The 288,358-nt window shown below is 49.1% G+C and overlaps 2 long non-coding RNA genes across 4 annotated transcripts; one reads left to right on the plus strand and one right to left on the minus strand.

The window, feature by feature from the left end:
* Positions 1-22,663: 22,663 nt before the first annotated feature.
* Positions 22,664-197,864, minus strand: LOC140422782 (uncharacterized). 2 transcript variants are annotated; one of them, XR_011947603.1, is made up of 4 exons: positions 197,726-197,864; positions 128,395-128,487; positions 26,204-26,344; positions 22,664-23,591 (listed from the first exon to the last, which is right to left on the minus strand). It is a non-coding gene; the product is annotated as an uncharacterized lncRNA (long non-coding RNA). The 2 variants fall into 2 exon arrangements; XR_011947602.1 differs by lacking the exons at positions 128,395-128,487; positions 197,726-197,864 and adding an exon at positions 30,091-30,304.
* Positions 87,623-105,959, plus strand: LOC140422781 (uncharacterized). Of its 2 annotated transcripts, XR_011947601.1 has the most exons (3): positions 87,623-87,887; positions 100,903-101,077; positions 105,838-105,959. It is a non-coding gene; the product is annotated as an uncharacterized lncRNA (long non-coding RNA). The 2 variants fall into 2 exon arrangements; XR_011947600.1 differs by lacking the exon at positions 105,838-105,959 and having other exon boundaries at positions 100,903-101,119.
* Positions 197,865-288,358: the final 90,494 nt, after the last annotated feature.

A 288,358-nucleotide genomic window follows, 5' to 3' on the forward strand; every position in this document is an offset into this window, starting at 1 on the left:
CCCGAACTTGTAAAACAAACAGCTGCAATTGCTTAAAAAAAAGCAGCCGCACTGCGCATGGTGCCCGTTCATTGGCGCATGACAAAAAGCTGCGACCGCACTGCGCATGCGTGCCAGATCATCGGCCCGCATTGTTTCGCGCATGCGCGCCGATGATCTGGCACGCATGCGCAGTGCGGTCTCAGCTTTTTGACATGTTCGCAGCCATTTTGAAGGCCGCTTGCAGCCAGCGTTATTACCAGACGGCTGCTGCGGCTGTTGCGTGCAGGTTTGTGCGATTGGGAGCGCCGCGACGGATGGCTCAGCGACCCACCCACCCGCGGGTCGCGCCCCCGGGTTTGACAATGCCTGCTGTAGAACTTAGTCCATGTCAAAGTTTATATAGCTTTCCGCCCAGGCAAACAGGTCACCTGTGACTTGTCAAATGCACGTGTGGGCAGTGGCCTGCGATATGCCACACAGGTCCCTGCTTGAGCCCTGGAAGGATCCCAAGGTGTACAAGTTCAGGGTTGCGGTGACCCTGACGGCCACCAGGAGGGGGTGTCCTCCTCCTCCTCCTCCACGTGGTGCCAAGTCCGCGAGGGCATGGCACAGATGCCACACCGTCTCCTCGTTGAGGCGGAGCCTCCTGCGGCACGCACTGTCCATCATCTGTTCAAATGACCATCAACACCTATACACCCTGGGCCTTCACAGGCCTGCCCCTCAGGGAGGGTCCCTCCCTGGCCTGGTGGGCGGCCAGGTCTTCAGGTTGTGGGGCAGGATCTGGCACATGGGCCACCGCTTCGAGCATCTGCAGACGCTGCTGCTGCTGCCATCTCCAGCGTCTGGCCACCCAGCCTAGCACTAGCACTACTAGAGCAAGTTCTGAGGTGTCCAAAATACCATCCATACCGTTCAATATCTGTAAGGAATTGGGAGAGGGTGTTAGACTGACAAACTGCAGTGGCTCCCATCCCGGGACCCCCCATTCTCCCACTGATCACTCCTGTCCCCGTGCCCGAAACACCCTGTCCACGCACTCCTGGCCGTAGCAGACTCCCTTCACCGGACCCCAGATCCTGTACCCCACACAGCATCACCTGGATCGGGTGCTGGTCCCCTCCCCATTGCACTCACCCGACCTCCGGCCATGTACATGTCCCCGGAGCTGTGTCCCTTCCCCTGGTTGTTTGGATGTTGCCTGCTGCATCCATGGTGTTGCCTCCTGTAGTGTTAAGTCACAGTGTCCAGGCACCACAGTCTGATTGGGATGCTAGGCAATAGGTCCCACATGCTACATAAGAACATAAGAACTAGAAGCAGGAGTAGGCCATCTGGCCCCTCGAGCCTGCTCCACCATTCAATAAGATCATGGCTGATCTTTTGTGGACTCAGCTCCACTTTCCGGCCCGAACACCATGACCCTTAATCCCTTTATTCTTCAAAAAACTATCTATCTTTATCTTAAAAACATTTAATGAAGGAGCCTCTACTGCTTCACTGGGCAAGGAATTCCATAGATTCACAACTCTTTGGGTGAAGAAGTTCCTCCTAAACTCAGTCCTAAATCTACTTCCCCTTATTTTGAGGCTATGCCCCCTAGTTCTGCTTTCACACACCAGTGTAAACAACCTGCCCGCATCTATCCTATCTATTCCCTTCATAATTTTATATGTTTCTATTAGATCCCCCCCTCATCCTTCTAAATTCCAACGAGCACAGTCCCAGTCTACTCAACCTCTCCTCGTAATCCAACCCCTTCAGCTCTGGGATTAACTGAGTGAATCTCCTCTGCACACCCTCCAGTGCCAGTACATCCTTTCTCAAGTAAGGAGACCAAAACTGAACACAATACTCCAGGTGTGGCCTCACTAACACCTTATACAATTGCAGCATAACCTCCCTAGTCTTAAACTCCATTCCTCTAGCAATGAAGGACAAAATTCCATTTGTCTTCTTAATCACCTGTTGCACCTGTAAACCAACTTTTTGCGACTCATGCACTAGCACACCCAGGTCTCTCTGCACAGCAGCATGTTTTAATATATTATCATTTAAATAATAATCCCTTTTGCTGTTATTCCTACCAAAATGGATAACCTCACATTTGTCAACATTGTATTCCATCTGCCAGACCCTAGCCCATTCACTTAGTCTATCCAAATCCCTCTTCAGACTTCCAGTATCCTCTACACTTTTTGCTTTACCACTCATCTTAGTGTCATCTGCAAACTTGGACACATTGCCCTTGGTCCCCAACTCCAAATCATCTATGTAAATTGTGAACAGTTGTGGGCCCTACACTGATCCCTGAGGGACACCACTAGCTACTGATTGCCATCCAGAGAAACACCTATTAATCCCCACTCTTTGCTTTCTATTAATTAACCAATCCTCTATCCATGCTACTACTTTCCCCTTAATGCCATGCATCTTTATCTTATGCAGCAACCTTTTGTGTGGCACCTTGTCAAAGGCTTTCTGGAAATCCAGATATACCACATCCATTGGCTCCCCGTTATCTACTGCACTGGTAATGTCCTCAAAAAATTCCACTAAATTAGTTAGGCATGACCTGCCCTTTATGAACCCATGCTGCGTCTGCCCAATGGGACAATTTCCATCCAGATGCCTCACTATTTCTTCCTTGATGATAGATTCCAGCATCTTCCCTACTACCGAAGTTAAGCTCACTGGCCTATAATTATCCGCTTTCTGCCTACCTCCTTTTTTAAACAGTGGTGTCACGTTTGCTCATTCCCAATCTGCCGGGACCACCCCAGATAGAAACTTTTACTATCTGTTTTTATATTCTGAGCAAGTTTACTCTCATAGGTTTACATGGCCCGCCTACCCACAGGAATCCACTTGGATTGTGTGAAGTGCTCACTTAATTACGAATTCCAATTCCCTATAAGCAATAGCCTTTAGCCTCATGGCCAGAGGCCTCAACAGTCGGTGGGTTATGGGTGGTCAGTGGGGCAGATGGGCAGGGTCAAGGCTTGCCCCCGGAATGGATCCATACAATCCAGGTATTGGCATGGTGGTGCCACATGCAGTTGCCCCCTCCCAGCACCTCCCCCCGCTCTCCCATGGCAGCCCATGCCTGCGGAAGGTTTCCCTCTCCCCCAGCCAGGGTTCCCCACATCGAGGTCCCCTGCCCCCCGCCGAGCACTGGGGCGGCAAGCCCAGCGCCACCGGGCTCTTTGCCTGTGAGCATAGTTGGCTACCTACCTCCTCGGCTCCGCGCAGAAGCCCTTCCGCCAAGTTTCCATTTTAAAAAAAAGAGTACAAATTGGCACCAGCCTGAGCACTTGATGGGGAGGCCGATGAATGATGTGAGGTCATTGGATGATGGGTGGCTCCAGTTAATTGTATGGAAATGGTGCCGGAGTAAAAAGCAGCGTGAAGCCATCCGACGTCGGGCCGACCGGAAGTTGCGGAATCCTCCATACTTCCGGGGGCTATGCCGGCACCGGATGGGTTGGAGCCATGCCAACCAGCGCCGAAGGGCCGGCGTGGTCCTGCGCATGCGCAGAACCGGCGGCGTGGTCCCGCGCATGCGCAGACCGGCTGGCGTGTTCTGGCGCATGCGCAGGGGGGTATCTTCTCCGCGCCGGCCATGGCAGAGCCCTACAGAGGCCGGCGCGGAAGGAAGGAGTGCCCCCATGGCACAGGCCCGCCCGCAGATTGGTGGGCCCCGATCGCGGGCCAGGCCACCTTGGGTGCCACCCCCAGGGCCGGATCCTCCTGCGCCCCCCCCCCGAGAACCGTACCAGCCGGCTGACCAGCCAGGTCCCGCCGTGTGGGACCATGTCCAATTCACGCCGGCGGGACTGGCCAGTAACCGATGGCCGCTCGGCCCATCGGGCCCGGAGAATTGCCGGGGTGGGGGGGGGCGATCGGCACGCCGTGATTCCCGCCCCCGCCTGAAAACCGTCACGAGAGAATATGAAAGCCGGTGTCGGAGAGGCGGGGCGGGATTCAGGGGCGTCATTCTCCGCCGGCGGGAGTCTCCGTTCTGCCGGCGCTCGGGGGTTTCCCGACGGCGTGGGGGTGCCCCACAATGGGAAACCCCATTGACCGGCCGGTGTTACGGAGACTCCCGCCGGCCGGTCGGCGCAGAAATGTGGCGGGGCGGGTAGGAGAATTTCGCCCCACGCCACCCACCGGGGATTCTCTGACCCAGCGGGGGGTCGGAGAATCCCACCCTACATTTTAGACATTTTGGGGGAGAATCGTGCCCAGTGTCTGTTCCTGGAAGGGTAAAATCTAGAATTTGACTCCTGTTGGACAAAAGTGTTTGTATGTGTATGGATTGATTTCAATTCTGACTGTGATTCTGTTGTATTTAGAGAGGGCTGCAGCATGAAGGGTAAATAAACCAGCAGTGGTTGTTTAGCAACTGAGGCTTCATAAGGTAAAGACGTTTTAAAGTTTTAGTTTATCAAATTTAATTGTAGTTGGAGTTAGGCAGTGAAGGAGAAAGCAACTATCACATCTCTGCAATAAGCAGTTGGTTTTAGAAGGCTAAAAAACCCCATCTCTTTCAGCCTTGTTGGAAGGAAAGCTGTACTATGGAGTAATGATTAAGAAAACAAAGGCCGTAAACCTAAAGTCCAGCTAGTTAAGGAAACTAGAGAAATAAAGAGAATCTGCCAAGCAGTCTGGCGTTAACAGAACAGAGGAACTTGGAGCCAGAAGAGATTACTGTTCAGTAAAGTCATAAGAGTTGAAAAGGCACGGATTGTGAAAGGCCAGAAAGATATCTGCAGTCATGCTGAGGTTTGTGAGAAATTACTACAGTTTGGGAGACATGGGGCGAAATTCTCCCCCAATGCCGCGATGACCGCATCTTTGGCGGTCTAGCCCCAACATTGAGGGGCTAGGCCGACGCCGGAGGGATTTCCGCCCCACCAGCTGGCGGAAATGGCGTTTGTTGCCCCGCCAGCTGGCGCGGAAATGCGGCGCATGCGCGGGAGCATCAGCGGTCGCTGTCAGTTTCCCGGCGCATGCGCGGGAGCGTCAGCGGCCGCTGTCAGTTTCCCGCGCATGTGCAGTGGGGAGAGTCTCTTCCGCCTCCGCCATGGTGGAGGCCGTGGCGGAGGCGGAAGGGAAAGAGTGCCCCCACGGCACAGGCCCGCCCGCGGATCGGTGGGCCCTGATCGCGGGCCAGGCCACCGTGGGGGCACCCCCCGGGGTCAGATCGCCCCGCGCCCCCCCAGGACCCCTGAGCCCGCCCACACCGCCTGGTCCTGCCGGTAAATACCAGGTTTGATTTACGCCGGCGGGACAGGCAATTTCTGGGCGGGACTTCGGCCCACCCGTGCCGGAGAATCCAGCGGGGGGTCCCGCCAACCGGCGCGGCCTGATTCCCGCCCCCGCCCAATCTCCGGTACCGGAGACTTCGGCGGGGGCGGGGGCGGGATTCACGGCGGCCTACGGCCATTCTCCCACCCGGCGGGGGGTCGGAGAATGACGCCCATGATTTGAAATAATTTTGGAAATCGTTGTCTGGACCTTGGAATTTGGGTAAAAGCCTTTAATTCAAAGAAAACCTGAAGGGAGAAGTGTAAAACCTGAAAGCGAAATTGTGGTGTAAGTAGTAGAGGGAGAGCATGCTTTATAACAGGATTTGAAAGTGTGGCTTTTGAAAGCGGAATTTGAAATCACTCCTGTGGAAGTTGGAGTTCAGTGAGACAGGGTGGCTCATGGTATAATAATCATGCGGGGATTTTGAGGTGAAATCCACAGACTGTCACTTGGGTTCAGAGAGGAGTGTGTCTTATCACAGTCACCTTGTGTGCTCAAAACGGACTCTGTGTGTTCTGAGACCATTGTAGCTTAAGATGTACTTTGTAATTTGTGTTCATCTTAAAATCTGTGTGTAATTGTTAACTAAGGGAGGGGGGGGGATAAAGTTATATTGCATAATAATCCACCTTTTCATGTATAATAAATAGTTTTTTTTCTTGGTGTTAAAACAGTCCTGTGACTCTGTTCCTCCAAGTCTTACATAAAAAAGTAAACATTATGGGATTTTTTGAGCCAGGGTTCCATTCTGGGATCTTCCCATCCAGTTATAACATCAACTGCGATCAGAACAATATGGAGAGGGTGTTATGTAGAAGGTTTCAAATCAAGTGATGCACAATGGAAAGGATGTATTGTAGAGTTCTCTATGGCTCTATACACTATATGACATAGTTATGTAGAGGATTGTGCTACAGATAAAGACTGTAACTATGTAGCGTGTGTGTTAAACATAAGAGTCTGCTAAACACAGCAATGTGTTTATTTTGAGCCTATGTCATATGACGAGGTGAACTACATTGAGTGTGGTTTTATCACATGAAGATGGCTTTATCCATGTTCATGTTATATAAAATGATGAATGATATGTACAAGGATGCATACAAATGGAAGTTTCTGCAGTTCTTCTCTTCAACAGGGAGATGTCAGCCATGCACAGAGTAACACACAGTATGAGGACTGGCAGATGCCTACAGCAAAGCATTCCTGACCTGTTGTCTTCCATTAAGCTAATGCCGTTTCCAAATTAAATGAAGAGCATGACAGAAGTGATGGAAATTGATGTAATTAAACGTCATTACTACTAATTACAGCTTAACTCACTGGAACAAGACATTCAGTTTCATTAGGAGAATGATCCTGTTTTTCTGAAGATTGAGTTGTTAATAACTTGCTATACAATCCTTTATAAGACAATGTAACTGGGAAACAGAACATTCTTAACTCTCTCCCTGCCAATAACCAGCTCGTTCTTCCAGAAAATTATTTTCAAGGCAAGGAACATAATGCACTCACAACTTGGGTACAGTATGGGTTAAATGCAGGGAAAAGCTCTCATTAATGACTCAAGCTTACCAAGGTCAGGTACATTACAAGCTGCATGCAAAATACAGCGACCTCTTCCTGTGCAATCAAGTATCTATAGGTCGGTGCAGGATAGGTTAGATGCAGAGGAAAGCTCCATCCATATTACCCCAACAAACACTCTCTGTTCAGTTACAGCACACAATAGATGCAGAGTAAGCCTCTCTTACACCGCTAATCAAATTATCCCAGATTAATTCTACACGAGTTAGTTACAAAATAAAGCTCTTTCTATACTGTCAGACAAAAGGTCCCAGGTAAGATACACATCTGAATTTCATACAAACTGTACATACAGCACAAGGAAAATTGGCATTGAATCAGACATCAACAATAAGAAGCAAGGAAAGCTGAGTGTTAGTAGTGATTCACTTTCATTTGATTCAGGAGACTGAAGTTTGAAATCCTACTTGGGAGACTTGAGCATTAACATTTAGGCTGACATTCCAGCAGAGTACCACAGGGAGTACTGTACTATTGAATCAGCACTCCTCCCTGTTGAACACAACTTGAGAGAAATATTTAAGATAGAAATGGCACAGAATGTACCCATGGTGGGGGACTTCAAGGCCATCATCAAGCACCACTACTGGATAAGCTGGTTGAGTCCTGAAGAACATAGCTTCAATTGGTAAAAGAACCGACATGAGAGAAAAACCCATGTGACCTTATCCTCACCAAGCTACCAGTCTCAGATGTATCTATTATGATATTTTTTGTAGAAGAGACCACTATACATTTGTTGTAGAAATGAAGACCCACTTTCATACTGAGGACACCCTTCAACATGCTATGTGGCATCAGCAAAGTAATGGAAGGTCTGTTACGTCACCCTGGGTTAATGCATGGTCAATTCCAGCCCCACTTGACCCGGAGTCACAACACAAGTGAATTAACCAATAATTCTTAGAAAAGTACCCAAAGCTGCCCTTAGCTGCCCAATAATTCTTAATTTCTCTGCTGCTTGACTTAAAGATACATATCCATTAATTATCCATGGATCAAAAATAATAACGGAAAAATAAAAGAAAGGGGAAATCCGACAATAAACATGAAGGATCCTTGCCAGTGTCCTTGTTAGTATTATCAAGCTGATCCTCACCAACGACCTGCTCACCAATGCTCAGTCTTTGTTCTGCCAGGAACACCCAGCTTGAGACCTCGAGCAGTATTCTCCGGTCGTCGGGATTCACTTTTCCTGCTGGCAGTACACACCCGCCAGCGGGTTTTGCATGTGGAGTGGGGTAGTTTAAATGGGAAATCCCACTGACAAGCGATGGGAGGATAGAACCGCGCCACCAGTGAACAGCGCACCACCGGCAAACACAGGGCCGGGCAACCGGAGAATCCTGCCCCTCATGACAGCCTTGGCCTAACATGGTCCACAGACTTGGTGAGAGTAACCACTATTGATATGAAGGCAGCATTGACTAAGCGTGGTATCAAGAAGCCATAATTAGAATTGGCAGTAAGAGGAAAAACGTTCCATTGGTTGGAATCATTCTTAACATAAAAGAAGATGTTTGTGATTGTTGGATTCCAATAGTATTGGCCCTAGGACATTTCTGCAGGAGTTCCCAGGCTCATGTGTATCTATGTTCAGCTGTTTCCTTCATCATAAGGTGAGAAGTTGAAATGCTTGATGATAATTGCAGTGTTCAGTTCCATTTGCAACTTGTCAGATAATGAAGCAGCCTGTGCCCACTGTAGCAAGACTAGAACAACATTCAGATGTGGGCTGGTAAGTGTTATTTAACTCACCCCCAGACTCCCGAAAACCTGTCCACTATCTACAAGGTGCAAGTCAGGAGTGTGATGGAAAATTCTTTGCTTGCCTGGGTGAGTGGAGCTCCAACAATATTGAAGAAGCTCAACAACATCAAGGACAATGTGATCTGCTTCATTGGCAGCCCATTCGCCACATTAAATATTCACTCCCTCCCACAGGCTCACAGTGACTACAATATGTACATTTTACATGGTGCATTCCTGCATCGCCCTGAAGCCATTCAGCAGCAAGATCCAAATACTTAGTAAAACAAGGACCGCAGTCTTCAGAAAACCATCACCTGCAAGTTCCCTTCCAAACCACACACTATCCTGACTTGAAAACATATCAACAGTCTTCCGTTGTCACTGAGTTAAAATTCTGGAACTCCCTAGCTATCAGCTAGGTCTGTCTACACCACATGGACTGCAGCGGTTCAATGAAGTAGCTCACCACCATCTTCTCAAGAGCAATTAGTGATGGGCAACAATTTTTGGTCTTGCCAATGATGCCAACATTCCCTGAATGAGTTTAAAAATAGAGGTGGCACAGTGGCACAGGGGTTAGCACTGCTGCCTCATGGCGTTGAGGACCCAGGTTCGATCCCAGCCCTGGGTCACTGTCCATGTGGAGTTTGCACATTCTCCCCGTGTCTGCGTGGGTCACACCCCAGAACCCAAAGATATGCAGGTAGGTAGACTGGCTACGCTAAATTTCCCTTAATTGGAATTTAAAATTTTTTAAAAATATAGAGAAAATGTGCAATCATTTTGATTGAGATAAGGGGAGGGATTCTCCAACAATGGGGCTACATCCCCACTCCAGGGCAAAACGTGGGCATTTCCCCCTGAACCTCCCTGAAAGTCCAGAGTGATTCTCCTACCTGAAGGGGGCTATCAGGGCCCCGGAGTACTCCACGCAGCTCTGCCTGCCGATACGGGACCCTGCACTTCCGGTCGGGAGTGCACCCAGTCGCAAGGCGCCCCCCGCCCCTCCGAGATTGCGTGCACCCGCGAATCGGTGGCCCCCGATCACGAGCCTGGCCGTCCCTGAGGCCCCCCGGTGAAGGATCCCCCCCGCACCCCCCCCACCAGGACAGCCGCGGACTGAGTCCACAGCCGCTGCCGACCGTTCCCGACAGGCAAAACGTGGTTAGAACCACGTCATCGGGAACTCGGCCAGTTTTCGTTGGTGAATCGTTGGGGGGCCTCTGTCAAAGGCCCCCTACCTGCGCCGCATAGACTGTGTGTGCGCGGTTTGCGCCGATTCTCCGGGGACCAGAGAATCATGGGAGCGGCGTTGTGCCGGTTTTCGGCGTCAACAACCATTCTCCGCCCCCACGTTGATCGCAATTTCGGTGCGGAGGCTCGGAGAATTCCGCACTCGGTCTCCTGTGTGATGCACGACCAATTTAATTCATTTTAATGGAATTGTTCATACAAACATTTAACACTGGGAATAGTTGAAACTACAAAGTGAAACCTTATTAAGATTTTACATTTTTAAAAGGCATCAAATCATATACTGGAAATGTGCTGAGAGCAAATTGCAATTTTTCTTCTGATCAGCTGATAAATCAGACATTTGCTAAAAAAAACTATTTCACTTAAACTTGCAAGTCCTCTCAATACAAACATTGCCGTATCATGTCCCCAATGAACTGTGACATCAGATCATAGATCATAGAATTTACAGTGCTGAAGGAGGCCATTCGGCCCATCGAGTCTGCACCGGCCCTTGGAAAGAGCACCCTACCTAAGCCCACACCTCCACCCTCTCCCTGTAACTCAGGAACCCCACCTAACCTTTTTGGACACTACGGGCAATTTAGCATGGCCAATCCACCTAACCTGCACATCTTTGGACTGTGGGAGGAAACCAGAGCACCCGAAGGAAATCCACGGGGAGAACGTGCACAGACAGTGACCCAAGCCAGAAATCGAACCTGGGACCCTGGAGCTGTGAAGCAACTGTGCTATCCACTGTGCTACCATGCTTACCTTGCTATCCACTGTGCTACCGTGCCTCCCTGTCCACCATGACACTTCATCCATCATGCATACACCTCCATTCATTTGCTGAGGTATCACGATCAGAAATAAATGGTCCCAAAATTAAGCCAAAATTCCAAACTAAACAGCTATTAATGGGAATAGATTGGTTGCAGTGTCAGTGGGCTGCAATTTCCAGACCCCTAAAGTTAGGAACAAAAGTGGGAAAGGGATCTAAAAATGCTGGCAGTTTTCAAGGCTCCACACCCGGGTTGAAATTCTCCGTTATCGGCGGAAAGTCTGCCGATCGGCGCAAGAAACGGCGCAAATCCGACTTGTGTCACGTCGGAAAAATGGGTCGAAAGTCTCCGGCCTGAAATGGGCTAGCAGCGACGTAACGGGATCCGCGCTTGCGCAGTGGTTCACGCCGTGCAGCGTCATACGCGCCGCACGGCGTGACGGCTCATAAGGCCGTGTTGCTCCCCCCCCACCCGACCAGAACACCCGACCGGAACACCCGACTGGATGGCTGGCCGCCGCTCAGCCCCGAGGTTCGAGTCACGGGATGTGGAGGCGCTCCTGGACGCGGTGGAGCAGAGGAGGGACACCCTGTATCCCGGGCACGGCCGCAGAGTTGCCCCACGCCACAGCCGGCGTCTGTGGAGGGAAGTGGCAGAGGCCGTCACCGCTGCGGCCCTGACACCACGGACAGGCACCCAGTGCCACAAGAAGGTGAACGACCTCGTCAGAGCAGGCAGGGTGAGCCTCCCCATATCCCCCCTCCCCCATATCCCCCCTTCCCCCATATCCCCCCTCCCCCATATCCCCCTCCCCCATATCCCCCCTCCCCATATCCCCCCTTCCCCCATATCCCCCCTCCCCATATCCACCATATCCCCCCTCCCCATATCCCCCCTCCCCCATATCCCCCACTCCCCCATATCCCCCCTCCCCCATATCCCCCCTTCCCCCATATCCCCCCTCGCCCATATCCCCCCTCCCCATATCCCCCCTCCCCCATATCCCCCCTCCCCATATCCCCCTTACCCCATATCCCCCCTCCCCCATATCCCCCCTCCCCCATATCCCCTCTTCCCCCATATACCCCTCCCCCATATCCCCCCTCCCCATATCCCCCCTCCCCATATCCCCCCTCCCCCATATCCCCCCTCCCCATATCCCCCCTCCCCATACCCCCTTCCCCCATATCCCCCTCCCCATATCCCCCCTCCCCCACATCCCCCCTTCCCCCATATCCCCCTCTCCCCCATATACCCCATATCCCCAAGTGAATCCAGCCCTAACCGTAACCTCTGCAATACACGCGCAACCGTTGGCGTGCATTCATATACCTGCCTAACAGTGTTGCCTTTTACCCCTGCCACCTCCCCCCCACACGATAACGCGCAGGCAACAATAGGGAGCATGTGAGGACTGGAGGAGGCCCCGCTGATTAGAGGCCACTAACCGAACACGAGGAAAGGGCCCTGGAACTGGCTGGCGGACCTGACGACCGGGAGGTTGCTGATGCAGAGGTCTGGGGCGTAGTAGCAAGTGAGCCACCGACAGCCCGTCCCCATATCCCCCCTCCCCTATATCCCCCTCCCCCATATCACCTGATCACTGCCTGATGTCTAACCATGCATGCTTCATTGTGTATCGCAGGACCAAACGTCCAGGCACCCATCCCCGCTGATGCAGACCGCCCGCAGGATGCCCCTCGGAGGCCATGAGAGACGGAGAGACAGGAACCCTCCAGCATGCGACGCCCGCAGGATGCCCCTCGGAGGCCACGGGAGACGGAGAGACCCGGACCCTCCAGCATGCGACGCCCGCAGGATGCCCCTCGCACACCACGGGAGACGGAGAGACACGTCCCTCCAGCATGCGACGCCCACAGGATGCCCCTCGGAGGCCACGGGAGACGGAGAGACCCGGACCCTCCAGCATGCGACGCCCGCAGGATGCCCCTCGGAGGCCATGGGAGACGGAGAGACCCGGACCCTCCTGCATGCGACGCCCGGAGGATGCCCCTCGCACACCACGGGAGACGGAGAGACCTGGAGCAACAGGGAGACGACACCCCCGTCACGTGCGGGAGCGGCCACCCAGCGACGAGGGGGGCAGCCACAGGCCCCCGTCACATCCGAGCCGGGACACCACTACCCAGGACACCACTACCCAGGACACCACTACCCAGGACACCACTACCCGGGACACCACTACCTGGGACAGCACTGCCCAGGACACCCCTACCCGGGACAGCACTACCCAGGAAGACGAAATACCGGACACTGACTCAGAGTGGATGGGTGGAGACGAACCCCCACCCCAAAGTGCCATGGACTCAGAGTGGGACGAAGAGCACGACACAACGCCACTGCTGTCACCAACACCCTCCACCATCGCAGAAACACTCACCTCGGTTGGGCACTTTAGTGATGAGGCGTCTGGTACACTCACTGGTGCGCACAACACAGCCGTCCCGGTACAGCAGGTGGAGGTAGGAGCAGCAGAGGGGCCGGGCGATCGGAGGGCAGCCCAGCCCAAGCAAACATCTGCCGCCCAGATGGATCCCGGGTTCCTGGAGTTACCACACCCACACATAGATCCGATGCAACCACCGACCTGGAGACGAGCGAAGAGGGTCACGGGCGGCTTGCGGCGGCTGCAGTCGCAGGTGGAGGAGTCCACCCGCGTCCAGGAGCTGGGAGTGGTGCCGGTCATGCGTGCCACCCAGGCTGACACCGCACGGGTGGCGTCCGCGGTGGAGGCAATGGGTGCGACGGTGTCAGACATGGGGAACGGTTTGCGAGGCCTGGGGCTTTCCGTGCAGGCGGCGTCTGTGGCCCAGGACATGGCTGCCCTCTCACAGGAGGCCATGAGCCAGTGCCAGCGCCAGATGGCAGAGGCGCTCAACGCCATAGCCCAGTCTCTGCAGGCCATGGCCCAGTCTCAGCAGGCCATGGCCCAGTCTCTGCAGGCCATCGCTGAGGGCATCGGCGCCAGTGGCCATGTGCGAGCCGGCGTCGCACTGTCACAGACAGGGTTTGCCAACCCCCTGGGCTCCATGGCTGCAAACCTGCAGACCCCTGTCGATACCAGCACGGGCCTCCAGGACTGGCAGCGCCAGATGTCGGGGGGGCGTCGGATGGCCAGTCCGTTCGCATCCCCCACCCATGTAGAGGCCTGGGGGCCATCGGGCACCCCGAGGGAGGAGGAGGTGGTGTGGTCCGTCCCTGCTCCCCCTGTAGGGGAGGTCCCGGTACACCGCGACACCTCAGACTCCCCCCTTCCGTCCCAGGTGCATCGGGTGGGCAACGGGCAGGACAGGCTGGCAGCTCGCCATCCCAGTCGCCCGGGCCGCAGCCTGGCCCATCTAGGCCAGGACGCCCCAGGAAACCGCCGCCAAAGGGATCCAGTGTCAGAGGGCAGGAATCACAGGAGGCCACCTCCAGTTCTGCTGTACCGTCTGGGGAACCACGTAGACATAGTCAAAGGGCCCGTAAGGCCAAACAATTAGACACTGAGTAAGTTGGCACGGGTGCAGGGCACAGATGAGTTTTAGGGGCTAGGGCACGTGCATGAACTCCTTTGGTTATTAAAGTCAATGTTACACTTACAGAAGCTGCCTTTGTGCTCTGTCCAAATCGTGCGGGGGTGTCATGTACGTTGAGCACAAGTGTGTGTGTGAGGGGTGGTCTTACCTCAGCCCCAGGTGAGTCTGCCCCCTTCCCCCTGGGCCGCCATCAACATCCCCCGGGCAGAGGACGGGACCGTGCGCTTCAGTGTCACAGCCGCATGCAGGGATGGTCCGGGTGGATGGTGGTACTGCGGCCATGGGTCAGACATAGTCCAACGATGTAGAGCCAGGAGCTCACCGCAGGACGGGTTGTCATCATCCTCCATGGCCTGCAATAGACACGCGTCCACTCGCAACTGTGTGAGCCCGGCCCGTTGTGCCGCAGGTGGATCGGCAATGGGGGGGTGTGGTATGCGTGCGGGTGGGGTGGGTGGGGTTGGGGAGGGGGGTGAGAGTGCTGGGTGGGTGGATGGGTGGGGGGTGTGGGTGGTCGGCTGTTGCCATGGTGTGCGGTCTGTGGCCATACTACCCGATTCCCACGCCCATCTAGTCAGTGAAGCGGGCGGCTATCAGTCTGTCCCGTGCCCGCTGGGCCAGCCGGTAACGGTGGACAGCCACCCGCCTGTGTCTACCCCGTCTGCCCTGACCATTACCCCCATCCCCCTCATCTGGGGAGGACTGCGCCTCTTCCTGCTGCTCCTCCACTCCGCCCTCCTCTGCCTGCGGCACATCGCCCCTCTGCTGGGCTATGTTGTGCAGGACGCAGCACACCACAATGATGCGGCCGACCCTATCTGACCGATACTGGAGGGCGCTCCCAGAGAGGTCCAGGCACCTGAAACGCATCTTCAGCGCGCCAAAGCACCTCTCTATCACTCCCCTTGTCGCTACATGGGCATCATTGTAGCGGTTCTCCGCCTCATTGCGTGGCCTCCGTATAGGCGTCATCAGCCACGATCGCAATGGGTAGGCCCTGTCGCCCAGCAACCAGCCCCTCAGCCGGGGATGGCGTCCCTCGTACATGCCGGGGATGGATGACCGCGACAACACGTATGAGTCGTGTAAACTGCCTGGGTAACGGGCGCAGACGTGCAGGATCATCATGCGGTGGTCGCAGACCACCTGTATGTTCATCGAATAGGTCCCCTTCCTATTGGTGAACACGGCCCTGTTATCTGCAGGTGGCCGCACGGCGACATGCATCCCATCGATCGTGCCCTGGACCATGGGGAACCCGGCCACGGCAGAGAAGCCCACGGCCCGGGTATCTTGGGTGGCCCGGTCCACGGGGAAGCGGATGTAGCGGTGCACCATGGCATATAGGGCATCTGTCACTACCTGGATGCACCGATGCCCCGATGTCTGCGATATGCCGGACAGGTCCCCACTCGGTGCCTGGAATGACCCCGTTGCATAAAAGTTCAGGGCCACCGTAACCTTGACGGACACGGGGAGAGGGTGTCCCCCGCCAGTGCCACGCGGTGACAGATGTGCCAGCAGGTGGCAGATGTGTGCCACGGTTTCCCACCTCATCCGGAGTCTCCTCCTGCATTCCCGGTCCGTGAGGTCCTGGTATGACTGCCGGGGCCGGTACACACGGGGCGCCCTCGGGTGCCTCCGTTGCCATGGGGCCGCGAAGTCCTCCTCCCCCTCCTCGTCCTGTCGGTCAGGTGTCCCTCCAGCCTGGGCGGCTGCCGCCTGTCCCTCTGCGGCAGCCTGCGCCGCCTCTCTGGCACGCTCCTCCTCCTCCTCCTCCTCATCCAGGGCAACATAGACATGAGCGGCTGCCGCCACGGCGGCCAACATCGCTGGATGATCGGAACACATGATGGCCTGGTGGGGGGGAGGGGAACGACGACATGTCATCATTGCCCATATCCCCTCCTCCCCCCAACCAGGTGGCATGGACCGCATGGGTCCAACTGTTGGAGGCTGGCACCTGGCCAGGTGGACCAACTCACTTGCCCTCGCATCCCCCTCCCCGGCTCGGACCCCCCATCCCCCTCCCCGGCACGGACCCCCCCATCCCCCTCCCCGGCACAGACCCCATCCCCTTCCCCAGCACGGACCACCCCCATCCCACTCCCCGGCACGGACTCCCCCCCAACCTCCACCCCGGCACGGACCACCCATCCCCCTCCCCGGCAAGGACCCCTCCCATCCCCCTCCCCGGCACGGACCCCCCCATCCCCCTCCCTGGCACGGACCCCCCCAACCTCCACCCCGGCACGGACCCCCCCCCCAACCTCCACCCCGGCACGGACCCCCCATCCCTCTCCCCAGCACGGAACCCCCCCCAACCTCCACCCCGGCACGGACCCCCCATCCCCCTCCCCGGCACGGACCCCCCCCCATCCCACTCCCCGGCACGGACCCCCCCCCCCCCATCCCCTTCCCCAGCACGGACCACCCCCATCCCCCTCCCCGGCACGGACTCCCCCCAACCTCCACCCCGGCACGGACCACCCATCCCCCTCCCCGGCAAGGACCCCTCCCATCCCCCTCCCCGTCACGGACCCCCCCATCCCCCTCCCCGGCACGGACCCCCCCCCAACCTCCACCCCGGCACGGACCCCCCCCCAACCTCCACCCCGGCACGGACCACCCATCCCCCTCCCCAGCACGGACCCCCCCCCCAACCTCCACCCCGGCACGGACCCCCCATCCCCCTTCCCGGCACGGACCCCCCCCCCATCCCCCTCCCCGGCACGGACCCCCCCCCAACCTCCACCCCGGCACGGACCCCCCCCAACCTCCACCCCGGCACGGACCCCCCCCCCAAACTCCACCCCGGCACGGACCCCCCCCAACCTCCACCCCGGCACGGACCCCCCCCAACCTCCACACCGGCACGGACCCCCCCAACCTCAACCCCGGCACGGACCACTCCCATCCCCCTCCCCGGTACGGACCCCCCCCCCCCATCCCCCTCCCCGGCACGGACCCCCCCCCAACCTCCACACCGGCACGAACCCCCCTCAACCTCCACCCCGGCACGGACCCCCCCCAGCCTCCACCCCGGCACGGACCCCCCCAACCTCCACCCTGGCACGGACCCCCCCCCCAACCTCCACACCGGCACGGACCCCCCCAACCTCCACCCCGGCACGGACCCCCCCCAACCTCCACCCGGGCACGGATCCCCCCCCAACCTCCACCCTGGCACGGACCCCCCCAACCTCCACCCCGGCACGGACCCCCCCCAACCTCCACCCTGGCACGGACCCCCCCCCAACCTCCACCCCGGCACGGACCCCCCATCCCCCTCCCCGGCACGGACCCCCTCCCGGCACTCCCCCGGAGCCCAGCCTACTCTAACCACCCCCCCCCCCGCCGCACACACAAACACACAACCCGAGACACACCTCTCCTCACGCATTCAGACTGCGGCCACGCCATCGCCTGCCCAGAGCCAACCCCCCAGGCCGTCACTCACCTCCACGCTGGTCGGCGTGAACCTGGAGCACAGGGTCACGCCGATGAAAAGGAGGTTAAATTTACGTCGACGTGAACGGTCATCACGTCGGCGGGACTTCGGCCCATCCGGAAGGGAGAATACCGGCAGGCCGAAAATCGGCTGCCTTGCGCAGACCCGTGACATTCTCCGCGGCAGCTGCGCCATTAACGCCCCGCCGACCTTTCTCCCTTCGGAGACTTCGGCAACCGGCGGGGGCGGGATTCACGGCGGCCAACGGCCATTCTCCGACCCTCTGGGGGGTCGGAGAATGACGCCCCCAATGTCAGCAATGTTAATGAGGGTGGGGAAAGGACATCAGTCCCACTCCCCTCCCTATTCAAATATTTTAAAAATTAAATGAGTTTGTTGCAGTGGGAGGATGGAATTTTGAAGGAGTACACAGATTTCAGGAAGTTTCTGATATAAATCTGCTGAAGAGAGGTGGTTACAGTGTGGGGAGCCAGTCATGGATGTGAGGAAATTACCCTGGCTCTGTAAGACGGCCAGTGGAGCAAAGGGGGTCTTTGTTTTGTGATGATGGGCAACACCCTCCTCAGGAAGGGCAGAAGCTGAAGCATCTGGCGGGAAGGACAGGGAGACCCTCCCCTCAACACTGGATCTACTGACAAAGGTGCAGTTGAGATCTCATGCCACGGGAGTCCCTGACTGTCCAGGTGGAGAGTTTCCGATGAAGAAACATAGAAAATAGAAGCCGGAGGAGGCCATTTGGTCCTTCGAGCCTGCGCCGCTATTCATGATGATCATGGCTGATCATCCAACTCAACAGTCTAATTCTACTTTCCCCCTAAATCCTTTGATTCCCTTCACCCTAAGTGCTATATCTAACTGCTTCTTGAAACACCGCGGGTGCACGCAATCTCGGGGGATGGGGCGCCTTGTGACTGGGTGCACTCCCGACTGGAGGTGCAGGGTCCCGTATCGGCAGGCAGAGCTGCGTGGAGTACTCCGGGGCCCTGCTAGCCCCCTTCAGGTAGGAGAATCACTCTGAACTTTCAGGAAGGTCCAGAGGGAAACGCCCACGTTTTGCCCTGGAGTGGGGATGTCGCCCCATTATTGGAGAATCCCTCCCCTTATCTCAATCAAAATGATTGCACATTTTCTATATATTTTAAATTTTAAAAAAATTCCAATTGAGGGAAATTTAGCGTGGCCAATCTACCTACCTGCATATCTTTGGGTTCTGGGGGTGAGACCCACGCAGACAGAGGGAGAATGTGTAAACTCCACATGGACAGTGACCCAGGGCTCGGATTGAACCTGGGTCCTCAGTGCTGTGAGGCAGCAGTGCTAACCACTATTTAAATTCATTCAGGGAATGTGGGCATCACTGGCAAAACCAAAAATTATTGCCCATCATCAATTGCTCTTGAGAAGATGGTGGTGAGCTACCTCATTGAACACTGCAGTCCATGTGGTGTAGACAGGCCTAGCTGATAGCTAGTGAGTTCCTGTCGTAACGAATTTCACAATGCTCTGGGTGAAGAAATATGTTCCTCGGGCTTGATGCTCCGTTGTTGGGACAAAGTCCCCACGCCGGGGACTTTCACGGCAGAAAAACTGGCATGACAGGGCCACGTATTCCTAGCCCTGCAGGGGGCTAGCAGGCACCCGGCGCTAAACCAGCAACCTTTGCTGCAGATATGGGCCTCCGCATGTCCGCGTTGGAGGCCGCGCATGCGCACGGCGGGGCCTCCAGCGGCCGTGCCGTGCTCCATGGCAGACTCAGACCGCAGAGCTGGACATTAAAAATAGACCCCCACCTTAGAGGCCACGCGCCTGACCCTGACTGCCCGCACAAACATTGCCAGGCCGCGTATAAGGTCCCCCTGCCCTCCGATCGGCCCACCCCCAACCAGGGCAGCTGCGGACTGAGTCCGTAGCCGCCACGCTAGTATGCCGACCAACAGGACCACATTAGATCCACGCTGTCGGCTCCAGTCGGGGGCAGAGAATGGCGGGGTGGGCCCCCAGCAATGGCCCTAGGTAGGTGCTATGCGGCGCAGCGTACTCTCCGAATACGCCGCTTTTCAGGGCCCGCAGAATCGGGGAACCGGCGCCGGTCCCGATTCTGTGCTGGGAAATGGATTCTCCGCCCCGGCGCCGGCCGCGATTTCGGCGTCGGGGTGCAGAGAATCCAGCCCCTCATCTCTGTCCTAAATGGTCTACTGCGTATCCTCAGACTGTGACCCCTGGTTCTGGACACACCACCATCGGGAACATCCTTCCTACATCTACCCTGTCTAGTCCTGTTAGAATTTTATAGGTTTCATTCTTCTGAACTCCAGCGAATACAATCCTAACCGATTCAATCCCTTCTCATACATCAGTCCTGCCATCCCAGGAATCAGTCTGCACTCCCTCTAGAGCAAGAACATCCTTCCTCAGATAAGGAGACAAAAACTACACACAATATTCCAAGTGTGGTCTCACCAAGGCCCTGTATAATTGCAACAAGACATCCCTGCTCCTGTACTCGAATCCTCTCGCAGTGAAGGCCAGCATACCATTTTCCTTCTCTATTGCCTTCCTACCTTCATGCTTACCTCAGTGACTGACATACGAGGACACCCAGGTCTCATTGCACATTCCCCTCTCCTAATTTATGGCTATTCGGATAATGGTCTGCCTTCTCGGTTTTGCTACCAAAGTGGATAACATCACAGTTATGTTCCCTCACTACTGAGGACCTCAAACACCTCACTCTTCCCTGCCAGGAGACAATGATGTCACTCTAGCCCTGAATTTATTTATTTCTGGCTCCTAACCAAGAGTTAGTTGTGATCTTAGTGGCTTCTCACAAGCGGCTGTACACAATTGCATCTGGCGGGTTACAGATGCTCTTTTTACGTGAGTTGGACAGTCTTGAGACTTTCTCAAATGTTCAACTGGCCTGCAACCACAAAAAGAACTTCCTCCATGTGTGCACTCACTTTCCTGGCAGCTGACATAAATCCTTCAACCTCTACCACTTGACGGCCTTATGGTGGGCACGAAGGACATAGGAGATCATCAATAGATCTCGCCGTGGGCTTCAAGGAGTATGAACTTCCCTTTTGAGTGGGCGGGAGCTCACCCAATGGGAAACAAGCAGTGAGAGTTGAAAACCTACTGCTTCAACCTTGGCTGTTTTTTTTCTGTAAGTCCCTGGGATTGGACATGTGTGCTGTGAGCGGCGGCTGTGGCCTTTCCCATTCTGTAAATAAGTGGGTATGGTGTCAGAAGGCTGGCCTTGGCTAGACTATCATAGATGGTGTCTCAGATCTTCACTCCAACTCCTGAAATGCATGGATGGATCCCAGAAGGACAAGGGATATTCTGTGAAGAATATCTACTCACCCCTCTACAAGAGCCCCAGTCAGAAACACAAAGGTAATGCAACCAAGGTGATGTTCTCACTAGGACTATTACTGAGCAGGCAATTGGACTTCTGAAGATGCAATCCAGTCGGTGGTGCTTTCCAAAACGCCTCCTGCAAGGGTCTCCGTCATTGTGGTGGTCTGCAACATGACCCTATAGAAAGGTGTGGACCTTGAGGATAGTGAGGCCGTGGAAACAGACAACTGGTCGAGTTCAGAGCAGGAGCAGGAGGTGAGAGAGAAGGGGAAGTGGACTTGGAGGGATATGGTGCTTAAGAGAGAATGTGGGAGACTACAAAGAAAAAAGAATCATTGTTTTATGTGGGTCCAGAGTCCAGAAACAAAGTACAAAGTGGTATTCCTTCATGGAGGTCAGCAAGCTAAAAATCAAAAAATCATTGTTGTATAATTCATTTTTCCAGTAGCGCTGACTTCACACAATGATATAGGCATGCAGAGGTGTATCATTCTTGTAGGCAATGGTACAGCAATTCCAGTAGAAGTAGAGTATACGGGGAAGTATTCAATATGAGCAGAGCCGCTTTCCTACAGGAGGCTGCTGTAGATGGCAAAATGACAGACTGAGCTTTCAGTATAGCAAGGCAAGATAACTGATTCCACTAGCTAGGCGTTTATGTCACATGACTCCCACCTCTCCACAGTGTCTTTGACAATGGATGTATATTCCCCTCTAGGTCCTTGAGATGATTAACTGTTCCAACCATTAAGACTTGAAAGGAAGGTTGTGGGGTTCTTGACAAATACACTCCAGTTGACCAACCTGGGTTAGAATATGTAAATAGCATTTGTATAGTTTTTTTAAAATTTGGTCTGTATAACCCACAATATGTTGTTAGTGTCCCATCAGATATAATGAGGTGTACATTTCTTTATAATTGCCAGCTAGCTCCTTTTTAAAAAAATTTTTAAAAATAGAATTTACAGTGCAGAAGGAGGCCATTCGGCCCATCGAGTCTGCACCGGCTCTTGGTAAGAGCACCCTACCCAAGGTCACCACCGCCACCCTACCCCCATAACCCAGTAACCCCACCCAACACTAAGGGCAATTTTGGACACTAAGGGCAATTTATCATGGCCAATCCACATAACCTGCACATCTTTGGACTGTGGGAGGAAACCGGAGCACCCGGAGGAAACCCACGCACACACGGGGAGGATGTGCAGACTCCGCACAGACAGTGACCCAAGCCGGAATCGAACCTGGGACCCTGGAGCTGTGAAGCAATTGTGCTATCCACAAGGCTACCTTTTGTCACAAACAGATGTAGATTCAGCCATTTTAAAAGGTCTTTGACCAGTTATTAACATTTTTGAAAGGCAGCATGGTGGCACAGTGGTTAGCCTGCTGCCTCACGGCGCCGAGGTCCCAGGTTCGATCCCGGCTCTGGGCCGCTGTCCTTGTGGAGTTTGCACATTCTCCCCGTATTTGCGTGGGTTTTGCCCCCACAACCCAAAGTTGTGACGGGTAGGTGGATTGGCCATGCTAAATTGCCCCTTAATTGGAAAAAAAATGAATTGGGCACACTAAATTTATTAAAAAAACAAATTTAAAAAAAAATATCCATGATTGATTGATTGATTGATTGATATTTATTGTCACATGTACCGAAGTACAGTGAAAAGCATTTTTCAGCAGCCAAGGGAACGTACACAGTATGTACATAGCTGACAAAAGAATAATCAACAGAGTACATTGACAGTGATGCATCAACAAATAGTGATTGGTTACAGTGCGGAACAAGGCCAAGCAGGAGCAGCATAGGGCATTGTCAATAGTGTTCTTACAGGGAACAGATCAGTCCAAGGGAGAGTCGTTGAGGAGTCTAGTAGCTGTGGGGAAGAAGCTGTTCCAATGACTGGATGTGCGGATCTTCAGACTTCTGTATCTTCTGCCTGATGGGAGGGTCTGGAAGAGAGCAAAGCCTGGGTGTGAGGGTTCTCTGACAATGCTGTCTGCCTTTCTGAGACAGCGGGCGGTGTATACAGAATCAATGGGAGGATGGCAAGCTTGTGTGATGCGTTGGGCTGAGTTCACCACACTCTGCAGTTATCTATATCTATATGAGGATATCTAAATCTAGTTCAGAAAATAACATACAGGCTGAGGCCTTAATCCCCTCACACTTGCCAATGTTTGATTAGAGGACATTTCTGTGCATCCATTACTGAATGTCAGGTAAAAGGACTGATGATTCAGCAAGAGTAGAGGAGTTTAGAAAGCTGGTAGTGAGGTAGAGTTGGATGCTATCAGTATACATGTGAAAACTAACCCTATACATTCAGATGATGTAGCAACGAGGAGATTAGAAATAGGAGGGGCCAAGGATAGATCCTTGGGGACATGGGAGGTAACGGTACAGGAGCAGAGGGAAAAGCCATTGCATGTGGTTCTCTGGGTATTATCAGATAGACATAAATGGGATTATGAGAGTGTGCAGTCTCACTGAGCTGGACGACAGTGCTGAAGCGTTGGAGTAGGATGGTGCTGTCAACTGTGTCAAAGGCTGCAGAAATCCTGAGAAGACAAGGAGAGGAAGTTTAACTTTGACAAGTAACACAGCATGTAATTTGTAACTTTGTTAAGATCAGTTTCAGTACTGTGGCAAGGTCAGGAATCTGATTGGAGGGATTGAAACATGGAATTCCAGGAAAGATGGGAATGGATTTGGGAGGCGATAACACGTTCATGTCTTTGGAGAGAAAAGGGAGGTTTGGAGGTGAGGCTGCAGTTTACAAAGACTGCCGGGTCAAAGGTTGTTTTTTTTGAGGAGAGGTGTGATGGGGGCAGATTTAAATGAGGGAGGGACATTACGTGAAAAGAGTGAACCTTTGACAAATCGCTCAACATGAGGATTTAGAGGAAAACAATAGGTAGGCACATTAAGAAGATACCTCAATGAGCTACTTAGTGATCTGCTGCCTCCTGGGAAGAGGGCCTCCAATATTAGATCCAGTTCGGCAATAGTGAAGTGGCTGCCAGGTTTCTGTTGCTCCCGTGACATCTCACTTCCCTCACTGCTGTGGGTAGTTTTAACACATTCAACACATTTTTACCAAGGGGCAACCAACAGCCTTTGTGATTATTGCTGAGGGAAGTCTAAATCAGTCACACACTTCATCTGACCTAACTCTGTTCCCACCTCCACTGACTCTAATTGGACAGGAATCCATATTAATTAATGGCTCAGCCTTGTGAAAATCTTCAATCCGTCTACCCACTAGAGGTGTATTTCTGACCCGAAAACAAACACCACTGCTGATTTCCTCCTCTGCTCAGTGTGTCTTAGATTGGTGTTACTCCTTTGTGACTGCGATGCCAATTTGTGCAACATTTCTTACATCACATTAAAGTGCAATATAAATGCAAATTTTTGTTGAGCGTATATCCTACAGGTTATTCTAGTGCTCGTTCCAGGTACTCTAGTGAGGGAAGGAAATGGCTGTTTTATGAACGTTCTGATAGATTTCTGGTGGCTCTGTTCTCCTTGCAAAGGTCGAAAATGTGCCCTGCAACTGCTACTTTGTGGTTTTGCTAAGGTTATTTGAAAGATGCAACTATAGTTCCCTCATTGTAGTTATTCTTCCTGCTGTCCATTCCTTCAGTATCTCATGCCAGCTGCATGCACGAAGACTTCAGCACGTCCAGGTATTGATTCAACGCATCAAAGTCCCTATTGTGTTAGTGATGATATTCCTACAAGATCCTGCAGCTGAGTTTTTATCTCTGCCATGGAGAACTCCATTACAGATGCCCCTGGAGGTACCACAACTGTTAAACACCATTGCATAGATTTGGGTGCAGGAGTCTTCCATACTACTGGGAGGAATAACAGCAGAATGGATTATTATTTAAACGGTAAGATGTTAAAACATGCTGCTGTGCAGAGGGACCTGGGTGTGCTGGTGCACGAGTCGCAAAAAGTTGGTGTGCAGGTGCAACAGGTGATTAAGAAGGCTAATCGAGTTTTGTCTTTCATTGCTAGAGGGATGGAGTTCAAGACTAGGGAGGTTATGCTGCAATTGTATAGGGTGTTGGTGAGGCCGCATCTGGAGTATTGTGTTCAGTTTTGGTCTCCTTACCTGAGAAAGGACATATTGGCACTGGAGGGAGTGCGGAGGAGATTCACTAGGTTGAGCCCAGAGTTGAGGGGATTAGATTATGACGAGAGGTTGAGTAGACTGGGACTGTACTCATTGGAGTTTAGAAGGATGCGGGGGGATCTTATTGAAACATATAAAATTATACGGGAATAGATAGGATAGATGCGGGCAGGTTGTTTCCACTGGTCGGGGAAAGCAGAACTAGGGGGCATAGCCTCAAAATAAGGGGAAGTAGATTTAGGACGGCGTGTAGGAGGAACTTCTTCACCCAAAGGGTTGTGAATCTCTGGAATTCCTTGCCCAGTGAAGCAGTTGAGGCTCCTTCTTTAAACGTTTTTAAGAAAAAGATAGATACCTTTCTAAAGAATAAAGGGATTCGGGGATATGGTGTACGGGCCGGAGAGTTGAGCTGAGTCCACAAAGATCAGCCATGATCTCATTAAATGGCGGAGCAGGCTTGAGGGGCCAGATGGCCTACTCCTGTTCCTAGTTCTTATGTTCTTAATACCAGCAAGTATGCTCTCAAACTGAACGATTTGCCAGGAGGAGTGCTCAGTAGCAGCATTCTTTTCCATGTTGATCTGAATGGCATCAGTTCTTGGCATTTGACGGTGACCTCAAGTTAGCACTCAGGGCCATCTTGTTTCTGCTCCTATTTTCACTTGCTCTTTCATACTACTGCCTTATATTTCACCTGGTGCTCCTTGATCTACCTCTAATAATAACTCCAACTCTAAATATGCCCTTTTCAGGCAGAAATGGTGCCTGTGCTATGAGGTGGCTGTCACCCTTAGGTTCAGGTTTTATGAGCTACAGCCCTTCAGCTGTACCTATTGAAACACAGTGAAAAGAAGAATTCATTAAAATCTGTAATACAGTTGTAGTAAAGTTCCCTAGTCAATATATAACTTGCACCGACTTTATGATGCTTTCTCCATTTCCTCTTAACAGAATGCCTGACCAAGTAACAAATTCATTCCAGGGAAATATAAAAGCAATAATGGAAACTGGCCTGGAGTTGTCTACCTTCATGTTCCTCTTCGATGGTTTAATACAGTGGTGGCTCACTATTTATATTGCTAATTCCTCCAGGTGGGCTTGTAGCTTCAGGTAATAACAGTTGATGTTGATTTCCAATCTCTCCTTAGAGTCGTCAGTTGCTTTTTTCTGCAATTTTAAATAGACTGGTTATAACTTGTTTCCTTAACTCTGCCATTGCTCCATGTCTACTGAAACAAGATTACGAGAATGTGACGCATGCAAGCAGATGCGATGCAGTCTTCTGGGTGCTACAACCCATCAATGCGAGATTTCCTGGGACCATGAAAGGTGTGTCATGCATCAATAGGGATTTTCTTGCGATCGTATAAGGTCGGCTAAAAGATTCCGAGTGATGATCAAATATTCCATGTGAGAATGAAAGTGTTTGTTGCCAACATGCTGAACCAGAGGACTAGAATGAAATAACATTAGCAGGCAGTCTTCGAAAAGTGTTCAGTGCTTTATGGTGTGGTACTATGGCCTGACCACAGACAATGGTCATGTTTTCTCGGCAACATCTTCCCATTCTTCCTGGACAGCTGCCAGATGAAGAGTTTGTCTTTCCAGCCCACAGGTCACAACCCTCCATTACTTAAGATTTAAGAACATGGGGCGGGATTCTCCGAAATGGAGGCAGAGTGTTCGCGCCGTCGTGAACGCCGTCGAGGTTCACGACGGCGCGAAACGGCCCCTATCCCGACCGATTCAGGGCCCGATAATGGGCTAGGAGCGGCACCGTGTCATTTACGCGTGCCAGGCCTTGGCGCCGCATAAAAGCGCCGCTGCATACATGACGCGGCCGGCGCCGCATAACTGGCAACACCCACGCATGCGCGGGTTGGCCGGCGCCAACCCGCGCATGCGTGGTTGCCGTCCTCTCCGAGTCCGCCCCGCAAGAAGATGTCTGATGGATCTTGCGGGGCTGCGGAAGAAAGGAGGTCGTCCTTCAGAGAGGAAGGCCCGACGATCGGTGGGCACCGATCGCGGGCCAGACCACATTTGAGGCCCCCTCCCCCAGTGCAGAATCCCCCCTCACCCCCCCGCAGGCAGCCCCCCCCCCCCCCCCCCCCCAGCGTTCCCGCCGACAGCGACCAGGTGTGGACGGCGCCGGGGGGAACCCGCCGTTTTGGGCAGGCCGCTCGGCCCATCCAGGCCTGAGAATAGTAGGAGTGCCGGAAAATCACAATTTGGGGGCAGAAATCAGTCCGGCTCGAGCCTAGCCCCTCAAGGTGAGGGCTCGGCCGCTCAAGATGCGGAGACGTCCGCACCTTTGGGGCGGCGCGATGCTGGACTGATTCACGCTATTTTTGGCGCCAGTCGGCGGACATCGCGCCGATATCAGAGAATCCCGCCCATGCAGTCACTTGATGCCTGGAATTGTACATTACTACATTTCTGGAAAGTTCCTAAACGGATCGCACTGCAGACCAGCTCAGAGCTTTAAACATCTTTTTCCCCCCAATTAAGTGGCAATTTAGTGTGGACAATCCACCTACCCCTGCACATCCTTTGGACTGTGGGGTGAGACCCACGCAGACATGGGGAGGATGTGCAACCTCCACACGGACATTGACCCGGAGCCGGGATCGAACCCAGGTCCTCGGCTCTGTGAGGCAGCTTGCTAACCACTGTGCAACCATGCCACGCAGCTCTGAGAATTACAGGGAATTTCACACCTGGGGGTACCAAGATCCACTTCAAAGAGAGACGCTTGAAGGGAAAGCACTGAAAATGCAAAGTGCCGGACTTCTAGTTCACTGGAATTCTGTGTTGACAATGGGAACTGCTACCAGGCATGTTACACCCCACTAGACACTCAAAATCTCCTCCGGAGGATGAAACAACCCCATCTCTTGTTGAGTTTTATCTCACAAATGTGCCATAAGGTTTCTGAGATGAAAGATTAAAAAAGTGGGATTACTGCAACAATGGATACAACACATGCGAATTGAATTCCCTTCCGGAATATACAAAACTGTACAGTTAGGTGTCCAGATTACCAACAACCTGTCCTGGTCCCCCCATGCCGACACTATAGTTAAGAAAGCCCACCAACGACTCTACTTTCTCAGATGACTAAGGAAATTTGGCATGTCAGCTACAACTCTCACCAACTTTTACAGATGCACCATAGAAAGCATTCTTCCTGGTTGTATCACAGTTTTGTATGGATCCTGCTCTGCCCAAGACCGCAGGAAACTACAAAAAGTCATGAATGTAGCCCACTCCATCACGCAAACCAGCCTCACATCCATTGACTCTGTCTATAATTCCCGCTGCCTCGGAAAGGCAATCAGCATAATTAAGGACCCTACACACCCCGGACATTCTCTCTTCCACCTTCCGTCAGGAAAAAGATACAAAAGTTTGAGGTCACGTACCAACCGACTCAAGAACAGCTTCTTCCCTGCTGCTATCAGACTTTTGAATGGACCTACCTCGTATTAAGTTGATCTTTTCTCTACACCCTAGTTATGACTGTAACATTACATTCTATAGTCTCTCCATCCCTTCCCTATGTACGTATGCATTGTCTGTATAGCATGCCAGCAACAATACTTTTCACTGAATACTAATACATGAGACAATAATAACTCAAATCAAATCAAAAATGAGTTTAAAAACTGGCTCAGCCAAAAGGGAGAAAAAAACAAGCAGGAAGAAAAGAAACACAACAGGCATCTGAAGCCCTACTGGAAAAGAGTAGATAAAATCGCTCCCTCTGAAGCCAGAGGCCGGGATTCTCTCGGAATTGGCGGGGTGGCCTGCTCCGGCACCAAGAGCGGTGTGAACCACTCAGGCGCCGGGACGCCTGGAAGTTGCGGAATCCTCCACATTTCCGGGGGCTAGGCCGGCGCTGGAGGGGTTGGCACCACGCCAACCAGTGCCGAAGGGCCGCCGTGGGCCGGCACGTGTTGGCACATGCGCAGAACCGCCGGCGTGTTCTGGCGCATGCGCAGGGGGTTTCTTCTCCGCGCCGTTCATCGCGGAGCCTTACAGAGGCCGGTGTGGAGGGATAGAGTGCCCCTATGGCACATGCCCGCCTTCAGAACGGTGGGCCACGATCACGGGCCAGGCCACCATGGGGGCGCCCCCGGGCCAGATCCCCCACGACCCCGAGGACCCTGCTCGATGGCCAACAAGCTAGGTCCCGCCAGGGTGGACCATGTCAATTTCATGCCGGCGGGACTGGCCAGGAAACGACGGCCGCTGGGCTCATCGGGGCCCGGAGAATTACCGGGGGGGCCGCTGCCAACGGCCCCCAACCGGCGCGGCATGATCTCCCCCCAATGTCTACTCTGTCAAACCTCTTCAAATCTTTGTATGTTTCAATAAGATCGTGCCTCACGCTTCAAACCTCCAGAGAGTACAAGCCCAATATACTCAGTTTCTCACCATAGGACAACCCTTTTATCCCAGGAACCAATCTAGTGGTCATTCACTGTAACACCACCTCCAAGGCAAATTATTCCTCCTGCTTTAAATACGGAGATCCAAACTGCACACATTGCTCCAGATGCGGCTTCACCAAAGCCCTGTATAATTGTAGCAATACTTTCTTATCCTTGTATTCCAGTCCTCCTTTCAATAAAGGCCAATATGGCATTTGCCTTCTTCATTGCTTGCTTTATCTACGTGCTAACTTTCTGTACTAATAAAAATTGAAAATACTGCAGATGCTGGAAATAAGAAATAAAAACAGCAAATGCAGAGTTAACATTTCAGCTTATCGATGACCCTTTCCTGGAATAGGGTCATTATTGGCCTGAGACATTTATTCCTATCCTCTCCATTGATGCTGCCTGACCTGCTGAGTATTTCCAGCATTTGCTGTTTTTAATTGCTACCTTGCTATGTTCCTTGGACATTACCTCCAGGGCTCTGGAGCCTCTCAGATTCTTCCAAAATCTACCGAAATACAGCAAAGAACAATGGCGAACAGCACATGTTTGCAGCAGAGGAAAGCACATTAAGGCACAGCAGCTGCTGGTTTTCACACGTGAATGGGTTTTCTGACACATTTCTGACAATGTTACGGCGCCACAGCAGCAGGGCGCCAAAGGAAATCCTGATCCATAATAAGCTGAATGGTGTCTTTTTGAACTGTAAACATCTGTGTGTTCCTTTAGCTATAACTGTATTTCAGCAAGAGGGGAGTGTCAAATCAATGAGTTGAAAATTAAAGACGTGGTTCAAATGATTAGCTGCAGACTCAAACCCACTTGTGGAAAAACACCATTTAAAGTGACACAAGTGGACTTCATTCACAGCCATTTGATATTGTGGTCATTGATTGACAGATTCTCTGCACAATGATGCAGTTTGTATCGCAGACGTGGCGAAAGCTCAAAAAACAGTAATAATTTAATAATGTTCCGTAACTTTCGTCCCACCTTGACAATGAAGGTAATGTCCCCTTAAAACCTTGTTAACATTGTGGCTGATCTGAATGCTTTGAATGCCAGAGTACGATAAAAGGTAAATAATATAAAATTTTAATATTAGTCTAAATTATTAAATCTATACTTTGAACTGGAAGTTCAGATCAATGAACTTCAATGAAATTAACGCTGATTTTTTTTTTTTGAAGTGTGAGGGTCAAAGCTGAGGATTGTGTGAGGCTGAGATTGGAATACCAAAGCTGAATTGAGGGAGTGTTCATATTTCAGGCTTTCAAACATGACCTCGGCCTGGCTGTCAGCCCTGCTTGTTTGTACAAATGTTCCATACTTCAAACGTTTTCCGGAACAGGCTGCCTGGTGAAATTAACAGGTCACCCATCATTAACTGCCAAAACAGACCTGTCCCCGAGCTTAGCCTACAGGCCAGGCTGGCCACTCAGTTACACAAGGGCATTGCTGTGGAAAAGGTATGCGAGAGTTTCCTGAGCACCTTCCTTTCACCACCAACGCCATGCTATTGAATACAAGGAGCTGATAATTGACTGCAATGAATTCACAAAATTCCACCAAACATTCATGGTCAATAATTGATTATTGACGTTTGGTGACCTTTCCCTTTGTTTTGGATACCCTCAAGCAACAATTCTTCAGTACAGAACTCTGTATTTTTACCCTTTCAGCCGTTGTATTTTATACATTCATTGTTTTTGTTTAATAAAATTCAATTACAATAAAAGATTCTCTTAGCCTGCCTTCATTCAGGGCTGTTTCTCAATTGTCAGCTGCTTACAAGCGTCCTACGGGAAATGAGCTTGAGGCAGACTCAAAGCAGTTTGTAATGGGCAAGAATCCAAGCACAAAACTTGCAAGCAGCTCAACCAAAACAAGGATTAAATATAATGTGAAGTTCTCCCTGTTCCATCAAGAAAATCCAAGACAAACACAATAGAGGTTGTTTACGGAGTAATGCCCCTCCATAATCATAGGACCTATTTCCTGTTTCATCGATTCTCCTCAAACTTAACTGACAATCACCGAACTTTCAATCCTAGTCCCCAAGTTAGCCAATATTGTCAAAGGTACTCTCTCTTCAGGTGTTGTCCTTCTTTTCTTTGAACCGCTGTCATCAACCGCTGGCGGGTTTTTGCTCCCCAGACTTAGAATACTGTGGTGGTATGTATTAGGGGTCATGTGGGACTGTGAAGCCGTGATGCTATTGGCTGACAGATCCCGGGTCCTGGTTGGCTGTCGACTCCTATCTCCGCCCTGAAGGCGGAGTATAAGAACCCGAGCTTCTCCCCGCCACTTCATTCTGTTGCTGAACTGCTGGGGACAAGTCTCGCTTAATAAAGCCTCATTGACTTCATCACTACTCGTCTCTCTCGTAAGTCATTGTGCGCTACAATTTATTAAGCGAGCTTAAAGGACTATGGAGCTCCGGATGGCCCCGGAATGCCTGCGGATCAGCCCCCACGCAGCGAACTCGGCAGCAGTATTTAAACACTGGCAAGCATGTTTTGAAGGCTACCTCCGAACGGCCCCCGGCCGGATCACAGAAGACCAGAAAATGCAGGTCCCGCATTCGAGGGTAAGCCCGGAAATTTACCCTCTCATAGAAGACGCAGAGGATTTCCCGACGGCACTCGCATTACTGAAGAGCATCTACGTTCGCCCCGTGAACCAGGTCTACGTGCGCTACCAACTCGCAACGAGACGGCAAAGTCCCGGAGAATCGCTAGAAGTATTCTACGCCGCGCTGCTAATTTTGGGACGGGGCTGCAGCTGCCCGCCGGTGAACGCGATCGAACACACGGACATGCTAGTTCGCGATGCGTTTGTGGCAGGTATGAACTCTCCCCAAATCCGCCAAAGACTTTTAGAAAGAGAGTCGCTAGGACTCTCAGAGGCACGGGCCATTGCAGCTTCCCTAGATGTGGCCTCGCAAAATGCCCGCGCCTACGGCCCCGACCGCGCGGCAGCCCCTTGGGCTCCGTGGACCCCCGTCGCGACAAACCCCCCCCTCCCTCACAGACTTGTGCGGTTAAAGCGCCAGACCATCCCGGGGGGGCCCACTGCTATTTCTGCGGGCAAGCGAAACACCCCCGGAAGCGCCGCCCGGCCCGCGCAGCTATTTGTAAAAGCTGCGGCAAGAAGGGCCATTGTGCCGGTCCCGGGGGGTCGCCGCAATCCCCGGAAAAGAACGAGCCCAGCATAGCCCAAACGCTCTCCAACCCCCCCAGCGCCCCATGTGCGACCCGCGGGCGCCGCCATTTTGGGTCCCGGGCACCACGAGGGGAGGATGGGCGCCGCCATCTTGTGACCCCCCAGCCACGTGCGACTCATGGGGCGGCCATTTTGTCCACCCCGACCACGTACGATCCATGGGGGCGGCCATTTTGTCCACCCCCGGCCACGTGCGATTCATGGACGCCGCCATCTTGGATGACAACAAAGGACCCCAGCATCGACGGCTCCACGGGGTCCGAAGAAGACGCCGCGACACTACGACCACGACTGGCTTCGGAGACTCTGGATCAATCACAGCCCCGGACGCTCCAGACGACGACAACATCGGTGCTGATCAACGGACACGAGACATCATGCTTGACCGACTCCGGGAGCACCGAAAGTTTCATTCACCCAGACACGGTAAGACGCTGTTTTCTGACCATCCATCCAAGTACGCAAAAGATTTCCCTAGCTGCAGGATCCCACTCCGTAGAGATCAAAGGGTTCTGCATCGCGAACCTAACGGTGCAAGGGAGGGAGTTTAAAAACTACAGGCTCTACGTCCTTCCCCAACTCTGCGCGCCCACATTACTGGGATTAGATTTCCAGTGTAACCTGCAGAGCCTAACATTTCAATTCGGCGGCCCAATACCCCCACTCACTATCTGCGGCCTCGCAACTCTCAAGGTTGAACCGCCGTCCTTGTTTGCAAACCTCACCCCGGATTGCAAACCCGTCGCCACTAGGAGCGAGAGTACAGCGCCCAGGACCGGATATTTATTCGGTCTGAAGTCCAGCGGTTGCTGAAGGAAGGCATAATCCAGGCCAGCAATAGTCCCTGGAGAGCCCAGGTGGTAGTAGTAAAGACCGGGGAGAAGCAAAGGATGGTCATAGACTATAGCCAGACCATCAACAGGTACACACAGCTAGATGCGTACCCTCTCCCCCGCATATCTGACATGGTAAATCGGATTGCCCAGTATAAGGTTTTCTCCACCGTGGACCTCAAGTCTGCCTACCACCAGCTCCCCATCCGCCCAGGTGACCGCAAGTACACAGCCTTCGAGGCAGACGGGCGTCTATACCACTTCCTAAGGGTCCCATTTGGTGTCACGAACGAGGTCTCGGTCTTCCAACGGGAGATGGACCGAATGGTTGACCAGCACGGGTTGCAGGCCACGTTCCCGTATCTCGACAACGTAACCATCTGCGGCCACGATCAGCAGGACCACGACGCCAAGCTCCAAAAATTCCTCCAGACCGCTAACGCCTTGAACCTCACATACAACGAGGAAAAGTGCGTTTTTAGCACAAACGGGTTGGCCATCCTGGGATACGTAGTGCGCAATGGGATAATAGGCCCCGACCCCGAACGCATGCGCCCCCTTATGGAATTTCCCATCCCCCACTGCTCCAAAGCCCTGAAACGTTGCCTGGGGTTCTTTTCATATTACGCCCTGTGGGTCCCCCAGTATGCAGACAAGGCCCGCCCGCTAATACAGACCACTACCTTCCCCCTATCGACAGAGGCTCGCCAGGCCTTCAGCCGCATCAAAGCGGATATCGCAAAGGCCACGATGCGCGCCATCGATGAGTCCCTCCCCTTCCAGGTCGAGAGCGACGCATCCGACGTAGCTCTGGCGGCCACCCTTAACCAAGCGGGCAGACCCGTGGCCTTTTTCTCCCGAACCATCCACGCCTCAGAAATCCGCCACTCCTCAGTGGAAAAGGATGCCCAAGCCATAGTGGAAGCTGTGCGACATTGGAGGCATTACCTGGCCGGCAGGAGATTCACTCTCCTCACCGACCAACGGTCGGGAGCCTTCATGTTCGATAATGCACAGCGGGGCAAAATTAAAAATGACAAGATCTTAAGGTGGAGGATCGAGCTCTCCACCTTCAACTACGAGATCTTGTACCGTCCCGGAAAGCTGAACGAGCCGTCCGATGCCCTATCCCGCGGCACATGTGCCAACGCACAAATAGACCGTCTCCAAGCCCTCCACGAGGACCTCTGCCACGCGGGGGTCACTCGGTTCTACCATTTCAGAAAGTCCCGCAACCTCCCCTACTCTGTGGAGGAGGTCCGTACAGTCACCAGGAACTGCCACATCTGCGCGGAGTGCAAACCGCACTTTTTCAGGCCGAATAGAGCGCACCTGATCAAGGCTTCCCGTCCCTTTGAACGCCTCAGTCTGGATTTCAAAGGGCCCCTCCCCTCCACCGACCGCAACGCATACTTCCTGAACGTGGTGGACGAGTACTCCCGCTTCCCATTCGCCATCCCCTGCCCTGACATGACCGCGGCCACAGTCATTAAAGCCCTTGGCACCATATTCACACTGTTCGGTTGCCCTGCGTATATCCATAGCGACAGGGGGTCCTCCTTCATGAGTGACGAGCTGCGCCAGTTCCTGCTCAGCAAGGGCATAGCCTCGATCAGGACGACCAGCTACAACCCCCGGGGTAACGGGCAAGTAGAGAGGGAGAACGGCACGGTCTGGAAGACCGTCCTACTGGCCCTACGGTCCAGGGATCTCCCAGTTTCCCGGTGGCAGGAGGTCCTCCCGGACGTTCTCCACTCCATCCGGTCGCTGCTGTGTACCACCACTAACCAAACGCCTCATGAGCGCCTCCTTGTCTTCCCCAGGAAGTCCTCCTCCGGAACGTCGCTGCCGACCTGGCTGGCGGCCCCAGGACCCATCTTGCTCCGGAAACATGTGCGGGCGCACAAATCGGACCCGTTGGTCGAGAGGGTTCACCTTCTCCACGCGAACCCGCAGTACGCCTACGTGGCGTACCCCGACGGCCGACAGGACACGGTCTCCCTGCGGGACCTGGCGCCCGCCGGCAACACACACCCCCCCCGACACCGATCATCCCCTCCCTACCACCGGCGCACCCCGCGACCACCCCCTTCCCGGGAGGATCGGTCGTCCTCCCGTGCCCGCCCAGGAGTGAAACAGGAACGAACACCGAATCGCTCCCGGAGACGACAACGCCTGAACAAGCACCTGCACCACCACCGGGGCTGAGGCGATCGACGAGGAAGACCAGACCGCCCGCTCGACTCGTGGCATCGGCGTGACACCAAGAATGTTGTTGGATTGTAACAAAAAAATTTTTTTGTCTTACTAATATTGTAAATAGTTTCACAAACTTTGTACATAGCCCAGTGTAGGGCTAAAACTGTTGTAACATGCCCGTAATTTTCCTCCCAGGACCAGCCTTGTAAACCCCTACCATCATGCGAACCACCACCCCGCCGGGTTCCTTTTTAACAAGGGGTGAATGTGGTGGTATGTATTAGGGGTCATGTGGGACTGTGAAGCCGTGATGCTATTGGCTGACAGATCCCGGGTCCTGGTTGGCTGTCGACTCCTGGCTCCGCCCTGAAGGCGGAGTATAAGAACCCGAGCTTCTCCCCGCCGCTTCATTCTGTTGCTGAACTGCTGGGGACAAGTCTCGCTTAATAAAGCCTCATCGACTTCATCACTACTCGTCTCTCTCGTAAGTCATTGTGCGCTACAAATACCTAAGACTAAAATGCTGCCCCTACCACCTTCCGCAGGAGTTCAGCTCCGTTAGCCTGAAGGCAGTTTACATCCCACCCCTTGCGAACGTGAAAATCGCACTGGACAGAATATTCACCATCACAAATAGCCTTGAAACGAAACATCCCGAGTCCTTGTTCATTGTAGCTGGGGACTTCAATCAGGCCAAGTTCAAGAGCGGACAACCAAATTACCACCAAAACGTCACCTGTTCCACCAGAGGCCCAAACATCCTGGACCACTGCTACACAAATATCAAACATGCCTACCGCTCTATCGCCCACCCACACTTTGGCAAATCTGACCACAAGGCTGTGCTCCTGCTCCCGGATTATCAGCAAAAACTGAAGCGGGAGAATCCGTCAAAGAAAGTCGTGCAATGTTAGTCTGAGGAATCGGATATCTCCTACGGGACTGCTTAGAGTGAGTGGACTGGTCAGTATTTAAAAACTCTGAGACCAGCCTGAACAAGTATGCCACTACAGTAACTGACTTCATTAGTAAGTGTGTAGAAGACTGTGTGCCAAAGAAACAAATCCGCGTGTTTCCCAACTGTAAACCCTGGATGAACAGGGATATCCACTGCTTGCTGAAGTCTAGGTCTGAGGCGTTCAAGTCCGGCGACACTGACCTCTACAAGAAAGCCAGATATGATCTAAAGAGATCCATCAAAGATGCCAAAAGACAGTACCGGACCAAGCTCGAGTCCCAGGCTAGCCACACGGACCCCTGCCGACTATGGCAAGGTCTGCAAGACATAACGGGCTACAAGATGAAGGCTTGTGAAATCACCGGCTCCAATGCACTCCTCCCTGATGAGCTCAACGCATTCTATGCCCGCTTTGAACAAGACGTCAGCGAGTGCAAGCCCTCCACCCCAGAAGCCTCGGATGAACTTGTATCTGAGATCACCATTGCAGACATCAGAGCAGCCTTCTCGAAGGTCAACCCTTGGAAAGCCACTGGCCCGGATGGGGTACCCGGCTGGGCACTCAGGTCTTGTGCAGATCAGCTGGCGGGGGTACTCGCAGACATCTTCAACCTCTCTTTTCAACAATCTGAGGTCCCTATCTGCATAAAGAAGACGACCATCATGCCTGTACCAAAAAAAAGCCAAGCAGCGGGCCTTAATGATTATCGTCCAGTGGCTCTGACATCCATCATCATGAAGTGCTTCGAAAGGTTAGTCATGGCACGAATCAACTCCAGTCTCCCGGATTGCCTTGATCCACTACAGTTTGCCTAGCGCTGCAACAGGTCCACAGCAGACGCCATTTCCATGGCCTTGCACTCTACCCTGGAACACCTAGATAACAAAGACACCTACGTCAGACTCCTATTTATCGACAACAGCTCAGCCTTCAACACCATCATTCCTACAAAACTCATCTCTAAACACCGTGGCCTTGGCCTCAGCTCCTCCCTCTGCGACTGGATCCTGAACTTTCTAACCACAGGTCAAAATCAGTAAGGATAGGCAACAACACCTCCTCCACGATCATCCTCAACACCGGTGCCCCACAAGGCTGTGTCCTCAGCCCCCTACTATACTCCTTGTACACCTATGACTGTGTGGCCAAATTCCCCTCCAACTTGATTTTCAAATTTGTTGATGACACCACAGTAGTGGGTCAGATTTCAAACAATGATGAGACAGAGTACAGGAATGAGACAGAGAATCTGGTGAACTGGTGCGATGAGAATAATCTCTCCCTCAATGTCAACAAAACGAAGGAGATTGTCATCGACTTCAGGAAGCGTAGTGGAGAACTTGTCCCTGTCTACATCAATGGGAACGAAGTAGAATGGGTCGAGAGCTTCAAGTTTTTAGGTGTCCAGATCACCAACAACCTGTCCTGGTCCCCCCATGCCGACACTATAGTTAAGAAAGCCCACTAATGACTCTACTTTCTCAGAAGATTAAGGAAATTTGGCATGTCACCTACCACTCTCACCAACTTCTACAGATGCACCATAGAAAGCATTCTTTCTGGTTGTTTCATAGATTTCATAGAATTTACAGTGCCGAAGGAGGCCATTCGACCCAGCGGGTTTGCACCGGCTCTTGGAAAGAGCACCCTACCCAAGGTCCACACCTCCACCCTATCCCCATAACCCAGTAACCCCACCCAACACTAAGGGCAATTTTGGACACTAAGGGCAATTTATCATGGCCAATTCACATAACCTGCACATCTTTGGACTGTGGGAGGAAACCGGAGCACCCGGAGGAAGCCCACGCACACACGGGGAGGATGTGCAGACTCCGCACAGACAGTGACCCAAGCCGGAATCGAACCTGGGACCCTGGAGCTGTGAAGCAATTGTGCTATCCACAATGCTACCGTGCTGGTTGTATCACAGCTTGGTATGGATCCTGCTCTGCCCAAGACTGCAGGAAATTACAAAAGATTGTGAATGTAGCCCAATCCATCACGCAAACCAGCCTCCCATCCATCGACTTGTCTACAAATCCTGCTGCCTCGGAAAGGCAGCCAGCATAATTAAGGGCCCAACGCACCCCGGACATACTCTCTTCCACCTTCTTCCGTCAGGAAAAAGATACCGAAGTTTGAAGTCACGTACCAACTGACTCAAGAACAGCTTCTTCCCTACTGCCATCAGACTTTTAAATGGACCTACCTCGTATTAAGTTGATCTTTTCTCTACATCTTCCTAGAACTGTAACATTATATTTTGCAGTCTCTCCTTCCTTCCCTATGTACGGTATGCATTGTTTGTACAGCATGCAAGAAACAATACTTTTCACTGTATACTAATACATGTGACAATAATAAATCAAATAAAAAATCACCCTCATCTCAATCTACCTTTGACTCCATCATCCTTGCAAATTATCATCCCATTTCCTGGCTTCCCATCTTTTTACACCAATGGCATTGCACATCTTCGGTGAGATTATTCCCATGACTGTGCCTTTCTCTTCCACAGCAGAAACATAGGGCGGGATCCTCCTTCCCGCAGTACCTGTTTTCTGGTGCAGCGCACCCCCGCCGGCAGTGGGATTCTCCGGCCCTGCAGCCGGCCAATGGGGTTTCCCATTGTGGGCACCCACAAGTCGTCGGGAAGTCCGCATGCGTGAGTGGACTGCCGGTGGAACGGAGGATCCCGCCGGCAGAGAATCCTGCCCAGTAAGTCTTGGGCTGCTGCCATTAATAGCTTTTCATTCCGCATGTGTCTCCATTTCTCTACTTTCATTTTTTTTATGTCTGACAAATTCAACTGTATCTGTTACTTTGTGATTTGGGCTCTCTCTCTCTCTCTCTCTCTCCACTGACTACCGATTGGTTCTGCCTCCTGAGCTTGCCTACCTAATTTAATCATCTCGCCAGAACCAAGTCTTCCTGGAACTGCAACTTATCTGATAATGCATCTTCGATTACTTCAACAAATATTCTGTTGCCAATTAACTCCTCTTTCAGCTTAATGTGTTTACAGTATTCTGCCAGTCTGTACAAATTGTAAATAAAAGCGCCAATGCTTTACCCGTCTCTCTCGGTATGTTTACTGAACTTTATGTGTTTCATGATGGTGTTTTTGAAGAGATTATAATATGCCTCCTAACTTTGGCATATGTGGCTTTATCCTCATCAATCCCAAGGTAACTAAAATGTTATCCAGCCAACCACACATTATGTACAAAAATGCACTGACCTACTGATAGTCTGGCTTTGCTGTGAGACAAAATGCGACGCAAAATCGAGTGAATCACTTGCATCACTTTGGCCAAACTTCAGCTTACCGAATGCAACTTTTACATAGTGCTCCAGCAGAGTTGTATATTTGTCTAGTGCCATCCATGTCTCCAGCAAGACCAGTCAGAGGCATCATTGCCCCTGCCCCACTTGGAGGCATAATTGACACCCTGCCCCCCCCCCCCCCCCCCATCATTCAGAGGCATTATTAGGGCAACACGATAGCACAGTGGTTAGCACAGTTGCTTCACAGCTCCAGGGTCCCTGATTCGATTCCCAGCTTGGGTCACTGTCTTTGCGGAGTCTGCACGTTCTCTATGTCTGCATGGGTTTCTTTCGGGTGCTCCGGTTTCCTCCCACAGTCCAAAGATGTGCAAGTCAGGTGGACTGGCCATGATAAATTGTCCTTAGTGTCCAAAAACGGTTAGGTGGGGTTACTGGATTACGGGGAGGGGATCGGCTTCAGTGGGGTGCTCTGTGCAAGGGTCAGTGCAGACTCGATGGGCCAAAGGGCCTCATTCTGCACTGTAAATTCTATGATTCTATGATTATCCCCCATCCCCTACAAGACAGAGTCATACCGCTATGGGATCACCAAAGGCCCTACACCCTTCAGGCTGCATCCTTTGGCAATGTCTACCTGACACTACTCCCCTGGCACCCTGATAATTGCACCCTGGCAGTGCACTGTCAAGGTGCCAGGTGACAGTGCCAGGGCACTGTCCAGCCATATCCCTGATCACTCGGGGGCTCCAAAGGATTCCCAATCCCAAAGTAGTCATAACGTCTATCCAGAGAATTAAATGGTGGCTGTGAGAAGGTCCTCTTTGACGATTTCTTGGTCTTTAATTTTTGAGCTGTGCCAGCTTCTTCAATGGCTGAAAACAACCTCCAGTACAGGCATGCTGATCTGGCATAAGTGGTTGCAAAAGACTCACTATTAAAAAAAAACAGTCAGCCAGAGCGCCTGGTCTTTCCAGGAAGCACTTTAGAAAAAGGAAAAAGCCTCTATGAAAAAACTGCAGTTAGAAACAACATCTGCTGAAAAGAGGAAGCACTTTGAGTTAATGGGCGTGAAGGGCTATCAAAACAAACAAAGCTATACCCTCCTTTGAAATAGTCTGGACCTGTCAATCAAGAGACTTGTCAAGGTAATGGACCATGAAATTGAATGTAAACAATACAGCCCAAAGCTTTCATGCTTCTCAGCATACCCATAGACTTGAAAAAATTAAAGAGGAATATAATTGAATATGAAAAAAGCACTTTAAAGATTGCCAACATATCAGAGGGAAGAATTTTACCTTCACCTGACAAATCTTTGAACTTGACCTACTGGAAGAGACATCAAAGGTTTTCAACGCTATAGAGGGAAGACAAGTCACACGACCCCCATCCCAGGAAAGACCTCTGACCAGAGCCCCTCCAGGTGCCTCCTGCTAGACGAAGTTCACATGCCAATTGCTTCTTAGCCTTTTGTCTTCCATTTAACTGTTTTGTGTTTACGTAAATCAGCCATCTCAATTTGTACCTGTGCTGTCGTTAATGGATTAAGCTTGCATTGGTGTGTTTAATGGGAACAGCATTTCCCATGCTGTTTTAAGGGGCTGGTTTAGCACAGGGCTAAAGAGTTGGCTTTTAAAGCAGACCAAGGCAGGCCAGGAGCACGGTTCAATTCCTGTACCAGCCTACCCGAACACGTGTCGGAATGTGGCGACTAGGGGCTTTTCACAGTAACTTCATTTGAAGCCTACTTGTGACAATAAGCGATTTTCATTTCATTTCATTTCAATACCTGCATCTCGCTTAATTACTTTGTGCATCCACGTTATCCCCCCCGTCAGTTCTATGTGACTGTAATGACATTTTGATTTTCCTCTAGAGGTTAACTCAATAATTTATCCCAGTTTGTGAATGTTTTCTCATTTTCCAATTTAATTTGAGAAATGTCAAATTCAGAATTGTCTGAATTTAACTCTTCTCCCAGAGTTACAATGACTAACACTTTGTCCTTCTTTCCTTCTTTATCAAAATGACTTATTAGCATTTTAACCGGACACACTCTATGAGTTCTCATTCCGACTGGCGTTCTCGTCAAATGATTCACCTCACTCACTTCCCTTTCGATCTGATAAGGCCCACTAAATCTTGTTTTTAATGGTTCCCCAATGCGGGCATGGGTATTAAAAGTGCTGGTTTGATTACCGCCTGAGGGTTCCCTGTCACGTGACATGTGAGACATGTACTGCAAAATTCAACTACATCCTTATGCAGTTCACGTCAATGGAAATTTTGTTGTATTTTTGCTTGCGTTTTCCTCACTCCTAAATGACCCCTTACTGGAACCTCATGTGCTATCCACAGTACCTCCTTTCTATAACCCACCAGTCATACCACTTGATCAACTTCTGCCCATTTCTCATCTGCTTGAATATGTAAATGTCTCAATTTTCTCATTAATTACATTATTTCTAATGTAATACCAATCCGGTATACACTCAGATTCCATTTCAGTATATGCTTTCTGGTATAACTTCTTTAGCTTTGAATCTTTTTGTTGTAATTCAACCAATTTGCTTGAACTTAAGACATCTGCTTCATTCACCACCTGCTCTTGTTCTTTTCGAAGCATTTAATCAAATATGGTTCCTGATAATTCAATCTCAGCCTCCCTATCGGCACTCCTCCTGTCTCAGCCTGTGGATTTGTGATTGTGTAACCACACCATCAGGAAACACTCCCAGATATACTTCTTGCAACATCTCTGTTGTTTGATTTTCCATTAATAATAATAATAATAATAATAATAATAATTACTATTATTATTATTGTCACAAGTAGGCTTACATTAACACTGCAATGAAGTTACTTTGAAAAGCCCTAGTCGCCACATTCTGGCACCTGTTCGGGTGCACTGAGGCAGAATTCAGAATGTCCAAATGACCTAATAGCACGTCTTTCGGGCCAGGTAGGAAACTGGAGCACCCGGAGGAAACCCACGCAACCACGGGGAGAACGTGCAGACTCTGCACAGACAGTGACCCAAGGCGGGAATCGAACCTGGGACCCTGGCGCTGTGAAGCCATAGTGCTAACCACAATACTATCAGCCTCTACATTGGCTTTTCAACTGCAATGGGCTGCACTCCCACCTGTGATCCAGCTATATCATTCCCCAGGCTAAACTGTGCCCCTAAAAATTGTAATTTTTCTATTATTCCTATTCCACTTCACCACTTTTCCACAGACTCTCTAACCTCACCTTACATAGTGGCACACCACTGCTCTCACCACCAATTCCACATATTACCACCTTTTCTGGTTAAACAGTTTTTTGCCAGCAATGCTCATATCCCATGAAAGTATATAAACAAAGTAGCACTTTTGTAACAGCAGTTTGGTACATCTCACTCTAGCCATCCTGTTGCCAGCCGAACTGAGATTAACAATTACAAGATAAAAAAATCAATGCAGGTGAGAGAATTTGCTCCTGTCTTCTTCCATTCCCTTATCATGTTAAATAAACCTTCTAATGACCCTGATCTTTTACCTCCATTATGTACACCAAAAGACCATTCCAACTGTTGACCAATCTTTGCACGAATTCCTCTATACCTTTCGAGGCTTACGTTTTCTCCGAGTCCAGCAAATGGTGCTCTAAACTGCAAGGTAGGAGTACAGTCACTGATCTCACAGGTCTCTGTAATTTTTCTTCCTTTTCCATAGGAAATCATTTTGTTTCTATTAAGCTTTTTCCATCAGCGGCAATCTGGAGATTGAGAATACAGCAAGGAGGAAGAATGCTCTGTGCCCTCCTTCTATAGCAGCACAGGACAAATTTGCAGCATCATACTGCAACACTATACTATGATGAGGGACTGTATTGGTTTTAATTACAGGTACGCCTCACCTTCCTTCCTCCCTGATAACAATGACTCTTGCTGGGGACTCTTGTTGGGTTTTAATTCTATGTCTGCTCTTCTGCACTTCGCGCATGTCTGATTTCAGAAACAGCGAGTGTGACAGGCTATTTAGCTATTGAAGGCATCACATGCTGTCCTCACCTCTCCCATAAACACCTTCAAGTAAAAGTAGGTGCCCTGACTTGTTTATTAATGCTGGAGTGGTGTGGTCAAATGAAACCCCAAACTTCTATCTTGGCTCTGATCAACTACCAGATTTAGAAGCTATGGCCTTTCTGGTTGGTGTTTCTCAAAGCTACATCAAATGGTGAATTCACCCATTGATCATTCAAGACAAACTGCAAAGTGTAGCTTTATTATGGTCAATGTAGTGGACGGGTCTAATGTGGGACTGAGTACAGTGATGTAAGAAGGCACATGACCCAGATATAGGATCAGTGTTGTGTTGAGAGACGTGTTAAGATATAAACATGGAGGTAGCTCCTTGCCTATACCCGACACCGAATATATATATATATACATATATATATATATATATAATTACAACTAGTTAATGAAGACTTGCTGTTAAGAGCAGAAGGCTACAAAGACTTCCATAACAGATACGTTCCGTAACCAATACCATTGCAACAGTCAATAATTTATGTCATGGATTTAGCAAAATAGCTGCCACACGGATAAGTGAAGAAGCTGATGCAAAATGTACTGTGTTCTGTTACTTCTCTCCTACTGTAACCTCATGGCTCAAGAGATGTGAACAAGGTAATACCAGTTTGTGTCGCCTCACCAGCGATGAGGTTGTGCCTTGGAAAAAATTGTTCAGCTGTCTGTGTCTTTCTCAGATAGAAAGTGACGGCCTTATCCTGAAACTACACTCTGTTGCAGAAGACAAAAGAGGAAGCGGAGCCTCTGGCATTTCAATCTACTCAGCATGTTAACAGAAGTACTTCCATGTCGCCTTCTAGTCCTTTCCCTCTGAAGTGCCAACTGCAAACTTCAAACATGCAAAGTTCAGAAAACACTCTATCAAGTCAACTGAGGGCTTTGTTTTATTTGTTCCATTAAATCCATTCCAGTTTTTTCCTCAGGTTGTCTGAAGGCACTGGCTGTTGTTGAAATTGGTTCCATGGGACAACTACCCTTTATTACGACACCCAAGTGGCCATTTTTCATTTGGGAGATGAGACAGCGCGTTAAAAAGAACCTTCAAAACAGGAGCGCATCTCAACCATGCCTCAACCTTGACATTCACACAAGTTCACATCCCAATTAGTGCTCTTTAAATGGCCTTGAATCTAAGTTATTTTTCCCTTGTTTAGCCCTTTCATTTAATTCAACTTTTAGCCCTAATGGAGATTTGCTGTAATCAGCTTTCAATTAATGTTCTTGCTGTGAGTTAATTGTTCTTTTCATAGTGTCATTAGCGGGCCTGTGTATGAACCAACACCTGGACTGTGACAAAGCAAGTTATATCTCCGAAGTCTGGTTCTGCTCACGGTGAGACTCGAGCTCATGCACAATTTCTTCTCTAACTCTAAAATCTCACCTATATCTCTGTGAGTAGATGCTGATCAAGAATGGAACACTTCCACCCAACAAACAACGGAAATCCATTAGGAAAACTATTTCTGTGACAGTTCTGCACATCTAAATGGTCAATTTTGATCAGTCTGCATGTTTGGTGTGGTCAGGAAATAAGCAGCCAAAAAAAAAAGAATGGAGGAAAGTAAAAATAGATGGAAAGACACAAGAAGGAAGGAAAATAAAGAATGCTCACTTTATCTCCCCATTATCAAATCAATAGTTGGAAAATAGGCAGCAAGGTGGCACAGTGGTTAGCACTGCTGCCTCACAGCGGCAGGGACCCGGGTTCAATTCCGGACTTGGGTGACTGTCTGTGTGGAGGTTGCACTTTCTTCCTGTGTCTGAGTGGGTTTCCTCCGGACGCTCCAGTTTCCTCCCACAGTCCAAAGATATGCAGGCTAGGTGAATTGGCCATGCTCAATTTCCCCTTAGTGTCCAAAACGTTAGGTCGTGTATTGGGTTATGGGGATAGGGTGCGGAACTAGGTAGGGAGCTCTTTCAAAGGGTCAGTGCAGACTCAATGGGCCGAATGGCCTCCTTCTGTAGGGATTCTATGATTCTATGATTCTTTTTCATTTCATTAATATTTTCCTTGGTATCTCAGGTGATATTCTAACTTCAAGAGTGACTAATCATGTGGGCAGAAATAAAGGCGCCTGCATATTTACCTTTAATGCATTGTGATGCATCTTTTTTTATTTTTGTGAAAATGTCACAATGCCTATTGTACCCCAGTTCGGCAAAGAGACCATCAAAAGCAGGCGCTGAGCTCTGACATATCAAACAATGCCGAGTGATGTTGTCACCTTTAACAAAAAGCTGACAATCTGTTGCTTTTGTTTGCACTATTTACCATGATGGTGGGCTGGCTTGGTCATCAGGTCCTTATCCCCCTAGGATGATAAATGCTTTGAATAAACATTTGTGACATTTTCCTCCTTAGTCCCTTAAGGAAGGCAATGCGAGTTTCATAGCTTACCATCAAAGAGTACTTATAAAAGAAGACAGATAATAAACTTGATTTTAAATTATGGGGTTTACGTTTTCTGATTGGCTGCAACAAGTGCTACAACCCTTTAGAAATAGCCCCTTCTCCTTTCCGTACTCCGGACCCTGGGCGTCATTCTCCGACCGCCCGCCGGGTCGGAGAATGGCCGTTGGCCGCCGTGAATCCCGCCCCCGCCCCCGCCGAAGTCTCCGGTACCGGAGATTTGGCGGGGGCGGGAATCGGGCCGCGCCGGTTGGCGGGACCCCCCGTTCAATTCTCCGGCCCGGATGGGCCGAAGTCCCGCCCAGAAATTGCCTGTCCCGCCGGCGTAAATCAAACCTGGCATTTACCGGCGGGACCAGGCGGCGTGGGCGGGCTCCGGGGTCCTGGGGCGCGGGGCGATCTGACCCCGGGGGGTGCCCCCACGGTGGCCTGGCCCGCAATCGGGGCCCACCGATCCGCGGGCGGGCCTGTGCCGTGGGGGCACTCTTTCCCTTCCGCCTCCGCTACGGCCTCCACCATGGCGGAGGCGGAAGAGACTCTCCCCACTGCGCATGCGCGGGAAACTTTCAGCGGCCGCTGACGCTCCCGCACATGCGCCGGGAAACTGTCAGCGGCCGCTGATGCTCCCGCGCATGCGCCGCCTTTCCGCGCCAGCTGGCGGGGCAACAAACGCCATTTCTGCCAGCTGGTGGGGCGGAAATCCCTCCGGCGTCGGCCTAGCCCCTCAATGTTGGGGCTAGGCCGCCAAAGATGCGGAGCATTCCGCACCTTTGGGCCGGCATGATGCCCGTCTGATTGGCGCCGTCTTTGGCGCCAGTCGGCGGACATCGCGCCGTTGGGGGAGAATTTCGCCCCCTGTCTCTGTAATCTAGGTTCAATTGTTTCCACTTTGATCACCATCGGCAAATTGGGCACAAACCTTGCTTGATGTTTTGCTAATTAGGTTACAGTTCAAGCTTCTGCAGAAATTCAATCACATGCTCACAAGCATTAGATTTTCCATGAACCGGTGCAATTGGTCAGTGTCGTACAAAATAGTCGATTGTAATTTTCTTTGTATTAAGAAGTATTAATTGACGTATTTGAGAGCACAATTTCATTAATATAGCTGACAAAATGTTTATCATTGATGAGGGCAAAATCTAATTGCTTCTCTCACCACCCGCTGTAAGACCAGGCTGGTAGCAATGTCCTTCAGCACTCAGTCAGCTCAGTAATAGAGGCACTACCGAGCCACTTTTAATGAAGGACATTGAAGTGCCCTACAATGAGTACATTCTATGTTATTACTACCATCAGCACTTCCTCCAGGTGCTATTCACATAGGACATTGACGTAATGCCCTTCAACATTAATCAACCCTGGGTATGGTGGCACAGTGGTTAGCACTGCTACTCACTGCGCTGAGGACCTGGGTTCGATGCTGGCCCCGGGTCACTATCCGTGTGGAGTATGCACATTCGCCCTGTGTCTCTGTGGGTCTCACCCCCACAACCCAAAGATGTGCAGGGTAGGTGAATTGGCCACACTAAATTGCCCCTTAATTGGAAAAACTTTTTAAAAATCATTAATCCACTCACAGAACATAGAATAGAACATAAAACAGTACAGCACAGTACAGGCCCTTTGGCCCACAATGTTGTGCTGACCATTTATCCGAATCTAAGATCAACCTAACCTACACCCCTTCAATTTACTACTGTCCATGTGCCTGTCCAAAAGTCGCTTAAATGTCCCTAATGACTCTGACTCCACAACCTCCGCTGGCAGTGCATTCCACTCACCCACCTCTCTGTGTAAAGAACCTACCTCTGACATCTCCCCTATACCTTCCCCCAATCACCTTAAAATTATGTCCCCTCGTGACAGCCATTTCCGCCCTGAGGAAAAGTCTCTGGCTATCCACCCTATCCATGCCTTTCATCACCTTGTATACCCCTATCAAGTCACCTCTCTTCCAAGGGCGGCATGTGGCACAGTATTTAGCACTGGGACTGATGGTACTACTCCAGTGGAGAGTGAGGACGCAGAGATCATCGCCAACGGCGCAGCAATCTCCTCCCTCGCTTCCCGTATAAACCTAGGGTATATCCCATCTGTCCCAGGGGACTTATCTATCCTGATACTTTTCAAAATTTCCAGCACATCCTCCTTCTTAACATCAACCTGTTTGAGCTTATTAACCTGGTCCACGCTGTTCTCACGAGAAACAAGTGAATACTGAAGCAAAATATTCATTTAGGGCCTCCCCTACCTCCTCAAGACTCTAGGCACAAGTTCCCTCCACTATCCCTGATCGGCCCTACTCTCACTCTGATCATCCTCTTGTTTCTCATGAAAGTGTAGAACGCCTTGGGGTTTTCCCACCAGAGCATTTCATGCTCCCTTCTAGCTCTCCTAAGTCCATTTTTGACTTCCTTCCTGGCTATCTTGTAACCCACGAGAGCCGTGCCAGATCCTTGTTTCTTCAACCTTATGTAAGCTTCCTTCCTCCTCTTGATTAGAAACTCCACTTCTCTTGTCATCCAAGGCTCCTTCACCTTACCATTCCTTCCTTGTCTCAGTGGGACAAAAACTATCCAGCACTCGCAGCAAGTGCTCCTTGAACAACCCCCACATTACTGTTGTGCATTTCCCTGAGAACAATTGTTCCCAATTTATGCTCCTTAGCTCCTGCCTAATAGCAGTATAATTTCCCCTCCCCTAATTAAATACCTTCCCATACTGTCTGTTCCTATCCCTCTCCATGACTATGGTGAAGGTCAAAGAGTTGTGGTCACTGTCACCTAAATGCTCTCCCACCGAGACATCTGACACCTGGCCTGGTTCGTTGCCAAGCACCAAATCCAATATCCCCCCCCCCCTTCTCCTCAGTCAGCCTATCTACATATTGTGTCAGGAATCTTTCCTGGACACACCTGACAAAATCTGCTCCATCCAACCCATTTACACTAAGGAGGTTCCAGTCAATATTAGGGAAGTTGAAGTCACCCATGACAACAACTCTGTTACTTCTGCACCTTTCCAAGATCTGCAGCCCAATCTGTTTCTCCATCTCTCTGCTATAGAAAACTCCCAATAAAGTGACTGCTCCTTTCTTGTTTCTGACTTCCACCCATACTGACTCAGTAGACAAACGCTCCTTGATTACTTCCTTTTCTGCACCTGTGATGCACCCCCTAATTAACACTGCCATTCCCCATCCTCTTTTACTTCCCTCTCTATTCTTCTTAAAATATCTATACACCGGAACATCTAATAATCATTCTTGCCCCTGTGAAATCCTTGTCTCCGTAATGGCCACAACATCGTAGTTCCAAGTATTGATCCATGCTCTAAGCTCATCTCCCTTATTCTTGCGACTCCTTGCATTGAAACAGTCACACTTTAACCCATCCCACTGAGTGCAACTTTGCCCTATCTTTCTGTCTATCCTTCCTCACAGATTCACTGCATACTATTTCTGCCTGTTCAACAGCTATCCTATCCTTAGATCCGTAGCTCTGGTTCCCATCCCCCTGAAGAACTCTAGCAAACTTCCCGCCTTGGATTTTGGTGCCCCTCCAGTTTAGGTGCAACCCATCCTTCATGTACAGGTCCCCTCCCCAGAAGGTATGAGGAAGATTTACAAAACAGTTTGTTTCCAGCGCGCAGCAAGACCTGGACAAATTCAAGTTTGGGCTGATGAGTGGCAAGTACCACTTGCGCCACACAAATGCCAGATAATGACCATCTTTAATAAGAAAGATTCTTTAACATTCAACAGTATTACCATTGTCAAATCCTCCATCATCAAAACTCTGGGGGTTCTGACTGACCAGAAACTTAACTGGACTAGCCATATAAACACTGTGGCTACTAGAGCAGGTCACGACAGGGAATTCTGTGGCAAGTAACTCACCTCCTGACTCCCCAAAGTCAGAAGTATGGTGGAATAATCTCCATTTCCCTGGATAATTGCAGCTACAACAACACTCAAGAAACTCAACACCATTGAGGAAAAAGCAGCTGATTAATCAATACCCATCCACTACCTTAAACATCCACGCTCCATCCACCACTGCTGCACTGTGGCATCCGCGTATGCAATCTGTCAGATGTACTGCTAGCCTTGCAGTGAGCTCTACATTCAATGAACAAAACTGGCTTTAAATAATGAAAAAGTCATCAAAAAGTACATTGAATTATTAACTGGTTTCATTGGTATGCCTCGGCCAGTTTCTGAGTGAATTAACTTTATTATAGCATGTCAAAATTTTTAAAACCTGCTTACTGGTACCTGTGTGATTACAGTTGAAGAATCTCATTAAATATCCATGAATGGGTGTAATCAGCAGGATCTCACTATGTTTGTCATTGCGATTTGGGGTTAGGTGTCGTTTTTTTTTCTGAGTAGGGTTTATGTCCAACAAAATTATTTTAAAATAACCATTAAAGGTTTTGGAATCTTGATTTACGTTTGCCTTACTTGTCATGGGAGTGTACCTTCAAGAAATGGGTGTTTATCAAATAGCTGCAATTATGTCATTGTGTGGGTGGAGCTGGGTTGTGTCTCTGGCTTTTACTTTCGTTTTGAGCTGGAAGCTGTTTGTGGCTTTGTGTTTTATTTTCGTTTTAGTCAGTTGAAAGCTGAATTCATACAAAGAAGGTTCATTTCGTCTCTCTGTATGTTAAAAGGTATCCAGATCACTTGATAATTTAATTGATAACTGTCTTGTGTAAAGGATTTATACCTGCTGTTTTGTTAAAAGGGGAGTTTGGCTTATGGATGTTGTTCGTAAAGTTATTCAGGGTTACATATAGAGTACTGTATCTGTGGGGGGGGGTATTTGTGTTGGTAGTTGAAAAAATGTTTACTGTGTGTTTGTAAAATGTTAACTGAATTCATAGAGTAAACATTGGGCGAGATTCTCCGACCTCCCACCGGGTCGGAGAATCGCCGTGGGCCGTCGTGAATTTCGCCCCCGTCGCCCGCCGAATTCTCCGAAGGGAGAAAAGTCGGCGGGGCGTCATCCGCGCCGCACGCCTCGGAGAATGGCACGGGTGGGCGCGAGGCAATGGATTTCGGGGCTGCCGATATTCTCCAGTCCGGATGGGCAGAAGTCCCGCCGACGTGACCACGGGTCACGTTGGCGTAAATCAAAACACCTTTCAATCGGCGTCAACCAGTGCTCAAGGTTGACGCCGACCAGCGTGGAGGTGGGTGACGGCCTGGGGGGTTGGGCGCTGGAGAGGTGATGGCATGGCCGCAGTCTGCATGTGTGGGGGAGAGGAGTGTGTAGGGTTGTGTGTGTGTGTGTGCGGCGAGGGGGGGGGGGGGTTAGAGTGGGGTGGGCTCCGGGGGAGTGCTGGGAGGGGATGAGTGCTGGGGACGGGAGGATGACTGCCTGGGAGGGGGTGGGGTCCGTGCCAGGGAGGGGGACGGGGGGGACGGGGGTCTGTGCCGGGGAGGTGGCCAGGAGGGCTCCGTGCCGGGGAAGGGGACGGGGAGTAGCGTGCCAGGGAGGGGGACGGGGGGGACGGGGGTCTGTGCCGGGGAGGTGGCCGGGAGGGCCCCGTGCCGGGGAAGGGGAGTAGCGTGCCGGGGAGGGGGACGGGGAGGTGCGTGCCAGGGAGGGGGACGGGGAGGTGCGTGCCGGGGAGGGGGACGGGGAGGTGCGTGCCGGGGAGGGGGACGGGGAGGTGCGTGCCGGGGAGGGGGACGGGGAGGTGCGTGCCGGGGAAGGGGACGGGAGGCGCGTGCCGTGGGGCGGGTCGGGGAGGTGCGTGCCGTGGAGGAGGACGGGGAGGCGCGTGCCGGGGAGGGGGACGGGGGCCGGGGGGTCCATCCCGGGGAGGTGGTCGGGGGGGGGGGGGGGGTCGGGGAGGTGCGTGCCGGGGAGGGGGACGGGGAGGTGCGTGCCGGGGAGGGAGACGGGGGACGGGGGGTCCATGCCGGGGAGGGGGACGTGGGGGGGGGTCCGTGCCGGGGAGGGGGCCGGGGAGGTGCGTGCTGGGGGGGGGGGGGGGTCCGTGCCGGGGAGGGGGACGGGGAGGTGTGTGCCGGGGAGGGGGATGGGAGGTGTGTGCCGGGGAGGGGGACGGGAGACGGGGGGGTGGGTGGTCCGTGCCGGGGAGGGGGGGTGGTCCGTGCCGGGGTCGGGGGGTGGTCCATGCCGGGTGGGGTCTGTGCCGGGGAAGGGGGGGGGAGGTGCGTGCCGAGGAGGGGGGATTCGAGGGCAAGTGAGTTGGTCCACCTGGCCAGGTGCCAGACTCCAACAGTCGGACCCATGCGGTCCATGCCTCCTGGCTGGGGGGAGGAGGGGATATGGGCAATGATGACATGTCGTCGTCCCCCCCCCCCCCCCACCCACAGGCCGTCATGTTTTCCGGTCAGCCAGCGATGTTGGCCGCCGTGGCGGCAGATGCTAATGTCCATGTTGCCCTGGATGAGGAGGAGGAGCGTGCCAGAGAGGCGGCGCAGGCTGCCGCAGAGGGGTAAGCGACAGCCGACCAGGCTGGAGGGACACCCGCCCGACAGGACGAGGAGGGGGAGGAGGACGTCGCAGCCCCACGGCAACGGCGGCACCCGAGGACGCCCCATGTGTACCGGCCCCAGCTGTCGTACCAGGACCTCACGGACCGGGAATGCAGGAGACTCCGGATGAGCCGGGAAACCGTGGCACACATCTGCCACCTGCTGGCACACCTGTCACCACGTGGCACTGGCGGGGGACACCCTCTCCCCGTGTCCGTCAAGGTTAAGGTGGCCCTGAACTTTTATGCAACGGGGTCATTCCAGGCACCGAGTGGGGACCTGTCCGGCATATCGCAGACATCGATGCATCGGTGCAGTGACAGATGCCCTATATGCCATGGCGCACCGCTACATCCGCTTCCCTGTGGACCGGGCCAGCCAAGATGCCCGGGCCGTGGGCTTCTCTGCCGTGGTCGGGTTCCCCATGGCAGATTGATGGGATGCACGTCGCCGTGTGTCCACCTGCAGATAACAGGGCCGTGTTTACCAATAGGAAGGGGACCTATTCGATGAACATATAGGTGGTCTGCGACCACCGCATGATGATCCTGCACGTATGCGCCCGTTGCCCGGGCAGTGTACACGACTCATACGTGTTGTCGCGGTCATATATCCCCGGCATGTACGAGGGACGCCATCCCCAGCTGAGGGGCTGGTTGCTGGGCGACAGGGGCTACCCATTGCGATCGTGGCAAATGACGCCTATACGGAGGCCACACAATGAGGCGGAGAACCGCTACAATGATGCCCATGTAGCAACAAGGGGAGTGACAGAGAGGTGCTTTGGCGTGCTGAAGATGCGTTTCAGGTGCCTGGACCTCTCTGGGGGCGCCCTCCAGTATCGGTCAGATAGGGTCGGCCGCATCATTGTGGTGTGCTGCGTCCTGCACAACATAGCCCAGCAGAGGGGCGATGTGCCGCAGGCAGAGGGCGGCGGAGTGGAGGAGCAGCAGGAAGAGGCGCAGTCCTCCCCAGATGAGGGGGATGGGGGCAATGGTCAGGGCAGATGGCCTAGACATGGGCGGGTGGCTGTCCACCGTTACCAGCTGGGCCAGCGGGCATGGGACAGGCTGATAGATGCCCGCTTCACTGACTAGATGGGCGTGGGAATCGGGTAGTATGGCCACAGACCGCACACCATGGCAACAGCCGACCACCCACACCCCCCACCCATCCACCCACCCAGCACCCTCACCCCCCTCCCCAACCCCACCCACCCCACCCGCATGCACACCACCCCCCATTGCCGATCCACCTGCAGCACAATGGGCGGGCTCACACAGTTGCCGGTGGACGCGTATCTATTGCAGGCCATGGAGGATGATGACAACCCGCTCAGCGATGAGCTCCTGGCTCCACATCATTGGACGATGTCTGACCCATGGCCACAGTACCACCATCCACCCAGACCATCCCTGCATGCGGCTGTGACACTGCAGCGCACGGTCCCATCCTCTGCCCGGGGGGGATGTTGATGGCGGCCCAGGGGGAAGGGGGCAGACTCACCTGGGGCTGAGGTAGGACCACCCCTCACACACACACTTGCGCTCAACGTACATGACACCCCCGCACGCTTTGGACAGAGCACAAAGGCAGCTTCTGTAGGTGTAACATTGACTTTAATAACCAAAGGAGTTCATGCACGTGCCCTAGCCCCTAAAACTCATCTGTGCCCTGCACCCGTGCCAACTTACTCAGTGTCTAATTGTTTGGCCTTACAGGCCCTTTGACTATGCCTAGGTGGTTCCCCAGACGGTACAGCAGAACTGGAGGTGGACTCCTGCGATTCCTGCCCTCTGGGACGGGATCCCTTTGGCGGCCGTTTCCTGGGGCGTCCTGGCCTAGATGGGCCAGGCTGCGGCCCGGGCGACTGGGATGGCGAGCTGCCAGCCTGTCCTGCCCTATGCCCACCCGATGCACCTGGGACGGAAGGGGGGGAGCCCGAGGTGTTGAGGTGTTCCGGGACCTCCCCTACAATGGGATCTGGAGCCAGGAGCTCATCGCTGAGCGGGTTGTCATCATCCTCCATGGCCTGCAATAGACCCGGAACGGGCCGCAGCACCTCCTCCTCCCTCGGGGTGCCCGATGACCCCCAGGCCACTACATGGGTAGGGGATGCAAACTGACTGGCCATCCGACGCCCCCCCGACATCTGACGCTGCCAGTCCTGGAGGCCCGTGCTGTTATCGACAGGGGTCTGCAGGTTTGCAGCCATGGAGCTCAGGGGGTTGGCAAACCCTGTCTGTGACTGTGCAATGCCAGTTCGCACATGGGCAATGGCGCTGATGCCCTCAGCGATGGCCTGCTGAGACTGGGCCATGGCCTGCTGAGACTGGGCCATGGCCTGCAGAGACTGGGCCATGGCCTGCAGAGACTGGGCTATGGACTGCTGAGACTGGGCCATGGCCTGCACAGACTGGGCTATGGCCTGCTGAGACTGGGCTATGGCCTGCAGACACTGGGCCATGGCCTGCAGAGACTGTGCCACGGAGTTGAGCCCCTCTGCCATCTGCCGCTGGCACTGGCTCATGGCCTCCTGTGAGAGGGCAGCCATGTCCTGGGCCACAGACGCCGCCTGCACGGAAAGCCCCAGGCCTCGCAAACCGCTCCCCATGTCTGACACCGTCGCACCCATTGCCTCCACCGTGGACGCCACCCGTGCGGTGTCGGCCTGGGTGGCACACATGACCGGCACCACTGCCAGCTCCTGGATGCGGGTGGACTCCTCTGTCATGATATTCAAACACACACATCATGATGGACACACTAACAGGCAAATCAGAGTACACAACACCACAACCAATCACAGACAAGAACACCAACCATATAAAAAGCACGAGCACGACACCTGGTGTTCAGTAGGTCTGGGGAGAAGGGAACAAGAAAGAGCTGTTAAAACACCACAAGCAGGGAACCCCCCACGTGCAGAGTGCAAAGACCAAACTGTAAATAGTAAGTTTAAATAAAGAAGCGTTGTACCATATGCAACTGTGTTGGCTCATCTGTGTGTCAGAACACCCAACACCACATGGTACAGGAGTGGATCGATACCTGCCTACTAACCTGCCATTCTGGACATGGACCACACCGGCAAACCGCAGCCGATGCAAGTCACGGGGAACCTAGGTACCAAATGGAAGCTCTACAGGCAGCGATTTGACCTGTACATCCGTGCCACCGAAAAACAGAATGTCTCGAATGACTCGAAGATTGCAATGCTCCTCTTCTACGCAGGTCCGCACGCAACCGACGTTTTCAACTCACTGGTGTTCGAAGAAGGCGAAAGCCAAGCCAAATATGACACGGTCATCCTCAAACTGGACCAGCACTTTCAAGTTGAAGTAAATGAAAGTTTTGAAAGATACCTCTTTCAGCAACGCCTGCAAGATAAGGAGGAGCTTTTTCAACCCTTTTTGACGCACCTCCGGATTCTAGCGCAGTCCTGCGGTTACGGCACCACCACAGAGTCCATGATCAGGGACCAGATTGTTTTTGGTGTTGCCTCTAGTGGCCTACGCCAGCAGCTTCTTAAAATGAAAAGCCTCACCTTAGCGTCTGCTGTGGAAGCCTGTGTCCTCCACGAAAATGCTACCTGCCGTTTTGCCCGATTTCAGGCGTCCGAGTTGGCACGGAGGGGGTCCCCAGCCGTCGAATCGGCAAGCCAGGCCGCCCACGACGTCGAACGCATCCAGGCCGTCGATTACTTCCCGACCCACGGCCCGGACGACAGCGGCCGATTCCCGCGCTTTTCGCGGTCTCCCGCGCAGGTGCGCGCCAAAAATAACGGCCACAACGAGGGACGCACTGCGCAGGCGCGCCCACCGCAAGATCGCACTGCGCATGCGCAGTGGCGCAACGAACGCCGTGACGTCATGACGTGCGGCAATTGTGGAGCTCTACATTTAAAAGGGCAATGTCCTGCAAAAAACCGACAGTGCCACAGATGTGCCACGATGGGCCACTACGCAGCCCACTGTCATTCGGCTCAACCCATGGATCCCGCGCATCCTCGACAACCTCGCAGACGAGTCAGGACCGTCCAGCCCACGCATCAAGACTTCCAGTTAAGTGATGCAGATGACCAGGATGCCTTCCGAGTTTCCGTCATTGATGTCAACAAGGTCAATGCCATCAATCCAGCCGATGAGTGGTGTGCCACCCTGACGGTCAACCGATCTCGCGTCGCCTTCCGTCTGGACACCGGCGCATCCGCCAACCTGATTGCTTACTCTGCAGTCCAGGCCATGAAGGTCAAACCACCCATCACGCCATCCCGGCTCAAGATGGTTGACTATAACGGGAACGTCATCCCGTCCATAGGATCTTGCCAGCTACAGGTGACTCACAAGAGGTACACGGCCACACTCCCCTTCGAAGTTGTCGGCTCATCAAAGGACTCGTTACTGGGCGCACAGGCGTGTAAGGTCCTTCACCTGGTACAGCGCATTATGTCTCTCTCTCCAGATGAGACATCCGACTTCCCGGATGCTGAGTTCCACGCAAATCTCCATTCCCTCCTTGCTCACAACCAGGAGGTTTTTGAAGGCATGGGGACATTGCCATACACGTACAAGATTCGACTCAGACCGGACGCCATCCCTGTCGTTCACGCACCTCGCAGGGTTCCTGCGCCACTCAAAGACCGCCTCAAGGTACAACTGCAGGTTCTTCAGGACCAAGGGGTCCTATCCAGGGTCACGGAGCCCACGCCATGGGTCAGCTCCATGGTCTGTGTAAAGAAGCCCTCTGGCGAGCTCCGTATATGTATAGATCCAAAAGATCTGAATAACAATATCATGCGGGAACACTATCCCATCCCGAAACGAGAAGACCTCACCAGCGAGATGGCGCGAGCCAAAATATTCACTAAATTGGATGCGTCCAAAGGATTCTGGCAGATCCAACTGGACCCGGCCAGCCGAAGACTATGCACATTCAACACCCCTTTTGGCAGATTCTGCTACAACCGGATGCCATTCGGCATCATTTCGGCATCTGAAGTATTCCACCGCATTATGGAGCAGATGATGGAAGGCATCGAAGGGGTACGTGTATATGTGGACGATATCATCATTTGGTCCACCACTCCGCAGGAACACATGCATCGTCTACGACGTGTCTTTACCCGCATACGACAAAATGGCCTGCGTCTCAACCGTGCGAAGTGTGCCTTCGGCCAGACGGAGCTGAAATTCCTCGGGGACCACATCTCAAGGTCAGGGGTCCGTCCCGATGCAGACAAGGTTAGCGCCATCACAGCCATGCCACGACCGGCTGACAAGAAGGCTGTCTTAAGATTCCTGGGCATGGTCAACTTCCTGGGGAAGTTCATTCCCAACCTGGCTTCTCATACAACAAATATGCGCCATCTCGTAAAAAAATCTACAGAATTCAACTGGCACCAATCGCATCAGCGGGAATGGGAGGAGCTCAAGCACAAACTGGTCACGGCACCAGTGCTGGCCTTCTTTGACACGACGCGCCCTACAAAGATCTCAACAGACGCCAGCCAATCTGGTATTGGAGCGGTACTCCTGCAACAAGACAGCACGTCATCATGGGCCCCGGTTGCGTATGCCTCACGAGCCATGACCCCTACCGAACAGCGCTACGCGCAAATTGAAAAAGAATGCCTGGGCTTGTTAACTGGACTGGACAAGTTCCACGACTATGTGTATGGCCTGCCACGATTTACGGTCGAAACTGACCACCGCCCCCTGGTCAACATCATTAACAAAGACCTGAACGACATGACTCCTCGCCTCCAGCGCATCTTACTTAAACTCAGGAGGTACGATTTTGAACTGATCTACACTCCGGGGAAGGAAATCATCGTGGCGGACACTCTTTCCCGAGCAGTGAGCACACCACCAGATGCGGAGGGGTTCGTGCGTCAAATTGAGGCACACGTAACTCTGACAGCAGCAAATCTGCCAGCTGATGATCCTAGTCTGGCCCACATACGCGCAGAGACGGCGACTGACCCCCTTCTGCAGCGAGTGATGCGCCACATGACGGAAGGGTGGCTAAAAGGGCAGTGCCCCCAGTTTTATAATGTGCGAGATGATCTCACCAACATAGACGGGGTCCTTATGAAATCACACAGGATCGTTATTCCGCACAGCGTGCGCCAGATGATTCTTCATCAACTACACGAAGGCCACTTGGGCGTCGAAAAATGCAGACGAAGGGCCCGGGAGGCGGTATATTGGCCGGGTATTAATGAAGACATAGCCAACATGGTGCTCAACTGCACAACCTGTCAGAGGTTTCAGCCGGCGCAACCTCCGGAAACACTTCTACCACACGAGATGGTGACGTCCCCCTGGGCGAAGGTGGGTGTTGACCTATTTCACGCGCTAGGCAGAGATTACATTGTTATTATAGACTACTTCTCAAACTACCCGGAAGTCATGCCTCTCCATGATCTGACGTCGTCCGCAGTCATTGGGGCCTGCAAGGAAACATTTGCTCGCTATGGCATTCCAAGGACTGTCATGTCAGACAATGGACCTTGTTTTGCCAGCCGTGAATGGTCGTCCTTTGCCGCAGCATATGGTTTCACTCATGTGACGTCCAGCCCTCTGCATCCACAATCGAACGGGAAGGCTGAAAAGGGTGTCCACATCGCCAAGCGGCTCCTGTGCAAGGCGGCTGCTGCCGGATCGGACTTTAACCTTGCCTTGCTGGCCTATCGATCGGCCCCGTTATCCACGGGTCTCTCGCCAGCGCAGCTACTAATGGGTCGCTCCCTCAGGACGTCCATCCTGGCACCAACGACAGACCATGAGGCGGTTCTTCGGAACATGCAACTGCAGCGTGATCGCCAGAAAAGTCGGTACGACACACGAGCGACGGACCTGCCCCCCCTGTCCTCCGGAGACAAAGTACGCGTCCATCAACCGTATGGTGGCTGGTCAGCACCGGCCGAAGTCCTCCGACAAGTGGCTCCCCGCTCGTTCCTGGTTCGCATGCCGGATGGTTCCGTGCGTCGCCGCAATCGGCGCGCCCTTCGCCGACTTCCACGCTCACAGCCACACAGCACGCACACGCCAGATCCTCAACAGGCTTCCGAGGATGACTTTGTGGAGCTGCCGCACATCGCGCCCTTTCCGTCGCCGCCTATGGCCAGGCCTGCACAGCAGCCGGTGGTTCTTGATCCACCCTTGAGGCGGTCAACCCGAACTCGTCGCAAGCCCATTAGACTGGACTTATAATACCGTTCATATGTTTAACAAGTTGCACAATTTTACATGATAACCTGTTGTTGTTTATCGTTCCAGAGGTCGTCTGACTGGACAACTGTTCAAGTTTTTTTTTTCTCTTCTTCTCTCGTTCGCATTTATGTTATGTTATGGTACAACTTGGCTCATGTGACGCACCCGACATCGCCCCATGTACATAGTTCCGTCATATGCACATGCTGCACACGACACACACACACTCCTAGATGCACTCACGACACGATCATATTTATCACCACGTAGGCACATATCTTTGTAAAAAGGGGGGATGTCATGATATTCAAACACACACATCATGATGGACACACTAACAGGCAAATCAGAGTACACAACACCACAACCAATCACAGACAAGAACACCAACCATATAAAAAGCACGAGCACGACACCTGGTGTTCAGTAGGTCTGGGGAGAAGGGAACAAGAAAGAGCTGTTAAAACACCACAAGCAGGGAACCCCCCACGTGCAGAGTGCAAAGACCAAACTGTAAATAGTAAGTTTAAATAAAGAAGCGTTGTACCATATGCAACTGTGTTGGCTCATCTGTGTGTCAGAACACCCAACACCACATCCTCCACCTGCGACTGCAGCCGCCGCAAGCTGGTCGTCACCCTCTTCGCTCGTCCCTGGTTCGGTGGTTGCATCGGACCTATGGGTGGGTGTGGTAACTCCAGGAACCCGGGATCCATCTGGGTGGCAGATGTTCGCATGCGCCGGGCTGCCCTCCGACCGCCCGGCCCCTCTGCTGCTCCTACCTGCACCTGCTGTACCGGGACAGCTGTGTTGTGCGCACCAGTGAGTGTACCAGACGCCTCATCACTAAAGTGCCCAACCGAGGTGAGCGTCTCTGCGATGGTGGAGGGTGTTGGTGACAGCAGTGGCGTTGTGTCGTGCTCTTCGTCCCACTCTGAGTCCATGGCACTTTGGGGTGGGGGTTCGTCTCCACCCATCCAATCTGTGTCACTGTCCTGTATTTCAGTTTCCTGGGTAGGGGTGTCCTGGGCAGGGGTGTCCTGGGTTGTGGTTTCGTGGCTCGGCTGTGACGGGGGCCTGTGGCTGCCCCTCTCGTCGCTGTGTAGCACACGCCTGCGTCACCGCACCCGCATGAGACGGGGGCGCCGTCTCCCTGTCGCTCCAGGTCTCTCCGTCACCCGTGGTCTCCGAGGGGCATCGTGCGGGCGTCGCATGCCAGAGGCTCCGGGTCTCTCCGTCTCCCGTGGTCTCCGAGGGGCATCATGTAGGCATCGCATGCCAGAGGGTCCGGGTCTCTCCGTCTCCCGTGGTCTCCGAGGGGCATCGTGCGGGCGTCGCATGCCAGAGGGTCCGGGTCTCTCTGTCTCCCGTGGTCTCCGAGGGGCATCATGCGGGCGGTCTGCATCTGCGGGGATGGGTGCCTCGACGTTTGCTCCTGCGATACACAATGAAGCATGCATGGTAGACACGCAGGCAGTGATCAGGTGATATGGGGGAAGGGGGATATGGGGAAGGGGGGATATGGGGGAGGAGGGATATGGGGACGGGCTGTCGGTGCCTCACTTGCTGGTGGGCCCCCGAACTCTGCATCAGAAACCTCCCGGTCCTCAGGTCCGCCAGCCAGTTCCAGGGCCCTTTCCTCATGTTCGGTCAGTGGCCTCTCATCAGCTGGGCCTCCTCCAGTCCTCACATGATCCCTGGTGTTGTGTGCGCGCTTCTCCTGTGGGGGGTGGTGGCAGGGGTAAAAGGCAACAGTGTTAGACAGGTATATGAATTCACGCCATCGGTTGCGCGTGTATTGCAGAGGTTAAGGTTAGGGCTGGATTCACTTGAGGATATGGGGGAGGGGGGATATGGGGGAGGGGGGATATGGGGGAGGGGGATATGGGGAGGGGGGACATGGGGGATATGGGGAGGGGGGATATGGGGGATATGGGGGAGGGGGGATATGGGGAGGGGGGATATGGGGGATATGGGGGAGGGGGATATGGGGAGGGGGGATATGGGGGTTATGGATATCGGGCGGGGGGGGGGGGGGGTGGCTCACCCTGGCTGCCCTGATGAGGTAGTTCACCTTCTTGTGGCACTGGGTGCCTGTCCGTGGTGTCAGGGCCACAGCGGTGACGGCCTCTGCCACCTCCCTCCACAGACGCCGGCTGTGGCGTGGGGCGACTCTGCGGCCGTGCCCGGGATACAGGGCGTCCCTCGTCTGCTCCACTGCGTCCTGGAGCGCCTCAATGTCGCGGGACTGGAACCTCGGGGCTGAGCGTCGGGCGGCCATCCGGTCGGGTCTTCTGGTCGGGTGGGGGGAGCAGCGCGTCTTATGAGCCGTCACGCCGTGAACCACGTGAGCCAGCGTGGATAGCGTCACGTCGCAGCTAGCCCATTCTAGGCCGGAGACTTTGCGACGTTTGGGGCGGCGCGATGCAGGTGGGATTTGCGCCGTTTTGGGCGCCAGTCGCCGGACATCGCGCCGATATCGGAGAATCCCGCCCAATTTAACACCTGGAAAGTAGGCCCTTGTGCTCCTCATAACCAAAATCTATTAAAAGTTGTAGGTCAGGTAAACTCCTTTGGAGTTTTCTAAACCCTGGCCCATAACATAATGTATGCTTCACTTGCTCTGATCTTTTCTGCTGGTTCGTACAATGTCACCCAGATTGCACTGGTAAAACTGATAGAAATTGTGGAAGCTTGACCCACTTTGTCGCCTGTCCTGCTTCATTTTTCAAAATCAATTCTCTAAAGAATAGGGATATTTCCTGTCATTGACAACGTCACTATTACTGCAGCCTGGATGAAGTGGCTGAGAATGTCACTTGCACCTTTATATGATTCTTCTGTCATCTGAATCTTGATTCATAGCTATAGGGAACACAGAGGGAGCATTACTGTGACCTAAAGAAACTAAACACAGGCATTCGTAACAACGTTTTAAAAATATATATCTACACATCTAGAGTACCTCAAACCTGTTTAGCACAGGGGCTGTTTAGCACAGGGGCTGTTTGGCACAAGGGCTAAATCGCTGGCTTTGAAAGCAGACCAAGGCAGGCCAGCAGCACGGTTCGATTCCCGTAACAGCCTTCCCGAACAGGTGCCGGAATGTGGCGACTAGGGGCTTTTCACAGTAACTTCATTTGAAGCCTACTTGTGACAATAAGTGATTTTCATTTTCATTTCATTTTCATCTGGCTAACCGAAAACTGGACCTAAGAACACAAGTACACCGGAAATGGGAGCAGAGGTTGATCGTATGGCCGGTTGAGCCTGCTCCGCCATTCAATACGATCAGGGCTGATCTTGGGCTTCAACTCCACTTTCCTGCCCACTCCCCATATCTCTTGATTCCCTGAGAGACCAAAATCCTGTCCACCACATCTTTAAATGTATTTTACGATGGAGCATCCAGAACCATGTGCAGTCTTGAAGTCCAAAGGTTCACAACCCTTTGAGTGAAGTAAATTCTCCTCACCTCAGTCCTAAATGATCGGCCCCTTGCCTAGAGACCCCACCCTCATGTTTTACATTCCCCCGACCTGCGGAAACGATCGCTCAGCATCTACCTTATCAATTTTGTTGGTTACACTGAGATTCTTCACCTCTCATTCTTCGAAACTCCAAACAATACAAGCCCAATTAACTTAGCCTCTCATCATAAGACCAATTTAGTGTACTGCCTCCAATTAAGTATCTCATAGATTATCATAGAATTTACAGTGCAGAAGGAGGCCATTCGGCCCATCGAGTCTGCACCGGCTCTTGGAAAGAGCACCCTACCCAAGGTCAATACCTCCACCCTATCTCCATAACCCAGTAACCCCACCCAACACGCAGGGCAATTTTGGACACTAAGTGCAATTTATCATGGCCAATCCACCTAACCTGCACATCTTTGGACTGTGGGAAGAAACCGGAGCACCCGGAGGAAACCCACGCACACACGGGGAGGATGTGCAGACTCCGCACAGACAGTGACTCAAGCCGGAATCGAACCTGGGACCCTGGAGTTGTGAAGCAATTGTGCTAGCCACAATGCTAGCGTGCTTTCTTAAATTTATAAACCAGAACTGCGCATGGTATTCCAGGTGTAATCGCACCAAAATTGTGTACAATTGTAGAAAACGTTTTAATTCTTGTGCTCCAATACCCTTGCAATAAAGACCTAACTGCTTGCTGCATCTGCATGCTAACTTTCTGTGTTCCATACTTGAGTGGCTCAGCAATCCTTAATCCCACTCACATGTTTCCTTTTTCATTCATCCATTGGATGTGGGCATCACTGGCTGGGCCAGCATTTAATTTTCCATCCTTATTTGTCTTTGAACTGAATGGCTTTCTAGACCAGTTCAGAAGGCATTTAAGAATCAACATCGCTGTGGACCTGGAATCACAGATGAGGATGGCCTATTTCCTTCAGGGAACCAGATATGTTTTTATATTAGTCAGACGTTTAATTCCAGATTTTTATTGGTTCAAATTTCACCATGGTGGGATTCGAACCCTGTCTCTAGATTACTAGTCCAGTGACAATACCACAATGCCACAACCTCCCCTTAATAGTATGTGAGTGGTTGCAATGGCACGGTGGTGTGCTGAGAACTGATCAGCTTTGTACGCCTGATGTTTCCCGCACCCCTAGTAGATCAACGAACCGTGACCCCGTCAGTAGGGAATTGCGGGAGGCATGAAATTTATTAAACCAATGTGTGAGAAATGAATTAATACAGCAGTGACATGGCCATTAACTTAAAGTGCTTTGTAATCACGGGGTTCTGATTTTTTTCATGAAAACTGGCAAGTTCCAAAGTCCGGCATGGATTCAGTCCTGAGGTTCCTGGATTTCGAAGTACTCTTCCTGTACTAACATTAAAAAATATATATATCTGGTGCTGATGGACATTCACTTAGATACTCGCTGTAGCTACTCTGATCCCTTCATTAAACAAAACAAATGACTAGACAATCTTACTAAATTTGTAAATTGAAGTACATAGATGTTTTTGGACATCAGACTGACATTTTCTCTCTCCCAAACACAGTGTTCCCATTCATTCTCCTGTGCACAACACAGTGCTTCCATTCACTCTCCCCTCTTTCTTTCTCTGTCTCTCTCCCTCTCACACACACATGCACAGACATACACTGCTCCTATTCATCCTCTCTCTCGAAGTGCTCCCTCTCTCTTCCTCTCTCATACACACAAAAATAGTGCTCCCATTTACTCACATAAACACGCATACAAACACACACCACACAGTGCTCACTCATACACACACATATATACACACACAGTGCTCCCACACACACATACATTGCAATGCTCCCCTTTCCATCATACATACAAACACACCACAGTGCTCCCATTCACTTTCATACACAGTGCACTTATTACATCACACTTCTCACTGAATCTGTTGAGTTAAAATTGTAGCCTAAATGCTGATGTGTTAGTGGTATCTGACAGACTATGTAAAAAGAGGTTTCCTGGCTTTGGATAAGTGACCACGCTGTTTACTTATTTTCAAATCAGGAACCATCAGTTCCCAATATCTGAAGATTTCTGCCCATCCCTGTCTTTGGTCCAGAAGCTGCAGGTTTGAATCCTACTCCAGGACTTGATGGCCAAAGAAGCTGTTCATAATACATGGAAACATACATAGAAAATAGAAGCAGGAGGAGGCCATTCAGCCCTTTGAACCTGCTCCAGAATTCATTATGTTCATGGCTGATCATCAAGTTCAATACTCTGATCCCGCCTTCCCCCCATATCACTGATCAATTTAGCCCCAAGAGCTATATCTGTTTCCTTTTTGAAATTACACAACATTTTTGCCTTAACTACTTTCTGTGGTAGTGAATTCTTCGGATTCACCACTCTCTGGGTGAAGAAATTTCTCCTCACCTCAGTTCTAAAAGGTTTAGCTCTCATCCTCAAACTATGAACCCTAGTTCTGGACTCCCCCACCATCAGGAACATTCTTTCTGAATCTACTCTGTCTAATCCTGTTAGAATGTTATAAGTTTCTATGAGATCCCCTCTCACTCTTCTAAACTCCAATGAATATAATCCTAACCGACTTAGTCTCACCTCATATGACAGTCCTGCCAACCCAGGAACCAGCCTGGTAAATCTTCGCTCCACTCCCTCCATAGCAAGAACATCTTTCCACAGATAAGGACACCAGAACTGCACACAATACCCCACTGGTAAACCTCTGGATCAGGAGGACGATGTGGCTGCTGCACTTGGATCAAAAGAGGACACTGCCGTTAATTTGAATGCAGATCCTGGGCAGCCAGAAGGCAAGGACGAGCAGGCTGACATCAGGAATGTTTTGGGGGGGAGGGGCGGTGAGGGAAGCCCTGATTCAGTGATTTTTCAGGTAGCCGGCCATGCCCTCCTACACAGTCCATGAGCATCACACCAATCTCAAACACCTCACAGTGAACCACGCCATGCGCCCAAATGCCTTACTGATAAAAGTCTATCCACAGCCATTTATGAGGCTGAAACCATTGGGGTACAAGGGACACTGATGGTTTGTGAGCAATAAGAACTTAATGGTGACAATCACATAACACAAACAGATCACATTCAGCTGCGTGATCTACAGAAAATGGTGAGAGGGAAGGAAATCAAAAGCATCCTGTGCAAACCCCTGGTTGTGCTCACTGTAACTTAAGTTTACATTGGTGGGTACTGCATCTAGCTGTCCACCGCTTCACTGTCAGTTGCTGACAGTTGATGCCCAGTTGGCACAGATGACCTTGGATTCTGCCTTCTGGCCGATGGGGCCTGTGAAGGCTCGACCTGAAAATCGATTTGCTCAGCGACATGGCTGGACACTCGTCAGTCACCACAGACTCAGGGGACGGCATGGGGACTGACAGAGAGGCAGACAGGATGCTGTCCTCATCCGGGGTGCCATGAGAGGAAGCCCCTGAGTCAGTAATCACCTCTGTCCAGGTCTTCTTTGTAAGATATTGTGACCTCCACCTTCCACTCATGGGCATCAATAGGTCCCTTCTGGCTGTGACTAACTCAACCAGGGCTCTGAGGCAGTCGTCTGGGAAATGAGGGGCTTGGCGGTCAAAGGAATCTCTTCCCACCTGCTGTGTCTACCAGCGCTCACCTTTCTGCAGGCAGTGATGCCTCAGCAGCCTTTGCATGCTGCCTTTAAACTTCAATTAGGTGGCCAGCCAGCATAATATCGATTCTCAATTGATCTCGGGCAGGACTGAGATTCGTGGTCACTTCCAGTTCCGCCGGCTGATTGCCTCTTGTGCCTAACTGATGAATTTACCCATTATGCCATTAGGACAGTTTGCTGGGCGATACTAGCATATTAAATGATTTTAATACAGTGTTAATATTGCATTTGGAAATATTTCGAAGTGTTAGATGTTCACAGTAAAATCTTTGGGCATAAAAATGGATAGAAACTCTCTAGTTTCATTGTTGGGAGACAGTTGTCCTCATTTAGCTTTGTTTGCGTTGAATTTTAACAAGGGTCAGCAGCTAGAGATCCAATTAAGTTCCATTTCAGCATTTTTTTGACCGGCAGATATATAACATCGTGCTATAGAGAAGGTGACATGTTGCTTATCTTGACCAACACTTCTACATAAAGCACTGCCAAGAAGTGGCCAAAAGTGCCAAGAGTAAACTCAGCCGATGATTTTTTCCCCTTGCCTATCAACCCTTTGACCTCCACTCTTACACCTCACTGTGTTAACAACAGGCACAAAACTGGCTCTCCGACACGACAGACAATACACCTCTCATTTCCATCCAGTATTACATCCCTTTGAATTTTGCACTTTGATTAAACACAGATGGAATGGATTTGGATCAGCATTGAAATCCAAAAGCCACGGAGCCTTCTGAATTGGGGCATCAGTTTTCTCTGAAAATACTGGGGGATCAGGGTCAGAAAAGCACAGCAGCTTTAATGACCAAGGAACAATCACTCAACCACTTATATTTCTGGCCTCAATCTTCTGGTATTTTCAGAGAAAACAAGTGACCAGGGTTGGATTAGATCTGCAGCTTTATTCAAATATAAATATTCCAATGCAGAGCTGCAGATGATAGGTGTCATCTAATGGGTAATTCATTGATACAAAGGAATTAACTTTAATATGAAAATAATTTGTTCAGATTGTTTTACAGTTCAGAGTTTGCAATCATTGCATGCCCTAACCCAATTCAGACATTATACCACATGACACACCATCACATCTGCTATCTTCCTGCTTTTGTAATCATTGTGTACAAAATAATAAGGCAAATACAAAATTAGCATAACGCACACTAAGAAATTCTTTGGAAGCTGCTCTCCAAGCTCTCTGCTTGCACCACCCCAACCCCCCACCACTGATTGCACATTTCTTTGGAAATAACATTGAGCAGGTAATGCATCCCCCTGAATAAGAGCAGAAATACTGTCCTGGATTTTTCTCATTGCAGTGAATGGTCGGCACAAGCCATTCATTTGAATTACTCATAGACTTTTTTTTCCTTGTGTTATGGGCCAGGGTTTAGAGAACCCCAAAGTGTATCATGGAGTTCACTTGACCCACAACTTTTAATAGATTGTGGTATGGGGAGCACATGGCCCTACTCTACAGGTGTGGTACAGCAGAAATGGAAAAGTATTTTTTAAAGCAAAACAATGTTTATTTTATGAACTCAAGTTAACCTTTTTAAAACATACAGTGAACATCTTAGCAACCATTAATTCAAATACAACCCCCAAAGAATACAACACTAAGTAAAACTAAGTTTTTCCTCGGATGGTGATGTCTAGCACGAGGGGACATAGCTTTAAATTGAGGGGAGACAGATATAGGACAGATGTCAGAGGTAGGTTCTTTACTCAGAGAGTAGTAAGGGCATGGAATGCCCTGCCTGCAACAGTAGTGGACTCGCCAACATTAAGGGCATTCAAATGGTCATTGGATAGACATATGGACGATAAGGCAATAGTGTAGATGGGCTTTAGAGTGGTTTCACAGATCGGCGCAACATCGAGGGCCGAAAGGCCTGTACTGCACTGTAATGTTCTATGTTCTATGTTCTCATACTTAAGCTTTCCTTTTGACATCCATAAGACTTAAAAAACACCTTTTAATACAGAGATCAGATTTAAATTCACTACTGAGAGCAGTTACCACGTTGAAATCAGCAAATGGACACTCATAAGCTTGCAGAGATTAATACACATCGTGCTGTGATTTCAGCTTCTCCAAAACTAAAATGAAACCAAACCCACCCTGCAGCAAAAAGCCGAAAGCGAAAGTAAAAAGCTGACTGTCAGTCCAGCTCCACCCACTCTCTGACATCACTGCAGTAATAAACACCCATTTCTTAAAGGTACTCTCATTACAGATATTTACATACACACCCATTTATAAACACCCATTTCTTAAAGGTACTCTCACATGACACATGGCAAGATTTTTTTTCATGGCAAGTTTCTGTCCGCCAAACATTTAAACAATAAAGCAACTTCTTCAGGGCATCTGAGACCCGTAAACAGGACACTCAACTGTCCACTCCCTTACACAGTCAGACAAAGAAGCATTAATGAATGTCTGAACTAGGAAGTATAAAATATTTAATCCAATGTTGAAATCAGCTACAGAAAGCAAAATAAAAAGCTGGAAAGAAAGAATGGATTAAGAGAAAGAAAAAAGCAACAAGAAGAAAAAGTAAAAACAGTTAAAAGAAATCTCCAGCTGTAATTAAAATCGGAAGGAATGAGATTCCACGCTTGTGCAAGTAAATGTCCTGTGTTAGAGAGAGGTTGTTTGTCAGCCAGCAAGACCTTTCACACTATTAAAAGGGTGCTTAGATGAGACATCAGGTTGTGTCATATAGGTGGAGATCACATGTGATTTTTAGGCTCTTTGCACCTGGTTTTGGGGGAAAGTTCTCATGTGAGAAGTTGTGGGAAGGTCTGAGGCACTTCAAGGATGTCAAAGACCGGAAAAAAGAACCCAGGGAGAAAGGGAGTGAGCGAAAGTCTGCCATCGAGCGCGGTGAGGAGTTCAGTGGGAGAAAAGATGGCAGGAGAGAGAGCTCGTCGGGTGGGGCTACAACCATCACACTGGAAAAGGTGGCTGAAGTGATGGCCGGGGTTTATGAACGGCTGTTCTCAAAACATTTTGAAAATCATTGGACAGAGATAATGACCTTGCTTAAGGAGTGGCTGGGTGAGACCTTTGCCTCGATGAGAGAGGAGCTGGTGAAGATTCCGACGGCGGTGCAGGACCAAGGGGAGAAGATAAAGGGGTGGAGGAGGCATTGTCGCAGCATAGTGACCAGTTCACCTCAAAGGGTGAAGAGTTGCGGAAGATGGAGATCAACAGAGGGTTGAGAGCCAAAGTAGAGGACCTGGAGAACAGGTCACAAAGGCAGAAGTTGAGGATCGTGGGTGTGCCGGAGGGGCTAGAGGACCCCTCCCCCGCTTTCATTTGTGTTCATTGTTTTACCATGGCTTCCCCCCCCTCCTTCTGGCTTATTGGCTGTTGGCTGCAAACAGGTCTTGGAATATCTGGATGAATGGCTCCCACATCTTCCGACCCTCGGATGGCGCATTTTTTTCTCCATCTGGAGGGTTTTTCCTTTATCGTTAACTGTTTTGGGTGGCACGGTGGCACATTGGGTAGCACTGCTGCCTCACACTCCAGGGATCCGAGTTCAAATCCGGCCTAGGGTGGCTGTCTGTGTGGAGTTTGCGCTTTCTCCCCGTGGGTTTCCTCCGGGTGCTCCGGTCTTTCTCCCACAGTCCAAAGATGTGCAGGTTCAGTGAATTGGTTGTGCTAAATTGCCCCTAGGTGGGGTTACAGGGATAGGATGGGAGATTGAGCCTCGCGAGGATGCTCTTTCAGCGTGTCGGTGCAGACTCGATGGGCCAAATTACCTCCTTCTGCACTGAAGGGATCCTATGATTCTATGATGTTTGGACTGGGGTGGTTTGAGGAGGTCGGTTGGGATTTATGGTTTGCTGGGTTTGGGGACTTGTTTTGTTGCAGGGTGTTGGGAATTTGGAGTTGGTGGGTTTGGGGGGCTTTGGAGTTGCTGTGTTTTTTCAGTGTGGGGGAGGGGGCTCTGACAGGGGCTGTCACGCTAGCAAATGCAATGTTGGCTAGTGAATGGGATCAAGGGGGGGGGGAGGGGCTGCGGTTGTTGGGACCTGTATGGGCAGATTTTGTGGGCCTGCGAGGTGTGAATGGTGGGAGCATGGGGATGACACTGGGTGAGGTGTTTTCAAGAGGAAGTGGTTGGGGGGAGTCTGGGGGTGGGTGGGGATTGGGGGGGGGGGGGTGACGATCACTAGGGCCAGTGCTGGGTCTTGCCTGTCAGGCAGGGCCTGGGGGGATGGTCATGGTGGGCAGGAAGGGCAGGGGTCGGAGAGAGCCCGGGTAGAGCGGTGACACAGAATGTGCGAGAGTAGGGTGGACTGGTGAAGAGAGCATGAGTTTTCTCGCACTTGAAGGGCCTGAAAGCGAACATGGTGCTGTTACACGAGACCCATCTAAGGGTGAAGGACCAGATGAGGCTGAGGAAAGGCTGGGTGAGCCAGGTGTTTCATTCTGGCTCTGACTGCAAGGCCAGGGGGGTGGTGATACTGGTTGGCAAATGAGTGAGGTTCCAGATGGAGTAGGTGGTGGTGACTGAGGGGTCAGGTACGTGATAGTGACGGGTGCATTGGAAGGGGGGCTAATGGTGCTGGTTAACGTGTGTGCCCCAAACTGGGATGATGCTGGGTTTGTGAGGAAAATGTTGGCTTCCATTCTGGATTTGGATACTCACAAGTTGTTATTGGGGGGCGGGGACTGTAAAATGGTTTTGGACTCGAACATGGACAGGTCCTGGCCACCCCGCTGGCCCCTTTGGTTGGGAAGAAGGTGTAGACTGGGTTTATGAAGGAGATGGGAGGGGTGGACTGCAGGATATGGAGTACTCGTTTTTATCCTGTGCACAAGGTGTCCTCAAGGATCGACTATTTTGTGGTGGGAAGGCGCTGCTAGCTGGGGTGAGAAAGGCAGAGTATTCGGCAATCGTGATATCAGACCATGCTCCGCACTGGGTGTATGTGGTGTCGGAGAGGGGGCCGGCCAGCCCAGAGGCCGGCGTGGAGGCTAGATGTGGGTTTGATGGCAGACCCGGATATTTACGCTAAAATGGGGAAGGTGATTGAGGAGTATGTGGGGTTTTACCGTCGGCAGTCTGGGAGGCATTGTAGGCGGTAGTGAGGGTCAAGGTAATTTTATTCAAAGCAAAGGTGGATAGGGAGATGCGGGAGGAGTGGCAGCGGTTGACAGAGGAGATTTTGGAGATAGATGGGAGATATGTGGAAGACACGGAGCTGGCACCTTTGGTGAGGAGGAAGGAGTTGCAGGTGAAGTGTGATCTTTGGGGAGGACAGTCTGGCGGCTGAAGTGAATGAGGGGGGTCATTTATGAATATGGTGAGAAGGCGAGTTAATTGCTGGCGGGCCTGCGACGTCGGCAGGCAACAGCAATGGAGATGGTGATGATTAGGGATGGAACGGATTTGTTGGTAGTGGCACCGGAGCAGGTGAATAAGGCATTTGAAGACTTTTACAGGACTTGTCTAAGTTGGAGCTGCATGAGGATGAGTTGGATATGAGGGACTGGAGTGCCCAGAAGTGGGGGAAGAGGAGAGGGCGGGACTGGAGGAAATAATGAGGGTGGAAGAAGTGCAGGCAGTGATAGGGAAGATGCAGGCGGGTAAGGCGTCGGGCCGGACGGGTTCCTGGTGGAATGTTGTAAAACATTCAAGGATAAGTTGGCACTGCTGATGGTGGAAATGTTGGAAGATGAGATGGTAAAGGGAGTATTGCCGGAGACGATGGGGCAGGCATCCATCTCACTATGACTTGAAAAGAAGGTTAGGACCATCCGGTAGAGTGTGAGTTGTACAGGCTCATTTCTCTACTGAACGTGGATGCTAAGATATTGGCAAAGGTGCTAGCGTTGAGAGTGGAGGTATGTCTCCCGATGGTGGTTGGGGCGGTTCAGACAGGATTTGTCAAGGCCAGGCAGCTGTCACCGAATGTGCGGCAGCTGCTGAATGTGGTGCTTTCCACGGCAGAGGGGAAGGGAGCTGGAGGTGCGGAGAAGGCAGCCCGGTGATGGGGGGAAAGAAGGGTGAAGGAGATGAAAGATTTGTTTTTGGAGAGATGGTTGCGCAGGCTTGGAGGAGTTGGGGTGAAATTTAGACTCCAACATAAGGACGGCTTTAGATATATGCAGGTGGAGAACTTTGCGAGAAAGGTCTTCCAGAACTTCCCGGTGACACCATCCTCGTCATTGCTGGAGGAGGTGCTGGCAGTGGTGGGGCTGGAGGGTGGGATCATTTCAGTGATTTGCTGTCGGATCATGGAGGAGGATAAGGTGTCCATGGAAGAGATTAAGACCAAGTGGGAGGAGGAGCTGGGTATGGCGTTAGAGGAGGGATTATGATGCGAGGTGCTGCGAAGGGTCAACACCTCATTCTCGTACGCGAGGCTCGGTTTGATTCAATTAAAAGTGATGCACAGGGCGCATTTAACAATTGTGAGGATGAGCCGGCTGTTTGAGGAGGTGGAAGACAGCTGTGAGCGGTGTGGGATGGGTCCAGCTAATCATGTTATGGTCCTGCCCAAAGTTGGAGACATTTTGGGCATTTATTTTCAGCACCATGTCTGACGTTCTACTCGTGGATTTGGAGCCAGGTCCCCTGGAGGCCATATTCGGGGTGTCAGACCTGCTGGGGTTGCAGATGGATGTGGGGGCAGATGTTTTAGCCTTTGCCTCATTGATTGCTACCCCTGTTGGGGTAGAGGCCAGCTTTTCCCCCCAATGCCTCGGTGTGGCTCCAAAGTTTAGTCCTTAACTTAAGGTAAGCACAGGAACCTCCCACCATATTTCAGTAAGATGGCTGACAAGAGTAAAGGCGCCATAGTCCCTGATGACCATAGACTGCTGGCTAATGTTGACTTAACCTGAGGATCATCACACCTCAAGGCAAGGTTGGTAAAATAGGGCTTTATGAATAACCTCAGCTGATACGAGAATGGAACCCACGCTGTTAGCTTGACTCTGCATCTCAAATCAGCTGTCCAGCCAACTGAACCAAATCTTTAGTTCCTGGTGGAACAGTGAGCATTTTGGGCATCAAGTTCTGAATTTCCACTTTTAACTACGCACATGTAGTCAGAAAAGTTTGTCCGATTTTCAGACAAATCATCGAGTGCCATTCGCCTCCTGGTTATTTCTACTGTACAATGTGGCTGATTAGAATTTGATACAAATAATCTGAATACATTGTGTGACAGATTTCAAGTCATTTCAGCCTAAGCATCAGGCAGAGGTGCCTTTTAAAAATGAGGTGGCAAAAAAGCTTTTGTAATTGAGTGCACAGGTTTAAGATTAGATTTCGCTTGGGAATATTTGCAAATGTGTTTTCCTGACATTTTTGAACTAAAGAATGACTTATCTGTAAATGTTGTCACTGCTGTCTTGGAAGGAGCCCAGGCATAACTGACTCTGTGCTAGATTGTTCCGCAGGTGGACATTAGAGGCTTGGTGCCAGCTAAAGGAACTGAACTCCAGAGATTAGATAAGAGTGGCTGCCCTTAACATCAATTTGACCAATATGGCATCAAGGAGACTTAGCAAAACTGGAGTCAATGGGAATCAGGGGGGAAATTCGCCACTGGTTGGAACATTACCTAGTGTAAGGGTCCTTCTTGCTGATTCCCTTGCTTTCCCGTACTTTATTTTTGCTATTATCATTTTTGATCCACGGATGCTTGATGCACATATGTCTTTAAGTCAAGCAGCAGAGGGAATGAGGAATTCAAGAAGTTGCAACATAGTGCAACTATGGTGCTGCTAGCTTTGGACAATGGAACACAGATGTTGTGGAACCCAAGAGATTAGGTGGGGCTCAGTTTGGTTGGTTGGCTGGTGGCCAATGAATTGACCAAAAGGACGTATTCTGCCTGGTAACAAATGGCGATTGGATCCTGCCCGAGTGGGATGATTTCCAAAGACCTAAGGTCTCTCTCTCCAGAAAGACTGTGGGCGGGATACTCTGACTCCCTGCCGGATTGGAGAAGCCCCGGGGAGGGGGCGCGAATCCCGCCCTGCCGCTCCGACACCAGCTGCTGTATTCTCCAGCTCCGGTTTTCGGGCGAGGGTGGGGATCATGCCATGTTGCTCGGTTGAATTGGCCCCCCCTGGCAATTCTCCGGGCCCCGATGGGCCCAGCCGCCGGCAGTTTTTTGCCCAGTCCCGCTGGTGTGGATTAGACATTGTGCCACACGGCGGGACCAGATAGGTAAGTAGGCTGGTGCAGTCCTCGGGGTAGCGCGGGTGATCCAACCCTGGGGGGGGGGGGGGGGGGGGGCCACGGTGGCCTGGCCCACGATTAGGACCCACCGATCTTCGGGCGAGCCTCTGCCATGGGGGCACTCCTTCCTTCCGTGCCAGCCCCTGCAGGGCTCCGCCATGGCTGGTGCGGAAAAGACAAGACCCTGCGCATGCGGAAGATTACGCTGGCCGGTATGTGCATGCGCGGAAACACGCCGGCGGTTCTGCGCGGTGCTCCGGTTTCCTCCCACAATCCAAAGACGTGCAGGTTAGGTGGATTGGCCATGCTAAATTGCCCTTAGTGTGCAAAAAGGTTAGGAGGGGCTATTGGGTTCTGGGGATAGGGTGGAAGTGAGGACTTAAGTGGGTCGGTGCAGACTCGATGGGCCGAATGGCCTCCTTCTGCACTGTATGTTCTATGTAACCAGTTGTATTTGCTGCATTTTGTATTATAGTTCTTGTTATAAATAAACAGTAATTGTGTTTATGTTTACAAACCTGGTAACTGTAATTATTGGGCACCTAAGGGCCAAAGACTTTGGGTATTTTTCTAAGAATTATTGGTTACTTCAATTGTGTTGTGACTCCGGTTCAAAGGGGCGTTGGAATTGACCGTTCCCTAGCCCATGGTGCTGCAGCACGAGCAAAAAGGATGGTTTGTTGTTGGAGGTCAATCATCTCAGTTCCAGGACGTCACTACAGGGGTTCTTCAGGGTAGTATCCTTGGCCGAACCATCTTGAGTTGCTTCATCAATGTCCTTCTTTCTATCATAAGGTCAGAAGTGTGAATGTTCATTGATGATTGCACAATGTTTAACACCATTCACAACTCTATGGATACTAAAGCAGTCCATGTCAAAATGCAGCAAAACTCAAATAATATCCAGGCTTGGGCTGAAAATTGGCAAGTGACATTCGCACCACACAAATGCCAGGCAATTATCATCTCCAAATACCATCACTAGAAACTCAACTAGACTAGTCATATAAATACTGTGGCTACACGAGTAGGTCAAAGGCTAGGACTCCTGTGGTGAGTAACTCACTTCTAGAGTCCCTAAAGCCTGGCCACCATTTACAAAGCGCAAGTCATGAGTGTGAGGGAATACTCTTCACTTGCCTGGATAATTGTAGTTCCAACAACATCCAAAAAGCTTAACACCATCCAGGACAAAGCAACCCATTTGATTGGCACCCCATCCCTAACATTCATTCCCTCCACCACCAATCTACAGTGGCAGCAGTATGTACCATATACAAGATACAAGGCAAGAATTCACTAAGCCCCTCAGAGAGGACCTTCCAAACCCAAGACTACTATCATCGGGAAGGACATGGGCAGCAGATACCTGAGAACAGCAGCATTCACAAGTTCCCCTCCAAGCCACACACCATCCTGACTTGGACCTATATCACCGTTCCTTCACTGTCACTGGGTCAAAGTCCTGGAACTCCCTCCCTAACAGCAGTGTGGATGTACCTACACCACATGGACTACAGCAGTTCAAGAAGGAAGCTCACCACCACCTTCTCATACACAATTAGGGATGGACAATAGCACTGCTGCCTCACGGCGCCGAGGTCCCAGGTTCAATCCCGGCTCTGGATCACTGTCCGTGTGGAGTTTGCACATTCTCCCCGCGTTTGTGTGGGCTTCGTCCCCACAACCCAAAGATGTGCAGGCTAGGAAGATTGGACATGCTAAATTGCCACATAATTGGAAAAATTGAATTGGGTACTCTAAATTTATTTTTAAAAAAGGGATGGACAATAAATGCTGGCCTAGCCAGTGAAGTCAACATCTTATAAATGAAAGTAATGAAAAAAACCTCCCCTGCTAAGCATAAATGGTAAAACAAGATTTTATTGTACATAGTCAAGTAGAGATTCCGAGGACTGAATTCTTGGAACTGGGCCATGTATGAGTCCAAGTTTATTGTCTGAGTTCCATGTATACTGTCCTTTCTTTCTTCTGTCATAATTCCTGTTTGTCTAAATCTAAAACACCCATTAGACTAGGTGGAATGTCCATGCTGATCAGTGTGATTACAGTATGGTTTGCAGCTTATGCCAGCAACATTGTAATGGCCAGCGGTCTGTCCATTAGAATCTCACAATGTGAAAATGCGACTGAGCTGCAGCGAAAAGTAATGAAAGAAAAATAACGGGGAAGCTAAAGTCTGCTGACTCAAGCAACAAACCAAAGGCAGAGCTGAACAAATCTGGGAGAATGCAGAACTTTGTGACTCCAAATTCTCAAGCCAGCAGCATGGATTTCTAGTAATAATGGCCTCAAAATTGGTTCACCCCCAAGTTCAGGCATGAAACTAGCTGCTAAAACTTTCCTGCTCCTTCTGTATCCCTGTTCAGTTGAAGTACTTACTGTAAAAGACATGCGGGATTCTCCGATTTCTGGTGCGGTGCGCCCCCGAGATTCTCCGTCTCGCCAGCTGGCCAATGGTGTTTCCCATTGTGGGCAGCCCCACACGGTCGGGAAATAACCCCGGTCTGCTGGTGCAATGGAGAATCCCAACAGCGGAGAATCCAGCCCGAGTTTGGTTGTTATATACTTGAAGAATGTATGTGTGTATGAGACAAACTGCAGCCGCTCACAACCATATATGACTAAAGGCTTTGAAAGCGATGTTAGGAAAACAAGACTGGAATTTATTCATTACCTTTTACAATCTCAGGATAGCCCAAAGCACTTCACAGCCTGAACAATACGTTATTCACTGTTGAGCACTGGATTTGCACAGGAAATATGTTGAATGCTACATTCAGGCATTCTACCTTGACAAATGTGGGTTGTCAATTTAACATGTGCCGCTCCCCTGGACATACCCTTGCTTGATTTTGACACCTTTTTGTTGCATGTACATATACATAGACCATACAGTGCAGAAGGAGCCCATTCGGCCCATCGAGTCTGCACTGACCCACTTAAGCCTTCACTTCCACCCTATCTCCCTAACCCAATAACCCCTCGTAATCCTTTTGGACACTAAGGGCAATTTAGCGTGGCCAATCTACCTAACCTGCATGTCTTTGGACTGTGGGAGGAAACCAGAGCACCCGGAGGAAACCCGTGCAGACACGGGGAGAACGTGCAGACTCTGCACAGACAGTGACCCAGCGGGGAATCGAACCTGGGACCCTGGCGCTGAGAAGCCACTGTGCTACCGTGCTGCCCCAGTGCTACCATGTTGCCTATTTATCTTTTTGGAACCTGCTGTAATTTTGCTTTTCGAATCAATAATAATTTAGTCAGAAGGATTACAGATATTTTAATATTAAAGTTGGAGCCTATTGGATGCAGTAAACAAAGGAATTTGGGCCGGGAGCAGTTCATTAAGCTCAAATTACAATACTTCATTTTGGAACTTATCAGAAGATGACATGTTGTAGTGCATATTTGGTGACTCTGGCTAAAATAGAGTCGGAATCGCTGTGCTTTCATATACATCCCTTAGCTAGGTTGGGAGACTGGCCAGGCCAATTAATTGAGAGTGAACTATTAGAATAACGTCCATGTTTTCCAGGAGAAAAAGCATGAAAGGTGTGGCATTATAGGTATTACGGTTCCTGATAGGCTGAAGCATCATTGGTGGAAACTGTATGCTTTCTATTGGTTAGGATGTATGGTAGCTCCGCCCTGCTAGGTGGGGTATAAGAACCCGTGCCGCCCCAGCAGCCTTCATTCTGTATCTGAGCTGCTGGGGGAAATATATAGCTTATTAAAGCCTTCAGTTGGACTACGACCTCGCTTTAGTGGTCATTGATCGTGCATCAAAAGGGAAAACAATGGCCATGATATTTCAGGTGGCGCGGTTTCCATTCCCACTATCTGAGAAGTTGACGGCAAACACATTGCTGCCCAAAATGCCTGCCCTACAGACATTTCATGCTCCAAAGGGCATTACGTGGCTGGAGGCGAGACTTCCACCTCTCAGTCAGGAGGAAGTCCCACCTCAGAGAGCTGCTGGCTAATCAGATTGGCCGGAAGCTCTCTAGTCCTTGCAGTGTACAGAACTGGGACAGCAAGTCGTCCCTGGAGCCAAAGGCCTGGGTGTCCATAGCCAGGTAGGCTTTGGGGATTTCAGGGTGGGGAGGGAAGCTGAGGCTTGGTTGTGTGGGGTGGACAGAAGGGGTTTGGGGTGTCAGTGTCAGTGTCAGTGGCGAGGCCAGGGAAGGGCGAGGGAGCCCCACAGGAGTTGAACCTTTCAAGGAGGTGGACAATGTTAAAAGAAGGTTGCTGGTGGAGGTGGCCCCCTTCAACTTCCTTGCCTGAGGCCTGAGCAGGGTCAATTTTCAGGCTTCTTCCTTCCCCTGAACGCCTCCTGCCAGCTTGAATTGGGGCTGGGTGGGAAATACCCATCAAATGGTCAATGATTGGCCACGCAAAGGCCTCAACTGAGGCAATGGTGAGCGGGCTGGCAGGCCTAGGCTCTGCCGGATCCAACGTAAAATTATGGTGAGGTTGGGGTTGGCAGGAACGTGGTGTGAAGGTCCTCTGAAAAACTTCATGGTCACCCCCTGCCAGCAAACCCGTTGTCAAGGAGTGTAAAAATCCACCCAATAAATATAAGGGTATGTCAGTCTGTCCAGTAAGTGGAGAAAACGGGAAGATATGCTTGCTGGTACGGTTTGCAGATGTTTTTATGAATGTGGAGGCTGACACGATACCTCCATCGACGTAAGGAGAGGGAACATTTGAGAGCAGAAGCCTAGTGGATACAATCAAGGGGGAGATATTCAGCTGAAGAATAAGGAAAGCATTTCAGAAATTCAGGCTGAGAGCGATCAAATTGAAAAGATGCAAAGAAAATGTGAGAAAGGAATGGAGTCTTTCCAAGCAGCAGAGTGGGAAGAAAGATAACTTGGGTAGTTTGCTTACTCTTCACTTGCTCAAGAGTCTGTGCATAGGAGTGACTAATCACAGAACCGTTAGCCTCTATTTTTATTTAAGGAAGAATGTCCTGCACCTGTATATGGCAACCTCAGTGTAGCACGTTGTGATGGTTGGCATTGGAAGAAAATAGAAAATGTATTTCATGTTTGCCAATGAGCTGATGAATATTCTCTGGTAGATAATGGGCGCAATTCTCCGGCCTCGTTGCGCTCTCGCTCGAGCGAAACAAGGCCGATGAGTAGCGTGAGAGGAAGAAAACGAGAACCGTGCCAGGCGCCAAACAGTTTGCGTTGCAGCCGACCCGCTCCCGTAGGCGATGTCGGGATCTCGCGGTAGCATGGTGAGAAACCAATTATCACCACTTAAGCCCTATTTCCATGCAATTAATGAGAGCCACCCCATATCCAAGGGCAACCTGTCATTCAGCGGCCTCCCCAGCAAGTGCTCACGCTGGCATCGATTAGTACACCATTTGAAAAATCTGAACCTAGCAGAAGAGCATCTGTAGGGAGCCGAGGAGGTGAGTAGCCACCTTTGCTCACAGGCAAAGAGCCTTGGGTCGCTGGGCTTGCCACCCCAGTGCTCGACGGGGGTTGGAGGACCTTCGGCTGGGGGTGGGGCACTCCGCAGGGGTTGGTCGCCAAGGGAAGGTGGGGGTAGGTTCTGGGGGGGCAACCACGGGGGCACCCACGCCCAGCATCACCATGCCAACCCCTGGATCATGTGTACCCATTCCGGAGGCAACCCTTGTCTCTTCCCGTCTGCCCCACAGAACATCCATAATCTCTGAAGCCTCTGGTAGTGCAGCAGAAGGCTATTGTCAACAGGGGATTGTCGATCGTGGTTAAGTGAGCACTTCACACAACCCAAGTGGTTTCTCATGGGCGGGCGGGCCATGGTGCATGTGGGAGATGCCTGGAGAGATGGGCCAAGGATTCGGAAGTCAGCACTCATTGCGGAAGAAAGTGACAGAGGCATCAGACTGGTTGTGCACAAGTGTGTTTATTGCATTGTACAATTCCCCACTCTCCCGATGGTGCTACCCCTCACCCCCTTCACTTCCTACCAACCTCCCACACCCCTCCCCCAGTGCCTCAGTGATCCTCTATGTGCCTGGACATCCTATCTCTACCACCATGTCTAGGTGAGTTCCCAGGATGCACATCTGAGGTGGAGGCAGACAGCTGCTTACCACGTCCCATGGCCTTCGATGCCCCTGGCGGGCATCCTCTGGGAGTTCTGAGGTCGGAGGGCCCCAGCTCACATGAGGCAGCCCATGCCCAGCCGTGCCGTCCTGTACCGTGTGCTGGCTGTGAGACGCGGCCTCATCAAAGGGGTGGAACTTGGGGTAGCAAAAAGCCCATGAGGCCTCGTTAAGTGTGTTAAGGGCCAGGGTTTAGAGAACCCCAAAGTGTATCATGGAGTTCACCTGACCCACAACGTTTAATAGATTGTCGTATGGGGCGCACACGGCCCATTCTTCAGGTGTGGTACAGCAGAAATGGAAAAGTATTTTTTAAAGCAAAACAATGTTTATTCTATGAACTCAAGTTGACCTTTTTAAAACATACAGTGAACATCTTAGCAACCATTAATTCAAATACAATGCCCAAATACTAAGTAATCCTTTAAGCTTTCCTTTTAACATCCATAAAACTTCGAACAAAACCTTCAACAGAAGCACATCAGGTTAAAGTCACTACTGAGAGCAGTTATTAGTTTAAAATCACCAAAGGATCGATTTACATTCTTCAGATTACAGAGAGACTCATACACCTTCTGGCTGTGACTGCAACTATCCAGCTCTGAAAACGAAACTAAAACACACCCTGCAGCAAACAGCCTAAAACAAAAGTAAAAAGCTGACAGACAGCCCAGCTCCACCCACTCTCTAACATCACTGCAGTAATAAACACCCATTTCTTAAAAGTACTCTCACATGACAAGTGGGCCAATTAACGTTGAATAGCGTGCCGGCCTCGCTGGGCTGAGCGTCAGGAAGATCGCGACAACTCATTACAATACTGGGCACACCGAGGGAGAAGGAGGTGATGGGACCCGTGCCGGTGACTTCCGCAGGGGAGGTGCCGGAACAGCGCAGCATCGTTGTCTCCCTCCCCCCCACCCCCTGTCCCTGGCGCATCATAAGGGCAGCTGGCTGAACAGGGCAGCACCACGCCACCTGGGACACCCGTGCAGCAGCCGGGCCCAACCAGGCATGGTCACTCGATAAAACGTCCGCCAAAGGGGACCCATGTCACAGGGCGGGAATCACATCTGGCTGCCTCCAGTACTGCTGTACTGTCTGGGGATCCACTTACGGCCCTTAAGGTCAGAAATGTAGACACAATCTAGGTTGCAGTTTAGTGATTGGGATTAGGGAACAAGCCTGTACATATGTTTTCACATTAAACACCCATGCACAATGTTACAGCCTGCCTCGGAGTTCAGTCAGAAGGGGATGAGGGGTGGGCTTGTATGGGCTGGCCGCAATGGACGCTGCGGGGGGAGGGAGAGTGCGGTGGGGGGGGTGATGCTTGGACGTTAGGGGTGGGCTTGGTCCAGGGACCATGGTTCAGCCAGCGCTCATCGCTCCGGTGTCCCATCCCTCCACCCACCGTCCCCACCTCCGTCACCCCAGGGAATCGATGGGGCCGTACAATGGAATGGCCATCTCGCATGAAGGGATCACCCAGGTGGGCAGTGGGAAGTGCTACATTGGGCAGGTTTCAGACTTTGGCAAACGATGCGGAGGTGGAGAGGTGGTCGGGATGGGGGGTGGGGGGGGGGCGGGGGGAGATGGGGAGGGGTGGTGGTTGGCCGGGGCGGTGGAGCGGCGGTGGAGGTGGCATGCAGTGTCCATGCCCCGGACAGTGCCCCCCCAGTCGGTGAACCCGGAGGCGGTCAGAGCATCCCGTGCGCGTTGACCCCATGTCCATTGTACGGCCTCCCGTGCCTGCCTGGGCCCCATGTCCTGCCCATCTCCGCCCTCTACTGCATGTCCCTCATCAGGCCGAGAACTGATGTTCATCCTCCTCCTCCAGCACATTGCCCCTCTGCTGCGCGATGTTGTGGAGAACGCAGCAGGCCATTTCGATGCGGCGCCCCTCCCATCGTCATACTGGAGGGGGCTTCCTTAGCGGTCCAGGCATCTGAACGCATCTTCAGAATGCCGAAGCACTGCTCGATCACGCCCCTGTTCATTGCATGGGTGTCGTTATAGCAGGTATCCACGTTGGTCTGTGGCCTCCGGATAGGTGTCATCAGCCAGGGCCGCAGTGGATGAACCCTGTCGCCCAGGAGCCCCCCCCCCCCCCCCCCCCCCCCCCCCCCCCCCAGCCAGGGGTGCACCTCGAAGAGGTCAGAAACCGTTGAGTGTGCCAGAATGAAGGCGTCATGCACACTGCCCAGACATCAGGCACGGTGCATGAAGCGCAGCTGATGGTCGCACTCCAGCTGCATGTTCATTGCGTGGAACCCCTTTTGGTTTGTGTGGAGCAGCCTGTCATCTGCATGTGCTCGTGGGGCAGCATGCATCCCGTCAATCACACCCTAGACCCGGGCAACTCAGCGATGGTGGTGAATCCCGCTGCCAGGGCATCCTGGCGGGCTCTGACCACATTGAAATGGATGTATTGTGCCAACTGGGCATACAGGGCCTCCGTGATGGTGCGGATGCCCCTGTGTACCCAGCTCTGTGAGATCCAGGACAGGTCCCCACTCGGCATCTGGAAGGATCCTGTTGTGTAGAGCTTCAGGGCTACGGCATGCCTGGTCTGGCAGGTCCACGAATTACAGGCACTGCCGGTACATACAAGGCCTAATGTGGCACCTCCTCCTCCTCTACACCCTCCTTCTTGGCCTGTTGGGCAGCCACATCTCCATCCTCAGTGGCTGCCTCCTATTCCTCTGGGGCAGCCTCCACTGCTGCAGCTTCATCCTCCTCCTCATAGAATTTACAGTGCAGAAGGAGGCCATTCAGCCCATCGTGTCTGCAACAGCCCCTGGAAAAAGCACCAGATTTAAGCCCCCATCTCCACCTTATCCCAGTAACCCCACCTCACCTTTTTGGACACTAAAAACAATTTAGCATGACCAATCCACCTAACCTGCACATCTCTGGACTGTGGGAGGAAACCTGAGCACCCGGAGGAAACCCACGCAGACATAGGGAGCACTGCAGACTCCGCACAGATAGTGATTCAAGCCGGGAATCGAACCTGGGACCCTGGAGATGTGAAGCAACAGTGTTAACCACTGTGCTACCGTGCTGCCCCTTGAGCAACTCCAGCTCGTACAGCCTCAGTGCATCCCTCAGGGCTGCGGCGACTAGAGGGAAGGCAACCATTGCTTGTTGCATTCCAATATCAATTGAGTGCATAGTGCATATCCCCATGCCCAACCAGGTCCAACGGGCTACACGTTGGCCCCGGTTGGCACTGAGGACCCTGTCCCCGCATGTACCCCCACACCCCTTGCCCTGTCGGTGACTGACACTATGGGGGCCTCTGGCCGTGTCGCCCATCCCAGTTGCCAAGGGTACCGTTGGCTGGCGAGGGCCTTGCCAGTGGTACTCTCCTCAGCCCCTGTCTGGTACCCCTCTGTAGGGGCTACTCTGGGCGTTGCCCTTGGGTGGGCTGTGTGATGCCCCTGGCGGCTGGTTGGGGGCGGGGGGGGGTAAGATGGCGGAGGTAGGATTTGGGGGTGGGGGCTGGGATGCAGTGGTGGTAGGGTGGAGGCTGGGGGGGGGGGGGGTGGTAGGGACACCCATATGGCTGACGGCACTCTGCAGAACCAGGGGCTAAGGTAGGTTGTCAGTAGGATGCACAGCAAGGTGGCTGCCTTGCAGGCTGTGGCAATGACGGACCGTGATTGGACACTGCCCCAGTCCAGTTGGGGCCACCCCTGTCTAATGACCCATTCCCCCATCACCCCTAACCCTACGGCAAAGGCCCCCCCCCCCCACCCCAGCCAGCCCGGACATGGCCGCGCGTCTCCGTCCCCTACCTCCTCTCTCTCCATCATCAGCCTCGGTGCCTGTTTCCTGATTTATAAAAACACAAGTGAAAATCGGGAATGCTTCCTGGTGGAGGTGGAGGATCTCAGAGGCCCCGGAGAATACCGAGTCAGGCCCGCCAATGATATGCAAATGGGGTTTACCAGACGTGCGGAGTGGAATGCATTGACGCCGCTGTCGAGGCACTGGAGGATTGTGATTCGCCGTGAATCCATCAGCTGCCACGGTTTCGGCAGCAACACCGCTTCTCCGCCCAATCACCTTTCCCCATTTCGCCGTCAGCAGATGGAGAATCTCACCCAGGATCTTTGAGCTTTGTTGGCTGGGAGTGAATTTATCTATTGAGCTATTCAAATTAGGAGTGCTTTAAAGAATGGAAGAATTTTCATATGACTAGATTTACAGTCAATTTGAAAAGGACTTTGCTCTGAACTGTAGCCAAAGCAATTAACAGCTTCTTTGTTAAAACTCTTCCTCCTCCTTTCCTCTTCAAGGCACTGGGAGCAACATCACCACACACGTTTTGTTTCTGAATCACTTGGCTCATCGCAGCAACCTAGAGGAACCAGACCATCCCGATGAAAGTACTGACATCTGATTGAATAATTGCATCCTGTCAAGGTTGTGAAGAATTTGGAGACGGTGCAAAGGAGATGTCAATCCCGCTTGAGGCAATTAGGAGTAGAATATATCTGCTGTTTGAAATATATCCTGTTGCTGTGTGGTAATTATAAATAAGGCACGCCAAAACTATGTTTAAAGCCACATGTCAATCTTGCTGCAGTTGCGTACGGGAGGAAGTTGGTGATTATTGAGTGAAAAGGGGTTCTTGTTGTCAGAAACACTATCACTTGCAAACCAGATGCTCCTGTTTACAGTTATTCAAACATGATTCTCATTTGCAAAAAAAATTGTACCACTGGATGTCACTAGTGGCTCACTCTGTTCTTGGTGAATAGATGCACTGGAATCTTTCAGAAGTATGAAATCAGTGATTTGTAGAATCTATTTTCGGTGAAAGTCTAATTATGACAGGAGGGTTAGTATCATACAAAACAGATTTGAATTGGTGGCGGGGGGGTGGGGGGCATGTAATACATGAAGAAATCAGAAAGAAACTCAGATATTTCCAATCGGCTCCTGACTGTTGCCAGATTAATACTGACTGCACCATATGGGGAGGTGGGGGCCTGTTTTCATTTGGCTGAGCTAGTGATTTAGTTAATTAGAATGTTTAGGCCTGGTACAATCCATTACTTTCAAATAATTAAATTCGAACTTGGCCAACAATGAGAAAGTTACAACTGAGGAGCTGCTGTTAAGGGGCGGATCTTTTTTCAAAGTATCGGTTCTGGTGCGGAAACCGGGGAGAATCCCGTTGGCGCTGGTGGGAAACCTCGGCTTATATTCAGCCTCTTTAACAGATTTATTTTTTCCATGTGATTCATGCGATGCTCGTGGTGACTTGCCTCTCAATTGCTCACCCCTTAATCCCTGTAATCAGTGGGGCGTTCCTTTTAAACACTTTCCCAGACCTGCACTTGTTCCAAGTCCAATCGAGGGGGGGGGGGGTTGGCTAACTGAAAGACTGAACCATGTTTCATCGAGGGAGCCTTCAGCAAACTTCTCGACAGGTCAAGAAGAGGCAGGAAACCCCCTACCCCGGGCAGACATCCATCCAGAAAAGTGACCAATCCCGCCTGGGAGGCAGTGACCGCTCCATAAGAGGACAGGGCTGAAGCATCGTGAGAAGACGAAAGACCTTCTTCCTGCAGCTAGGGTAAGTCTGCTTCCCTACCCTCAGTACCCTGAACACAGCCCTCACACCTCCACTGTGATCTCACTCCCACCCACCTCACAGGGTCACAGCACTTGTCATGTGCCACCCTACCTCATAATCCACCCAGTAGCTCCGGTGACCCTCAAACACCCGGTGCCACTCGCCTCCCACGCTTGCCACACTTCATCTCCATCTGACGTGGCACAACTCCCGCCGACACTATTCCCATCTGTCTCAATGCAGGAACAACTCACGCACAACCGGCGTGAGCGGGCACAAGCTGGCCAAAGTGATGCCGGAACTCAAGACCCTAACCCCAGTTGAGGAATGAGGCCTTGAGCTAGCCGGAGAGCAGCACAACAGCAGAGGGCGAGGTCGAGGTTAAAGATACAAGTGGGAAGCATCAACACATCCAGCCATGACACAAACCTCACGTGAGTGACTTTTCTCCTATTATGTTCACCTGTACCGCATTGATGCCATCTCCCTTCCATTGCAGGTCAATCAGCAGCCTAGTCCGGAACATTCTCACGACCTCTGGATACCCAGGCAGCGCCGAGGCAGACATCTTGGAGACCAGAGGTGAAGAGACGTCTCATCTGTCACCCACACCATCCACCATCACGGCTAATCACACTCCAGTGGGATTAAGTAGCAGGCAGGCTTCTGGATCACTCAGAATCCCAGAGTACTACAGTGCAGAAGAGGCCCCTCGGCCCATCGAGTCTGCACCAACGCATGGAAGGCCCTGACCTACCTAATACCACTTGTCAACACTTGGCCCATGGTCTTGAATGTTATGGCATACCAAGTACTCATTCAGGTACTTTTTAAAGGAGGTGAGGCAACCCGCCTCTACCGCCCTCCCAGGCAGTGTGCTCCAGGCCGTCACCACTCTCTAGGTAACAAACATTTTTCCTCAAATCCCCCCGAAACCTCCCACCCCTCACTTTGAACTTGTGTCCCCTCATAACTGACCCTTCAACTTAAGGAGAAAAGCTGTTCCCTAGCCACCCTGTCCATGCCCCTCTTAATCTTGTACAGCTTGATCAGGTCACCCCTCAGTCTTCTCTGCTCCAGAGAAAACAACCCAAGCCGAGACAACCTCTCTAGATTACTTCAATGTTCCATCCCAGGCAACATTCTGGTGAATCTTCCCTGCACCCCCTCCAGTGCAATCAAATCCTTCCCATAATGTGGTGACCAGAATTGCACACTGTATTCCAGCTGAGGCCTCACCAAATTTCTATACAACTCCATCATGACCTCCCTGCTTTTGTGCTGTATGTCCCGATCGATAGAAGCGAGTGTCCCATATGTGTTTTTCACCACCCTATTAACCTGCCCTTCTGCCTTGAAAGATCTATAAGAACATAAGAACTAGGAGCAGGAATAGGCCACCTGGCCCCTCGAGCCTGCTCCACCATTCAATGAGATCATGGCTGATCTTTTGTGGACTCAGCTCCACTTTCCGGCCCGAACACCATAACCCTTAATCCCTTTATTCTTCAAAAAACTATCTATCTTTATCTTAAAAACATTTAATGAAGGAGCCTCTACTGCTTAACTGGGCATGGAATTCCATAGATTCACAACCCTTTGGGTGAAGAGGTTTCTCCTAAACTCAGCCTTAATCTACTTCACCTTATTTAGAGGCTATGCCCCCTAGTTCTGCTTTCACCCACCAGTGGAAACAACCTGCCCGCATCTATCCTGTCTATTCCCTTCATAATTTTTATGTTTCTATAAGATCCCCCCTCATCCTTCTAAATTCCAACGAGTACAGTCCCAGTCTACTCAACCTCTCCTCGTAATCCAACCCCTTCAGCTCTGGGATTAACCTAGTGAATCTCCTCTGCACACCCTCCAGTGCCAGTACGTCCAGTAAGGAGACCAAAACTGAACATAATACTCCAGGTGTGGCCTCACTAATACCTTATACAATTGCAGCAGAACCTCCCTAGTCTTAAACTCCATCCCTCTAGCAATGAAGGACAGAATTCCATTTGCCTTCTTAATCACCTGTTGCACCTGTAAACCAACGTTTTGCAACTCATGCACTAGCGCACCCAGGTCTCTCTGCACAGCAGCATGTTTTAATATTTTATCATTTAAATAATAATCCCTTTTGCTGTTATTCCTACCAAAATGGATAACCTCACATTTGTCAACATTGTATTCCATCTGCCAGACCCTAGCCCATTCACTTAGCCTATCCAAATCCCTCTGCAGACTTCCAGTATCCTCTGCACTTTTTGCTTTACCACTTATCTTAGTGTCGTCTGCAAACTTGGACACATTTCTCTTGGTCCCCAACTCCAAATCATCTATGTAAATTGTGAACAGTTGTGGGCCCAACACTGATCCCTGAGGGACACCACTAGCTACTGATTGCTAACCAGAGAAACACCCATTAATCCCCACTCTTTGCTTTCTATTAATTAACCAATCCTCTATCCATGCTACTACTTTCCCCTTAATGCCATGCATCTTTATCTTATGCAGCAACCTTTTGTGTGGCACCTTGTCAAAGGCTTTCTGGAAATCCAGATATACCACATCCATTGGCTCCCCGTTATCTACCGCACTGTTAATGTCCTCAAAAAATTCCACTAAATTAGTTAGGCATGACCTGCCCTTTATGAACCCATGCTGCGTCTGCCCAATGGGACAATTTCCATCCAGATGCCTCGCTATTTCTTCCTTGATGATAGATTCCAGCATCTTCCCTACTACCGAAGTTAAGCTCACTGGCCTATAATTATCCGCTTTCTGCCTACCTTCTTTTTTAAACAGTGGTGTCACGTTTGCTCATTTCCAATCTGCCGGGACCACCCCAGAGTCTAGTGAATTTTGGTAAATTATCGCTAGTGCATTTGCAATTTCCCTAGCCATCTCTTTTAGCACTCTGGGATGCATTCCATCAGGTCCAGGAGACTTGTCTACCTTTAGCCCCATTAGCTTGCCCATCACTACCTCCTTGGTGATAATAATCCTCTCAAGGTCCTCACCTGTCATAGCCTCATTTCCATCAGTCACTGGCATGTTATTTGTGTCTTCCACTGTGAAGACCGACCCAAAAAACCTGTTCAGTTCCTCAGCCATTTCCTCATCTCCCATTATTAAATATCCCCTCTCATCCTCTAAAGGACCAATATTTACCTTAGCCACTCTTTTTTGTTTTATGTATTTGTAGAAACTTTTACTCTCTGTTTTTATATTCTGAGCAAGTTTACTCTCATCATCTATCTTACTCTTCTTTATAGCTTTTTTAGTAGCTTTCTGTTGCCCCCTAAAGATTTTCCAGTCCTCTAGTCTCCCACTGATCTTTGCTACTTTGTATGTTTTTTCCTTCAATTTGATACTCTCCCTTATTTCCTTAGATAGCCACGGTCGATTTTCCCTCTTTTTACTGTCCTTCCTTTTTGTTGGTATAAACCTTTGCTGAGCACTGTGAAAAATCACTTGGAAGGTTCTCCACTGTTCCTCAACTGTTTCACCATAAAGTCTTTGCCCACAGTCTACCTTATCTAGTTCTTCTCTCATCCCATTGTAATCTCCTTTGTTTAAGCACAAAACACTAGTGCTTGATTTTACCTTCTCACCCTCCATCTGTATTTTAAATTCCACCATATTGTGATCGCTCCTTCCGAGAGGATCCCTAACTATGAGATCCTGAATCAATCCTGTCTCATTACACAGGACCAGATCTAGGACCGATTGTTCCCTTGTAGGTTCCATTACATACTGTTCTAGGAAACTATCGCGGATACATTCTATAAACTGCTCCTCAAGGCTGCCTTGGACGACCTGGTTAAACCAATCGGCATGTAGATTAAAATCCCCCATGATAACTGCTGTACCATTTCTACATGCATCAGTTATTTCTTTGTTTATTGCCTGCCCCACCATAATGTTACTATTTGGTGGCCTATAGAGTACTCCTATCAGTGACTGTTTCACCTTACTATTCCTGATTTCCACCCAAATGGATTCAACCTTATCCTCCATAGCACCGATGTCATCCCTTACTGTTGCCCGGATGTCATCCTGAAATAACAGAGCTATACCCTTACCATCCACTCTGTCCTTCCGAAAAGTTTGATACCCTCGGATATTTAACTCCCAGTCGTGACCATCCTTTAACCATGTTTCAGTAATGGCCACTAAATCATAGTCATTTACGATGATTTGCGCCATCAACTCATTTACCTTATTCCGAATACTACGAGCATTCAGGTAAAGTACACTTATGTTGGCTTTTTTACCTCTGTTCTGAATCTTAACACCTCGATCGGTAACCTCTCCTAAGTTATATTTCCTCTTAACCTTTCTCCTAATTTTCCTTGTCGTTGAACCCATATCTTCATGTATAGACAAAGACACCAAGGTCCCTTTGTTCTTCAGAATTCCTCACTGGTAAGCTCTTCACAGCAGGTGGAGACAGGGACATCCCAGGTATCTGGCACTCGGAGGGATGCCGGAGCCAAGGAGACTGCTGAGCCGCTAGCCGACAGCATGCCCCTGGATTCGGTTGTCCCAAGCTGCTGGAGCTACAAAGGCAGAGCCGCGAGTATCTGGAAGGGATGACAATATCCCTCCTCGGAGCTAAACGGCATCTTCTTCTGCCGAGGAGAGGGTGTCGTCAGTCTGATGCAACGAGGCAAACACTGCGAGGGTGGAGTCTGAAATGGAGACCTTGGTGCAGGATGTGCACACCATGGTGGTAGGATGTCTTCTTCATGGTTCAGCCCGTGCCCTCTGTGGCTGAGGGCATGTGCATGGTGCAGTGCTTCAACTGCATGGTGCAGGCACTGATGGGGACCCACGAATGTCAGCGGCAGAGGACGGTGGGGCTTCTCGATCTCACTCCAGCTGCACCTCTATCCATGGAGGAGCCCAGAAGCCCTCTGGCATCCGAAGGGAAGAGGATCGTCGGGAGCACAGGCCGGAGCCCTCCACAGCCAGGAGACCCTGGGGGGTGGGGGGGGGGGGGGGGGGGGGGGAGTGTACAGCCCATCTGACAGCCCCCTCCCTGTGAGCGAAACACTTCCAGCACACACATCAAGGAGTTCAACACTGCAACACCCATGTTGCTCGGAAGCAGGTCCCCCACAGGATACCCGTCAAAGTCATCTCAGGTAGCAGAGCGTGGTAGGCAGCAGGGCGTGGAAGTTAGTAGGCCGCCTCAACCTCAGCTGTGGATCTTGGAGATACATCTAGATGGAGTGAGAGGGTGAAGATGACCAAGAAGCGATAGGCACCTAGTGGGAAAGAGTGAACCTAGGCAATATTGCAATAACTACCTAGCATTACAATTCACTTTGATTACTCATAAAGAGCTTCCACACTGTCATATCATGGCTCCGTAAACCCCTGCCCAAACTCGGTGCTTCCTCCCTCTGAAGTGTGAGAAAGCAGCACTATGTCTCTCCCATCTCCCACACTGACGATGCAGTTATGCCGTGTCGCTCCTGGCACAGGCCCCCAGTCCCATTCCTCCCAAACCCTCATCCATGGAAAGACTCACCCCAACCCCACACCAATGCTCAGGCCTCTCACATGTGACAACATTCTCCAGTTATGAGGATGTCATCAGCTGAAAACATGTGAGAGTCTGTTCATCCCATCAAGAGATGGCGAAGCACACCGGGACCCCTGACCTTGGGGAAGGCAGTAGCAGCTGAGATGTCATTCTGGCTCGATTGGCCCCTCGAACATTAATGTTCTGGAGGAAGGAACTGAAGGCACGGTTGCTATGTTTGCAGTTGACACAAAGATTTGTAGAGGGACAGGTAGTATTGAGGAAGCAGGCGGGCTGCAGAAGGATTTGAACAGGCTAGGAGAGTGGGAAAAGAAGTGACAGATGGAATACAATGTGAAAAAGTGTGAGGGTATGTACTTTGGAAGGAGAAATGGAGGCAAAGACTATTTTCTAAATGGGAAGATGCTTAGGAATTCAGAAGCACAAAGGGACTTGGAGTGTTGTTCATGATTCTCTTCAGGTTAAAGTGTAGGTTCAGTCGGCAGTTAGGAAAGCAAATGCAATGTTAGCATTCATGTCGAGAGGGCTAGAATACAAGACCAGGGATGTACTTCTGAGGCTATATAAGGCTCTGGTCAGACCCCATTTGGAGTATTGTGAGCAGTTTTGGGCCCCGTATCTAAGGAAGGATGTTCTGGTCTTGGAAAGGGTCCAGAGGAGGTTCACAAGAATGATCCCTGGAACGAAGAGCTTGTTGTATGAGGAATGGTTGAGGACTCTGGGTCTGTACTCTTTGGAGTTTAGAAGGATGAGGGGGGGATCTTATTGAAACTTACAGGATACTGCGTGGCCTGGATAGAGTGGACGTGGAGAGAAATCACTGAGTGTCTTCAAAACAGAGATAGAGGTTTTTGATTAATAAGGGGATCAGGGGTTATGGGGAGAAGGCAGGTGAATGGGGATGAGAAAAATATCAGCCATGATTGAATGACGGAGCAGACTCGATCGGCTGAGTGGCCTAATTCTGCTCCTATGTCTTATTTACTTATAACACCGTGTTCATTGGCAGGTCGCGTTCAACTCTCTGTCAGGCAGGAGTCAGACTTTTTGCAGAGGTCAAGAGGAACATCGCTCTGTCCTCCCTGCACGATATCATCATTCTCCTACAGCGCCCGGTCCGTCGTTTTTGCGCCCTGCCCATGAATGGGCAGCCAGGACGATGACCTCCGGCAGGCACCACAGTAATACAAAGTGAGATCCCATGTTGGCAGAGGTCTTCACACCCTGGTCCTGGTACAATGAGGGCGTCCCTAGCCCTGCTCCCCATGTGGGCCCTAGTCATTGCCCGAGGTCTGTCCTCCTCCTCAACTGCGGGTTGCCCGTCGCTGCCCTCTTCAAAATCCTTCTCATCCAAGGAGATGTGGCGCACCTCTATCTCCTCCTGACCCAACTGCTCTCTGCTGAAGTGCCAGGTTGTGTAGAGTGCAGCAGACCACAAGGAAGCTGGACACCCTCTGGGGGTGTACTGGAGGGCTCCCCCCGACTGGTCCGGCCCCAGAACTGCATCTTGAGCAGTCCAATCGCCTGCTCGGTCAGATCACGCATTGATGAATGAGCCTCATTGTAGGAGTCTCAGAGGGTGTTAATGGCTTCCACCCTAGCATCATCGGGCACATCCTGAGTGGGTAACTCTTTGTCCCTGAGGAACCATGCCTCCAGCTGCAGCTCACCCTCAAAAAAGGCTAAGATCGGCCAGCCCCTGCAGTACCCTCTGGGCATGGAAGATGTAACTATCATGGGTTTATTGATTAATTAGATTTATTGTGTCATGTGCCGAAGTACAGTGAAAAGTAGTGTTCTGCGTACAGTCCATACAGATCGTTCCATACATGAGAAAAAACCACAGGACATTCATAGATACACAATGTAAATACATAGACATGGGCAGAGTATGAAGCAAACGGAGTGCAGTACTACTAGAGAAGAGAAGAGAAGATGTGTGAAAAGATCTGATCAGCCCAAATGAGGGTCAGGATGTTCCCCAGGAAATGGGCACATACCTGCATGATGTGCATCGTGTGGTCACAGACAAGCTGGGCATGCCTGCTATATGGGTGAAGCCCATGGCCTGGTCTCCTGGCTCGCTTGGTATCTGTCCAAGTTGATGTACCCTCTCAACTCCTCCCATATGCACTTGTGCTCTGCTGACTGGGAAATGCCGCACAGGTCACATGTGCAGTCCTGAACACTGGCATGGATGTTAAAAGCGGCATTAACTTTCAGGGCCTCAGACAATGGGTGACCTCTCAGTCCATGTGCTGCTAGCTCTTGCATCATCTGACACAACTGGTCAACGATCCCTCAGGACAGACGCAGTCATCTCCGGCACTGGACGTCTGACATCTGGAGCTAGGAAGTTCTGCACACCCATGGCTGGCAGTGTCTCCTCCGAGGCTCCGCCATCTGTGGCTCTGCTCCCGGAAGATTAATGATCCCTGCCTCCCCCTCCTCGGCAGTGTGCTGCTCCTGGTCACGTGCAGCGGAATATTGCTGTTGCTGCTGCTGATCGCTTGCAATCAAAGGAATTGCCAGCTCGACTGGTTCCATGATTCTCCAGAATCAAAACCTGAAAGGAAGAGAACATCAAAGTGAGCGATGAGGAGTCCTGACAATGACCTCACCCACAGCCCATTTAGGGTCTGGGACATCTAACATGTTCACCCCGCTAAGTGAGTGCTTTCCCACTGAGCCTCATGCCCTCTCTTGTCACATAATAGCCGCTGACCCACAGTTATGCCTCTCAACTCCACCTGAATGAAATACTTTGACCCTAGAGAGCCTCAGCAGCCCGCATGCTTCCCCAAGAGTGAGGATGAGGCAGTTAAGTACATACAATGGACCTGTGTCTCACATGGGAACAAGACACTGTCCCCCCCCTCATCCCTTGAACAAGGTGACTGATGAGCCAATTCACCATATCGCCTTGTATTGCAGGGCACATCTGTGTCACCTCTCCGTTATGTAGACATAAGTATGAGCCTCGGAGCTCAATGCTTGGGGGCAACACTTCCAACTATTTTGATGAATACAAATAACCGAGTAAACTAAATCAAATAAACTGAGGGAAAAATTAAAGGGACAGTTCCTTAAAGGGACACTGCCTTTAGCAAAAAGCGAATCACAAATTAAATGTGATTATCATCGAATCATAGAATCATAGAAGTTTACAGCATGGAAACAGGCCCTTCGGCCCAACCAGTCCATGCCGCCCAATTTTTACCATTAAGCTAGTCCCAGTTGCCCGCACTTGGCCCATAACCCTCTATACCCATCTTACCCATGTAACTATCTAAATGCTTTTTAAAAGACACAATTGTACCCGCCTCTACTACTACCTCTGGCAGCCCATTCCAGACACTCACTACCCTCTGAGTGAAGAAATTGCCCCTCTGGGCCCTTCCGAATCTCTCCCCTCTCACCTTAAACTTATGCCCTAGTTTTAGACTCCCCTACCTTTGGGAAAAGATGTTGACTATCTACCTTATCTATGCCCCTCATTATTTTATAGACCTCTATAAGATCACCCCTAAGCCTCCTACGCTCCAGGGAAAAAAGTCCCAGTCTATCCAGCCTCTCCTTATAACTCAAACCATCAAGTCCCGGCAACATCCTAGTAAATCTTTTCTGCACTCTTTCTAGTTTAATAATATCCTTTCTATAATAGGGTGACCAGAACTGCACACAGTATTCCAAGTGTGGCCGTACCAAAGTCTTGTACAACTTCAACAAGACGTCCCAACTCCTGTATTCAATGTTCTGACCAATGAAATCAAGCATACCGAACCCTGTCCACCTGCGACTCCACCTTCAAGGAGCTATGAACCTGTACTCCTCGATCTCTTTGTTCTATAACTCTCCCCAACGCCATACCATTAACTGAGTAGGTCCTGGCCTGATTCGATCTGCCAAAATGCATCACCTCACATTTATCTAAATTAAACTCCATCTGCCATTCGTCGGCCCACTGGCCTAATTGATCAAGATCCCGTTGCAATCCTAGATAACCTTCTTCACTATCCACTGTGCCACCAATCTTGGTGTCATCTGCAAACTTACTAACCATGCCTCCTAAATTCTCATCCAAATCATTAATATAAATCACAAATAACAGTGGATCCAGCATCGATCCCTGAGGCACACCACTGGTCACAGGCCTCCAGTTTGAAAAACAACCCTCTACAACCACCCTCTGCCTTCTGTCGTCCAGCCAATTTTGAATCCAATTGGCAACCTCACCCTGGATCCCGTGAGCTTTAACCTTTTGCAACAACCTACCATGCGGTACCTTGTCAAAGGCTTTGCTAAAGTCCATGTAGACAACGTCTACTGCACTGCCCTCATCTACCTTCTTGGTCACCCCCTCAAAAAACTCAATCAAATTTGTGAGACATGATTTTCCACGCACAAAGCCATGCTGACTGCCCCGAATCAGTCCTTGCCTCTCTAAATGCTTGTAGATCCTGTCTCTCAGAATACCTTCTAGCAACTTACCTACTACAGACGTTAGGCTCACCGGTCTGTAGTTCCCAGGCTTTTCCCTGCTGCCCTTCTTAAACAAGGGCACAACATTCGCCACTCTCCAATCTTCAGGCACCTCACCTGTGGCTGCCGATGATTCAAATATCTCGGTTAGGGGACCCGCAATTTCCTCGCTAGCCTCCCACAACATCCTGGGATACATTTCATCAGGTCCCGGGGATTTATCTACCTTGATGCGCTTTAAGACTTCCAACACCTCCTCCTCTGTAATATGCACACTTCTCAAGACATCACTATTTATTTCCCTTTGTTTCCTAACATCCATGCCTTTCTCCACCGTGAATACCGATGAGAAATATTCATTCAGGATCTCACCCAACTCTTGTGGCTCTGCACATAGATGTCCTTGTTGATCCTTAAGAGGCCCTACTCTGTCCCTAGTTACTCTTTTCTCCTTTATGTATCTGTAGAATCTCTTTGGATTCTCCCTTGCATTATTTGCCAAAGCAATTTCATGTCCCCTTTTTGCCCTCCTGATTTCCCTCTTAACTCTATTTCGACAATCTCTATACTCTTCAAGGGATCCACTTGATCCCAGTTGCTTATGTACGTCATATGCCTCCTTCTTCTTTTTGACCAGAGTCTCAATATCTCGAGTCATCCAGGGTTCCCTACTTCTACCAGCCGTGCCCTTCACTCTAAAGGGAATGTGCTTACCCTGCACCCTGGTTAACACATTTTTAAAAGCCTCCCATTTACCAGCCGTCCCTTTGCCTGCCAATAGTCTCCCCCAATCTACCTCTGCAAGTTCCTGTCTGATACCATCAAAATTGGCCTTGCCCCAATTAAGAATTTTAACTCTTGGGCCAGACCTATCATTCTCCATAGCTATCTTAAAACTAATGGAATTATGGTCACTTGTCCCAAAGTGATCCCTCACTAGCACTTCTGTCACTTGTCCTTCCTTATTTCCCAAGACGAGGTCAAGTTTTGCCCCCTCTCTAGTCGGTCCATCCACATACTGAATGAGAAGTTCCTCCTGAATACACTCAACAAATTTCCCTCCATCCAAGCCCCTAATGCTATGGCTGTCCCAGTCAATGTTGGTAAAGTTAAAGTCCCCTACTACTACCACCCTATTATTCTTGCAGCTATCTGTAATCTCCTTACATATTTGCTCCTCAATTTCCCGCTGACTATTTGGGGGCCTGTAGTACAGTCCTACCAAGGTGATATCTCCCTTCTTATTTTTCAGTTCCACCCATATAGACTCAGTGGGCGAACCCTCGGATATTGCCCCTCTGATTAAAGGGTGCTTTATTGGTCAATAAGCACCCAGCCCTGCAGTACCCTGCAGACTCCCAAGTAGAGGAAAGTGGCCCTGCTCCAGATAAAGGCCTGAGCACCTCTGGCAGGGAGTCCATCTGCAATGGACCGACCAGGAATCTGGAACACTTGGCCCAGTTGATCCTGGCAGAGAACACAGCGGAGTACACAGCCTGGCACTTGCGCATGCTCCGCAGATCAGCAGGGCCTGTGAACATGAGGAGTATGTCATCAGCATAGGTATGCATGATACACCCTGCTAAACGCCTTCTCCTGGTCAGGAGACAGCAGAGTGCTTGACAGACCAGACCTCAGGGAATGGTGGATCAGGTCCCGGAACAGCTGAATATTGGCAGAAATGGTCCGGCCTGGGACCATGTAGGACTGGTCAGGGCGGATCATATGGTCCAGCAGACAGCCAATGCAGAAAGACATTGCCTTGGCAAAGACTTTGTAGTCTGTGCTGAGGAGAGATATCGGGCTGCAGTTGTTGAGTTGAGTTGAGAATGTTGAGTTGTCTCCCGAGCTGGTGGTTGGGGTGTATGGATTGAATGGGTTGGAGGTTCGGGGGCTGCACCTTGTTTCACCTTCTTCCAGGCTCCCTGGCTGCGCAGGCATTCCACCCGCCCTCCCCGCCCTCGCCGGAGGCAGAGGTGGTATTTGCCGCTGGCATGGCCTCTCTTTGTAGATGGAGTTTTGGTGGGGGGAGAGGCGATGCTGCCAGCCCCAGCTGTCACGTGTTTTCCATGGCTATGGAGGAGGGCCAGTCCTTTCGGACATTCCCAGGCCCTTGTAAGCATGGTACCACATTCCATCCGCGAACCAGAAGATGCGGTAAGCAGTCCCACATAGGGGACCCCTCAATGGTTAAACTTTGGGCACTAAACAATGGCACACTCAAGCATTGCAATGCTGACTAAACCGGCACAATTGACTCATCAGGGAAGGGTCGGATCGGGCGTCATTCTCCGACCCCCCAGCGGGTCGGAGAATGGCCGTTGGCCGCCGTGAATCCCGCCCCCGCCGGTTGCCGAAGTCTCCGGTACCGGATATTCGGCGGGGGCGGGAATCGGGCCGCGCCAGTTGGCGGGCCCCCCCGCTGGATTCTCCGGCCCGAATGGGCCGATAAATTGCCTGTCCCGCCAGCGTAAATTAGAGTGCCTATTTACCGGCGGGACAAGGCGGCGTGGGCGGGCCCCGGGGTCCTGGGGGGGGGCGCGGGGCGATCTGACCCCGGGGGGTGCCCCCACGGTGGCCTGGCCCGTGATCGGGGCCCACCGATCCGCGGGCGGGCCTGTGCCGTGGGGGCACTCTTTCCCTTCTGCCTCCGCAACGGTCTCCACCATGGCGGAGGCGGAAGAGACTCTCCCCACTGCGCATGCGTGGGAAACTGTCAGCAGCCGCTGACGCTCCCTCGCATGCGCCGCCCCGACATGTCATTTCCGCGCCAGCTGGCGGGGCAACAAAGGCCGTTTCCGCCAGCTGGCGGGGCGGAAATCCCTCCGGCGTCGGCCTAGCCCCTCAATGTTGGGGCTCGGCCCCCAAAGATGCGGAGCATTCCGCACCTTTGGGGCGGCGCGATGCCCGTCTGATTGGCCCCGTTTTGGGCGCCAGTCGGCGGACATCGCGCCGTTTGGGGAGAATTTCGCCCCTGATTAGGCAACTGGCTTCTCCTGTGGCAGGTGGGACACACCAGATGCGTGTGAAGACTGGAATTATCATGACAAGTCCATCTTTAGGGGCACCCTAATTGCTCCTTTTTCTCATGGGCTGCAGATTAAACCAGCCTTCCAACTTGAACAGCCAGCCACCCATGCACTAATCCCTGACATCCTGTCCTCCATAACCAGTGGCCTTGAATTCCCCTGGCCCTGAATTGCGCTTGTCTGGGTTCCCTGTGTGCTCGCCGCTGCCCCCTCTGCGACTGGCACCCTGGAGGGTAATGGCGACCTGAGCACTCACCTCCGATGCCCCCTTTGGAGGACAGCCGTTGTAAATCGCCACACCGGCGATTTTCATTGAGGGGGAGAGTCCCGGCGGGAGGGTTCACTAATGATATTATAATGTATTTAAATGAGGTTCTCGGCCTTCTGTTTCAGGATTCTCGTTACGCCACAGGAGAGGGGCCTGGAAAATCGGAAAAGTGATTTCGCCGGCGAGAATCTCTTTTCCCGATTCTCACCGTATTTTGCGCCAGCCTCGTCGTTTTTGCTGACAGCTAACACGGCTCAAAATTCTGCCCCAGGAACGTGAAATCTGTCTAAAATAAGTTGAGTAAGTTTGGGAGGAAATATTACAATAAAACATTGAATATGATTTAATAGCCGTGATGTCTTTGGCAAGGAAAGTAGTATTGTTGAGAAGGGAAACAGTGGACTTGAGGGAGTGGGGAGGATGCTGGATATGTATCTGTGTTGGGAGTCCAGTCTGATTAAGACCAGTTGTTGTTCGCTTGATGCTGTCACAATGTGAGCACCGTCTGGGGCTAGAATCTCTGAAAGTAAATGAACACAGGATTCTTGGCAGCACAGCGGTTACAACGCTGGAGCAACACTACGGCTCTCAACCACAAGATTCACAAGGAAACAAGAAAGGGTGGAAGTGAGAAAAGGCTGTTTGGCGCATTGACTCCTTCCACAGACTATGCACACTCGATGCAATCTCTCCTATCATGGTTTCTAATCCACCCACTGAATCTCCATAGGGGAAGTCCTGTCAAAGTATTCTCTGAACCCGAAAAGTTATTCACTGAAGTTCCAGAATACTCATCCATTGTCTCATCTCTATTATTCAACCTGGCACGCTGCCTCGAAGCAATATTCATCCCAACCTCAGTATTTGTTCATCTTAGTCTATCTACGCCATTACTAAAACCACCTATTTAATTGTTTAACAGATCTTTCTTGTTTCTCTTTGAGGGGATAATGACTGTGAATAATTGACTGAATGTTCTGGGGTAATTCGATTCCACTTGTGCAAGAAGCTCATTGCCTACTGATAATATGACTACCCCATTTTTGTTTGGTTCTGGTATAGTGAGAATCAATGAGCACTGCTGGAAGGAATTGATGGGTCCGAGGCAGCAAATGGAAATGGCAGCAACTGACCCAACTCAATTTCCTTACCTGAAATCTATGGGGTAGAATTCGCATTCGTCATGTGGTCACGCGCCTGACCCGAAGTACGTGAAGTGATGACGTTGGCGTGTATCTTGGTATCATCACGCGCTTGCGGGATATGCATAGCTTGGGCACATGCCCAATAAGAGACGTAATTAAGGGGAGGAAAACCCGAATTTCACATTGCCTGTGCAACTTTTAGCTCGTCGCACAGGCAATATGGGCAGGCGAGCCAACCAAGTTTACTCTTTTTTTCATGCAAGGGCGGATTAAAAGACCCCTGCTGTAAATACCGGCTGAGGAGGACTCTGCTGCTGCGGTACCTGCCTCAGACAAGGACACCAATGAAGATTCAGATGCTGATGCCAGGTAGCCAGAGGGTGAGGACAATGAGGCTGCAATGAGGAGCCTCCAGGGGGACAGGGATGCCAGGGAGGCGTTTATTCAGCAGTTCTTCAGATAGGCTGGCATGCACTTCCTTCTCGTATCGCCAGTGGGCACTACCATCATCCCAAACACATAACACTCATCCATTCCATGAGGCCACTCCCTACCAAATAAAGTTTGACACCCTGAACATCTCTGATCAGGAATTGATTAGCCTGACATCAATGCAGCACACAGGACACATCAGTATGATTTTACGGCGATATGTTGAGAAGCTGCTGCCCTCATCCGGGGATCCATGAGAAGAGTCCACAGATGGGAAACCATGGGTGATGCTGGTTGGCACCTCCTTCTCCCACACAGGCATTCCCTTCCTGGGGTCAGTGCCATTGTGAGGGCTTGCAGTTCCGAATGCAAACCCAGTAATGTGTCATTGCCATCATGGCGCTGCCTGCCCATGAGAGTCAATAATCCCTGGATAGATGAGGCTGTGTGCTCAGAGCTCAGGGTCACTGCAGCGTTGTGCTCCACATGGGCTCCTCCATGACAGAAACCATGGCACGCAGACCTTCAGGGGTCTCTGCCAGATCTCACCACACAAGCCGCTGGATATCCAGCATTTGCCACCTCATGGACACCTCCAGAGGCTCATCACCTTTCTCGAACTCGGCGTGGTCCTTGGCTCCAATTTCTGGCACACTGGACACTCCGCTTCTGCGCCATCTGCCCCAGCCAGCGGGACCTGCCGCCTCGCTCGCCCTCCAGCTCCAGGGCTGGCAGCTCATGGCTGGTGAGGGTCGCCAGGTTTGGCACCCCACCACTAGTTGCAGATTTCTCCAGATTGTTGAGGTTCCATTTCTCCTGCAAGTAAGTTTTGAGCTCCAATGATTGCTGAAACCTTCACCACCAACGCCATACCATTCCAATTCTAATTCCCTTCCTGCATCTAGTGGTGCACTAAGGCAGACATTTGTCTGTTTCCATAGTTCATAATTCCTGGAACAGATCGCTTTCAAGAGGAGTATAGAATGAGGGGGCACCACTCCACATCAAGCATGCTGACCAGCAGTCTCTCCTGCTCTTACCGCCAGCCATTGGCATGTTGGAGGATTCTGCAGGTTGACACACACAACCTGTTTGACGGTATCATGAATGTACCTTCCTTGGCCATCAAATCCTGGGGTGGGACTCAAACCTGTAGCTTCTGGCTCAGAGGCAGAGACGCTACCCACTGCACCACAAGGCCTAACACCAGACTGTTCTGTCTCCCAATTCAAAACACCCCCGAGAGGTTTGAGAACATTTCCACCTCTTTGGGCACCTGCACCTTTGATGGATCTTGGATTCTGATTCATCTCTCCAACCTTGGGATACACGAGTACATGTGTACTCTGAGCCTGCCTGAAACCCACACACTTGACCACAACCATGGATGGGCAGCTTCCTTAGTGCCCCATTCAGCACAAAGCCCACTCAGTACTCATCTGTGTCAAGCGCAGGTCGTGGAAGATTTTCCATCACTGGATCCAGGTTCTCGTTACTCAGTCATGGCTGTTGAACTCCACTGCCATTTGGAAAAGCCTTTTTTGTGATGTGGTGGGAATTCCTTCTCCTATCCCTCAGCATAAGGACATTCCTCCTTTGCATAACTGCCTCCATCAGGACTCAGAGACTGTCATCTGAGAATCGGGGCTCTTACTGGCTGCCCGAACTCCTCTCCCATCTGCTCTGGTCTCCTGCTTCACTGACCGGGATTCTTCTGTGGCATGTGGAGGGTGCTTTTGGAGTTTGCACCGGGCCCCCATTGGACCTTGTCTCTTTAAGGTTCTTGGTGTGCTGAAACATGCAGTGCGAATGGTGAATGTAGGAGTTGATACTTTCTTTAAGGGATCTCAGTGAGGTCCCAAGGCCACCGTTCCTTGTGTTTGCTGAACATTGCATTCTATCCTCCAGCTCCCAGTCCCCGTGCACTGATCTTTACGTTAATCATAACTGTGAACAAGCCAATTCCTCAAATAAAGCATTGCTCCATTCCTGGAATAAATTGAGAGTTTGATCACATGACCTTCATTTAATCTTTGGACCTGAATCTCCTGCTGCTTATCTATTCCAAGGCTGAAATCCTTTGTTTCTTCTCTTTTTCAATGTGTGCACCAGTGGAGTTTACAATAGCTTTACCCTTTAGTTGATATTCATGTTTCAAAGCCCGTCTGACGTGCAGCCACTGCAATTAGAGGGTGACCCCCACCAACCCTAAACACAGATACTTATCGAGGAGCCCAAGTCACCCGCAGAACTGTTGGTGCAGAGCCACATTTCTGACACTACCCTTCTAAATGTGATGTAGCACAGGGTAGTTAACAACGAATCATAGATAGATGTTATGACCTGACCATGGGATTTTCAAATATTTGTCACATTACAATTCTGAAATTTTCTGCACTGTGAGATTTACATTGCTCATTTCCAGCCGAGATTGATTAAACAAAACAACACATCATTATTTTCAGGTGCAAAAAAAATGAACACATTTTTTTCTGGAAGAACACACGTGCACAAAAGTAATTTTACATTTGCAGCAAAGAAGTTACAAAAGAGGCTGGATCAGGCAGGTTGAATCATTGACAACCATTCTGAACAAACGTCTGAGCACGCGACGGGGGGGGGGACTTGACTTCAATGGAAACAGGGTGGATGTAAAATGGACTGCTGATCTGTGTTATTCCATCTTACACTATTACACAAAGTCATGTGTGGCACTGAAATTGATTGGAAAGGGTGTTTGGCGATCTTATTTTTAATTTGCTTCTTTGTAATTTTGAGTATTGCTCAGGAGGCTCATAAGCACACTTGTTTGTCATCAGGATTATCAGTAATGCACAGCAAATAAAGAATAATTTAAATGAGCACTTGGAATGCCCTAACATACAAAGCTACGGACCGAGTGCTGGATTAGAGTAGATACGTGCTTGATGGCCGGCACAGACATGATGGGCCGAAGCACCTCTTTCCGTGCTGCAAAAAGTCTATGAATCTAAAAATAATCAAGCACATCAATATTCTCATGAAAGAGTAGGAAAGAAGGGCAGCCCCTTTTGGAGAAGTCCCCCTTCTTATAGATATTTAGTGATTCTTTTTACAGGTTGTAATGACACCGTGGCACAGTGGTTAGCACGGCTGCCTCACAGCACCAGGGACCCGGGTTCAATTCCCACCTTGGGTCACTGTGTGGAGTTTGTACTTTCTCCCCATGTGTGCGTGGGTTTCCTCCGGGTGCTCCGGTTTCCTCCCACAGTCCAAAGATGTGCAGGTCAGGTGGATTGGCCATGCTAAATTGCCCCTTAGGGTGAAGTTACAGGGCGGGGAAGTGGGCCTAGGTAGAGTGGCCTTTCAAAGGGTCAGTGCAGACTCGATTTGTCGAATGGCCTCTTTCTCTGCTGTGGGAATTCTATGATTCTATGATTGTGCATGTGTCAATGGACAATTCAGCAAGGATTAAATCATACTCGGTATTTATGGTTTCTGCAGATAAATGGAAACCTCTCTGCCCACCACTCATCCTGCATGGAGAATGACCATTTGGATCATGGAGGTGCTGGGATGGGGCCAAAACACAGAAAATGTTGGCACCTTCCGGAAAGAGAATTTAAGCAAATAAAAATGTAAAGAAAAGGAAGAACTGTAACCTTAGGATTGTTTTTATTTCACAAAAGCACTCAGGCATTCATTGAAACAATAAGTCCAGCATGCCCTTTGATAGATAAAGAGCTTGGATTAAGATATCCTTCATAATGCTATATTTATTGCAGGAATCTAACTGTTTGTTTTGTTTTATCAGTGTAACATTTCAGTTTCTCACTTCCACCTCTCTATGAGATTGCTGATGACATTTAGTACAAACCAGAATCGGTTTTGTGACCTGGGATGAGATGCTTTTATTCAGACAGTCAGACGAAAGATAAAGGACAACAGGGTGTTCCAGTGGAGGCAGTAGAGAAAGTTTCCCTTAGCTTCAGAATCATGGGACCCTGAACTCAGTGCAGAAGTTGCAGTCAGCTATTAGTTTGTAACATTGTCTTAAGAAATTCCGGGTTATTCCAAAACTTGCCAGCACTTGGCCCATAGCCTCGAATGTTATCACTTGCCAAGTGCTTATCCAGGTACTTTTTAAAGGATGTGAGGCAACGCGCCTCGACCACCCTTCCAGACAGTGCATTGCAGATTGTCACCATCCTCTGGGTAAAAACATATTTCCTCAAATTCCCTCTGAACTTCTTGCTCCTCACCTTGAACTTGTGTCCCCTCATGACTGACCCTTCAACTAAGGGGAACAGCTGCTCCCTATCCACGCTGCCCACGTGCCTTATAATCTTGTGCACCTCGATCAGGTCGCCGCTCAGTCTTCTCTGCTCCAGTGCAAACAATCCAAGCCTATCAAACTTCTCTTCATAACTTAAATGTTCAATTCCAGGCAACATTCTGGTGAATCTCCTCTGCATCCCCTCCAGTGCAACCACATCCTTCCTATACTCGCGACCAGAATTAAGACCATAAGACATAGGAGCGGAAGTAAGGCCATTCGGCCCATCGAGTCCACTCCACCATTCAATCATGGCTGATTTCAACTCCATTTACCCGCTCTCTCTCCATAGCCCTTAATTCCTCAAGAAATCAAGAATTTCTCAACTTCTGTCTTAAAGACACTCAACGTCCCGGCCTCCACCGCCCTCTGTGGCAATGAATTCCACAGACCCACCACTCTCTGGCTGAAGAAATTTCTCCTCATCTCTGTTCTAAAGTGACTCCCTTTTATTCTAAGGCTGTGCCCCCGGGTCCTAGTCTCCCCTGCTAATGGAAACAACTTCCCTACATCCACCCTATCTAAGCCATTCATTATCTTGTAAGTTTCTATTAGATCTCCCCTCAACCTCCTAAACGCCAATGAATATAATCCCAGGATCCTCAGATGTTCATCGTATGTTAGGCCTACCATTCCTGGGATCATCCGTGTGAATCTCCGCTGGACCCGCTCCAGTGCCAGTATGTCCTTCCTGAGGCGTGGGGCCCAAAATTGCTCACAGTATTCTAAATGGGGCCTAACTAATGCTTTATAAAGCTTCAGAAGTACATCCCTGCTTTTATATTCCAAGCCTCTTGAGATGAATGACAACATTGCATTTGCTTTCTTAATTACGGACTCAAACTGCAAGTTTACCTTTAGAGAATCCTGGACTAGGACTCCCAAGTCCCTTTGCACTTCAGCATTATGAATTTTGTCACCGTTTAGAAAATAGTCCATGCCTCTATACTTTTTTCCAAAGTGTAAGACCTCGCACTTGCCCACGTTGAATTTCATCAGCCATTTCTTGGACCACTCTCCTAAACTGTCTAAATCTTTCTGCAGCCTCCCCACCTCCTCCATACTACCTGCCCCTCCACCTATCTTTGTATCATCGGCAAACTTAGCCAGAATGCCCCCAGTCCCGTCATCTAGATCGTTAATATATAAAGAGAACAGCTGTGGCCCAAACACTGAACCCTGCGGGACACCACTCATCACCGGTTGCCATTCCGAAAAAGAACCTTTTATCCCAACTCTCTGCCTTCTGCCTGGCAGCCAATCGTCAATCCATGTTAGTACCTTGCCTCGAATACCATGGGCCCTTATTTTACTCAGCAGTCTCCTGTGAGGCACCTTATCAAAGGCCTTTTGGAAGTCAAGATAGATAACATCCATTGGCTCTCCTTGGTCTAACCTATTTGTTATCTCTTCAAGGAACTCTAACAGGTTTGTCAGGCACGACCTCCCCTTACTAAATCCATGCTGACTTGTCCTAATCCGACCCTGCACTTCCAAGAATTTAGAAATCTCATCCTTAACAATGGATTCTAGAATCTTGCCGACAACCGAGGTTAGGCTAATTGGCCTATAATTTTCCATCTTTTTCCTTGTTCCCTTCTTGAACAGGGGGGTTACAACAGCGATTTTCCAATCCTCTGGGACTTTCCCTGACTCCAGTGACTTTTGAAAGATCATAACTAATGCCTCCACTATTTCTTCAGCTATCTCCTTTAGAACTCTGGGATGTAGCCCATCTGGGCCCGGGGATTTATCAATTTTTAGACCTCTTAGTTTCTCTAGCACTTTCTCCTTTGTGATTGCTACCATATTCAACTCTGCCCCCTGACTCTCCTGAATTGTTGGGATATTACTCAGGTCTTCTACTGTGAAGACTGACGCAAAGTACTTATTTAGTTCCTCAGCTATTTCTTTGTCTCCCATCACTAGATTACCAGCGTAATTTTGGAGCGGCCCAATGTCTACTTTTGCCTCCCATTTGTTTTTAATGTATTTAAAGAAACTTTTACTATCATTCCTAATGTTACTGGCTAGCCTACCTTCATATTTGATCCTCTCTTTCCTTATTTCTCTCTTTGTTATCCTCTGTTTGTTTTTGTAGCCTTCCCAATCTTCTGACTTCCCACTGCTCTTTGCCACATTATATGCTTTCTCTTTTGCTTTGATGCATTCCCTAACTTCCTTTGTCAGCCATGGCTGCCTAATACCCCCTCTGATAACCTTTCTTTTCTTTGGGATGAACCTCTGTACTGTGTCCTCAATTACTCCCAGAAACTCCTGCCATTGCTGTTCTACTGTCTTTCCCACTAGGCTCTGCTCCCAGTCGATTTTCGTCAGTTCCTCCCTCATGCCCCTGTAGTTACCTTTATTTAACTGTAACACCTTTACATCTGATTCTACCTTCTTTCTTTCAAATTGGAGATTGAATTCTACCATAGTATGATCACTGCCTCCTCAGTGTTCCCTTATTTTAAGATCTTTAATCAAGTCTGGCTCATTACATAACACTAAGTCCAGAATGGCCTGTCCCCTCGTGGGCTCCATCACAAGCTGTTCCAAAAAGCCCTCCTGTAAACATTCAATGAATTCCCTTTCCTTGGGTCCACTGGCAGCATTATTTACCCAGTCCACCTGCATATTGAAGTCCCCCATGATCACTGTGACCTTGCCTTTCTGACATGCACTTTCTATTTCGTGGTGCATTTTGTGCCCCTGGTCCTGACCACTGTTAGGAGGCCTGTACATAACTCCCATTATGGTTTTTTTGCCTTTGTGGTTCCTCAACTCTACCCACACAGACTCCACATCATCTGACCCTATGTCGTTTAGTGCTATTGATTTAATTTCATTCCTAATTAACAAGGCAACCCCGCCCCCTCTGCCCACCTCTCTGTCTTTTCGATAGGTTCTGAATCCCTGGATGTTTAAATGCCAGTCCTGAACCCCCTGCAACCACGTCTCTGTGATGCCTACCACATCATACCTGCCAGTCACAATCTGGGCCACAAGCTCATCTACCTTGTTCCGTACACTGTGCGCATTTAAATATAGCACCTCTAATTCTCTATTGACCGTCCCTTTTTGTTTTCTTAGTGTGGTGGGCCTTTACTGAGCCTTTCCATACACTGTGTCATATTTTGTGGGATGGGGACTATCGTAACCTCTCCTGAGTTCTGTCTTTTCGTGCTTTTTTGTATTCCTAAGCAGCTACGCTTCCCACTGATTACTTCACCTCTTGGTTCCCTGACTTTCCCTTCCCGCCCAACCTCTAGTTTAAAGTCCTATTGACCACCCTATTTACTCTTTTCGCCAGAACACTGGTCCCAGCTTGGTTCAGGTGGAGACCATCCCAACGGTATAGGTTCCCCCTGTCCCAAAACTGATGCCAGTGTCCCATGAAAAGGAACCCCTCTTTCCCACACCACTCTTTCAGCCACGTGTTAACTTCCCTTATTCTTGCCTCCCTATGCCAATTTGCACGTGGCTCGGGCAGTAATCCGGAGATTATGACCCTTGAGGACCTGTTTTTTAATTTGAATCCTAGCTCTTTATAATCTCTAAACAGGTCCTCTTTTCTAGACTTGCCTATGTTGTTGGTACCGACATGGACCACAACAACTGGATCCTCCCCCTCCCTCTCCAGTGTCCTTTCAAGCCGGTCAGAGATGTCCCGCACCCTAGCACCGGGCAGGCAACATACCATGCGGGACTCTTTATCCTGCTCACAAAGGATACTATCTATCCCCCTGATAATAGAATCCCCTACACTACAACTTGCCTATTTATTCCCTCCCCTTGAATGGCCTGCTGAACCATGGTGCCTTGGTCAGCTGACTCATCCTTCCTGCAGCCCTGTTCACAGCACTCCTGACGTGGCCTCACCAAAGTTCTGTACAACTCCAACATGACCTCCCTGCTTTTTGTAATCTATGCTTCGATTTATAAAGGCAAGCTAATGTGGTTCCACTATTTAAGAAAGTTTGTAGAGATAAGCCAGGGAACTACAGACCAGTGGGTATCACGTCAGTGGTAGGGAAACTATTGGAGAAAATTCTGAAGGAAAGAAACTAACTCCACTTGGAGAGGCAAGGTTTGATCAAGGATAGTCAGCATGGCTTTGTCAGAGGGAGGTCATGCCCAACAAATTTGATTGAATTTTTTGAGCATGTGACCAGGTGTGTAGATCAGGGTAGTGCATTTGATGTAGCTTACATCGATTTCAGCAAAGCCTTTGACAAGGTCCTGCATGGGAGACTTATAAAGAAGGCAAATGCACATGGTATACAGGGTAACTTGATAAGATGGATTCAAAATTAGCTTAGTTGTAGGAGACAGAGGATGATGACAGACGGCTGCTTTAATGACTGGAAACCAGTGTCCAGTGGGTGTACCACAGGGATCGGTGCTGGAACCCCTATTGTTTGTCATTTATATAAACAACATAGATGACAATGTGGGGGGTAGGATCAGTAACTCTACGGATTACACAAATATTGGCTGGGTGGTTAACAGCGTTGAGTGTCTTGGATTAAAGGATGGCCAAATGAGCACAAATGTGGCAGATGGAATTTAACCCGGAAGAGTGTGAGGTGATACACTTTGGAAGGAGTAATGTGACAAGGAAGTATTCAATGAATGGTTTGACACTGGGAAGTTCTGAGGAACAAAGGGACCTTGGCATGTCTTTTTCACCACCCTATTAATCTGCACTTCTGCCTTTAGAGATCTGTGGACAAACACGCCAAGGTCTCTTCTAATGCATGCATTTAGTGTTGGTGCTTTAGCACAGTTTGGTGAATGCAAGGGATCAAACCACCAGCAGGGCAGATGTTAGGTAGTGCCATTGAATTCAGCTATTATAAATCAAAATACGTTAAGAGCAGCCTTATCCAACCCACAGCTCATGGATCACAATGCAGCCCACAAAGCCCCTCTGTGTGGCCCATGGGGCAATTGTTGAAAATGCTGGAAAGGTGGGTCAGGGAATTTGAAGGTTTCTGCAGGTTACTGCCCCTCCAACGGCAGTTTGCTTCTCTCCTGACTGAGCCTTTCTGCAGCAAACATGAGAGATAAACAGTCTGTCATTGGAGGAGCAGTGAACACTGGCAACTGTGAGTATGTCAAGAAAGAGAGACTCTGGAGCACATGGAGCCTTAACTCACCACACTTTCCTGTGGCTTTGGCCATTTTTCCCCAGCTCCTAATGCTTTGGTCTGGCTCCAGACACATTCCCCCGGTGTTCCCTGCTTCTTCCAAATTCTCTCTTCGTACATCTGTTTTTCACCATGTCCCTGCACTTCCTCCACCATCCCCTTTTTATCTGTGTTCCTCTGCTTCTTAGAACTCCCCTCAGAGGGCATCTGTTTTTGGGCACTGCTAGGCCTCAGGTTTCACTCCATGTCTATCTTCCATTTGCCCCCCCCCCCCCCCCCCCCCCGCCGATTTAGTGAGGGCGAGTGAGTGTGAGGGTGGATGAGTGTAAGTGAGGGTAGGTGAATGAGTTTGAGGGTGGGTGAGTGAGTGAGTGTGGGGGTGGGTGAGTGAGTGTGAGGCTGGGGTGTGTGTGAGGGTGTGTGTGTCTGCTTCACTCACAGTCCCCTGGTTCTCATTTACCCTCACTCCCACACACTATCAGGCACTCTTACATGGGGGCGGGTAGATGAGTAAGCACCCTGAGACTGGGAGTGAGCTGAATACACAAACCTTCACCCTTCCATTTTAATGTCTTTATTTATTACTTATTTTTAAATTGTAATTTATTGCTGTGACAAGTTGTTTATTTCCATACATCAGCTTTCTCGTTTAAGTTCACATTTATTGTTGTGTCAAACATTACTTTCCAAAATCTGTTCACCAAAATGTGAAAAATGTTAATGTTATTGGGCTGAAAATGGGCCAAAGACTTTGGGTATTTTTCTAAGAATTATTGGTTAATTGAATTGTGTTGCAACTCCAGGTCAAATGGGGCTGAAATTGACTGCGCCCTAGCCCAGGGTGTCGTAATAAATGCCCTTCCCTCCATCCTACATCATTGCTCCCTCGCATTCCCTTGCTGCCTCCCTTTCCATCCAGACAATTTGACTTCCTTGCTTGGACAGCTTCCCTCCCTTCTACCCTTAAGCCTACCTCCTGTGTCCAACCTTCACCTGATCTGAGTCGAGAGGCTGAGGCTTGTGAGACAAGTCCAAAGTAGCATCTACTCATTTCAAAATCCAGGAAGAAGTCAAGCTCGCCAGATGCAAGCCGCTTTTGTACTGTTGTAAGTGTGAACGCTCTAATTTCTTGTTGGCGGGGATCTTAATTTGGAGGATGAACGTAATTCTGACGGGGTGGCCTTTAGATGAGCATAAGTGCCATCTTTAATTCAGTAAAAGGGCTTCCTGACTTTGATCATCGGGAAGCCTTTAACCCATCTTTAAAATCCTGAGAACTTAATTTCTAAGATCATCCCATCATCGGAAAACTGATTTTTGGCCTCCCATCAAATTAAGTCCCACTTACCAAGCTTCCCGCTGCTAGTGGGCCTGGAAGATTCGGCCAGCAGTCACTGTCTTGAGTCTATTCTTTACTTTTGCAGAAATTTTTGTGGCAGACATCATTGGCGCATGAGTCAGTTTTCTTTCAACCTGAAATAATTGTTCCGGTCATATGTCCTTCAAGCAGATAGGGGCTCCTCTGTGATGTGTTAGGCAGGTCGGTTCGGTGTGGGCTGCACTTGATGCAGTGATGCGAGAAACAGACCTCTAACACTGTAGAAGATCCAACACGGTTTTATTGAACGATAGAACTAACATACATCTTTAACTGTGGGTTGACACTATACTGAACTGACTGGAGACCTAGTACTAGCCTGACCAGACTTACTAGCTACCGCATGGTGTTTGCACTGTGCTAACTCATGGACCCTGACTGTCTCCTTGGCTGGGTCCAGAGAGAGCGGGAAACCTAGTGCCCTCTGGCTTTATAGTGGTCGTGTCCTGTCTGGTGATTGGCTGCACTGTGCTGTGTGCTTACTGGTCATCCTGTTTGTCAATCACTGTCTGTCTGCACTTCATTATATACATGCGTGGATATTATGACACTCTGGTAATCTCAGACTGCTGCCCAGATTACACAGGACATTGCAAATCAGGTTTCAGGCACTTGGAGCTGAGGTGACAGGCTGTCATCTCTCAGAGCTTTCAGAAGCTGATAGCTACCATGAGAAGCTAGCTTCCGTTTAACAAGGGTGCCACTGCTACACAGCAGGTGGCGGGGGATCTTAACAATGCAGAAGTGCCCGGAGGATTATACATAACTAAACAACATTTGGTTTGACTTCAGCAGGGGAACTGGAAATCAAGGAGATTACTTCAAGACCCTCTTACTCAATAGTGGCAGCTCTGAGCCCATAATGATGCTCTGTGAGAAATACCACCAGCAACTAGTGGGACAAGAAGAAATAAAACCATCAAGGACCCAGGCCTCATTTCCTGATCTTATTTGCATGCAATGAGCAGGCAAGCAATGGATGGTGACATGTCTGTGTGAGAGAAATCCCAGCTGGTGCAAATTAATTTTCTGACATTCTCCCGGCATCATCGTGCCCAGAATCAGGTGGAACTTCAGTGCGACATCCTGACCCTGATATGCTGCTGTGTTCTAAGATGAAGCACATTAAAGGAAGTGGAATTTATATGAACGCTGAGGAATTGTAGTAAATACAATGCATACAAAAGGAGACCACCAAACCAATGAGGACACTTCATTAGTAAGTTGAGCTCTGACGTCCCTCACAGCGGGGTGACCTGCAAGTCATGATCTTAACTCCTTATTTCTGCCTCCAAATTAGCTGAAATGACCTAGAAATCTCGAAGTCCAACCTTTTAATTTTGCACATACAGGCCACAGGAAACTACTACTGCACAGAATAAACACTTGGGGGCAAACTGCGGAGTTCCTCCAGTTCTTTCAAGGCAGTAAAAGTCACCTTTTAAGGTCTGTGATGAACGGTTACTGCCTTATCATCATGTAAGGTGATGTCCCCTTTAAGACCAGACTTGGAACCCTGGGGACTCCACCTCTGGCTCCGCCCATCTGGGAGCCATACATAAAGGCCTGCCTCATGGTCTGTATAGCAGTCAGCTCTCGTCCAAATCTGTAGCATAGTTATTAGCCTAATAAAGCCTTCTTTACAGTTTAATCTCTAAGCATCATTATTGAGGGTACCTCAATTTATTAGGCTAAACTAGATTCAGGATGGACGCAGGCCTAAAACCAGAGAAGCTCAATCTGGAAGCACGAACGCCGGAGGCAAAGGAAATTTTTAAATACTGGCTGCGGTGCTTCGAGGCCTACCTGGACTCCGCTGCGACTCCCATCCTGGGGCCACGCAAGCTGCGTCTACTCCACGCCCGGGTGAGTCACAGAATCTCCGCAACGCTCGAAAAGGCGACGATTTATGAGGAAGCGATTGAGTTGCTCCGCAAGCGGTTTGTCAAACCCATCAATGAGGTGCACGCCCGGCATCTGCTCTCTACCTGCCGGCAGCGCTCGGGGGAATCGCTCGACGAGTTTGTTGAGAAACTCACCGCGCTGGCCAGGGACTGTGACCATCAGGATGTGACAGGGGAAGTCCATATGAACCTGCACATCAGAGATTCTTTCGTGTCCGGCATCCGCTCGACCTACATCCGGCAGCAACTGCTCGAAAACGGGGCAAAAGACCTCCAGGAGACGCTAACGCTCGCCTCCTCGCTGGAGGTGGCCCGACATAACTTGGGTACGTACCCCGCGGACTCTGCCAGCCCCCCCCGGACTTCCTCAGACTCGCCCGTATTACAGGCCTGCGCCACGCGGCGACCCGCTCACCATGGGGGCACACCTTGCTACTTCTGCGGGCAGGGCCAGCACCCACGCCCACGCTGCCCAGCCCGCTCCGCGATCTGCAGCGACTGCGGGAAGAAAGGGCACTTTGCGAGGGTCTGCCTGGCCAGACCCAGGGGCCAGAAAAACAAAGAACAGCCGGCCCGAAAATCAGGCTCTCGGGCCCGCAGGCCTCGCAATGCTGCTGCGCACCGACCCGACACGTCCTCTTCTGACACGTCATCAGCCTCGTGCGAATCATGGGAGTGGCCATCTGGTCGGCGGCCATCTTCTCGACCCGACACGTGCGACCAACGGCAGCGGCCATTTTACGACTCCGACTACCCGCGACTGGGTGCGATCACCCTCGATCAAACTCGGCCAAAACACCTGCAGAACTCCATGATGCAGGTCCAGGTCAACGGGCACGACACTGCATGCCTCTTCGACTCCGGGAGCACGGAGAGCTTTATCCACCCTGAAACGGTAAGGCGCTGCTCCCTACGCACCCATCCCACATCCCAAACCATAGCCCTCGCATCTGGGTCCCACTCGGTACAAATCACGGGGTACTGTATTGCGGATCTCTCGATCCAGGGTGCCAAATACACCCGTTTCAAATTTTATATCCTCCCTCACCTCTGTGCCCCCCTGCTGCTCGGACTGGATTTCCAGTGCAGCCACCGAAGCCTGACACTGAAGTTCGGCGGACCCTTGCCCCCCCTCACGGTGTGCTGCCTTGCGACACTGAAAGTCGCACCCCCCTCGCTATTCGCTAACCTCACTCCCGACTGTAAGCCCGTCGCCACCAGGAGCCGGCGCTACAGTGCCCAAGATATGGCTTTTATCAAGTCAGCGGTCCAGCGTTTACTGGGAGAGGGGGTCATCGAGGCGAGCAACAGCATTGGAGAGCGCAAGTGGTGGTAGTCCGGTCTGGGGAGAAGAAACGGATGGTCGTGGATTATAGCCAGACCATAAACCGATTCACGCAGCTTGATGCGTACCCCCTTCCTCGCATCGCGGAAATGGTAAATCGGATCGCCCAATACCGAGTCTTTTCCACGGTCGACCTCAAATCTGCCTACCACCAGCTACCCATCCGACCAAAAGACCGCCTCTATACTGCCTTCGAAGCAGCCGGCCGGCTCTTCCACTTCCTCAGGGTCCCCTTTGGTGTCACAAATGGGGTCTCCGTCTTTCAAAGGGCGATGGACCAAATGGTGGACCAGTACGGTTTGCGGGCTACATACCCGTACTTGGACAATGTCACCATCTGCGGCCATGATCAGCAGGACCATGACGCTAACCTCAAAATGTTCCTCCAGACCGCCCGAGCCCTTAACCTGACCTATAACGAGGGTAAATGCGTTTTCCACACCACCCGGCTGGCCATCCTCGGCTATGTCGTGGAAGACGGGGTCCTAGGTCCCGACCCCGACCGCATGCGCCCCCTTAAGGAACTCCCTCTCCCCCGCAGCCTCAAGGCCCTCAAACGGTGCTTGGGGCTATTCTCCTATTACGCCCAGTGGGTCCCCAAGTATGCAGACAAAGCCCGCCCACTCCTAAAGACCACCACTTTTCCCCTCTCGGCTGAGGCTCAATTGGCCTTCAACCGCATCAAGGCCGACATCATCAAGGCCGACATCATCAAGGCCGCCATGCACGCGGTGGACGAAACCATCCCTTTCCAGGTAGAGAGCGATGCATCAGACATCGCCCTGGCTGCTACCCTCAATCAAGGAGGCAGACCAGTAGCGTTCTTCTCCCGAACCCTCACCGTCTCCGCGATTCGACACTCTGCAGTCGAAAAGGAGGCACAAGCCATTGTGGAGGCTGTGCGGTGCTGGAGACACTACCTCGCCGGTAGGTTTACCCTCGTCACCGACCAACGGTCGGTCGCCTATATGTTCAATAACACGCAACGGGGCAAAATAAAAAAACGATAAAATTTTGAGGTGGAGGATAGAACTCTCCACCTACTCGTACAATATCAAGTATCGTCCAGGGGAGCTCAGCGAGCCCCCAGATGCCCTGTCCCGTGGCACATGCGCCAACGCGCAGGAGGACCGCCTGCAAGCCATCCACAATGACCTCTGCCACCCGGGGGTTACCCGGCTCGTCCATTTCATCAAGTCCCACAACCTACCTTACTCAACCAAGGAGGTCAAGGCCATGGTCATGGCCTGCCAGGTCTGTGCGGAGTGCAAACCGCACTTCTATCGGCCAGACAAGGTTCGGCTCGTGAAGGCCTCGGGCCCCTTTGAGCGACTGAGCGTGGACTTCAAGGGGCCCCTCCCGTCCACCAACCGTTATGCCTATTTCCTCACCGTGATCGATGAGTTCTCCCGTTTCCCATTCGCCATTCCCTGCACCGACATGACCTCAGCCACGGTGATTAAGGCACTGCACAGCATCTTCACCCTGTTCGGTTTCCCTGCTTATATCCACAGCGACCGGGGTACATCGTTCATGAGCGATGAACTGCGTCAGTATCTGCTCAGCAAAGGCATCGCCTCGAGCAGAACGACCAGCTATAACCCACGGGGAAACGGGCAGGTGGAGAGGGAGAACGCGACCGTGTGGAAGGCTGTCCTTCTGGCCCTGCGGTCGAGAAATCTCCCAACCACCCGCTGGCAGGAGGTCCTACCCGATGCCCTACACTCCATTAGGTCACTCCTCTGCACGGCCACAAATGAGACCCCTCATGAGCGATTGTTTCTCTTCCCCAGGAAGTCTACCTCCGGGGTCTCGCTTCCACCTTGGCTGACGGCTCCGGGACCTGTTCTTCTCCGGAGGCACGCGAGGAGCCATAAAACGGACCCCCTAGTTGAAAAGGTCCGACTGCTCCACGCCAACCCCAGTTACGCTGACGTGGAGTACTCCGACGGCAGGCAAGATACGGTTTCCCTCCGGGATCTGGCGCCCGCTGGATCCTCCACCACAGACGCCCCTTCCCGTGCCGCTCCCCTGCAGGACTCGTCGCCCCCTACAACACACCCCCTTCCGGCCCTACCACCCGTTGGTGAGCTCCTACCGTGCGCCCCCCCTTTACACATCCCGCTGGCGCCGGCTCCGCTACCCCCGGCCCTGCCTAGTTCCTCTGCCCCGACCCGGACCGAAGCTCCGACCGCTGTGCTCCCGGATGTGCCCTCAACCGGGACGTCCGTGCCCGCCGCACCACCGCCCGAACTGAGGAGATCGAGGAGGACGATCCGGCCGCCGAGACGGATGGACCTATGATGGCACTTCACCCCCGCCGGACTCCTTTTTAAACAGGGGGTGAATGTGATGAACGGTTACTGCCTTATCATCATGTAAGGTGATGTCCCCTTTAAGACCAGGCTTGGAACCCTGGGGACTCCGCCTCTGGCTCCGCCCATCTGGGAGCCATACATAAAGGCCTGCCTCATGGTCTGTATAGCAGTCAGCTCTCGTCCAAATCTGTAGCATAGTTATTAGCCTAATAAAGCCTTCTTTACAGTTTAATCTCTAAGCATCGTTATTGAGGGTACCTCAAGGTCCCTGTAGAATTCTACTAGTCAATGCAAGATTTGTTAGAAGTTGCCATGATATATTTATCCTCAGGAATTCTGCCCTCCTTCATAGCTTCAGCGAAGAAACAGAAGTAATCAGATGACATGTGGGTGGCAAAGCATATTCCCTATTGCTATGGCTCCTGACCCCTCGACAAGTTGCAGGAACAGCAATTGAGGAAGACTACGACAAGGAGTTGTAACTGAGAGAACTTGGAGACACATCTGTATAATTGGAAGCCGCTTTTATTCAAAGACTTTAGCGAAGCTCATAATACTAAATGACTTCCATCTACTGCACTCTGTATTTTGAGAAAGCCAATCATTTATAAAACTGAATGGGTCTATAACACCGCTGCCTTGTATCCATGTCAAACTAGATTTTTAGGAAGCATGCAAATTCATTCAGTGAATCCATAACTACACAGCACCCAGGGTGATATTACACACTTCCCCTGCAGTTGTTTAAAATGTGGCAGTAGCTCAACATAGAACATAGAAAATACAGCACAGAACAGGCCCTTCGGCCCACGATGTTGTGCCGAACCTTTGTCCTAGATTAATCATAGATTATCATTGAATCTACAGTGCAGAAGGAGGCCATTCGGCCCCCCGAGCCTGCACCAGCCCCCGGAAAGAGCACGCCACCCAAACCCAACACCTCCACCCAACACCAAGGGCAATTTGGACATTAAGGGCAATTTATCATTGGCCAATTCACCTAACCCGCACATCTTTGGACTGTGGGAGGAAACCGGAGCACCCGGAGGAAACCCACGCAGACACGGGGAGGACGTGCAGACTCCGCACAGACAATGACCCAAGCTGGAATCGAACCTGGGACCATGGATCTGTGAAGCAATTGTGCTATCCACAATGCTACCGTGCTGCCATTAAGAATAAATAAATCTACACTATATCATTTTCCCGTAATCCATGTACCTATCCAACAGCTGCTTGAAGGTCCCTAATGTTTCCGACTCAACTACTTCCACAGGCAGTGCATTCCATGCCCCCACTACTCTCTGGGTAAAGAACCTACCTCTGATATCCCTCCTATATCTTCCACCTTTCACCTTAAATTTATGTCCCCTTGTCATGGTGTGTTCCACCTGGGGAAAAAGTCTCTGACTGTCTACTCTATCTATTCCCCTGATCATCTTATAAACCTCTATCAAGTCGCCCCTCATCCTTCTCCGCTCTAATGAGAAAAGGCCTAGCACCCTCAACCTTTCTTCGTAAGACCTACTCTCCATTCCAGGCAACATCCTGGTAAATCTTCTTTGCACCTTTTCCAGAGCTTCCACATCCTTCCTAAAATGAGGCGACCAGAACTGTACACAGTACTCCAAATGTGGCCTTACCAAAGTTTTGTACAGCTGCATCATCACCTCACGGCTCTTAAATTCAATCCCTCTGTTAATGAACGCGAGCACACCATAGGCCTTCTTCACAGCTCTATCCACTTGAGTGGCAACTTTCAAAGATGTATGAACATAGACCCCAAGGTCTCTCTGCTCCTCCACAATGCCAAGAACTCTACCGTTAACCCTGTATTCCGCATTCATATTTGTCCTTCCAAAATGGACAACCTCACACTTTTCAGGGTTAAACTCCATCTGCCACTTCTCAGCCCAGCTCTGCATCCTATCTATGTCTCTTTGCAGCCGACAACAGCCCTCCTTACTATCCACAACTCCACCAATCTTCGTATCGTCTGCAAATTTACTGACCCACCCTTCAACTCCCTCATCCAAGTCATTAATGAAAATCACAAACAGCAGAGGACCCAGAACTGATCCCTGCGGTACGCCACTGGTAACTGGGATCCAGGCTGAATATTTGCCATCCACCACCACTCTCTGACTTCTATCGGTTAGCCAGTTCGTTATCCAACTGGCCAAATTTCCCACTATCCCATGCCTCCTTACTTTGTGCAGAAGCCTACCATGGGGAACTTTATCAAATGCCTTACTAAAATCCATGTACACTACATCCACTGCTTTACCTTCATCCACATGCTTGGTCACCTCCTCAAAGAATTCAATAAGATTTGTAAGGCAAGACCTACCCCTCACAAATCCGTGCTGACTATCCCTAATCAAGCAGTGTCTTTCCAGATGCTCAGAAATCCTATCCTTCAGTACCCTTTCCATTACTTTGCCTACCACCGAAGTAAGACTAACTGGCCTGTAATTCCCAGGGTTATCCCTAGTTCCTTTTTTGAACAGGGGCACGACATTCGCCACTCTCCAATCCCCTGGTACCACCCCTGTTGACAGTGAGGACGAAAAGATAATTGCCAACGGCTCTGCAATTTCATCTCTTGCTTCCCATAGAATCCTTGGATATATCCCGTCAGGCCCGGGGGACTTGTCTATCCTCAAGTTTTTCAAAATGCCCAACACATCTTCCTTCCTAACAAGTATTTCCTCGAGCTTACCAATTTGTTTCACACTGTCCTCTCCAACAATATCGCCCCTCTCATTTGTACATACAGAAGAAAAGTACTCATTCAAGACCTCTCCTATCTCTTCAGACTCAATACACAATCTCCCGCTACTGTCCTTGATCGGACCTACCCTCGCTCTAGTCATTCTCATATTTCTCACATATGTGTAAAAGGCCTTGGGGTTTTCCTTGATCCTACCCGCCAAAGATTGTTCATGCCCTCTCTTAGCTCTCCTAATCCCTTTCTTCAGTTCCCTCCTGGCTATCTTGTATCCCTCCAATGCCCTGTCTGAACCTTGTTTCCTCAGCCTTACATAGGTCACCTTTTTCCTCTTAACAAGACATTCAACCTCTCTTGTCAACCATGGTTCCCTCACTCGACCATCTCTTCCCTGCCTGACAGGGACATACATATCAAGGACACGTAGCACCTGTTCCTTGAACAAGTTCCACATTTCACTTGTGTCCTTCCCTGCCAGCCTATGTTCCCAACTTATGCACTTCAATTCTTGTCTGACAACATCGTATTTACCCTTCCCCCAATTGTAAACCTTGCCCTGTTGCACGTACCTATCCCTCTCCATTACTAAAGTGAAAGTCACAGAATTGTGGTCACTATCTCCAAAATGCTCCCCCACTAACAAATCTATCACTTGCCCTGGTTCATTACCCAGTACTAAATCCAATATTGCCCCTCCTCTGGTTGGACAATCTACATACTGTGTTAGAAAAGCTTCCTGGACACACTGCACAAACACCACCCCATCCAAACTATTTGATCTAAAGAATTTCCACTCAATATTTGGGAAGTTAAAGTCGCCCATGACTACTACCCTATGACTTCTGCACCTTTCCAAAATCTGTTTCCCAATCTGTTCCTCCACATCTCTGCTACTATTGGGGGGCCTATAGAAAACTCCTAACAAGGTGACTGCTCCTTTCCTATTTCTGACTTCAACCCATACTACCTCAATAGGGTGATACTCCTCAAACTGCCTTTCTGCAGCTGTTATACTATCTCTAATTAATAATGCCACCCCCCCACCTCTTTTACCACCCTCCCTAATCTTATTGAAACATCTATAACCAGGGACCTCCAACAACCATTTCTGCCCCTCTTCTATCCAAGTTTCCGTGATGGCCACCACATCGTAGTCCCAAGTACCGATCCATGCCTTAAGTTCACCCACCTTATTCCTGATGCTTCTTGCGTTGAAGTATACACACTTCAACCCATCTCCGTGCCTGCAAATACTCTCCTTTGTCAGTGTTCCCTTCCCCACTGCCTCATTACAAGCTTTGGCGTCCTGAATATCGGCTACCTTAGTTGCTGGACTACAAATCCGGTTCCCATTCCCCTGCCAAATTAGTTTAAACCCTCCCGAAGAGTACTAGCAAACCTCCCTCCCAGGATATTGGTGCCCCTCTGGTTCAGATGCAACCCGTCCTGCTTGTACAGGTCCCACCTTCCCCAGAATGCGCTCCAATTATCCAAATACCTGAAGCCCTCCCTCCTACACCATTCCTGCAGCCACGTGTTCAACTGCACTCTCTCCCTATTCCTAGCCTCGCTATCACGTGGCACCGGCAACAAACCAGAGATGACAACTCTGTCTGTCCTGGCTTTCAACTTCCAGCCTAACTCCCTAAACTTGTTTATTACCTCCACACCCCTTTTCCTACCTATGTCGTTGGTACCAATGTGCACCACGACCTCTGGCTGCTCCCCCTCCCCCTTAAGGATCCTGAAGACACGATCCGAGACATCCCTGGCCCTGGCACCCGGGAGGCAACATACCTTCCGGGAGTCTTGCTCGCGACCACAGAATCTCCTATCTATTCCCCTAACCATTGAATCTCCTACAACTATTGCTTTTCTATTCTCCCCCCTTCCCTTCTGAGCCCCAGAGCCAGACTCAGTGCCAGAGACCTGGCCGCTAGGGCCTTCCCCCGGTAGGTCATCCCCCCCAACAGCATCCAAAACGGTATACTTGTTTTGAAGGGGAACGGCCACGAGGGATCCCTGCACTGTCTGCCTGTTTGTTTTTTTCCCCCTGACTGTAACCCAGCTACTCTTGTCCTGTACCTTGGGTGTGGTTACCTCCCTGTAACTCTTCTCAATCACCCTAAAACACCCTCAACAGTTGGGTGTTAGGGTTCCTCTTTACTGACATAGGAAATTTATGTTTTCTGCAGTTTATTCTGTAGAAGGTGGCAAAGTTCTTCTACAGTATCAATAGTGAGGCTCACTCTTCTCAAACAGATCTCCTCATTAGACCTTCAGAAGATCTGCCTGGCCTTGGAATTCTTTGGTGACCATTGAGAATTCCAGACTATTACTCAGGCACTCTTACCTAGTAGGTAGTGGAAAAATGTCCTGGTGGATTCCTTACAGGTCCTCAGACTGTGAACAGTAAACTGTAAACAGTAAAGTCAGCACTGTCTGCAATGCAAAGGTACATCAGGGGTTGCAAACCATGGGTTTTCATATTTCAATGGCAGTCATTCTTATTTTAATATATACTGATGAGTTTTCAGCAGGTTGGGATATAAGGGTGTTTGGCATAGCAAGGGTTAATGTGAGATGGCAGGCCGTTACGACCCACACTATGATATAGAGAGACACATGGCAATAGACAGGAGATAGAGTGGGATAGAGAGAGTCTGAGGACGGTTGGCATCATGATAGCACTTAGATAGGGCTATACCTGAGAGATAAGTGTACAATTATATATTACCAATAAACAGTTTATGTTCAACCGCACAATCCTCTTAGTGAGACATCAAACAATTTTACATTAGCAAAGGTTGTAAGTGATTTTATCTCTTTCTCAATAATAATAATAATAACTTTTATTGTCACAAGTATGAAGTTACTGTGAAAGGCCCCTAGTCGCCACATTCCAGCGCCTGTTCGGGTAAGCTGGTACAGGAATTGAACCCGCGCTGCTGGCCTTGTTCGGCATTACAAATCAGCTGTCTAGCCCACTGAGCTAAACCAGCCAAGTTCAGAGACTGAGAATTAAAGTTGACACAATCTCTAACTGAATCCAATACCTCTATTGAGATTTTTAAATATAACAGTTTCAATTTGATCATACAGTTATCCCTCATGTGGTCAGTCTGAGAAGATTGTCGATCACTTTGGTGTGATCTTTGACCGACACCTTCCCGCTTGGTTCACCAGGACTCTTTCCATCGATACATATCTTCTGTCTTCTTTCTTGAGTTCCGCTGTGTGGGACGTTTTCAGGGGTTTACATACAGAATGCAGTTCATGAAAGAACTCATGAACAATCCCCTTCTGGATGAAGATTGGTTAATTGGGTGCACGATTGACTGTTGGTTGGTTAGCGTATTACCAAGTTGTCTTCCATTAGTTTACCCTATGAGGATTTCTTCCTGTCATGGTGTGGTTACATGTTTGGTTTTAGTCAGCCTCCACTGATTTCAAACAGTTTGCTGTGACTAACAATTCTATTCAATTCAAATTATTCAATTCAATTCAACGGGCGGCATGGTAGCACAGTGGTTAGCACGGTTGCTTCACAGATCCAGGGTCCCAGATTCGATTCCCAGATTGGGTCGCTGTCTGTGCGGAGTTTGCACTTTCTCCCCGTGTGTGCGTGGGTTTCCGCCGGGTGCTCTGGTTTCCTTCCACAGTCCAAAGATGTGCAGGTTAGGTGGATTGGCCATGCTAAATTGCCCTTAGTGTCCAAAAAGGTTAGGTGGTGTCACTGGGTTATGGGGATGGGGTGGAGGTGTGGGCTTAAGTGGGATTAAGGGCTGTTGCAGACTCGATGGGCCGAATGGCCTCTTTCTGCACTGTAAATTCTATGCTATAACAGTATCATTGCTATTAACAAGTATCAATGCAATTAGCAATTATTGCACCAATCCAATTTCCACATAGCAAACAGTGCTCTGAACTCATAACCAGTCTGTTAGCCTTTCTCTTACAGGAACATGTGGAAGATCCCAGACTACAACAATCTTTATGGAACAGAAGCCTGAGGTCTCATCTTAGAATGCACCTCAAACATGTCTGGTAAGACCAAATTATGTCTGGAACTAATCGCAAGGAAGATATAACTGGTCTGGGATAATTAATATAGAGCATAAGCTTTTATGTGGGCATTGTAGTTTCATTTAATTTAACTTGATTGAAAGATGTCTTGGGATGTCCTGAGATCATGAGTGTAATGTGTAACTAAAATTTGTTTTTTAACTTTCAGGCTGTCTCATGTTATACTTTTCAGTTCCAAAATTGTGAAATTTCATCCCTGGTAAAGACTCGCAACAATTTTTGAGCTTATGAGCCTCCCGATCCTCAGGGTGGTGGTGGTGGCGTAGTGGTGTTGTCACTGGACTAGTAAACCAGAAACCCAGGGTAATGCTTTGGGGGACTAGGGTTTGAATCCTGCCACTGCAGATGGTGAAATTTGAATTCAATAAAAACTCTAGAATTTAAAGTCTAATGATGACCATGAAACCATTGCCGATTGTCGTTAAAAACCCATCTGGTTCGCGAATGTCCTTTAGGGAAGGAAATCTGCCATCTTTACCTGGTCTGGCCTACCTGTGACTCCTGACCCACAGCAATGTGGTTGGCTCGGAACTGCCCCCTCAAGGGCAATAAGGGTTGGGCAATAAATGCTGGCTCAGCCAGCGACGCCAATGTCCCGTGAATGAATTTTTAAAAAAGTAACACAGAGAACGTGCTGACTCTTGGTGTTGGAAGCAAACCTGGTTGTCCTGCTTTGCTTGCCCCATCTGGAGCAGCAGTCAGGAATGAGTGCTGTCTAGGAACCAGGGGCTGGATTCTCAGCCGGCGGGATGCTCCGTTTTGCCGGCAGCCCGGGGCTTTCCCGACAGCATGGGGCTGCCCCACAATAGGAAACCCCACTGACTAGCCGGCGTAACGGAGCATCCCGCCGGTGGGGTGAAACAGAAATGTGGCGCGGCGGGGCAGAGAATCCAGCTCCAGGTTACTCCTCAATGATCTGCCATTTTCTCTGGTGGAGAGGAGGTCATGAATTAAGGATCAAAATTGGAGGAATAAACTAAAGTTATGAAAAAGCAACCCGTTCATGTTTGCACCACATTCCCAGCTGCAGGATTCAGCATGATATCAGCAAATCAGACAGATGAATAACTTTCTGTGAGAGGAAAGGGAGTGGAAGAAAACGAATGGCTTGATTTTTTTGGAGAAAATAATTATTGAACTTTTGTAATTCCGAGTTCAGTGCCCTTTTTCGTAACTGATCACCTTTAAGGCCATGAATCCAATTGGAACTTTAATGGGTACATCTGAATCTTTTAAAATCCTGCTGTCCTATGGTACCCCCTCCATCACTAACCACAAACAAAATGCACACATATTACACTGCCAGGCCTTGCACAACTCACACAACAAAGTCAGTAACATTGTCCCAAGTCCAATAAAAATTGCAGCAGAAAACTGTACTTCTAAGCAAGGCAGAAAAAAAATCAAATTGGAAGCAGCTGGTTGCAACATGCCATTCTTTCATTACAGACTCTGATTAAAGTCAGTCACAGAGAGTCCTGTCCTCTTTGAATGTTTCCCTAAAACAAAACTGTACCAAAAGCGCAGTGCAAATATTTTACAGGCCAAAATTAAGTATTTTTACCCAAAAGAAAATGATTTGAGAAATGGTCGTGCAGTGACGAAACACAGGTGACTAGCGAGTCACCAAAATCTTAGTTATCAAAGGTTGTTGTTCCAGACTCTTACACTCTCAAGTGTTATCTCAATGTCTGTGCATTAAAAACAGGAAAAAACTGATGCTATTACTGTGAGTTCTGTAGCCTGGGAAAGCCCTCTCAGTTGTTCCCACTCTACCACCATAATTTGTGCTAAGTGGAGCAGAAAGCCTGTGCATAGCATTTCCAGCTAAGTTATGGAAATGAAACAGGAATAACTCTGTGGAATTTCTCAAATATGGTCATGAATACCATATTGCCTCCATTACACCCCACTATCCTTCATGAGAATTTGATGAAGATACAGGAGAAGGTAAGTTCAACAGGCATAAGGGAAATGTTAAGACTCTGGGTCATAGCAGCAGTCTGGGTAAAAATAAACAGAATAGGTCAGGAAAGCACAGAAGGTGAGAAATTGGATAATACCTGCTTTTGAGAGGCGGGAGTCATGCTGTGCATTTATTCAGCGCCTGCCTGGTCATCACCATGATTGTAAATGCAGCCCAGTGCTGAACGTGTGGTTGATTGACTGCACTCTCAGCAAGGGGCCTAGGTTTACGCGAGGCTAGCATGATGTAACTCAAATCGGAATTTCTTAAAGCCAACCCAGAGCTCTTAAAGGAGAGGCACATTAAGGCTGCAACAAATGGTGGAACTGCATCTAAGGGTGTTTCTGAGAAAGTAAAACGTGCAGCAATGGAGTGACAGGCTCGAGGTTCATTGCCATGGGATACCTTAGTCCAGGCGGTGGTTCAGGTGAGGTCCACAGGAGACGAAGAAATCCTGAAGGGAAATATATAGGGAATGGGCGTAGATGAATCAATTCAAGGAATGAGGCCACGAGGATCTGGATGCAATGCTGATAGAAGCTTAATACCTCACAGGAGTGGTCATGGTCAGTGAATGCATCTTCAAATACCATCTGCTACTAACCCCGCCACCAACCTCACATATTGCTCAATGCACCACACTCTGACCACTCAACATCAGCAATTTCCAGCAATCAGGAGACATGCCTGACATTCATCTGCCCCCCCCCCCCCCCCCCCAACCCCCCATGCTCATACATTTATCCCTGCCTCAGGCCTCACATTTACATCCTGCAGTTTCCACAGACTTTCAACTATTTAGTTATAACAGACACGTCATGCAAACACATTGCAAAGTACTCACTCTTTCTTCTCTCTTGCAGGATATGGTTACACATAGCAAGAAGGAGCAGTGTAGAGCTGATGGCGAACAGGTATGGCAGCACCTCCTGAGCACCTTGGAGAAGATAGAGAGAATCATTGCGCTGGCTGTGACTGAGGCAGTTGCAACCAATGTCACCAAGAACTTCCAGGATGATGGTATGTTCCTGACTTACTTCAAATTCTACTTCACTCTTCCCTGCTGTTTGGTGCGATGCACAAGCTCCAGATGGTGTGACCATTGGCTCTCTTGCTTTCCAACCAACCTTCTTCCTTGACCACAACTCTGTGTTTTTGCATTTTCAATTTTAGATTCCCAAGAACTTCTGTTTGACCAATCAGTATAGTTTCAGCATGAAGAGTGTGAGCAAGAGCACAGGTTTTCTGAAGAACCCCCTCTTGATCTGACACTCGCAGCCACCATTTCAAATAGTGGGTGCGATTCAGCGGAAAACATTTTGGGTTTGTTTGGCGGGGTATTTCTCGGAGGCTGCAGCACTTAGATTTACCCCACGACTCAACGGCACTTTGCCGTTTTTTAAACCTCAGTGAGTTTCTCCCTGTCGAGGCCACACTTCAGCATTTTACCTGCACTCGGGAACTGAGCACACCAGCAGGACTGGATTCTGGTATATCGGTGTGCCATTTTGAACAACTACGCCGATCGCTACAGCCACCATCTTTCAGGCCCCCCCCTGTTTTCATAACTCCCCCTTCACCTCCCCCAACCTTTTATTATGCCCCCGATCCCCCCCCCTCCCCCGCGACCCCCTCACTCTGCCTCTCATGGAAAAGACCTCCCAGAGCTTGACCACTGGAAGTGCCAACATGGCACCCAGCCACCTTGGCACTGCCTACCTGGCACAGCCCTTGGCACTGTCAAGGTGCCTGAATGGCACTGCCAGTGTGGCAGCCTGACACTACCAGGGTGCTCGGGTGTCAGGGAGAATGTCAGGGTACTCCCTTGCCCTGTCCCTGACCACCCAGGGGCTGTAATACCTGTGGGACCCCCGAGTTACATCACGCCTGGTCCACGTTTGTGGAGATCAGTGCTAAACAGCACCCGATTTGAGGTCTCACAGGTGCGGCCGTCTACCCGGCGCCCAGGTGTTTAAATGAGCCTAAAAGCTCATTAAAATCTCAAATCGTGCCAGGCGTAGCGTAGCGAGTCGAGTGACTCATGATCAGCTTGGCCCCTGGCGCAGAGCCCAACTTAGAGCTCTTGCGGGATTCACCCGTTGCAAAAGTGTAACTTTAAGTTGTAACACTCTGTTGCACATCACTCTTAATAAGGTGTTTAATTGTAACCCTCCTCCATTAACACCTGTTACTCACATTATAGCAGGCTCAATTGCAATGTTGGTAAACCTGGAGGCAATCCAAGCATCCTGGCACACAAGTTGCGTGGTCTCATGTCCCACTCACCCTCGCCCTCACTCACCAATGTTCGGCCCGGCAGCCCACAGTTGTGCCTTTCTGTGTCCTACCACCTCTTTCTTCCTCAGCCACGGCGCCAGTTTCACGATTTTTAAAAATACATGTGATCCGTTGGGATCGCGGCCCATCGGAGGCAGAGAATTGCAGAGGCCCCAGAGAATACCGGGTCAGGCCCACGAATGACATGCAAACAGTTTTTATTGTACTTGCATTCTGGACCGCATTGATGCCACTGTCGAGATGGCGGAGATTTGCGATTTGGCGAGAAACCGGCACACTTCGCAATTTCGGGGTTGGAACCGATTCTCCGCTCAATTGTGCTTCCCAATTCTGCCGTCAGTCAACGGAGAATCCCGTCCAATGACTTTTAATGTGACTGTGAAGGTTAAATCAGAACATAGCTTTATGCACCGTGATCCTTGAAGATCTCCATAGAGAATATTTGTAAGACAAGGCAATGTACAGTTGTTCCTCATATATGTTAGCTGATTTCCAAGGAAATATGCAAAATGGGAAGGAGGAATCAACTGGTGAGAAAATAGAACCTTTACAGCCAGAAGCCTTACCAAGTGTTCAAGACATCATGGATGGCAGACACGTGGCTATTAATGATGCGGTTTTTTTTGTACCTGTCTTCACAATTGAGGACACAAAAAGCGTCGTAGGAACAGTAGAAAATCAAGGGGCAAAAGTGAGGGAGGTAGGAACTGAAAACAATCACTATCACTGTGGAAACAGTACTAGGAAAACAAATGGAATTGACAAATCCACTGGATCTTGTTACTAACTTTTGGTTGGTTCAATTGGCTCTGTTTTATAACTTTTGCTCTAGAGTCACCAGGTATCTTTATGATACTGCCACGAGGTTCAAGTTCGAGTAATGATCAATAAATCAATACACCAATTAGTAAGATTCAAATCAAAGCACATTTATTATACACAGTAAATCGCTACTCATGCATAAACTCTACTTTCTAAGCTATTTCTATCACTAACAGGCCAATACTTAGCTTCGGACTGGCCCACCAGGTCAGGGGAACAAATGGCCTTTCGTTCGAGTTCTGAGTCTGCGGGATTCAAAAGCTGGTATGGACTGGTAGCTAGGAGCGCCTATCTCGTAGCGAGCGTTGACTTCAAACTTACGTTCTTTGGAGGCAGCTGGACAGGTCACTGTCAAGGGTTGGTTTGCGTTGCTGAGTGACCCTGTCAAGAAGGACGATTTGAATTGGGGGCTTTACTTTATGGACCCCAGGGGCTTCCCGCCTTTTGGGGTGGACACCGTACCTGGTTTCAAGTGATTGGACTTCGTTCCAATCGCTTGGTTCGATTTCTCCAATACTGGAGCTGTTCCCTGATCGCTGAGTGGTTTTTATGTGTCCGTTAACCTCTTTTGTGTTGGCTCCTGCTGGCGCCGAGGAGTCTGGCTTGGCCTTGTCTACCTCAAATGCTTCGATTGTTCCTGGGGATCGCTCATTACTATGTAGATGGCTGCTACATTACTATGCAGATGGCTGCTTGTATCGATGCTGTCTGGGCTTTTGCAGAGTCTAATACAGTAAACTTGCACCTGCTAGTTTGTGCCTGTGTTGGCTGAATTTCCCTTCAGCCTTTGCTGTTCTCCATTTTATGTCGGGAAGTGGCCAACCCAGGTGGCTACACTCTCTCCTTGTCATCCTAACGCGAAGCATGAAGGATCACATAACTGTGTTGTCTTCATTCCCTGACCCAGTGAGCACTCTTCTATCGCCTTTACATTGACCATAACTATGCAAGAAAATTTTAACTGACAATTCTAAGTGGCGCTATGTCAAAACAGGGACATGCATTACAAAATAAGAAAAACGGTACCTCTAACTGTCCTTAATAAACTACACTCACTCAAACATTCAATCATACTAACTTCCTAAACAATACAAACAAAATCATAGCAGCATTATTCACATTTTTCCTGGCTTGGCAGTCAAGCTCAGGATTGTACAATTGCTCATGACACACATTTCTTTATTCACAAAAAAAACGCGAACGAATGTTCTTTATTATAGATCGCGGGGGTCGGGGGTCTGGTCGTAACCGAAAATAGGGAATCTTATCCATATTGCGGGATGCGAGCGCGGTAGGCTCTCCTTTGCCATTTCCTCAGTCGAATAGTCTGCACGATGCTGCAGAGTATCGGCAATACTAGTAGGGATTCTTTAAGTAGGACAGGGAGTACCAGGATATAAACCTGTCACACCAAGATGGTGTGGTGTCGCTTGTTACTGGGCTCTGGGTGCTATGGGGAAGTGACTCATTAACGGCTGCGGGGGGGGGGGGGGGGGTTGGGGTCAGGGGGTTCGCGTTCGCGTGCAACCAAATGTTCATTAGGGTGATGAGCAACACGGAGGATGTCCTCATGGTTCTTCTTCTTTCTCTTCTCTTCGCTGGAGCTTCAGGAGTTATGTGGGATCAAGCATAGTGTCTGTTACTATCTTGGTTTAATATCTCATCTGTAAGTATGTCTGTCCTTCAGTGCCAATTCTCCCTTTACAATTTGTCACCATGTGTGACTCTCTCCTTTCTTTTTCCAAAAATCGAATTTCAGGACAAGACACACTTACAAATACTGAACCAGTGCGAGCCATCTCGCAGGCTGTGCGATTTACCATCCAAAAGTTTGAGGATGTAAATAGCATAGGGTTACCTGAAAACAAACCAAAACGTTTTGAATGAAAATTGCCAAAATGAGGTGGGTATGGGCCGCGACGGGTAAGATTTGGATGGACGGCGACCAATGCCGTGTGTGCTCTCCCTGAGCGTAGCTGACCAGAGGGGGGTTCCCAGGCAGGGTGGGTCTCAAAGCCGTTTCTCCACTGCCTGAGCAACCGACAAGAACGGGCAAGAAATGTAGTCATCGTGGGGGGTTGCCGTATTGGTTCTTCCTTCTCACCAGAAGGGCAGTTGCGAACGGGGGTCTGTGTTTCTGTCGACAGACAAGTTCCTCTGAACTGGCGTCTGGGACATTAACAAGTCTCTGTGGACAAACTAGTTCCTCTGGACTAGCGTCCGGGACAAACTAGTTTCTCTGACTGCCAGTGGGCGTCAGAAGGGTGGTGTCGTGGGGCTGTGAAAATTTTTCTTTTCCGGTCTAACATACAACATTTAACAAAACTAGTACAAACGACATAAAACATGCCGCAGGTTCCATCAGAAAGGATACCGTTTTCTCCCAAGCGGTTCCTTTTTAAAACATCATCTGGACACCTCGGTTATCGGTTGCGAACAGGGTTGCAAAGGGGTTATCGTTTTGGGAGTCAGACTCAAAGTCGTCATCTTCTCCCGGATGCCAAACTCTCGAGTGTATCAGGGCGGATAGGGCTGCATGGTGTGATCTGGGATCGCTCTCCGGACGAGTCTGTATGAATTATCTCGGTGCCAGAAGGTGGTGTCTAGTTTTATGGGGACGGAGTCGGGGTCGTCATTGCAGGTCGGTGGTCGTTGGTGGAGTTTGTTTAGGAAAGCGATCATGAAGGGATCACTCGATTCGTGGTCAGATTCGCTGGGTGTGGGTCCTGTTGCATGGGGATAGTAGGGAGGTGTGCTGGGGGTATTGTCCGAGTCACAGTCGCTGCTGCTGCGGTCTGTGGGCGTTCCGGGGCGGAGTGTATAGCTCAGGGGTGGAGTCGGGTTTGTGTCCGTGGCTGGGCTGGACATGTTGGGGGAGGGTAGGGTTATGTTGGCTGTAGGCGGGGCGTGGTCTGCTGCGTCGAGCATGACGTGGTGTGTGTGGTTTGACTGTGTTTCATATGCCTTAAGCTGGTTAATATGGAACCACGCAGTCTTTCCGTTGGGGAACTTTATTTTGTACACGGAGGGGCTTACTTTGTCCACAATGGAGTACAGACCCGAATACGTAGGTGACAGGAATGTGCTGGGGTTGTATACGGAGAGCATGACTTGTCCTATACTGTACTCAGTCGCATGCACTGCCTTATCGAAACAGGCCTTGCTCTGTTTCTTTCTTGTGCCCAATTTCACTGCGGCTGCTAGCTGAGCCGTTTTAATATTCTGTACCAGTTGTTCTCCTGCTTTCTCGTGCATGAGGTCCGTCACCCCGGGGCTGGTCAAATCTAATCCCAATAAAAATTCTGTGCCTTTCATGGGGCGTCCGGTCATGAGGGTGTGTGGGGTGTAACCTGTAGATGTTGAAACCGTATTTCGCAAAATCATCAGCGTGAATCGGAAGACTGAATCCCAAGTGGTGTTGTTTTGCTGGACCATTTTTCTGAGGGTGGATTTTAGGGTCCGATTCATGCGCTCCACAATACCACTTGACTGGAGGTGGTATGCGATGTGGAATTTTTGGGTAATGCCAAATATCGTGAGGACGTTCTTCATGACACGTCCCGTAAAATGGGAACCTTGGTTGGATTCAATGCTGCAGGGGAGTCCCCATCTCGTAAAGATGTGGTGGGTTTAAATCTTGGCTGTGGTCTTTGCCGTGTTCGTTCTGGATGGGAATGCTTCCACCCATTTTGTAAACGTGTCTATCACCACGAGTACATATTTATAACCATTCCTGCAAGGGGGCAATGGTCCAATATAATCAATCTGGAGGTTAGTCCAGGGGCCATTAACGGGTCGGGTGTGACTAAGCTGAGCCTATTTGGCGTATCTGTCCAGATTGTTCTGGGCACAGATAAGGCAATTCTCAACGTAGTGAGTTACATCGTCTTTTAAACTCGGCCACCAACAGAGCTGCCTGAGATGGGCTGTGGTGGGATCAATTCCCTGATGTCCATGACTGTCATGGAACAAACAAATGAGCTGATTCCTGTCCTGTTCAGGAACCACACAAAGAGTGTCTTGTATATAATGTTCATTTCGTTGTTGGTGTGACACCCTATTTCTCTGCACCAGGCACCTTCCCGTGTAAATAGATTAGCCTCATGTACATAGTCATGTAAATAACACACACACACATAGTCAGGCACATTCACTACATGATATCTATTTTCACGCAGGCACATGTTCTTTATATAAAAGGGGGGATGTCATAATATACACCAGTATATTATGTTGCAGACACACACACACACACACTGATGGACATGCAGTGGGACCAATCAGCATACACAACACCTCAGCCAATCACCAGTGAGAGCACACGCTCTATAAAGACAGGGGACAGGAGAGTTCCCGCTCATTCTTGTAGCAGCCAGCTCGGAGCACAGAGCTCACAGCCTGCAACACAGACATTCACCATGTGCTGAGTGCATCACCTAGTTAGAACTAGGCAAGGGTCAACAGTTAAAGCTGGTATTGCATTTACCCACAGTTCAAGTATGTCAATATAGTTAACCTTATAATAAAATAGAGTTGCACCACTTCAAGTGTTGGTGACTTGTTTGTGATCCAGAACACCGAACACATCAAGCCCCACCTCTCAATGATGCACCACCCGGCGATGAGGGGTGCTGTAACCAGGAAAGCCCATTGGCGCACCACCTGGTTGATTGAAAGCATCATCAGCTGCAACCTAGTAGAGCGGTGTTCCACTTTCTTGAGGAGGGAGATACTTGCATTGGACATAGTCCTGAGAGGGTTCACTTGGTTGATTCCTAGGTGAAAGGGTTGTCTGTGAGGAAAGGTTGAGCAGGTTATTCCCATACTCAGAGTTTAGAGGAATGAGATGGGATTTTAGTGAAACAAAAGATTCTGAGGGGCCTTATGGGGTGAATGTCGAAGGGGTGTTTCTTTTAATATTCTTGGTGGGGGTTGGGGGGGGCAGGATCTCAACTAGAGGACACAGTTTCAAAATAAGAAGTCTCCCACTAAAATTGGTGATGAGGAGATATTTATTTTCTCAGAGTCATTAGGCTCTGGAATTCTCGACCCCAGAAAGAAGTGGTGGGTGGGTGAATGGGCAGGATCCTCTGGCTGCTCAGGCCGGTAGGATCTTCCGGTCCCACCAATGCCACCACCACCCCCCCCCCCCCCCCCCCCCCCATCGAATGGGGTGGATCATATATCCGCCTCCCCCTGCCGAGAAATAGGTAGGAAAGTGTAGTTAAGTCGATAATAAGTCATGATCTTATTGAATAGTGGAGCAGACATGGGTGGCCACATGGTTTAATCCTGCTCCTATTCTTTATGTTGTTATGTTATGTCAACCCTAAAGGATATATGTTTGGCAGGTATCTGATCACAAAAATATAATCCCACATGTTGATGCCCATTATCAAGAGAGTTTCAATGATTCTTCTGTTAGTAATCCACATGGCCCATATTTTGTTGAAGATCCCAAATGTTTTTGCGTGTCATGGCCCTACTGGAATGTGATTCTAGATCAGGAGCCTAAGTCCTGAAACAAGACTGCAAACATATCCTGCTGACTCGGCTACACAATGCATGAAGCTGGCACTTGATTATAACAGGTCCCACTGAGCAAAATTACCGCTGCAATGAAAATTAAGAAAGTAAATGTGATTTGGTGGGCTAATGATAAATGAATGGTAATTACACTTCTGAACAGCGCACAGATTCACAAGGAAACAATGTTATAAGTTGATTAATTGAGACAGTTGCATCAAGGTGAATTGCCTCCTTTCTGTCCTAATCCCTAGCTGTGGTTGTGTTGCTTGGGACTAAAATGTACTATATCCCAGAAACTGCCTATGCACCTCATACAGTACTCCTTTGTGCAGTTCATTTCTCTCTGCTGTGTGGGACCATTGCAAAGTTTGTTGAGGCAGCACTTATTTGGAGCTGAACTTTGAACTTTGCAAACATGACCCTCTAGAATTATTTGCAATTAAATTATATTTTTTTAAAAATATCCGTCTGTGTAAAGAGAGTAATGGTTCTAACTTGTTTGTAAATATTTGTAAACAAAAGGTTTAAGAGAAACTTAATACAGCTGAAATCCAAGAAACTCATAGGCCAGAATTTGACATTGGTCGTGCGGGCAGGCGGCTGACCCGGGAGCATGTGAAATCGCGGGGTAAGATGTTGGCCGCACATCCTGACATCATCACGCAACTCGTGCAATATTTTGGTCGGCGGACACACGCACGAGTCAGAAGCCCACCCGCCGAGAATCAAGCAGGCAATCTAGCCCATTAAAGGGGTAATTGAACACAGTTTTACGTGGCCCGTCTGCTTGTCCAGTTGACAGATGGGCCGATTGGCTGGGCGTCATGCAACCTTGATCCAGGGTGGGGTCAAATGTCAACTAAAGAAATGTGTCTGGGGATTGAGGTCTTTGTATGATTGTGCTTCCCAGACACTTGTAACATCGTTTTAACATCAATATGTATATTCCAAGATTACGCAGCTCTCTCAGGTAGCTCCGCAGTGGCTGCCCCCGCACCATAGGAGTACCAGCCCACACGCTCCCTTTTCCTGGCGCCTGTCTTCTTCCTAGCCTCCCTGGCAGCAATCAGCCTTTCACTGAGCAGGTTCCAAGCTGGATTGCTGTTCAGTGGTCAGCCCGTGTGAAATTGCGTTCCGGGACCGACTGTGCCCGGATTCACATTGGATTTCAGGCCCGTAAGGGGCGACTCGGTGGCACAGTGGTTAGCACTACTGTCTCATGGCACCGAGGACCTGAGTTCGATCCCAGCCGCAGGTTACTGTCCATTGGCAGTTGGCGCATTCTCCCTGTGTATGCGTGGGTCTCACCCCCACAACCCAAAAAGATGTGCAGGGTAGATGGATTGGCAGCGCTAAATTGCCCCTTAATTGGATAAAAATAATTGGCTACTCTAAATTTTTTGTTTTATTAATGGATTTCTGATCCACAGGCACCTGACGGGTGAGAAATTCAGACCATAATATAAATGGAACCTCGTTCAGTTCGAAACCAACACGGAGCATAGGGCAACGATTCTAATCACTCACAGCATTAACTCTCCTCCTTTAGGCAGCTGAATAATAGTCTTTTAATGGTGAGTTGTGGTTCTTCAAGAGTTGATGTCTCATCAGATTTTATGATTTCCAGCCGAGCACATGACAGGGTTACCTTGCTGCACACAGTGAACATATGGAAAATTAAGAGGAAAGGCTTGTCTAACAAAATGTGTTGAACCAGCCTCCTTCCCTGACTCCTACTGCTGACTCGGGCATCTGTATCTTGGGCGAGCACAGATGTGGTTTTGCTGAATTTTCAAAATGAGGCCTTAAAGGATAAATCAATTTCTCTATAATCACAATTTACTGGAGATCCTTAAAATATTATTTATGTGAGCATCATTTCCCAGGCTCTGCTTCTCCTCTCTTGCCAGCCTAGCTATGGAGAATCATTGAATCATAGAATCCCCACAAAGAAGGCCATTCGGCCCATCGAATCTGCATTTGCCCACCAAAAGGTCCCCCTATCTGTGCCCACCCTCCCGCCCTATCCTCACAGCCACAACTAACCTTTGGATACTAAAGGGCAATTAAGCGTGGCCAATCGGCCTAACCTGCACACATGACTTCTACTCATTCGCACTTTAATGACAGATTATAAACGTGAGGGTCTTTCACATCCATTTCTTTCTTTACGTCTCGTTGACTGCAAACGTTGAACGATAACGTCCTTCATTGACTGATTAAGAGATGGGAAGACAAAGCATCGGTCAAATAAGGAGAGACATGATTTTCGGACTCAGCGTGACGGTCAGCAAGAACTTCCAATATTCATCCGAAGCATCTGGAACTACTAAAGCAATAATTTACTGTGTGTTTCGGTTGAGGATCTACACTAGTGTGCAATAAATGAGAAAGAAATATTCTGTTTACATTACAATACGCTTGCCAATTTTAATTCATTAATGTGATATTCTGCTGCTTACTATTTCAGCATTTCATTGGAAATGTGTTCATCTACAAATAATGCTAATAGTTATTTCCAGCACCATGTATTTTCCATTTCGGATATCAATTCCTCTTAATGTACACTGAAATGAACCTTTTTGATTATCCGTTTACAATCTGCAATCCGTCGCCCATTATGAGTTCCAATCCTGTCAAGAGCCGTAACAAGCAAGAGCCAGGAGCTGCTCTCTGGCATTATGCTTGCTCACAGCCTGGTGGTAGAAAATGACACAGTGAGAAGGGGAGAAGAATTAAATGAGATTTAATTTTTTTTTCTCATTGTTGAAAGTATGCCTGTTTTTCCCCATGCATTTCAACATCTGTGACCTTAAAATTCTTTGATATCCTCTGAGGGTCAGAGTGACATTTCAGATGCAAATGCCTCAGAAGTACTTACGGTTAAAAGTACAACATTAGAATATATTTCAGTATTTAAAAATCTATTGCCAAGCTTTTGGTTCATAGTTATGTACCTTGTACTTATCCGTTTGCCCCCAAAAATTGATTTTTCATTTGCAGATTTCCATGAACCGAAGGAAAGATTTGACTAATGGACGAGTGAACCAACACAAGTGAGTTACGATCAAGCTTTAGCGCAACATTAATTTAAAATATTTGCTGATATTTTTCCAGCTGATTAGGTTAAGTGATGTAAGCGTGAGGGAATGGAATATATAGTGCACCTAATTTTACTGTGAATCATTTCTAGATTAGGTATATTGTCCACATCCTTCGATCTCAACAGCGCCAACTGATGAGATGTTCGTCACTAATAAGGGTCGCAATGGCATTGGAAGTTCCTGGGAGCTGATTTACACTCAAACTCAGAACTTCTGATAAGTCAGAAATGGCTCTGGGGAAACACAAGAACATAAGAACTAGGAACAGGAGTAGGCCATCTGGCCCCTCGAGCCTGCTCCACCATTCAATGAGATCATGGCTGATCTTTGTGGACTCAGCTCCACTTTCCGGCCTGAACAACATAGCCCTTAATCCCTTTATTCTTCAAAAAACTGTCTATCTTTATCTTAAAAACATTTAATGAAGGAGCCTCAACTGCTTCACTGGGCAAGGAATTCCATAGTTTCACAACCCTTTGGGTGAAGAAGTTCCTCTTAAGCTCAGTCCTAAATCTACTTCCCCGTATTTTGAGGCTATGCCCCCTAGTTCTGCTTTCACCCGCCAGTGGAAACAACCTGCCCGCTTCTATCCTATCTATTCCCTTCATAATTTTATATGTTTCTATAAGATTCCCCCGCATCCTTCTAAATTCCAACGAGTACAGTCCCATTCTACTCAACCTTTCCTTGTAATCCAACCCCCTTACCTCTGGGATTAACCTAGTGAATCTCCTCTGCACACCCTCCAGCACCAGTACGTCCTTTCTCAGGCAAGGAGACCAAAACTGAACACAATACTCCAGGTGTGGCCTCACTAACACCTTATACAATTGCAGCATAACCTCCCTAGTCTTAAACTCCATCCCTCTAGCAATGAAGGACAAAACTCCATTTACCTTCTTAATCACCTGTTGCACCTGTAAACCAACTTTTTGCGACTCATGCACGAGCACACCCAGGTCTCTCTGCACAGCAGCATGTTTTAATATTTTATCATTTAAATAATAATCCCTTTTGCTGTTATTCCTACCAAAATGGATAACCTCACATTTGTCAACATTGTATTCTATCTGGCAGACCCTAGCCCATTCACATAACCTATCCAAATCCCTCTGCAGACTTCCTGTATCCTCTGCACTTTTTGCTTTACCACTCATCTTAGCGTCGTCTGCAAACTTGGACACATTGCACTTGGTCCCCAACTCCAAATGTAACTCATCTATGTAAATTGTGAACAATTGTGGGCCCAACACTGATCCCTGAGGGACACCACTATCTACTGATTGCCAACCTGAGAAACACCCATTAATCCTCACTCTTTGCTTTCTATTAATTAACCAATCCTCTATCCATGCTACTACTTTACCTTTAATGCCATGCATCTTTATCTTATGCAGCAACCTTTTGTGTGGCGCCTTGTCAAAAGCTTTCTGGAAATCCAGATATACCACATCCATTGGCTCCCTATTATCTACCGCACTGGTAATGTCCTCAAAAAATTCCACTAAATTATTTAGGCACAACCTGCCCTTTATGAACCCATGCTGCATCTGCCCAATAGGACAATTTCCATCCAGATGCCTCGCTATTTCTTCCTTGATGATAGATTCCAGCATCCTCCCTACTACCGAAGTTAAGCTAACTGGCCTATAATTACCTGCTTTCTGCCTACCTCCTTTTTTAAACAGTGGTGTCACGTTTGTTAATTTCCAATCCGCCGGGACCAACCGGAGTCTAGTGAATTTTGGTAAATTATCACTAGTGCATTTGCAATTTCCCTAGCCATCTCTTTTAGCACTCTGGGATGCATTTGATCAGGGCGAGGAGACTTGTCTACCTTTAGCCCCATTAGCTTGCCCATCACTACCTCATTAGTGATAACATACCCTTGCTAATAGTCTCCCCCAGGAACTGTAAACACAGAAATTTGGGCTGTTTTTTATCATTAAGAGTTAACAGATGCGATATGCTGATATTCGATGGAGATCATGATGTGCTACTGACATCAGTCACTCATGAGAGAGAGAGAGACATATTGGAATCATGCTTGAGAGCAACATTTCTACTCCATAATCTGTTTAGATGTATTTACTATTAAGCAGATACCGGAGCATGTCTACAGTCTGTCTATGAATAAAGTCCCATGCCTAAAGTCCAAGATAGAATCATATTCTGAGATATCCCTTCTATGATTATAATATGGTGGCAGCAGAGGAGACACATCGATGTAAAAAAAACACGTTGGTATTATTGAAGGAACCAAAGAATGAAGAAACCTTTGAAAGCAGTGTGAGATATTTCAGCAGACGAAGGAGACACACTGGAGAGAGATAATGATATGCGCTGGCTCAGATGCTGGTGGGTTTTGTTTTTTGTTGATTGGTTATTGATTTTTTGTCTATGATGTATGTTAGGTAATTTCCAGTGTATCACTATTTGCTCTGTAGTCTGTTATGATTTTTGTATCACGGTACTTTTATTAAACTAAAATATACTGAATTGCATTCTCATGGGAACACATGCCATGTCTCAGATAAATGTTATTGCCTCGCATTTCAATCAAACTATGACGACCCAATGCGTACAGGCGTTGATGGTCGTATGAGGAGATGGCGGACAACATGTGCTGCAGCAGACTGTCTCAACAAGGACACAGTGTGGCACCTTTGTCATGTCCTCACAGACTTGGCACCCAGTGGAGGAGGTGGACACCTGCCCCCAGCAGCCCTGAACGTAAAAAAAAATGTTTAGAGTACCCAATTCATTTCTTTCCAATTAGGGGGCACTTTAGTGTGGCCAATCCACCTACCCTGCACATCTTTGGGTTGTGGGAGCGAAACCTACGCAAACACAGGGAGAATGTGCAAACTCCACACGGACAGTGACCCAGGACCGGGACCGAACCTGGGGCCTCGGTGCCGTGAGGCAGCAGTGCTAACCACTGCACCGCCTTGCTGCCCCGCCCTGAATGCTTATGCAACAAGTTCATTCCAGGCTCGAGTGGGGCCTTGTGTGGCATTTCACAGTCTACAGCCCACAAGTGCATCTGTGAGGTCATGGGTGCCCTGTTTGCTCGGGCAGCGGGCTATAACAAGTTTGAGCTGGACACAGCCCATTAAGATGCTGAGGCAGCAGGATTCTCAAGCCGCACACTTGGTGCACGGGTGGTCTATGACAGGTGGCATGTGTGGGCACCACAACTGGACACGGAGGGCATGTGCTGACGGGCGTCAGGCAGTGGTTGGATGTGAGGAGGGTGCGAGGTCATCCGCTGACATGTTGGGGGGGGGGGGGGGAGGAGTGTTGGAGGTCAGGGGGTGGCAGGCGCAACTTATTTCAGAGGGCTGGTGTTAACTTACTGTTGTGGTTGTGTGGAGGTCGTTGGTCTTTTTGCACTGTGTGGCAGTCCTGCTGGTCACATTGCCCAAACCGGCAGCCGTTGCCACTGCCTCCCAGGGGGCTTGGTGCCATGCTTGTGTGCTGACTGGGAGTGAGTTGTGTGGGATCATTTAAAAGCAGCTCCCCCTTGTTAGCGGGAGGTTGCCACCTGTAAGTCCGGTGAATCTGCTGGTGAGACAGCTAGTATTACAAAGAACAAAGAAAAGTACAGCACAGGAACAGGCCCTTCGGCCCTCCAGCCTGTGCCGACCATGCTGCCCGTCTAAACTAAAATCTTCTACATTTCCTGGGTTCGTATCCCTCTATTCCCATCCTAGTCATGTATTTGTCAAGATGCCCCTTAAATATCACTAACATCCCTGCTTCCACCACCACTTCCGGCAGCGAGTTCCAGGCATCCATTACCCTCTGCGTAAAAATCTTGCCTTGTACATCTCCTCTAAACCTTGCGCCTCGCACCTTAAACCTATGCCCCCTAGTAATTGACCCCTCTACCCTGGGAAAAAGCCTCTGACTATCCACTCTGTCAATGCCCCTCATAATTTTGTAGACCTCTGTCAGGTCACCCTTCAACCTCCGTCGTTCCAGTGAGAACAAACTGAGTTTATTCAACCGCTCCTCATATCTAATGCCCTCCATACCAGGCAACATCCTGGTAAATCTCTTCTGCACCCTCTCGAAAGCCTCCACATCCTTCTGGTAGTGTGGTGACCAGAATTGAACACTATCCTCCAAGCGTGGCCTAACTAAGTTTCTATACAGCTGCAACATGACTTGCCAATTCTTATACCCAATGCCCCAACCAATGAAGGCAAGCATGCCGTATGCCTTCTTGACTACCTTCTCCATCTGTGTTGCCCCTATTGGCGTGGAGCTTGTGGGGGCTCATTGTTGGCACCATGTGCCGTTAAATACAGGCTATGGTCTCCCCAACAACTGTCAGCAAACACTCAGGAAATTGCACCTGAAATGACACTTTGAACTTTTTCCATTAAATCGTGCCCTTTGTCACTTATCATGGCCTGAAGCAAAAATTAGTAATTGAATGAGAATGTTTTAACCAGATTGCATTGACTGGGGGAATTGACTTAATTATTTCTAACCAGCTAGTTCTTGCAGATATGGGTCTGAAGGATGAGCTAATGTATGACTGCATAGTTGTGGGTGTCCAGAATTAAAACCTCTTCAATTTTCTGGAGAGCAAAGATGATCTTACTTTGGATCAAGCTGTCCAGTATGCGAGGCAGGCCACCCTTAGAGCATTTAATTGGCCTATAATTCGGGCAACTCCGAGGTTTCACATGTCTCTGTAGATTGGATTGCCCCATGGGCAGTGGCACCACCCATACGAAAGCCCGCCAAACCATGAGAAAAGGTGGGGAAATTCTTGCCGGCAGCCATTTTGAGATGCTTTTGAAAACCCGTCATAGATGCCAAGACTGCCCAGCTGGTGTTGCGTTATGCTGTGGTAAAACTGGACCTGTATTGAGGTTATGAATCTTTCAGTTCTGCATGAAGTAAGGTCAGGCTGGCAGTTGTGAGAGCTCTTCACAACTGCAGGTTATGTTTGCTGCTTACTCCTGCCAATGGCTGCAAATGCCTGGAGGCTGCTGTTTTCTTTCTTTTCTTTCCGTGGGTCCTGGAACACCTGGCTCAGTGGACGTATGAGTCCAGAAGACAATCCGATTTGAAGCAAGAAGACGATGAGGGGACAGGTGCGCGACACCGATCCCAATGGTCCACCTGATGACGCGGTTGAAGAAATGCTTTCACAGATTGCTGATGTTTTGTTTCTGGTGTGGTGAGTGCTGCATGTAACTGGCACATCACTGTGGATTAAACACGCTGGAAATCAAGGATGTTCAACTGCGCCTTGAGCCTCAGTGGAATATGTGGATGCCAGGATTTGGTTCTGGTGAGATTGGGCCGGGTTGGAGGGCCTGCACAGCTGCAGCTCCTGGACAGAGAATGGCGCTGATACGTGGAACAAATCACACATTGATGGACAGATCATTTATACAACAAAGTTCTGGACATGATAACACATTCTCAGGCTTATCCTCTGTTTCTGTGGAGGAACCTGTGAGGGGTGATGCTGTGTATTTGTTTTTTTTGTGTAAGTGAGCTGATATAACTTTGTATTGGTATCAATATGGAACGGTTTCCGTGTTGTTTAATGGTGATATGTGGAATGTTCCATAGTTGATTTTCAAATCTTTGTTACTGTTGACCGTTTAATAAACAAAATATTCTCAAGTGCATTCTCGAGGGTACACGTGCCATGTCTCAGATCCGTGTTTTTGCTGAGCATTCCAATCAAACTGCGGAGCTGGATACTTTGAACCCTGGGGCGTCAACAACACTCAGGCAGCAGCCAACAATCAAACGCCCAAGAGCTGGGCTTCAGCACTGGGGATATGCCCACAACCAGAGGATGAGTGTGTGGATCGGGGAGGGGAGCTACCTGAGAATGGTTCCCCTGGGGTTCCGGCAGGGGTCTGGGGTCTAGGGGCTCCTGCGGTGGCCGAGGTGAGTGTGCAGTGTGGGTTTCCAGGCTCAGTGGATGGCACTCTGGGAGAAGGCAGGACATGTAAGGGTGGAGGAGGCCTGGGGGATTTGAGGATCCCAGGGTGGCAGCCCTAACTGATTGTCGGTCTCTCACCTTATCGAATTCCTGACAGATGTAACAATATGGAGTCTGTTATTAACCCTTTGCAGTGCTGGTAGCAGCCAAGCGGCCAGACGCTGGAGAAAGTGGCAGCAGCATCGACACAGGCTGGAGGCTGCACTCTATGTGCCGCCTCACACCCTGCAGACCCGCCCCCTTCAGGCCGGGGAGGGATCCAGAGAGGGGCTCCGGCGACGGCCCAAGGTGGTCATTCGAGGAGATGACTGACAGCATGTGCCGCAGGAAGCTCCATCTTAACAAGGAGACGGTGCAGCACCTGCAGCGTGAGCACAACTTAGCACACGATGGAGGAGGAGGACGCTCACACCCGGTGGCTGTGAAGGTCACTGCAGCCCTGAACTGGTTCATTCCAGGGCTCAAGTGGGGACTTGTGCCACATATCACAACCTACAGCTCACAAGTGCATTCGTGAGGTCACAGATGCCCTGTATGCCCGGGCAGCTGACAAAAGAACATCAAGCTGGACCACGCCTATCAAAATGTCCGGGCTGCAGGATTCTCCCCCATCAACAGGATGCCCCAGCTCCGCTGAGGCCAGAAACCGATGCGGAGACTCGATATAACGAGGCCCATGTTGCCACCTGCTGGTGTTATTGAGCACCCAGCAATGCTCACTCATCGCTGCATCATTCTTCCCCCCCTTGGCTCAACAACCAGAATCCCCTACTTCAGCTGATGTCAGAACAGAGTCAGCATTGTCAGGGGAAGCGGCAGGAGGTTGCGGGTTGGTGGTGATTAGTGTTGGGGAGAGTGAGCAGTGTCTGACCGAAAGACCTGGGCCATTACGACTTTCATACAAAGTGTAACTCCTACTAATCTTTTCCCCATGTTCCCAAGACATGTGCTCAATGCAGGATAATGGTACTTCTATTCTTCCTGAGAATTGTGTGTTAGCCTCAGCCTAAGAGCATTTTTTGCCGAAAGAGTACGGAATCATAAATTTCCAAATCATCCACAATTGCAGCCTCTTTTTCATTGTTAAATTATAGTCAGTTTTGAGCTGTAGGCTTATACTTGGGGAATGGTAGCATTGTGGTCACCTTACTGGACTAAAAATCCAGAGAGTCACGTGAATGATGCAGAGAAGAAGAGAAATCCCACTATCGTGCCAGGAGAATTTAAATCCACTGAAGTAAATACATATGGAATTAAAACTACGTTCTGTAGCAACTACTGGATTGCTGTAAAAACCCACCCATCTCACTTTTGGGGGAAGAAGTCTGTTGTCCGTAGCCACTCTGTCCGTGATTTTACACTTATCTCTCGGTTTATTCTTAAATGCCTCGCTAACCACTCAGATATCTCCAAGGCTCACGTTACCTTCCCGGACGCTGTTGGAAATCCATTAAATACGTGCCTTGAGCAACAGTGCTCACATTCTGCAATTAAATTAAAAAATAGAACACCCACCAATAACAGGATGGAGTCTTCCCAAGCCCATTTTTTAATAGAAGCTTCCTCGTCAACAGACAAGGAAATTTAAACATAAGATTTGAACTTGTGTTTTCAAACTACGAGACCGAAGAGCCGTTTAAAGGTCATGGACTCAATATTTCTCAAATGAGGAAGGGAATGGCTGCAACAACAAGAAGTCAGGGGGAGGTGGGGGAGGGGGCGTTCTGAGGAAAATCCAGCTCTGTTCCTCACCATCAGCATCTTTAATATTGTTTGTACTATAGCAATAGTTGGCTGGTGATGGTATATGGTAGCCATTCTGGATAGCAAAGAAGAAAACCCATCTTTTTAGTCTGGATTGTAGTTATCCCTGGCTACAGCTGTTGTCATAGTAATGGATGCACGGAAAAGTGAAAATTAAATACATAGAGAAATACTCAGACCTGCTCAATATGAAACAATCAAATCGCTCCCGACCAGAACATTGCAATCTCAGTTCATTTTTGTGAGGTGCATTTGAGGTCAGAGTAAGAGTGTTTCATCTTGCCCTCAAAACTCTCAGTCAAATTGATTCTGGAGCTTGGCAAATGTGAGTATCGTGTCTATTTCATTTTAGAGAGAGTCTGGGATTCCAGTTCATTAAAACAAGCAGGGAGGAAAGGGAAGTCAGTCAAACAGCTATGGTCACGGCATATCTGTTCATTGCAGCTGAGGCTAATTCCAGAACTGCTGCCAGGAAATTTAATTTTAAATGAAATTCTGACAGGCTGGTAATTCCTTTAAAGCTTTCATTGTTAACCAAGTATGCCTGCATCATACTAGTTGCTTGGGGCCTTTAGGACCCGAATCCCTATGGAGTATATTCAAATCCCTCAATGGCCTCATTTATTACATTAAAGGTGCCTCATAACATAAGTTGGTGTTATTGTTGTTATTATCATGTGGTGAGGTACAAATTTTGGGAAGGAAAGAGACAGATACAGTGGAAGAAAATAATAGCACAGAACAGAGTTTGTAAGAATCAAAGAGACAGAGAAGTAAATAGAAAACGTGATACCGAGAATTGAAACTGAGACTATTCCAGTGCACTCCTGGCTGATCTCCCACATCCAACCTTTTATAAACTTGAGGTCATCCAACACTCTGCTGCCTGTGTCTTAACTCGCACGAGTCCCATTCACCTATCACCCCGATGTTCACTGACCTGCAGTGGTTCCTGGTCAGACAATATTTAAACGTTCTGAGGTTGGATTCTCCGTCCCACTGGGCCACATTTCTGGTTCAGCACGCCGGCGGGATGCTCCGTTTCGCTGGCTAGTTAATTGGGTTTCCCATTGTGGGGCAGCCCCACGCCATCGGGAAACCCCCGGGCTGCTGGCAAAATGGAGCATCCCGATGGCGGACAATCCAGCCCCCCATCTTTATTTTCAAACTCCTCCATGGCCTCACTCCTCCAAAGATCCCTAATCTCCTCCACCCTCACCGCCCTCGAGATATCTGCATTCCTTTAATTCCGCCTCTTGTGCATCATCTATGCTTTCTGTTGCCTGAGATCTATGCTCTGCAATTCCCTCCTTCTGGTTCTCTGCTTTTCTACTTCACTTTCCTTCTTTATAACACTTCTTAAAACCAAGTTTGACTCTTGGCTTAAATTTGTGGTCATCTGGCCTCATGGGCTGAATTTTAAGTCATGATCCAAGCTTTAGTGTAAAAATATGGGCCACAAGCCCCTCAGTTGTCAGGAGTGGGACCTGCTCAGCAATTTTACCATAGGCAGCTCCCTAATAGGATTGTCTGTGGGCCTGCTGTCCAAGTAAGGATGGCAGGCAGCCTCCTAATGTAGCCTCTGTAGTGCTACTAGAGAGGAATGCAAGAGACAGCAACTAGGTGGCAAACACACGAGGGGAAAGCGGCTCTGTGGAAATTATTGAAGCAGTACAGCTACCTTGACCCCCTCTTCTATTAAACTCTACCCATCCTCAGGCTACTGCTGCTGGAAGCCTCCCACACGATGGTGTGCCATCGGGAAAATGCCAAAGGTATTGTACAATAATTGAGCCTTTAATTATGGGAATTGCTTGCCCAGCTCTTTGTGGGCAACCTCTCTTTTTTTGGCCCCACCCACCATCAAGTAAAATGCTCGTGATTTTACAGGTATCCACCCCCTCCATCCCTCCTCCTCCTAGTTGCTGCTAAAATCCTGGTTTATATCTCTTTATTTGTCTCAGTGCAGTATTTCATCTTCTGAAGTGCCTTGGGATATACTATTATGGTAAATGTGTTTATAAATATGTTGTTTTTTTAAAAAACAGATTAACCCCATTTGCTTTAAATTGGTTAACACCTCTATTAATGTAGTACAAATCGGAATGTCATTTGTATGTGTTTGTTTTCATTTACTAAATCAACAATTTATTTCTAGGCAATATTTCATTTTCAAGTCAAGGATAATCAATCAAGCTTTGGTTTGTTGAAGCTCTGAACTACATTATGAGCCAAATAAACATTATAAAAAACCCCAACGGCAGTGACATCCCATCAACAAAGCATGGAGTCCATGTGGCCTGGAATGTATTTTACTGTCACAGGCACAGTAAAAACTCTTTGATTCTCCATGTAAGACCCAGAAAGAAATTGGCTAGGAAAGGACCTTGTGATATTATTGAACGGTGGGATCTCCACACAGTGCTCGGGGATTACTGTAAATCCTCAATAGGTGGAGTACGAACAATGAATCAAAAGCACTTGCCAGTCAGACAACAGTTTCTGATAGTAATTGTAAATTTACAGTGACTGAGCAGGAGGTGGTAATAGTAGGGTTCCATTGTGCTCTCTGGTCACCCAATCCACTTCATGGTTTAACTTTTTCTCTGTCCTGACACCCTCAGAGATGTGATGCACACTATTATGTTGTAGTAACGTGAAACAAAGAGAGAAGCTTCCTATCACTTTTGATTTAACACCACCTCTTCCCTAAAATGAAGCTCAACTTCAAACTCTTGTTCAGGTCGAAGGTTGAAGGCTATGCAGCGAGGCAGGAGGAGCAGTATCTTGAATGCCAGAGAAACTGGCAACAATCCCAACCTCAGCTCTGATGCCACTTGGAAGTTGATTAGCAGTAGGTTGGAAAAGAAGCTAGCAGAAGCTATTGCTGAGCCTATTTTATTACTCATCAATTGTGGATTAACGTTGGTCTGTCCAAGGAGTTGGCCAGAATCTAGGATATGGATGTTGGGTATTAGCAGTAGTCAACATCAGAAAGCCCGAACAAGAGATCACTCAACTCAATTAGCACTTGCTTATTTATTTTTTTTAGTCCATTTGCAGGATCCTTTCAGATTACTCGCTTGCTTGAGTGCACAAATACGGCTAATCCCCAGAAAAATTAAGGAATCCCATTTGTTCTGTTTTTGAAGTTTTTTAATGAAGACTGCACTGGGTTTCGCACTGCACCAAACAAGCTTGCAGTTTCTCTTGGATGATAGTCATGCACTAACTGAGACTGAACTTGCTATGCAACAGTGGTTTACACTGCTTTACCTGCTCCCTCTCAGTTATATGTGCCATGTTTCATGTCCAAAAGTGATGCACACACTGATTTTTACCTTTCTCCTGACACCAGTGAATGGTTCAGGAGTAGCTATTTAAATTCCAAATAGATTTTCTTGTCTCAGCCTCTAATATTTCTGATATAATATTCAAATAATATTTGCATTTCCATTCAAGTGATTGGCTGCTTTAGTGGCTGGCTGAAAAGATAAGACGTGAAGTTTGAAATATTGCTAATGTCCAACATTAATTTATGTGGGCGCTTCACCACTGTAACCCTTATCAGAAGGTTTACTGGAGAAAACGTCAGGAAAATGTCATAAATCGCCATTTGCAGGGCCTCGTCAAAGTTTATGTTGCTGTTGTCCCGAAGTCACAGTGGAAGATCAAGAAACACTGGCGAGTCTGTGCTGATGATGTGCACACATTGTGCAGGGGACAGGATTAGTTCATGGGCGAGATTTACTGACAACCCTGCCGCGTGTTTTGCAGCGGGGGAAGTGGCCCGCCAGTGGGATCTACCGGTCCCACTATTGTCAACGGGATTTTCTGTTAACAGCATCCCTCACCCAGGAATCCCTTGGGCTCGCGTGAGCCTGGAATTTCCCGTGAGCGACAACAGCCGGTAAATCCCACCCTTTGTCTTGGCAGAGATTGCATGTGTAATGTGTAAGAGTTAATGTATAGAGATGGTGAATATGATCTTCTGGACTGGTCTTAATCATTTGAGTGGGTTGGAGAAGTCAAGTTTATCTTGTTCCCAATTAGTCCTGCGGTCCTGTGCTTCTCTGTTTTTTGCTTTTCCCAGATTATGTGACTACAGGTGTGATTGGGAAATCCTGAGGCACGACATTCCAGATTTCATGGACTGGGTTTTCCTGTCTTGATGCAGGTAAAAGTGTGCCTGGTGGGGTTTAAAAATGACAGGTAGGACCCAGATCTTGGATTCCTGGCGCCATTTCTAGCACCAGCAATTTTTATCAACATGGGAATGAGGGCACATAGGGAACCCGAATGCTGTTTTCTCAATATTGCCGGCCATTTCGGAAGCAATACTTTCTGAACTTGTACATTTTTGATAGAGGTGGGATGGGCTTTAGTAGATGGTGGAAATCAATGCAGCACAGTGGTGTTATGAACCATGGTTGAACCACCCTTTGGAGGCGGGAACCATGTCGCAGGTCAAAACAAAGGCTGTTTCCTTCTTCAAATGTCATTATGAAATGCTGTAGCCTAACTTATTATCTGTTTACACTACGGGAAGCGATGACAGAATAAATGATCAATAATGTGGTTGCTAGGTGTTATTTCTGACAATGAGCAAGCTGTCAAGGGAATGAACAGCATTTAAAAAGTGGGAAAAGTCTTCAGGTACATCAGGGTAGATTATCCATTGGTTAAAGTGCTAGTCAGCATTATATTCTTTTGAAAGATTAGTCCAAACTGAAAATCAGATCTGGTTGTCTTAAATGTTTCCACTGCTTTCATGTATTCTTCTTGAAATGCAACTTAACCATGTGTGTGGCTGTTTCAAAGTTTTCACAGATGACTGATCTGTCATTAAATCTTTGAAATAAAAACAGAAAATGCTGGAAAAAAAATCAGCAGGTTTGGAAGAATTTGTGGAGCGCGAAACTACCATTTTGAGTCCGTATGTCTCTTCATTAGAATTTTAGAGTTCAGCTCAGCCATCTGTTTGGCCATTTCAAATATTTCACGAATGGTTGTGATTCTGGTTGTCTTCGAAGATTAAAATGTCTTATGTTCTGGAAAGTTTGTTTACACAGTTATTCAGCAGAATGCCATTATGAATGTTTGGTTGTCTTTCAAACCATTAATAGATTCTGCTCACCAGGGGTTGTTTGTATATTTATCCAAGGAATCGGAACTTGTTCATTTTGACAGATATATGAGCTGCTGAAGAGGATAACGCTTTCTAAGTATCTGTTCAGGTGATGTTTGCTTATTTTGACAGATTAATAAGATTCACAAAGATATCCAAATATTATTCATGGGCTCACGAGTTCTTTTTTAAAAATATTTTATTGGAGGTATTTTCAAATAAATACAGAACTGAAACAACCATCAACAACAGCAACAGTGAACCATGCACAATTACAACTATTCCCCATACCACCCTCTCTTACCCACTCCTTTTACCCCCAAAACCCAAACAAAAGACAAAGAACACCCCCCCCCCCCCCCCCGCCCCCACATGTTAATGTCCTGTAAAGAAGTCAATGAACAGCCTCCACCTTGTGGAGAAACCCTCCTCCACCCCTCTTTTGGTTAACTAGATTTTTTCTAGGTGGAGGGGCTCTGACAAATGGCCCACCCATGCCCCTGCTTTCGGCGGCTCTGAGTCCTACTGGCACAATAAGATCCGCCTCCAGGCTATCAGGGTGGCAAAGACCATCACATCAGCCTTTCTCCCCACCTGCACTCCCGGATGCTTTGACATCCCAAATAACGCCACTCACGGGCTAGGAGCCACACCCAAGATCTTCGATATTACGTTCGCAAACTCTTTTCAGAACCCCTTCAACTTCAGACATGCCCAAAACATATGGACATGGTTCGCTGGACTCCCTGCAGACTGCCCACACCTATTGTCCACCCCTGGAAAAAAATGACTAATTCTACACCCTGTTATATGAGCCCTATGCACCACCTTAAACAGTATGAAACTGAGTCTTGCACACGACAAAGACGAGTTTATCCTTCGCAGAGCCTCACTCAACACCCCAGCTTGCACTGCCACTCCCACCTTGTCCTCTCATTTGCATTGTTCCTTCTCCACAGGGGCACCCTCCCTGTCCATAAGCTCTCCATATATATCTTTTTTTAAAAATTTATAAATTTAGAGTACCCAATTCATTTTTTCCAATTAAGGGGCAATTTAGCGTGGCCAATCCACCTACACTGCACATCTTTGGGTTGTGGGGACGAAACCCATGCAGACACGGGGTGCATGTGCAAACTCCACACTGGCAGTGACCCAGAGCCGGGATCGAACCTGGGACCTGGGTGCCGTGAGGCAGCAGTGCTAACCACTGCGCCGCCATGCTGCCGTATATATATCTGACCCTTGCCCATCTCACCCTCAGACAAAACCTTTACCTGTAGCACAGGAAGCAGTAGCTGTGGGAACAAACCCAATTCCTTCCTCAAGAGGTCCCACACCTGCAGGTATCTTAACCCATACAGCAAGTACACCTCCTCAAGCTCCACCAATTCCACAAACCTAACCCTCACAAACAGGTCCCGAAAATGCTCTATCCACAACTGCCCCCACCCCTGAAAACTCACATCCAGCCTCGCTGGAACAAGCCTGTGATTTCCATAAATCGGTGCCCACAGGGACATGCCTTCCATTCTACAATGCTGCCAACATTGATTCGACACCCTCAACGTTGATACCACCACCAGGCTCATGGAGGAACTGGCTGGTGAAAACAGAAGAGGTGCCAGCAATAGCACCCTCAGACTGGCCCTTTACATGAAGCCTCCTCCATCCATCCCCACATCGACCCTCTCCTCCACTGCCCAGAAATAATTCTGTAGATTCGGCAGTGCGAACATGCAGCTAATGAACACATGGAATAGGACATGACCAATGAGCAGTCAGGACACTCAGGGGTGGCATCTCACTATAAAAGGGATGAGGCACTCACACCCCGCCTCTTTCCACAGACCAACATCTACAGAGTGAGACAGGGTGTATCCTCAGCATCACACCCCAGCACGTGGCTTAGAGCAAGGCTGGTTCAGTTAGACTGAGTTACTACATTTAGATTAGCAGAGGGTCGAACTCATTGAGAACTGTGCTAATAGTTCAATAAAACACATTGAACTCACTTCAAAGTCTGGAGCATCTTTTACTCAAAACTGCATCAAGTGGCAGCTTGTGTTATTCCAAGTTACATAACACGACATGATACCAGAAGTCTGTTCAATCTAGTTAATTCAACTCAGCAAGATCCGTGACGACCAACGAATGTATACTGCCTCCTCACCAGCTCAGTATCTCCAGCAATCTCAGTGCCAACTGGCGGACATTCAAGCAGAAATTTCAGCTTTACGTCGAAGCAGCAGACCTCAATGGTGCGTCTGATGCACGGAAGATAGCTCTTCTCCTCACCACAGCGGGTGATCATACTTTGGAAATAATCAACTCCTTTCACTTCGCCGAAGAGCAGGACAAGACAAAGTTTCAGACCATCTTGACAAGTTTGACGGCCACTGTGAGGTGGACACCAACAAAATCTTCGAGCGCTACATATTCAAGCAGCGATTGCAAGGTAAAGACGAATCATTCAACTCATATTTAACTAACCTTAGACTGCTAGCGCAATCCTGCAACTTCAGTGATATCACTGACTCCATGATCAGAGACCAAATCGTTTTTGGAGTTCACTCTGATCATCTGAGCGAGCAGTTACTGAAGATCAAGCATAATGACCCTGCCAATCGCGATTGAAACATGCACAGTGCATGAGCACGCTGAAAATCGCTATTCCCAGTACAAAACGGCAGAAAATCATAAATTAGCCTCCCAAGAGGCGGAGAGTGTGCAGGCCATCTACCAGATGCAGCGTCTCAACATTGACGAAAAAGGCCATTTGGCATGCTCTTCCCGGGGCCCGACGCATGTGTGATGCGAACGGGATAACGAAGCGGCCGAAACCCGCACTGCGCAGGTGCAGGCGTCTAGGAACCGCACTGCGCATGTGCAACGATGCACGGAGCGTCAGGACGCCGACTCATGACGTGTTCGAACTGTGGCACTGCCCATTTAAAGAAACACTGCCCTGCAAGAGGTAGACTCTGCGGGAAGACAGGCCACTATGCAGCCCTGTGCATATCTGCAGCACCAGTCAGGAGCCAGTGCTCCCAATTCCGACGACGACGCATCCAGAGTGTGTAACAATGCCTACAGGATTCTGATCCTGGCAGTGCAACGGATCCAGATGATGAATGCCTGGACAACGCCTGCCGTGTGGGCATTATTACAACGTGTGAATATGCCACACCAGAAACATCGCAAGTCCAGTCAATCCTAGCTGTTGTTGCTCTTTTTGACCTTAGTCTATTTGCTCTGTTTAGGTCACCTTTGCTCATGAGTCGCCAGGTATCTTTATGATACCGCCACGTGGTTCAAGTTCAGGTTATGATTAATAACACAGCACACCGCTTAGTAAGGATTAAACCAACGGTCATTTATTATTTACAACAAGCAATATTAATACCCTAATACTACTTTCTATATAATAAACCTATCACTACTGGCCAATACTTAACTTAGGAAGAGCCCACCAGGTCAGGGAAACAAATGGCTTGTCCAATCAAATCTGGCCCGCGGGATTCAAAAGGCTGCTACAGGTCGGTGGCTAGGTGTCTCTACCGGATAGCGATCGTTGGATTCAAACTTCCTGCTGCCGGTGGCTGGTCTTGCGAAGGTCTCGAGCAGGCGAAGATGAGAGAGAGATCTGAACTTGGACCTTTACTTTTATAGGGCCCAGGGGCTTCCCGCCTCCCGGGGCGGCCCTTGACCCTGAGTCCCAAGTGATTGGGTTCTGTCCCAAGTCTCTGGGGTCGATGTGTCCAATGGTAAGGCGATTCCTCGTTCGGGGGGTGGTCGCTCACCTGTCTTTGTTTCGGCCACTGCAGGCGCCGACAGGTCTGGCCCGGTATTCAATTGCTAATATGTTGCAATTGTTCCCGGGGATAGCCGATTTAACTGTGGATGTCTGAGTAGATTAGGTGTAAACAGTCCTGAATGCAACTGCGGATACCTGGGTTGATGGGCTGTTGATAGCCCTGAGTATTGATCTGGGCTACGTTCCCAGAGCTGAATATGCAAACCTGTCTGCAGCTGCCTGCTTGTGTCTTTTTGGCTGCTTTTCCCAGCAGTCTTTCGGGTTAGCCATTTTAAACTGGGTTTTGGCCAGGTTAATCGGAACGCAGCCATTTTACATGGCTACACCGTGGATTCCGAGGACGAATGGCGAGCAGTGATGAAGATCAACCACTGCCCCATCCAGTTCAAGCTGGACACAGGTGCCTCTGCCAACCTCTTCTCACAGGCAGACAGGGCATCCCTACTAGGTGCGCACGCCTGCAAGCAGCTGAACCTCATTCAAAGGGTTTACACCACAACATCCTCCCATGTGGATCTTCAGGCTGGCATCGACAACATCCTCGCCCAGTATCCAGACGTGTTCGACGGGATGGGAACACTGCCATATCGATACAAGATACTGCTACGACCTGATGCCAAGCCAGTGGTCCACGCACCACGACGTGTCCCTGCTCCACTGAGAGAGCGCCTGAAGGCACAGCTCAAGGATCTTCAGCAACAAGGCATCATATCCAAGGTCACCGAACCGACTGACTGGATCAGCTGGATAGTGTGCGTAAAGAAGCCTTCGGGGGACCTGCGCATCTGCATTGATCCCAAGGATCTCAGTAAGAATATCATGTGGGAACACTACCTCATCCCAAAGCGGGAGGAACTCACGAGTGAGATGGCACACGCGCGCTTCTTCACCAAATTGGATGCATCACAGGGATTTTGGCAAATCCAGCTGGAAAAGTCCAGCAGAAGGCTCTGCACCTTCAACACACCTTTCGGCAGATACTGCTACAATCGCATGCCATTTGGCATCATCTCGGCATTGGAGATATTCCATCACATCATGCAGCAGATGATGGAAGGCATTGAAGAGGTTTGTGTGTGCGTGGACGACATCATCATAATGTCCGCGACCCCTGAAGAACATGTGTCCCGTCTCCAGAAGGTATTCCGCCGTGTTCATGCCAACAGCCTAAAGTTAAACAGGTTCAAATGTTGTTTTGGCACATCGACGCTCAAGTTCCCAGGCGACCAGCTCTCACAGCAGGGTGTGCGCCCGGACACAGCCAAAATCAAGGCCATCGAGGCGATGAAGGTCCCTGAGGACAAAAAGGCGGTGCTGCGCTTCTTGGGTATGGTCAATTTTCTGGGCAAGTCCATTCCAAACATGGCCACACACACCACGGCCCTACGCAACCTGGTGAAAAGGTCAACTGCCTTTGAGTGGAAGGCGGCACACCAGACAGAGTGGCTGGAGCTGAAAGCCAAACTCACCACTGCACCAGTCCTGGCATTCTTCGACCCGGACTGGGAGACAAAGATATCCACAGATGCGAGTCAGGATGGCATTGGTGCGGTGTCGCTTCAACGAGATGACACATCATCCTGGGCACCAGTAGCCTACGCATCAAGGGCGATGACGCCCACTGAAACCAGATATGCACAGATTGAGAAGTAGTGCTTGGGTCTTCTCACCGGCATCCTCAAATTTCATGGTTATGTCTACGGCCTGCCGACATTCACTGTCGAGACGGATCACAGGCCTCTGGTCCACGTCATCCACAAGGACCTGAATGACATGACGCCTCGATTGCAGAGAATCCTGCTTAAACTTAGGAGGTATGACTTCAACTTGGTGTACACACCTGGCAAGGAGCTCATCATTGCTGATGCATTGTCCCGCTACGTCACCTCGCCCAGTGAGCCACTGGAGATCATCAAGCACATCGAATCGCAGGTGCAGCTGTGTGCTCGCACTCTCCCGACGACAGATGAGAAGGTAGTCCTCATCCGTGATGAGAAAGCCAAAGACCCCCTCTTGCAGCGCGTCATCCACAACCTCACCAATGGCTGGCAGAAAGGGCAGTGCCCACAATTTTACAATGTGAAGGATGACCAGACGGTGATTGATGGTATCCTCCTCAAGCTGGACAGGATTGTCATTCCGCTCAGTCTCCAGAGTTTGGTGCTGCACCAGATTCATGAGGGACACCTGGGCATCAAGAAGAGCAGACGCAGAGCCCGGCAAGCTGTCTACTGGCCCGGCATCAGCCAGGACATCACGAACATAGTCCTGAACTGTGCTACCTGTCAGCGATTCCAGCCAGCGCAGAGCAAGGAGAGGCTCCAACAGTATGACATAGTGAACTCTCCGTGGTCCAAGGTTGGCATCGACCTCTTTCATGTGAATGGTCGCGACTACGTATTGATCATCGAATATTTCTCGAATTACCCGGAGGTGCTGAAGCTCCCGGACCTCACCTCTCAGACCGTCATCAAAGCCTGTTAAGAGACGTTCTCAAGGCATGGCATCCCAATCACCGTCATGAGCGACAATGGCCTGTGCTTTAACAGTCAAGAATGGTCCACGTTTGCCAGGTCATACAATTTCCAGCATGTCACCTCCAGTCCGCACTATCCGCAGTCCATTGTAAAAGTCGAGAAAGGGGTCCACATTGTGAAACAGCTCATCTGCAAGGCCTCTGATCCTGACATACACCTTGCACTGCTCGCGTACAGGGCAACTCCATTGTCCATTGGCATGTCGCCGGCTCAACTCCTGATGAATAGGGACCTGCGGACGGCGCTTCCAGCCATACACTTGCCCAACCTGGATCATCTCCCGGTGCTGCAGAAGATGCAGCAGCTCAGTACCGTCAAAAGCAGGGCTATGATGCCCAAGCACCGATCTGGCCGTGCTATCCCCGGCAGACACTGTCAAGATCCGGACACCGGATGGTGGGTGGTCTGTCCCGGCTGTCGTTGTTCGACAGGCCGCTCCCGGCTCTTATGTTCTACATATAGTTGATGGCTCCATCGTGCGAAGGAATCGATGGGCACTGCGCAAGGTTGCCTGCCCGCAACCACTTTCTCCTCCATTTCCATATGTTGAATTGCCACCTCCCGATACCTCGCATCACGAGGCCACCAGTCAGGCTTCCATCCCGCCTGTCAAGGTGCCGTCGTCCCCTCCACCACCTCTCTGGCGGTCAACCAGGATCAGACGCAAGCCTCAGAGACTGGACTTGTGAATGTTTGTTTTGTTTGCTCTGTTCTGTTGTCCTCCATCAGTCACGTTAGACAGACTCATTCACATGTAAATATATTCACATACACCAACAAAACATTAAAAAAAGGGGAGATGCATGATATGCAAACATGCAGCTAATGAACACATAGAACAGGACACGACCAATGAGCAGTCAGGACACTCAGGGGTGGTATCTCACTGTAAAAGGGATGAGGCACTCACACCCCGCCTCCTTCCACAGACCAACATCTACAGAGTGAGACAGGGTGTATCCTCAGCATCACACCCCAGCATGTGGCTTCGAGCAAGGCTGGTTCAGTTAGACTGAGTTACTACATTTAGATTAGCAGAGAGTCGAGTTTATTGAGAACTGTGCTAATAGTTCAATAAAACACATTGAACTCACTTCAAAGTCTGGAGCATCTTTTACTCAAAACTGCATCAAGTGGCAGCTTGTGTTGTTCCAAATTACATAACACAACAGGCAGTACCAGCCCTCCACCTGCCTATCCCTTGCCAGAAATACCGTCCTGTTCCAGGGAACATTGCCCGCCCATACAAACCCCAGTATCTTCTTATTCACCCTATTAAAAATGACTCATGCACGAAAATCGGGCGATTCTGAAATACAAACAAAAACTTCGGGACCACTGCCATCTTTACCATCTGGACCATTCCAGCCAATGACAAACGCAACACATCCCACCTCCTAAAGTCCTCCTTCATTTCCTCCACCAGTTTTGCAGGATTCAACTTGTGCAGCTGGGCCCAGCTCTGAGCAAAGGCTTGCCCCTACCAACCGGGAATACCTCATTTTTCACAATATTGATCTTATACCCCGGGAAAAGACTGAAGTCTCCCGAGATCATAGAACATAGAACATACAGTGCAGAAGGACGCCATTCGGCCCATAGAGTCTGCACCGACCCACTTAAGCCCTCACTTCCACCCTATCCCCGTAACCCAATAACCCCTCCTAACCTTTTTGGTCACTAAGGGCAATTTACCACGGTCAATCCACCTAACCTGCACGACTTTCGACTGTAGGAGGAAACCGGAACACCCGGAGGAAACCCATGCAGACACGGGGAGAACGTGCAGACTCCGCACAGACAGTGACCCAGCAGGGAATCGAACCTGGGACCCTGACGCTGTGAAGCCAGTGCGATCCACTTCTGCTACCGTGCTCCCCATAATCCTGTCAAAACTTTCAATTGGCTTTGCAACATTTAACAAGAGGTCATCAGAGTTTAAAGAGACTCAATGCTTCACCTCCTCTTTCAATGCCCCGTCTCCCCTCGAAGCCTTGAGAGCCATTGCCAATGGTGCAATTGCTGGCAAAGAGCAAAGGGGAGACTGGACACCCCTGCCTCGTCCAGCAATTCAACCCAAAATATTCCAAATTAACAATATTGGTCCGCCCACTCATCTGAGCAGCCCTGTACAACAATCTCACCCAATCGACAATCCCATGCCCAAACCTGAACCGCCCCAGCTGCTCGAATAAATAAGGCCACTCCACACGGTCAAGCACCTTCTCCACGTCTATAGACACAATCACCTCCACCTCCCAGCCTTTTGAGGGAATCATCATCACATTTAATAACCTCCGAACATTGGCCGATAGCTGCCGCCCCTTCATGAATCCCGCCTGGTCTGTCCCAACATCCCCGGCACACAATTCTCTATTCGCACTGCCAGGGTCTTCGCCAATAACTTAGCATCCACATTGAACAGTGATATCACTTATCTGAGTCTTTATCTTTCTTTAAAATGAGCGAGATAGATGCCTGACACAACATGGGGGGGAAGCTCACCCCTCCCACCGACTCATTGTACGCCTCCACTAACTGGGCCCCAGCTCTGACCCAAATCTCTTATAAACTCTGCAGGGAACCCTTACGAGCCTGGGGCCTTCTCCAACTGCATCACTCCCCCCACACACACCATCACCTTTCCCAGATAAATCAGGGCCCCCAGCCCCTGTACCCTCACCTCATCCACCCTCGGGGACTCCAGTCTATCCAAAAACCGCCTCTTAACCCTCATCTCCCGCCGGGGACTCTGAACTGTCCGACTTCCAATAAAATGCCTCAAACACCCCATTTACCTCCTCCAGCCCCATTGCCAGCTTGCACCCCCCCCCCCCCCCCCCACCCCCCGGTCCCCATTCCCGTCCCCTTCCCTCATCCTCCCAAACTCCCTCGCCTTCCCTGCCCCCTCAATTGATGCAGCTTGCTCATCCCCATACTCGTACACTGTCCCTCTGGCCCTGCACAGCTATCCCACTGCCACCCCCGTCGACCCCAGCCCAAGCTCCAATTGGAGCTTCTGCCTCTCCAGCAGTTTCTTCTCAGGCTCCACCGAATATCTCCGGTCCACCAGCCGCAGCGTCTCCAGCCACTCCACCCTCTCCTTACGCGCCCTAATCGAAATAAGCTTCCCTCTAACCACTGCCTTCAACACCTCCCAACATAGTCTACTAGACCACCACTGTCTTATTGTGCTCCACATAGTTCCAGATAACTATCTTCTCATAGACCTCCTTATCCGCCAATAACCCATCCACTGTGGCCTCTGGGAGCTCACCCCCACTACCTACAAATCCACTCAGTGTGGCGCATGGTCAGACACCACGATTGTCGAATACTCGGTCCCAACCACCCTCACCAGCAGTGCCTTGTCAAGGACAAAGAAAAATCAATCCAGGAGTACCTTCTGTGGACATGTAAAAGTTCCTTCACCCTCTGCATCTCAAACAGCCACAGGTCCATCGCCCATTCGCTCCATAAATCTCAGCAACCACTTTGCCATTGTCAACACCCTCATCGACCTGTCTAGCCTCAGATTACAACCCCCCCCTCCATGATCAGTCGGTGCATGTCCAGGCCCGGGATCTTCGTCAGGACTCGCCTCATAATCTCCACATTGTCCCAATTTGGGGCATAAATGTTCACCAGCACCACTGGCGGTCCTTCCAACCTCCCGCTCACCATCATAAATCAAACTCCACGTTTCGCCACTATGTTCCCCACCACAAAGGATACCCTCTTATTAACCAGTGAAGTGTTGGGTACTCTGCTACACAGATGAACCAACACGGTTGCGAATGGTACAACTCAGTTTTATTTCAAACATCTATTTACAGTTGTATACTGTTTACTGAGGTTCGATCATCACCCTTGAATCTATGGACCTATTCCTAATACTATCTTGTAGTGGCACTCAACACATGGTGGATGTCTGAGTGGCTTGCTATGAGCTCTGTGCCCTGAGCTGTCTCGTCCTCGAGTGCCCAGGAAGTGCCGTGTTCCCTGTTTTGTACTGTGTATGCTCTTGCCTGTGATTGGCTGTCGTGTTGTGTGTGTGTTGATTGGTTCGTTGATCTGTCCATCAGTATGTATGTATGTATGTGCTATGATGTTTACCTGGATACCATGACATCCCCCCTTTTTTACAAGAACATGTGCCTATGTGGTCATAAATAGAGATGCGTACTGAGTGTAGCTAAATGTGTGTGTGTGCAATATCTACAGCATGTACATGGGGCTAAACTATATACAAGGGCCGATGTCGGGTGCGACATAACAATAAGGTTGTACCATAAACAAAGAAAGGGGAAATGTTGAACGACAAAACAAATTCCTGTAACGATAAGAACAGAAACATATTAACACAGTGGTAGTATGAGTTCAATGTACAAACAGTCTCATAAGTCCAGTCTAGTAGGTGGGTGACAAATCCGGGTTGACCGTTAGGGTGGCACACCATTCATCACCCGGATTGACAGTGTTAACTTGCATCGGCTGGTGGGTCCTGGCTGGAGACATTCGGTTCCCATTAATGACCGCAACATGGAAGGCGTCCCGGTCGTCTGTGTCACTGGTCTGGATATCGTCTGGGCACAACTCGTAGTAAGGAGGCTGAATGGTCCGCACGTCCCTGCGAGGTTGTTGGAGTTGGGGAACATTGGCAGGTTGAGCTGCTCGACAGCAGGCAGCGTAGTGGCCCACCTTGCCACAGCGGAGGCATTGTCGGGTTCATGCGGGACATTGCCGCTTTAAATGTGCGGCTCCACAGTTGCCGCACATCGTGACGTCATGGCGTTAGTTGCGCCACCGCGCATGCGCAGTTCGGTCTTGCGTTGAGCGCGCCTGCGCATCACACTCCTCAGTGTTGCCGTCGTTTTTGGCGCGCACAAGCGCGGGAGGCCTTGAAAAGCGCGCAAAATGGGGGTCCTCGTCCGGGCCGCGGGCCGGGAGGAACTCGATCGCCTGGACCCGTTCGGCCTCGTAGGACGCCTGCCTCGCCGATCCGGCTGCGTAGGACCCCTGCCACGCCGATTCAGCCGCCTGAAATTGGGTATAGCGGCTAGTCGCGTTTTCGTGCAGGACACAGGCTTCGATTGCGGAGGCTAAGGTGAGGCCTTTTATTTTTAAGAGCTGCTGGCGTAGGGTGCCCAAGGTGACCCCAAAAACGATCTGGTCCCAAATCATGGAATCGGAGGTGGTGTCGTAACCGCAGGACTGCGCGAGGATACGGAGATGCGTAAGGAATGACTGAAAGGGCTGCTGGAAGAGATACCTCTCGAAGCTCTCATTGACATCGACGTTGAAGTGTTGGTCGAGCTTGAGAAGGACCGTCTTGTATTTGGTCTTGTCCTCACCTTCCGCGAACACCAGGGAGTTGTAGACATGGATGGCGTGTTGACCTGCCGTGGTGAAAAGGATTGCGATCTTTCTGGTGCCCGAGGCGCTCTCCTTTTCATTGGCTTCCAGAAAGAGCTGGAAGCGCTGTTTGAACAGCTTCCAATTAACGTCGAGGTTTCCAGCGACTTGCAGCAGCTGCGGTGTGTTGACGGTGTCCATGGCGCAGGATGGCAGATTCCGGAGGATTTGTAGGTAGGTACCACAGTTACTCCTGGTACTATGAAGTGTTGGGTACTCTGCTACACAGACGAACCAACACGGTTGCGAATGGTACAACTCAGTTTTATTTCAAACATCTATTTACAGTTGTATACTGTTTACTGAGGTTCGATCGTTGAATCTGTGGACCTACTCCTAATTCTATCTTGTAGTGGCACTCAGCACATGGTGGATGTCTGAGTGGCTTGCTATGAGCTCTGTGCCTGAGCTGTCTCATCCTCGAGTGCCCAGGAAGTGTCATGTTCCCTGTTTTGTACTGTGTATGCTCTTGCCTGTGATTGGCTGTCGTGTTGTGTGTGTGTTGATTGGTTCGTTGATCTGTCCATCAGTATGTATGTATGTATGTGCTATGATGTTTACCTGGCTATCATGACAACCAGCACTGTCACCTCCCTTGTCTTGATATCTAGTCCTGAATGAACCACCTATCCCTTCCTCAGCCTCACCTGATCCATGACCTTCAAATAAGTCTCTTGCATCCACACAACATCCACCTTCAAACCCCTCAAATGCGCGAACACGCGCGACCTCTTAACCGGCCCATTTAATCCCCAAACATTCCATGAAATCAGCCGGGTCTGGGGGTGGTCCCAGCCCCCAATCCCCTCCAGACCTCTCCATGGACCACTGAGCGGGCAACGGGGCCACAGAGCTCTCCGACATCTTTACTTCTATCGCACTCCTTGAAAGCTCGTGGTCTGATTGTTGCCCCTTTACAGTTGCAGTCCTTGTTTGATAGGGGTGAGACATGCCCACCTGAAGGAGAATCCCTAGCTCCATCTGTTCCTGTACTTTGTACCAACTAACACCACTGTGAATGGGTAACAAGGACCAAACAATTCCACCTCAAGCAGGAGCCACCAATTGGGCGGCCACTCACTCCATGGTCACCACTGGAAGTCAGGCTCATGAGTTCTGTTGATAGTGGATACTGGGTGACTGGAGTGGGGTTGACCAGGGCGAGATGGTATGGGATGGTGTGGAGGCCTGGGGTTTTGAGAGGGTGAGTATCAGTAAGTGTGGCATGAGTAGGAATGGGGGCTGAGGAGGGTGTAGGGCTGAAGTGTGAGGGGAAGAGTAGGACCCATATTATTATTCAAAATAATAATATTATGATAATAATCGCTTGTCACATGTAGGCTTCAATGAAGTTACTGTGAAAAGCCCCTAGTCGCCACATTCCAGCGCCTGTTCGGGGAGGCTGGAACGGGAATTGAACCCGCGCTGCTGGTCTTGTTCTGTATTACAAGCCACCTGTGTTAGCCCACTGTGCTAAACCAGCCCCTACACTGGGTTCATCTCCAACACTGCCTGATTAAAAATCCCGCTGGCCAGCACTCCCGAATAGTAGGTGGTATCACAAAATTGGGAATTGGTCCTTCTCTGGGGCAAAGTCTGGCCCCATGAGTATGGGGAAGATTGGATGGAGCAGTGGTCTGTTCCTGCCCATCATCTTTGTGTTGCAGTTCATCTTTTGGAAATTGAAAGGCATCTTTAAGTTTCTTGTTAAGACATTGCTGCTTGTCAACTGTTTTCAATAACAAACTAAACCATAACAAACTGAAACATAATGGGCGGGATTCTCCATTCCAAGTGTTGACGCTGGCATAGAATTCATGGAGTTCTACGACAGAAAAACTGCTGCCACATCTGGACTGATTCTGCTACTTGTAAGGGGCTAGCACCGGTGCCATGTGGAGCGCAATCGAATCCAATGAGAAATGGTGCGGGATTCGCCGGTTTCGGGATTGATATTCAGGAGGCTGACAAGCTGCAGCCGCATATACACACTTCACTCCCCATACACACCATCCCAGCCAACAAGATGGCAGCAAGACAGTGCCACCACACTTCACGGATGCCAAGCTGGAGACCCTCCTGGACGTGGTGGAGGAGAGGTAGATGACCCTGTAGCCTGGCCTGGGATGAGGCTGCCAGCCACTGCCATTTGTTGTGCCTGGGCACCCCCCCCCCATTTGCTGTGCTTGGGCACCCCCCCCCCCCCCCTTCCCCCGTGAGCTGAGCACCAACACTGAGACATTCCAGAGACACTCGCCTCGGTTGGGCACTTCAGTGAAGAGGCTCCTGGGACACTATCTGGTACACAGCTGATCCGGTACAGCAGGAGAAGGTAGGAACACCCAAGGTGGCGGACTTTTGGGGGCGGGCCGACCAGAGGAACTAGCTGCTGTCCAGATGGGTTTGGGGCTGCAGGACGGATGGTCTGTTCGATTGTGGAGCAGAGCCAGGGACTCCATGAGGGGCAGTCGGTGAGCATCCAGTACCAGCAGGTGTAGTTGGAGGAGTTTAACCGCGTGCAGGAGTAGGAGGTGGTGCCGACCATGGGTGCCACCCAGGCCAACACCGCATGGTAGCATTCATGGTGGCGGCATTAGGGTGATGATTTTGGCTATGGATCAACTTGTCCAAGGCCTGGGACATTCTGTGCAGGCGCTGGCTGAGGTCCAGGACAGGGCTGTTGCATCACAAGCAACCATGTGCCAGAGCGATCTGGAAATCACATCGGTGCTTCTGAGCGTGGCCCAGTCACAGCAGATCATGGCTGGGAATGTTGGCGGCATTGCCCAGCCGCTGAATGATGTGGCGCAAACACAGAGGGAGATGGCGCAGTCACTGGCTGATGTGACACAAACCCAGAAGGTGGTGGCACAGTAAATGGGTGATGTGGCGCAGTCCCAGATGGAGATTGCCCATCTTTGTGCTCCATTGCCGCAAGTTTGCGGACAATGGTCGGGACCAGAGTGGGCCTCCAGGACTGGCAGCGCCAGGTGGTGGAGGAGACTCAGGGGTTAGCTCTGCTCGCACCCCCGACCCATGGAGTAGCCTGGAGGCCATCGGCCACCCCGAGGGAGGAGGTGATGGGGCCCCTGCCGGTGACTTGCGCAGGGGAGGTGCTGGAACACTGCAGCACCTGGGTCTCCCCCCACCCCCTCCTGGTGCATCTGGAGGGCAGAGGACAGAACAGGGTGGCACCATGTCACCTGGGACATCCGAGCAGCAGCCGGGCCGATCCAGGCCCAGTTTCCCCAGATGACAGCCGCCAACGGGTGTCCCAGGTCGCAGGGCGGGTATCACAGTAGGCCACCTCCATTCCTGCTGTACCATCTGGATAACCACCAAGACGTAGCATTAGGGCCCGTAAGGTCAGAACTTTAGACACCAGTTAACTTGGCCCGGGTGCAGGGCACAGTTTGGTTATAGGGCTAGGGCACAAATCTGTATATATGTTGTCACATTACGGCGGCACAGTGGCACAGTGGTTAGCACTGCTGCCTCACTGCTCCAGGGTCCTGGGTTCAATTTCTGCCTTGATTGTCTTTGTGGAGTTTTCACTTTCTCCCCATGTCTGTATGGGTTTCCGCCGGGTGCTCCGGTTTCCTCCCGCGGTCTAAAGATGTGCAGGTTAGGTGGATTGGCCATTCTAAATTGGCCCTTAGTGTCCAAAAGGTTAGGTGGGGTTACTGGGTTACGGGATAGGGTGGAGGTGTGGGCTTAAGTAGAGTGCTCTTTCCAAGGGCCGGTGCAGACTTGATGGCTGCTGTGATAGTGGAGTTGGACACTTTAGGAACTTTCAAGCGGTTATTGGATCGGCACATGGAGCACACCAGAATGACATGGAGAGGGATAGCTTGATCTTGGTTTTGGACAAAGCTCGGCACAACATCGAGGGCCGAAGGGCCTGTTCTGTGCTGTACTGTTCTATGTTCTGTGATGGGCCGAATGGCCTCCATCTGCACTGTAAATTGTATGATAAACACCCATTCACAGTTACAACATGTTTCAGTGCTCTGTCAGATGGGTGTGAGGGGTGAGCTGGTCTGGGCTGGCCAGAGAGGGGGGGGGGGGGGGGGGGGGGGAGATGGGCAGACATTGCAAGTGGCCTAGGCTCCCTACCCTCCTAACCCCAGCCTGACCGTCCCCAACACCATCACCCCATGGATTCAATAGTACCGTGTGGTGGAATAGCCAGCTCGCATGCAGGGATCACCCAGGTGGATGGTAGAAAGTCCTAACGTGGGTAGAAGTCAGACAACGTCAAACGACGCAGAGCACCAGAGATCATCGCAGAGTGGATTGTCATCAGCCTCCATCCCATGAACCAGATCCAGTGTTACTGCCAATCCAGCGCCCATACCACGTATTGCGGCAGATATGTATGATAGAGGAGGATGCTGGCGAGGGGGTGGTCGGGGGGGGGGGGGGGATGCAGTGCCATAGAACATAGAACAATGCGGAGGAGCAGAGAGATCTTGGGGTCTATGTTCATACATCTTTGAAAGTTGCCACTCAAGTGGATAGAGCTGTGAAGAAGGCCTATGGTGTGCTAGCGTTCATTAACAGAGCGATTGAATTTAAGAGCCGTGAGGTGATGATGCAGCTGGACACAACTTTGGGAAAGGCCACATTAGGAGTACTGTGTACAGCTCTGGTCGCCTCATTTTAGGAAGGATGTGGAAGCTTTGGAAAAGGTGCAAAGGAGATTTACCAGGATGTTACCTGGAATGGAGAGTAGGTCTTACGAGGAAAGGTTGAGGGTGCTAGGCCTTTTCTCATTAGAAGGGAGAAGGATGAGGGGCGACTTGATAGAGGTTTATAAGATGATCAGGGGAATAGATAGATTAGTCAGTCAGAGACTTTTTCCCCGGGTGGAACAAACCATTACAAGTGGACATAAATTTAAGGTGAATGGTGGAAGATATAGGGGGGATGTCAGAGGTAGGTTCTTTACCCAGAGAGTAGTGGGGGCATGGAATGCACTGCCTGTGGAAGTAGTTGAGTCGGAAACATTAGGGACCTTCAAGCAGCTATTGGATAGGCACATGGATTACGGTAAAATGATATTTATTTATTTGTTCTTAAGGACAGCACGGTAGCATTGTGGATTGCACAATTGCTTCACATCTCCAGGGTCCCAGGTTCGATTCCGGCTTGGGTCACTGTCTGTGCGGAGTCTGCACATCCTCCCCGTGTCTGCGTGGGTTTCCTCCGGGTGCTCCGGTTTCCTCCCACAGTCCAAAGATGTGCAGGTTAGGTGGATTGGCCATGATAAATTGCCCTTAGTGTCCAAAATTGCCCTTAGTGTTGGGTGGAGGTGTTGACTTTGGGTGGGGTGCTCTTTCCGGGGCCAGTGCGGACTCGGTGGGCTGAGTGGCCTCCTTCTGCCCTGTAAATTCAATGATAATCTATGATTAATCTAGGACAAAGGTTCGGCACAACATCGTGGGCCGAAGGGCCTGTTCTGTGCTGTATTTTTCTATGTTCTATGTTCTTCCTCTTGACAAGTGTTTCGACTGCTTTAGTAAACCATGGTTCCCTTGCTCGACCACTTCCTCCCTGCCTGACAGGTACATACTTATCAAGGACACGCAGTAGCTGTTCCTTGAACAAGCTCCACATTTCCATTGTGCCCAACCGCTGCAGTTTTCCTCTCCATCCGATACATCCTAAGTCTTGCCTCATCGCATCATAATTGCCTTTCCCCCAGATATAACTCTTGCCCTGCGGTATATACCTATCCCTTTCCATCACTAAAGTAAACTTAATCGAATTGTGGTCACTATCACCAAAGTGCTTACCTACCTCCAAATCTAACACTGTCCTGGTTCATTACCCAGTACCAAATCCAATATGGCCTCGCCTCTCGTTGGCCTATCTCGAACAATAGCATTTCCAGTAAATATTTGGAAAGTTAAAGTCCCCCATAACAACTACCCTGTTGCTTTCGCTCCTATCCAGAATCACCTTTGCAATCCTTTCCTCTACATCTCTGGAACTTTTCAGAGGCCTATCGAAAACCCCTGACAGGGTGACCTCTCCTTTCCTGTTTCTAACCTCAGCCCATACTACCTCAGTAGACGAGTCCTCTGGTTGGGCCAAGTCTCGATTTAAAATGGAGAACAGCAAAGGCTGAAGGGAAATTCAGCCAACACTGGCAGAAACCAGCAGGTGAAAGTTACTGTGTATTAAACTCTGCAAAAGCCCAGACAGCATCGATACAAGCAGCCATCTGCATAATAATGTGGCAGCCATCTACATACTAATAAGCAATCCCCGGGAACAATCGCAACATTTGGGACAAACAAAGCTAAGCCAGACTCCCCGGCGCCAGCAGGAGCCAACAAAAGAGGCTAACGGACACCTCAAGACCGCCCATTGATCAGGGAACCGCTCCAGTATTGGAGAAATCGAACCAAGCGATTGGAACAAAGTCCAATCACTTGGAACCAGGTACAGGGTCCACCCCGAAAGGCGGGAAGCCCCAGGGGACTATAAAGTTAAGCTCCCAAGTTCAAATCGTTCTTCTTGACCGGGTCACTCAGCAACGCACCCAACCCTTGACTGTGACCGGTTCAGCTGCCGCCGATATGCAATAAGTCTTAAGTCAACGCTCGCTACGAGACAGGCGCTCCTAGCTACCAATCCGTACCAACTTCAAATCCCGTGGACTCAGAACCCGAACGAAAGGCCATTTGTTCCCCTGACCTGGTGGCCAGTCCGAAGTTAAGTATAGGCCTGTTAGTTGTAGATGTAGCTTAGACGTAGAATTTGTGCAAGAGTAACGATTACTGTGTATAATAAATATGCTTTGATTTGAATCTTACTAATCGGTGTATTGAGTTATTGATCATTACTTGAACTTGAACCTCGTGGCGGTATCATAAAGATACCTGGCGTCTTGAGAGCAAAGGTTATAAAACAGAGCCAATTGAACCAACCAAAAGTTAGCAACATCATCAAACGTCCTTTCTACCACCGTAATAATGTCCTTGACTAACAATGCCACCCCTCCCCCTCTTTTACCACCTTCCCTGAGATTACTGGAATATCTAAACCCCGGCATCTGCAACAGCCATTCCTGTCCCTGCTCTATCCATGTCTCCGAAATGGCCACAACATCGAAGTCCCAGGTACCAACCCATGCTGCAAGTTCACCCACATTATTCCGGATGCTCTTGGCATTGAAGAAGACACACTTTAAACCACCTTCCTGCCTGCCGGTACACTCCTGCAACTTTGAAACCTTACTCATGACCTCACTACTCTCAACCTCCTGTATACTGGAGCTACAATTCAGGTTCCCAAGCCCCTGACGAACTAGTTGAAACCCTCCCGAAGAGCATTAGCAAATTTCCCCCCCAGGATATTGGTACCCCTCTGGTCTAGGTGTAGACCATCCCATTTGTAGAGGTCCCACCGATCCCAGAATGAGCCCCAATTATCCAGAAATCTGAAACCCTCCCTCCTGCACCATCCGTGTAGCCACGCGTTCAACTCCTCTCTCTCCCTATTCCTCGTCTCGCTATCACGTGGCACGGGTAACAACCCAGAGATAATAACTCTGTTTGTCCTCGATCTAAGTTTCCACCCGAGCTCCCTGAATTCCTGCCTTACATCCCTATCCCTTTTCCTACCTATGTCGTTGGTACCTATGTGGACCACGACTTGGGGCTGCTCCCCCTCCCCCTTAAGGATCCCGAAAACACGATCCGAGACATCACGCACCCTGGCACCTGGGAGGCAACACACCAACCACAAGTCCCTCTCGTTCCCACAGAATCTCCTATCTATCCCCCTAACTATGGAGTCTCTAATGACTAATGCTCTACTCCTCTCGCCCCTTCCCTTCTGAGCAACAGGGACAGACTCTGTGCCAGAGACCTGTACCCCATGGCTTACCCCTAGTAAGTCATCCCCCCAACAGTATCCAAAGCGGTATACTTGTTGCTAAGGGGAACGACCACAGGGGATCCCTGTACTGACTGCTTCCTCCCAGCCCTCTCACCGTCACCCATCTATCTTGATTCTTCGGAGTAACTACATCCCTGAAGCTTCTATCTATGACCACCTCTGCCTCCCGAATGATCCGAAGTTCATCCAGCTCCAGCTCCAGTTCCCTCGCGCGGTTTCTGAGGAGCTGGAGATGGGTGCACTTCCCACAGATGATATCAGCAGGGTCACTGACGGCGTGTCCCTGTGACCTTGGCCAGATTCCCCCCCTCCCCCCAGTTGGTGAACCTGGAGGCAATCAGCGTGTCCCGTGCGCATTGGCCCTGGTGCACATGTTATGCGACCTCACTTGCCTCCGTGGGCTCCTTCTTCCTGCCTCTTCCCCCCTGCATCCTCCTCGTTGGACAAGGCCTGGCGTTCCTCCTCCTCCTACAGCACATTCTCATCTGCTGTGCAATGCTGGTGGAAAACGCACCAGGCTGCCACAATGCGGGCAATCCTCCCAGCATCATACTGGAGGGCCCCTCCAGAGCAGTCCAGGCACCTGAACCTCTTCAGGAGGCCAAAGCACCACTCGATCACACTTCTGGTCGCTGTATGGGCGTCGTTGTAGTGGGTCTCCGCGTCAGTCTGTGGCCTCCGGGCAGGTGTTGTATGGGCTTTGTTATAGTGGGTCTCCATGACAGTATGTGGCCTCCGGGTAGGTGTCATTAGCCACGACTGCAGTGGAGAACCCCCATTACCCAGAAGCCAACCCCCCCAGCCGGGGAGTGGGGTGGGGGGGGGAACATCTCAAACATGTCAGGAATCGTCGACTGTGCCAGGATGAAGGCGTTGTGACCTAAATTATATTAACTTTGAAGATTACATAAAGATTAACTTTATGAATGCTAGTTACATTGCGGTTCTGAATTATTAGCAAACAAGTACATGGAACAAAAAGATGCTACGCAATAAAATCAACAAACTTAACCAAGAAAGCCAGCAACTGCAACTAATATTTCTATAAAAATAGAATTATCAGGGAATATTCAGCAGGTCATATCAAACTGGAAAGTTGTGCAGAGCTTTCCTGGGTGAATCTCGACTATAATATTAAGGTGGTCTCTGGGTTGGGAACCCAGAATTGGCTGTGGCGGGCAGCGAATATGACCTTCCTGGAGGCAGCTGGTTAAAAAGACACCTCTAAGAGGCCTGACCAACTAGGGACAGTGGGCAGGTCTCAGCGTGAGGATTTCAATCAGCATGGCCCTTGGGGAAGGCCACTGGCTGCCTTCGCAATGTGGCTCATGCTTGGACATCAGCAGGATTGGCAGTGGCACCAGGAAGGCCTCATCAGCATGAGGGAACCAGCAGCAATTGCAGCAGGCCAAGCATTAGTAGAGATATCAGTCTCCATGAAATTACTTGAAGGACGTGCTTGCTGCCTGGCAATTGATCCTCTTTTGCTTTAAGCTGGGGTTTAAATGAAGAGGGGTGGTCTTGTGGTGCAGAGGGTGGTGTCCCTACTTCTGAGCCAGAGGCTCCAGGTTTGAATCCCACACCAGGGCTGGATGGCCATAGAAGGTGTGTTCATGACGTGGCCAAACAGGGTGATTAGCAACTTTATACATCCTTCTAATACCCTTATGGCAGGCCTTAAGAGAGGGACGATCTCTTGGTCAACCAGAATCATGTGGCAGTTTTTGTGCAACAGCCTTCGCACATTAAAAGATTCCATGCACAGGTCCTTGATGGATGTTTTCTGTGGTAAGTTCCTTCCACATTTCGAGGGACTGAGTTGGATGAAACGAATGCGGTTGGGTAAGAGCCTCTATTTTGAGGAATGCAAATCTTTGAAGAGAGAAGTATGTTAGAGAGACAGAGTGCTGTGAAGCCATGGTGGGATTAACATGAAATAGAGGTGCCATTGGTACAAGTAAAATCACGGCAGATGAGTTGACGCTAATGGAGGATAGAAGATGGAAGGCTGGGTAGGAGAATATTGGAACTGTTGGGTATAGAGGTAACAAATGGATTTCAGCAGCAGCAGGCGCGGGGGTGGGGGTGGGATGGAATGGGGAACATGTGTGGTAGTAGGCAGTCTATGTGATTGAAAGGATATGGCTTTAGAAACACTGCTTGGAGCAAATAGGATAGCTAGGTTGTAAACAGTCTGATTCAGTCTGTGGAAGGGGGTACAATTGAAGTTTGCGGCTGGGGCTAAAAACAATGGCTCTCTCCGCCCAATGTTTAACTCGAGGGAATTACAAATCATCCAGGATGGATGTTTGACAAGCAGACCAACAACAGATGTGGTCAAGAGCTAGAACTGTGGCGCTGAGAGTATAAATAAATAGTTCTCCTCCAGCAGAAGAGTATAGCCACCCAAACAGAAAATCCTGCTCACTTAATATTTCTCAGTGGATCGGCTTCTGCGAATCTACGAGATACATTCATGATCGTCAGCAAGTACTGATTTCCACTTTTTGTCTTCGGAAGCTTTTGTAATACTTGATGGGTTTTATTATTCCAAAGTCTTGCCATTCAGGATGAAGAATGTTCCAACAATTTTCCAGAGCCTGAAAGATTTTTACTGGACTAAGTCATTGTGCTGTGTACATTGATGATTTGATGGTCTTCAGTCAGAGTTGGGAAGAACACTTACAGCATCTGAAAGAGATATTTGATTGCCTACAAGAAGCTAATTTGATGGTGAACTTGGCGAAAAGTAAATTTGCAAAAGCACAAGTACTTTTTTAGGCCATACTGTTGGACATGGCCAAATGGCCCCATGAGATGAAAAAAATAAGAGCAATTCCTGTGCCTTCAACAAAAAGGGAAGTTTTACAATTTCTGGGCGTATTGGACGTTTGAGCCAAACTTTAGCAGTTATTCCACCAGCTGAACTCTGAAAGAAGAACAAGAAGTTTAACTGGACAAAATGCATTCAGAAATCTAATAGTTGTGTTGATAACAGCGCTAGTTTTAGCGACATTGAATTATGCCAAACAATTTAAATTGGCTATTGATACAAGTGATGCAGGTATTGGGGCTGTATTATTGGATGAAAACAACACAGGTATTTAAAAGCCTGTGGGATATATTCAAGAAAGTTAAATATTCATCAGCAGAAATACCCTACCTTCGAGAAGGAAACACTGAGCTTATTATTGACACTGCAACATTTTGAAATTTATATTGTCAACAATTCAGCAGAAACCATCTTTTACACTTACTGTTGCTTCACAGCGCCAGGGTCCCAGTTTCGTTTCCCGGCTTGGGTCACTGTCTGTGCGGAGACTGCACGTTATCCCTGTGACTGTGTGGGTTTCCTCCGGGTGCTTCGATTTCCTCTCAAGTCCTGAAAGACGTGCTGTTAGGTAGTTTGGACATTCTGAATTATCAGTGTACCTCAACAGGCGCCGGAATGTGGCGACTAGGGGCTTTTCACAGTAACTTCATTGCAGTGTTAATGTAAGCCTACTTGTGACAATAAAGGTTATTATTATTACCACCTGTTCTGATTGTTGGAAAAGTTTTGAGACCGAAATGCCAGACTGTTTTCATGGAGTCTATCATTACAGTCATTTAACTTAAACATTATACATAGGACTGGTGGAAAAGCATAATTTTGGATGCATTATCAAGAATTTATGGTGTGACTTCCGGGTGCGGCGATGACCAGCTAAGTCGCACGTTTCGGCACCTCCCATTTTAACGGACTTTTGGGCTCTTATCGGGAGCCCCAACGGCAATTTTAGAAGGCTAAACCCACTGTGAGGCGACATAGAAGCGGGACCCCCGGATATGAATGGACAGAAGAGATAATAGTGGCCAGATTGCCGAGGATCCTCTGGAGCAGCGGCAAAGAAGGGAAGTGAGAAGCAAGTTGGCGGTGGAGGGAGGCCAGTTGGTATGGGGCCTGGAACAGCAGGAGTTCCTCCGGCGATGTGTGGAGGAGCTCAAGAAGGAGGTGCTGGCGCCGATGCTGCAGGCGATTGAGGGGTTAAAGGAGGCGCAGAAGACCCAAGAGATGGAGCTCCGTGGAGTGAAGGCAAAAGCTGCCGAAAATGAGGACGAGATACAGGGCTTCGTGGTGAAGACGGAGACGCACGAGGCACTGCATAAGGGGTGTGTGGAGAGACTGGAAGCCCTGGAAAATAGCTCGAGGAGGAAGAACTTAAGAATCTTGGGTCTTCCCGAAGGGGCAGAGGGAGCCGACGTTGGGGCGTATGTGAGCACGATGCTCCATACCTTAATGGGAGCTGAGGCCCCGACGGGCCCCCTGGAAGTGAAGGGAGCGTATTGAGTCCTTGTGAGAAGACCAAAGGCAGGAGAAATACCTCGAGCAAAAATGGTGAGGTTCCACCACTACAAGGACAGGGAGATGGTTCTGAGATGGGCGAAAAAGACACGGAGCAGCAGGTGGGAGATCGCGGTGATTCGCGTGTATCAGGATTGGAGTGCGGAGGTGGCGAGAAGGAGGGCGAGTTTCAATCGGGCCAAGGCGGTGCTACATAAGAGGAAAGTGAAGTTCGGAATGTTGCAGCCGGCAAGACTGTGGGTTACATACCAGGGTAAACACCACTACTTCGAGACGGCAGAAGAGGCGTGGACATTTATTGAAGAGGAGAAGTTGGACTAGATTGGAGAAAGAGTGTTTGAAATGAAGTAGTGAGGTGGTGGTAAGGTGGGGGGAACATTTTCTTTCCCCTCGAAGGGGGGGGGAGACGAAGAAATGTGGGCGCCGGTGGGGAAGGGGAGGGGGAAGGAGAGAGGGAGCTGCGCCATCAGGGGCGGGGCCGAGAGGGAAGTGCGGGCTTCGTTCCCGCACTATGTAAATTGTGGCGGGAAAAGGGGGCGCAGGAAGGAGGGGGCCTCACATAATGGGAGGCTAAGGATAAACGGGGGAAGCCGAGGTCAGCCAGAGTTTGCTGACTTCCGGAAGCAATATGGGGGGAGCAACTAAGCTAGAGAGGGATCTAGCGGGGCGGGGGGTGGGGGGGGGGGGGGTGGGGGGGGGGTGTTAACTGGGTTTCTGCTGCTAAGGGGAAGGGGGAGCTGTTACGGGATGGGATGGTCGGGACGGGAGGGCGCCGTCGGGAGGATAAGCGGGTGCGTGGGAACCGGGTGAGGAGCTGGTCTAAAAAAGGGGATGGTTCGTTGACGAGGGGGGGGGGTAAAGAGCCCCCCAACCCGGTTGATCACGTGGAACGTGAGAGGGTTGAACGGGCCGATTAAGAGGGCAAGGGTACTTGCGCACCTAAAGAAGCTAAAGGCAGACGTGGTCATGCTTCAGGAGACGCACCTGAAACTGGCGGATCAGGTCAGATTAAGAAAAGGATGGGTGGGACAGGTATTCCACTCGGGCTTGGATGCGAAAAATAGAGGGGTGGCAATACTGGTGGGGAAACGGGTATTGTTTGAGGCGAGGACCATAGTGGCGGACAGTGGGGGTAGATACGTGATGGTGAGTGGCAGATTGCAAGGTGAGGCGGTGGTGCTGGTGAATGTATATGCCCCGAACTGGGATGACGTGAACTTTATGAGGCGTATGTTGGGGCGCATCCCGGACCTGGAGATGGGAAAGTTGGTAATGGGGGGGGACTTCAACACGGTGCTGGACCCAGGGCTGGGCCGGTCCAGATCTAGGACCGGGAGGAGGCCGGCAGCGGCCAAGGTGCTTAAGGGCTTTATGGAGCAGATGGGAGGAGTGGATCCCTGGAGATTTACGAGGCCAAGGAGTAAAGAGTTTTCCTTCTTCTCCCATGTCCACAAAGTGTACTCCCGGATAGACTTCTTTGTCCTGGGAAGGGCGCTGATCCCGAAGGTGGCCGGAACGGAGTATTCGGCTATAGCCATTTCAGATCATGCCCCACATTGGGTAGATCTGGAAGTAGGAGAGGAAAAGGAACAGCGCCCACTCTGGAGATTAGATATGGGACTGTTGGCGGACGAGGGGGTATGTGTAAGGGTGAGGGGATGTATTGAAAGGTACCTAGAGATTAATGATGACGGAGAGGTCCAGGTGGGAGTGGTCTGGGAGGCGCTGAAGGCAGTGGTTAGAGGGGAGCTGATCTCCATAAGGGCCCATAAGGGGAAACAAGAGGGTAAAGAAAGGGAGAGATTGTTGAGGGAGATTTTGAGGGTGGATAGGCAATATGCGGAGGCTCCAGATGAAGGGCTATACAGGGAAAGACGGAGTTTGCACACGGACTTTGACTTGTTGACCACGGGTAAGGCGGAGGCACAATGGAGGAAGGCACAGGGAGTGCAGTATGAATATGGAGAGAAGGCGAGCCGGCTGCTGGCCCAACAACTTAGGAAGAGGGGGGCGGCGAGAGAGATCGGAGGGGTGAGAGACGAGGAGGGAAAGATGGAACGGGGAGCGGAGAGGGTGAACGGGGTGTTTAAGGTATTTTACGAGAGGCTATATAAGGCTCAACCCCCGGAAGGGAAAGAGGGAATGATGCGTTTCCTAGACCAGCTGGAGTTCCCGAAGGTTGAGGAACAGGAGATGACAGGACTGGGAGCGCAGACTGAGGTGGAGGAGGTGGTAAAAGGAATTAGGAACATGCAGGCAGGGAAGGCCCCGGGACCGGATGGGTTCCCGGTGGAGTTCTATAGGAAATACGTGGACCTGCTGGCCCCACTTCTGACGAGAACCTTTAATGAGGCTAGGGAAAGGGGGACACTACCCCCGACGATGTCGGAGGCGACGATATCGCTGATCCTGAAAAGAGACAAAGACCCGCTGCAGTGCGGGTCATACAGGCCTATCTCCCTCTTGAACGTAAATGCCAAGCTTTTGGCCAAGATGATGGCGACAAGGATAGAGGACTGTGTCCCTGGGGTGGTGCATGATGATCAAACGGGGTTTGTTAAAGGGAGGCAATTGAATGCTAATATACGGAGGCTGCTGGGCGTGATGATGATGCCCCCACCGGAGGGGGAGGCGGAGATACTGGTGGCGATGGATGCAGAGAAAGCATTTGATAGAGTGGAGTGGGACTACCTGTGGGAAGTACTGAGGAGATTTGGATTTGGAGAGGGGTTCATTAGATGGGTTCAGCTCCTGTACAGGGCCCCGGTGCCAAGTGTGATTACAAATAGGCAACGATCTGACCACTTCCGACTATATAGGGGTACAAGACAGGGATGTCCCCTGTCCCCGTTACTGTTTGCGTTGGCAATTGAGCCACTGGCCATAGCGCTGAGGGGCTCTAGGAAGTGGAGGGGGGTACTTAGAGGAGGAGAAGAGCATCGGGTGTCATTATACGCGGATGATTTGTTGTTGTATGTCGCGGACCCAGTGGAGGGGATGCCTGAGATAATGCAGACACTCAGGGAGTTTGGAGAATTTTCAGGATGTAAATTGAATATGGGGAAGAGTGAACTGTTTGTGATGCACCCCGGGGAACAGGGCAGGGGAATAGACGATTTACCGTTGAGGAGGGTAACAAGGGATTTCCAATATTTAGGGATCCAGATGGCCAGGAACTGGGGAACCTTGCATAAGCTTAACTTGGCATGACTGGTAGAGCAGATGGAAGAGGACTTTAGGAGGTGGGACATGGCGCCCCTGTCATTGGCGGGCAGGGTGCAGGCGGTTAAAATGGTGGTCCTTCCGAGGTTTCTTTTTGTGTTCCAGTGCCTCCCTGTACTGATTACAAAGGCCTTTTTTAAGAAGGTGGACAAGAGTATTATGAGCTTTGTGTGGGCTGGAAAGACCCCAAGAGTAAAGAGGGGGTTCCTGCAGCGCAGTAGGGACAGAGGGGGACTGGGACTGCCGAGTCTAAGTGATTATTATTGGGCCACCAACATGTCAATGATATGTAAGTGGATGAGGGAAGGGGAAGGAGCGGCGTGGAAAAGACTGGAGATGGCGTCCTGTAGGGGAACTAGTCTAAAAGCACTGGCGACGGTGCCATTACCGTTCTCCCCGAAAAAATACACCACAAACCCAGTGGTGGTGGCAACTCTGAAAATTTGGGGGCAGTGGAGACGACATAAGGGAGTGACGGGTGCCTCAGTGTGGTCCCCGATAAGGAACAACCATAGGTTCGTCCCGGGAAGGATAAATGGGGGATTTAAATCTTGGCAGCGAGCAGGAATTGCAAAATTGAAGGACTTGTCCTTAGACGGGACGTTCGCGAGTCTGGGAGCACTGACAGAAAAATATGGGTTGCCACCTGGGAATGCATTTCGCTACATGCAAGTGAGGGCATTTGTGAGGCAACAGGTGAGGGAATTTCCGCAGCTCCCGGCGCAAGAGATCCAGGACAGAGTGATTTCAGGGGCATGGGTGGGTGATGGTAGGGTGTCAGATATATATAGGGAAATGAGAGACGAGGGGGAGACGATGGTAGAGGAGCTGAAGGGAAAATGGGAGGAAGAGCTGGGGGAAGAGATTGAGGAGGGGCTGTGGGCCGATGCCTTGAGTAGGGTAAACTCTTCGTCCTCGTGTGCCAGGCTCAGCCTGATACAATTCAAGGTTCTACACTGGGCGCATATGACTGGAGCAAGTCTGAGTAGATTTTTTGGAGTGGAGGATAGGTGCGGGAGATGCGCGGGAAGCCCGGCGAACCACACCCACATGTTTTGGTCATGTCCGGTATTGCATGGGTTCTGGGTGGGTGTGGCAAAAGTGATTTCAAAGGTGGTGGGGGTCCGGGTCGAACCAGGCTGGGGGTTGGCTATATTTGGGGTTGCAGATGAGCCGGGAGTGCAGGAGGCAAGAGAGGCCGATGTTTTGGCCTTTGCGTCCCTAGTAGCCCGGCGAAGGATTCTACTTATGTGGAAAGAAGCTAAGCCCCCGGGTGTGGAGGCCTGGATCAATGACATGGCAGGGTTCATAAAATTGGAGTGGATAAAGTACGCACTAAGAGGTTCGGCTCAAGGGTTCACCAGGCGGTGGCAACCGTTCCTCGACTATCTCGCAGAGCGATAAGGGAAAATAGGAAAGGTAGCAGCAGCAACCCAGGGGGGGGGGAGGGGGGGGGGGGGAAGAGGCCTCATTTGGGTCCTCAGGGGTTTTATGTGTGTGTTTATATATTAGTTATTTATATTAGATGTTACGAAGTTACTATTTTAGTTACTGTTTTTGTTGTTTCTTATTTTGTTGTTGGCAGTTGCCGTTAGTTAGCATATTTTTTTTTTTTTTAAACGATCAATGTATATATTATTACAAAGTTGTAAAATGGGAAAATTTTGTTTGATCGAGGAAGTTTGGTAAAATATATTTATAAAAAAAAAAAGAATTTATGGTGTAAAGAACATTGGACATTTGAAATCGACAGAAAAAGGACTGACATGGACTCTTTTTTTCAGTGAATCTTTGGGTATATTGTCATGTTAATGTATACATTTTGTAATGTAATAGTATATCAGTGGGGAATAACATGAAAATGTTGGAAGAATGAAACCATCTTTTTAATTATGGCGGTTCATTTAAAAAAAAGACGGGAAGTGTCAAGTAACCTATCAGGAAAACCCAAGAAACTGTAATATTTTTCTGTTGGTAATAGTCTGGTCGTAATTGTAAACTATTGGCGTATGTGAGTGGTAATTAAAGCAAGGCACTGTTTGAATCTAAACTGAGTTTAATATGATAATGCACCTAGCAAGACTTCAAACAGATGTTTACCTAAAGCTATTTAATAAGGATGGGTTACAGAACAGGAATAGGTTTGAATGGGTTGTGTCATGTGAGAGTACCTTTAAGAAATGGGTGTTTAAGAAATGTACGGTAAGTAGTTTTTCTTCTATTTTCCTTCAGGTGTTATCGTGCGGGGCGCAGAGGTTGCTGAGTTAGTGCTTGCTGAGAAGGGGAGTGAATAACAGGTAAGCTCTTTCTTTCTTTTTCTTTTTATATCTAGAGGGGATGGTAGGGAAGGTAGTGCAATGTTCCTCCCGCAGAATGTTTGAGGTGAGGGACGCCGTCAGTGTCCCTGCTGATTTCATCTGTGGGAAGTGCACCCATCTCCAGCGCCTCAGAAACCGCGTTAGGGAACTGGAGCTGGATGAACTTCGGATCATTCAGGAGGCAGAGGTGGTCATAAATAGAAGCTTCAGGGATGTAGTTACTCCGAAGAATAACGATAGACGGGTGACAGTGAGAGGGGCTGGGAGGAAGCAGTAAGTACAGGGATCCCCTGTGGTCATTCCCCTTAGTAACAAGTATACCGCTTTGGATACTGTTGGGGGGGGGGACCTACCAGGGGTAAGCCATGGGGTACAGGTCTCTGGCACAGAGTCTGTCCCTGTTGCTCTGAAGGGAAGGGGGGAGAGGAGTAGAGCATTAGTCATTAGAGACTCCATAGTTAGGGGGATAGATAGGAGATTCTGTGGGAACGAGAGAGACCCGGGGTTGGTGTGTTGCCTCCCAGGTGCCAGGGTCCGCGATGTCTCGGATCGTGTTTTCAGGATCCTTAAGGGGGAGGGGGAGCAGCCCCAAGTCGTGGTCCACATAGGTACCAATGACATAGGTAGGAAAAGGGATAGGGTTGTCAGGCAGGAATTCAGGGAGCTAGGGTGGAAACTTAGATCTAGGACAAACAGAGTTATTATCTCTGGGTTGTTACCAGTGCCATGTGATAGCGAGATGAGGAATAGGGAGGGAGAGGAGTTGAACACGTGGCATCAGGGATGGTGCAGGAGGGAGGGTTTCAGATTTCTGGATTATTGGGGCTCACTTTGGGGTCGGTGGGACCTCTAAAAACGGGATGGTCTACACCTGGACCAGAGGGGTACCAATATCCTAGGGGGGGGGGGAATTTGCAAATGCTCTTCTGGAGGGTTTAACTAGTTCAGCAGGGGCTTGGGAACCTGAATTGTAGCTCCAGTATACAGGAGGTTGAGAGTAGTGAGGTCATGAGTAAGGTTTCAAAGTTGCAGGAGTGTACCGGCAGGCAGGAAGGTGGTTTAAAGTGTGCCTTCTTCAATGCCAGGAGCATCGGAATAAGGTCGGTGAACCTGCGGCATGGGTTGGTACCTAGGACTTCGATGTTGTGGCCATTTCGGACACATGGATAGAGCAGGGACAGGAATAGTTGTTGCAGGTGCCGGGGTTTAGATATTTCAGTAAGCTCAGGGAAGGTGGTAAAAGAGGGGGAGGGGTGGCATTGTTAGTCAAAGACAGTATTATGGTGGCAGAAATGTCGTTTGATGAGGACTCGTCTACTGAGGTAGTATGGGCTGAGGTTAGAAACAGGAAAGGAGAGGTCACCCTGTTAGGGGAGTTCTATAGGCCTCCGAAAAGTTCCAGAGATGTAGAGGAAAGGATTGCAAAGATAATTCTGGATAGGTGCAAAAGTAACAGGGTTGTTGTTATGGGGGACGTTAATTTTCCAAATATTGACTGGAAACGCTATAGTTCGAGTACTTTAGATTGGTCTGTTTTTGTCCAATGTGTGCAGGAGGGTTTCCTGACACAGTATGTAGATCGGCCAACGAGAGGCGAGGCCATATTGGATTTGGTACTGGGTAATGAACCAGGACAGTGTTAGATTTGGAGGTAGGTAAGCACTTTGGTGATAGTGACCACAATTCGATTAAGTTTACTTTAGTGATGGAAAGGGATAGGTATATACCAAGAGTTATATCTGGGGGAAAGGCAATTATGATGCGATGAGGCAAGACTTAGGATGCATCGGATGGAGAAGAAAACTGCAGGGGTTGGGCACAATGGAAATGTGGAGCTTGTTCAAGGAACAGCTACTGCGTGTCCTTGATAAGTATGTACCTGTCAGGCAGGGAGGAAGTGGTCGAGCAAGGGAACCATGGTTTACTAAAGCAGTCGAAACACTTGACAAGAGGAAGAAGGAGACTTATGTAAAGATGAGACATGAAGGTTCAGTTAGGGCGCTTGAGTGTTACAAGTTAGCTAGGAAGAACCTAAAGAGAGAGCTAAGAAGAGCCAGGACGGGACATGAGAAGTCTTTGGCAGGTAGGATCAAGGATAACCCTAAAGCTTTCCATAGATATGTCAGGAATAAACGAATGACTAGGGTAAGAGTAGGGCCAGTCAAGGACAGTAGTGGGAAGTTGTGCTTGGAGTCCGAGGAGATAGGAGAGGTGCTAAATGAATATTTTTCGTCAGTATTCACACAGGAAAAAGACAATGTTGTCGAGGAGAATACTGAGATTCAGGCTACTAGACTAGAAGTGCTTGAGGATCATAAGGAGGAGGTGTTTGCTAAGTCCCATGGGCCGGATGGAATTTAGCCCAGAATTCTCTGGGAAGCTAGGGAGGAGATTGCTGAGCCTTTGGCTTTGATTTTTAAGTCATCTTTGTGTACAGGAATAGTGCCAGAAGGCTGGAGGATAGCAAATGTTGTCCCCTTGTTCAAGAAGGGGAGTAGAGACAACCCCGGTAACTATAGACCAGTGAGCCTTACCTCTGTTGTGGGCAAAATCTTGGAAAGGTTTTATAAGAGATAGGATGTATAATCATCTGGAAAGGAATAATTTGATTAGAGATAGTCAACACGGTTTTGTGAAGGGTAGGTCATGCCTCACAAACCTTATTGAGTTCTTTGAGAAGGTGACCAAACAGGTGGATGAGGGTAAAGCAGTTGATGTGGTGAATATGGATTTCAGTAAAGCGTTTGAGAATGTTCCCCACGATAGGCTACTGCAGAAAATATGGAGGCATGGGATTCAGGGTGATTTAGCAGTTTGGATCAGAAATTAGCTAGCTGGAAGAAGACAAAGGGTGGTAGTTGATGGGAAATGTTCAGACTGGAGTCCAGTTACTAGTGGTGTACCGCAAGGATCTGTTTTGGGGCCACTGCTGTTTGTCATTTTTATAAATGGAGGAGGGCGTAGAAAGATGGGTGAGTAAATTTGCAGATGACACTAAAGTCGGTGGAGTTGTGGACAGTGCGGAAGGATGTTACAAGTTACAGAGGGACATAGATAAGCTTCAGCGCTGGGCTGAGAGGTGGCAAATGGAGTTTAATGCAGAAAAGTGTGAGGTGATTCATTTTGGAAGGAATAACAGGAAGACAGAGTATTGGGCTAATGGTAAGATTCTTGGCAGTGTGGATGAGCAGAGCGATCTTGGTGTCCATGTACATAGATCCCTGAAAGTTGCCACCCAGGTTGAGAGGGTTGTTAAGAGGGCGTACGGTGTGTTAGCTTTTATTGGTAGAGGGATTGAGTTTCGGAGTCATGAGGTCATGTTGCAGCTGTACAAAATTTTGGTGCGGCTGCATTTGGAGTATTGCGTGCAATGCTGGTTGCCGCATTATAGGAAGGATGTGGAAGCATTGGAAAGGGTGCAGAGGAGATTTACCAGAATGTTGCCTGGTATGGAGGGAAGATCTTATGAGGAAAGGCTGAGGGACTTGAGGCTATTTTCGTTAGAGAGAAGAAGGTTAAGAGGTGACTTAATTGAGGCATACAAGATGATCAGAGGATTAGATAGGGTGGACAGTGAGAGCCTTTTACCTCGGATGGTGATGTCTAGCATGAGGGGACATAGCTTTAAATTGAGGGGAGATAGATATAAGACAGATGTCAGAGGTAGGTTCTTTACTCAGAGAGTAGTAAGGGAGTGGAATGCCCTGCCTGCAACAGTAGTGGACTCGCCAACACTAAGAACATTCAAATGGTCATTGGATAGACATATGGACGATAAGGGAATAGTGTAGATGGGCTTTAGAGTGGTTTCACAGGTCGGCGCAACATCGAGGGCCGAAAGGCCTATACTGCGCTGTAATGTTCTATGTTCTATGTACCTTTAAGAAATGGGTGTTTATCAGTGATGTCAGTTTGTGGGTGGAGCTAGGCTGTCTGTCAGTGTTTTACTTTCGTTTTAGGCTGTATGCTGCAGGGTGTGTTTTAGTTTCGTTTTCAGAGCTGGATAGCTGAAGTCACAGCCAGACGGTTGATTAGAATCTCTCTCTGTAATCTAAAGACTGTAAATCGATCCTGGTGATTTAAAACGAAGAACAATAGTGACTTTAACCTGATGTGCTTCTGGTAAAAGGTGTTTTAAGTCTTAGAGATGTTCAAAGGAAAGCTTAAAGGATTACTTACTGTTGTATTCTTTGGGGGTTGTATTTGAATTAATGGTTGCTAAGATGTTCACTGTATGTTTTAAAAAGGTTGACTTGAGTTCATAGAATAAACATTGTTTTGCTTTAAAAAATACTTTTCCATTTCTGCTGTACCACACATGTAGAGTGGGCCGTGTGCTCCCCATACCACAATCTATTAAAAGTTGTGGGTCAGGTGAACTCCATGATACACTTCGGGGTTCTCTAAACCCTGGCCCATAACAGTTGTTATTGTTCAAAGGATAAAATATGCAAGGAATGAAAGAAAGGTGTCATAGGTAAAGTACGGATAAAATTGTTTTGTTATGCTCTTGTCGTAGCAAATGCTGCTTCCTTGATGTGCACTCTGACAAAGGAAGGTTCAGACTTGGAGATAGCTTTAACATGTTTATTAAACGATTAACAATTCTCCTACTTGGATTCAACACGACTGTTAATCCTTCTATAGCTACTCAGACTGACTAACCAGTCTGCTACAATCCACGTGGTGGGAGTGATGTTCAATCAACCCTGTGTCTGTACTCACTGAGAGTCTCCACTGGAAAGAAACTGAGCATGTGTGATGTGTCCTTTTATATGGGTTGGTGTCATGCCCTCCTGTGGTAGTGTCACCTCTGTGTGTATCGTGACTGCCCATTGGTTGTGTCCTATCTTACTGACCTATTGGTTGACTGTCTGTGTGTCATGTCTCTGGTGTTCCCTCTAGTGTCTAGCTGGTGTAGTGTATGTACATTAACCCTTTGTGTACTTAGTGATGTATATCACCACATCCCCCTTTTTTCATATTACATATGTTCTGTACAGTGTTAAAGAATATTGAACAAACTAGATAGATGATTGATACTCTGGACAAGTTATGATAACAGTGATCATTAAACAATAAGTCCAAATCATATGCAGGAGTCCAAAGTTAATTAATTATTATGGTTGAGTGGCTTTCTTGTTTGATTGGTGAGTTGGTGATGTTAATGGTGACATTGCATTGTAAACACCATCAGTGTCCCTGTGCTGAAGGAACCAAGAAGTGGTCAAATCACTTTGTTGTCGGATTTGGGCTCTTTTTTTTTTTCTTTCGATGCTTGTGGTGGTAATTCTTGATGGCAACTGTCCTGAAAGCCAGGTTGTCTGTTGGTAGTGCAGCAAACGTGAATTGGTAAGATGCATCATCCTGCCATGGCATGTCATTGTACTGAGCTGAGCAGTAACAGTGTCTCTCATTTGCAGAGTTGTACCATGTCGTACCAGTCGTAGTTCCATTGGTGTTGTTTTTGTCCTGCTTGTTGTCGACGTTGTTGCCTTTGGTACGCTTCTTGCTACTGTCTTTGATGTTGTTGTTGTGGTGGTTGGTTTTGTTGCCGTGTTCGCTGCGCTCAAGGACCACACTCTGTGGATAATAGGAGTCCTTCACACAGTTACTCGTGTTAGCGTGCTTTGTGGCATCTGCTGTTTCCTTGAGCGTGCCGTCACTGAGTTTGCGGTTCTCCCCGTCTGGAGTCATGTCCGGCTTACTGGATTCAGCTTTGGCTTGTCGATGCTCCCCATCTGGAGTCAGGTCTGTTTCACCTGAGTCAGTTTTGGCTTCTTGATGCTCCCCGTCTGGAGTCATTTCAGGTTCACTTGCATCTTCTGAGTTCTCTTGATGCTCCCCGTCCGGGGTCAAAACAGTCAGGAATGCATTTGTTTGCGGAGAGGCTCGAGCGAGTGAGGTTTGAAGTAACGTGGTGTCACTGGAGTCACCAGTAGTCTCACTGTGATTGTCGAGTGCCTCTGTACATTCTAGCTGAGGTCTGTCACGTTGCACATCTGGTATGGGAAGTGGGATGCTGTCGTCACTTGTCGCACATACAGTGGGTAGAGCCTCAGTGTGTTCTTGTCGTTCACTTGAGTCGGGTAGACCGTCAGAGTCTTCTTCTGGTGGCTCAAATAATCCGGGTGGACTGTCATAGGCTGCTTGCTGTACACTTGAGCGTGGCAGACTGTCACAGTCTTTCTGTTGTTCACTTGAGCGTGGCAGACTTGCATTGTCTGCTGCTGGTTGATCAGAGGAGGTTACTAGACCCTCACGGTCTTGTTCATGCAAGGACTGCGCTTTGGAGTCTTTCACTGCTTCTATCGTGGAGGCTGTCCACGAGCTCGCTATGGAGGATTGTGTCACTCCCTCTGTGGAGTCTTGCAGCGTTCCTTGTGTGGAATCGTGCATTGGTCTCTCTGTGGAAACTGTCATCACTTCTTGTTCATGCAAGGACTGCGCTCTGGAGTCTTGCGTTGCTTCTATCGTGGAGTCTGTCCACGAGCTCGCTGTGGAGTCTTTCATCGCTTTCTGTGTGGAGGCTGGGAGCCTTTGTGGTGCGTGGACCACTCTCTGTGTGGCAGCAGGCCGCTCTCTGTGGGCTTGTGCCGCTCTCAGTCTCTTGGTGTCAGGCCGCAGCATAATCCTGCACTCACGAGTCGGGATGTCATATCTGCTGGGCTGAAGATCCTCAAATCTGAAGAACTCATTGTCGGGGTCGTCAATGTGAAACACGTCTAGTTGCGGTTCGGATTTGGTACTGGGGTAGCCTCCCAAGGTGAAAGCTTCATCTGAGTCGTTGTCTTCCAAGACCATATCATCACGTTTTGTGTCGGAGCTGGCATTGGGCTCGCGATGTCCAAAGAAGAATTCAAGGTCTGAATCATAGTCTTCAAGGACTGTATCATCTCTTTGGGTGGTGCTTACTGCTTGTTGCAGGGTTCTGCGGAGGTTACTTTCAGTTACTGGTCGAAGTTCAAGCATTGTTCCGTCGTTCCAGGTGAATGAATCCGGTTTTGAGGCTTAATTTTTTTTTTGTGTTTTGGGACGTTTCCCCTTTAAGCGGGCGTGGTCCGGGGGCCTCATGACGCTTGTGACGTAGAGCGTAGGAAACGATTGCACATGCGCAGATCACTGTTCCTTTACTTGGGGCCTTTTTCGCAATTGCGCATGCGCGGCTTCTCACGCATGCGCAAATAGACCTTCCCGTTCTGTGCGCTCTTCGCGCAACTGCACATGTGCAGCACCTTTTCCAAGATGGCTTCAATTCAAAACTGCCGTTCGTTGCTGCAAGCCAACCTCGCGGTGAGTTTTGGCGCCACTTTTACCTTTGTTCCTTGTATTTTCCTTGCAGAATTCTTGGAATTTGTCTAAGGCTGCCTGGAAGTCGCTCTTGTTTTGCCCCTTCAAGTATTTGAAGGTCTGGAAGATTTCAGCTGCTTCTGGACCCACGATGGTAAGTAGAAGCTTTATTTTCTCTGCATCCGCCACGCCATCTAGGTCACACGCAACCAGGTACATCTCGAATCTCTGCCAGAACCAACCCCAGTTTTCAGTGAGATTGCCTTGGTACTGGAGTTGCTGTGGAATCGGAATCCCGAACATCATCTTGCCTGGATTTTGTTGCTGGTTGTCACTTTTCGCTGAGTTGAAACTATATGGATTTAACAGTCCACTTCTGGAACCATGTTTTATTGTGCTCTTGTCATAGCATATGCTGCTTCCTTGATGTGCATTCTGACAAAGGAAGGTTCAGACTTGGAGATAGCTTTAACACGTTTATTAAACTATTAACAATTCTCCTACTTGGATTCAACAGTACTGTTAATCCTTCTATAGCTATCAGACTGACTAACCAGTCTGTTACAATCCACGTGCTGGGAGTGATGTTCAATCAACCCTGTGTCTGTACTCACTGAGAGTCTCCACTGGAAAGAAACTGAGCATGTGTGATGTGTCCTTTTATATGGGTTGGTGTCATGCCCTCCTGTGGTAGTGTCACCTCTGTGTGTATCGCGACTGCCCATTGGTCGTGTCCTATCTTACTGACCTATTGGTTGACTGCCTGTGTGTCATGTCTCTGGTGTTCCCTCTAGTGTCTAGCTAGGTGTAATGTATGTACATTAACCCTTTGTGTACTTACAGTGATGTATATCACCACAAAAATGAGTTTACTTTACTTTTAAATTCTACAAGCTAAATTGAAGAGATTAAGTAAATCAATTGTGGGAGAGAGCAGTTCTGAAGAAACTGGGTGAGATAATGGAGAGATCATAGGCAAAAATGTATTTAAGGAGATACTGAAATCTATGGGAGAAGCTGTTTTAGATTTCTGCAGACAGCAAGAATCACTGGTCAAACTCCCAGAGAGCGGTGTGAATGCAGCCGGGTCTGAAACATCTATTCTTGGTAACCACAGAGGGCACAGCCCAGAGAAAATTAAAAGCACAGTGTGGTAAATATTACTGGACTTTTTTAGATCTTAAAATCGATAAGGTGTTCATAGAATCATAAAATCACTACAGCGCAGAAGGAGGCCATTCGGCCTATCGAGTCTGCACTCACTCTCTGAAAGAGCAACCCACCTAGGCCCACTACCATGCCCCATCTCCACGACCCCACCTAACCTTTGAACACTAAGGAGCAATTTAGCATGGTTAATCCACCTAACCTGCACATCTTTGGACTGTAGGAGGAAACTGGAGCCCCCGGAGGAAATCCATGCAGGCATGAGGAGAACGTGCAAACTCCGCAGTCACCCAAGGTCAGAATTGAACCCGGGTTCCTCATCCCAGTGTTGCTGAACATTTGATTAGCTCTGAAGGTAGTTAAATTAAGATTGTTTGGAACAGTTTAAAGTATTGGTACTGTGTGAAGCCATGGAATGCAATCTGATGTAAAGGTTTTGAAGTGCCATTTATGGCAGTTCTTATGGGGAATTTCCTGTCGGCTCTGTGGGCGAGTTCCCCAACACGATCTAACCACACTTAGTAACTTTTTTAGGCCCAGTGAAGTTCCTCCCTAGTCAAGCCCACACTTCGAATTATTTTCATCACTGGGGGAGCTGAACTCTCTGGCCGGTCCGGCTCCTCAGAGATCAGGCCACCATTTTGAAAAAGTGCCCCGATCTCTGAGAGTTTATGGGTACCTCTCACCCTCCACCCATGGGCAATGTCACCCCCCCCCCCCCCCCCCCCCCCATACACATGCGCGTTAGCCCACACATCCAAATGATGACACCCTGCTCTGGGGTCACTGAGGGTCTCCCCTTTTCAGGTCTTCCGATGCCTCCTTTCAGCCCCCCCCCCTTTCCAGGACCCCCCACGCTTCACCCCCCAACCTTTCAGAGGCCCTTTCATATCTGCCATGCATCCCCTCCTTTCATGGGCATGGATTTCCCAGGCTCTGACCCTTGGCAGTGCATGCAGGCACCCTGACCATGCCACCCTGGCACCCGAACACTGCTCGTGCTGGCTTTGCAGTGCCACACAGGCACTCATGGCGTGCCAGGGTGGCAGTGCCAAGGTAAGAGCCTGGCAGTGCCAAGGTGCCCACATTCCAGGGCGAGGGCCAGGGTGCCCCTCTGCCCTGTCCCTGATCACCTAGGGGCTTCCAATGGCCAGGGTGACCCTGCGGGTGCCGTTCCACCTGGTCCACGTTTGTGTGGACTCCCCAGGGAGGACATAAGATGCTGGCTTTGCACGCATAAGTGGATTTAAAACTGACTTAGGCGCACGAGGCTTGCTCACACCCATTGTGTGCAGGGTCCTGATCACAACGTCTCGCGCGGTCAGGAAGACGTATTGGCTGCTGGGAAGGCTTCTCCTGGCAACTACCGGCCATGTCAGGGTCCCTTCAGGCGCGATGCGGCCGGTAGATCACATCCATTGTCTTATTTCATAGAATCATACAATCCCGACAGCGCAGAAGGAGGCCATTCAGTCCATCGAGTCTGCGCTGACACTCTGAAAGAGCACCTCATCTATGTCCACTCCCCCTGCAATCCCACGTAACCTCTTGGACACTCAAGGGCAATTTAGCATGGTCAATCCACCTGCACATCTTTGTACTGTGGGAGGAAACTAGAGCACCTGGAGGAAACCCACGCTGAATCGGGGAGAATGTGTAAACTCCACACAGTCACGCAAGGTTGAAATTGAACCCGGGTCCCTGGCACTATGAGGCAGCAGTACTAATCTCTCAGTCAAAGGTTTACATTTAAATGTAATTCTATTTTATTTTATTATTTTCCTATTTCTTAATAAACATTTGGTTTGCGATAAAATTATCGTAAGTAGACGGGGACATCACATTAGGGGCAGCACGGTAGCAAAGTGGTTAGCACAATTGCTTCACAGCTCCAGGATCCTGGGTTCGATACCCGGCTTGGGTCACTGTCTGTGTGGAGTCTGCACGTTCTCCCCGTGTGTGCGTGGGTTTCCTCCGGGTGCCCCGGTTTCCTCCCACAGTCCAAAGATGTGCAGGGTAGGTGGATTGACCATGCTAAATTTCCCTTAGTGTCCAGAATTGCCCTTAGTGTTGGGTGGGGTTACTGGGTTATGGGGATAGGGTGGATCTGTGGGCTTGGATAGGGTGGAGGTGTGGAACTTGGGTGGGGTGCTCTTTCCAAGAGCCGGTGCAGTCTTGATGGGCCGAATGGCCTCCTTCTGCACTGTAAATTCTATGATCTGGATTTTAAAACCTCTTCTCATACTACATAAATTGCAATCACAAACGTGAGGGCAGTTGATCCAAGTTTCCCTTCTGAGATTTGAACAGCTTGACAGCTACCATCAGCCTTGCCCTTGACAGTAGGTACTGGTGGGCAGCACGGTGGCGCAGTGGGTTAGCTCTGCAGCCTCACGGCGCCGAGGTCCCAGGTTCGATCCTGGATCTGGGTCACAGTTCGTGTGGAGTTTGCACATTCTCCCTATGCTTGCGTGGGTTTCGCCCCCACAACCCAAAGATATGCAGGCTAGGTGGATTGGCCATGCTAAATTGCCCCTCATTTGGAAAGAATGAATTGGATACTCTAAATTTATGAAAAACCAATAAGTATTGGTGATTCTCTAAGCTTGTTTTTACAGAGCTCTATTCATTTCATCCAGTGTAGTAATATGATAAAAAAAATGAGGAGAAAACATAGGTGATTGCTGAGTTATAAGTGCTCGTAACTTCCTCAGAGTGGTAATCTCCGTCGGATTGCCACTCTCGATGGATTTGCCTTCACAGGGAATCGAAGCCCCCTGTCCCACCCAATCTTCCGCATTCAGGCTGCATGAGACAGGAGCAACGAAGTGCGCCCCCGGCAAAATCTGCGTGGAATGACGGGTACAAAGAGGTAAGAATTGTCCCTTTTTCCGGTACTAGCTACCGTAAAGGAAGCGTTTGAAGGGACAATTAAAAAGTAAGTGGTTTAGACAATGAGTGGGGGTGGGGGGAGGGTGGGGGCTATAGAATCTCTACAGTGCATTTGGAAGCCATTCAGCGTATCTGGCTGGAACCGACTCTCTGAAAGAGCACCCTCTCGAGGCTCACTCACTCCATCTAACTTTGGACTTTAAGGGGCAATTTAGCATGGCCAATCCACCTACCTATCTGCACACCTTTGGACTGTGGGGGGCAACCGGAGCATCGGAACACCCGAATGAAACCCACGCAGCCACGGGTTGAACGTTCAGGTCGGGAGGGGCAGGGTCGGGTCGGATTGGAGGGGCGTGGTGTGGTGGGTCCCCTTGGGTGCTCCGAAGTGCGTGAGATCGCCGTGTGAGGCTGGATTTGGGCTTCTTAAATACTCTGGAGTTAGAACTGGGTTTTTTCCTTCTATCTCAGAGTAACCATCAGAGTAAAACTGGCAGAACCATCCGAAGTTAAGAATTTAGATCGCTTCTGTCAGTTGGTTCTGAGCCCTGCGCAACTGTTCAGAGGAAGTTTGCACGTCTGGGCAATTGCCAGGTAAACCCTTTGGTGGGAACATCCGAGGGGAAATCCCCAGTGCATCATTGGGGTACCCCCTAAATGCTACGCTGGGGAACCAGGAAGTTATGGGCTAAGAAAATGATTTCTTCAGAGTTTAAGGAATGGTATCACCCTTCAAGCTGAGTTGATTAAACAGCAAAGCAACAATGGTTCCTTGCCCTGTGCCAATGACTCCAGTACTAACCCACAATTTACGATGCTCATAAGAGCAAGGGAATCTAGCAATTAATTCACTCACTATGCTAACATAATCGATATCCCGTTGAAGACCAATATCTTCATCTGAGAAGCTGATCGTGCATTTCAAAATGAAAGTGAGGAAAAAAAGAACCCAAACTGCTGCCCTAAATCTTGAAAACCTCTTAGACAGGAGATACTTTTATCACTGTCACACTGCCCTGACTCCAGAGATGACACTACAACTGCAAGAATGCCTGAGGCCCATCAGAAGAGGAACTTTCAATGGAAACACTCAATGGTATTATAAATATGTAAACACATCAGCTTTTAAAAGATTGTTGGTGATATTAACATTTGAAGGTTAATGTCTTTATATGACATTCCTCTGCTGATATTTTACAGAGCAGTTAATTTATTTACTTTAAAGAGCACAATGCCACCCTTCAAATAGAGCCATTAAATGCTCATCCACTGATATCACAAAGCTACGGCATCTTGCTTCTGAAGTTAAAATCAACTTTGTTTTTTTGTTCAGTCTGAGCTGTATGGCAGAGCTCACCTGTATAGGCCAGTGATGCAGTTTAATGGACCACAAGAAAGCGTTGAAAACAAAGCAATTTTTTAGAAGTGGATGTGAGGATTGTAACATGACTTTTCTTTATTATTGTTTTTCTCATCATTACCTCTGATCCCATCTCTTCAAAGGATGAAGATAAGTCTTCAGAAAGGCCTTGGCATTTCTGATTCTGGCCTTGAATCAAGCTTGGCAGTTCAGACAGTGAGAATCTTCTGGTTTAATATCAATTTGATGCATATGTAGAATAGCAGAAATGTTGTTGCCATGGTAGCAGCCTGGAGCACCAGCAATGCGAAGCAGCGATGCCTCTTGAATACCCTCTCTACCGCTGTTCAGGCTCTTCATTAACCTTTCAGCAGTTAAGTCTACGCTTACCCCCTCCACGACACTCCAGCGGCAGGCATTCGAAAAGAATATTTTACTTTTTGTGATAGTACAGCCATTGTGAAATTGACGATGTGCAAAACATCTATCTTTTTTACTCCTGTAAATATTGACTGAGGGTTATAAGGCACAGCTGCTACCAGGATCAGCTGAGACAGGCAGGAGTTCCTGAACCTCAAGAGCTTCAATAGAAAACCTTTGCAGCTGAGCAACAATTTTTGCAGTGATTTTTTTTTTCCTCTGCAGATCTGGCCTTGGTTTTCACTTCTTCTGACAGGGTTGGATCACCAACAGATGTTTGCTTCTTCACAATATTCCACACCCTACTCATAGGCAGGGCTTCTCGGGAGCAGGGATGGCATTTCCCAGGGGCATACCATTGCATGCCAGTATTATGGAGAACGAGGAGCAGCAAGTTGGAGCAAAGGGGATTCAGGCAGCTTTTAAAAAAGATGTCCCTCTCCCATTTAGCAGCATTAATTATAAAAGGACCTTACAGAAGAGACGTATATAAAGAATTTGCTGTGCCAAACAGAAAATAGGGCAGCTCCATTGTACGAGAACTTGGCAGCTGTAATCAAATGCTTCCACTACTTGCACTACAGCTTTGAGGGTGACTACTGTACCCAGCTTTTATTGCACTGGTTCATTTCAGGAAGCCATAGGTGATTTATTTAATATATTAATCATTACTGTACAAGGGTTCAATGGTTAGGTGATTGACATACTTCACAGGAGAGCTGTGATATTCATCACCTTTGTTGCACAGCAAAGGATCATCCATTTTGTGAGATGTCTCGCTTCCCTAAGGACCAAGATGCAATTCATCCTACCATGGTAATGCAAGATACAGTGGAAATTGGCATGATACATTCAACTTTTGAAATTCAGTTCTCCCTAACCTTTTCAAGGGAGAAAAGTCATGTTAGTAATGGCTTGTGCAATGCAAAGCCTGTAACATGCTCCCATGGATATGGACTCTTCCAGGACTGGCCCAAGAACATAAAGAATGAACTATCCTTTATATGGTGTTTTTGATCATCTCAAGGCATCACAATGTAATTTACAGCAATTCAGTACTTTTAAAATGTCGTCACTGTACTAATGGAGCAGCCAATTTGCGAACAGCAAGGTTCACAATGAGCATTTTGTCCATTATTGGGACATTAGCACCATTGGCATGAACATTTATTACCCATCCCTTTTTTTTCTTTTTGTAAAATAAATTTAGAGTACCCAATTCATTTTTTCCAATTAAGGGGCAATTTGGCGTGGCCAATCCAACTACCCTGCACATCTTTGGGTTGTGGGGGCAAAGCCCACGCAAACATGGGGAGAATGTGCAAACTCCACACGGACAGTGATCCAGAGCCGGGATCGAACCTGGGATCTCGGCATCGTGAGACAGCAGTACTAACCACTGCGCCACCGTGCTGCCCTATTTATTACCCATCCCTGATAGTCCTTGATTGGAATCTGTAATGATTAGATTTTGTTGTGTTTTATTGATATTGATGTTGGTGATCGATTGAAAATGGGCAGCACGGTAGCATTGTGGATAGCACAATTTCTTCACAGCTCCAGGGTCCCAGGTTCGATTCCGGCTTGGGTCACTGTCTGTGTGGAGTCTGCACATCCTCCCCGTGTGTGCGTGGGTTTCCTCCGGTGCTCCGGTTTCCTCCCACAGTCCAAGGATATGCAGGTTAGGTGGATTGGCCATGATAAATTGCCCTTAGTGTCCAAAATTGCCCTTAATGTTGCGTGGGGTTACTGGGTTATGGGGATAGGGTGGAGGTGTTGACCTTGGGTAGGGTGCTCTTTCCAAGAGCCGGTGCAGACTCGATGGGCCGAATGACTTCCTTCTGCACTGTAAATTCTATGTAAATTCTATGATTGATTGAAGGACAAATATTTGCAAAAACACAGAGGAGATCTTCTTTTAATAGCTCAGCGAGATTGGACATTGTGAGGACAACTGGAGTCTTAAATGTGCATTTTTGCTGCCTGGATAGGCTGGGAGATACTTTGTAGATCATAGGGTCGGTATTATTGTGTGTAAAACAGACACACAATGCGACGGTCTGTGCCCAATGTATGTGTGTGTGGTCAGATCACCACTAAATTAGTCGGATTCCTTTCTAGGCATCTCATGCAGCTGCCTAAAAAAGATATTTGTCACGTTGAATGTGTTAATTGGGGCCTAATATCTGTCACAGAACCTTCTGGACAATTTGGTTACAATGCAGCTAGTGCTGTGCCTGATCTACTCAGAACTCTTCAGCTATTCGTACAACTGTCAACAAAGGGTAAGCTTAAAAATAAATTAAGCAACATTTCCTGTGAAACTAGGAGTGTTGCTCTATCTTCCCAGTCATCATAACTGCCACACTTACTTGCTTCAACCTCCCTCCTAGTTCATACCTTGAGGCTGCTGATCAGGAGGCTCAACATTTTGTATCGCCATGTGTGAGCACTGGTTTTAATCCTGTTCAGGAAACCAAGCATGGGAGCAAACACCCTTGTGAAGAGTTCCTTTTTAACTCCTGGAAGTCAGCTTCACAAAGTGACGTTGACACCGCCCCCCCCCCCCCCCCCCCAAAGCTGGGAGGAATAATTTCACCAGGAGATCTCAGCAGGGGCTGAAACTCTTCACGGGGAGTGAGCGGGTTGGGTGTGGTGGTGTGGGGGGGGGGGAGGGGTGCTAAGATCTCCATTGAGACCCAAAAGGAAATGCTTCCTGGCAAGCTATATTTTGGAGGTGGAGGAAGTCTATGGCAAGGGTGGCCTAAGGTATTTGAATGAGGTTGTTTGAAGTACTCCTGCTCCTCCTGACCCACAAAGGGAAATATAAAAATTGAAACAAAATTTACTTACCAGCCTCCTCTGGCCAGGATGTTGCTTGCTGCCAGCTTTCACTGTGAGGTACCCTCAATAATGATGCTTAGAGATTAAACTGTAAAGAAGGCTTTATTAGGCTAATAACTATGCTACAGATTTGGACGAGAGCTGACTGCTATACAGACCATGAGGCAGGCCTTTATGTATGGCTCCCAGATGGGCGGAGCCAGAGGCGGAGTCCCCAGGGTTCCAAGCCTGGTCTTAAAGGGGACATCACCTTACATGATGATAAGGCAGTAACCGTTCATCACACACTGGCAGGTTCAAATGTGCAGTTCCTAGTCTGGCTTGCAGTTAAAATGGCGTTTGTGTCCTGGTGCCGTCGACAGGGTGTAACTTGTCATTTAAATCGGGCCTTCACTTTGTTTGAAGTGAGTAGCCATCCTGTGATTGAATTCAGGCCAACTAAGATTGGGAAAGGGGCAAAAATATACCAGGAATCCTACCTCATTGCCTGCATTGTTCCTACTGTGCAGGGGCATTAAAATTATGCCTGTTGCTTCCCATTTTTAAACTTGAGATTCTGACCTTGTTGTACATTCAGTGACTATGTCGAATTGATTGATGTGTTTCTTGTTTATGGCCATTAAGATTGCCCCGAACCTTCTTTTCTGAATTGTAAATCCTCCCAGCCTCTCTTCAAAACTCAAGAGCCTAATCCCAGCTATCAATTTAGTTGCCCTTTGCTGCACTCTCTCCGATGCCTAAATGACTTTCCCCATGTGCAGTGACCAGAATTGCCCATAGTGATTCAGGTGGAACTGAACCATTATTCCAGACAGACTCAGAATCACTTCCTGAGATTTGTGTTCCATTGAGCTGACAATTCTGAGGAACAACCAGCTGGAGACAGACATCACAAAGGCATTCTGAGTTAAGGTTGCAGGGATTTAACCGAAGACGCCTGAAAATGTTGAGAGCTGGAGGAAAGAGGAGAGGACACTTGTTTTGAAAGAACTCTTACTGACGCAGGGGCCTCAATAGGTGGTGCTATAGGTTTCTTTCCCTGTTCATGCTTACTCTTCTGTCTTTCAGCTCTATAAATTGTATTTTTTCTCGCCAAGCGTTTAAAGATTCTGTGACGAGGTGTAAAAGTGAAGATCTCTCCATTTACACTGTAAGCTTTTAACTATTCCCTGTTAAGCCCGTTGCCAACATCCCTTGAGTATGGCAACCAAGAATACTCAAAAGCAGCTTTGTATTTCCCTGACTGAAACCAGTCGTCCAGATTAATGAAATACAGGCTGAGACAAGCACAAATATTCCAGGCACTCCATTAATGTCCATGAGAGTGGCAATCGCGTCTCCAAGAGTCATTCAACTTCAAAGCCCTTCAACAGGCATATCCTCATATTTGTGCATTTAGTTAGCACTAGTTCAAAACATGTTAAAAAAAAAATCCGCATATTTTAAAATTCCCCGCAGGCTTGCTTAAAAATACAGAAAACGTTCCACCGTTCGTAAAAGAGGAAATGCATTAAGTAATGTTCTGCAACTCTGCCAAATGGTGTTATCAGCAGTCAAGAAAAGGTAAAGGGTGTGATTTAACTAAATAAAAACAGAATCCCATTGTTTAGCGAGGTGCTTCCTGGTGCTTGTAGTGCCAGGAACGACCCCACTATCGAACAGGACTCTTTTATTTTCTCAGGCCTTGACGGGGAAAGCCCCGCCAAAGCTGCACTTAGCTTCATTTCCTGCACTGAGGAGCTCTGCTCGTCAGTGCAGGAAGAGATCGGGACGACATTTTTAATTGACACCCTGAAATCCCGATCCCCCAACAATACCCCTGGACCCCCCCCCCCAATGCCCCAACTTACATGTTGGATGTTCCTCAAGCCCCCCGCCCCTCACTTCATGAGGGCAGGGCATCCCTGGGACCAATCCCCGGTGCGTGCAAAATGCCACCATGGCACCGCCAAGTGGGTGCTGCCAAGGTGGCCAGGTGGTATCAGAAGTGCCAGGCGCCACCCTGCCCAGAGGCTGGCCACCCGGGGACTTCCAATCGCCTGAGAGAGTTCCCACCCAAGTGCCGTTCTGCCTGGTCCCCGTATCTGGAATCTCAGGCCGTTAGATTCCAGGGGCTGGTTTGCTTTGGCGGAGACATATTTAAGTATGTTAACTGCACACTTAGACATGCAAATTTAAGTCCCGCCTTGTGGACAGGATCCAGATTTCTATGTTTTGCGGGATCCCATTGATCTTGCGAGGCGTGGTGAGCTGGGTAAATTTCGCGAGAGGCCTCTTCCAAGAATTACCGGTCGTGTCGCGCCTCAAGTCCGGCGCAAATCGGCCGTCAGATTGTGCCCAAAATAACTTGCGATTTGAATTGTTTAGCAGTTGATTACATGTCCTTGGGGATTTGGTCTTATTAACCATTCTAAACAGTGACTTATCCTTGATCCTATCGACAATAAATTCACCAAGGCCAGTCTTTCAGCAGCAAACCCTTTTATTAAAGCAATGGAAGAGGCAGCTGCAGTGGCTTACAGCATACACGTCCAAGCCCAGGAACCTACACGGTAGCACAGTGGTTAGCACTGTTGCTTTACAGCACCAGGGTCCCAGGTTCGATTCCCGGCTTGGGTTACTGTGCGGATTCTGCATGTTCTCCCAGTGTCTGCGTGGGTTTCCTTCGGGTGCTCCGGTTTCCTCCCACAAGTCCCGAAAGACGTGCTGTTAGGTGATTTGGACATTCTGAATTCTCCCTCAGTGTATCCGAACAGGCGCTGGAGTGAGGTGACTCGGGGATTTTCTCAGTAACCTCCCTGCAGTGTTAATGTAAGCCTACTTGTGACACTGTTAAAGACGATGATTATAGGATACCAGCCCAGATTGGAGCGGTGAGGTTTAACCTCCAGCCAGATCACCAGCTTCCTCTGCTTCCATTGCGGAATCCATGTCCTTGAGATCAGGGGAGATGGACATAAGGTTTGCTTGGGATGATAGCCTCGTACTAGCAGCAGCCACCCCCATGGCTTACTCACAACCTTAGCCTGGACCTACATGATGCAGGGTACTGTTCCCGTTTTCTCCATTATGATCCCAGGCACTCAGCTGGAACCATCTCAGAAGTTCCTCACATAAACTAGTTCACCTGTCTTGAATATTTGTTCGGCTCTCACAGAGTCGTAATTTATTTCCTCCCTCCAGGTTAGTCTCGTTAAAAAGCTGCCTTCCCATTAATAGTTCCACTGGAGCAATTCCTGTTGTTCTGTTGAGTGGTTCTTTAATCAAATAAAAACTGTGGCAATTTGGTCTATTTGAATGCTGCCGATTACTTCTTTTCAAAGTCTGCACTGCCCATTGCACCAGCCCATTTGACGATGGATGATACGGTGTTGTTCTAATGTGCCTGATGCTATTGGATTGCATGAAACTTTGGCGCTCACCACTGGCAGTGCCATTTTCGGAAACCAGGACTTCTGGTATTCCATGCGTGCATGAACTCTGCCGCAGTTTCTCGATCGTAGCGTGGACGGTTGTGAAGCCCACACGATGTAACCATTTGGAGTGCACAACTACAAGGGTCAAAACATGGAACCCATAAAAAGCCTGGCAAAGTCCATGTGCAATTGCATCCATGGCTTGGCCACTCCCATGGGTCTAGGGGGGCTGAATGAGGGAGTTTCTGATTCTCCTGGCATGAATCGCACCGCTTCACCAAGTCCATGATGTCTTAGTCGAGACAGCGCCACCAGATATAGCTCTTTGCGAGCATTTTCATTTTAGATACACCAGGGTGGCCATTATGTAGCTTCATTAGTGTCGGGCGCCGCCCTGGGTGAGGGGCAACTATCCAGGACCCTTAAAGAATGATACTATTCTCAACACAGAGTTCATCTTTCTTGGTCAGATAAGGTTTCATTTCATCTGAGGAATGCCCTCAGACTCCAAATCAAGATAGTGTGCTTTAACTTTGACAGCATTGGATCCTTTTGCATCCACGCCTTGATCTGCCTGGCAGAAACTGTAAAGACTCTGAAGAATTTAGGGTCATCGCAACCGCTTCCAATGCTGGCAAGGGAGTCGGACTTATGGGCCGTGGGAAGCAACTCAAGGCATCAACATTAGCTATCGCGTTCCCAGGCAATGCTCTAATAATCAAAATCTGCAAGCAAGACTGGACCTGGGCAGAGACAATATGGAATTGCCTGTTCCGCTTTGAAAAGTCCGAGTAAGGGCTTCTGGTCGCTCACTATTATGAAATGCCTGCCATAGACATACTGGTGAAACAACCTTGCCAAGCTTTTTCGGTTTGAGAATACCTCCGCTCAGCATCCAAAGTGGTCCTGGATCCATAGACGATGGGCCTTTCGACCCCGTTTTTCCAGAGGTGTGAAAGTACTGCCCCAACCCTGTAAGGGGAAGTATCACATGTCAGGGTGAGCTCCTTTGTGGGGTCGTTATGGGTCAATAGGTTGTTTCACTGTCTCGGCGCCTTAGTACTTTCCTTTGGTACTTTCCCAGTTGTCTGTGTGTGTGTGTGGGGGGGAGGGGGGAGGGAGGGTCGTGTGTGGGGGGTGGGGGGGAAGGGGGAGGGGGGGTGTCATCAGGGAGGCCAGATTCAACTGTTAGCTTATAATCTCCGTAGAGGTACATAATTTTGTCCAGTTTACGATGGGGTGCCAGGCATGGCCCACTCTGCATGGGTCTTATTATACCTAGACTTTCCAGCCACCCAAGTTTAGTCCCTACCTTTTCCAATGGGGAATATGGAACCAGTTTTGCTCTAAAATATTTAGGCATAGCAAGGGAGTTGACATACATTTTTGCTTTGGCTCCTTTTATATTTCCAAGGTCCTTCTGGAAAACCTCAAGGTATTTGCTGCTGACTTCATACAGTCCTCCCACATCACTGCAGGAGTTCCTCAGAGTAGTGACCTAGGCCCAACCATCTTCAGCTGCTTCACCAATGAACTCCCTTCCAGCATAAGATCAGAAATGGGGATATTTTCAGATGACTGCACAATGTTCAGCACCATTCACGACTCCTCAGATAATGAAGCAGTCCATGTCCAATTGCAGCAAGACCTGGACAATTTCCAGGCTTGGACTGACAAATGGCAAGTTACATTTGCGCCACTCAAGTGCCAGGCAATGACCAACTCCGACAAGAGAGGATCTAACCACCGCCCCTTGACATTCAATGGCATTATCATTGCTGAAACCCTCACCATCAATATCCTGGGGGATACCACTGATCAGAAACTGAACTGGACTGGCCATACTAATACTGTGGCTATCAAGGTAGGTCAAAGGTTAGGGATCCTACAGTGAGTAACTCACTTATGAGCCCCGCCTCCTCCAAAGCCTGTCCACCGTGCACAGGGCACAAGTCTGGAGTGTAATGGAATATTCTCCATTTGTCTGGATGAATGCAGCTCCAACAGTACTCAAGAAGCTCGACACCATCTGGGACAAAGCAGCCTGCTTGACTGCCTTCCCTTCCACAAACATTCAAATCCCCCACCATTGACGAACAGTGGGGCAGTGTGTACCATCTACAAGATTCCCTGCAGTAACATGCTGTGGTAGTCACCACTGCTGTATTATATTGTATATCTAGGTATTACGGTAAGGCCCCTGTACTACAGGTATGGGGGTAGATCCCTGCCTGCTGGCTCCGTCCAGTAGGCGGAGTATACATGTGTGTGCTCTCCGAACAGCAGCCATTTCGTCAGCTGCTGGAGGAGGCCACACATCTCTGTGTAATAAAGCCTCGATTACTCTCTAATCTCGTCTCGTCGTAATTAACAGTGCATCAATTTATTACACAGAGATTTTTCAGAGATGGACCTCCACATCAAGCCGGATCGCCTGCAGCTGCATCCTCAAGCAAACAACGGCAAAAAGGACTTCAAATATTGGCTAGCTTGCTTTGAAGCATACATTGGGTCTGCGCCAGACCCAATCCCAGAAGCACAGAAGCTCCAGATTCTGTACACGCGGCTGAGCTCCAACACTTTTCCCCTCGTCCAGGACACGCCTACCTACGCAGAGGCCATGGCGCTATTGAAGAATTACGCTCAGGAGAACAACAGGATCTACGCCAGGCACCTCCCATCCACGCAGCACCAACTTCCCGGTGAGTTTGTGGAAGATTTCTGGCGTGCCCTGCTTGCCCTGGTGAGAGACTGTGACTGCCAGGCCGTTTCGGCCACTGAACATTCGAACCTGCTAATGAGAGACGCATTTGTTACGGGCATAGGGCCTGACTACATCTGCCAGCGCCTCTTAGAAGGGGCCATGCTTGACCTCGCGGTGCCCAAGAAACTAGCGCTCTTGCTCACGGTCGCCTCAGGCAACGTACAGGTTTATGCCCCCGATCGCACTGCACACCCCCCCTGCGCATCGTGGACCCCGCCAGCGGCCACCCCATCGTGGACCCCATCAGCGACCGCCCTCAGCTAACCCCACGGCTGCACCGTGCGGCAGCCAACCAACTCCAGGGGACCCAAGTGCTACTTCTACGGACAGATAAAACACCCCCAGCAGCGCTGCCCGGCGCAGAGTGCGCTCTGCAAGGCCTGTGGCAAGAAGGGACATTTCACTGCAGTGTGCCAGGCCCGCTCAATCGTCGCTATTGTCCCGGCACACCCCGCATGTGGCCAGTGGGCGCCGCCATTTTCCTCTCCTCAGACCACGTGCGCCCGTGGGCGCCGCCACCTTTCTCCATTCACAACACGTGCGTCCTGTGGGCGCCACCATCTTGCTTGTCTCTGAACCAATGGGCGCCGCCATCTTGCCTGCCCCAGGATACGTGCGGCCCTAGGGCGCCGCCATCTTGCCTGCCTCAGGACACGTGCGGCCCGAGGGCGCCGCCATCTTTCCCGCCTCAGGACCCCTGCCCGTCAGGCACCTCATCGGGCTGCTCATCGCCTGCAACCGCTGACGACCAGCCGCGTCTCGCCTCGGTCACGATCGACCATCTCGACTGCAAAACCTCGCGACCACTTCGACAAAGGTGAAGGTCGACGGGCACGAGATATCTGGATTCCGGGAGCACTGAGAGCTTCATCCACCCCGATACGTTAAGGCGCTGCTCCCTCGCGATACACCCTGCTAACCAAAGAATCTCCCTGGTTTCCGGATCCCACTCCGTGGTGATCCCGGGGCACTGCATCGCCACCCTCACTAATCAGGGCATAGAGTTCAGCGGCTTCCGGCTCTACGTCCTCCCCAACCTCTGCGCTGCCTTGCTACTCGGACTGGACTTCCAGTGCAACCCCCAGAGCCTAACCCTGAAATTTGGCGGGCCCCTATCACCCCTTACAGTATGCGGCCTCACGATCCTTAAGGTCGACCCACCTTCTTTGTTTGCAAACCTCACCCCGGATTGCAAACCCGTCGCCACCAGGAGCAGACGGTACAGTGCCCAGGACAGGACCTTCATCAGGTCTGAGGTCCAGCGGCTGCTGCGGGAAGGTATCATCGAGGCCAGCAACAGCCCCTGGAGAGCCCAAGTGGTAGTGGTGACAACCGGGGAGAAAAACAGGATGGTCGTTGACTACAGTCAGACCATCAATCGGGACACGCAGCTCGACGCGTACCCCCTCCTACGCATATCTGATATGGTCAATCAGATTGCACAGTACCGGGTGTACTCAACAGTGGACCTGAAATCTGCCTACCACCAGCTCCCCATCCGTAAGGCGGACCGCCCATACACTGCGTTTGAAGCAGACGGCCCCCTTTACCATTTCCTTAGGGTTCCCTTTGGCGTCACCAACGGTGTCTCGGTCTTCCAACGGGAGATGGACCGAATGGTTGACCGGTACGGGTTGCGGGTCACTTTCTCGTACCTGGACAACGTCACCATCTGCGGCAATGATCAGCAGGATCACAACGCTAAACTTTCCAAATTTCTCCACATTGCCACACTCCTCAACCTACCTTACAACAAGGAGAAGTGTGTGTTCAGCACGAACCGATTAGCCATCCTCGGCTATGTGGTTCAGAACGGAGTTCTAGGGCCCGACCCCGACCGCATGCACCCCCTCATGGAACTCCCCCCCCCCACTGCCCCAAGGCCCTCGAACGATGCCTGGGGTTCTTTTCGTATTACACCCAGTGGGTCCCAAACTATGTGGACAAGGCCCGCCCCCTCATTCAATCCACCGCTTTCCCACTGACGGCCGAAGCTCACCAGGCCTTCAACCGTATCAAGGCCGACATTGCCAAGGCAGCGATGCACGCGGTCGATAAGACGCTCCCCTTCCAAGTCGAGAGCGATGCATCAGATGTCGCTCTGGCCACCACCCTCATCCAGGCAGGCAGGCCCGTGGCATTCTTTTCCCGCACCCTCCATGCGTCTGAAATTCGGCACTCCTCCGTAGAAAAGGAGGCCCAAGCGATCGTTGAAGCTGTGCGACATTGGAAGCATTACCTGGCCGGCAGGAGATTCACTCTCCTCACTGACCAATGGTTGCCTTCATTGATGTGTTGGGTGCTCTGGATCCGTGGAACACATACAGGCCACCAACACTTAAAATAGTACAACACTATTTTATTAAGTTAGAAACTGTTCAACATACTTTTACTGTGGGTTAACACGATGTTATATTAAACTAAAGACCTATGCCTGTCCTAACCAGTCTATGCACTCAGTACATGGTGAAGATCTGTGCTGTAAGCTGTAAGCTCTGTCCTTCTGAGAGGCTGCATCCCGAATGAGCAGGAACTCTGATGCCCTCTGTCTATATAATGAGTGTGGTTTCACTGGTGATTGGCTGCGGTGTTGTGTGTGTTGATTGGTCTTGCTGTGTGTCCATCAGTGTGTGTGTCTGCACCATGATATACTGGTGTATATTATGACATCCCCCCTTTTATATAAAATGTATGTGTGTGGCAATAAATAATGTATGGTGAGAATGTTCCTAACTACGTGTGGGGTGCGAAGACATATTTACAGGACTATGTACATGAGAACTAAGCTATTTACATGGGAAGGTGCCTGGTGCAGAGAAGCAGTATGCAACAAGAGTAATGAGATCAACACTATATACAAACCAGGGAAACGATCAAACAAAGCAACAAAACAATTCAGAGAGTCCATAAATTCAAAAAGTTCATAAATTTAGTCTCGGAGGTGGGCGACGAATTCTGGTTGACCACCTCAAAGGTGGGTCGAGAGTCGCCGGTTCAGGAGCGGGCTGGACTGCGTCAAAGTCAGGGGGAGGCAGAGTGAGGCAGGGAGCTCTGCATAGTCCGTGGCAGGGTCAGCAGGAGGGCGAGGCGGCAGTGGAGGGTCACGTGGCGAGCCGAACGAGACGAAGAGCGCGTCGATTGCGGCGCAGAATGGAGCCATCCTGGAGATGAACCAGGAACGAGCGGGGCCCCACCTGCCAAAGGACAACAGCGGTTGCAGACCAGCCACCATCCGGAAGATGGACGCGGATGTTATCATCTGGAGCCAGAGCAGGGAGATCAGCTGCACGGGAGTCATGAGCCACCTTGTGCTGTGCACGAGACAGCTGCATCCGGCGAAGGACCGGAATGTGGTCGAGATCTGGGACATGGATGGACAGCACCGTCGTCCTCAGGGTGCGACTCATGAGTAACTGGGCTGGCGACAGGCCAGTGAACAGTGGGGCGGAGCGATAGGCCAGCAAGGCAAGGTAGAAATCAGACCCAGCATCGGCAGCCTTGCATAGCAGCCGTTTGACGATATGTACTCCCTTCTCTGCTTTGCCGTTGGATTGGGGGTACAGGGGACTGGACGTCACATGGGCAAAATTGTACCGCCTGGCAAAGTTGGACCACTCTTGGCTGGCGAAGCAGGGGACATTGTCTGACATAACCGCGAACGGGATGCCGTGTCGAGCAAAGGTTTCTTTACATGCACGAATGACTGCGGATGAGGTGAGGTCGTGCAACTGTATCACCTCCGGGTAATTCTAAAAGTAGTCCATGATCAGGACATAGTCTCTACCCAGTGCGTGGAACAGGTCGATGCCCACCTTGGTCCAGCGCTGACAAGTGGGGCAGTTGAGCACTGTGTTGGCTATGTCCTCATTAACGCCGGGCCAGTACACTGCCTCTCGGGCCCGTCGGCGGCAGTTTTCCACGCCAAGGTGGACCTCGTGTAGTTTTTCCAGGACAAGCTGGCGCATGCTATGCGGGATGACAATGCGGTCCAGTTTTAGAAGAAACCCGTCTACTACCGCCAGATCATCTCTGACATTATAGAATTGAGGGCATTGGCCCTTGAGCCACCCGTCTATTAGGTGGCGCATGACACGGATCAGCCGCCGTCTCGCGGCGAATTTGGACGAGGCGTTCATCCGTGGCAGGTAAATTGGAGGCCGCGAATGCCACATGGGCGTCAACCTGGCAGACAAATCCTGCTGGGTCACATGGAGTGTTGACTGCCCTGGAGAGAGCGTCAGCAATGATGAGGTCCTTGCCTGGGGTATATACCAGCTGGAAGTCGTATCGCCCGAGCTTGAGAAGAATACGCTGAAGGCGAGGCGTCATGTCGTTCAAGTCTTTCTGTATTATATTGACCAGAGGGCGATGGTCGGTCTCGACGGTGAATTGAGGAAGTCTGTAGACATAATCGTGAAACTTAACAACTCCGGTCAGAAGGCCCAGGCACTCCTTTTCTATCTGCGCGTAGCGCTGCTCCGTGGGGATCATCGCACGTGACGCATATGCAACGGGGGCCCATGATGAGGCCTCCCAGGAGCACTGCCCCAATACCAGATTGACTGGCATCGGTCAAAATTTTGGTCTCCTTTGCTGGATCAAAGAAAGCTAAGACCGGGGCCGTGGTCAATTTTGTTTTGAGTTCTCTCCATTCGCACTCGTGGGCACGGAGCCATTGGAAGTCTGTCGTCTTCCTGACCAGGTTCCTGAGAGCCGTGGTATGAGAGGTGAGGTTAGGGATAAATTTCCCTAAAAAATTGACCATGCCCAGAAATCGGAGGACCGCCTTCTTGTCCTCTGGTGTTTTCATATCTGTGATGGCAGCTACCTTGTCCGCATCCAGCTGCACACCCAATTGGGACATGTGGTCCCTGAGGAACTTGAGTTCTGTTTAACCAAAAGAGCATTTGGCCCTGTTGAGACGGAGGCCATGCTCATGTATACGTCTGAATACGCGCTGAAATCGACTAACATGGTGGTGGACCAAATGATTATGTCATCGACATAGACGTGAACACCATCAATACCTTCCATTATTTGTTCCATAATACTATGGAACACTTCTGATGAAGAGATGATCCCAAATGGCATCCTGTTGTAACAATATCTTCCAAAGGGGGTGTTAATTGTGCAGTTTCCTGCTGGATGTTTCGAGCTGGATTTGCCAGAATCCTTTTGAGGCGTCGAGTTTGGTAAAGAGCTTGGCATGTGCCATCTCACATGTGAGCTCTTCGCGCTTGGGAATTGGATAGTGCTCTCTCATGATATTGTGATTTATATCCTTGGGATCAATGCAAATTCTTGTCATGTGAGAGTACTTTTAAGACATGGATGTTTAAGCAATGTGCCTTTTAGAAAACAGTGATGTCAGAGAGTGGGTGGGGCTGAGATCAGATCAGCAATTTTGCAGTTTAGTTTTTGCAGGTTTTTAGTTTCAGTTTTGAAAAGAGCTGGGTGGGTGTCTGTGTTTTGCAGTGAACTGGATATCTGCCATGAAAGACTATCTCTGGATCATTTGGGTGATTTAAAGTAAAGCCATTAACCTGATGTGATTTTGTTGAAAGGTGTTAAGTCTCTTGGAAGTTTGAAGGATAATTTTAAGGAACTATTTACTGTTGCAATATTTTCTGAGTTATCTTTGAAGTAAGGGGTGTTAAGAGATTCAATGTTTATTTAAGATGTTAAGTTGAGTTCATGGAATAAACAGTGTTTTGTGATTAAAAACCCACGTGTCCATAATTGTAATCCCACACCTAGGGAAAAAGCCACGTGCTGGGAAAAGCAACAAATCCATTAAAGGGAGAGGTTGGTTGAACTCCACGGTACATTTTGGGGTTCTGAAAACGCCTCGCCCATAACATTCTCAATTCGCCGGAAGGCTTTTTTTACACATACCATGGAACTGACCCAGTCGGTCGGTTCCGTGACTTTGGAAATCACCTCTTGATTCTGGAGGTCCTGCAGCTGCTGCTTGAGGTGGTCCTTAAGGGGTGCTGGGACCCTGCGAGGTGCGTGCACCACAGGCGTCGCATTCGGTTTTAATAAAATCTTGTAGGTGCACGGGAGCGTGCCCATGCCCTCGAAGACATTGTGGTACTGGTTGATAATGGCGTCGAGCTACGCCCTGAAGTCATTGTCCTGAAAGGCAGACGCGTCAGCAGCAGAGAGAGAGTGAACTCTCTGAACTAGGTTCAGCAGCTTGCATGCCTGCGTGCCAAGCAGGGAGGCTTTCGAGGAGCCCACAATTTCAAAGGGAAGGATGGATTTGCGTGACCTGTGCGTCACTTCAAGTTGGCATGAGCCGCTGGCAGCAATGGCATTGCCATTATAATCTAATAGCTGGCAGGCTGATGGCAGGATGACCACACAATGAGATTGGCGGAGGCACCAGTGTCCAAGCGGAATCGTATTTGGGACCGGTTGACCGTAAGGGTGGCACACCACTCCTCGTCCGGATCGATGCTGTATACCGATAGAGGCTGGATTCTTTGCTTCGGGGACACCCTGTTTTTTGTAATGATACCGACTCGAAAAGGCGCCTTCGGGTCTTCGGTGTCAATATCGGGTAGCAGGTCCGAATCAGGCTCAGTGACCGTGGGTTAAATGGCCCGGGCATTCCTGCGAGGCTGGCTGGAGCGACGAGTGCTGGCAGGCTGAGCTGATCTGCATAAAGCAGCATAGTGGCCAAGTTTGCCACATCGCAGGCATCGTCGGGATTTGGCAGGACATTGCCGCTTTAAGTGGGCGGAGCCACAGTTGGCGCACGTTGTAGCGTCAGTACGTTCGCTGCGCCACTGCGCATGCGTGGTGCGGTCGTACGTGATGCGTGTCTGCGCAGTATGTTCGTCAACGTCACTGTCCCCTCGTTCGGTGTGCACAAGCGTGGGAGTCCGCGAAAAGCACGCAAAATGGCCGCCCTCATCCAGGCTGAGGCCCTGGAGTTGCTCGATTGCTTGGACCCGTTCTGCCTCGTGGGGACCTTGCCGCGCCGTTTCAGCCGCTTGGATGTGGGAATACCGACTAGTGGCGTGTTCATGTACCATGCAGGTCTCGATGGGAATCGCTAGGGTGAGCTGCTTTACCCCGAGGAGCTGCTGGCGTTGGAGGTCCAACTGAACACCGAAAACGATGTGGTCGCGTATCATGGAGTCGGAGGTGGGCCCATAATTACAGGACCGCGCAAGGATGCAGAGGTGGGTGAGAAAGGACTGGAAAGGTTCGTCCTTACCCTGCAAACGCTGTTGGAATACATAGCGCTCAAAACATTCATTCACCTCTATGTTGCAGTGAGTGTCAAACCTGAGGAGGACCGTCTTGAATTTTGATTTATCTTCACCATCAGCAAAGGTGAGAGAATTGAAAATGTGGATGGCATGTTCCCCGGCCGTGGATAGGAAGAGAGCGATCTTCCTGGTGTCTGAGGCATCTTCCCGGTCTGTGGCTTCAAGGTAGAACTGGAAGCGTTTGAATATCTTCCAGTTGGCCCCTAGGTTACCGGTGATGCGGAGCGGCGGGCGGACGCTGTCCATTTTTCAGGATGGCTGTATGTTGGTGGAAGGCAGATCACTTGCAGGTAGTCTAAGAAGTTCTAACATCCCTCAACTACTGATACCATGAGGGGCTGGTTTAGCTCACTGGGCTAAATCGCTGGCTTTTAAAGCAGACCAAGGCAGGCCAGCAGCACGGTTCAATTCCCGTACCAGCCTCCCCGAACAGGCGCCGGAATGTGGCGATTAGGGGCTTTTCACAGTAACTTCATTTGAAGCCTACTTGTGACAATAAGCGATTTTCATTTCATTTCATGTGTTGGGTGCTCTGGATCCGTGGAACACATACAGGCCACCAACACTTTAAATAGTACAACACTATTTTATTAAGCTAGAAACTGTTCAACATACTTTTACTGTGGGTTAACACGATGTTAGATTAAACTAAAGACCTATGCCTGTCCTAACCAGTCTATGCACTCAGCACATGGTGAGGATCTGTGCTGTAAGCTGTAAGCTCTGTCCTTCTGAGAGGCTGCATCCCGAATGAGCGGGAACTCTGTCTATATAGTGAGTGTGCTCTAACCTGTGATTGGCTGCGGTGTTGTGTGTGTTGATTGGTCTTGCTGTATGTCCATCACTGTGTGTGTCTGCACCATGATATACTGGTGAATATTATGACATTCATGTTTAACAACACACAGCGGGGTAAGATCAAAAATGATAAAATCTTGAGGTGGGGAGGATCGAGCTCTCCACCTACAATTCCGAGATTTTACTCAACGAGCCCCCCAATGCCCTGTCCTGAGGTACATGTGCCAGCGCACAAGTGGACCGACTCAGGACCCTACACGACGACCTCTGTCACCCAGGAGTCACCCGCTTTTACCACTTCATTAAGGCCCGCAATCTGCCCTACTCCATCGAGGAAGTCAGGGCTGTCACCAGAGACTGCCAGATCTGCGCGGAGTGTAAACCGCACTTCTACCGGCCAGACCTTGCACGCCTGGTGAAGGCCTCCCGTCCCTTTAAACGCCTCAGCATGGACTTCAAAGGGCCCCTTCCCTCCACCGACCACAACACGTACTTTCTTAATGTGGTCAACGAGTATTCCCGATTCCCCTTTGCCGTTCCATGCCCCGATATGACGTCTGCCACCGTCATCAAAGCCCTCAACACCATCTTCACTCTGTTCGGTTTCTCCTCCTACGTCCACAGCGACAGGGGATCCTCATTTATGAGTGATGAGCTGCGCCAGTACCTGCTCAACAGGGGCATTGCCTCGAGCAGGACGACCAGCTACAACCCCAGGGGAATCGGACAGGGGGAGCAGGAGAATGGGACGGTCTGGAGGGCCATCCAGCTGGCCCTATGGTCCAGAAATCTCCCGGCCTCTCGCTGGCAGGAGGTCCTCCCCGACGCACTTCACTCCATTCGGTCGCTCCTGTGCACCGCGACTAACGAAACCCCCCATGAATGTCTCCTTGCCTTCCCCAGGAAGTCCGCCTCCGGGGTTTCACTCCCAACGTGGCTGGCAGCTCCAGGACCCGTCTCCTCCCCAAGCACGTGCAGCTCCACAAGGCGGACCCATTGGTTGAGAGTACAGCTATTCCATGCGAACCCGCAGTAATCCCACATAGCGTACCCCGACGGCCGCCAAGACATAGTCTCCCTCAGGGATCTGGCACCAGCTGGGTCCCCACAGACCCCCCTCTGCCCCGGCGCCACCCTCCCTTCCCCCAGCACACCCCACTGCAGCCCCCGCTCCAGGACAATATGTCCTCCCCTTGCTCCGACACGGGGATGAAGAGGATTTCGACACGCTTCCGGAGTTACCGAAGACCAAGCCGACGCCTGCCTGAGTCGCCACCAGCACTGCGGTGCTCTCAACGACAGATCAAGGCGCCCGATCGTCTAAATTTGTAACCTTCTCTGTAATTTTAAAACCAATCTGTATGTATATAATTTTCCACCACCCCCGCTGGACTCATTTTTAACAGGGGGTGAATGTGGTAGTCACCATTGTTGTATTGTGTTGTATATATGGGTATTACGGTCAGGCCCCTGTACTACAGGTACGGGAGTAGATCCCTGCCTGCTGGCTCCGCCCAGGAGGCGGAGTATAAATGTGTGTGCTCTCCGAACAGCAGCCATTTCGTCAGCTGCTGCAGGAGGCCACACATCTCTGTGTAATAAAGCCTCGATTACATTCTACTCTCATTTCGTCGTAATTGATAGTGCATCACTTGTTAAAGTTCCTTTGACAGCACCTTCCAAACCCACAACCACTACCACCAGAAGGACAAGAGTAGCAGATACCTGGCAACCCCACCACCTGGAGGTTCCCTTCCAAGTCACTCACCACACTGACTTGGAAATATATCGATGTTCCTTCACTGTGGCTGGGGGGGCAACATCCTGGAATGTCCTCCCTCCGAGCACAGTGGGATACACCTCCACCTCAGGGACTGCAGTGGTTCACTACCACCTTCTGAGGGCAACTAGGGATGAGCAATAAATGCTGACCTAACCAGCAACGCCCACATCCCATAAATGAATTAAACATTTTTTTAAACCTGCTCCTTCCTAGGTATTCACAGACCTGGCTGCAGACTGCTTTCAGCCTTTCAATCAGAGGTTAAAATGCGACAGGCCTGGCTGGATAGAGAGTGAGTTTTAAACCCACCCCTTCAGACAGACACCCATCACATCAGAGAGATCAGGGCTGGTTCTCTCCAGCTTCTTGATCCAACTGAAAACTAACTTGGAGAAACCGTCTCACAGAAAATGCCTACCAGCTCAGCTGAGGAGAAAACAGAGCCTCCAACTGGGGGTTTTGAGAGAGATCCACCCCCTTTAGGGAGATTGAATTAAAGCCTTCTTCAGCACTGTCCCCAAAACAAAACTAAAAATCTGAGAGTCAGCCTGCCTTTCCTTGCAGAACTTTCTGGAACAGCCCACACCAATCAGAAACATGCGCCCATCACAGACCCGGATTTTAAAAGAGCGGATTGGCTGCGAGCTACGTCTGTCAAAATGTGTCATTGTGATGTCAGAGCAATCCTGCTGAATTGTGGGTTTTTTTAATTAAAGGAGCAGGCACCAGGAATGCCCAGGTACCAAAATTACAATAGCCAAAAAGGAATTAAAAGGGAAATGAGGATCAGGCAAGGGTTTGAAAGAGATTCCTTCCACTGTGTAGATGGCTAGTCTTGTCCTTGCGTCTTCCAAACACAAGGAGTGGAGACCAGTTTGGAAGTGCTCGTATGTCTGCTCCCATGTCCAACTCCATTTTCAATGGATGACCATTTACCTGCAGTTCCATCATTATTGGGGCGACCTTGGTCTTGATGATACGGTGTAGTTGCAATGGGCTGGATTCTTCCACTCTGGCCGCCGCAAGAAGGCCACGGGCGAGACGTGGAAAATGGAGAAGTCCATTGACCTCGGGCGTGGATTCTCTGGTCACCGGGCATACGTGGCCGGAGAATCCTGCCCTTTGTCTCTGCTTTTGGAAGTGGGTATACTTGCGTGGTATGGACCTGTGCTGTCCTTGGCCTCTTCCCTGAATAGCACGCATTTTGCTTATCCCAATAACTTTGCCTTGGCTGTGTTCTTTGGCAGTGCTTACAATAATCCATTATTTGGCATCTGCAAACTTCAGGATCGGGTTCCCAAGCATCTTTAGGACTGTCATAATATTTCCTTGGCTGCTGGGGAACAATAGATGAGCTCTGATTTTCTAATAGATTGTTTATACAAGTTCCTTTAGTTGGGGAGTGGTCACTTTTACATGAGGGCCCTCCCATAACTGTCTGATGTCCCTTGTAGTTCCTGAGCCCCTTCCTCTGTATTTTCTAGTGATAGAGCTATTCCAATGGCTTTTTAAAAATCCAGTTTGGGTTCTGCCAATTACTTTTTTTGAGTTGTCACATTATTTATTCCGCACACCAATCTTTCTCGCAACAATTTGTTCAGAAATTAAAATTTTCTGCCAGTTTTCGCAATCTGGTCAAACATTAGTGACAGGTTCCCTTGAGGTTCTCCCTGCTGTGTTAAAGCGATATCTCCAGAGGATTATAGAGGGCTTCGGGTCATAGTGATTTTGCACCTGATCTACTAGTTCATCAAGAGTTTTTGAGTCCGGGGCATCTGGTTATGTCAGGCATTTTATCACGCTGAATGTCAGGGTCCTGCATGCTGTCAGGATTACCTTCTGCTTCTCATCTCCTACAATGTTATGAGCTGAAAGTAATACATGCTCTCCGTGTATTGGGCCCAGTCTTCTCCGCTAATGTTATAGGGCTCAAGTTTACCAAAGTGAGGCATTGTCTTTCTTTTACCGGAGAAGTCGTTTGTTTTCGAATATGAAGGTTGCTCGGAAAAAAAACCTGTCTACTCCTCTTCATCAGTGTAATAACTTTGCCAAGGCAAGCCTTCTGGTACCTAACCCTTTTATTAAAGTAAGGAAAAAGGCCGCCGCCCTGGTTTATAGCACGCAAGTCCAAGCCCGAGGACCAACGGGATACTGGCCTGAATTGGAGCAACGTATTTTAAGCTCTCGCTGTAGATTTCTTACATTAGATGAGATACTGCCTGCTTAGTAGGAGAATTCATATTCCACAAAACCCACAAGGAGATCTATTGAGCATCCCCCAGGTCCTTCATGGCCATCATTCTCCAAAGGATGTATAACCCCTTTCCACTGCACTTGCTGGATAATAATCAGGAGCTTGGATTCTAGCTATTTTTTTCTGCTTCGTAGTCAAGAGTTCAGAGACCAATTGTTGTGCTGTTATGGACCTGGACCAGAACCCGACTTTTACTTTGGAAAATTGTGAGGAAAGATTACTGATCCACAGGAGTGATAACACTGACCAGCAGCTAGCTTTTTATGGTAAAACAAACTTTAATTTAAACACAGAATTAAACACCATAGCAACAAGGAAATGGCTGACATGTAACAGTGACAACATTTTACTTGCTTTCTGAGTTCCAGAAGCAACACCCAAACCTGGCCCCTCCCATGAACCATGTCACCTGCCATCCAAAAGCCCACCACATTCTTGTGTCTTGTTACAAAAGGTTACATTGCCCCTGCAAAAATCAATAATTCTCTCCCTTTGTAATCACAATACTAACCACAAACTTTAAAATATGAAAATTCCTTAGATTCACCACAGTGCCTGACTGCAACCCCTACTGAGAAGAGCGAACTCAACACACGACTAGTAATTAAACCTTTCACCTTGCTGGCCTGCATGCCTCCATAGTATACCAAGCAGAGCATTTACGCATTTAGGCTCGACTGGCGTTAGTGGAGAGTTGAGTGGGGTTCAGGGAGCAGGGTGTGTAGGGGCTGCTATGATCTTGTTAAAGCATGGTGCTGTATTTTTGTCTGACGGTGTTGCAATTGATAACATTGAATGCGTGATTCAGCTATTAGGTGAGTCAGAGGAGGAAGGTGATCTGAACTCAGCTTACTCAACACGAACAAAGGTCTGTGCTAATTTCAATAAACTTTCTTCGTTCTTATATGAATTTGTCTGGATATCTGCGCAAGCGAGAAGCTTTCTCTCGGGATTAGGAAGCTCGACCTCACCAACGGGACAGTCTGAAAGGTTCAGAGTAAAAGAGGGTAAAGTGTCCCAAGAGGCTCATGATGGTTTTCTGTTTTATTCTTCTTTTATGAAATGTCCTGCATCATGGGGAACACTGAAAAAAATGGGAGGAAAAGATCGAACAAGACAAGAGAAAATTAAAAATAACATTTCACCATCTTGGGCTGTTGTGGAATGCTGGGTGTCAGTTTAGTACCGTGATTCCTCATGTTATTCCCAATTGTAACCATGGGCTGAAATTTATGCCACCTTCCCCCAGGACTGGATGGCAAGTTGGGTGGGGGAAGGGGAGTATAATTCAGTGCCATGACAATGGAAGCATTTCCATCACGTATCTGCGACATGCCACCCACCCCCACCATCCCCTCAAGACAGCCTGTTCCCCTATGAGTCAGTTGAGGCCCTTATGTGGCCAATTAAATACCACTTAAGTACATCCTCCCTCAACTGCAGGAATATTTCCCACAACGGGGCCCTCTCACTACAAGTGGCTCGACTGGTCGAGGGCATTGTGTCTCCAGGTCAGGCAGCATGTATCCACTGGGGCAACCCCCATCCCCTCCCCCCTGCATTAACCCTGATTAACATCGAAACATTGAAAATAGGAGTAGGCGGAGGCCATTAAGCCTTTAAAGCCTGTTCCTCATCCATTCATTATGATCATGGCTGATCATCCAACTCAGTAACCTGTCCCCAATTTCCCCCATATCCTTTGATCCCTTTAACCTCAAGAGCTATATCTAACTCCTTTGTGAAAACATTGAATGTTTTGGTCTCAACTGTCTCCTCTGGTAACGGATTCCACAGGCTTACCACCCTCTGAGTGAAGAAATTTCTCCTCATCTCAGTCCTAAAAGGTTTACCTCATATCCTTAGACTGTGACCCCTGGGTCTGTACACCCCCGCCACCAGTAACATCCTTCCTGCATCAACCTTGTCTAGTCCTGCTAGAATTTTATTTGTTTATATGAGATCCACCCTTCTTCTGAACTCCAACAAGTATAATCATAACCGGCTCAATCTCCCCTCATATGTCAGTCCCGCCATCCCAGAAATCAGTCTGTAAACCTTCTCTGCACTCTCTTCTTCAAGAACATCGTTCTACAGTTAAGGAGAATAAAACTGCACACAATATTCCAGGTGTGGCCTCATCAAGGCCCTGTATGATTGCAGCAAGACATCCCTGCACCTGTACTCGAATCCTCTCACTATGAAGGCCAACATACCATTTGCCTTCTTTACCACCTGCTGCACCTGCATGCTCACCTTAGTGACTGGTGCACGAGGATAGCCAGGTCTTGTTGCATATTCCCCTCTCTTAATTTGTAGCCATTCAGAAAATAATCAGTCTTCCTCATTTTGCTACTAAAGTGGATAACCTCACATAACAGAAAGATCAGGGCTTCAGGGATAAGAAAAAAGTACCATCACACGCTCTTACATTGTGAGCCACCAGCTCTGATACAGATGTGCCTAATTTAAAGAGGCAGTATCTGCACGTGCTGAGACACAGGGGGCGGGATTCTCCGAAGCCGCGCCGGCTGGGAGAATCGGCGTTCGCGCCATTTTTTCGCGCAATGCCGATCCGACGGCGTCGCGCGATTCTCCGAGGTGCGGAGAATCGCCGCCATGTGCGGCGGTTGGTTTGGTGCGGCGCTGGTCGCTGCCGCTATCCGCAGCCGGGCCACCGATTCTCCGGCCCGAATGGGCCGAGCGGCAGTGCAGAAACGGCCTAGTCCCACCGGCGCCCTCCACACCTGGTCGCTGCCGGCGGGTATTCGTCGCAAAGGCTTGGGTGGCGTCCTGTGGGGGGGGGGGAGGGGGGCTCCGTTCCCGGGGGTGGGGGGGGGGCTCCGATGGGGTCTGGCCCGCGATCGGGGCTCACTGATCGGCGGGCCGGCCTCCCCCCTCCCGGGCCTACTTCCTTGCGCGACCAGCCCCAGAACCCCTGCGCCATGTTGGTGAGGGGCCGGAGCGCTCAACGAGGCTACCGCGCATGCGTCGGTTGGCACCAGCGCCACTGCGCATGTCATCGTTGGCGCCGGCGCAACTGCACATGCGTGGATCCCGCGGTGCCCAGTTCACGCCGGGATCTGCGGCTGGAGTGTCGCGAACCACTCCAGCGCCGTGCTGGCCCCCTGTAGGAGCCAGAATTTGACGTGGGAGCGGCCTGTTCACGCCATCATAAAACACGACGGCGTTTGCGACGGTGTGGACACTCTGCCTCCATTTCGGAGAATCCCGCCCAGGGTTTGTGTGCTCAGGAGACAAGGGTAACACATAGATGCCAGGTTGCTGGAAGGCACGTGAGCTTCAAAGCAAAAGGCTCAGATGAGTACTTTGATTGGATAGCCAACAGAAGAATGCTGTGCAGTGAAATACATTGGTCGCAGACAATATCGAGGATCATAGAGGAATCTGCCACAAATCTGAAGATTTGGGCAGAACATTGAGACCGTCCCCTCTAGTGTGAAAATGATGGTCATTAGCAAACTTGTGAATCCACCTATGATGCAACACCTGTCAGCTCGTTTCTCAGCTTCCATTGGAACACCAGCAGAAGTTATCTGTTGTCTAAATGCTGCAGTGCAACGACAGACTGCTTTTATGTAAGCTCAGCATGCTACCATTATTGCTGTGGCGATTGTAGAGTCGCACAGCAGTCCATCAGAACTTTGCTGGGATTGCTGAGTCAACACCCAAGGAAGTGGTAGTGACTCGATGACCCATGAACCTACCACCCCCCTCTCAGGACAGCAGCATTCATTTCCCTCCATTGCCACTGCACCCGTGCATTCAGTGTTGCCTGTCAGCCAGCCAGGGCAGACGTGTTGCTACTCATGCTGTTGCAACCCAAAGCAGGGCCTTCTAGGTGCAGAACTGCTCAAGTCCTGCAAGATCTGCATTCTCCCCTACTGATAGTCAGCAATCTTTCCACTAGCCATTCTGCAGCCAGTGAGTAGGAGCAACAGAAAAGGCAGAAGCACATGGAAACAATCTCTAAGGGAAATTAGTAGGATAATTAGTTCACTTTTGCATGTAATGTGAAATGATTTAATTTGTAAAATTTGGTTCGGAATATTTGTCTTTTGATGATTTATTATTACATTGTGGCCTGACCTACATTGTGACAGAGGCAAGGTAATACATTGGACTGTTGGTGAATGCAGAATTGCCGTTATGTTTGCTAGTATTGCTGTTGTATGAGTTGATCAGGACAGCCTGTCCAAAAAGCGACTGTGTTGGTTGCCTCTTCTCTTTCTCCTCCTCCTCTTTTACATTCTCAACTTTCTTCTCCTCCCCTGCTTGTCACAAGGGAACTCCCCTCAAGATGGCAAATTTGCATAAGCTGTAACAGACCACCTTGAATCTTGGCACATGCTCTGGAAAGTATGTACTCCAGGTCTCCTCCAGAGTGGTCCGGACAGCGGAATCGTTGTTAAAGCATCATAATGGTCCGCTCGATCACCTTCATTTGGCTATGTTGTCCACAGGATTTTTCTTGACACCCAGTTGCCACCTTCCGATTTGTCGCAATAAAAAACAAAGTTCTGGAAAAACTCAGCAGATCTGCACATCTGCGGAGAGAAAAACAGTTACTGTTTCGAGTCCAATCGGACTCTTCTTGGGAACAGTTTGGTTGCGTTTGCTAAAATGCAGATTGCACAGCAGACTGCCAGAGAATGAAGGAATCAGACCACTGCCATGATATTGGGCATTGACCTGCTTGATATGCTGTGTATGATTACAGCAGCTGACTATGAAAGAGCAGAAGCCTTTTCAGTTGAGGAATATCTCAGGGTTCACGTGCAGAACCTGCAAAACAATGTGCATGCAGAGAATGGCATCATGCACCATGGGGAACCTGCAATTCTCACAAAGATACCTGCATATTCCGCCTGCTTCTCTTTGACAAGAGTGAATAAAATGTGTTCAGCTCTCTTGGAATGCAAAGCCCTTATGCAACAGCAGATGACGAATGAGCAAATGTTGCATTAACTGCCTGCACCAGCTTAGAATGAGTCAGATGTATTAATGCAGCAGGTGACAGACATAAGTGAGGACATCCTTAGTAAAGCAGAGACAAGGGACACACTGTTCCTTGCTGTAATTAAGGTAGGAAAATAGATGCGTGGACATTCGGTCAGGATATGGCCTCTGGCTGAGAAAGTTTGACTTGTTCTCCTCCTCCTCCCTCTTCAAGCAACTTGTTCTGCTCTGTATGGCCTCTGTTCACACTCCAAGTTATGCTCTATTCCAAGAAGAATTCCTATAAAGGTATGCTGATGTGGGGCTGTTTAGCACACTGGGCTAAATCTGCTGGCTTTGAAAACAGACCAAGGCAGGCCAGCAGCACGGTTCAATTCCCATAACAGCCTCCCTGAACAGGCGCTGGAGTGTGGCGACTAGGGGCTTTTGTAACTTCATTGAAGCCTACTTGTGACAATAAGCGATTTTCATTTCATTTTTCATGTTTGGAAGAAACTGGCTTGTGCAAAAACCTGGAAGCCAGCAAGAAATCCATCAGCACTTTCAACATCACTTCCTGTAGACTTCAAACACATTAAACAACTCTGTAAACTGTAAAAACGCATCTATAATCGCAGCAAGAATCAATAGCAATCAAGTAACAACTACCAATATTTTGAAAATGGTTAATAGTAGGTTGGGGGTTGGGGAGCAGTTGGGGGGGCGTGTAACATATCTTCTTGAGTGTCAACTCTGCGTCAGTGGATAGACACCCACCACGAATCACAAGGTTTTAGGTTCAAGTCCCTATCCAGGGTTTGAAATCAAAGCAGACAGTCTGATATAGTACTGTGGCCATAATGCACTGTTGAAGGTGCCATATTTCTGATGGGACATTAAACCATGTCGCTTGGGAATCTGTAAAAATCTGTAAAAATCCCCTTGCCACTATTTTGGAATCGAACAGGGGATTCATCCCCGGTGAGTTGACCAATCTTTATCCTTAATGAACATCGCAAACAACAGATTCTTTGGTGATAATCACACTGCTGTTTGTTAGAGGTTGCTGAGTGCAAAATTAGCTGCCACATTACAACAGGTGCTGCACTTCAAAATATATTTAATTGGATGTAAAACACTCTGAGATATCCGGTAATTGTTTTTGTTTAGCACAGGGAGTACTCACCAAGCCAGGAATAGATTTCATGTTGGCTGAATGCAGTTCCCTGAGCCCTCCGCTGAATTTTGTCAGAAGACAGTCTCCAATGATGGGAGCCATTGATTGGGGTGCACCTCAGCTACAGTCTGTGTTCCCTACAAGGCTCCACTTGTGCTGATTTGCTGCACAAAGGCCTTGGCCAATGCAGAAAGAGTTGAGGTCTGCCCAGTGTTGGCGTGACAGGTTGTAGCCGGGTGGGCGGGCCGCGGAATCTGGGATGAGGAATCTGGGATGAGGAACTAGTTTTTAGTGATGGTGTATTGGTTCCATTTCTGCTCCCGTAGGCCTCTGCTGTTATTCCTTGGCACGGTGGCCTTAGCCACACAGACTGACATGATAGGAGGTGAGCAGCAAGTGGATTGGTAAGGTGTTTGTTTAGCGGAAGGTTTGAGTTGAAGTAGACCTTCTCCAGGAGCTTTCTTGTTGCAATCTCCCTCCTGTTGTGGGGGGATGGGATGTTGCTCAGGACTGGGAGCCGGTGGAGTTGATGTACTCGAGATGTACGCATTGTTGTGTTGAGCTGGGTATCTACAAGAGTGGTATGGGGTGTATTCTGTATTTATATTGATTTCTGAGTAGTAGCACTGAAGCTGCACCGAGCACTGTATAATGAAAAATGCATGTAATGTGACGTCACCGATCGCCAACATGGTTAACTGTGCCGAGTCAAGAAGCAGCCTGTACTGAACACATCTCATTACCGAAGCTCCTTTAGTTGGTTAGCCTCTGTGCCTCCTAGCATTAATTCTGGGCACACAACAGGCTGATTTGCACCATACTGGTACACAGTACTTTGCAAAGGGGTAGATGATGGCAAGAGCTAAGGCCTTAAGGTTTCAGCATCTGCACCCAGTGAGATTCCTGAGGAGGTTGTTTTGCATTTTGATCTTTGCTGCTGTCTTGCTCAGATGTTATTTGTGTGTCAGTGCTCGGGCAAGGGTAATGCCAAGATAAACAGGATGTTGCTTGTGATTCAGTCCCTTGCCATTCAAGGCGATGTTGAGTTCCCTCTTGGTGCTGGCATTGTGGAGGTGGAATGTACTTGCGATTGTTTTGTTGCTGTTGGGCTGAAGTATTTGGACAGCTTTGCAACATGGTTGTTTAATGTTGCCTAGAGTTTAGAAAATGTCTGAGCCTGAGAGGCGCTCCAGATATCGACGGCATAGATCAATTTCTGAGACAGGGTTGGAGGCAGATCATTGATACAGGGATTGAAAAGGGTTGGGGCTGGAACAGATCCCTGGGGATGCCTGTTGGACTGTTTTATTCAGGCACTTGACACATCACCCATGGCGTCCTGAGCCGTCTGCCTCAAATGGCCAAATATGTTGATGGTGTCAGTAACCCGCGGAGGGAGGACTCTTGAGATTTTGACAAGGAGACCAGAGTGCCGGACCATATCATATTCTGCAATCGAGAAAGTCAATGCCTGTTTTGAGGTTATTTTCAAAGCAGCAATTGTGAAAACCCCCATATTCTATTTTTTTTCTTGCTATTGAACGCATGTTTAGTCGTGTTTAATGGAGACCAGAGATCAATGTCACCCAACTATCAAAATCTGCACTGTGCTGTGTAGTATTTATGAGAAAATAATTTAAAGAGGAGCAAGGGCATTGCAGAGTAAAAATCTGGAAGATGTGGAATGGAAGAGGGGGTAAAGGAATTCTCTTCCTCAGGGACAAGTTTCATATCCACCTCAGCCCTATACCACCCATTTTCCCTCGGCTTAATGTGTGTGCAAAATGGTCTCCTGGCAGGTTTGCCATCCGCAAGGGGTGGCAGGGTGGCACAGTGGTTAGCACCACTGCCTCACAGCACCAGGAAACCAAGTTCAATTCTGGCATTGTGTGACTGTCTGTGTGGAGTTTGTACATTCTCCCCGTGTGCGCGTGGATTTCCTCCGGGGGCTCCGGTTTCCTCCCGCAGTCTAAAGATGTGCGGTTTGTCGATTGGCCATGTTAAATTGCCGCTAAGCATCCAAAGATGCTCAGGTTAGGTGGGGTTACAGGGATAGGGTGGAGGAGTGGACCTAGGTGCGTTGCTTTTTCAGAGGGTCAGTACAATCTCGATGGACCGAATGGCCTGCTTCTGCACTGTAGGTGACTCTATGATTCTGAGAGAAGCCTTGCTTTTGTAAAAGAAGTGAATCCACTTGTTACTGCAGCAGAGACAGATTCCGCTCCCCCCACTCCCCCAATTGCACTAAGTACAAGAGCGGGTGCGAAAAATGGCCTTTTTCTTACTTGCCGCAATGGCGGGTTTTCGGTATTGTCAACTCCCTCATTAGTGCACGGGAAAGACGCTGGGTCATGGTGGACAGCCTCTGAACCACCAGCCCTGACCCCAGATCAACGCTTCCTCACTTCAGGCACAATATTTAAATGATACCCCTGCACAGCTTTGTAAATGTCTGCAACCCAGGACTGCTCCATGGAAGACCTGGCTCCCAAAGGGAAGAAACATGCTATTCCCAAATCCAATCCCTCCTTTCTCTGATTGGCTCCTCTGGAAAGCTGCCTGAGAGCATTCAGAAACCCAGCCCTTAGTTCCATCCCTGGCAACACTTTGGATGAGGAAACAAAGGACAAAACAGCAGGAGAACCATCACAGCGTTCACCCACACCTTCCACCAACACAGAAACACACACCTCAGAGGAACATAGTTTGAAAACAGCCTTGGGGTCACACTCTGTTGAATGCAGCACACATCTGGCCCACAGCAGGTGGAGGAAGGGTCACTGGCACTCGGAGGACTGCTGGAAGCCATGTTTCTGCTGAGTTCGAGTCCGATGATGAGCATCTGGACTCAGTCGTCAAACAGTTGGTGGAGCTTCAGCGGCAGTCACGGGAAAATCAGGAAGGGATGTCAGCTGTATTCCTCAGATTGCAATGTATGATTGAGGAGTCCATCCGCCTTCAGTCTAAAGTGATAGTGCCATCTTGCCAAGGCACTGAGGTCTACACTAGTTGGTTGGCAGCCTCCATGGAGACCTTGGTCCAGGATATTGGTCCTGCACTGCTGCAGGAGCAGCACTCTATCGCTCTAGCGCTTGGTGGCATCCATCAGTGGCTATGAGAGAACGCCATGATGTGGAGATGCCAGCGTTGGACTGGGGTGAGCACAGTAAAAAGTCTTGCAACACCAGGTTAAAGCCCAACAGGTTAGTTTCAAATCACTAGCTTTCGGAGCAGTGCTCCGAAAGCTAGTGATTTGAAACAAACCTGTTGGACTTTAAACTGGTGTTGTAAGACTTCTTACTATGAGAGAAAGGAACAGGGCAGCTTGATCTCACTCCAACTGCCCCTTCTCCTGAAGGGGTCAGCCAGGGCATTTGGGCACCCATAGGGTGGAGTACCAGCAGCTAGACACCCCAGGACCATTCACCCAGGTGACTCTAGGACACTCCGTCCAATCCAAATCTCCTCTTCCTGTGACCCCATTACCTCCAGTTCCACAGGCCTAGGAGAGTGCACCTGCCCCACAACAGGACACTTAAAGCAGGTCTTAGCCCTTCAGAGGACGCCCACAAGGGTCATATCAGACAACAGGGCATAGCAGTCAGCAGGCTACCTCCCCCTCTGCTGTGGATGTTGGGGAAACACCAAAGCGGAAGGGTTGGGAAAGTAAAAAAGGTTTAGCAGCACTACAGTGGCATGGGCGTTCACAACGTGTCTATAATGTACACAAATATAAATAGAATCACATACATTTCACCACTCTGCTTGTGTGTGCCTTCTTCGAAAGGTGCACTTTGTTGCTGATCACCCATGTGTGATAACTTGGCTCTCACCTGTGACAGCACATTAAAAATATGCTAAGAGTCCATGAGGGTGTAAGCATTCTGGAGTAGCGTCTCCGAGGAGCATCAGTACTAAGTAAAGTAATCATTTTGTTGCAATTGCCCTTCACAACATGTGTGAGGTTGGATTTTCTGCCCTCACAAAGATGAAGACAGTACAAAGGAACCGGCTGAACTCTGTACCTGATATGCACATTGCCCTCACCTCCTGTGAACCTGAATGGAGTGAGATTGTGAAGACCGAGCAGGATCACCTGTCACATTAAAAGTAAGCAAAAATGATGTGTTGCGAAGGTCGGCTGGTATGGGTCGTGAAGATTGGTCAGTGTGGGTCCCGAAGGTCGACCAGCGAGGGTCATGAAGGTCGGCCAGCGTGGGTCATGAAGGTCGGTCAGTGTGGGTCCCGAAGGTCGGCCAGCGTGGGTCATGAAGGTCGGTCAGTGTGGGTCCCGAAGGTAGGCCAGCGAAGGTCATGAAGGTCGGCCAGCGTGGGTCGTGAAGGTCGGCCAGCGTGGGTCGTGAAGGTCGGTCACTGTGGGTCCCAAAGGTCGGTCAAAGTGGGTCTCAAAGGTCGGTCAGTGTGGGTCCCAAAGGTCGACCAGTTTGGGTCCCGAAGGTAGGCCACCAAGGGTTGTGAAGGTCGGTCAGTGTGGGTCCCGAAGGTCGGCCAGCGTGGGTCCGAAGGTCCCGGCGTGGGTCCCGAAGGTGGGCCAGCGTGGGTCCCGAAGGTCGGTCAGTGTGGGTCGTGAAGGTCGATCAGTGTGGGTCATTAAGGTCGACCAGTGTGGGTCCCAAAGGTCGGCCAGTGTGGATCATGAAGGTCGACCAGTGTGGATCATGAAGGTCGACCAGTGTGGGTCGCGAAGGTCGGCCAGTGTGTGTCATGAAGGTCAGCTGGTTGGTAAAAGTGGGTCCCGGGAAAAGTTTGAAAGTACTGTTTAGACAACATGGAGGGGAACAATAGGACAGGGGAGAGGATGAACTGAAGCTGAAGTGTGCTCTTTATTAGCAATGATGTGTACTGTTGAGGACAACATGGCGTCTTTGTATTTTGGACTTTGCAAGAGCCAGGCTGGCCATGAGGCACAATGTCTGTGTTAAAGACGAGGCATTTTAATGCCTGACAGGCAAGTGTTTGACGTAGTCATGCTCAGGTGGTCTGTGCAAGCTGAGGATAAATGCAGCCTAGGATCCCTAACTGAGAGTGCCTGATGTCAGTGTGATTTTGAAACAATGCACCCCAGACAACTGAGTCATCTCTCAAAAAAGCCACAGCAGTGAAACATCATTGGCTGCATGTCCAAAGTGTGAATTATCTGATTCAAAATCGGTGCCACACAGAGTGTGTAGTTCTGTCGCTTGAGATGGATCTTCTTGAGGAACCTTGTCAGGTACAAGGCAAACAAGATCATTGTGGATCAAATTGCAGCTCCTGTGTCTTGTAGGGAGCCATTTGTGACAGGAATGTTGGAGACACACATGCTGCTAAAGGTTAATCATCCTTCAAAGGATCAGGACAAAGTGAGCCTGATGTATCACTATTCACTCCCATATTCAAGTGCATGGGTAAAGTGAAAGGAATAGCATAACTGGTGTTCATGTTGGCTTATGCTGGAGGACACTTGTCCAAGGGTCCGCAATTCATCACTTTCCTCATTGAATCTGGTGGCTGTCAGTTCTTCATGCGCACAGCCTTGCCTGGCCCATCTATGGCCTCTTACCCTGCTGCCTTGGCATCCTTGAACTTATCACCCTCATCTCTTCTCCTAACTCCTCATATAACAAGTCCTTCCCGCTTTGCAGCGACACTTTGTGCAGGGTGCAGAAAGGCACAAAATTGGTGAGACACTCTGGGAATGTACTTGAGTGATCCACTAGATCTGTCCAGGCATCGGAATACTGGGCTGGATTCTCTGCAGCCCGACGGCATAATCGCGGCCAGCGCTGGGGCGGAGAATCCAGTTTGACGCCGTAATCGGGCCCGGAGCCTGTCCGGCGATTCTCCGGGCACCAATAATCGGCGTCACTGTGGACTACACCGCCGCCGGGGGCCCATTGCCAGAGACCTGCTCATCAAACATTCGCTCCTGACTGGCCGAGTGCCCGACGGCGTGGAACTAACCACCTATTGCCGGTCGGGATGCAAGCGTGGCGGCTGCGGTCTCAGTCTGCGGCCGCCCTGGTCGGGGGTGGGTGCACCTGAGACCAGGGGGGTCCTTATACGCAACCGGGGTAATAATAATCACTTATTGTCACAAGTAGGCTTCAATGAAGTTACTGTGAAAAGTCCCTAGTCGCCACATTAGGGCGCCTGTTCGGGGAGGCCGGTACGGGAATTGAACCCGCGCTGCTTGCCTTTTTCTGCATTACAAGCCAACTATTTAGCCCACTGTGCTAAACCAGCCCCAGTAATGTGCGAGGGTTGAGGCTTGGGCGTGCGGCCAATCCGGGGTCTCCTTTTCCAGTATGGCTCCGCGGTCCGAGTCCGCCATGGAGCACGGCGCGGCCGCTGGAGGTCGCTGCCGTGCGCATGCGCCGTCTCAAACCCGGAAGTGCGGGGACCCGTATCTGCAGCAAAAGCTGTGAGATTCACTCCGGGTCCCTGCTCGCCCCCTGCAGGACTACGAATTTGTTTAACTTTTTTCAAGGAATTTCAGGAGTAAAACTCCCATCGTTTTTACGTCGGCGTGGGGACATAGTCTCATTGAGGGAGAATCCAGCTCCACATCTTTAGGATGCCTATGGTGTGCTCCACCCAACATTAGGCTAGTGCCATGGACTTCTTTATACCTTCTCTCACAAGAGTCTGAGGCCGCTGCACGGGTGTAATCAGCCACTTCCTTTGCGTGTACATTTTGTCACCGAGGTACCAAACTTGGGTCCAGTGTGATCCCTCAAAGTTGTCCCGGTTCTATGATCTACTCAAGCTATATAGGTTTTGGATGTTTCCTGGGTATCTGTCGCAAACCTGCATGATCAGTTTCTTGTGGTCACAAGCTCATGATCACAGCTCTACATTGAGTGGGTAGTATTCTTTCCAGTTTATGTATTGGAGTGCCTGTACCTAGGGAGCTGTTACAGCCATGGGTGTCGATGGAGCCCTGCACTCGTGGGAATCTACAGATTTCAGCAAAGCCGAGTGCTCTGGCATCATGGCTCGCTTGACCTGTTTCGAAGTTGATGTCATTGTGGGCCTTGGGAGAACGATATCTGCAACCTCACAAATGTGCGTGGAAACTTGAGGGGTTCTACAGATGTGCCCAGTGGAGCCCTGGAAGGTGTCATTAGCAGAGAAGTTTGGTGCAGTAGTTACTTCCACGGTCAGCAGTAATGAATGCCCTCGCAGTGCCTGTGGCGCCAATTCCTGGAAAATGTGTCAAATGCGAGCCACCAGAACCCTGGGCATGTGGAGCTGTTTACTCTGGGTCTTGCAAGCCAGCCACGCTTTGTGAACCTCATACCCTGCATCCAGAGGAGTCCATGATGGCCCTAAGTCTTCAGAGTGCCTTTCCTCCTTTTAGAAATCCAGGAGCCTCCATAACAATCTTCCCCACCTTCTCTGCTCTCTGTAAGAAATAATGCAGTCAGTGATAAATCCACCTTCCTGGTGGTTTCCTCTCTGCAGTATCAATGAGAAACAGACAAGTGTCAGCATTAGTCTCTAAAGGTCCTATTTTTTTCAATGGCCTATCATTGAATACTTGGTCCCATGTGGGAGAATACTCACCCCTGAAATAATGGTGAGTGTGGAGTTGTATCAAGACACTCCCCCAATACCCCGCACCCCCACCGCTACCCCCCACCCACAACCACACCCCCCTACCTTCCTCCAACAACCCAACGGACTGCTATTTGATTGCCTTGGCCAATGTTTGGATGTGCTTCTTTTAGCCCATGCACTATGAGCCTTTATCACCCATTCTATGACAACGCTTTTAAGAATAATCATGATGGTGAATGTTCGTTCAGGAAGTGAAATTATATGAGGGAGGCCTGAGGTTTCTCTTAAGTGAACCATTGAGCGCCAACTTTCTAACAGACTTCTGCAACAGGAATATTGATCCTTGCCACTTTGAGGGATTAGTCTCGCATGAAAGGGCATCATTGCCCCACTTTCTTGATGCCCTGCATTGAGAGTGAAAGCTTGCTAACATGTCGTAGCCGTGCCTCTCTCCTCATTTGTCAATGCACAATTCAGTTGGGTATCACTTTAATCAGGAACACCCCCAACTTTGGTGCGTGCAGCTGTCCACCAATCCATCCGCAGAGCGCTCAGGAGCTACTCCTCATTTTCGTTTTGTTTTGCACCTTTATTGCAGACTAGAAGATGATGGTGCTGAATTATCACTGCTGAATCAGCGTGGACTCTCCCTGTGTGAGTACGGAAACTCTCCCATTGTCCTGGTGGAGCTTCACATTCCGGTTTCTCTCCCTTTCAGACCTTTCCATTATTTCGTAATCCCGTTGTGCTTCTGGTGCATGTCTACTTATTACCCCTGAACATTTTGAACGACATGTATCTGTGGCCCGTGCGGATCTCACACACCCACATCTGAGGCCACGTACACTGTTCAACATGTACCCCGCCCCCCCTCCTAACTGCCCCTGACCCTAGTCATGTGTCAGAGTTCAACCTTCCCATTTGCAAATTCCAATTAAGGCCTAACACTGTAGCCACTTCTCCCTGATGGGAACACGTTTCCCCATTTCCCCACCTCGCCCTGCAGCTCATGAAAAGCAAACCCCCACCTTACCACTTGTCTGGTAGGGAGTGATTTGTTTATGAAACCTTAAACTGGTCTTTGGGTTTCTCATTTTATTTTCAACTCCCACCCACCATGACACCTGCCAATCCTGGGAGCAGAAAATCCATGCCCAAGTATAGCATCAAAAGAATAGGGAACATTGCAGAGTGGCAGGAGATTGGAATCAATGATCCACTGAAGGAATCAACATTCCACTGAGGACCTACATTGAAGAAGTAAAAGAAGGGAGTTACCATAGAATCCCTACAGTACAGAAGGAAGCTATTCGACCCCTTGAGTCTGTACCAATCCGCCAAAAGAACACTCTATTTGGCCCACTCTCTCGCCCGATCTTCATAACCACACGCATTGGGCAATCCACTTAACCTGCACATCTTTGGACGGTGGGAGGAAACCGGAGCACCTGGAGGAAACCCATGCAGATGCCCAAACTCTACACAGACAGTCACCCAAGGCTGGAATTGAACCAGGGTCCGTGGCAATGTGAGGCAGCAGTGCTAACCACTATGCCACCCTGCCTGCCATGCCTTTGTCATACACATTGGAGAGGAGTAGTAACATGAGTGGAAAGAACAAAAGTGCTTGGGGACCATTGATATGCAACAATGACAGAATGACAAATGGTTCGGGGGGGGGGGGGGGGGGGGGGGTCGGGGAAATATACCTGTCAGGGCAGTGAAATGCTGGGCCCTCATCACACCTCTTCCTGCTATTTCTGCTACAATTCCACGCAATACAGAGTACAATCATGGATAAAACGATCATTTCTAGATACAGCTGCAGTCATCAACAATTGCTGGAAGTATAAGGGCTTGGTAAATAAGTAAAGGAACATAAAATAAATTGAGATAAACGCAACCACACACCATGCATGAATAAGTTAAAAGGAAGCGTGTGAGCTTAAATCGATGAAAAAATAAAGAAGTTCTTCCCGGGCACCAGTTGGTTAAAAATCTGGTTCGGATTTGGCGAGCAGACAAAGAAAACCTGAAAGCAGGCAGCCGTCTAGCCTGGTTAAAGCTTTGCTGTGGAGGATTCCCAGCCTGAAAGAAAGAGAAAGGGAACCTAATTACACATCCACTTCTGCAGCCGGCTGCTTATAGTATTAGACATAACTTTGAATAAATTGAGACAGTAAATTGGGCATTAAACCAAGACCTGGCAATCTCAGTAAATAAATATAACTTGCTGTTTTAGTAACCCAATCAGGGGCCTTGAAGAATGCCAAGTGATTGGGCAAAGCGATGGAATTATTGACCAAATTTGGATGTGAGGTAGCACGAAGGCCTTACTTTGATTTGCGAATGGGGATGGGATTAAAACTTTGCTGATTCGTGGAACTAATTGCCATGTGCTACAGCAGTGGCTCTTCTTGCTGTCCTCAGAAGGAAAGGACAGAAGTTCCACATTAAATCTATTTTTGGAACTAGTTCATGTTTAAATCAGTTGCGCAAGTGCTACAGGTCAACGTGCACAACTTAAAGGAAGAGTTTCCAGAACAGTTTAATTAATAGGATAATAGGACCAGGAATCTTGCTTAGAGTAAATTGCTTCGACCTGATTCCCTATTCAGCCTGTAGAACCATATGATTGGTGACATTGTCATTGCACAGGCTGCATTTACTTTTTTAAATAATTACTTTTTAGATGTAGAATTGAATAAATGGAAAGCACATTGAAAATATTTGCTCCATACCTGATATACATCCAACTCCGGCATTAACTTAAGTCTCAGTGCCTTGTGCATTTAGGAGCTTTATCATGGTTTTCAGACAGCACTTTCCCCAACTGTTCCAAGATTATTCGAGTCAAAAGAATCCCGTGCTCCTTCCGAGCAGCTTCCTGGCTTAAAGTCTGTGTCCTCTCATCAATACTGTGGTTAAATTTGCATTACTTTTGTTCATGGGGGTTCATATTTGCAGACCGGGTCATCCAGCTCGACAGTCCAATGGAGCTAGAAAGCGCTGCAATAATGCATCCTTGACCACCTATTAACAGAATCCATACGAAAAGTCAGAGTGTGGAGGATTCAGTCTCAGATTCAAATGAAGAACTGTAGCTGTTTGTATTGTTATGGGCCAGGGTTTAGAGAACCCCAAAGTGTATCATGGAGATTACCTGACCCACAACTTTTAATAGATTGTAGTATGGGGAGCACACCGCCCATTCTACAGGTGTGGTACAGCAGAAATCGAAAAGTATTCTTTAAAGCAAAACAATGTTTATTCTATGAACTCAAGTTAATATTTTTAAAACATACAGTGAACATCTTAGCAACCATGAATTCAAATACAACCCCCAAAGAATACAACACTAAGTAACCCTTTAAGCTTTCCTTTTAGCATCCATAAGACTTGAAACACATTTTACCAGAAGCACTTCAGGTTAAAGTCACTATTGTTATTAGTTTTAAATCACCAGGATTGATTTACAGTCTTTAGATTACAGAGAGACTCTAATACACCTTCTGACTACAGGGATGGTGCAGGCGGGAGGGATTCAGATTTCTGGATAACTGGGGCTCTTTCTGGTGAAGGTGGGACCTCTACAGACAGGATGGTCTACATCTGAACCTGCGGGGCACAAATATCCTGGGGGGGAGATTTGTTAGTGCTCTTTGGGGGGGTTTAAACTAATGCAGCAGGGGCATGGGAACCTGGATTGTAGTTTTAGGGTAAGGGAGAATGAGAGTATAGAGGTCAGGAGCTCAGATTTGACGTCGCAGGAGGGGGCCAGTGTTCAGGTAGGTGGTTTGAAGTGTGTCTACTTCAATGCCAGGAGTATACGAAATAAGGTAGGGGAACTGGCAGCATGGGTTGGTACCTGGGACTTCGATGTTGTGGCCATTTCGGAGACATGGATAGAGCAGGGACAGGAATGGATGTTGCAGGTTCCGGGGTTTAGGTGTTTTAGTAAGCTCAGAGAAGGAGGCAAAAGAGGGGGAGGTGTGGCGCTGCTAGTCAAGAGCAGTATTACGGTGGCGGAGAGGATGCTAGATGGGGACTCATCTTCCGAGGTAGTATGGGCTGAGGTTAGAAACATGAAAGGAGAGGTCACACTGTTGGGAGTCTTCTATAGGCCTCCAAATAGTTCTAGGGATGTAGAGGAAAGGATGGCGAGGATGATCCTGGATAAGAGCGAAAGTAACAGGGTAGTTATTATGGGAGACTTTAACTTTCCAAATATTGACTGGAAAAGATATAGTTCGAGTACATTAGATGGGTCGTTTTTTGTACAGTGTGTGTAGGAGGGTTTCCTGACACAGTTTGTTGACAGGCCAACAAGAGGCGAGGCCACATTGGATTTGGTTTTGGGTAATGAACCAGGCCAGGTGTTGGATTTGGAGGTAGGTGAGCACTTTGGGGACAGTGACCACAATTCGGTGACGTTTACGTTAAGGATGGAAAGGGATAAGTATACACCGCAGGGCAAGAGTTATAGCTGGGGGAAGGGAAATTATGATGCCATTAGACGTAACTTGGGGGGGATAAGGTGGAGAAGTAGGCTGCAAGTGTTGGACACACTGGATAAGTGGAGCTTGTTCAAGGATCAGCTACTGCGTGTTCTTGATAAGTATGTACCGGTCAGGCAGGGAGGAAGAAGCCGAGCGAGGGAACCGTGGTTTACCAAAGAAGTGGAATGTCTTGTTAAGAGGAAGAAGGAGGCCTATGTGAAGATGAGGTGTGAAGTTTCAGTTGGGGCAATGGATAGTTACAAGGTAGCGAGGAAGGATCTAAAGAGAGAGCTAAGACGAGCAAGGAGGGGACATGAGAAGTATTTGGCAGGAAGGATCAAGGAAAACCCAAAAGCTTTCTAGAGGTATGTCAGGAATAAGCGAATGAATAGGGAAAGAGTAGGACCAGTCAAGGACAGGGATGGGAAGTTGTGTGTAGAGTCTGAAGAGATAGGCAAGATACTAAATGAATATTTTACGTCAGTATTCACTCAGGAAAAAGATAATGTTGTGGAGGAGAATGCTGAGCTCCAGGTAAATAGATTAGATGGCATTGAGGTACGTAGGGAAGAGGTGTTGGCAATTCTGGACAGGCTGAAAATAGATAAGTCCCCGGGACCTGATGGGATTTATCCTAGGATTCTCTGGGAGGCCAGGGAAGAGATTGCTGGACCATTGGCTTTGATTTTTATGTCATCATTGGCTACAGGAATAGTGCCAGAGGACTGGAGGATAGCAAATGTGGTCCCTTTGTTCAAAAAGGGGAGCAGAGACAACCCCGGCAACTATAGACCGGTGAGCCTCACGTCTGTAGTGGGTAAAGTCTTGGAGGGGATTATAAGAGACAAGATTTATAATCATCTAGATAGGAATAATATGATCAGAGATAGTCAGCATGGCTTTGTGAAGGGTAGGTCATGCCTCACAAACCTTATCGAGTTCTTTGAGAAGGTGACTGAACAGGTAGACGAGGGTAGAGCAGTTGATGTGGTGTATATGGATTTCAGCAAAGCGTTTGATAAGGTTCCCCACGGTAGGCTATTGCAGAAAATACGGAGGCTGGGGATTGAGGGTGATTTAGAGATGTGGATCAGAAATTGGCTAGTTGAAAGAAGACAGAGGGTGGTGGTTGATGGGAAATGTTCAGAATGGAGTTCAGTCACAAGTGGAGTACCACAAGGATCTGTTCTGGGGCCGTTGCTGTTTGTCATTTTTATCAATGACCTAGAGGAAGGCGCAGAAGGGTGGGTGAGTAAATTTGCAGACGATACTAAAGTCGGTGGTATTGTCGATAGTGTGGAAGGAAGTAGCAGGTTACAGAGGGATATAGATAAGCTGCAGAGCTGGGCTGAGAGGTGGCAAATGGAGTTTAATGTAGAGAAGTGTGAGGTGATTCACTTTGGAAGGAATAACAGGAATGTGGAATATTTAGCTAATGGAAAAGTTCTTGAAAGTGTGGATGAGCAGAGGGATCTAGGTGTCCATGTACATAGATCCCTGAAAGTTGCCACCCAGGTTGATAGGGTGGTGAAGAAGGCCTATGGAGTGTTGGCCTTTATTGGTAGAGGGATTGAGTTCCGGAGTCAGGAGGTCATGTTGCAGCTGTACAGAACTCTGGTACGGCCGCATTTGGAGTATTGCGTACAGTTCTGGTCACCGCATTATAGGAAGGACGTGGAGGCTTTGGAGCGGGTGCAGAGGAGATTTACCAGGATGTTGCCTGGTATGGAGGTAAAATCTTATGAGGAAAGGCTGATGGACTTGAGGTTGTTTTCGTTGGAGAGAAGAAGGTTAAGAGGAGACTTAATAGAGGCATACAAAATGATCAGGGGGTTGGATAGGATGCACAGTGAGAGCCTTCTCCCGCGGATGGAAATGGCTGGCACCAGGGGACATAACTTTAAACTGAGGGGTAATAGATATAGGACAGAGGTCAGAGGTAGGTTCTTTACGCAAAGAGTAGTGAGGCCATGGAATGCCCTACCTGCTTTTGTAGTGAACTCGCCAACATTGAGGGCATTTAAAAGTTTATTGGATAAACACATGGATGATAATGGTATAGTGTAGGTTAGATGGCTTTTGTTTCGGTGCAACATCGTGGGCCGAAGGGCCTGTACTGCGCTGTTTTGTTCTATGTTCTATGTTCTATGACTGTGACTTCAGCTATCCAGCTCTGAAAAACGAAACTAAAACACACCCTGCAGCAAACAGCCTAAAACAAAAGTAAAAAGCTGACAGACAACCCAGCTCCACCAATCTCTGACATCACTGCAGTGATAAACACCCATTTCTTAAAGGTACTCTCACATGACACCTCCCCACAAGAAAAAAAACCCATCAACTTCAAGATGGTTTCATTTTTCACCTTTTCACCATCCTTTAAGAAATGCACACAGTAAATATACTTTATTGTTTCAAAAAACAACACACACAAACAGGTATAATAATATAGTCCATTTTTCTTTCTGCCTCCAACTGAAACTGCTTCCATTCATCACATTCGAGACAAAGTATCGACTATCACGTTTTCTCGTCCTGCCACATGTACTATTTTTAAATGAAATGACTGTGACAATAAACTCCAGCGAAACAGCCTTGCATTGTTATTCCGGAATTGCTCCAAAAACGGCAACGGATTATGATCAGTATACATAACGGTGTCAGATGGATTGCTGGTCACATAAATGTGAAAATGTTGCAAAACTAGCACCAAACTCAATGTCTCCTTCTTAATCGTTGAATACCTTTTCTGGTGAGAATTCAATTTCTTTGAAAAGTAACCAATAGGCCGCTCTAGCCCTTCATCGTCATCTTGTAGAAGCACCGCACCTACACCCTCATCACTCGCATCAACCGCCACTTTGAATGGTTTCGTATAATTTGGGATGGCCAACACCGGAGCAGTGGTTAACACAGCCTTCAGGCCGTCGAATGCCTGTTGACACTTGGCTGTCCACTGGAATTTGTTACGCTTCTTGAGCAAGTCCATCAGTGGAGTGACTACACTGCTGAAATTCGGTACAAATTTCCGGTAAAATCCATTCATACCAAGAAATCGCATTATTTCCTGTTGTGTCGAGGGTATCGGAAACTCCTCAATAACTTTTGTTTTCACATCCCGTGGGACCATTCAACCCCGTCCGATTATATAGCCAAGGAAAGTGACTTGGGCTTTTCCAAATTCACTTTTGGCTAGGTTTATCACCAAACCCACCTCCTGAAGTCGATTGAATAACTCCATCAGAAGTTTTAAATGTTCTTTCCATGTCTGGCTGAAAATTACCAGATCGTCGATGTATACCGCACAATTGGGTAATCCTGTAATGATGTTGGTACGTTGAAATGTGGCTGGGGCATTTTTCATGCCAAATGGCATAACTTTAAATTGGTATATACCATCTGGAGTCACAAAAGCTGAAATCTCCTTCACCTTTTTAGATAAAGGTACCTGCCAATAACCTTTAAGTAAATCCCATTTGGAAATAAAAGCTGATTGTCCCACTTTCTCAATGCAATCCTGCAAACGTGGGATAGGATAAGAGTCCGTTCTTGTAACTGCATTAACCTTTCGATAGTCCACACATATCTGTTGGGTACCATCTGGTTTTGGTACCATCACTGTGGGTGAGCTCCATTGGCTGCAACTCACTTCAATTATGCCATTTTTAAGCATACTCTCAATCTCTTTGTTAACCTGTGCCAATTTTAAAGGGTTAAGTCTGTATGGATGTTGTTTGATTGGAACAGCATTTCCCACATCTAAATCATGTATGGTCATTTTAGTACTTCCCAATTTATCTGTACAAACTTGTCCACGTGATATCAATAACTCTTTCAGGTCAGTCCGTTTTTTCTCTGGAAGGTAACTCAACAATTTATCCCAATTTTTAAGAACATCCTTGTTTACCAATTTAATTTGAGGTATGTCAAATTCACAGTCATCTGGATTTAGTTAATCTCTTTGAGTTAGAATCATTAAAACCTCCTCCTTTTTCTCTCCTTCCCTTTCAAAGTACCTTTTAAGCATATTCACATGAAGCACTCCTATCTGGCATTCTTACCACATAATTCACCTTACTTAATTTCCTTTAAATCTGATAAGGTCCACAAAACCTAGATTTTAAAGGCTCACCTACCACTGGTAACAAACTAAAATTTTATCTCCACTGGCAAAACTGCGAACTTTGGATTTCTTGTCTGCGACGCGTTTCATCACATCTTGTGCAACTTTTAAATGTTGCCTAGCCAATTCACCTGCTCTATTTAATCGTTCCCTAAAATTTGACATGTAATCCAATAATGTAATTTTCAATTTTTCACTCACAAACTTTTCCTTAATCAATTTAAGTGGTCCTCTTACCTCATGACAAAAAATGAGTTCAAAAGGACTACATTTTGTTGACTCATTAGGTGCATCCCTAATTGCAAACAGTACGAATGGAATTCATTTATTCCAATCCTCTAGATAATCTTGACAATAAGCCCTCAACATTGTCTTTAATGTCTGATGCCACCTTTCTAACGCTCCCTGCGATTCTGGGTGGTACGCAGTTGATTTAAATTGTCTTATAAGAACATAAGAATTAGGAACAGGAGTAGGCCATCTGGCCCCTCGAGCCTGCTCTGCCATTTAATGAGATCATGGCTGATCTTTGTGGACTCAGCTCCACTCTCCAGCCCGTACACCATATCCCCGAATCCCTTTATTCTTTAGAAAGGCATCTATCTTTTTCTTAAAAACGTTTAAAGAAGGAGCCTCAACTGCTTCACTGGGCAAGGAATTCCAGAGATTCACAACCTTTTGGGTGAAGAAGTTCCTCCTACACTCCGTCCTAAATCTACCTCCCCTTATTTTGAGGCTATGCCCTCTAGTTCTGCTTTCCCCGACCAGTGGAAACAACCTGCCCGCATCTATCCTATCTATTCCCTTCATAATTTTATATGTCTCAATAAGATCCCCCCGCATCCTTCTAAACTCCAATGAGTACAGTCCCAGTCTACTCAACCTCTCGTCATAATCTAATCCCCTCAACTCTGGGATCAACCTAGTGAATCTCCTCTGCACTCCCTCCAGTGCCAATATGTCCTTTCTCAGGTAAGGAGACCAAAACTGAACACAATACTCCAGATGCGGCCTCACCAACACCTTATACAATTGCAGCATAACCTCACTAGTTTTGAACTCCATCCCTCTAGCAATGAAAGACAAAACTCGATTAGCCTTCTTAATCACCTGTTGCACCTGCACACCAACTTTTTGCGACTCGTGCACCAGCACACCCAGGTCCCTCTGCACAGCAGCATGTTTTAACATCTTACCGTTTAAATAATAATCCATTCTGCTGTTATTCCTCCCAAAATGGATAGCCTCACACTTGGCAACATTGAATTCCATCTGCCAGACCCTAGCCCATTCACCTAACCTATCCAAATCCTTCTGCAGACTTCCGGTATCCTCTGCACCTTTTGCTTTACCGCTCATCTTAGTGTCGTCTGCAAACTTTGACACATTGCACTTGGTCCCCAACTCCAAATCGTCTATGTAAATTGTGAACAACTGCGGGCCCAACACTGATCCTTGAGGGACCCCACTAGTTACAGGTTGCCAACCAGAGAAACACCCATTTATCCCCACTCTCTGCTTTCTGTTAGTTAACCAATCCTCTACCCATGCTACCACTTTACCCTCAATGCCATGCATCTTTAGTTTATGCAGAAACCTTTTGTGTGGCACCTTGTCAAAAGCTTTCTGGAAATCCAGATATACCACATCCATTGGCTCCCCGTTATCTACTGCACTGGTAACGGCCTCAAAAAATTCTACCAAATTAGTCAGACACGACCTACCCTTTGTGAACCCATGCTGCGTCTGCCCAATGGGACAATTTCCCTCCAGGTGCCCCGCTATTTCCTCCTTAATAATAGATTCCAGCATTTTCCCTACAACCGAAGTTAAGCTTACCGGCCTAGAATTACCCGCTTTCTGCCGACCTCCTTTTTTAAACAATGGTGTCACGTTTGGTACTTTCCAATCCTCTGGGACCACCCCAGAGTCTAGTGAATTTTGATAAATTATCACTAGTGCGTTTACAATTTCCCTAGCCATCTCTTTTAACACTCTGGGATGCATCCCATCAGGGCCAGGAGACTTGTCTACCTTTAGCCCCATTAGCTTGCCCAATACTGCCTCCTTAGTGATTACAATCATCTCAAGGTCCTCACCTATCATATTCTTATTTCCATCAGTCACTGGCATGTTATTTGTGTCCTCCACTGTGAAGACTGACCCAAAAAACCTGTTCAGCTTTTCAGCCATTTCCCCGTCTCTATTTACTATTTGGTGGCCTATAGACTACTCCTATCAGTGACCTTTTCACCTTACTATTCCTGATTTCCACCCAAATTGATTTAACCTTGTCCTCCATAGCACCAATATCATCCCTTACTATTGCCCGGATGCCATCCTTAAACAACAAAGCTACACCACCGCCCTTACCGTCCATTCTGTCCTTTCGTATAGTCTGATACCCTTGGATATTATGCCTAAGCTATCCATAACTTCTTTGAATAACATTGAGGTAAAATTTGATCCTTGATCCGATTGTGTTTCTGTGGGTAGTCCATATCGAGTAAAGAATTTAAGTAACTCCTCCACGATCATTTTAGCTGTAATATTACATACTGGAATGGCCTCTGGAAAGCTAGTAGACACATCCATTCTAGCCAAAAGATTTTGATTCCCACTTTTTGTTTTCGGAAGCGGTCCTACGCAATCAATTAGGACCCTTGTAAAAAGTTCCTCAAATGCTGGAATGGGTATTAAGGGCACTGGTTTTATCACTGCTTGAGGTTTCCCTATCACTTGACATGTGTGACATGATTGAAAAAATTTAACTACATCTTTATGTAGTCCAGGCCAATAAAAATGTTTCTGGATTTTAGCTTGAGTTTTCCTTATTCCCAAATGACCTCCCACTGGTACCTCATACGCAACTCGCAACACCTCCTTTCTATACCCCACCGGCAATACTACCTGATGAACTTCTGCTCACTTTTCATCCACCTGCATATGTAAAGGTCTCCATTTTCTCATCAAGACATCACTTTTATGGTAATAACACTCTGGTATACACTCAGATCCCTCTTCAGTGTATGCTTTCTGATACATCCATTTTATTTCTATATCTTTTTGTTGTATCTCCGCCAATTTTCCTGAACTAAAAATATCCGCCTCATCCTCCACCTGTTCTTGTCCATTTTCAACCATCTGATCAAAAATCGTTTCTGATAATTGCACTTCAACTTCATCTTCACTCTTTGATTTCTCCTCTTGTCTTAAACTGTGACTTTGCGACCTTGTTACTACACAATCCGGAAAAATCCCAGGACATTTGTCCTTCAACACTTACGTTGTCTGATTTCCCACTGGCTTATCAACCACAGTAGGCATCACTCCCACCTGCGATCCAGCTATATCATTACCCAAGATAAACTGTATTCCTGGACAAGATAGTTTCTCTATTACTCCTACTACCACTTCACCACTCTTCACTGGACTTTCCAACATTACCTTATATAATTGAACACTACTCCTCTCACCCTGAATTCCACATATTACCACCTTTTCTGGCAATATTCTTCCCAGACTACATAACTCCTCATCTCTTATCATTCAAGATTGACTAGCTCCCGTATCTGTTAAAATTGTGACTTCATTACCTGCTCCTCCTGATACACATGAGTAAACTTTACCCACACAAGTAAATTCTTTAAAGAGATCTGGCACCTTCGTATCAAACACCTCTTGATCAGGCTGTGCAATCTTTTGCACCTCCTTCGCTTCACTTGGCCCTTCCTTTACCACTTTAACAAACCCCGCTGTCTTATCTTGTTTTACCACATCAGCCTTCCCAGTGCTTTTCTTCAACCACCAATACTTTGACTTTACATGGCCTAGTTTATTACAGTGAAAACATTTGAAACTTTTTGTATCCCTTCCATCCTCCTGGATTTCTTTTTTAATCTGAGGTACACTCTCCTTATTATCTCCCATCGATCGCCTTTACCTTTACCACTTGAGTATTTCTCATGTCCCCAGTTTCTGTCCCTCACAGGCTGAAACTGATGTCAGAAACCAAGCTTTGATTTATGAACTAATTCATAATCATCTACCATTTCTTCTGCTAATCTCGCAGTTTTATCTCTGCTCTTCCACACGAGTTCTCACTACATCAGGAATTGAATTTTTAAACTCCTCCAAAAGTATAATTTCTCTGAGAGCTTCATACGTTTGGTCTATTTTCAAAGCCCTTATCCACCTATCAAAATTACTCTGTTTGATCCTTTCAAACTCCATGTATGTTTGACCAAATTCTTTCCTTAAATTTCTAAACCTTTGTCTGGAGGCTTCAGGCACTAGTTCATATGCAACTAAGATGGATTTTTTCATCTCCTCATACGTCTCAGATACAACCTCCTGTAGTGATGCAAACACTTCACTAGCCCTACCTACCAGCTATGTTTGAATCAGTAATACCCACATGTCCTGTGGCCATTTCATTTTTTTAGCCACCTTCTCAAATGAACTGAAAAAGGCTTCTACCTCCTTCTCATCAAATGTTGGTAATGCTTGGACATATTTAAATAGATCCCCACCAAGCCTTCGACTATGACACTCTTTCTCACTAGCCTCATCACTATCAACCAACTGTACGTTTCCCTTTACGTCTGCCAATTTTAACTGACTGTCATGTTTCATGGCCATTTTCTGAAGCTCAAACTCTCTCTCTTTATCTTTTTCCCTGATCTGTATCTCCCTTTCTCTTTCTTTTTATTCTGCTAGCGCTATTCTTTCTGATTTCCATTCTTCGCTCTCTCTCTATTTCTCTTTCATTTTCCTCTCTCTCTCTCTTTCGTATTCAAGCTGCGTTAATTCTTTCTCATATTCCATTTGTTTAATTTGTAACTGAATTTTTGCCATTTCCAATGAGTCAAACTGTACATCAGGCAACTTTAAATGCTTAGCCACTGCCATAATGACCTCACCTTTTCGCATTTTGTCAGGTAATGTTAACTGCAATGTTTTTGCCAAATCTAACAGTCTGCTTTTAGTTTCTGTCCGTAAGGTACTGCGTGTGACCGTCTCCACCCCCAAAAACATCAGAGCCTCTGAAAGACCCATTGTTCACAACACACTCCCTACTTAAACTAAAATATCACACCTGAAAAGCACCCACAATATGCTCACCCCTCACTGTCTTTAAGTTCACTAAGCCAATCCAATAGATAGACTTTTATCCCCCTCGAGCCCCCAATTTGTTATGGGCCAGGGTTTAGAGAACCCCAACGTGTATCATGGAGTTCACCTGACACATAACTTTTAATAGATTGTGGTAAGGGGAGCACACGGCCCACTCTACAGGTGTGGTACAGCAAAAATGGAAAAGTATTTTTTAAAGAAAAATAATGTTTATTGTATGAACTCAAGTTAACCTTTTTAAAACATACAGTGAACATCTTAGTAAGCATTAATTCAAATACAACCCGCAAAGAATACAACACTAAGTAATCCTTTAGCTTTCCTTTTAACATCCATAAAGTCACGACTGTTATTAGTTTTAAATCACCAGGATCGATTTACAGTCTTTAGATTACAGAGAGACTCTAATACACCTTCTGGCTGTGACTGCAGCTATCCAGCTCTGAAAATCGAAACTAAAACACACCCTGCCGCAAACAGCCAAAAATAAAAGTAAAAAGCTGACACACAGCCCAGCTCCACCCCCTCTCTGACATCACTGCAGTAGTAAACACCCATTTCTTAAAGGTACTCTCACTACAGATATTTCTATACACGCCCATTTATAAACACCCATTTCTTAAAGGTACTCTCACATGACAGTATATTCAAGGCCTACAACAACGATTGGATTGCAAATAAAAATTCCTTCTTGGGTCATAATTTCCATAAATTACAGATATAAAGACAGGCTATTTGTAATTCTCTATTTCAGAGCATATTTAATTATGTATTTTGCAAACAGTCTAAACACAACCAGCAGACATTAATTTTTAAATTGAGAAACTTTAAATGAAGAGCCAAAGCCCATCATATCGAATTGAAGAGAATTGAAAAGAGACGAGAAATCAATACCAATTCAAGATTAGGCAATGCGATCATTGGGATTTGAAAGCTCCATGGATGGCAGGAGGAAAGAAACACTGAGTGGTGAAAAGCAATCTAAAGGGTTAGAAAACTAAGGAAGCTTAAGGTAAGTTCCAGAGAATGGTTATATACATGAACAGATGGGAATAGGAAACAGTAGAAAACAATTTGGCAGCTTTACCAGGATAATTGAACATCTGGTGGGGCTTAGTAGCATCTATGAGAAGTGACATTGGCATTACCCCAAGAGTTGCTTAAAGATCCAGAAATGGCAACAATTCTCTCAGTTTGGCTCAGTTAGTTGCACCGTCACCGGTTGTGGGTTCAGCCCCCATTCTAAATAGTGTATGTTAACAAAGCTAACACTTTGCTAAATAGTGTATGTTAACAAAGCTAAACGTGGTGCTGGGTGGATTGAGGGTGGTACATTGTCAGAATTTCAATCCTTCAGAAGCCTGTTCTGGTGGATATAAAAACTCCCATGGCATAATTCAAAAAAGGGCTTCCATAGTTTCCTAGTTCGCTGTTCTTTTTCAACCAACACCATCAACAGTGAATTAATTGGTTATTCTTCTCATTAGAGTCAGTGGGGTTGGGTTGTGCAAATGCCATGTTTGACTGCAGTATACGTCAAAGTTGCACTTGGTATTTGTTTGTCTAGTTCTTTGTACTTAGTACTTCATAGTCTTTACACGGAGAATTCTTTGAGATATTTCTGAAGGAAGTGATATATGCTGGGAAGTGCCAGTCCCTTCCAGCACAGAATGAATTTATAGAATAGGATATGGACAATAAAGGATACAATTTTCAAACACTTTTTTTTTTGCTGGGTGAGTAGTGCTGCTTTTCCTCTTCTCTGCCAGTTTGAAATGAATATCTTGGGCAAGGGGATTGGTGCATTTTGTTTGTGCAATTTGTGAAGAAACCTTGAAGCCAGCAAAAAAAATCTTTCAGCACCTGCCACCCCACTCCCCATGGGTTTCAAAACTTTAAACAACTCTGAAAACAGCGGAAAACATTCACACACAAGTGCATCGCAAACCAGCAGCGGAAGGCTCATTGCCACAAGGTGCCAAAATGCTGTTGGCATTGCCTCAGGTTGGTGCGGATTGACTGTGAGCAGCAGAATTGTGCCAATGTTGAATGTTACCATAAGCCTCGACTGCAGAAAAACACACGAATGCAGGACGTGAACAGCGATATAACTACATACCCAGAACATGTAAACTCATCAACACCATATGTGCCCTCTCTTCCCACAAGCTGCAGTATCTGGGTCACGGAGTAAAATGAACATGTCCACCAGCTCTCCTTCAAAGACTGCAAATTATCAGAAGCTCTATGCAAGGTCTTAATGTATTGGAGAGCATTATGCATTTTATCAACTAGTTATTGAAAACTGCACTTAAAACACCCACATAATCCTAGAAAACGTTTGATACAGAGGAACATGAAGTCTGGTTTCGGTTTATGCTGACATCATACTTACTGAGTTTTTAAGTGTTGGGTGAATTTGTGTCGTATTTCTTCCTCATGACAACCCCTTCTTTGAGCTAACTGCCCAGTGAGGATGACAGAGTGAGTGATGTGTGAATATTTTGTTTGACCTGAGCTTCAGAACTGGAGAGCCGCTCTTTTCCCAATCTGTTCCCAATTAACTTAGTTCAAGTCCAATGTAATGTGTCATGTCTGATGTGTTGGGTGTTCTGGATCACATACAGGTCACCAACACTTGAAGTAGTGCAACACTATTTTATTACAAGGTTAACTATTTAAACATACTTGAACTGTGGGTAAATACGACACTAGCTTTAACTAAAGACCTTTGCCTTGTCCTAACCAGTTGATGCACTCAGCACGTGGCGAATGTCTGTGTTGCAGGCTGTGAGCTCTGTGCTCCTAGCTAGCTGCTACTCGAATGAGCGGGAACTCTGATGTCCCCTGTCTTTATAGTGCATGTGCTCTCACTGGTGATTGGCTGCGGTGTTGTGTATGTTGATTGGTCCCACTATGTGTCCATCAGTGTGTGTCTGCACCATGATATACTGGTGTATATTATGACAATGTCCAAATCTACATTTTACCCTGGGCCTCCAGTGCAGGCTATGAATTGATTTTGTGGTGTGGTGGGGCCACAATGTTTGCTGACCAGGTTTCAATGTTAAGTTTAGGTCTGGATTTTAACTGTCACTGGTTTTCCAGGGGGAAGACAAGCTGGCAAGTTATTTTCCTGCTCACTTATGGCAGGATGAGATGTGGTCAATTTTACTAGCAGGTCTTACTTCATCTTACCAGCCAACGTCCCACCTATCTTGAATGGGAAGTCATCAGGATTTAAACAAACACTGCATGGAGGCCACCAGTCAACAACTGGTCAATGACACGATTTTCTTTGGCTGTCCTACCGGGGATCAGTGATTGGGAGATTGTGAAGGCCTTAACTTTTCTGGGGACTCAAAGTACCGGATAAAATTAAAATCACCCACATAAAATGTTACAACAGTGACCTAGCTTGCCTAAATAAGGGAAATGTAGATAACCTGTCATTAACCCTTTGTCCTGCTGAACAAACTTTGCTGTTTAATTTACTTTTTTCATCATTCTTCTCCAAAACATTCGAATCAGGTTGTGGTGTGAATACTTGAACTCTTTCAGGTATCTTGTTCAAGCTATGATTTTCTCCATGTATGGGCCCAATGAGTGATTATCAGCAAGCTCTTTGACTATGTGGAGATGCCGTGGCCAATTTTGATCCTGTTCTCATCTATGCACTTTTTAACCTTGCTCACCTTTTCTTATTTATTTTTCCATATCCTATCCTTACCAATGAACATTAACGAAGAATTGAACTTGGGCATTTTAACTTGTTCATGGCATGTGACCAGGGTGACGAGCCACCCTTCCACACATCCCCCATTGTCCCTCATGCTCCCTATGCCAAGCTCCACCCTTCCAAGCATCCCCTATGTCTCTTCAGGTGCTCTATGCCAATCTGTGGCATTTGCAACCGCTAGAACCTCGAGAGCACCCTCTATAGAACCAATTATCCATATGGTGTAAAGTTGGATAGGTAAAAACACTTAACTTGTGTCAGCAAATATTGTGAAATTGACCGCAGAGATCAGATAGCCTGAGCTGCCAATCAAACAATGTTTTGCAGGTCTGGAGGGATTTTCTTGTGAGGAAAGATTGAGTAGTTTGGGCCTGTATTCATTGGAGTTTATAAGAATGCGAGGCGACCTTATTGAGAAATATAGGATTCTCAGGAGGCTAGACAGGGTAGTTGCTGAGAGGTTGTTTCCCCTTCCGGCAGAGTCTGGGACCAGAGGACATAAACTCAGAGTAAAGGGTTTCCCATTTAATGCAGAGATGAGGAGGATTTTTTTAAATCTCAGAGGGTAGTGAATCTGTGGAATTATTTACCACAGAGGGTCGTAGAGGCTGGGTTAAGTATGTTCAAGGCAAACAGCAAAATGTTCTTCAAACATATTAATGTTAAAAGATTAGTGAAGGATAGAGTGGGGCCCATAAGGGACAAACAGGGTAAACTGCTCACTGAAGCAAAGGGTGTGGCTGTGATACTAAATGAGTACTTTGCTTCTGTCTTTACCAAATTAGAAGATGGTGACAATGGCCTAGTTGAAAATGTGGGTATTGAGCAACTGAGCGGTATAATGATAGCAAAAGAAGAGGTGCTAAAAAGGCTGGCAGCACCCCAGGTAGAGAGGTTGCCATTGTCGGATGGGGTGCATCTTAGATTGTTGAGAGAGGTAAGAGAGCATATTGTGGAGTTGTTGACAGACATTTTCCAGGCCTCTCTGAACACAGGATTAGCCCCGGGGGACTGGAGGAATACATACTTAGAGAAAAATAAGTTAAGACTAGACAGTCAACATGGCTTTGTCAAGGGCAGTTCATGTCTGACGAATTTAATTGAGTTCTTTGACGAAGTGACACAGGCAGTGGATGAGAGTGATGCCATGGATGTTGTATATTTGGACTTTCAGAAAGCATTTGATATAAGAACATAAGAACTAGGAGAAGGAGTAGGCCATCTGGCCCTTCGAGCCTGCTCCGCCATTCAATGAGACCATGGTTGATCTTTGGTAGACTCAGCTGAACTTTCCCAACCGAACACCATAACCCTTTATTCCTTTATTTTTCAAAAAACTATCTATCTTTATCTTGAAAATATTTAATGAAGGAGCCTCAACTGCTTCGCTGGGCAGGGAATTCCATAGATTCACAACCCTTTGGGTGAAGAAGTTCCACCTAAGCTCAGTCCTAAATCTACTTCCCCTTATTTTGAGGCTATGCCCCCTAGTTCAGCTTTCACCCGCCAGTGAAAACAAACTCCCCGTATCTATATAATTTATTCCCTTCATAATTTTGTATGTTTCTATAAGACCCCCCGGATACTTTTAAATTCCAACAAGTATAGTCCCAGTCTACTCAACCTCTCCTCGTAATCCAACCCCCTCAACTCTGGAATTAACCTAGTGAATCTCCTCTGCACACCCTCCAGCACCAGTACGTCCTTTCTCAGGTAAGGCGACCAAAATTGAACACAATACTCCAGGTGTGACCTCACTATGGTCAACCATATAAGCCTCACAATCTCTTTGTGAGACTTACTGAACATATGACATCCAACACAGGCTCCTTCTCATTTAAATTTCTCTGTTTGGTTCATCTGACATGACAAAATCAGGGAAAATGCTCAGGACCTCCTCTTGTAGCTGCTTGGTTTCTTCTTCTCACCTGGTTGATGCAGGACTACAGGGTGCTGTGACCTTACTGCCAACCAACTCATTCCCGAATAAAAAACACTATCACTGCCACATATCTGAGGGACAATTCCAATAGAGACCAGGGGCTGGATTTTCCCAAAATGGGACTATGTGCCCTTGCCGGCGTAAAAATGCTGCCGTTTCACTCCCGAGCTTCTGATAAAAAAGATCATCCAATTCACTCACCTGCAGTGGGCTAGCAGGGACACAGACTGATTCACGCAGCTTTAGCTGTGGATACTGGCCCCCTCACTTCCGGTTTTGAGTCCGCGCATGCGAGCGCCATGGCGACTCGACTGGCCCAACCTGTCCCCCGGCTGCCCATAAGGCCCCCCCTCCGGTTCCCGATCCCCCCCCCTCCAGCATGGCGGACCCAGACTGAGTCCGCAGTCCACAGAACTACGCCATCGGGAACTCGGCCGGTCGGGAGTGGAGGATCGCTGGGCGGGCCTCTGGCAATGGCCCCCCAGCTGCGCGGAGTACTCCGCGAATACGCCAATTCTCGGGTCCCAGAGAATCGCTGGAGCGGCGCTGGGCCCAATTTTGGTGTGCAATTGGATTCTCCACCCCCGCGCCAAACGCGATTTCGGCACGGGGCTGCGGAGGATCCAGCCCTGGATCTGAGATTAGGTCAACCTCGAAGTAAACTTGATGAAGAGAGGCAGACATGTATCTTCCTCCAACTGGATTATTTACACTTTGGCATGCAAGGAAGTTTGTGGTGGAAAGGTCAGGGGCTGAATTTTCCGTCCGGTGACACTGAAATCACAAAACGTAATCGGCCGGATAGTCGGCTCCGACCCCAACCTCGGGCTTGATGCCAGTTTTGTAGTGATCTGTACATACATCTGCACATACACCAGGGACTGCAGACAGATGTAACAGCCACTAGAGGGCATCAGAGACGGGTATAAAGGGTCCAGCCCAAGGTAGGATCCGCCTCTTTCAGAAGCACAGGGCTAGGGAGCAGAAGCAGCAGTCAGAGACAGCTCAGCATAGGCAGCTTACCTTAGCTTCACTGGTCAAACCTCGTGACCGTATTACATCTAGTTAAGCTCTGGAAACAGAACGAACCTACTGAATAAAATATTTGTATTAACTGGAAGTCTACAATCTTTATTCAGACATAGAGAATAATATATGATACCAGGAGTGATTTCAGAAAGCTAGCTAGACATCAGCAAGAGAAGAAAAACTTAAACCGGATATTCGAGTGTGGAAGACTTCGCAGCAAATGGATCCTCGACGACTAACTGATTCGATGGAACATGTTGGAACTCCATGGTGGCTGGAAACAACCGGTAATTTAAGTTATAACGGGAAAATGTTTGAACAGAAGTTCCAAATATTTATCACAGCTAATGATTTAAGCCGTGCCTCTGATGCAACGAAAATAGCCCTACTTCTCTCAACAGGAGGGCATGGAGCTAGAGAAATCTATAATTGCTTTAATTACTTAGAAGACAAAGACAAATACAAAGTAGAAATCATCCTCAAAAAATGTGCTAAATTCTGCAACAGTCAGGCTGGTGAGATGCTGGAACGATTTAACTCTTGTCAGAGAAACGGAGGGCCCATCTCTGATTTTATTACAAATCTCAAGTTAGTACCACAAGGCTGTGATTATGCTGGTTTCAGAGACACTGTGATAATGCATCAATTAATTTCTGGACTATCTGATAAAAATTTGAGGGAAGAACTATTACATAATAAGCATCTAACTCTAGAAATCGCTATACAAAAATGCCTTGCTCATGAACAAAAACAAAATCAATACTGTCAGTCATTACAAACACAGAATCAGTGCTTAGAAAAGAAAATCGGAAAAAAACGGCGCCAAAACTTACCATGACGCAGAGAAAGGATTGAAGGAAGTTCTGAGCGGCAGCCATCTTGAGGAAGGAGCCGCACATGCGCAGTTGTGCCAAGAGCGCACAGTAAAGGAAACTCGAATTGCGCATGCGCAATCGAATCCAGCACATGACGTCACTAGCGTCATGACATCAGATGACCAGGACCACGCCCACTTAAAAGGGAAATACACGAAAATGAACAAAAAATTTTTTAAAGCTGCAACACCCAATTTTCTTGCCTCAAAAGACACAACAATGCCCGAACTTACACCAGTAGTTAAAAATAACTTTCACAACACCCTGGAACAAGAAGTTAGCACCGCCCTAAAAGATGATATGGTCCTTGTAGACTACGACTCAGATGAAGATTTCATCTTGGGAGATGGCTACCCCAGTACCAAATCCGAACCGCAACTAGAGGTGTTGTACCCTGAAGACCCAGACGATGAGTTCTTCGGAATTGGGAATCTTCAGCCCAGCATGTATGACATCCCGACTCTCGAGTGCAGGATTATGCTGCGGCCTGATGCCAAGAAACAGAGAGTGGTCCACGCACCAGAAAGGGTCCCAGCCTCCACATAAGAAGATGATTTGTTCATTGAACATGAAGAGAACGATCACAACTCCGAAACAAAAAGCGATGATTTGTCTATCGAACAATACACACAATACTGCTCAGACATGGCTGAGTTATTCGGAGATCCTGATCACAGCATCAGCAACATGGTTGAACAGTTCAATACGACTCTTCTCATGGTAGATGAATTCAACACCATGATGCCATGGCAGATCGTCAATACATTGATGACAGCAATACCCAAGATGAAGACGACGCCACACGGAGAGCACAGAACGACTCAGTTGAGAGAGCACAGATCGACACTACAGCGAAAACACTGCACGACTCCACAAAGAGAGCGATGACAGACTCCACAGAGAGAGCGATGACAAACTCCACAGAGAGAGCGATGAAGGGCTTCACAGAGAGCGATGTAGGACTCCACAGAGAGAGTGACACAAGCCTCCACAAAGAGAGCGACGCAAGCCTCCGCAGACAGCTCGGTGACAGACTCAAAAATGGAAGCAAGCAAACACTCCATAGCGAACGCTATGCATGTACAAGACCATGAAGATCTATCAAGCTTATTTGAGCCACCACAAGAAGACACTGAATGTCTACCCACAGTATGTGAGACAAGTGACAAAGAAATCACAATTCCCATACAGGATGTGCAGGATCACAGCGAGACTGACATATCTCAGCTTTGTTCTTTGTTGTTCTTTGTTTGTTGTTGTCTGCACAGAAGCACTCAATAATCAGAGGACGGCCACCCATGAGTCTAGAGAGACCATGTCAATTGAAATCTTGAAGATTTTGACTCCAGAAGAGGAGCACAAAGAGATCACAGATGATTCAAATGAATCTGAAATGACTCCAAAAGAGGAGCACCAAGAAATCAATGATAATTCAAGTGACCCTGAAATGATTCCAAAAGTGGAGCACCAAGAACTCAATGATGATTCAAGTGAACCAGAAATGACTCTAGAAGAGGAGCACCAAGTAAGCAAAGAAGAGGCATCGAATCCACCACAAATGACTGATGTCACCAACATCAATGCAACATCAGATCATTCTCACAATTCTCAAGAAGATAGGCTCAATGTAGCAGAGACCACAAAGGACACGGACACCAATAACTGCGACAATGACTCAAATCATCCACATGGCACACTCATTGAGCGCAACAAGAACAACAAAAAACGCACAAAGCACATCAGAAACAAGAACAACAACAGCAACAACAAAAGCAACATGCAGCGCAACAAGAATGACAAAAGCAACAAGAAGCATCCCAGAAACAACAAGCATGACAAGAAAAAGAGTAAGAATAAAAACGAAAACAGAATCAACAAGCGTGACAAAAAGAACAACAAGAACGACAACAATGAAACAACGACCTGTACAACATGGTACAACTCTGAACGTGAAGGACAATGCCACAGCACACTGCGAAACAATGACAAGACTGCAAACATGCCATGGCATGATAAAGAATCTCACGAATTCACATCTGCTCCAGAACAAACAAGCAAAACAGCTTTCACGAACGATGACATACAGAATCAATACCACAAACACAGGAAAAAGTCGAGGTCAGACAACGGTGCAACACAGAATCGCTACCCACAATCAAATGGAACAGGGGAAAATGGTGTTCACATCATTAAACGGCTCATCAGCAAAGCAACCGAGTCACGTTCCGACATCAACCTAGCTCTGTTATCGTACCGAGCAACCCCATTGAGCTCAGGACTGTCGCCAGCGCAAATGCTCTTCGGCAGAGACATCCGGACAACCCTACCGGCAAAGCAATTCCGAGACCTCGGCAACACACCGGTACTCGACGGCATGCGGGCACTATGCTCCAAACAAAAACTATACTAAAATCAACATGCGATCCCACTCAAATCATTGACAATAGGTGACACCATCAGAATCAGGGACCCAGGAGGCGGATGGTCTGAGTCAGCCATGGTGATCAGGCAGGAGGCACCACGGTCCTTCATTGTCAAATCGTCTGCGGGAGTACTTTTTCGCCGTAACCGCCGGGATCTATTAGAGATTCGACCTACAATGCCAGTATTTCCCACATTGGGCTTGACCGAGTCCATTTGTCCACAGGACGTTCCTCGCCACACAACGCCAGACAGTACTCTTGATGACATCAAACCACCATCCCTATTACCACCGTTAAGACGCTCCAGCAGAAGCCATAAGGCACCCGGCCGGCTAGATTTGTTACGACACTTCAACACACGCACAAGACGAATATGGACATTTCTCACGATGGACTCACAACACAGTTAATTGTTTCTGTATTACTTTTATCATTTTCACAGTGTGCAGATTTGCATATTATCACCACTTGTTATGTACAGTTTTCTTGCGGCCAGTCTAGAAAACATGTCCAATAAAAGGGGGGGGGGATGTAGTGATCTGTACATCTGTACATACATCTGCACATACACCAGGGACTGCAGACAGATGTAACAGCCACTAGAGGGCATCAGAGACGGGTATAAAGGGTCCAGCCCAAGGTAGGATCCGCCTCTTTCAGAAGCACAGGGCTAGGGAGCAGCAGCAGCAGACAGAGACAGCTCAGCATAGGCAGCTTACCTTAGCTTCACTGGTCATACCTCTTGACTGTATTACATCTAGTTAAGTGCTGGAAATAGAACAAACCTACTGAATAAAGTATTTGTATTAACTGGAAGTCTACAATCTTTATTCAGACTTAGAGAATAATCGCGCCGATTCGGCATTCGCCGGACCCCCAAACTCGACGAAATTGCGGCCGCCGCCGCGCAGCCCGGAAGTACAGTATGAATTTCATTATCAGCCCTGACGACCGATTCTCCGGGGCCTCAGCGATTCTGCGCCCCGGATGGACTGATTTCCCGACGGCGGGTTTCTCACCACCTTTTAAAAATCGGGAAGCCAGCGTGCTGGCTGAGGCGGCTGCGAGAGGAAGTAGGAGGTGACGTGGGGGGAATGTGGGCTCCCGGATCGGACACCAGCCGTGCTTTCTGCGGGGGAGGCGTGCGGGTGGACAGGCCGAGCAGCTGGGGAGCGCCCGACAGGACAGGGGCGGTGCCCACGCACCGAGCGCCATTACGGTGACCATCTTGCTGGCCACCCACCCTGGCCACTGGGGGGACGCATAGAAAATGCGTGTATGGGTGGGTGCCACCCCCATCTCTGGCAACCCTACTCAACCAGCGCCACCCAACGGGGCACCACCGAGGGCCACACGACGGCAGCCTTCAGTGAGGGCAGTGCCATGAAACGGTGGCCCTGGCAGCAAGGACAGGCACCAGGGCCAGGGGCACCGACGGGGCCGGGGTCCGGGGTTGGGGTAGATGCGTGGCTGAGGCACACGGTGACAACCGGGGCCACTATGTAGCCCATGGTGCCTGGTTGTGCACAGGTGTATACGCCATTAATGCATGTTTTCCCCTCATCCGCTTCAGATAATTATGTTCGGTCATCAACCAGCGATGTTGGCCGCCATGGTGGCGGCCGCTGCCCTGCATGCAGCCCTCTGGCAGCATGAGTGGGGACGGCTCAGACAGGAGGCGGAGCCTGCAGCAGAGGAGCGGGCTGCAGAGGGGCAGCCACTCAGGCTGGAGGGCCGGCCGCCCAAAAGGATGGGGAGGAGGAGGAGGAGGAGGTGGTGCCAAGGAGGCGCCGGATGAGGCCACGCGGATAGTGCGACAGCGTGTCCTTTGAGGAACTCCCGGACCGGGCATGCAGGAGGAAACTGTGGATGAGGAGGGAGACTTTCAGACACATCTGGCACATGATGGCACACATGGCAATGCTTGGGACTGGGGGAGGACACCCGTTCACGGTGTCTGTCAAGGTGATGGTGGCCCTCAACTTCTACGCGACGGGCTCTTTCCAGTCACCGAGTGGGGACCTGTCTGGGATATCCCAGACATCGGCGCACAGGTGCATCTGCGTCATTAGGAACGCCCTGTATGCCCTGGCAGACCAGTACACCCAGTACCCAGTGGACCGCGCCCACCAGGATGCCCGGGCATCGGGGTTCGCTGTCATCGGCGGGGTTCCCCGTGTCCAGGGGGTAATCGATGGGGTGTATGTCGCCCTGCGGCCACCACCGGATAACAGGCCACTGTTCACCATCAGAATGGGGTGCCACTCCATGAACGTTCAGGTGGTCTGTGACCACCAGATGCCGATCCTGCATGTCTGCGCTCCGTACCCGGGCAGTGTACATAACTCCTTCATACTGGCACAATCTGTGATCCCTGACATGTTCGAGGGAAACTTCCCTACGACTGCGGGGCTGGTTGCTGGGCGACAGGGGCTACCCGTTGCAGTCATGGCTGATGACGCCTATATGGAGATCCGCTACAATGATATCCATTGTGCATCCAGGGGTGTGGTTGAGAGGTGCTTCGGGGTTCTGAAGATGCGCTTCAGGTGCCTGGACCGCTCTGGAGGGGCCCTCCAGTACGAGGCTAGGAGGGTCGGCCGCATCGTTGCGGTCTGCTGCGTCCTCCACAATGTAAACCAGCAGAGGGGCGATGTGTTGGAGGAGGGTGAGGAGGCCTCGTCAGACGAGGAGGATGAGGGTGAGGGAGACAATGAGCGGAACATGGGGGCTGGCCAGGCACAGGAGGCCGCACAACAGAACCGCCAGGGCCAGCAAGCACGGGACACATTGATCGAGACAAGTTTCATCAACTAGGGTGGGTGGAAGGGGGGGGTGTTGCGGGGCAAGGGCACGGATACCACATACCACACCCCTTCACAACTGAGCACAATCACCTCCCACCATCGAACACCATCACCACCCACCAACTTCCACCCTCACCTGCCACACTGCCCTCACCCCCCTCACCCTCACCACCGACCTCCCTCGCCTCCGGCCCGCCGACAATATCTAGTGCCCTCTGTTCGGGCACAGTGAGGGGACGCAGCTCTGGTGGTCCACCTCCGTTCTTCTCCCGCTCCCTGCGATTGTGCGGCACCTTGTCCTGGGGGGGAGGCAAACACAAACAGCAACAGTGTTAGACGGTCCGACGCATGCAGGCCAGGGGTTGGGTCTCTGATGGCATCAGTGACCAGGGCACACAGCCATTGCGGCTGGCATGGGTGTTGGCATATGGGGCAGGGTGGGGGTCTGGCCATCCCCCGGGGGGCGGGGGGGGAACTGGGTCACATGTATGTGGGGGGGTAGGGGGGTTAGTGTCAGGGGCACAGCGCTGGGTACCCACCCTGGCCGCCATGAGGAGGTCGTGCAGTTTTTCTCTGCACTGGTCTGCAGTCCGGGCCACCTCGCTGACGGAGCTGACGGCGGCTGCCACCTCCGCCCAGGCACGGCCAATGATGGCGCATGATGATCTCCATCCTGGCCCGGGTACAGTATCAGCCTCCTCTCCTCCACAGAGTCAAGGATGGTCTCCAGTTCGGGGTCCCGGAAGCGCGGCACTGCCCTCCTTGCGGCCATGTTGGCTGCGACGCTTGTGGGGGGGGGGGGGGGGGGGGGGGGGGGGGAGAGAGAATGCACTATGTGCAGCCACGGCGTCGCATCAATCACTGACCCGGCGAATCGGCCGCCGATCCGTTAACAGCGTGTTGTGTTTCCCAATACGCCCGTGCTAGCCCCTTGAGAGCGGTTGAATCGCTGCAGCTGTGGACCCGATGACGCCGTTATGAAACTCCAGCTTTTTCATGATGGTGTCAACATTTGTCTCCAGAATGGAGAATTCAGTCCCAGGCCTTACCCCAGATCCAGGATTGAGTGGCCCCAGTAACTCTGAGCAGTACAATGGATTGGCTCATTTTTTAAGAGGGGTATGGGGACACTTCCTTGAAGGATAAAACTCCAGAAGCTCTGGGGAGTTTGGTAAGGCTGCACTACATGTAGAGCAGCATTGTAAGAGGGACTAATTTCTGCATGAGGGTTACTGGCTGATTTTCCAATCTACTTACAAGGGTATCCTCTTTCAGACTAATCTAATGGAGTCCTGTAAGACCAACAGCCTCCACTTGAGATTCCAACATTCAGATTTAGTATGTCACGTTTCATTGCAATGAGAACAAACAGGTCTCCAGCAGCTCCTATGCCTTCTCTGTGGGCTTGTGAATGACTTCTAACACTCTAGCTCTCATATTCTTTCTTCGTGATGACCCCTCTCCCTGTCATATTCCCCCTTTCTTATCTTTCCCAAAATTCTGGGGGTAGTTAGAGAAGGGTCTGCTTGAATACCCAGGCCTAATGGTTAATTTAATGAGCGGTTGAGGACTCTGGGTCTGTACTCGATAGAGTTTAGAAGGATGCGTGGGGGAGGATCTCATTGAAACTTACATAATACTGAGAGGCCTGAACATGGAGCGAATGTTTCCACTTGTAGGTAAAACTAGATCCCGAGGGAACAGTCTCAGACTTAAGAGACGATCCTTTAAAAGTGAGATGAGGAGGAATTTCTTCAGCCAGAGGGTGAACTCATTGCCACAGAAGGCTGGGGAGGCCAAGTCACTGAGTGTCTTTAAGACAGAGATGGATAGGTTCTTGATTAATAAGGGGATCAGTGGTTATGGGAAAAAGGCAGGAGAATGGGGATGAGAAACATATCAGCCATGATTGAACGATGGAGTAGGCCCGATGGGGCCAAATGGCTTAATTCTGTTCCTATGTCTTCGGGTCTTATTAAAGTCATCAGAAAGTGCTGTATCTTCCTAGCTGTTAAAAACTCTCTGCCTCTCCCCATGAGTCTTGAGGCTGGGAGAGAGGCAGTTTTTAAACTCCTCCAATAACATTATTTATCTTAATCTACCAATTAAGGCTTGCACCGACCAGTCAAATGGTAATTTTTTAATACTCTCGGATTCAAGAAATGTTTGACAGGGCCTTTTAAGTGAGTTTAGGAATTGTTGATGGTACATTTCCAGATGGATTCATTGTCACTTAGGATAACAGCTTTAGCCTCTTCATTCTCAGAACTATTAGCAGGCAACAGAAAATAAACCTTATGGTCTACTACCATTCAGTGATTCGCAGCAGATGAGTGATTTATAAGACTTCTTCCAGCCACTTTAATATAGCAGGAAGCTTTTATAATGAGATGAAGAATGCCTTTCTCTCATCCTCATCAAAAACTGGTACTGAGTCAGTCAAATCACCGATGGCTTCTCCAGTCGGTGAAGACGATCTCCCGCTAAACAAGTCAATTTGCTTTAAGTCACTTTCCTTTTGGGTCTGAAATTTGTCACTTGCTTCTCCAGCTGGAAAAGGTGATATTGTTCTTTCTCTCTTTCTTCTTTCTCTCTCTCTTCCTTATAGAATTCTTATTCTGCTCTTCTAGATGAACTCCCATAAGGGTAACTTGGTTTAACTCAAGTTCTGAATCCCCTAACTGTTCCTCTTCTGGGGTAAGTGTGAAGTGTGCAACCAGCACTTTCAATACCTCAGGCTTCAGTGCATCCTGGAATATTTTAAGTTCCACCTGCTTAGCAATAGCTCCTCAACTGCTCCTCATATCACAAGTCCTTCTCTCTGGGTATCATTAATAATTAATCATTAATCATAATTTAACCATTAGGACTGGGTATTCAAGCAGAGCCTTCTCTAACTACCCCCAGAAATTTGGGAAAGATAAGAAGGGGGAATATGATAGGGAGAGGGGTACTCATGAAGAAAGAATATAAGAACTAGGGTGTGAGAAGTCATTTACCAGCCCACAGAGAAGGTATAGGAGCTGCTGGAGACCTGTTTGTTCTCATTGCAATGAAGCATGACATACAAAATCTGAATGTTGGAATCTCAAGTGGAAGGCTGTTGGTCTTACAGGACTCCATTAGATTAGTCTGAAAGAGGATACCCTTGTAAGTAGATTGGAAAAACAGGCAGTAACCCTCATGCAGAAATTAGTCCCTCTTACAATGCTGCTCTACATGTGGTGCAGCCTTACCAAACTCCCCAGAGCTTCTGGAGTTTTATCCTTCAAGGAACAGTGTCCCCATACCCCTCTGAAGTGAGGAATGGGCCATCAACAGTAATATAAACCGGCATTTGCTTTGCAATAACCTGCTCATTGATGCTCAGTTTGGGTTCTACCAGTGTCATTCAGCTCCTGATCTCGTTAAATCCTTGGCTCAAGCATGGACAAAAGAGCTGAATGCCAGAGGTGAGGTGAGAGTGACTGCCCTTGACATCAAGGCAGCATTTGAGCGAGTGTGGTATCAGGAGCCCTAGCTAAACCAAAGTCAAAGGTAATGAGGGGGAAAAACTCTCTGATGGTTGGAGTCATACCTGGCACAAAGGAAGAGGGTTGTGGTAGGGGTGGTTGGAGTTCAATCATCTCAAGTTCCAGGACATCAATGTAGGAGTTTCTCAGAGTAGTGTCCGAGGTCCAATCATCTTCAGCTGCTTCATCAATGACCTTCCTTCCACCATAAGCTAGAATCCCTTTGTTCACCTTGTTTCAACAGTTTTGGCAATGTTACCTTTCCCTTCTAATTCCAATTTTCTTTTAAAGTTACATCTGGCTAATGTGCAATGGATTTATATCCCAAATGACAGCCCCTAATTCAGTTATGGACTGGATTTGTTTCAGTCCGTAATCAGGTTTTGTGGGTGTAAGGTGTTTTTCCTTACCCGCACAATGATTTTTCTTAATTTGAAATAAATTCCAGCAACAGGCTTCGTGGTGATTTCTTTCTTTTAAAAAAGGTGATTTATTATCACACACTTGCTCCAGATGTTTCAGCACAACGTTTCAATCACTCATTTCACTCACACTATCACACACATAAAGGTTAAAAACAGATCAAGTAAAAGCCATTTTTATTCAGATGGAGTTTATAACTTAGTCTCTATGTTGATGCAGGCCTGATGTCTTCTTGGATATTTTGATACTTTAGGTGGAGTGAACAACTTTTAGAAACAAATGATTCTCATGAAACTGCAAAGCCTCTTGTAGACAAACAGCCAGGAGTTTGGACAAGAAAGCTGGAACAAGTACAGTAATTTGACTACATTAGGAGACTTTCAGCTATAATGGTTCAGCTGTTTCAGATGCTGTCTGGTCCTTCAGATATTTCTCACACACACATACAGATTTACTTTGCTGAGATTGTATTGAACTACAGTCTCTGACAGTTAGTTTCAGACCACCATGATACAAGATAATCATCATACAAGCTTTCACATTAAGAACAGACGTAGGCCATTTGGCCCTTGAACCAGCACTGCCACTCAATAAGATGATGGCTGATCTGATTGTGGCCTCAACTCCACAATCCCTATCCCCGGCAACCTTTGACTCCCTTGTTAGTAAGCAATCTTTCTGCCTATCTTACCTGCACTCATTCACTCTTATCACTGTCCCAACTTCAGTCCAAACAGCCTCCTTTGTTCAATTTGACACTCTGAGGCCAACATTCCAGAGATCTGGGGTGGGATTCTCCGTTCCGCCGCACCCATTTTCTGGTGCGGCGCACCCCTGCCGGCAGCGGGCTTCTTCATCCCGGCAGCCGGCCAATGGGATTTCCCATTGTGGGCACCCCCACGCCGTCAGGAAATCCACAGGCGTGAATGCTTTGCCGGCGAAATGGAGGATCCCGCCAGCAGAGACTCCAACTGCGTATTCCTCAAATGCTGGTACATCCGAACATAATGAAATGTTTAAACATCACAGGTCACTGTGCAGTACCCTGTTTGAGGGGCATGTTTAACTAAATATTGACAACGGAATTGAATTCTGTCCACAGTTTAAATTCCCATAGTCACATGTTAAGTTGCAGCCATCTCAACCGAGTGTGTGGGAACTTTCTAAAGTATTGTCTTACAGTCCATAATATTCAATACATTCATGTTTGCATTGAGAGTGATATGCTCATGATTTCACAGCTCCTTCTGAGACATGTGACCACTGAACAGCCGCTCAGTTAAAGTAAGTTTGCGTGCTACCTGCATTGGAAGCAAGAGGCAGAGGCTAACTGCACATTGTGCTCCCTGCAACCATTCTCTGGCCTTATCGAATTTCATTTCATGACCATAGAGTGATGATTAGGCCATACTTGGAATACTGTGAGCTGTTCTGGTCCCCACGTTACAAAAACGATGCACAAATACTTCTGACAGTGCAGAATAAATTTATCAGGCTGTTTCAAGAATTGAGAGGATGCAATTTTCAGGAAAGATTGAGTAGGCTGGGGCGTTTTTGTCTGGAAAATAATAAATTATGAGGGCACCTGTTTGAGGTGTTTAAGTTACTTAGGATGTGTGGGTGAGTCCAGGAAATGGGTAGCCATTAAGAGACCAAATCAATAATTTAGGATAAATTTATTGAAACAGAGACTGGAACCTATTGCCAGATGGAGTAGGTGTAGAAAATGGCATTAGCAATTTTAAAAGGATGCTTTATGCAGACATGAGGGAGTAAAATATTAGAGTGATTTGAGAAGAGCAGTGGGAGAGGTAATGAGGGTATGGAAAGGTTCACATGGATATAAACACCAACACAGAACATTTGGGCTGAATGGCCCATTTCTATGCTGTGAGTTTGTAATTCAGATAAACAGCTCCCCATTAGTTCTTATTCTCCAGACTGAGTTCTCTAACTAGTTGCAGATTGTGAAACATCACCTGGAAAGGGGATTTGAAAATAAATCATCAATTGTACTGTATATTTGTGAATAATTGTAATTTTTGAATATTTTTAAAGTATCACTGGATCTAGGTATACAACAGTCTACCAGAAGGTTACTTTCAGCTGCTGTCTGTGGTAGTCCTGATTCAGGAGTAAATGTTCTTTTCAGACTCAATGTCCATCGATCATGATTAAAGTAGATGTAGAGTAACTGATAGCTTAACAGGGACTGCAAGTCGAGAGGGATCTGATGAAACACCAAAGTGACCAAAAATCGTACAAATCCTGAAACTCATCTGGAGCCAGAGATTGGGTTACAGCCTTGCACTGTTCTCCTTGGTAACTGCTGTTTTATATCATACAGTCACCTTCAATATAGCACAGTCTTATGCAGCCAGACATTTACTGGTTCTTAGTCGTCTGGTGACTTTGCACAAAAGAAAACAATTGAGTAGGTGAGGTCCAGTAGTCTAATAGTAGAATATTATGACTGAGAGTTTATAATAAGGTGAAATGTGCAACAAGGAGTTTCAGAAGTGAGACTCATAATGACCTGGGTTGTATCATGTGCAGAATACTATAATGAAACTTTATAATGAGGATACCATGTGTATAGAGTGTTTTTTTGAGCCTTGCAAGAAAACTGGGGTATAATGGAATGTTCTAACTGAAATGTAATGAAGATGAGTTGGATGATCAGCCATGATCATAATGAATGGCAGAGCAGGGTCGAAGGGCTGAATGGTCTATTCCTGCTCCTATTTTCTATGTTTCTACAGACCTTATAAATCATTAGAACACAGAGCTTCACAATTCATAAGATCATAAACTAGGAGCAGGAGTTGGCCATTTGACTGATCAAGCCGACTACCATTCAGCAAGAGTCTGAATGTGGCATTCGTTCCACTTTACTGGCTGTCCCCCATAACCCTTAACTCTCAAATTGATCAAAAACCTGTCTAACTCATCCTGGAATATATTCAATGACCAAGGCTCCACTGCTGTCTGACTAAGAAAATTCCAAGACTAACAAACCTCTGAGAGAAGAAATTCCATCTCACTTCCATCTTACATTGGAGACCCTCTTATTTTGAAACAGTAACCTCCAGTTCTAGATTTCCCCATGAGAGAAAATTTCCCCCCAGCATCTACCCTGTCATACCCCCTAAGAATCATGGGCTGGATTCCCCGTAGCCCAACGTCAATATCGCGGCCGGGGCGGAGAATCCATTTCCCCGCATGGAATCGGGACCGGTGCTGGTTCCCTGATTCACGGGGCCCCGAAAAGCGCTGTACTCAGAGAGTACGCCGCGCCGCATATCCCCTACCTGCGGCCATTGCTGGAGGCCCGCCCAGGTATTCTCTGCCCCCAACCGGCCAAAGTCCCGAAGGCATGGATCTAACATCGTCCTGCCGGTCGGTATACTAGCATGGTGGCTGCAGACTCAGTCCGCGGCCGCCCTGGTCGGAGGCAGGCCGATCGGAAGGCAGGGGAGGACTCATACGGGACCGGGAAATTTTTGGGCGGGCGGTCCAGGTTGCGCGCGCGGGTGATCAGTGGTACTATGTTTAAGGTCCAGCTTCGTGGTCTGAGTCCGCCATGGAGCACGGCACAGCCACTGGAAGCCACCACCATGCACATGCACGACCTCTGACCCAGATTGGATTGGATTGGATTTGTTTATTGTCACGTGTACCGAGGTACAGTGAAAAGTATTTTTCTGCGAGCAGCTCAACAGATCATTAATTACATGAGAAGAAAAGGGAATAAAAGAAAATACATAATAGGGCAACACAACATATACAATGTAACTACAAAAGCACTGGCATCGGATGAAGCATACAGGGTGTAGTGTTAATGAAATCAGTCCATAAGAGGGTCATTTAGGAGTCTGGTGACAGTGGGGAAGAAGCTGTTTTTGAGTCTGTTCGTGCGTGTTCTCAGACTTCTGTATCTCCTGCCCGATGGAAGAAGTTGGAAGAGTGAGTAAGCTGGGTGGGAGGGATCTTTGATTATACTGCCCGCTTTCCCCAGGCAGCGGGAGGTGTAGATGGAGTCAATGGATGGGAGGCAGGTTCGTGTGATGGACTGGGCGGTGTTCACGACTCTCTGAAGTTTTTTGCGGTCCTGGGCCGAGCAGTTGCCATACCAGGCTGTGATGCAGCCAGATAGGATGCTTTCTATGGTGCATCTGTAAATGTTGGTAAGAGTCAATGTGGACATGCCGAATTTCCTTAGTTTCCTGAGGAAGTATAGGCGCTGTTGTGCTTTCTTGGTGGTAGCGTCGACGTGGGTGGACCAGGACAGATTTTTGGAGATGTGCACTCCTAGGAATTTGAAACTGCTAACCATCTCCACCTCGGCCCTGTTGATGCTGACAGGGGTGTGTACAGTACTTTACTTCCTGAAGTCAATTACCAGCTCTTTAGTTTTGCTGGCATTGGGGGAGAGATTGTTGTCGCTACACCACTCCACTAGGTTCACTATCTCCCTCCTGTATTCGGACTCATCGTTATTCGAGATCCGGCCCACTATGGTCGTATCGTCAGCAAACTTGTAGATGGAGTTGGAACCACGTTTTGCCACGCAGTCGTGTGTGTACAGGGAGTAGAGTAGGGGGCTAAGTACGCAGCCTTGCGGGGCGCCGGTGTTGATGACTATTGTGGAGGAGGTGTTGTTGTTCATTCTTACTGATTGTGGTCTGTTGGTCAGAAAATCGAGGATCCAGTTGCAGAGTGGGGAGCCAAGTCCTAGGTTTTGGAGCTTTGATATGAGCTTGGCTGGGATTATGGTGTTGAAGGCAGAGCTGTAGTCAATAAATAGGAGTCTAATGTAGGAGTCCTTCTTTTCGAGATGCTCTAGGGATGAGTGTAGGGCCAGGGAAATGGTGTCTGATGTGGACCGGTTGCAGCGGTATGCGAATTGCAGTGGATCAAGGCGTTCTGGGAGTATGGAGGTGATGCGCTTCATCATCAACCTATCGAAGCACTTCATTACGACTGAAGTCAGGGCCACTGGTCGGTAGTCATTGAGGCACGTTGCCTGGTTCTTCTTTGGTACCGGTATGATGGTGGTCTTCTTGAAGTAGGTGGGGACCTCGGAGTGGAGTAGGGACAGGTTAAAGATGTCCGTGAATACCTCTGCCAGCTGGTCCGTGCAGGCTCTGAGTGCACAACCAGGGATCCCATCTGGGCCCGTCGCCTTCCGAGGGTTCACTTTCAGGAAGGCCAATCTGACTTCGGAAGCTGTGATGGTGGGTATGGGTGAATTATGGGCTGCTGGGGCACTCGCCAGCGGACTGTTCGTTACCTGCTTGAACCAAGCATAGAATGCATTGAGTTCATCGGGGAGTGGTGCGCTGCTGCCAGAGATACTGTTCGGCTTCGCTTTGTAGCCCGTTATGTTGTTTAGTCCTTGCTACAACTGTCGAGAGTCTGTCTGTGACTCTAGCTTGGTTTGATAGTCTCTCTTGACATTCCGGATGGCATTGCGGAGGTCGTACCTGGATTTCTTGTATAGGTCAGGGTCGTCTGCCTTGAACGCCTCAGATCTGTCCTTCAGTAGGGAGTCAATCTCGCGATTGAGCCATGGGAACGCACGTACTGCTTTCTTTGGCACGCAGTCGTCCACACATTTGCTGATGAAGTCTGTGACGGTGGTGGCATACTCATTTAAGTTGGTCGCTGAGTTCTTAAATATGGACCAGTCCACTGTCTCTAAGCAGTCACTTAAGAGCTCTTCTGTCTCCTCGGACCAGCACTGCACAACCTTCTTCGCTGGATTCTCCCGCTTGAGTTTCTGCTTGTATGCCGGGAGAAGGAGCACCGTCTTAGAACATAGAACATAGAAAATACAGCACAGAACAGGCCCTTCGGCCCACGATGTTGTGCCGAACCTTTGTCCTAGATTAATCATAGATTATCATTGAATTTACAGTGCAGAAGGAGGCCATTCGGCCCTTTGAGTCTGCACCGGCTCTTGGAAAGAGCACCCTACCCAAACTCAACACCTTCACCCAACACCAAGGGCAATTTGGACATTAAGGGTAATTTATCATTGGCCAATTCACCTAACCCGCACATCTTTGGATTGTGGGAGGAAACCGGAGCACCCGGAGGAAACCCACGCAGACACGGGGAGGACGTGCAGACTCCGCACAGACAGTGACCCAAGCCGGAATCGAACCTGGGACCCTGGAGCTGTGAAGCAATTGTGCTATCCACAATGCTACCGTGCTGCCCTTGAGAACAAATAAATCTACACTATATCATTTAACCGTAATCCATGTACCTATCCAATAGCTGCTTGAAGGTCCCTAATGTTTCCGACTCAACTACTTCCACAGGCAGTGCATTCCATGCCCCCACTACTCTCTGGGTAAAGAACCTACCTCTGATATCCCTCCTATATCTTCCACCTTTCACCTTAAATTTATGTCCCCTTGTAATGGTTTGTTCCACCCGGGGAAAAAGTCTCTGACTGTCTACTCTATCTATTCCCCTGATCATCTTATAAACCTCTATCAAGTCGTCCCTCATCCTTCTCCGTTCTAATGAGAAAAGGCCTAGCACCCTCAACCTTTCCTCATAAGACCTACTCTCCATTCCAGGCAACATCCTGGTAAATCTTCTTTGCACCTTTTCACATCTTCCACATCCACAAAGCTTCCACATCCTTCCTAAAATGAGGCGACCAGAACTGTACACAGTACTCCAAATGTGGCCTTACCAAAGTTTTGTACAGCTGCATCATCACCTCACGGCTCTTAAATTCAATCCCTCTGTTAATGAACGCGAGCACACCATAGGCCTTCTTCACAGCTCTATCCCCTTGAGTGGCAACTTTCAAAGATGTATGAACATAGACCCCAAGATCTCTCTGCTCCTCCACATTGCCAAGAACTCTACCGTTAACCCTGTATTCCGCATTCATATTTGTCCTTCCAAAATGGACAACCTCACACTTTTCAGGGTTAAACTCCATCTGCCACTTCTCAGCCCAGCTCTGCATCCTATCTATGTCTCTTTGCAGCCGACAACAGCCCTCCTCACTATCCACAACTCCACCAATCTTCGTATCGTCTGCAAATTTACTGACCCACCCTTCAACTCCCTCATCCAAGTCATTAATGAAAATCACAAACAGCAGAGGACCCAGAACTGATCCCTGCGGTACGCCACTGGTAACTGGGATCCAGGCTGAATATTTGCCATCCACCACCACTCTCTGACTTCTATCGGTTAGCCAGTTCGTTATCCAACTGGCCAAATTTCCCACTATCCCATGCCTCCTTACTTTCTGCATAAGCCTACCATGGGGAACTTTATCAAATGCCTTACTAAAATCCATGTACACTACATCCACTGCTTTACCTTCATCCACATGCTTGGTCACCTCCTCAAAGAATTCAATAAGATTTGTAAGGCAAGACCTACCCCTCACAAATCCGTGCTGACTATCCCTAATCAAGCAGTGTCTTTCCAGATGCTCAGAAATCCTATCCTTCAGTACCCTTTCCATTACTAGTAAGACTAACTGGCCTGTAATTCCCAGGGTTATCCCTAGTCCCTTTTTTGAACAGGGGCACGACATTCGCCACTCTCCAATCCCCTGGTACCACCCCTGTTGACAGTGAGGACGAAAAGATCATTGCCAACGCCTCTGCAATTTCATCTCTTGCTTCCCATAGAATCCTTGGATATATCCCGTCAGGCCCGGGGGACTTGTCTATCCTCAAGTTTTTCAAAATGCCCAACACATCTTCCTTCCTAACAAGTATTTCCTCGAGCTTACCAATCTGTTTCACACTGTCCTCTCCAACAATATCGCCCCTCTCATTTGTAAATACAGAAGAAAAGTACTCGTTCAAGACCTCTCCTATCTCTTCAGACACAATACACAATCTCCCGCTACTGTCCTTGATCGGACCTACCCTCGCTCTAGTCATTCTCATATTTCTCACATATGTGTAAAAGGCCTTGGGGTTTTCCTTGATCCTACCCGCCAAAGATTGTTCATGCCCTCTCTTAGCTCTCCTAATCCCTTTCTTCAGTTCCCTCCTGGCTATCTTGTATCCCTCCAATGCCCTGTCTGAACCTTGTTTCCTCAGCCTTACATAAGTCACCTTTTTCCTCTTAACAAGACATTCAACCTCTCTTGTCCACCATGGTTCCCTCACTCGACCATCTCTTCCCTGCCTGACAGGGACATACATATCAAGGACACGTAGCACCTGTTCCTTGAACAAGTTCCACATTTCACTTGTGTCCTTCCCTGCCAGCCTATGTTCCCAACTTATGCACTTCAATTCTTGTCTGACAAGAGGTCACGGTCAGGTATTCCAGGTCTGGGGAGCAGTAGATCGCCAGAGTCACCACACCCAAGCACCAGGAGGAGTTGATGAGGAGGCAAACCCCTCCACCCTTCGCTTTGCCTGATGATGCCGTGCGGTCTTGTCTGACAAGAATCAGTCTTATGGTCTGATTTCCCAAAGTGCAGTCGGGGGATGGAACGGTAAGCGCCCTTGATTTTTGAATAGCAGTGGTCAAGAGTGTTGTCGCCCCTGGTGGGACAGGAGATGTGCTGGTGGAATTTTGGCAGTACATTCTTGATGTTGGCCTTGTTGAAGTCTCCGGCCACGATGAACAAGGCCTCCGGGTGTTCTGTTTCGTAGTTGTTTATTACTGTGTATAGTTCGTCCAGCGCCTTCCTCACTACTGCCTGGGGTGGGATGTAGACCGCTGTGATAATGGCTGAAGTGAACTCACGTGGAAGATAATATGGGCGGCACTTCACGGTCAGGTATTCCAGGTCTGGGGAGCAGTAGATCGCCAGAGTCACCACACCCAAGCACCAGGTGGAGTTGATGAGGAGGCAAACCCCTCCACCCTTCGCTTTGCCTGATGATGCCGTGCGGTCCGCCCGGTGAATTGAGAAGCCTTCAGATTGTATGGCACAGTCCGGTGAGGTAGGGGTGAGCCATGTCTCTGTGAAACAGAGCACACAGCAATCTCTTACTTCCCTCTGAGAGGTAAGTCTGGCACTAAGTTCATCCAGCTTGTCTTCGATCGCTTGGACGTTTGCCAGGAGTATGCTGGAGAGAGGGGTCTTGAAACCGCATTGCTTCAGTCTAACCTGCAGACCGCCGCGTTTCCCTCGCTTCCTCAGTCGGCGGCTGCTGCTGGATGATCCTGGGATCCGATGGCCGATGTCAGCTCTTCTGGAAGGTAGGTGGTTGCGTCTGGCGGGGTCCAGGGCACTGGCAGGGACCAGGGCACTGTTTACGTATCTGGGGTCGCGTCTGGCAGGGTCCCGGGCACTGGTTGAGGTAGAGGGGTTGCTAGGGGGGCATGTTTGCAATCTGGATGGGTCCCGGCGTTCTGCGGGCGCGAGAATACCTTGCAGCACGTTTGGGTCCTCGTGCGCAGTCTCCGCCATTTCGGGGGTCCTGGGTCGTGGGCAAGGGCATCCTGAGGCAGGTTGGGCTGGGTCCCGTGGTCTGTTCCCTCCCTGGGCGCTCCTGGGGTCGGATCTTGAAGTAGGCCCGGTCGAGCGTCCACGTGGATTTTTCTTTCTTCCATCACCAGGTAGGTCGGGTCGCTGGGTGGGTCTCTCGGGGTTGGGTCGCTGGGCGGGTCTCTGGGGGTCGCGTTGGGCCAGGTCTTGGCGTCGGGGGTCGGGTCGGGAGATCCGGGGGCTGGCGTCGGTAGTTAGGCCGGGTTTGGAGCTCCGAGGTCCGGGTCGGCTCCAAATCAAGGTCGAGGCTTCACTTCCGGTTTGGGTCCGATCTTCTTCCAGGTCGCGGAGCTCAGGTCGGGTCGGGTCAAAAGGTCTCCAAGGGCCTCGGAGGATGTTCAAGCCTGCAAGAGAGGATAAAAGAGAGAGGTTAGTAATAATGTTAGGTTTAGAATTAAATTTTAAAAGATTAGAACGAGTATAAGTTAAGTAAAAAGTGGATCTGTTTGTGAGAGCTCGCAGAGAGTCGCCTCGCTCCGGCGCCATCTTGGTAAAGCCCCACATGTGCGGGGGCTCGTATCTGCAGCAAAAACTACTAGTTTTACGATGGTTCACTGCTAGCCCCCTGTAGGGCTATGAATGTGTGGCCCTTTCACCCCAGTTTTTCTGGCCTCAAAGTCCTCAGTTTTTATGACGAGGTGGGACATAGTCCCAAAAACAGAGAATCCAGCCCCATATGTTTCAATAAGATCACCTCAAATTTCTCTGAATGTGTAAAGGCCCAATTTGCTCAACTTTTCCTCATAAGACATACCGCTCATCCCAGGAATAACCCTAATGAACATTCTCTGAAATGTTTCCAATTAAGTATATTCCCAGATGCCAAAACTGCAGAGTATTCTTGATGTGGTCTCACTAATGCCCTGTACAGCTGTGGCATGACATCCCTATGTATCTACTCTGTCTGCCTTGCAATAAACGGCAACATTTCATTTGGCTTCCTAATTACTTGCATACGAACATACAACCATACAAATTAGGAGAAGGAATATAAGCCTTTTGATCCCTTGAGCCTGCTCCAGCATTCAATAAGATCATGACTTGTCTGATTGTGGCCTCAACTCCACATTGCCCCATCTCCTGATAACCTTTGGCTCCCTTATTAGTCAAGAATCTATCACTGCCGTGTAAATATTCAATGACCTTGCCCCCACCGCTCTCTGCGAAAGAGAGTTCCAGCAACTCACGATCTGCTGAGAGAAAATTCTTCTTCTCATTTCTGTCTTAAGGAGACTCTTTATTTTTAATCGTTCCCCAATAGTTTTTTTACTTACATGTTAGCCTTTTGTGATTCACATATGAGGGAGAACCATACCCCTCTGTACCATAGTGTTCTGCAGTCTCTATCTATTTAAGTAATATTGTGCTTTTCTATGCTTTCTCCCAAAGTGGACAACCTCACATTTTTACACATTGTACCCCATCCGACATTTTGTGCCCCCATTCACTGAATCTATCTATATCCCTTTACAGACGCTTTGCTGCATCCTCTTTCTCGCTAGCTTTGTATCACCAGTAAATTTGGCTCAATGCAGAGTGCCCCTTTATCCAAGTCATTAATATAGATTGTAAATAATGATGGCCCCAGCGGGCTTCCGGTTGCGGCTATGCAGAGCTAGGTCACACGTTCGGCAGCTCCTGCTAGAAACTGATTTTGGGCTCTTTTTAGAGCCCGTAACGGCGCTTGCTCGACGTTTCCCGGTGTGGGAAGGAGACAGCAACATTCCCCCAATAGTGTATGGCTTGGACCAGGAGTGGGGCGACCAAAAAAGTGGCAGTGAAGCAAAAGAAGGTGCGAGGGAGGAAGACCAAGATAGCGGTGGGTGGAGACCAGGCAGCGTGGATGCAGTGGGCGCAGGAGCAGTAGGAGTTTCTTCAGCGCTGCTTCAGGGAGCTGAAAGCAGATCTGCTGGAGCCGATGAAGGCGGCAATCGATAAGTCGCTGGAGACCCAGACGGCCCAAGGGGCGGCGATCCGGGAGATCCGACAAAAGGTCTCTGAGAATGAAGATGAGATCCTAGGCCTAGCGGTGAAGGTGGAGGCGCACGAGGCGCTCCATAAAAAATGGCAGGTGACGTTCGAGGAGATGGAGAACCGGTCGAGGCGGAAGAATCTGCGGATCCTGGGCCTCCTGGAGGGATTGGAGGGGTCGGACGTGGGGGCCGACGTGGTCACCATGCTGAATTCGCTGATGGGAGCGGGGGCCTTGCAGGGGCCCCTGGAGCTGCAGGGGGCCCACCGAGTGCTGGCGAGGAAGCCCAAGCCCAACGAGCCGCCGCGGGCGGTGCTGGTGCGGTTTCACCGGTTTGCTGATCGGGAGTGCGTGCTAAGGTGGGCCAAGAAGCAGCGGAGCAGCAGGTGAGAGAACGCGGAGGTCTGGATCTACCAAGATTGGAGCGTGGAGGTGGCGATGAAGAGGGCCGGGTACAATCGGGCGAAGGCGGTGCTGCACAGGAGGGCGGTAAAGTTCGGTATGCTGCAACCGGCGCGCCTATGGGTCACCTATAACGGCCAACATCATTATTGGGGGGCCGCGGTGAAGGGATGGTTGGGGATTGTTGTGATGTATTTTGAGGGGGGGTTCTTTGTTCATTGTTGGTTCTTGGTTTTTCGGGGGTTGGTTCGGCACTGTTTCGGTTGGGTCCGCCGGGTCGGCTCATGGAGGGGGGCAGGTAAACGGCTTGGGGGTTTGATGGCCGGCAGGGGGGATGGGGCCCCAAGGGGGGGGGGGGGTGCGGCCTGGGTTGGGGGCAAGGGGACCGGGCCTGAAAAGGGAGCTGTACCAGAGGAGGCAGAGCCGGGCGAGTGGAAAGCGCGGGCTTTTTCCCGCGCTAAGGGCTGAAGGGGGTGGGGCCGGAGCTGGGAAGCGCGGGCATTTTCCCGCGCTGGGAGTGGAAGGGGGAGGGGGAGTGCCTGCTGGTGGACAATGGGGCGGGGGGGGGAAGTTCCACACTGGGAGGGTTCGAGGGAGTGGCGGGCGTGGCCGGGGTCAGCAGGTGTCGGCTGACTTACGGGAATGCAATGGGGGGAGCAATGCAGCTGGGGGGGGGGACCTAGCTGGGGGGAGGGGCTGGGGTTGTGGGGGTGGGAACCGGGTTGCTGCTGGAATGGCCAAGGGGGTGCTGGAGTCGGTAGAGGAGGTCGGGGCGGGAGTCTGCCGCTGTGGGGAACGGGCCGTGCGGGGGTTGCGGGCACGTGGCTGGCCTAGGAGGGGATATGGCTAGTCAGCGGGGGTGGGGGGCGGGTAGCCCCCTGATCCGGCTGATAACCTGGAAAGTAAGGGGACTTAACGGGCCGGTCAAACGGGCTCGCGTGTTCGCGCACCTGAAGGGGCTGAAGGCAGATGTGGCCATGCTTCAGGAGAGGCACCTGAGGGTGGCGGATCAGGTAAGGTTGAGAAAGGGGTGGCTTAGGCCAGGTGTTTCATTCGGGGTTGGGTGCAAAAAATCAAGGGGTGGCGATCTTGGTGGGGAAGAGAGTGCCGTTCGAGGCGTTGAGCATCGTGGCAGACAATGGCGGTAGGTATGTGATGGTAAGTGGCAAGCTGCAGGGGGAGCAGGTGGTGTTGGTCAATGTATACGCCCCGAATTGGGACGATGCGGGCTTCGTGCGGCATATGTTGGGCCGGATTCCGGACCTGGAGACAGGGGGCCTGATAATGGGAGGCAATTTCAATATGGTGCTGGACCCGGCACTAGATCGTTCCAGGTCCAGGATAGCTAGGAGGCCGGTGGCGGCCAAGGTGCTGAGGGGTTCATGGACCAGATGGGAGTGGTGGACCCATGGAGGTTTGCGAGGCCAGGGGCCAGGGAATTCTCATTCTTCTCCCATGTCCACAAGGCCTATTCCCGGATTGACTTCTTTGTTATGAGTAGGGCGCTGATTCCGAGAGTGGAAGATACTGAGTAGTTGGCGATAGCCATTTCCGATCACGCTCCGCATTGGGTAGACCTCGAGCTGGGGAAGGAGAGGGACCAGCGCCCGTTGTGGCGCTTAGAGATGGGGTTGCTGGCGGACGAGGAGGTGAGCGGGCGGGTCCGAGGGTGCGTAGAGAGGTACCTGGAGGCTAATGACAATGGGGAGCTCCAAGTGGGGGTGGTCTGGGAGGCGCTGAAGGTGGTGGTCAGGGGAGAGATGATCTCCATTTGGGCCCATAAGGAGATGAGGGAGAAGAGAGAGAGGGAGAGGCTGGTGGGGGAGATGGTGAGGGTGGACAGGAGGTATGCGGAGGTCCCGGAGGATGGATTTCATAGGGAGCAGCGTAGCCTCCAGGCCATATTCTATCTTTTCACCACCAGGAAGGCGGAGGCGCAGTGGAGGAAGGCGCAGGGGACGGTATATGAATATGTAGAAAAGGCGAGCCGGATGCTGGCGCACCAGCTTCGAAAGCGAGAGGCAGCTAGGGAGATCGGGGGAGTTAAGGAGGGGGAAGGGAGCACGGTGCAAAGTGGGGTGGGTATCAATGGGGTCTTCAGGGACTTCTACGAGGAACTGTATCGTACCGAGACCCCACTGGAGGAGAGAGGGATGGGCCGTGTTCTGGACCGGCTGAGATTCCCGAGGGTGGAGGAGGGGCAGGTGGCGGGTTGGAGGAGGTGGAGGAGGTGGTCAAAGGGATAGGCAGCATGCAGGCGGGGAAGGCACTGGGGCCAGATGGGTTCCCGGTCGAATTTTACAAGAAGTATGCGGACCTGCTGGGCCCTCTGTTGGTAAGGACCTTTAACGAGGCAAGGGAAAAAGGGCTTTTGCCCCCGACGATGTCTCGGGCGCTGATCTCCTTGATCCTGAAGCGGGACAAGGATCCCCTACAACGTGGGTCATACAGGCCAATCTCACTCCTAAATGTAAATGCAAAGTGTTTGCCGAAGATTTTAGCTACGGGGATAGAGGACTGTGTGCCGCAGGTCATTCACGAGGATCAGACGGGGGTGGTGAAAGGGAGACAGTTGAATACGAATGTACGGAGGCTCTTGGATGCTATAATGATGCCGGCGGTGGAAGGGGAGACGGAGATACTAGCGGCGATGGATGCGGAGAAGGCCTTTGATAGGGTGGAGTGGGGGTACCTGTGGGAGGTGCTGAAAAGGTTCGGGTTTGGGGAGGGGTTTGTCAGGTGGGTTAAGTTGCTGTATGAGGCCCCGGTGGCGAGTGTGGCCATGAACAGAAGGAGGTCAGAGTATTTTTGGTTACACCAGGGGACGAGACAGGGGTGTCCCCTGTCCCCCCTGCTCTTTGCGCTGGCGATTGAGCCCCTAGCCATGGCATTGAGGGAGTCGAGGAATTGGAGGGGGATGGTGCGAGGTGGGGAGGAACATCGGGTGACGCTCTATGCGGACGATTTGCTGTTATATGTGGCGGACCCGGTGGGAGGAATGCCGGAGGTGATGAGGATTCTCAGGTAGTTTGGGGATTTCTCTAGGTATAAGCTCAATATGGGGAAGAGCGAGTTATTCGTTGTTCACCCAGGGAACCAGGAGAGGGGGATTGGTGAGCTCCCACTAAAAAGGGCGGAGAGGAGTTTTAGGTACCTGGGGGTCCAGGTGGCTAGGACTTGGGGGGCCCTGCATAAGTTTAACTTCACAAGACTGGTGGAGCAAATGGAGGAGGAGTTTAAGAGGTGGGACTTGCTGCCACTCTCCCTGGTGGGTAGGGTGCAGTCAGTTAAAATGACGGTGCTCCCGAGATTTTTGTTCCTGTTCCAGTGCCTCCCCATCCTGATCCCTAAGGCCTTCTTCAGGCGGGTTAATAGGAGCATTATGGGGTTTGTGTGGGTGCAGAAGGCCCCAGGGGTGAGAAGGATGTTCCTGGAGCGGTGCAGGGATAGGGAGGGGGGGGGGGGGGGGTTGGCGCTGCCTAACCTCTGTGCGTATTATTGGGCCGCCAATGTGGCGATGGTGCGTAAGCGGGTGATGGAGGGGGATGGGCAGCATGGAAGAAGCTGGAGATGGCATCCTGTGTGGGCACGAGCCTGGAGACGCTGGTGACGGCGCCGCTACCGCTTCCTTCAATGAGGTACACCACGAGCCCGGTGGTGGCGGCTACCCTCAAAATTTGGGGGCAATGGAGATGTCACAGGGGGGAGGTGGGGGCCTCGGTGTGGTCCCCGATTCGGGGGAACCACCAATTTGTCCCGGGGAGGATGAACAGAGGGTTCCTGAGCTGGCACAGGGCAGGTATTAGGAGGATGGGGGATTTGTTTGTGGATGGGAAGTTCGCGAGCCTGGGTGAGCTGGAGGAGAGGTTCGGTTTCCCCCAGGGGACCACCTTCAGATATATGCAGGTAAGGGCGTTTGTTCGGCGGCAGGTGGTGGAGTTCCCACTGTTGCCGCCACGCGGGGTCCAGGACAGGGTGCTGTCGGGAGTGTGGGTTGGAGAGGGGAGAATCTCGGCAACGTACCGGGTCATGCAGGAGGAGGAGGAGGCCTCGGTGGAGGAGCTAAAGGATAAGTGGGAGGAGGAGTTGGGTGAGGAGATTGACGAGGGGACGTGGGCGGATGCCCTGGGGAGAATGAGCACTTCTTCCTCTTGCGCGAGGCTCAGCCTCATACAATTTAAGGTGCTGCATAGGGCTCACATGACTGGGGCAAGGATAAGCCGGTTCTTTGGGTGCGAGGACAGGTGTGTTAGGTGCACAGGGAGCCCAGCAAATCACACCCATATGTTCTGGGCATGCCCAGCGCTGGAGGAATTTTGGAAGGGTGTAGCGAGGACGGTGTCGAGGGTGGTAGGTTCCAGGGTCAGGCCGGGCTGGGGGCTCGCAATATTTGGGCTGGCAGAGGAGCCGGGAGTGCAGGAGGCGAAAGAGGCCGGTATTCTGGCCTTTGCGTCCCTGGTAGCCCAGCGAAGGATTCTTCTTCAGTGGAAGGATGCGAGGCCCCCAAGTGTGGAATGCTGGATCAATGATATGTTAGAAGATGGTCAGCAGCAGCAGCAACCCAGGGGAAGGGGGAGGAGGGTGGGGGCGGGGGGGGGGGGTTGATTTGTTTTTCTTGAGTGGGCTTATATATTTGCTTTGGTGTTGATGATGGCGGTTAATTTATTATTTATGTATACGGTGGGGGGGGGGGGGTTGTTCTTTTCTTTATGTTGTTTGTTGTTGATATTTTGTGAAAATGTGAATAAAAATTATTTTTAAAAAAGAAAAAAAAATGATGGCCCCAGCATCATTTCACCAGTTACAGTTTCCCCAGCCAATCCTCATGTTAATCTTTCATTCTTATGGTATGAGTTCCTATCTTGTGTAGTAACCTTTTATGTGGCAGCTCATGCCTTTTAGAAATCCAAATGCACTACGTCTACTGGTTCTTCTTTATCTACCCGGTTTGTTACATCCTCAAAGAACATTAATAAATCTGTCAAACACCATTTCCCTTTCACAAAATCGTGTTGAATCTGCTTGATTTTATTATGATTTCCTAAATGCCCTGCTACTACCTCCTTGTTAATGGATTCCAACATTTTTCCCAAGGACAGATGTAAGACCCACTAGCCTTTAGTTTTTTTGCATTCTGACTGCATATTTTCATGAAAATGGTGTTACATTTGTCCTTTTACAATACACAGGGACCTTTCTGGAATCTAGGGCATTTTGGAAGATTACAATCAATGCATCCACTTTCTCTGTGGCCACTTCCTTCAAGACCTTAGGACGCAGGCCATCAGGCATGGGGACATGTCAGCTAAAAGCTTTCCTAGTATTTTTCTCTCGTGAAGTTGTGCTGGTAGTAGTAGTTCTCAAGCCTTATAATGAAATCATGATGCACAAACATATCCATGGGCCAATTTCAATTCAACATGAATATCGAGGCAGGGGAGGTAGACTGGGTCATGACAATGTTGGCTTGTGACTGGGCCAATTTTAAAGTTTGGCTTCATTAACTAAAAAATTACTCATTCTTAGGATGCAGGTGTTACTGTCAAGGCCAGAATTGTTCATTCCTAATTAGAACATAGAACATAGAACATTACAGCGCAGTACAGGCCCTTCGGCCCTCGATATTGCGCCAACCTGTGAAACACTCTAAAGCCCATCTACATTATTCCATTATCATCCATATGTCTATCCAATGACCATTTGAATGCCCTTAGTGTTAGCGAGTCCACTACTGTTGCAGGCAGGGCATTTCACGCCCTTACTACTCTCTAAGTAAAGAACCTACCTCTGACATCTGTCCCATACCTATCTCCCCTCAATTTAAAGCTATGTCCCCTCATGCTAGACATCACCATCCGAGGAAAAAGGCTCTCACTGTCCACCCTATCCAATCCTCTGATCATCTTGTACGCCTCAATTAAGTCACCTCTTAACCTTCTTCTCTCTAATGAAAACAGCCTCAAGTCCCTCAGCCTTTCTTCATAAGATTTTCTCTCCATACCAGGCAACATTCTGGTAAACCTCCTCTGCACCCTTTCCAATGCTTCCACATCCTTCCTATAATGCGGCGACCAGAATTGCACGCAATACTCCAAATGCGGCCGCACCAGAGTTTTGTACAGCTGCAACATGACCTCATGGCTCCAAAACTCAATCCCTCTACCAATAAAAGCTAACACACCGTACGCCTTCTTAATAACCCTTTCAACCTGGGTGGCAACTTTCAGGGATCTATGTACATGGACACCAAGATCTCTCTGCTCATCCACACTGCCAAGCATCTTACCATTAGCCCAGTACTCTGTTTTCCTGTTATTCCTTCCAAAATGAATCACCTCACACTTTTCTGCATTAAACTCCATTTGCCACCTCTCAGCCCAGCGCTGCAGCTTATCTATGTCCCTCTGTAACTTGTAACATCCTTCCGCACTGTCCACAACTCCACTGACTTTAGTGTCATCTGCAAATTTACTCACCCATCCTTCTACGCCCTCCTCCAGGTCATTTATAAAAATGACAAACAGCAGTGGCCCCAAAACAGATCCTTGTGGTACACCATTAGTAACTGGACTCCAGTCTGAACATTTCCCATCAACCACCACCCTTTGTCTTCTTCCAGCTAGCCAATTTCTGATCCAAACTGCTAAATCACCCCAAATCCCATGCCTCCGTATTTTCTGCAGTAACCTACCGTGGGGAACCTTATCAAACGCTTTACTGAAATCCATGTACACCACACCAACTGCTTTACCCTCATCCACCTGTTTGGTCACCTTCTCAGAACTGAATAAGGTTTGTGAGGCACGACCTACCCTTCACAAAACCGTGTAGACTATCTCTAATCAAATTATTCCTTTCCAGATGATTATACATCCTATCTCTTATAAACCTTTCCAAGACTTTGCCCACAACAGAAGTAAGGCTCACTGGTCTATAGTTACCGGGGTTGTCTCTACTCCCCTTCTTGAACAAGGTGACAACATTTGCTATCCTCCAGTCTTCTGGCACTATTCCAGTAGACAAAGATGAGTTAAAGATCAAAGCCAAAGGCTCAGCAATCTCCTCCCTAGCTTCCCAGAGAATCCTAGGATAAATCCCATCCAGCCCAGGGGACCTATCTATTTTCACACTTTCCAGAATTGCTAACACCACCTCCTTATGAACCTCAAACCCTTCTAGTCTAGTAGCTTGAATCTCAGTATTCTCCTCGACAACATTGTCTTTTTCCTGTGTGAATACTGACGAAAAATATTAATTTAGCACCTCTCCTATCTCCTCGGACTCCACGCACAACTTCTCACTACTGTTCTTGACTGGCCCTACTCTTACCCTAGTCATTCTTTTATTCCTGACATATCTATAGAAAGCTTTAGGGTTATCCTTGATCCAAACTGCCAAAGACTTCTCATGTCCCCTCCTGGCTCTTCTCAGCTCTCTCTTTCAGTCCTTCTTAACTAACTTGTAACTCTCGAGCGCCCTAACTGAACCTTCATGTCTCATCTTTACACAAGCCTCCTTCTTCCTCTTGACAAGTGTTTCGACTGTTTTAGTTATCCACGGTTCCCTCACTCGACCACTTCCTCCCTGCCTGACAGGTACATACTTATCAAGGACACGCAGTAGCTGTTCCTTGAACAAGCTCCACATTTCCATTGTGCCATCCCCTGCAGTGTTCCTCTCCATCCGATGCATCCTAAGTCTTGCCCCATCATATCATAATTGCCATTCCCCCAGATATAACTCTTGCCCTGCGGTATATACCTATCCCTTTCCATCACTAAAGTAAATGTAATCGAATTGTGGTCACTATCACCAAAGTGCTCACCTACCTCCAAATCTAACACCTGTCCTGGTTCATTACCCAGTACCAAATCCAATATGGCCTTGCCTCTCGTTGGCCTATCTACATACTGTGTCAGGAAACCCTCCTGCACACATTGGACAAAAACGGACCCATCTAAAGTACTCGAACAATAGCATTTCCAGTAAATATTTGGAAAGTTAAAGTCCCCCATAACAACTACCCTGTTGCTTTCGCTCCTATCCAGAATCACCTTTGCAATCCTTTCCTCTACATCTCTGGAACTTTTCAGAGGCCTATAGAAAACCCCTAACATGGTGACCTCTCCTTTTCTGTTTCTAACCTCAGCCCATACTACCTCAGTAGACGAGTCCTCATCAAACGTCCTTTCTGCCACCGTAATACTGTCCTTGACTAACAATGCCACCCTCGCCCTCTTTTACCACCTTCCCTGAGCTTACTGAAATATCTAAACCCCGGAACCTGCCCTTGAGAAAATGGTGGTAAGCCACCTTCTTGAATTGCTGCAGTCCATGCGATGTAGGTGCACAGACATTGCTGTTAGGAAGAGAGTTCATTGACAATGAAGGATGGTGATATGATTCTAAGTCAGGCAGGTGTGTGACTCAGAGGGAACTTGCAAATAACGGTTTTCCCATGCACCTGCTGCCCTTGTACTTCTAGGTACAGGTTGCAAGTTTGGAAGGTGTTGTTGAATGAGCAGTCAGTCCTTCTGATCCCTTGCAGAATCAGGCAACAATTCGTGCAATTTCTGGTCACTTCTATGAATCTACTTGAAGCCTGGGATGCACCTCACAAAATGGAGTTACAATCCCCCTGCTGCCATTTATGATTTAATAACTCTGGAAGATTAATTAACTCCAAAGGTAAGTGTGGAGGATGTGAGGGAAGTAATGCTGCTCAATAACTGCTGGATCATTCCCAAGGCAGGTCTGGACAGTGGTGGCTGAGATCAGTGTCAGCACTTTCAGTCCTAGATTCAATGTAGAAGTAGGTTCAGTGACCTCACAAGAGCAGCAAGGCTCAGTACACATCTTCACCTCTCATGACAAGACCTCACAACATACCTCCCCTCACTTCCTGCTCACTACTTTTAATTATGACCTCCATTGATCACATCCTTCAACATGTAATCCCAATACCACACACCTTTCTTGTTCATTCCAAAGTCAAACATCTCTTTCATTACCCACTCCACATAGAATCATAGAATCACAGAACCAGGGAATGGTTACAGCACAGAAGGAGGCTATTCGACCCATCAAGTTTATGTTGGTTCTCTGTAGATCAATCCAGTCAGTTCCATTCCCCCATCTATCCACATGGCCCTGAAAGTTATTTCCTTCGAGTACCCATCCAAGTCCCTCTTGAAATCATTGATTCAATTTCCACCCCCCTCGCAGATGCTGAGTTCCAGGCATGGTTGCTCTCTCTGTAAATAGCTTCATCCTCCCAAGCTCCCGGATCATGAGCATCATTCTCTTTGTACTTTGTACTCAGCAAGATGAGAAACTCATCTCCTGCAGTCTGCCATCTCACAGTGTGGTTCAGTGGATGTGATGCATCCGAACCCCATGGAGAATCGCTCGGTTTGTCGGCATATTTTCTCTCTTGCTACGTCCTCAATCAAATTGGCAGCTTGGTTTAAATTTATTCGTTTTCTTGACTATTATTATTGATTCTTCTTTGTATATTATTGTTCCTCATCTCTCGATTCATAGGTTTTGGTCCATCTCTGCCTCTCCTTCGCACATTTTCTTACTTATCCACTTTCAATTTCTTTATCATTCTCACTCACTTGGTCTATATGTGTTTGGTTAAGAAGTTTGCGGATGACATAAATGGTATGTTATGGCTGGTTTACCTTAGCTGGTTAGATAGCTGGTCCGTGATGCAGAGCGAGGCCAGCAGCATGGGTTCAATTCCTATACCGGCTGAGGTTATTCATGAAGGCCCTGCCTTCTCAACCATGCCTCATGCCTGAGGTGTGGTCATCCTCAGGTTAAATCAGCACCAGTAACCTCTCTCCCTCAAAGGGAAAAGCAGCCTATGGTCATCTGGGACAATGATGACTTACCTTACCTTTACCTTACTGTACTTGATCATGAGGAAAAAGGCTGTAGGCTGCAGGAAGATAGCAATGGACTGGTTATGAAGACAGAAAAATTACAAATGAAATTCAGTCCTGAGAATTGTGAGGGAATAAATTTTGGGAGGGAAAACAAGTTAAAGGAGTACACAATAAATGGTAGGATACTGAGCAGAATAGAGGGACCTTTGAGTCCACAGATCCCTGAAGTTATCAGAATAAGAATATTAAGAATCCATACTGGATGCTTTAATCTATTAGCCAAGGCATAACATATAAAAGCAGGGAGATTATCCTAGAACTTTACCAAACGCGAGTTAGTTGAGTGTTGAAGTATTACATGTACTGTTGATTGCGAAATTAAAGGAAAGTTGTGATCGTGCTAGAGAGGATATGGAAGATATTTATGAAGATGTTGCCAAAATTGGAGAAATTTAGCAATAAGGAAATATTGAATAGGTTGTTTTCTGTGGAACAGAAGAGGTTGAGGAGCGATTTAATTGAAGTGTAGAAAATTATGAGGTGCCAAGTTAGAGTGAACAGGAAAGGCCTATTTTTGTTATCTAGATAGATTGGATAAATTGGAACTGTTTTCTATGGAGAGAGGAGTTTGAGAGGAGATTTAAGAGAGCTTTTTGAAATCATGAGGGGTCGGGACAATGTAGAAGGGGAAAAACTGTTCCCATTGCAGAAAGGATTGAGAACAGTTTGGGCACAGATTTAAGTAAGTAGCAAAAGACGCAATGAAAACATGAGGAGAAACGATTTCACACAGCGAGAGGTTAAGATCTGGAATCCATTGCTTGAGAGTGTGGTGGAGGCAGGTTTAGTCAAGGTATTAAAGGGGTAATTGGATTACTATCTAAAAAGAAATAATGTACGGGTTATGGGGAGAAGGAGTGGCACTCGGTAAGTGCTAATTCAGGGAGCTGGTATACGTCTGATGGGCTGAATGGTCTCCTACTGTGCTGTAACAATTCTGTAATTCTGTTACCTGGGAGGTCAATACCCAGGTGGCATAGGTTTAAAGTCATTGATTGATCAAAAGCAGTTGAGAAGAAATAATTTGACACAGAGGAAGGTTTAGATCTAGAGTTTACTGCCTAAAGGGGTGGTAGAGGCAGAAACCCTTATTGCATTTAAATAAAATTGGAAAATCACTTGAATTAACTGTTGACTTTACTTTATACAGTAACCTACAAGGCCATGAACGAAAAATTAATAAGCTGGAGAGCTCATTTTCAGCTGATGCAGACATGGTGGGTTGAATGGCCACCATCTGTGACATACATTTCTGTGATCCCATAATTCTATGTTATGCTATTTTTCTTGATCTTTTCCTCTGTCACTCCCTCTTTGTAAATATTGCACAGCCTTCCCTTTCTCTCAGTTCTGTGGACCAACCTAGCTTTAATTAAGTCTCCATCTACATCTCTCCTTGGGCCTATATTTCTATGTCTCTATCCTCTGTCTCTATCTGTGTCTCCATCGCTGTCCCTAGGCTGCATCTCTTTCGCTGGCTTTCACTCTGTCTGTCTCTTTCCAAATTCACATAAAGTTTATCTTATTACAGATTACAATCTGAATACTGAGACTGTTCTTCCAAGGCCCCACAAGATAGCTACACTGGTATAGGATGGAACCAATCATTCCTTTTCACCTTGAAATGCAGGAATGACTGATATGGTTTTGGAGGTTGGATGTCCGGCAATCGCATTATTGAGCTGGACTTAGCAGAGGAGGCCATAGTTTGGGCTGTACACTTCAACTTTTATCACCCAACACTTAAAAGCATGTGGCAGGCTTTCTGTCTCTGCTCGTATGTTGCCTATAGTCTCAATAGAATTAAACATTGCTGCATTAGCCCTTGAGTGAAACTCCAGGGATCAGAGACACATGCATATGGTGGGGGGGCGAGGTGTTTTTGATGAAACAAAAAACAGATGCAGGAACTAAAGGTATCAGATTTGATATTTAGAACAAAGAAAAAATTAACACTGATGTTCTGTTTGTAATTATTATTTCCTTAAATCGCATGAAGACCATAACTAACACGGTTAGATTTAAATATTTTTCAAAAGATTTTGAAAACTTGTTTCCTTGGAAATGTCCAGTCTGCCATGCACTGTTGCTGAACATTATTTATTATTACTTGTGAAATGTTTACACAAGATAGCTTTTGCAGATGGAGTTTCGCTGTCATCACTCCTTTTAGTGAAGGAACCTATGTCAAACTGGTTGATGCAATGGCTTAGATACTGCCTTTTCACCTCTGGGATCAGGGCTTAAATCAGTCCCGTGACCATTGTTTAGGCCGCACTTGGCTCACTTCTGACCTTGCACAAGCTGGCCGAATTAAATACTCAGTCAGCTCCCAGTGCAGATTGCGTCTGCCAGTGGGCGCTCTCAGTAGGGCTGAGTAGGGCTCAGTCGAACTCTCTATGAAGCAGTGTACAGCTACAGTTCTTAAAAAGCTGCAGCTGCTAGTTCAAGGAACCACGTGACCAGTGAAGGGGTCTGCTGCACGTTATAAAAACGCTGGCATAGCTACATTTGCCCAAGGGATTCAATTTGAGGTGGGTGCATTTGGTAATTGACAGAGCAGAAGTGAGTAGGAGCATGTTTGGGTGGCATTTCCTCCTCGAAGAATTAGCAGCTGCAAGGGAGGATTTTCTCACATGTTCCCAGATTAGTGCAATATTTTGTATCCATACATCCATCTGGATAAGGGGAGTTGCAGGTGCCCTCTCTTGAAGTACACACGTTCATCTCAGAGTATATCTTGCAATCTCCTCACAATTCTCTCAATAAACAAAGGGAAGACTGAAGCACTGCCTCTGAAATTTCCACGCTCTGATTTTTTTATCGAACTGATCAAAACTGTTGCTGCAAAAAAACATCAGGCAAATAGGGCAGGATTTTCCATGTTCCCTGCCATGCGTTTTGCAGTGGCGGAGGCAGCCTGTCATTGGCTGGTGCCGTGATCTTGTGGTCCTGCTATTGCAATGGGGTTTCCCGTTGAATGTACCCCTCGCCGCTGGGAAACCGCGGCTGGGGTGTGCGGTCGGTGGGAATGGAAGAACTCGCCGGTGTGATCGGTCAGAAAATTCCAGCCAGAATGTTCCAAAACAAACAAACACTTGGAGATCCAGCCTTCAGAGAGGTACTGTTAAAAATCTAATTTTTTGGAAATTATGGTATGCAAACTGCATCTGATGGTTTGGTGAACAATTGCCTGTTCTATATATTCCGACTTTGCCTTCTCCCTTTCAGGAATCCAAGCACACATTTGGGGACTTTTGCTTGTGCTCAATATGCTGTACTTTCAGGTGAAAGGGAATAACTGTATTATACTGTGGTCTGGATATTCTCCTCCCATTTGCGATGAGTGTCATGGCTGGTGGGATTGGGCAATATGGCGAGAAGGCCAAAAATGAGTTTTACAGCATCAGAAAACCAGGTCGCCATTGTCCACTCCAGCCATCAATGGTAGGACACCTTTCCTGCTGCGACATGTCGGGAATGTAATTTCAGTGTCAGGCTGCAATGCTAGATTTCACTGGGAAGAGGCAAGTGGCCTCAGGCATGGAAAGGGGCTTCAGGGCAAAGGCTATACTGGGGAAGAGATGAGGTGTTCTGGCCCCAGGCAGGAGAAGGGGCTGCAGGGCTATGACTTCACAGGGTGGGGGGTGAAAGTTGGGAAGGTTGCACTCAAACACATGGCTGGGGGAGGGTACAGGGAGTGGGGAGGGTACAGGGAGTTAGCGTCCTCAGGGGCAGGATGAGGGGAGAGAATGTTGCAGATTGACATCAGCTACTTGGAGCCAGAATGGGAGGAGTGCTGAATGAAGAAGTGTTTCAGTTTACATTGCTGAGCGGGAACAAACATTGTTCTTGTCCCGGTCCAGGGAGGGGGAGGGGCATGTCAGACCAATCTCAGTCACACCCGGTATGTTGTGTGTAGGATGTGGTCGTAACATCATGCTCCTTGATCAGAGGGGTTTCTGGAATCATAATGGGTTTCAGACAGACACTCAGCCAGAGGAGGCATCTGCAGCCTATAGATGGGGAAAAGGTTATGTGGGGTATCCAAATGTGAAGGGGGAGGTGGTGAATGTTTAACTGTGTAAGTGGCCTTAAGATGGGGAGGGCTGAGGTCCACATGAGGGATAAGCACATTCACTTCAACATGTTCATTGACTAACAGACGAAAACATACCACAAACACAACGGGATCAAAGGAATATTGGGGGAGGAATGAGAGGTCTGTGACGGAGGGAAACCTGAAAGTTGGTGCTGGACTGTTCACAGAAGGCCGCCCTCAAATAATCTAATTCTCTGCCTAAACATTTATCATCATATTTATTCCAAAGAATATAGAATCAGAGTGCCCAGATTTCTAAAGAGATGAGCTAAACCCTCAGGAGGCAGCAAGGTCTTCTCTGCATACAGACATTGTACGTAGGCAGCTCACAAGACTCAGGGTGTAGAGAACTCAAATGTATTTTCATAGAATTTACAGTGCAGAAGGAGGCCATTCGGCCCATTGAGTCTGCACCGGCATTTGGAAAGAGCACCCCACCCAAGGTCCACACCTCCACCCTATCCCCATAGCCCAGTAACCTCACCCAACACTAATGACTCATATTTGCCATATTTTCCAGGAATTGGCACCACAGAAACAGGGAGGGCATCCATACCGGTGACTGTGAAAGTAACTGCCATACTGAACCTCTACATCAGTGGCTCCTTCCAGGGCTCCACTGGGGACGACTGCAGGATCTCTCAAGCTTCCATGCACAAATGTAGTAATGCGGTCACAGTCACCCTTTTTGCCAAGGACCACATTTACATCAACTGCAACAGAAATCAAGTATACCAGGATGCCAGAGCACTGGGCTTTGTTGAGATCTCTGAATTCCCACAGGTGAAGGATGCCACCGGCTGCATTCTTGTGGCTATAAAAACTACCTGGCGACAGCCACTCCAATATATAAACCAGAAAGGCAACTCTCGCTCAATGGTTTGCGATCATGAGAAACCTTTCATCCAGATTATATCAGGTAGCTAGCAAGCATCCTACAACTCATTCATCTTTAGCAGATCTCTGATTCAGACATCTTCGAGGGACCATCTTGGATGCAGGGCTGGCTCTTCAGTGTCAAAGACTACCCACAAAGGAAGTGGATGATCACATCCATGTGGTGGCCTCAGACCCCTGCAGAGAATGCACAAGGAGGTTCATGCCACTAGCCAAGCATTGGTGGAGCACACCATAGGCATTTTAGAGATCCGATGCTTTGGAAAGATCTGGTGGATTTCTCCAGTACTTAATGGATCACTGTGGCTTGCTGCGTGCTGCACAACCTGTTGCTGCAGAGTGGGGAGGACTTGCTGGAAGATATCTCCTCCCATGAGGAGGACTTTGAAGTGGATGAGGATTTATGAGTTCAACAGAGCCAAGGCTGCAGGGGAAGGGTCCATAGCATGGGCCAGACAACGCAGGAATGCACGTGAGGCCCTCTTTGCCACCAAATTCAACCAGGAGGATGATGAGTTGTCGTTAGTCCCCTCTTGGACAAGTAGACTTGCATGAACACCAGTGTGGCTATCCCTCCCATTTCCCTCATGTACTTCAATATGAGAGTGAATAGTTGCACATCAGGTTCACATTGTCCTGATTCCTTGAAGGATAATGAACCCTCGGCAGCATGTGTCCTTGTTGAGATGAGGTGTTAACTGGAGGATGACACTATGGCTTCAGGATGGTGGATCAGATAATTCACATTTGGGACAAGGCAGCGGATGTTGTTCTGCTGCTATGAATCCATTTAGAGATGACTCAGTCATTTGTGGTGCATTTTTCAAAATCACTGACATCTGGCACTCTCAGTTAGTGACCCTGGGTAGCATTTATCCTTACATTAATATGGATTCAAACCACCTGAGCATGACAACGTCAAGCACTTGCCTGCCTGACATTAAAATGCCTCGTCTTCAACACAGACATTGTGCCTCATGGGCAGCCTGCCTCTTGCAAAGTCCAAAATATTCAGACACCATGCAGCCTTCAAGGGCATGCCTCATTGCTAATAAAGCGCGCACTTCAGCTTTAGTACAATACAACTTCGCTCATGTATAATGGCTCCCCACTACATTGTCTAAAGCAACAATGTGAGCTTCCTGAGCATGCTTAAAATCTCTATTGTCTGTCAGAAATCACCATTTGGTATTCGCATTAGTGACTGACCTCGGGTGTGTGTTCTGGTGATGTGACGCACAGTGCTGCATCTGTAGTTTGAGATGAGAGTCTAGTCCCCACACAACTGCAGGATGAGAGATGCCAAAGGTTG

This window comes from Scyliorhinus torazame, chromosome 5 (genome assembly GCF_047496885.1).
Source record: "Scyliorhinus torazame isolate Kashiwa2021f chromosome 5, sScyTor2.1, whole genome shotgun sequence".
NCBI classification, from domain to species: Eukaryota; Metazoa; Chordata; class Chondrichthyes; order Carcharhiniformes; family Scyliorhinidae; genus Scyliorhinus; species Scyliorhinus torazame.